At 42.7% G+C, this 288,358-nt stretch overlaps 3 protein-coding genes across 15 annotated transcripts; 2 read left to right on the top strand and 1 right to left on the bottom strand.

Moving 5' to 3' along the window:
- Positions 1 to 47,416: 47,416 nt before the first annotated feature.
- TOM1L1 (target of myb1 like 1 membrane trafficking protein) lies at positions 47,417 to 102,232 on the top strand. 2 transcript variants are annotated; one of them, XM_075561583.1, is made up of 16 exons: positions 47,417 to 47,555; positions 50,157 to 50,241; positions 52,560 to 52,638; positions 58,752 to 58,901; positions 59,498 to 59,620; positions 61,147 to 61,251; positions 63,724 to 63,840; positions 76,832 to 76,965; positions 84,749 to 84,809; positions 85,204 to 85,321; positions 86,660 to 86,756; positions 93,615 to 93,666; positions 96,167 to 96,272; positions 96,749 to 96,830; positions 100,783 to 100,847; positions 101,658 to 102,230. In XM_075561583.1, exons 1-15 carry the CDS (start codon positions 47,498 to 47,500, stop codon positions 100,844 to 100,846), a joined length of 1,431 nt encoding a protein of 476 aa, XP_075417698.1. In that variant the 5' UTR covers positions 47,417 to 47,497; the 3' UTR covers position 100,847; positions 101,658 to 102,230. The 2 variants fall into 2 exon arrangements, with proteins under 2 accessions (XP_075417698.1, XP_075417700.1); XM_075561585.1 differs by lacking the exon at positions 58,752 to 58,901 and having other exon boundaries at positions 101,658 to 102,232.
- A 26-nt stretch (positions 102,233 to 102,258) lies between these two features.
- Positions 102,259 to 107,400, bottom strand: COX11 (cytochrome c oxidase copper chaperone COX11). The gene is made up of 4 exons (XM_075561586.1): positions 107,003 to 107,400; positions 105,128 to 105,283; positions 103,613 to 103,738; positions 102,259 to 103,224 (listed from the first exon to the last, which is right to left on the bottom strand). Exons 1-4 carry the CDS (start codon positions 107,363 to 107,365, stop codon positions 103,042 to 103,044), a joined length of 828 nt encoding a protein of 275 aa, XP_075417701.1. The 5' UTR covers positions 107,366 to 107,400; the 3' UTR covers positions 102,259 to 103,041.
- A 48-nt stretch (positions 107,401 to 107,448) lies between these two features.
- On the top strand, positions 107,449 to 286,014 carry STXBP4 (syntaxin binding protein 4). Of its 12 annotated transcripts, XM_075561575.1 has the most exons (19): positions 107,449 to 107,532; positions 121,543 to 121,620; positions 122,091 to 122,211; positions 124,495 to 124,582; positions 126,853 to 126,985; positions 137,800 to 137,906; positions 138,099 to 138,315; positions 139,849 to 139,927; positions 148,690 to 148,784; positions 153,233 to 153,329; positions 156,199 to 156,290; positions 162,423 to 162,512; positions 165,886 to 165,951; positions 188,606 to 188,782; positions 193,725 to 193,841; positions 194,691 to 194,740; positions 197,014 to 197,147; positions 255,739 to 255,796; positions 283,876 to 286,014. In XM_075561575.1, exons 6-19 carry the CDS (start codon positions 137,851 to 137,853, stop codon positions 283,988 to 283,990), a joined length of 1,443 nt encoding a protein of 480 aa, XP_075417690.1. In that variant the 5' UTR covers positions 107,449 to 107,532; positions 121,543 to 121,620; positions 122,091 to 122,211; positions 124,495 to 124,582; positions 126,853 to 126,985; positions 137,800 to 137,850; the 3' UTR covers positions 283,991 to 286,014. The 12 variants fall into 12 exon arrangements, with proteins under 12 accessions (XP_075417690.1, XP_075417685.1, XP_075417687.1 ...); XM_075561570.1 differs by lacking the exon at positions 124,495 to 124,582; XM_075561572.1 differs by lacking the exon at positions 124,495 to 124,582 and having other exon boundaries at positions 121,543 to 121,662.
- The last annotated feature ends 2,344 nt before the right edge of the window (positions 286,015 to 288,358 follow it).

The raw sequence follows: 288,358 nt of genomic DNA, 5'->3' as shown, positions 1-288,358 counted from the left end.
AGAGGCCAGTTATCAGTTAACAAATAACTAAAAATCATATCAGTGGGTGCCCACCTTCCTGATACAATCACTGAAGACAAACGTGTGCATAAGTAAATATGGTGAAGAAAGCTAATGGTGCCCGGCTATCAAACGATATAGCATCTGGGGTCTTAAAGACTTGAAGATTAAAAAAAGTGGCCATCTAGCTCAGGAGCAACAAAGCCCACATGGAAGAAGCACACCAGCCTATGTGACCACCAGCTGTCGAAGGGATCAGGTATCAAGCATCAAAGAACAAAAAATCATATAATTGTAAATTGGGTGAGTGCAGAATGGAGACTCAAAGCCCAGCAGTAGGCAACTGTGGGAAGAAGATGAGCCAGTCGGGGTGCAGGGTAGGAACGATGAAACATATAACTTTCCTCTACTTCTTAAATGCTTCCTCTGCGCTCCCCCCCCCCCCCACTATCATGATCCCAATTCGACCTTACATATCTGGCTAGACCACAGGATGTACATTTGTACCGATAGCAACTGGAAACACAGGGAATCCAGGACAGATGAGTTCTTCAGGACCAGTGGTGAGAGTGGCGATGCCTGGAGGGTGGAGGGAATGTGGGGTAGAAAGGGGAAACTGACTACAAGAATCTATGTATAGCCTCCTTCCTGGGGGATGGACAGCAGAGAAGAGGGTGGGGGGAGACATCAGACAGTGTAACACATGACAAAATAATAATAACTTATGAACTATGAAGGGTTCATGAGGTAGGGGGGAGTGGGGAGGGAGGGGGAAATGAGAAGCTGATATTAAGGGATCAAGTAGAAGGCAAATGTTTTGAGAATGATGATGGCAACAAATGTACATATGTGCTTTACACAATGGATGGATGTATGCTAAGAATTGTACGATCCCCCAATAAAATGATTAAAAAAAGAAAATCCCAAATCTAATACCAAAAAAGAAATATACAATGAACTGGAAACAGTCACCAAAGACCTTTCCAAGTAAGAAGCCAGCAAGGTAATGGTCTCCTTCAAGGTACAAGCCAAGGTTAGGACCGCCATACTCTTCGTAAGAATTCAGGTTAATGGTCATGGTGTTATACATTCACCATGCTGGATCTGTAAACAAGGGTTTTACTTCCCACTTAATCCTGAGGACAACTATGCAAGGTAAAATTATCTCCACTCTATAGATGAAGTTGAGGCTCAGAGGGGTGAATTGACTTCACTGTGGTGACACAGCTGAAGGGGCAGAGTTGGTATGAGAATATATTAAATTCTCGATTTTTAACTTCTCTCCTTTCTATTATTAGTTATGTTCCTTATCATTCTGACACCAACTGCACATAGAACACTCCCTCCATGGTCAGTCCGCACAAGTGAAAGTCCTCCAGATTTCCTCCAGTCTGTCAAAGGCTTCAGGTGCCAGCCCCATGACACACTCACATCTGACCTGTTGCTCACTAATGTGAGGTTTCCCCATCACCCCTGTAGGATGCCAGCTAGAAGCACAGCGATCTCCAGGCTCCTCACTTCTGATCTGCTGGCTCTCATTACTCCCTTAGGTTCAATCATTCAATAGAAAGATTCTCCTTAATTGCTCTGCTTATGACTCTAGTTTTATGGCAGCAAAACAGATGCAAGTAAAGAGATGTATGGGCTAGGTCTGGGAGAGTACCCAACACAGAGCTTCCATGTCCCCAAAAGGGGCATGCTTCATCAACTTGGCAGTTCCTGGAGCTTCCATGTCCAAAGCCTCTACTGGAGGCCCCTCACGTAGTCATGATTCATTAAATTAGCCCACCGCTCTTGTGACCAGCCCCTATCATGAGACAGCCTTCCTGATGTAGGTCGGCTCCACCTCAATCATCTCTTAGCATGCCTCATAGGTGGTTTAGACTCACCAAAGACACTTCAATCACTAGGGAAATTGCAAAATGGGAAAGGTTTTTCATTCAGGAACAACAAAAAAGGAATATCCCAAAGTCTTTTGCTGTCATTTATGTAAGCCCACAGGTGGGATTTGAACTATTTGTGTGGTATCTAAACCTAAACACTTGCCTGGGAGGTCAGCGACAATGAAATGAAAGATTTGCCTTTGAGTCAAGAAAGCCAACGTGAAGAACAGAATATATTCTTATTCGGCCTTTTCTTTTCCATTTTCAGGGCAGTCAGTTCCCATGACTGTCAAGGCAGCTACTTCTTCGGAGTTATTTATGTTACCTAACCTTCATGCACATTTCCTGGCTTCCAGTATACGTTTCTGCGCCCCTTGCTTGGTTCAGCAGTGCTTCTAAGACCTTATAGGGCAGTGGTTCCCAACCTGTCAGTTGTGACCCCTTTGGGGGGGGAGGGTGTCGAATGACTCTTTCACAGGGGTCACTTGATTCATAACAGTAGCAAAATTATAGTTATTAAGGAGCACAAAAATAATTTTGTGGTTGGGGGTCACCACAACATGAGGGACTGTATGAAAGGGTCACAGCATTAGGAAGGTTGAGAACCACTGTTACAGGGTGTGTTCATTTCTACCCTGCAAGGTCTCCTGGTCTTGGTGTACTTGACAGTTGCTCTAAAAGAAACCCTGGTTGGTATCCAACAACTGTAGTTGGAAGTTTGAACATACAGAACAGCTTCCAATTTCAATCCCTTTCACTTATCACCTCGTTCTTCCATCATTCCCATGAGCGAGGTAGAGTTAAGACCCAAACAGGAAGCCATGAAGTCCTGAAATAGTCATAACAAGGCTAAGCAGATTCAAGTTCTAAGGAGGTGCTCTGATGGTGGGCTCAAAAATGGCTTATCTCCTTTTTCTTTGATTCCTAAAGAAGTCTCAATTCAATCTGGTCAAATACCCATACAGATTCTATCTGTCAAATGCATTAAAAAAAACACAACCTAGGGCCCTTTATAGATATTCAGACTTGTGTGCAAATTACACTGGTGGCCTCCAGCCCATGACCGGGAAAGCATTTTCTTTATGCCAGAAAGTACTGGCAACTCTTCTGTCTTCAATTCTGTTTGTGGGTTCAGCAGGTGCACAAAGACCTGTCCTCTTTTCAGGCCTCCTTTGCGTACCTCGCTCCTCCTATTTTCCTTCAGATTCCACAATTAACTCGGAAAGTGCTTAATTGACTCTCTCCTCTCAGCTTAGTTCTCTCTCCATTTTTCCGGAACTCTGGCAGCTCCATCGCATTTCTCCCCTTTAATGTTTAATGATGTGATGGCTATTACTGATCAGGACTAAATTTTACCCCAGGATGCCCAGGGCGTAAATGTTTTTATTAAGTGTTAAGGAAAGGAAAACCATTCTGAAAAACAGAAAGGATTCCTATGACTTCCCCCCAGAGACTCGCTGAGCAGAGCTGACTGGCAGTTACTATTTGATCAGCTCTAGCTAATCTATGTTGATGCCTCCCGCCAAGGCCTGCCATTTAAGTGTGATTTCTCATCTGCTAATACATAATGTATAGATCGGTGTATAGGCAAATCAATTATCCTGCTCTGAGGGAGCAAAACCAAACTAATGGAAGCATTAGCCTAGTCTTAGAGAAAACTGAAGAATTGAAAAGCCAGGGATGTGTGTGTGTCTGTGTACGTGCGCGCGCGCGTGCACGCACGTGTGCCAGGAAAGGAAGAATGTGTGTGACTGAAGTAAAAAAAAAAGTAAAGAGAGGTAGGAAAAGGCACGCAGGTAGTAAAGAGGTAAGAAGCAAGAATATACCACCTTGGGTCAAAATAATCTGGCAATTCTGTGTGGAGGACCTCTGACCATAAGAACCAGTGTTCGTGTAAAGCAACATTCCATCTGGGAATTTGGGCATTCCTGTGCTCAATTACCAGATACAGTAAGATACGTATTTAGCTCCCCTGAGCCAGACTAAGGATCCACATGAACTTAGACTGGGAAATTATGAGTAACAACAGCCTGTTCTCGGAAAGATTCTCTCTGCCATGCTTGGGTTCTTCTGTTCACAAGTAATGTGAAAATTGCTGGCTCAGACACAATGTCATAATATACATTGGGAGGAGCAGGCTAGAGGGTGTGAAATTAGAAATTGGTGGGGCACTTTCAACAGCTGACTAAAGGGTAAGTACTGCCTGTCCATGCAGCCATCTCTATTCAGAGATTGATTTTTTTAAACTTTAACATAGACTATGGCTTTTTGGTTATTTACATGTAATCATGGGGTGTGTTCTGATTCAGGAAATACTTGTACAGATTCCCTATGTCCGTTTATTGCATATGTTTTATTTTGGATACCTCTAAACATGCAGCAGAAGGAACTGCCATTTGCTTGTCAGTTTGTCCCACTGTGGTGACTTAGGTGCTACTGTCAGGCTTAGGAGCTGTGTTACCACTACTTTAAATACAAGCAGGATCACCCAAGGTAAACAGGCTTCATCGGAGTTTCCACACTAGAACAGATTATAAAGAGGAACAGTCTGCCCACTCCTGAAGGATTAGCCATTGTAAACCTTTGGATATCAGTAAAACGTTGCCAGGTAGGTGGCCAGCAAATGAGTCCCTTAAATTGGAAGCCTCTCAAATGATGACGGGAAAGAGCTGCCTGCTCATAAAATAGCCGACCACCTATATGGATGGAATAAAGCTTTTGGGACCTTCACATGTTGAAAGGTCAAGAAAAGCAAAGTCCTCACAACTAGACCAATAGACAACATTATGATCACCCAAAATAAGACCGAGGTTGTCAAGGATTTCATTTTGTTTGTATCTATAATGAATGCTCACAGATTAGCAGCCACTCAGACGACGATGCTACACAAGACCTCCGGAGCGGAGAACGAGAGAGAGGGGGTGTCACCCTGATGATGGTGAGAAGCAGCTGCAGAGGACCGGCAGCACAGAGGCAGCAGAGCCGGGACACTGACAGAGGCAAGTGATGGGCTTCCCAGGCTGAGTGCCTTCGGGCAGGAGGCTGCTGGCAGGGTGAGGTACCCCAGGTCCCTTATAGGTAAAGCTAAAGAGCTCAGACCAAAGGTCCAAGATCCAGAGAGGAGAGAGAGAGAGAGAGAGAGAGAGAGAGAGAGAGAGAGAGAGAGAGAGAGAGAGAGAGAGACTGCCTGCAGGCATAACTGAGAAGAGGCTATACTGATTGAAAAACTGTATCTTGCACCCGAATTGGAACCTAATACTTCCCTAATGAACCTAGTAATCATGGGGGTGGGTGTCAAAGTTTCCATGGAAAACCAGATGAGCAAATGAATGGATGAAAGGTACCATACCCAAATGTCTAGAGAATGTTACATGTCTATGGGTATGTAAAATTTAAATATTTAAAATTATACAATTGTCATACTTGTTTTCAATGATTGTGCTCTCCTTTGCGTGCTTGCTAGTAAGTCCTTCCCTCTCCGGATGCAGTGGGAACTGGATGAAGAGCTTCCTACGTGTGAGTGAACACCGAATATACAGGCAGCCACGGAGCGCATCCTTCACGGGCAGCCGCTATCTTTACAGCTGTCAGGAGACGCAGCCCTAGCACAACATTAAGATAATTCAAGCGGAGCAAACATCAACAGATTCAAGAGAGTCTGTGCTACTGATAGTGGAGCTCCAGACAGGTGTGGAAAATTCCAGATGGTTCGTAGGTTTAGAAAAAAAATTAAAATCAAACAGATTTACTCCAAACCAAATAGTGCCTTTCAATGGGAGCATGTAAAACTCCTATCTTAAATGTGTGTAGGACAGGGTATTGTAAAGATGCGACCAGACTCAGAAATGCATCCATGACTATTGCTAAAAACTGCCACATAGTGAATGGCCCGTGTGGTGCACTTGGTTGGCACTGTTCCAAACAGTCCAGAGCTGAGACCCTTCGTCACCATGTGGCAAATGAGTGTGCACAAGGTCCAGTAGCATTCCTAGGTGGCTTGGGCGGGATATCAGAGTAGGATTTGAGCCTGTCTGCCCGACTCCCAGACCCAGCTCTTGGTCTCCAAGAACCGCTGCCCTCTGATTCCAAGACAAATGCATAAGGAAAATAACACTTTGTCAGCCATGTAGACATCGCTGTAACGCCCTTGTCCGTGGGCCCTAAGCTGGGTGGTGAGAATATGAAAGTAAGTAACGCCTGGTACCTGTCCTCACGAATTTAATAATGTAGCTTCAGAAACGTACACATGCACACTTAGACCAGATGCAGAGACCCAAGGCCTGCAGGGGCCAGACAACACAGGAAGTGAGTGCATAGGAGAAGAAATCAAAATGAATATGTTGTTGTCGAAGAACAGTGGATACACTTGACTGGAATAATCAATAAACAGATTAAGTATGAAGGAAAACACAAAGCATTATGCCTAAGGAAGGAAGTTTCTCATTCTACTGCTTGTGCTTTAGAGCTATGCCTTATACTATTTAGAAATAGTTTATGAAATGTATTACTCCACATAAAAATGAGCTTTCAACTAAGATTTCTTTAAAAACTGAAGGAAAAAACAATCGGCATGCTAACGCAGTGATAATTACTGTAACTCTTGATAATTGCTCACCATTGTACTGAATTAAACCAGCAGTTAAGAAACGGGCACAGCTCATCGAAGCACCAACTCAGCCTGCGTGTCAGGGAGGAAGAAAGCTGTGATTTCCAACAGGTAATGGTGCTCCGCTGCTAACTGAAAAATCCGGGGACTTAAATCTGCCCATTTGCACTGAAAAAGGAGGCCTAGAGATCTGTTTCTACAAAGATGACAGAAAAACCCAAGCCAAAACTAAGCCCGTGGAGTCCAATTCGATTCCGTAATGCAAGGCTTACAGTACCATAAGTCAAAATGTCCTGAATGGGAACAGTGTTGTTTTGGGGATCATGGCAAAAACATGGGGAAAGAAAGTGTAGGAAGAAGACTGACTACCAAGGAGGTACAAAGGAGGCCTTGAGATTATGTTCATTATGATAGAAGTGATCCTCTGTTCAACAGTCATAGACATGAATCCATACATCTTAGTAGCACACCATGTATTTATCTATTCGCAGCAACTCAAGCAAATTCTTGAGTTAAACAGATGAAATTTACTGTATGTAAATTACACCTCAGTCTGACTTAATCTATATGTACATACATATAATACTGATTTACCTTTATTAAGGCTTATTAATAGAAAATAATTTCATACAATCTAGATTCTCAATAGAGTTGTCATATGTAAATAACAAACTGTAGTTTAATTCCACAGTAAACGCAAAGTTGTTCCCTACTGTGGTAGTTAGATGATTCTATGTCAACTAGACACTCTTGGCAAGGGGTGGAATCAAACCTGTCAATCAGGTCACAGCCAGATGGTGCTTCCGGTGGGTGTGGCCTTGGCATAAGCAAGACCTTGGAACCTCCTTCTGTCTCTCCCCTTCCATCCTCTCCGCCACTGAGAACTGCCACAGCCCTGCTGTGTTTCCACTGACCTTGAAGGATCCCCAGGACTCTTGCCCCCACCGGCCTGTGGTCTGCCTGCATTTTGCATCATTGCATGTGGCTGCGTGAGTCTGAAGAAGGACATGTGGACTTGAGTTGGACTGGGCTGAGAACTCTTTCTTACATGAATGTCTCTGGCTTTGTTTCTCTCATCAACCCAGCCTAACACACTCACACTTTCTAATTAGCATTTCTGTGATGTTTAAAATGTTCAACTATAAGCTACTAAACTTCAAATTTTTCCTCACCTATAAAACATAATCTACATTAAACTGGCGTAGGTTTTTCCACTACACACTCTGGAGTCAATCATTTCCAGCAAATCTTTTTATTATTATTTTTTTGTCAGCTTCAAAAAACCTATGCTACAGCTCTCTCCCAGGGACACAAAATACAGATATCTGAACAAGCAGACTTCACCGATGATACTTCTCTCTTCTCAGAATGAGCAAGATAAGGTAATTAGTTGGAACACCTTTTATATAATTCTAATTGTAAGGATTATTTCAACCTGCATGCATGCCATGATACCTCTGGCCTGAAGCACACTCTCTAATGAGCAGCACCGAAAGACAAGTCCCCTTTCCGGGGTGCACCCAGGGAAGAAGCGCTGTAAGTGCCCACCCAGGAAGGCTGACATCCCTGAGTGGATTCCAGCTTGCGGTGTGCAATCTGAGGCTCAGCAATTGCTTCTGAGAAAGAATATAACTTCACATTACTGTTTGAGCTTTCTGAAACAGGGTATGTGGCCCAGCACATGATAGATACACTTCTCTCTCAGTTTGTTTTCATCTCATTGTATGGAATATTTCCCACAGAGGACTCTCAGGGGGAAGGGATGCAGAAAACTGCTTCAGGCACTGGCAGAATGACCCAATCATTGAATATTTTTTTGCACAAAGCCCAGGGAGGGACTCCTATCCAGGGAAGAATTGCCGCTCCCCTCGAGAGCAGCTTCTGCTTAGTGTGTCACTGGGGTACCACATCCATACATCTTCGTAAAGCACCATGCACTAATCTATTAGCAGTAACTCAAGCAAATACTCCAGTGGCCAAGCCAGAGTGAGTATGTGGCAAAAACTAGCAAGATGGACGAGCGAAAAGAACTACAGAGAAACTTAGTGATGATGCTGTCCTCCAGGCCTGCCACGAATTCTGTTGTCAAAATTGAGAAGAATGCTTCTCTCGTTGAAAGAACTGCTGTTGAGGGAGTCCACTGGGTATGATGGGAATTGAAGAGCAGACAGCTACTCAAACAAACCAGTTTTGTACTGAGTTTGCTAGACCCCAGGGATGCAAACAAATCAGTAGGAACAGCAATTGCCCCTCTCCTGGAATGCCAGCAAGAGCAACAACAAAATTAGAAATAGAAATTAAAGCAAGAATGATTTGTAAAATCATTCGGCAAATCAAAGGTTGAGAGACATACCTGGTTGACCAGTTTCCCTGAGGTCAAAAGTCAAATATGTTTATAAGCAATGTGGTAAGGCCAAATGGAATGTAGGCAACGATGATATAGTAGTAGCAGCAATGCTGGATTCAGAATCAATAGACAATATTTGAATCTCCATTCTTCCGCTTGCTAGCTAAGTGACCGTGGACAAGTTACTGGACTTCTCTGGAATTCAGTGAGAGAAGGCATGTGATAGTGCCTGGCACCAACAGATATCAAGTAGTCGTTTGCTTGGTCTGTTCATATATTCTGGAGATACAAAGGTAATGCATGTCACTCGGTTTCACATGATACACATTTCTTCAACTTTCATCAATTGAGGATTCATCAACTGCGTCATCAATACCTTTCCTAAGCAAGCTTAGATCATATGTTTTAAATCATTTTATTGGAGGCTGTTATAACTCTTATCACAATCCTTTGTATGTCAAGCACATTTGTACATTTGTTGCCCTCATCATTCTCAAAACATTTGCTTTCTACTTAAACCTTTGGTATCAACTCTTCATTTTTCCCCTCCCTACCCACTCCCCCCTCCCTGATGAAGCCTTGATAATTTATAAATTATTATTGTCATATTTTACACTGTCCGATGTCTCCCTTCACTCACTTTCCTGATATCTGTCCCCCAGGGAGATTATATATAAACCTTATAATCAGTTCCCTCTTTCTACTCCACCTTCCCTCCACCCTCCGGTATCGCCACTTTCACCGCTGGTCCTGAAAGGATCATCTTCTCTGTGTTTCTAGTTCCTATCTGTACCAGTGTACATCCTCTGGTCTAGTCGGATTTGTAAGGTACAATTGGGATCATGATAGTGGGGGTGGGGGGAAGGGAGGAAGCTTTTAAGAACTAGAGGAAAATTGTATGTTTCATTGTTCATCATTGCTACACTGCACCCTGACTGGCTCATCGCCACCCTGCTACCCTTCTGTAATGGGATGCCCAGTTTCCTACAGATAAGACTTTGGGCCCCCAATCTGCACTCCCCCTCATTTACAATGATATGCTTTTTTTTTGTTCTTTGATGCCTGATACCTGATCCCTTCAACATCATGTGGTCACACAGGCTGGTGTGCTTCTTCCATGTGGGCTTTGTTGCTTCTGAGCTGGATTGCTGCTTGTTTACCTTCTAGCCTTTAAGACCCCAGATGCTATATCTTTGATAGCCAGGCACCATGAGATTTCTTTGCTACTTTTGTTTAAGCACACATTTGTCTTCAGCGATCGTGTCGCGAAGATGTACATCATGGAATGCCAATTTAATAGAACAAAGTGTTCTTGCATTAAGTAAGTGTTTGAGTGGAGGCCCAATGTCCATCTGCTACCTTAATACTAAACCTATAAATATATGCACACAGATCTATTTCACCATCATCATGTAGAAATATATTTACATATGTACATGCCTGTATTTAGACCTCTATGAATGCCCTTTGCCTCCTAGTTCTTTCCTCTATTTCCTTTTAATTTCTTCTTGCACCCCTATCATGCTCAGCCTTCATTTGGGTTTCGGTAATTTCTCTCAGTTACATTGCCCTTCATCAATCCCTACCAGGCCTCTCACACCCTCCTTGCCACTGATTTTGGATCACTTGTTGTTCCCATGTTAAATCATTCTTGTAGTTTACTTGCCTAAAGAATGAATACTTACCGCATGTATGCAGATAAACTACTTAGTGTGTACATGTCCTGTCTACTCAATTAGGATTATCAATTTATTGAGCCAGAAGCCATTTTAGAGAAGAACTAACCCAGACTCTTCATTTTACAGGTAGGAGTATCAACATCCAAGGAAGTCTGGTTGTATACCAATTAGCAGTAGAATCGCATTAGTTCCAAATTTCTTTTGATTCCCATAATCAACACAAATTATATAAAAGTAAACCCCAGAGAACAAAAGCCAGTTTGCTGTTACTGTGATCTATCCTTGAAACTCTGTACTCTGTGGTATTGGGAGCCTCCAATATATGTAAATTTTTATATTCACAAACACAAAAATTATGCTAAAAAACTGATTCGTTCTATAAATCGCGTTCTTTCTAAGTCAGGTTGATAATACCATTATGTTGCTGTGATTGGGGGCCAAGAAGTGAGTTCTGACTCCCTACACATGCAAGAGAAGGACACATTCCCTAGTTGGACACAACCCTCAAACCGTAATGTGTAAGGCCATTGTTCCAGCCACTATGTCAATGAATATCTTTGATACACTAATCTCCTTGAAACAATACTCTCCACTCATGGTGACCTCCTTGGACAGGGAAGTGAGTTTCTGAGACAGTAACTACTCTGTATGGGAATAGAAAGCTCTGCCTTCTCCTGGGGAGCGCCTGGTGGTTTCAATCTGCTGGCCTTGTGGTTAGCAACCCAACAAAGGAACCATGACGGCAGTAGGGCTCCTTGACACAATTAATCTCCTTTGTCCGTGTGTGCTGACCTTCTACTTCACCAAGCATAATGTCCTTTTCCAGGGACTTGTCTCTCCTGATAACTTGTCCAAAGTACTTGAGACGAAGTCTCACCATCCTTGCCTACAAGGAGCATTCTGACTATGTTTCAGAAAGATTTGTTTGTAATTCTGTAGTCCGTGCTACCAGCACCATAACTCAAAAGCACCAATTCTCCAGTTTTCCTTACTCGCTGTCCAACATTCACGTTTATGTAGATGAGGCAACTGAAACATGCCACGGCTTCATTCAGACATAGGTCTTCAAAATGACAGCCTTGTCTGTAACACTGAGCACCACATTTTCTTGACTGCTGCTTCCATGAGCATTATTGTGTATCCAAGCAAAATAAAATCCTTGACAACTTCAATTGTTTCTCCATTTACCGTGATGCTGTCTGTTGGTCTAGTGTACTTTACATTGAATTGAAATCCAAATTGAAACACACATTGCTTCAGCTTCATCCGCAAGCTAGGATCATAGCAATAGATATTGTTGTGCATTAGGAAACACTTCCATGTCTATTATCACTCTGTTTTGATCAGTTGAGAACTGCTACGCAGGAGTAAGACTAGGTGGCGCTATGCTCATTCAGCAGTGGATAAAATGGAGAGCCAAAGATGTAAAATAATGTTTCCAGTTACACACCACTGTTGATTGGGAAAGCTGGCCCTCTAACTTAGCCTTTCAGGCTTAGCACGCCAATATTCTCCCACTGCACTTGCTGAATTTATAGAGATGCTTTCAGTAAAATATTGAATTTCAGTATGGATTCAATTGTTTAGGATTGAGTGACTAAAATCCAATTCACAGGAGCTTTATTTAAAACACACACACACACAAAAATGAAGGAGTGGTGAGCAAGAGCTGTATCCCCAGCAGAACAGGAGCTGTTCTCTCCAAGTTTCCTTTGGAAATCACAAAGAACAATTCTGATACCAATCAGGGTAAAATTGTACTATACATTTCTTAGCATTTCTACCAATCATTGCAGCTAATGTCAATTAACAGAAACCTGGGGGAAAGGAAACTAGGTAGAAAAAAACTCAGTCACTGCCTAGTACTTAGGGGTTCAGATGACTAAGGAAAACTCTGGGTAAGTCTTCTGCACATGACCTCTGTAGAGTGTTGAAAAGCAAGGATGTTACTTTGAGGACTAAGGTGCACCTGATCCAAACCATGATATTTTTAATTGCCTCATATATATGTGAAAGCTGGACATACAAATCTGTCTTGAAAGAAGACAGATTTAGAGGCAAGGATGTTGAGAATTGGTCTTACTACTTTGGACATGTTACCAGGAAAGATCAGTCCCAACAAAAGGATACCCTCCTTAGTAGAGCATCAGCGGAAACGAGGAAGACCCTCTATAAGACGGATGGACGAGATGGCTGCTTATCTTCAAGCCTTTAAGACCCCAGTCACTATCTCTTTTGATAGCCGGGCACGATCAGCTTTCTTCACCACATTTACTTGTTCACCCACTTTGGCTTCAGCAGTTGTGTCGGGAGAGTGAGCATCATAGAGTGCCAATTTAATAAACGAAAGTATTCATGCATTGAAAAAAAAAAGACGGATGGACACAGTGGCTGCAACAATGGGCTCAAGCATAAGAACAATTGCTATACACATGGTCACTATGAGTCAGAACCAACTCAATGACCCCTAACAGCAGCAACAAGATGAAACAATACTTTCCCACCCGTAACCTCACCCAGAATGGAGAACTGCTTACTAAAGAGTGGGTGTGCATATGTATGCATGAAAAGAAGTATAATACAAACATTAACTCACTCCTTAATAAATCAGTATGAATAATTTGGTAAGTGAGAAACATTTAGCTTATATCTACTTGAGAATGGTAAACAAAAACATTAAGAAATAAGTTGAAGATGTAACATGTACAATGTGGAGAAGAGCCGCCAAAAAAAGATGAAAATAAAGTAATTACTAGAAAAATGCAGTTCCTAAACTTGCAATACAATGTTCTAATTATTGTTGCTGTTGTTGTTGTTGTTAGGGGTCATCGCGTAGGTGATGACCCACGGCGACCTTATGCACAACAGAATGAAACACTGCCCGGTTGTGAGCCATCCTCACAACTGCCTATGTTGGCGGCCAGTGTTACAGCCACAATGTCAGTCCATCTCCTTGAGGGTCTTCCTCATTTATGTTGCCCTCAACTTCCCCAAACAAGATGCCCTTCTCCAGGGATTGGTCTCTCCTGTCACCATGCCCGAAGTCTGTAAGACAAAGCCTTGCCACCCTTGCCTCGAAGGAGCACTCTATTCTGGCTGTACTTATTAACAGCCTGCAATACGCAGACGACATGACCTTGCTTACTGAAAGTGAGGAAGACTTGAAGCACTTCATGAGGAAGATCAAGGATTGCAGCCTTACTGAATTATTTTGTTTCTACTTTTAAAAGGACAATTCTTCTGCTACACTATCAAGCTTACATGGAGTCTCCTACCATCTGAGAACTTTTTTAAACCTCCAAAGGCAAGAAACATCGGTGCAGAAGAATAATGCATTAGACCCACTCAAACCCAAGGTTTTGCAAAGGAATACAGAATATATCAAAGAAGTGTCTCTTGGCCATTTCCTCTGTGGCGTAGTTTGTTTATTGTGCCAGCCTGGCCGAGAGAAACACATGTGGGATTAATTGAAGGGCGGAGAAAAAAATGGCTCGCAAGCCTCGCCTTTCTTATCTCTCGCTCTTTGATCATCAGACCAGTGTGCTTGTTCTGTGCCTCAAGCTACACTACCTGTGGGACACCTAACCTGTGAACTGTGTCACGGTACTTTGAAGTTCCTTCAAGACCTGCTTCACCATACAATTGTTATTTCCATCTCTTGAGCTGGGAATTGACTGTTGGTGACCTGGCTGACAGGTGGTGACCTGCCTTGCTGTTTTCTGCCTGTGCTGGGATAGCCTAAATCTCTCTTTACAGAGGACTACCTGGCAGCCCTACAGACTTGAAGGACTGCCAGTGTCTCACAACTGTCTCACGGGAGTGAGTTGCACTGAGCCATTTGTACTGTTTTATAATTTAACTATTCATTTCTTGTATTATATATCTATCTGTTTATAATTTAACTGTTCATTTCTTGTGTCATATATCTAACTATCTGTATAAATAAATATATATATATAATTATTAGCAATCTGGTTTTGTCTCTCTAGAGAACCTTGTCTAACACACTCTGCCACTGAAATCTGATTCACAACAGCTAACCAGCGGTTGAATTTGGACATGCTTATCATAGGCTTTGCTTTATTTGTATATCAAGTATTTTTAAGAGTCCTTCCTCCTTCTATATATATTTAGTAAGCTATGACTTTTTTCTTAAGTGCCATGCACTTTTCTCTGTTGTTAACTCCATAATGGTAAACAAGACAGGTAAGATCCCTGGTGTCGTGGAGATTGCTTAAAATGAACAAATACTGGAGAAAAATGTCAGATGGTGGTCAGCAGAATATTATAACAGATATGGTAAACAGAATGTTTGAGCAGGGTTATTAGGTGAAGGAGAAGAGGGCACGGGTGGCACAGTGACTTATGAGTTAAACTTCTATCTACAATGTCAACAGTTCAAATCCACCAGCTACCCTGTGGAAGAAAGATGAGGCTCTAATCTCAAAGGTTTATACTGTGGGAAACCCACTGGAGCAGTGGGTCCCTATGAGCTGGAAATGACTTGACAGGAAGAAAAATATTTGGAATACCTAATGGGCACCAATGTGCCAATTAAGCAACTAGATAGAAGAACCTAGGGTTCTGAAAATTAGTATACCTTTTTTTTTCCAGAAGCATCTGTATATAGATTGTATGCACACACATGAAATTGGAGAATACCTGAAAAAAAATCTTTAGCTGGAGAAGCAAAGAGGTCAGGACACAGCCTTGAAGCATCTATTCAGCAGAGAATATATTGAATATCCCCACTCAAGGGGAATGAAAAATAGAATTGCAAGTGAACAGATACATTGGCTGGTGGAAGATATGGAAAATATATGTATATTGATTCCTGGGGTGTTGAGAAGGGGAGGGAGAGGAAATAGGGGAACTGATATCAGAGAGTTCAAGAAGAAAGAAAGTGTTGTGAAACTGATGGTGGTAACAATAAAAATTATACTTGATCGAACTGAATTATGGATTGTTACAGTATCTGTAAGAGCTCCCAATAAAATGCTTAATAAAAATTAAAATTGTATCCAAAAAGAGGGAAAAAGGCAGTCCTCAGAATACGGGTAAAGTAAGAAACTAAATATGGTATCGTGGAATTAAGTGGGCAGAATGTTTCAGAATAGCTGGTTATTTTGAATGCATCCAACAGATTAATAAAATAGCAACAAAAGTGACCAAGGAATTGTCACACATTATGGGTGACCATTGTGAGAAAAGTCTCCATGCAGTGGTGGGAAAGACACCATTACAGGGGAACAACTGGGGTGTTGGAGTCAATAAGGAGGAGGAGACAGGGATCCAAGGTGAGTATGGGGGTTGGGGTGTCGGAGCAACAGCAAACTAGCCAAGAGGCAGAAATAAGGGGAAAGTGGCAGTGGGGCAGGAGGAAGGTAAAAGGAAACAGAGGAAGAACCAAGGAAGCAAAGCAATGTATAGAGGTATAAACATAGTGGTGTCCATATGTAAATACATTAATCCTCAAAAATAGAGGTACTGGCCCATGTGCATATATTTATACGGCAATACACTGAGGTAGGGGATGGACTTTGGGCCTCTGCTCATACCCTCCCTCAATACAAGAACACTTTGTTCTAACCAATCGACAGTCTGAGATGTTCAATCCCCCAACACAATTGCTGAAGACAAAACAGGTGCATAAGCAAATGTGAAGAGGGCGGATGGTGCATGGCTATTAAAAGATATAGCATCTGGGGTCTTAAAGGCTTGAAGTTACACAAGCCACCATTCAGCAATGAAGCAACAAGTCCATGTGGAAGAAGCACACCACCGGTGTGATCAAGAGGAGTCCTCGGGACCAGGTAATAGGTATCAGCAGGCACATAAACAAAAACATATTGTTGAGAACAATTGGGGCTGGAGTGGAGATTCAAAGCCCATCTGTAGAGAGTTGAACAATCTCCCCACAGAGGACCCACAGGGAGGGGATGAGTCACCAGGGTGCAGTAAAGCATCGATGAAACACTATATTCCTCTGGTTCCTTGACGCTTCCTCACCCCCCACTACCATGACCCCAGTCTGCTTCTCAGTTCAGACTAGACAGGAACATGTACACAAGTGTGGAAAGGGTTGGGAGCTCATGACACATAGAATCCAGGAGTGGGAATGGTGATGCTGAAAGGGTAGGGGGAAGAGAGGGAGAGGAAGGGAGAAAGGGGGAAATGATTGCAATGACTGACACATAACCATGCACCCCTCCTCTACAGGGGGAAGGACAATAGAAAACTTGGGGGAAGGGAGACAGCGGTTGGTGTGTGAGATGAATAAAGTAACAATGTACAATCTAACAAGGGGGTGGTTGTGAGGGTGGGGATGGGGGGTGGAGGGAGGAAAAAATGAGCTGGTACCGAGGGCTCAATAGAAAGTAAATATCTAGAAGAGAATGAGGGCAACATGTGTACAAACATTCCTGATTCAACTGATGTATGGATTGTGATAAGAGTTGTATGAGCCCCCGATAAAATAACTTTTTTAAGAAACCACTTAGAATGTGTAGAATAGAAAAGGAAGTAAGAAATAGAAACATAGAGAACTCTGTGTGTGACGGGGGTCAGAGAAAGAGGAAGAATTTGGAAAGCGATTTGGGTTAAAGCAAGCGTGCTCATTCCAGGTGCCTGTGTTAGAGACAGTGACTGCCTTGAGCTTCTGATGCTACTCAGAGAAGCAGGCGACACCCAAATGTAACCAGTTGTGATCAATGCATAGAAGAGAGTGGCATTTACTCACTACCTACAATGGATGCGGCCCGTGTTTACAAATAGAAACCAAAGTGGAAAAATGAATGCGCATTTAGGTAATTAAAAGTCCACAACACAGGTTCACATTATTTGGGGAGCAAAGCGAAGAGATTGAACTTTGTCTGAATGCTTGTGAAACTTCCAGAAAGACAGAGGGTCCGGAGTGTTTTCCTGAAAGATAAAGAACGAGCTTCTCAAAGAGGAACGAGCGCTGGTGGTGCGATGGTTGAGCGCATGGCCGCTAACCCAGGGAAGAACACAACCCACCAGCTGCCCCGTGGGAGAAAGATGTGACGACTGGCTTCCATAAAGAATTACAGCCCGGAGAACCCTCTCTGTGGTGGGGCAGAGGTGAGGGAGGGGAGACCTACTCTGTGCTTGGGTCCCTACTCGTCAGAATCTACTATTAATTTCGCTTTGTGTTTCAGGGGGGTGTATGTGTGTGTGTTAATTTTGGTGGTGGGTGGTGTGATTTGCTACAGACAAATTGAATGGTGCCAGGGAACCAGTAAACCAAACCAAACCCACTATCTATTATGAGTTAATTATGACTCACTGCAACCCTATCAGGGGTTCTGAGGCTGAGTCTTTCTGGGAGCTGTTGGTGGGTTTGAATGCCAACGCCGTAGTTAGAAGTCCAGCACTCACCCGGCAGCACTGCCAGGGCTGCCAGAAGCTGTAAAAGAAGGTGGAAACAGCTCCAATAGTATCCATAGAAAAACTACTACTATTACGTAGTATCTAAATACCCAGGGTTTGTGTTTCATTTTCTGTGTTCATGTAAAATATGCGAATGGTTGGATACCTACAGAGGAAAATGTAAAGGAAATATGGAAGGAACAGAAGTCCAAAAGGAAGAGGATATGGGTACCGCATATCGATTACCTGGCTTCTTAAAGAGGGCACAGGATGAGCAGAGTCCCTTAACAACAACCATTAATAACCTGACACGACAATCTTGGTAAAAATATTCTGCAATCCACCAGCTCAGGAAACCCTTCAGTAAAACCTTCCTTGGCCACCTTTCTTTGAATAAACAATTATTCCGTGAATGGTCCTCAGAGACAATCACGGTGTCTTCTAAGGATTTCTCTCAATGAGTTTATCTGCTCCTGCATAACTGGAGAATAGTGATTCTATTCATTGCATGGATATTAAATGAGCAACGACTAGTTGCAAGAATATTAACAGGAACTAAGAGTTTGCTCCTCTGAGTTATTTCAGAAATTATATAGAGGTGATTGTGTAGAGTGATTTCAAAGCTAGCCGGACGCTGCAATCCTGGCGAGCTTTTGGAAAATGCAATCCCTGGAGATGCTGGTTCTGCTGGTTTGTTGTCCCTGGGCATCTACAGTTTGCACAGCTCCCCAGGCAACTCTGGTGTACAGCCATTCGTGGAAAGCACACCTCTGAAATAGGCAGCTCTCTGCCTATTTTGATCATAACAGGGCTGAAAAATGAAGGAGCACTACTTGCATTATAAAAACAAGTGTTAAAGAGATAGACAAGAACTAGCAGGGCCAGTTGTGAGGGAAAAAACGTACGTCGTCCACATTGTATGACTCAAAGGTCTTTGCCAATCTATTGCAACTCCATTGTGTGGGAGATGCTATGCTCGCTTTGCAATAACAATGGATAAAACAAGCCTTCAAAATGATGTAAGAGATTCTCTACTAACAAGGATGCTGGTGGTTAAAGGGAAAGAAGCTATTTTATTTGAGAAAATGAAATGCTTGGTCTGCCCAGTGACAAAGCCCAAAAGGAAAGCCCACTGCCGTCAATTAGCCTCTGACTCATGGCGATCGACAGGACAAGCATGATTGTTTCTGAGGCTGCAAATCTCTATGGACGCAGAAAGGTCATCTCTTCCTCAGATGTCAAACTGCTGACCCGTTAGCAGCCCAGTGCTTAACCCACCAAGCCACCAGCTTGCCTGGCTCAAGCATAACCAGGCTTCATAACTATACCCCTTGGTTTCAGGGGGAAAAATCTCATTTTTCCAAAATGCTATGAAAAACAACGAATGTATTTATACCATTTAAAACAATATTTTGGATAACAAGTTTTCTTAGGACCGCAGCTAATGTTTAATAATAGCAGGTGGAACTGTATTCCCTGCCCATGAACAAGTGTCCGTGTAAAGATGCTAATTCATAAATGCATACTCTCCCTGGGGAACATTTAGAAAGTTTGGTAAGAATGAAAATGGAAAAAGTAAGGAGCATTAACCACAACACTTATTACTTATTTTTACCTTTACGGTAGCAAAGTAATTTCCCATTATCTTTGCTTATTCCACAGTCTTACTATTATGCTAAGACATTCTCTTCAATGCTCTAAATATCTTTCTCTATGCTTCTAACAGGATATTCTTGTTGACAAAAATCTTGCTAAAGAGGTAGTACTTGTATGGTATGATTTTCCTTCTAGAGATAAAGATTGGCTTCATCAGCCAGCTCAGGGCTCCTTACTTCCTTCGCCCCCATCCTCATTTTGCTCCTTCTAAGAATGAGTTATAGTCACGAGGAAGACGCTTCAGTCTTAAAGGGGCAGGAACACTGACCGGAAGACATACTTGACTCTTGAAAACCCAAAGACGAAACTCACTGCCATCGAGTGAATTCCAACCCATACTGATCCTATAGGTCAGGGTAGAACTGTCCCTGTGGGGTTCTGAGACTTATTCTTTGTGTCAGTCTGGGTACATTAGAGAAACAAATCCACAAAAATTCACGTATAAGAGAGAGTTTTATATAAAGGGTAAGTGCACATCAAGAAAACATCCCAGCCCAGTGCTGCCCAAGGCCACAAGTCCAATGCTAACCCATAGGTCCAACACCAATCCACAAAGTCCTCCTCCATCTCACAAAATACCCACTATGATGCCGACTGCAGGAGGAAAGCCGAATCAGTGACCGTGTAAGCATCTCAGCACTGGCAGGGGTCTCCACACAGCTTCTCCAGCACCCAGGGCTGCATCAGGGTAGGTCCATGCAGCTTCTCCTTGGGGATGTCTTGCAGGAGGTGAGCCTTGCCAGCTGAAGCAGGGAACTGACTAAGGCAGCTGCACCCTGGTCCGACCATCACAAAGCAAGAGAACCAAAAACTAGATAGGTGAGGCTCACTGAACCATTTATCCCTCTGCCCTTCAATTAACCCCACATGTGTTTATCGGCCAGTTAATTGGCACAAAAGACCTTGTTCTTTATGGGAGGACAAGGCCTCATCTTGCTCCCATGCAACTACTGGTGGTTTCAAACTGCTGGCCTTGCCCTTTGAATAACTACTCTACCACCAGAGATCTAGGCTTTGCTTTAGAGTGGTAGAAGGTTTTATTTTTTCCCTTTTTTCCCCTGCATCTACTACAACCCATCTAACCTCCCAATAACTTACCCTATCCCTAACCTCTCCGACTCCCCAACAGACACACATACTTCTTTCTCCTTCTCTCTCTTTTAGGATAGCATATTCCCCTTCATCCCCTAACACCTGTCTAGGGATAGAGGCTTTAAAACTTATTCCAGATGCCACCATATGAGCAATGGTTTTGCCCCTGCTACACATTTCCCTGAGGGTCAAGATACTTCCAAGGACTGCTTCTAAACGGAAAGACTGGGTCCCTCAGCTGACCAAGTTGGTCACTTTGTTGCCAATTTCCTCCAAGGCTGGGCCAGCACAATGCTGGCAGTGACATCTTTGCATTGGTACAAAAGGACTTCAGTTTAGCTCTCTACGTGGGGCTCATTCTCTCAATAGCAGATGAGGTTCCAAGATGGAAAACAAATTCAGAGAAAGGACTTGGCCATTTCTCCGGCTTTGATTTTAAACTCTATCCTAAAGCAAAAGGAAAACTCTACAGTTCACCTTACTCTCGATTTCCTACCAACGTTTGAGGACAACCCTGGCTAAAAATAGGTGCCTGCTTCCTCTTTTGCTTCCATTAAGTTTATATCATCCCAAAAGATTTTGCTCAATTCTTCCCAAGTGAATTGACCCAATAATAACCTCACCCCCTCTTCCTAATAGTAACTGATGTTCTTCCCCCAATAGAAGACAGGCATCCAAACAGGAGTTGTTGTTTTGTGTTCCATCTCCATTCCCTACCTTCTAAGAATGCCAATTCAGATAACTGAAAAAGACGCTGGCTTGTGTTTCTCACCCCCAAGCAGCAACATGTCTGTAAGTCAATTACTGAAGAATCTTCAGGACTTTCTAGCCAGCACCTGCCTATTAATGTGCTATGACCATCCTACAACATCTGTCAACTTTTCCCATGGATTAATAGTTCTATAATTAAAATCCAACAGAGAGCACAAAATTAATTAGGACAGGCAACAGCCCTGTGAGCAGCATGGCACACAGCTTTCTGCGTAGAAAAGACAAGCTTCGTGCTATAGCAGACCACTGGCCAGCTCTGCCTTCCCCCGCACCTGAAATGTTTGTTTTTTCTTACCTGTCACCTCACTACAAAAGTGCCCAATAAAGGTCCACAGCCCAGTGGGCATCAATGCATCACATTGACTGTCTGGCTTGTAACTTAAAACATCATCCTTAGGGTAATTTTTTTTTCTGCTTACAGAAAGATGAAAACCTAAAGGCCCAGGAGCATAATGGGAAATGTGTTAGGATTCTAACCTCAAAGTCATATTCAAACCCACAGGCAGCTCTGTGGGAGAAAGATACGGCTGTCTGCTCCTATAAAGGTGTACAGTCTTGGAAACCTGACACTGGCTCTCTATGAGATGGAATCAACCGGATGGCAGTCAGTTTTGTCTGGTTTTCTCTGCTAAGGTCCCACCAGGCAGATAAGCCTCAAGATCTAGACCTTCACCCAATCTCCACTTGCCCACTTTCTCTGACCAACAACCCAAACCCAGCTTCTCCACCCCAAAGCACTGGACTCTTTTTCTCTGCTGAGTTTGACAATTCACTAAAGCCCCTTACAGAACCCATGGACTATACTTTTGGTTGTATGATTTCCTAGGGTAAGAGGCCACAACTCAGCAATAAAAGGAAGGGGTACATGGACAAGATCCAAAAGGGCCCCCCAAACCAAGCACATCTCTGCCTTCACCAATGAGGACAGCTCTCAGAACAGAAAACTCCCCTCGCCCCTCTTTTCTAGGGTTTTTAATCAGTCAGTCCACGTGCTCATTAGTAGTTGCCAGGTGGACTCTTTGGTCATCCCAGTGCGCAGCAACTTCTCAGGTGGAGTCAATACCCATTAATGACTTAGGAAAATCCCCAAGGTCATGTTTCCAAAAGCCAAGGTCAAAGGCGAAATCAGAGAATCCATTGCACCAAAAGGGTCAAGCATCTTGTGCCCATACCGGGGTTTCCCTGACACCATGTCCATGCTCTGTGCACAGGGGGTTTCTTCAGTGTTCTGGAACCGGGCTCATGGACATTACAAGTGCAATGGGAAGAAATCCCACAGACCTGCTGCTTACTTAGAGGCCTTGGCTAGTAATCGACAAGCCATAGCACAGCATCTAATGCACGGCAAGTTTGCAAATGTGGGTATGTGTATTAGACTGATCCCTAAAGAAATGTTAAATAGTAGGGATGTCTATTTTCCTTTGCTCTCCAGAGCTAATCTATGATTTACAATTATTTAAGAGATCCATAGGTCTTCCTAGATCTATGAGAAAGACAGTGTCCAAAAGCATGGTGCCATATTTGGTGGGAATACCTTGTGTTGTCAATTGGCTAAATGATTTTTATTAAATAATCAGAACAAGTCATAGAAATAATATATTCTCAGCAAGGCTGTGAAAGGAGGTATATGAAAGAATTCTGGAATCCAACTCACACATATACACAGGCTTTTTCTCCTGAATAGCTATAAAATTGCACCTCCTTTCCCATACTGCAGAAGAAAAGGACAGGAATTTCTTCCAAAACGATATTTTAAGAATGGCAGCCAGAGAAGGGGATGATAAAACACTGTCAGAGATGACAAGGGCTCAATTAAGTCCCAGGGACTGTTAAGAGCTATGTGAAGGACTCGTCTCTGACCAGGGATAACTGGACATAAAAGTGTATTGATTAATCATGTAACCTTCCTTTAGACCTGTTTCCTGGCAGCCCCAAATTCTTCAATGCACTCGGGTGCAGAGAAACATGAAAAGGGTTTTCCCCGTGGTCCTCAATGAAGGCAACAACTGGAATCAAGTAGACTTGTCATGGAGTCATTTTCACCATGTGCAACCCTAATGTCTCACTGAGCAGCGCCAAGGGCCTGAAGGGGAGACAGCCTGGCTGGGGGCTCATCAAACGCCCTAGAGAAAATGTCTGTGCATTTTCAGAGGAAAAACCACTTAGGCCCATAAGATATACTCAATGACCAGACTGGGAGCATAAAATGAATTTTTAACAGAGAAAACTCTGTACAGGACCAATAGTTGGTAATTAATATTTTTATTGATACATAATTCACAGATGCTTGAGGTTTGATATATAACACTGGTTCTCACATTGCAAGCAATAAGAGCTGGGCTCTTTGGAGTTGTCAGAAATAGAGATTCACGGAGGTTCTTTCTCGCGAAGGGAATTAGCTGTGAGGCTACACAGGGAAACAAGAATATACAAATCCCACAAGAACACTGGGACAGCAGAGGCCAGAATGAAGTTTAATCAGTGTAGGATTTTTCAGCACACATGATTCCCAAGACATGCTGTGGTGTCAGGACTTCAGTTTAGGAGTTTGACGAACACCACCAATGTTAGTCCTCTAGGATTGTCTAATCAACCACCTCGCCTTCTCTGTGGACATCTGTTTCTCTATGTTTTGTTTACTGGCAGCTCCTGATCACTCTTGGCTCCTACTGTAGGTCATCCTACTGCAAAAAGTTCTAGCTTGCTTTGTATCTACCTATCCTGCTATTGATACTGATTGACACAAAACCCTCATACCTAGTTCATACTAAGTCTACTGATCCTCTTTAGATCACCTAATATTAGGCTAAACCAAAACTCATTGCCACCTAGTCTATGCTGGCTAATAGAGACCCACCTGTGAGTTTTCAAGACTGTAACTATTTATGGTAGTTGAAAACTAGTCTTTCTCTCAAACTGTCGACCATGTAGATCGCAGCCTAGTGCAAATCCACTACACCACCAGGGTTCCTACCCTAATATTGCAAGTAACCACTTCTAAGCCAATGAGCTAATATAGTAAAGTCAGATTATTTAGGAGTTGGCAAAGTATGACTTAATGGTCAAATCTAGTCTGCCATATGCTTTTTATAAAAAGTTTAATTAGAATTCAAACATGCTCATTGATTTTTTGTATTGCCTAGGCAGCGGTTCTCAACCTGTGGGTCGTGATCCCTTTGGGGGTCGAACAACCCTTTCACAGGGGTTGCCCAATTCATAAGCGTAGCAAAATTACAGTATGAAGTAGCAACAAAAATAATGTTATGGTTGGGGAGTCACCACAACATGAGGAACAATATGAAAGGGTCGCAGCATTAGGAAGGTTGAGAACCACTGTCCCTAGGGCTATTTCTGGAGCCCTGATAGCACGATGGCTACATGTGCAGATACTACATAGAAGGTCAGCAGTTCAAACACACCCCTTGCTCCAGAAGAGAAAGATGTGGCAGTCTGCTTCCATGAAAATGTATAACCTTGGAAACCCAACTCTGTTCAATCGGGTCACGATGAATCTGAATCAACTCAAAGGCAATAGATTTGTCTTGTTTGTTTTGTTTTTACTGCTTTCATACTTTAATGTCAAGCTGAGCTGAGTAGTTTCCCACAAAACCTAAAATATGTAATATTGGGTCCTATGCATTAAATGTCTGCCAGCCCCTTTCTCTGGATTGTGGCCAGAGTGAAAAGGAAGCGCCCGGAAAGAGGGGTGCTAAGGGGTTCTCCTGAGGGGGTGAGGGATAGAGCAGGCATTCCAAAGCTTGCGGCTTCAAGGAAGTGGGAGAGTTGATGGTTTCCACATAAGAAGCCCTAGTGGAGCTGTGGCCAAGCATTTGGCTGGGAATCAAAAGCTTAGTTCAAACCAACCAGAGATGGAAACGTGGGATGGAAACGTGGCAGCTTGTGTCTGTAAAGACTGACAGCCTTGGAAACCCTGCACGCAGTTCCGCCCTGTTCCATAGGGCTGCTTTGAGCAGGAGTCTACTCAACAGTGAGATGAGTGTGGGGTTGGGGTTGGTTCCCCATAAGCTGCATACATGGAATAAATGTTCATCTGTGAATAAACAATGCCATATATACTCGTGTATAAACCGAGTCTTTTCAGCACTCAGTTTTTGTGGTAAAATTAGGTGCCTCGGCTGATATTTAGGTCGGCTTATACTCGAGTATATATGGTGTGTGTGTGTACGAACTTAGGTATATAGATGACTTCATTGTGGATAAAAGTTATATAAGTCCCACAATTTCTCTGAATAACTGTTATGGTTTCCATGAATTGGAATGCATCTATAATCATATTTGGAGTCTCTAATAGAGAAATATGAAGCATAGACAATCTTAAGAAGCATCTTATGTAGTTCAAGAATGCAAATAATGCTCTTCGTTAGGATGTTTTTGTAAAGAATAAGGCAGCACATTTATTTTATAACTCGGGGCTAAAGCTAATATGAGCTACTATGATTTCTACCACTTCTATCTCCACTGTTTTGAAGTTGATCCTTTAATCAAAAGAAGCCAATGAATAAAAACTGTGTGATCAATCCCATGGGTTCAAGAAATTGATGAAAAGGAATTAATTCCATACTTATGCCAAGAAATTAGCTTTGTCCGGTGACTCAAGTTTGCCCTTACTTGATTGTGAGCATTTTGAGCAAAGGATTTGATCTTGTTCACCCATGACTAGTTCCTGACACCACAGCTGGCACTTAGAGAGCCCTCATTCTGTGTTTTTAGAATGATGGGGTGAATGCTGCCATAACAGCCCCATTAGCAAATGGTGTGGGCAAAATTGGACCTTCAGATGCTGAGAAATGAAACTGGACCCATACCATACATGGTACTACAAAAACAATAACATAAAACTTCAAGGTGATCAAAGACCTACCTAAATGTAAAACCTAGAAGTATAAACATCAACCATGAAAAACTAGGCACAAGACATAAAAAGAGAACCCAGACATTGGGGAAAGTGTTTGGGGTTTTGGGTTTTTTGTTTTTGTTTTTTTTTTTTGGCAATCACACATCAGACAAGGGACTAATACACAAAATACATAGAAAAATTCAACACCTGAACAGGAAAAAGACAAATAATCCAATTGAAAAATAGGCACGTGGGGCATTGATAGACAGTTCAGCCAATGAACATATGAAGAAATGGCCATGATCATTAGGCCTTCGGGATATGCAAATGAGACATCAGCTCACCTCAGCATTAATAACAATAATAAAAACAGAAGACAGGTGGTGGCCAGGGTAGACACTGGAACCCGCATACTCTGGGACTGGCAAATGGTGCAACTATTGTGGAAAATAGTCGGGCACTTCCTGAAAAAGCTGGAAATAGAGATTCGTATGACCCATCAATGCCTCTACTCGGGATAGATCCTAGAGAAGTAAGGTCCGTGTAACAAAGACATACACATGCTAATGTTCGATAATAATAGAAAAAATGAAGGAAACACCTAAATGTTCCATCAGTATCAAACTATGAAAAAAACACAATGAAATACCATACAATATTAACAATGAAGATAAATCTGTGAAACACCTCATAACATGGATAAATCAGAATGACAGAATGCTGAGGGAAATAAACCCATCACCAAAAGGAAAATGAAGCATGAGACACTATGGCAAAGAGTCAGCCAAAGGCTCACACTAAAAGACCGTTTCTGGGGTGTCTACTGGGGGTTCAAAGGGGAGGGAAGGTCAATTATTGGTGTAGGGCAGACACACGGTAACTTGGGGGAAGGCAATATGCAATGACAGGAAGGTCAGGAAAAACTGGTGGTGGCCACTGGGTGTGGGGAGGAGACTGGGGCACACACCCACACACACACACACACACACACACACTTGAGCATGAATGTTTGAGAGAGGATATTTGCATATGTTTACTTAAGTTTGCTACAAATATATGCGTGAACATGGTGAAACTTACAAGAGAGAAGGTCACGAAAATGTCTTAGACATAAGCACCCTGAAAGAATGTGTTGCTGGGCCCTGGGGGCTCAGGACTATGGTCTTGTGGGCGCCAAGGTCAACTGGCACAATAGCGTCCATAATGATTATGTTCTACACCTTATTTTGACTAGTAGCAAGTGGGGTTTCCAAAGCTCCTGAACAGTTAGTGTCTAAGGTACAACTGTTGGTCTCCCTGGGCAGTTGGGTGGGGTAGGGGCTTCAAAGAAGTGTGAGAAAAAACAAAGAGGCTTGGAAACCATTAGTCCAAAGACTAATGGCCCACAGGAACATCAGCCTCTGTGACTGAGAAAGTGGCATCAGGCCATCCATGTCTGAGCGTCTCCAGCCTCAGTAGGGAGGAGGAGACTCTTAACACCACACCAGACTAAACCAGTAGCCACAAGGTAGAGGTGGGACATGCCTCCACCTCCATCCTTTATTCTGATACCACTGTTCCTCCACCCTCTACTTCTCTGATGGTTTTGATAACCTGTCGCCCTGGCTACATAGAACTCACAAGTAATGCTCATGACTATGGGGGTTTATTAGAGAAGCTAATAGGTTACCATGCATCAGGCTCAAGAAAGGAAGATAGTCCTTTGTCCACAGCAATGTCTCCACTCAGTCAGTACTCAAGTCTCTCTGAGGTCATCAGTCTCTCACCCATGTGGTCCCTTGGCCTCTGATTTGATTTGCGTCACTTTACCTCAAGAGCTCAGTGTGGATCCTCTGCTCTGCGTAGCGGCCTCGGTGTGGCACGGCTTCTGGTGTCTCGGTTGCCTCTGCATTTTAGACAGGGATGTCACACAGACTCCACTCGTGGCTCTTTTTCCTTGATGATCATGGTATTTCCTGTTCCTGCTTCTGCGATGTCTCTTATACCCAGAAGAACAGCAAAACCAACCAACCTCTGAATTTGAGTCATCTCCATCTGTCTGTAAGCTCCCACTCAATGACTGGGTAGGCTTACAAAGCCTATGGAGATAAGAGCAATCCCAGGCAATTCCACTTCACCGTGAGGCCCTGAGATCAGAGGAACGAGAAGCTGCAAGGCCGCCATTGCCAGGTGCTGGTCCTGGACAGAGGGGAAGAAAAGTGCAGAACAAAACTCAGAATTCTATATATGAGGCCAGGCTTCCTGGTCAGCTAGAGACTACAGTCCTTAGCCATACTTCAGCTTCAGAAATGAATTCACCTCACCTCCCCCGCCCCCCGACTCAATGTTCAGCCAAATAATAGTGAGATCTATAAGGGGAATAATAATATGAGAATAATCATCTGAAATCAAAAGGGCATCATTTACCCAACAACAAAGTTCCGAAGGATTAGGAAAGGAAATGGGAAACACAGGAGAAACGGAGATGAGTGATATTTTTTTTGTTTACTGCATTTATTGCAATCAATGATGTGAAACAAAATGTACAAAAATTGCTAAATGGAAAACTGGTCTGCCCTGTAAACCTTCACTCAATTCACAATAAAAGTTTTTTTGTTTTTTTGTTTTTTTAAAAAAGGTCAGTTGGCAAAGCTGACATAGAAGGACGTTTAACTATAGGCACACTTGAGTAGCTGCCATCACCCCTGCCGAAATGGATGGAAAAGGCTCTCCCTATAAGAGTTGGAGGAAATGAGGCTGTATGATTCTGCCTCTTTCTCTGCTGGGCACTGCATCATTGGAGCTCAGGCCTACACAAACCCACCGGATGAGCCCCATACATGCCAGGACTGCAGTCCTCAACAGGCTCCAATACTCTATTTAAAGTTCATTGCTACCCTATGGTCTAAAGGTATTATGTGTATATGTGTATATATACATCTTTTTTCCTCATGTAGACTGAAGTGCAAATATCCATTGACTAGATAGTTTCTCTTACTAGCGTAAGCGTTCATATTGTGTTTCCACATTGTGCAATCCCATTGAATTTTATCATTTTGAAATGTTTTCATTTTGCTATCTGTCTATACCCAGAGGCATGTAAATTTCTCTAGCCATCTGGTTATGGCACCTTTCACCCATTCATTCACTCTTCTGGTTTCCCGTGGCGATATTCCTCCCCCACCCCCATGATTAGTAGGATTATTAAGGAAGTATCAGGTTATAACTCAGGCTCAGGACACAGTTTTTCAATCAGTACAGCCTCTTCTCAGCTACGCCTGCAGGCAGTTCTCTCTCAGGCACTTGGGTCCTTGGCCTAGACTCTGCCCTGCTCAGATGAGTGCTACAAAGCTCTTTTGTTCTGCCATTAAGTGACCTGGGGTACCTCACTCTGCCAGCAGCCTCCTACCTGAAGGCACTCAGCTCTATCTTCAGGAAGCCCATCACCTGCTCCCTATCTGTCTCCTGGCTCTGCTGCCTCCCTGCTGCCCTTACTTGGCAGCTTCTGCTCACCGCCTTCAGTTTTGCAAGCCTCTCTCTCTATTCTCTCTCTCCCTTCAGCCTCTCCTCTAGGATGTTCTCAGAGATGAGATCTCAACCCCATTGTGCTCTGATGTCTTTTAAACCTAGCAAAACCGAGCTATCTCTTCATGAGAATTTTCTACACCTTCTTTGCCTGGTCTCCCTCACACAAGAGTGCCACAAACCTTATTAGCATTGTGATCTGATTGGTGGGATATGGCACTTCATTTGCATAGTCTCACCCAGTTACTTGGAACTTACTAAGTTTATTTAGGACGGCTGTTCTGTGGGAGAAAGACGGAGCTTTCTAGCTCCATAAAGAGTTCCAGTCTCAAAAACCCACAGGAACAGTTCTACCGTGTGTTCAAAGTGTCCGTGAGTCAGGACTGACTCGATGGCAGTGAGTGAGATGGTGACTGTAAGTGATTTACTGTGCACCACACCACTGCCCCGGCTCTTCACATGTTTGAAGGCCTAACGTCTCCCTCTCATTTTACTAACCCCAATCAGTCATTAGCAATTAGTCCTGCACGGGACTAGTAGAAGGCGTTGCAATATGGCAGCGTGCGGAGCTGGAGACCCTCTAAGACTAGTAGTGGCAAGGGCCTGGAGGCTCAGCGCATCGACTCAACTTGGGAGAAACTCGCTCCCACGCAGCTGCACTTCTTGCGACAGGTGGGACTCGCCCAGGGGCAGAAGGCGCTGCTGCCACAGTGGTGGACCTGGTGCTTGCTATCTATGGTCACACCTTCTACTCGGTGTCCCAGGAGCATTTCCTGGATGAGCTAGAGGGCGAGGCCGAAGCTGCCTCTGATCCCGATGGGCACCATGCATCTCTAACCTGCTGGACCCCTTCACAAGATGAATGATGCTCCATGATCCCATAGAAAATTAACTGCTCATGGCTCTGCTGCCCTAGCTAATCTTACACCATGACTGAACCCCAGCAGCTGGAGATGTCTGCAAGTCACCATGGTAACCGGGACGTTGTCCACCTCATACTTACCATGTGCAGTAACCAGGCCCATCTTATAGTTTGTCTTGTTTGATGATTGTCTGACCTTGGTTTTTCCTAAGAGCTCTGACTGGTTTGCCCCTTCCACACCTCTGGGGTGGGACTGGGACTGGGATTGGGACTGGTATCCAGGTGGGAGGTAGCAACTCCTAGTCCTATTGGAGCCTGATGTGGGAACGATGTGGTCAAGTTGTTGCCAAAAAACAAACAAAAAAAACCCAAACCCAATTAGCCCTTCAATAGAAATTTTACTGTAAAAATACAAAGCTCTACCTCCTCTGGTCTCCCTGATCATCCACGCTAATTATTGATGATGGTCTACAGGTGGGCAGTGCAAAACCAGCCAGAGGGGCATGAAAATAAGGCCTGATAGTCTCCAGCCTTCAACCTCAAACCTTTCAAACTACGCACCAGTTGCATATTTCCAGGTGAGCACAAATGTAAGTATGTATTGGTCAACTCAGTTCAAGTACCAAACACCCAAACCCAAACCCACTAGTGCTGAGTGGATTTTAGCTCACAGCAAACCCTACAGGACAGGGTAGTTGCCCCACAGCGTTTCCACGGCTGTAAATCTTTAAAGAAGCAGACTGCCTTAGCGGTCTTTCACGGAACTGGTGGGTTCTAATTAATGGCCTTTCAGTTAGCAATATAATTCTTAACCAAACACCGTCTTTATTAAGTCAAACCCTCATGCATGACAACCTTTCCAAGCAGTCACTTCCAGGAGACCCCCTAACTGTGCTGCTAAATGAGGAATGTTAGGCTTCCCTGCCAGCGTGAGACTCCCAGGAAGGAAATCATTGAGAAGCATCGCCTTTAGCAGTAAAACACCCCAGAAAACCCAGCTGGTCTGAGTTCCTGAAGCCTGCCTCCCACCCGTGAATCATTCAGTCAGAAAGTGGCTGCCCTGCAAGGTTTGGGGGAGAATGTGATAAGTTAAACAAGACTGCCCTCTCATGGTTAAGAAAAGCTAACTTGTATTAAGTATAATGCCTGAAATTTCTTATTCAAGACATCTAGCAGATGCTACTGAAAATCTGAATAACACTTGTATCTTAACAAAACAAAACAAAAAACAAACAGGTAATTTAAAGTACACTACAGACATTCTAAGATATAAAGGAATCATAAGTAAAATTAGAAATGAAAAAAATGCATTCACAATTTAAAAACCTGCTCCAGGCTAAATTCTAATCATCACCACGAGTTCATTAGTGGTTCCAGAATGTAATGGTCTGGGAAACAATTCCTTCATATATTACATTCCTTTCATAACTTATTTCTTTCAGACTGGAATTTGTAGCTCTAGCAATAACAATGTCCCACTTACATCTTCACTCATTGAGCAAATATCTACAGGCCGCCAACTAGAGGATTTCGGTTTTCTGAGTCCTTCACATGTAAATGTGAGTATTTCTCAATGGGGTTATAACCTGTGGTGTGTTATGAACTCTGCCTGCCAGGTGGCGGTATTGATTCGGGTATAGGTGTCATTACTGAAGGAGCCCAGGTGGCAGCGTGGCTAAGTGTTTGGCTGCTAGCTGAGCAGGTGGCAGTTTGAACCTCAAAGCTGCTCCCAAGGAAAAAGATGAGGCAGCCGCTGCCACAGAGTGCTGTCTTGGAAGCCCTGATGGGCAGTTCTGCTCTGTCCTACAGGGTCTCTATGAGGATGGATGAACTCAATGGCAAGGGGGTTGTTGTTGTTGTTAGTGCCTGAGCATGTTTAGCTGCTAATGATACTGGGGGCATCATGGGGCAGTGGCAACCTTTAGCTGTTTCAGTTGACAGGCTATTTAAAGATCATTTGAGGGGAGAAATGGAGTCCCGTTTATTGTCTGCAAATCTGTCCTTGGCATCTTTTTGGTAAGATCAAGGAAGCAGCACTATCAGAAGTTGCAGAAGAGGTGTGAGCCGCTTGGATGAAAATATTGAGAGACAAGTGCTCTTAAACGCCACGATGCCAACGCTCTCGATGGCACAAAAGGCCATGTGGTGTGACAGAGCACATGGGAAGAAGTTACAGAACTGTCTTCCTTCATTTATTTTGCTTCCGTTTCCTTCCCATGTACACAGAGGAAAAGAATCTACGCGTCATTATCAGGGAGTTACTGAAATACATATAAATGTACGTAAAAACGCTGTGAGGATGGAAGCAGCCTGTCATAGTTGGCTCCCCTGGGAGGTGCAAACGTTTAAGGTGCTCACCTACTAACTTATGTGCTGGAACTTTCAATTCACCCATAGGTGCCTTGGAGGAAATACCAGGCCATTGGTTCTGGGAAAATTGTAAGTGGAGTGGGGGGGGAGGGATATAGGGCAGTGGGGTAGCAGGCTCAGAAAGCTGCCTTTGAAACGTCTTTGGGAGCTCCGCATCAACCCAGTGGAGTTCAATCCCAACTTCTTGGCGCCAAGGATCCCCAACTGGAGTGAGAGGCATTGCTGGCGGTGGCCCATACCTGGCATCTGGCCAAGGTCCCCAGAGGGCCGATGGAGGGACATGAGTGGGATGAAGATTTTCGGAGGAAGATGCACCACGTGCTGCTGGAGGTAGACATGGTAGAGGACCTTCCTGCAGTGCCCGGAGTCCAGAAGGCTCTTCCCCATCAGTCACGGAATCCCCAACAACCCCCTGAACAATGAGTCAACCAAGACTTAGGCCCCCACTCCACTCTGTGACCTTATAACTCTGTTCTTGTCCCTTGTGTGTTGGCTGCCGGTCTGTCCTGTGCATCCTTGTCCCTCCACCCTGTGACACACAGAGCACAAGATTGTCCTTGAGCTCGACAGCATATATAGTTTTCTCATTGAAGGTTCAAAACTAACATACACACTCTGGGGAGTCCAGTTCTTCTCTGACACATTTAGGGTTGCTATGAGTAGAAACTAACTCGACACCAACTGGGTTTTAAGTCCCAGTTGAATTGGGAGCATTTTACCATTCCGTGGTACCTGAAACGACAGTGCTTCCGACAACAGGAGGAAAAGCAGCGCACCTTGCGGCAGAAAGAGGTTTGCTTCAGTGAACTATGGATCACAGTAGGCAGCGTTGCAATCACCGGGCAACGCGATTGAACAAGACAGACTTCCTCTGCCTTTACAAGATAGCTGAGGGGAGACCACTGTAAATATGCAAACAGAGAAGTGAGGAACTTTCAAATCTTAATAAACACTGTGAAGACTGTAAGACCGAGAAATGGGATTACAGCACGGTGGGGTGGGAGCACAGGGAGGCTTTAGAGTGGTATGACCTTATCACAGGGTCGCCTGATTCATAACAGTAGCAAAATGACAGTGCTGAAGTAGCAACGAAAATAGTTTTATCGTTGGGGGGGGGAGGGTCACCACAACCTGAGGACCTGTATTAAAGGGTCGCGGCGTGAGGAAGGTTGAGAACCACTGCTTTAGAGCAATGCTGTAGGGAGAAGCAGGGAGCCACTAGATGTCCAAGCACATCACAAGAGGTAAAAAGACATTGTTCAAGAAGCAGGCAGAGGTCCACTAACTGTGTGGCATGAGGTTTTAAAAGGGATGTTTCAGACCACTTACGTAGTTGGAAGGATGAATGGAAGGTATGGATGTGGTGTTCCGGTGCCATGGTGGTTACACATTAGGCTGCTAATCTCAAGGTCCAAAGTTCAAAACCACCAGTTGCTCCAAGGGAGAAAGATGGAGCTTTCTACTCCAATAAAATGTTACCGTCTCAGAAACTGACGGGGCCATTCTACCCTCTTCTACAGGGTCGCTATGAGCAGGCTCGACTCAATGGCAGTGAGTTTGGTGTTAGCTTGATTAGAAGTCCTGGCGGTGCTGTTTGCGTAAGCACTGAGGAGCTAACTGCAAGGTTGGTGGTTACCACCTGTCACGCTGCGGGAGAAAGGTGAGGCTGCCTTCTCCTGTGAAAGATTTACAGCCCAGAAAACCCTAGAAAGCCTCCCTATAAGTCAACTTGGTGGCAGTGGGTTTGGCTTATTTGGTTGGCAAGATTGCTCACAGAGGCTTAAAGAAACAGCGATAGCTGCAGGACAATGGACCTTTCAGCAGGGAGTTGATTCCAATTTAAAGCAACTCTCTAGGGCAGAGTACAGCAGTCCAGTGTGGTTTTCAAGAATGCAAATTGTTTACAAAGGCAGATCGTCTCATCTGAGCCACTGGTGGGTTTGAATTCAGAGCTGTGGATAGAAACCAAGTGCTTAACCACTGCACCACCAGGATTCCTTTGCAGGACAACAGAGAGCCAAAAGAGGTCTTGTTGGCCAGGGACGGATATTGAAAGCGGCGCATCCATTACACAACACAATGTCAGTGTCTGATCAGAGTTGTCAAGGGCAGCACCAGGAGGATGCTGCTGAAACCTGGGCCAGGAGTCTTCTTTCTTTTAGGTTTGAGATGTTAACAATGACTGAAGTGCAGTGATTTGCCAAGCATTTGGCAATGTTACTTCATGTAGAGAATCGCTCTTTTGAAAAATGTGGAATTCGTTCCATAGTTATTGATAAGGAAAGGGGTGTACAGAAATCATGATTTGCCTAAGGACACCGTTTTTGAGTGGTAACACTGGAATTTTAACAAGTGGGCACACAAACTAAACATATGATTCCCTTCTTTCTAAGCTCTTGCACAATACAAACTTCATAGCAGACTCTCACTGGGCCTGCACATCCCCAACTCCAGCCCCAAATCCCAGGTCCTAATCTCTCAGTTTCTTCAGAGCCAAAAGACGAATCAATAAACCATACATTATTCATAATAAAACCAATTTTTAAAGTCACTTCCATTGAGTCAATGCTGACTCATTGCCACTCTGGAGGACAGAGGAGCCCCTGGGAGATTTCAACCCTGGAATCCTTTATGAGAGTAAAAAGCCCCATCTTTTTCCTGAGAAGTGGCTGGTAGTTTTAACCTTGCAGTTACCAGCCCAACATGTAACCACCAATACATTACCAGGGTTCCTCCTAATACACCAATATAAACGTGCCAAATGGCTGGTACAATGCTAGGAGGTGCTGATTTTTTTTAAAAAAAGAACTCACGCCATCAAATCCATTTCAGTGTATAGTGACCCTGTAGGACGAAGTAGAACTTGCCCTGCAGGCCTCTGAGGCTGTCTGTCTAGGAAGGCGCACACAGCCTTTTCCTTCTCTGGTGGGGTGATTGGTAGGTTCAAACTACTGGCCTCCGAGTCAGTAGCCCCAAATGTAACCAAATACACCACCAGGGCTCCTTGTAGGTGCTGATAGGGCCTTCTTTTCCCAAACAATATCTACATCTTTAAATAGTGGCTTTGCAGTGTTCTAAAATAGGGGAAATTACAGACGTCCTGGTAGGCTGGATGGAGAAAAGTATTATAAGAAATGAGCATTTATTGTGCTTTATTATATAATGATGAACATCATTCTAATTCTGTATATACCTAAAGAGTATCTCGTGGTTTTGCTAAACAACCCTATAAATTAGAATTTCTTTTTAAAACAACTTTGAGCGGGAATTTGAACGCAGCCAGTCTGACTTATAAACTTGAGCTAGACCCACCAAAGGAAGACACAGCAATCACAGTACAAACCCCAAAGGAACATGCACTGGTGAGATCCTAAAGGACAAAGAAAGTTGTTGGCTAAGGTTGTGAAAATATTGGTTTGGGTTGATTTACTTTCCAGACAAAACTTTAGTTTCCAACTTGACAAGAATCTCCCGAGTTGGCAAATTGACCCAACAAATGCCCCTTTGGGCTCAGCTCTCCATAGAACTTAATTGTAAGGAGGACAAGAGAAGCTAATGACAGCATTTCAGGGGTTTAAAGTTTAATGTTCAGGGAGGATCGATGCCCAAAATCAATCCACAAACTTCCATTTTGAGGGCTGGGCTCGATGCTGTAGGTGCTTCCAAAAGATGAGCCCGGCTACATACAGCCGGAGGTAGTCAGATCTGCGGTTGCCCGAATCCTGCAGCATTTAGGGTGGAGAAACGAGGCAGAGTGAGGAGCAGGAGGGTTGACCAGGAAGCACTGAGACTAGCAGGGGCTCTGGAAGGGTGATGTCAACAGCTTAGGGCAATTTAAATCTTAAACCTGCAGGCATGAGACCCCTAGGCTGATTTTAAGCTTCAAAGTCAGCAAACCCAAGACTTTTTTTCCCCTCACCATGTCATGCTAACTTCCATGTCCATACCTGTGTAAGACCCAGCCGTGGTGAGAGCATGACCAGGTATGTGACTGGACCTGGGAAACAGGACCAGACTCAGAACCGGTCCGTTCATAACATGGAGACACAGGCAGGGCAAACATTTCACATGTGTAAAAAGCTCACACACAGCTCATTCAGGGGCGACTTATTCAAGTCCCCACTACTGCATCAGGTACTCTCCTCTCCTTCCAAATACAGTTTGCTTTCTGCTTGCCATGCTGTGGTCCTGGAGTCAGTCCGTTGGTTTGAGCAACCTAAAGCCCCTGGACTCATCGGAGCGGGTGCCACACCAGGATCTTTGCCCTGGGAGCAGCGTGATGTCATAGAAAAAGGGTTACGTTTTGGTTTGAAAAACAAAAACAGACCAAACTCCCTGTCATTCAGTCAATTTCAAGTCCTAGTGACCCTAAAGGGCAGCGGTTCTGAGCCTGTGGGTCTCGACCCCTATGGGCGGTCCAACGACCCTTTCACAGTAGCCGCCTAAGATCACATTTCCGATTGTCTTAGGAACCCAGACACCGCTCCTCTACGTGTCTCCAGGCAGGTCAGCAAACATGCAGATAGGCCCACATATGGGGTCACCGCACAGGAGGAACTGTATTAAAGAGTAGCGGCATGAGGAAGGTTGAGAACCGCTGCTAGGGTACAGTCCTATAAGATAGAGCAGAGCCTCTAGGACAAAGAGAATTCCTTCTCCTTTGGGATTTGTACTGTAATTGCTGTGTCTTCCTTTGGCATTCTAGTTCAGGATTACAGATCAGACTGGCGGGATTCAAATTCCACCTCGAGTTTGTTTTTAAAAGTCCCTCACGTATAGGGTTGGTTAGAAAATCAATGAGATGCCCTACAACTATGTATAGACTTGAAAATGGAGCTCAGCGTATTGCCCCTGTGGGTTTCTTTGATGGTAGGTACCTTCCAGTTGGTTCTGCCTCATGGAGACCCTACAACAACACAACACAGCACAACACAGTCCCGCCGATGCCACCCTCACAGCTGTTCTCACGTTTAGGCCTATTCTCGCTGTCGTGTGTCAGCCCAGGCTGCATTCTTCTTTTTCACTGTCCCTCTACTTTACCAAGTGACATGCCCTTCTCTAGGGACTAGTCTCTTCTGATATGTCCAAAGTGTGTTAACATAAAGCCTCATCTTCTCCCAAAAAGCAGCTGAGAGTTTCAAACTGCTGACCTTGTGGTTAGCAGCCTATTCAAAACCCAGGGCTCAATCCCAAATTCCCTCCTGAGTCTAAATGACTTTGGACAAATCCATTAGTAAAATGGGCATAAAGATTCAAAGTTTATAAAGTTCTTATGAAGTTTATGGAAGATAACATATGGAAACACTTCGTACAGTGCCCTTCCCAGCAGGAAGTCAACAAGAGTCAAGTTCCATTGCTCAACCTACGGCAGGTCCTCTCTCATCCTGCGTCTGAGTTCAACCCAAAGCCAATAAAAACAGAACCAGAATCTTTCGGATGAAGAGATGTGGTCACTTTTTATGTTGAGAGAGCTTTCCAAGAGAGGTAGAGAGGGAAGGCTGAGCTTAAAAGTTATTTTTTTGGAATCAGGGGTTGAAACGATAGAGTGTATTAGAAAGCATCTGCAGAAATCAAGTCAACAAAACTGGTTTTCAAAAATAATAAGAGTTATTGTGCTCCGGAATAGTCCATTTTAAAGAGAAATGTACCTTTAGATGCAGGGGAGCTTGATTACACTCAAGAAAGCCGAACTCCAGTCTAATTTCCCCTGTCAACAGCAACAGTAAGGTTCATGACAGTTACGGGCTAGCCGACTGAGCTAGCAAAAGGAGAGAAAACACAGACAGGCAGAGCTGATGGAAAGGAATGAAAGCAAGATTATGTCAAAATTTACTTCGTGGAAAATTATGGTTTCACTAGCCAGTCATCTACAGATCTTTGAACATTGGAAAGCTCTTGCCACATTCCGAAAAACGAAAATCAGATGCCCTGCCATCGAGTCAACTCTGAGTCACAGTGAACCTAGTGGACAGAACAGAGTGGCCCCTTTAAGTTTCCAAGACTTTAAATCTTTATGGGAGCAGAAAACCTTATCTTTCTCCCACAGAGCAGCTGGCAAGTCCAAATGGCTGACCTTGTGGTTAGCAATCCACCGTGTAACCCAGCCTCCCCAGGCTCCTGGCCAATGCCCAGAGCAGTTCCGGTAAGTTAGAATCTCTGAAGGTGGGGCCCAGGCTCCGGCACTCAAAAGAAACCAGGAGATTCCAGTGCACCCAGGTTGAGGACAACTGCCTTAGTCAAAACAGGGAAAGTCAGGCAGGGTATTGAGGCGGACCAGGAAGGGGATGCATGTAAAGGTAAAACCAGGACATTCGATTTGGTTCATTCGGGCTCAAATGCCTGTTGCTAATTTGTATTTCCAACCCAATCACTTGAGGGTCTAGTTTAAACATAGATTCTAATTCCCACTGCCTTGGAGTAGAAATGCAAAATCTCCGTGGGAAGGCAAATGAGAATGAACCTATTCACGACCCTGTGATAAACCCAGTGAGTTCGAGGTTCCAACTAGTACAGGGAATTAAAGAGAGGTTTGGGAAGGAGAGAGCAGATCAAGATATTGGGGTCATTCATGCACTCGTTGGGTATCTCCGAAAGCCTGTTAAAGAAACTCTGGTGGCACAATGTGCCATCCCTTGCTGGCTAGCCAAAAAGCTCCGTGGTTTGATCCCACCAGCAACTCAGCCAGGGAAAAGATCTGGCAATGAGCACCCATTCAGATCGCAGCCTACGAGTCCCTGGGGGGGGCTGTTCCACTCTATCACAAAGGGCGGCCAGGTGTCAGACTCGAGTCACTGGCACATGCCAACCATACAACAGAACCTGTTACATGCCAGGAAAACAATGTCCATAAAAAGACCCCCATTCCGGGAAAGGCTCCTATCCACAGAATAGACTTATCTGCAGCCATGAAGTAAAAAGTGTTGTGCAGGCTCTCAGCATAGTAAAAGCAAAACCAAACTCACTGCTATTGAATTGATGCCAATTTATAGCAACCCATTAGGGCAGGATAGAACTGCCCCCTATGAATTCTCCAACACTGTAATTGTTTACCAAAGTAGAAAATCTTTCTCCAGTGGAGCTGCTGTGGTTTTGAACTACTGACTTTGCCCCAGGTGAAACCACTAGGTCCCCAGGGCAGCTCAGTTCTATTGGGAGTAGTCAGAAAGGCTCATCAAAATGTAAAAGCACTGTCTTAGGGAAACTGAGAAAGAAAAGGCAAATTGCAGACATGGGGGAGAGGAGGGGAGGGGAGGGTGTGTACTGTGGTATTACATAATCTGGTGTCAATTTCAGGATTAAGAGTGAAAGGGTGGAGTCTGTCAATCAGATCGCAGCCAATGAGGCCTCTGTGTGGGCATAGCTTTCTCCTGAGAATTCTGGGAAATGTGGCTTTTCCTCCTTGGAGGTGGGAGAGACTCTGCCTACTTCCTTAGAGACTCTTTACTGACAAGGCTCACTCCCTACAAGACAGCCCTGAGGATAAGCCACATGGACCTACTCTGGGAACTGGAAACACCACGCGAAGGCCCCTGCCAGGGCCGAGATGCGTACAACGCCTCTGGATCCAAAGAATTTTTACACACTGGCGTGATCGCCCTGCATTCAGCAGCATTGCATGTGTTTCATGAGTCTGCAGAGGACTTTATAGATTGGTATCGGACATATGGGCTAATATCAGATTTATGGGCTTGGATTTGACTGGGTTGGGATGCTTTCTTAATGTACAATTACCCTTTAAATAAAACTCTATCTTATATACATATGAGTTTCAATGGCTTTGTTTCTGTAGTCTTCCTGGACTAACACACTTACTTAGGATAAGAAGGGCAGATAAGAAATTGGAGCGAAATGAAGATCATGGAAAAGAATGAATCAGAGAAAAGGGAATGTAAGACACAGAAGAACCCAGAAGAGTTAGTACTAAGGGATGGTTAAGAGGAGAGGCATCGCTACCTACAAGGGAAAAAAAAAGCTCACTGTCATCAAGTCCATGAGAGAGGGTTTCAAAAAGGATGAGGCTGGGAAACGGCTGTTCTAATTGGTGATTACATCATGATGGAAATCATGTCTGTAAAGGGACCACCATGGAGCAAGAGGTGTGAAGTCACCTTACAGAAGGTGCATTGGCCTTTCTCCTATACTTTTAAGCTGAACCAACATCTGAGTTTATTGAATGGGGTTGACCAAACCAAGAAGGACTAACTAGGGGAAGACTGATGCTGCCTAAATCTAAGGAGGCATGATGTAATCTACTGTGGCCATTCGGAAAGGTTGGTAAGAGTTCTAAACCTAAGCCCAACGGGAGTTTCCTGGTCTATGACCATGCCCGGGGGACGTCATGCATCAGTTTGGGGGACATGGAAGTTCTGTGCTTTGACGCCTCTCAGATCTCACCCTATGTGTCTCTTTCATTTGTTTTTTGTTTGTTTAGTGTAATAAAGTTGTAGCAGTAAGTATGGTGCATTCTTCTTAGAATTCCAAATCATTCCAGCAAATTAGAGAACCCAAAAGAGCAGCAAAAAACGGTTGAGATGGTGTCTCCCTGTGGAGCAGTCTGAAAAAATGTGTTCATCTAACATGTATGCTTGGACCTTGCTCTGGGTGGCTGGGGCTGGGACTGTGCCATGTGACTGACTGGGAACAAGGATGGAGAAATGTATGGGCAGGCTCCATTTCCACGCTTGGGGAATTGGATGCATGCTCATTTTTACCACACAGTTAGCATTGGAAGACCCCAAACGAGATGGATTGACACAGTGTCTGCAACAATAGGCTCAAAGGACAATTGTGAGATGGCGAAGAACTGGACAGTGCCTCTTTCTACTGTACCCAGGGTCACTCTGAGTCCTAACTGATTGTACAGCATGTAACAAGCTGGCCGTGAAGGTAGGAGTTACCCACTGTTCCCCTTGCTTAGTGCAGGGACAGAGGATGTGTAGTGTTTGTGTCCAGACTCATTAGGAAGAAAGGAGAAAGAGAAGGTTAGAAAGGATCCTATGGAGGCGAGGGGAGACATGTCAATTCAAACAAGGAGACAGAAGCGTGGTATAATGAAATGTGTACTGGCTCCAGGGTTGAACTATTTGTATTCCTTTCTTAAGGAGATGGATCAAATTCCTGGTGGCACATAGTTAAGCTCTGGGCTGTTTGGCCATACTGTTTGACTCTTTGAACCCGTCCAGTGACACTGCCAGAGAAAGACTGACAAACTGCTTCCATCAAGATTATAGCCCAGAAAACCCTATAGGGCAGTAGCTCTGAGTCGCCAATCAATTTGACTGCAAGCAGCCACAAGGAGGTGGGTGATCCTGAGCCAGCCTTGAGCTCACCTTCTTTGGGTGTCATTTGTTCTATTAAAGAAGAACTATGGGATTTCTAAGGTCTCATCCAGCTCCGACCAGCTAAAAAAGTTTTCCGCAAGAGCAGTATCAACTAAGATGGAAATGCAACAGAGCTGCAGCAAATTTGATGCCCACTGTATCTTTTAGCTCCTGTCCCCTAGCATCCCACTGTCCTCAGAGTGAACTAGTTAAGGCGATCACTTACCATCAAAGGATTTCTCCACAAGAGGCGGCAGAGCACAGTGGTTGAAGGCCCAGGTTTGGGAGTCAGACAGGCCTTCACTGGCAATGTGACTTGTAGACATTACTTGTTTTCCTAATCTGTGTACAGAGTAATAATGGTCCTGACCTCACAGAGCTGCTGTGGGGGTTGAGTGAGAGATGGCATGCGGTGTGTTTGGAACACAGCTAGCATACAGTCTTGGCACCAAGTATTAGTATTCTTGAACATATACAGAAAGAAAAGTTGGACCTTGTCCTAATAAAGCAAATAATGGCCCATTTCTCTGTTCTTTGAGAGGGCTCCCTTCAAATAAAACAGGCATTTTCTTTAAAAGAATCTTTTTAAGTAAACAACACCATACTCATTGAGCAGATTCATCTCATGTCAATAATACGGGCATTAAAACCAGGTAGCCATGATTCACATATCTTTCTGGATATCATATGATATACTTTCAAAAATTAGGTTGTTAGCTACTTTCCAAGTTTGTGAAAACCAAGATAGACTCCAGTTCCTGTCACTTAATGTATTTTAATATTATTTTTACCCAACCTAGTGTCATGGTTTTCATATAATAAATATTTAGAAATCATTCTTGGAATTAACAATGTGGTGAGATTTTGCCCTTAAAATCCAAACGTTTTACCTTTTCTCCTTTGTGGTATGTTTGCCCTTTCCTTTGACCTTCCATTGACTGTGAATTCTATCCTGCTTCTGTTGTTGTTGTTCGATGCCCAGAGTGGGTTCCAACTCATAGCGACTCTGTGAGCAACAGAACAAAATGCCACCCGTTCCTGCACTGTGCTTACAGTTGCAATTGTCTTTGAGCGCATTGCTTCGGACTCTATGTTGATCCCTCTCATCAAGGGTCTTCCTGTTTTTCACAGCCCTTCCCCTTTTAGCAAGCACAATGCCCCTTTCCAGGAACTGTTCCCTTTTGATCTATGTCCAAAGAGCATGGCATTAAATCTCATCCCTCCTTCTAAGGAGCATTCCATTCTGGCTGAACTTCTTCCGAGACAGGCCTGTTTGTTCTATTGGCCTTCTGTGGGATCCAGCCCACATCCGGATGGGACCTAAGGCAGCTGACCTCAAACTATGGCCCGCGGGCCACACGCAGCCCGTCGGGTGTTTTTGCCCCATTTTTTTTACTTCAAAATAAGGTATGTGCAGTGTGCATAGGAATTTGTTCAGAGTTTTTTGGGTTTTTTTAAACTGTAGTCCAGCCCTCCAATGAGTCTGAGGGACAGTGAACTAGCTCCCTGTTTAAAAAGTTTGAGGATCCCTAGTCCTAAGGCATGGTTGTGTAATTGAAGGGAAGAAATTATGAGACAGACAAAAGGTCCTCACCTCCATGGTGTCAGGAACCAGGTTCAGGAGAGAAAGAGAGAATATGTATTCTCACATCAATTTATATAGTCTTGGTCATGCAAGCCCCCCTAATTACAGGTAACTGCATACATAACCAAGTGAGTGACCTAACACCAGTGTTGGGGGCAGGTAGAGGAGAGTGACTGTCCCTTGAGCAGGGAGAGCAATTACAACCTGTCTGCTCCTATAGATAAAGCTGTAGGCCAGAGAGCAATCAGCCATGTGCGAAAGTAACTGTAAGGTGGTACTATTATGTGAGGATATTGTGGGGATTAATCTTAGTTATGAGAATGTGATTGGGACTCATGTCTAACTCAAGTGTGAAGCTCTCCCTTTACCCAGAACCCTGGCCTCCCAGGCTTCTTAAATGGGAGAATGAAGAATTTGTCCGTATATACTCTCTTCCCGTTCCTGTTTCCCACACTAATCCATGTTGCATCCAATATTCTTTGCCAGCACCATAATTCCAATCCTGCTTCTGGATCCTATTAACCTTGAAGACTGAACTGACTTTCAGCCCCGGGGAAGGAGGAAAAATCACTGAGAATTTGGCAAGGCAGAAAAAGAGAAGGCAGCAGCAAGCAGGTAACATTCATGGCAGTGAGGAGAGATACAAAATTCCTGCCCTTGGATAGTCAAGCTAGAACACAGAGCGTATTTGTCAACCTCGGTCCTGCTGGGCAACCTCAGAAGGCGCTGAACACAATAGCAGAGGTAGGGCCTCCTCTTCTTAGGACTTCTATCCCATCCATGTAAGCAGACATAGGAACATAAAGCCAAAGAGATCTCCCACATGGAAGTAGCAGAGTTAATTAAAATCCATCCAGATGCTTGGCTCCTCCCTGGTTCCCATTCTCCCATAGAAGGCCACTGGGAAATCAACACTTGCCTTTGGTAAAATTGATTTTTTCTTTCAGGTTGCTTGTTGGAAGGTTCAGAAAAGGCAAAATGTCTTAATAGAGAAAATAACAGAGAAGAGAGATCAGGCTGGTGATGTCACAAAAGAGGTTTTCAGCAAGGTCAGTAAGAGGCACCAGCGATGACTAAGGAACTTGATAAACAGACCTCCTCAATGGCAACTGACCATGGATAAGCAGACTGGGACTACTGATCACAAGTAGGACTAATCCCATTACAGGAACACCATCACACTGGAAATGTTTCCTTCCAGATTCCAGAGTCCCAAGTATTGGATCGCGTGGTTTAAGAAAAATTATAACAAATCCATGAACACCAAAGTACAGCTGTATGCATATTCCACCTGAATTTAGAGACTGTCTCAATAATAAACTCGCCACATTGAACACCAGAAAAGACAAACTGTGGGAAGACATCAAGGGCATCCTACAAAGAAGTCCCAAGGTCCTTAACAAGGCAGGAAAGCAAAAAGTGATCATAATCTATGTCAGAAGGACTCTGAAATGTGCTGCTGAACACAGAGCAGCTGAAGTGAATGATAAAACACAAAGGCTAAACAGATTTCAAAAGTGGGCTAGACTATTACAATAAACTGTGAGCTAGAAAACCACAAGGGAAGAGCATGATGAATAATTTCTCAAGTTGAATGAGCTAAAATAAAAAGTCAAGTCTCATGTTGTTATAATGAAGGATTCAGTGGGCAAAACATTGAATGACAAGGTAACTATAAAAAGATATTTAAAAAAACAATACAATGAATACTGAGCCAGAGTACCAAATAGAATTAGTCTATGTTCAACACCCATTCCGCAGGTAGCACGTGATAAGAATGTAAGGTACTGAAGTTCAAGCTGCACTCACTGAAGGTATGAACAAAGCAAGGCTTCAGAAAACAACAGGGCGCCAGGTGAGATGCTTAATGAAGGGAGGCAACCCTGGAAGAGCTCACTGTGCCAAGAAATGAGGGAAAGATCGATGAAGCAGAACAGCCCTAGAGTCAAACCTATTCCCCTTGTTGAGCCAAAGAAAGCCCCTCTCCTCATAATTCACAACCGCGACCATCGAGTGGATTCTGATTTACAGGGACACTCAGATTGTAAGTCTTAAGGGAACAAACAGCCATAGCTGTCTCACAGAGCAGCTGGTGGGCTCAAACTGCCCACCTTGCTGGTAGCAGCCCAACACCTAACTCACAGTAGCACCGGGTCCTGATTAGGAAACTCCTAGGTGATGGTGTTAGAAATCAAGACTGCTTGACAGTTGCTTGTGGTCCCTGGAGCAAACAGGTGACAAAGGGTCCCAACACCTGGGAAGTGCCAGAGGACTACCAGCATCCTAAACTGGAGATGACTCCCATCCCCCCACCCCTGGTCTGTTCATCCACTTGAACCAGTGGTTCTCAATTTGGAGTTAAACAACCCTTTCACAGGGGTCGCCCGATTCCTAACAGTAGCAAAATGACAGTGATGAAGTAGCTACGAAAATAATGTTATGGTTGGGGAGGTCACCACAACATGAAGAACTGTGTGAAAGGGTCGCGGCATGAGGAAAGTTGAGAACCACTGAGTGAACTTGAAGTGGGGGGGCTCACCATGCATCTCTGAGGGTGCGGGGTACATATTTCATTTTTCCATTTATTAGGTGGTCACATAGTCCCTTGGTGGGTGCCATGCACTGGTCTAAGCAGTTTACATCCTCCCCATATTCTCACGGTAACCCCGAGTTTTGTGTAACTAACACCCTCCTGTGTGTCCTTCTGAACAAAGGGTAGCACAGGAGGCGCGGAGAGAAAACACCAGCAACCAGTAAGCTGGGGGATCACAGCCCCAGACGCTTATTCCGAGTCCTGGCTCCGGGTTCTCTGGCACCACCAGTGGGTCGAGAGCAGACACCTCATTGCTCCCAGGGCCAGCATGTGGGGCTGCTGCCTGGCCCCCCAAGGACCTGTCCCACCGGGCTTTGTCCCACCGAGGGCCCCTGTCCTCTGAGGCCCCTGTCCCCGGAGGGCCCCTGTCCCCCGAGGAGCCCTGTCCTACCAGGGCCCTGTCCCATCAAGAGCCCTGTCCCACCGAGGGCCCTTGTCCCACCGCGGGACCTTATCCCACCCAGGGCCCTTGTCCCTTGAGGGGCCCTGTCCCACCGGGCTTTGTCCCACTGAGGGTCCCTGTCCCCCAACTCTGTCCCACTGAGGGCCACTGTCCCCCCGATGACCCCAGTCCCACGGGGCCCTGTCCCACCGATGTCCCTTGTCCCACCGACATCCCTAGTCCGCTGAGGACCCCTGTCCTGCCGATGGCCCTGTCCCACCGACAGCTACTGTCTCCCGAGGGCCCTGTCCCACCGAGGGTCATTGTCCCACCGGGCCTTGTCCCACCAGGGGCCCGGGCCCCGCCCCTCCAGCCCAGGGGGCGCGCGGCAGGTGCGCGGCCGCCTCCCAGGCCCCTCCCCGCGTGCCCGCAGGCGCCGGTGTCCGCGCCCCGCCGCGGCCGGGCGTGTCGCACCGCCTGCGCCCGGCCCGGCCCGGGGGCGCTCGGGCGAAGAGGAGGAGCCGGGGACAGGGAGCGGGTGGAGTCGGGAGCGGGGAGCGGAGGAGGCGGATTTCCTGGGCCCGGCTCTCTGGGGCTACCATGTCGTTCGGGAAGACTCACCGGGATCCCTACGGGACCTCCGTGGGCCACCTGATCGGTAAGGAGGCGCGGACGGACACGCCCGCGCCGGCTCGGGAGCCCGGGGCTCACTTTCCCGGGTGACCCCGACCCCGCGGGAGGAGGACCGAGAGGGTCCGCGTTTGAGGGACTGTCCCCCCGCCCCTCCCCCACTCCAGCCACTCGCCGGGGCACCCGCCGCCGCCCCCCCTCCCGCGTCCTCCCAGGCACCGAGGTCTTCGCGATTCGTCCCCGAACCTGGCCCTCACCATGTGCCTCCGTGGGCTGCCTCCCTGCGAGGGAAACCGGACAGGTGACCCGCGGGGCTCGGCCGTGGCGTTGGGGCCTCTACCTGGCGAGACGTGAGCCTCCTCGGTCCCGGAGAGGTTATGGTGGAGTGCGCTCCTCGCGGGCCCAGGGTTGGGGTGCCTGGGTGACAGGAACGTGGAGGCTCTGGGTGGGGTTCGCGGATGGGACCTCTTGGTGAAAGCCAGGTCCAGCCAATCCCGGGACCTGGCGCCGAGCCCCTTTTGGCTGAGTTGCTCCTCGAGGCCACGCGCATAAAATCACAGGGGTCCGAGTGGAAGGAGTGCCGCGGAGGCGTCGGACGGGGGGAGGGGAGGGGAGTCACAGAATGGCTATGGGAGCCACTGGGGGCCACACCGCAAACACCTGCCTCGCTCATTTCTCCTGGGGCTGCCCGCTGCCGCACAGGTAGGAGGAAGCCGCAGCTGGTGCCTGTACCGCTCAGGGGCACCAGCTCGGTGCCCTGGCTTCGCCAGACTCCTTCCTGGGTGACTGGGTGTGGTGTGAGTACATACTGGTTGTCTGGGTGTCCTGCTAGGCATTGTGTTGAGAGTTGAGGGGTGTTGAAATCATGGGGCCTTAGTTAGTTGCAGTGGGGAAGCACAGATTGGAAGCTTGTGAGGCCTGCTCTCGGCATGTTAACCCGTTAACCTAACCGGAATCTTGGTTTCTAGGTTCAGAAACCAAGATTTTTGCCGAGGGCAGGAGTCGGGTTTGTTGCTGCTGCTGTTCTTTTCGAGGAGGAGACGTTTATGAACTGTTGAGGGTCCTACCTGTAATTGGGTATGAAGAAGAGCCCCGATGAGAAACAGACTCAGACTGCACCTTCGTGGGAAAAAGGAACATCAGCAGTCAAACTAGCAAACAAAATACCAGTTACATCCATGCGATTGCAACTCCTGTGTGCAGATCTGTGTTCCATGACTTTTCTTCCTGCTGAGCCTCCTGTGGCTCTGACCATGTAGGGAGCTGGTAAAGTCTCCATCCAGGTACTCCGGCTCCAGCAATACTGCTCATGAATTCTTTGACGTTTTACCATCTGTGTTGACACCCAGCTATGGGCCTGGACCTCCAATGGGCACTGCCGAGGCCAAGAAAAGATCAGGTCTCAAAGCCCAGGGCGCACGCACACGTGTCAGGAGGATGGATACAATCATCTCATTGTAACCCCCAACATAGACAGTAGCTTTGCAATACAAGGAAAATATAAAATGTGCCGAACTGAGGCAGGTATCAGCTCTGCCTTGGGTTTTGAAGAGTGAATAGGAGTTTGTTTTGGTTTTTTAGGAAGTTGAGAGGAACAACAAGGAATGAGAAGGGAACATCTGGCAGAAGGAACAACAGCTCGGGCCTGACAACTTGAAGTTGGGCAGCTCTGTCTACTCAAAGACAAATTCAGAAAGCTCTCTTCCTAGATAGGAAGTGGGTTAAAACTTTGGAGTTCTTCCAACCAGGCACTTAAGAATCTATCCCCCCCCCCTTCATTATCCTTTCTAATTATTTTCTTCCCTTCATCCATTCTCCCACCTAAGAATCTGGGTTTTCATGATGAAGGAGCTCACCTCTTTTGTAGGAAAGATGTTAAACTGGTCCTCAATGTGAGTTCTACTTCCCTTTCCAGAGAACATTTTATGTTCTTAAAGGCAATATCTAGGGAAAGATGGCTGATTGTTGAATGCTGAGGTTCTAGGTACTAGACAGCTTTGGTTAGTACACGTGGGGATAGTGACATTGTCTTACTGTACAAGACAGACTTTATAGCTAGTATTTCTCTCTCTTTTCTCACTTAGCTTCTCCCCTCCCATCTCTCTCCCAAATAAATGTTTTTTACTTAAAGCACTCAAGTTTGAATCCTCGTTCTACCTTTTGCAGGCTGAAAATGACACAACCTGGTGTGTGTCATTTACTTAACTTCCTTGAACTCCCTTGCCCCATTTCGAACAATGGGTTAAATGAGACTGTGCAAGATAAACTCCTTAGCACTGTGCAGTGTGCCTTATGGGTAGGTGTTCACTACGTTTCCTGAAAGAACTAGCAGGTGGAGAGTCAGCCAGCCGGGCCTGACCCTGCCGCCTTTGCTGGGCCCACACATTTTACTAATAGGTCACCCATTACTTTTACAAAAGCAGCACTCTGAACTTGAGTCCTGATTAATGTCTCCATTTCCTTGGAGTGGTTCAGAGGGAAAACTTACAAAACAGAGCGTCACGTTGCCCTCTCAGACTGCAAACTTGATGGCTCTTGCTAGCTTATCCCGTGCCGACGATCTCAGGAAGACCAAGCGTTGTTTTATCCTCTTGTAGCTCAGCCTCAACCAACAGCTTTCTCTTTGCAGAAAAAGCTACATTTGCTGGAGTGCAGACTGAAGACTGGGGCCGGTTCATGCACATCTGTGACGTCATTAACACCTCCCAAGATGGGTGAGTACAGTGTGGTGTTCCTGCTCTTGCCGCTGATAAGAATATAAAGTTACAGTGCATTCTTCGCTTGTGAACGCTTGGATTTTACTTTAACAGTTTTATTGGTTTATAATTCATATATTATACAATTTAATACTTCCAGCCATATTGAGAAGAGTTGTATAATCACTCTTGTTGAGCATTTTCCTCATCCCCAAGGGTAGTGTTGATTACTCAATAAGCAAGGTAAGCATGGGCTTACTTAGGCTTTCTTACTACTAAACTGTACCGAACAATTTCACACGGGCTCACTGCGTCAGAGATTCTGCTTCTAATAATGCCGGACATCGGTTTCGGAAAAAAGAAAAAAAAAAAGGTAAATGGTTTCCTCCTTGAGCAGTGGTTCTCAACCTGTGGGTCGCGACCCCTTTGAGAATCAAACGTCCCTTTTACGGGGGTCACTGATTCATAACAGTAGCAAAATTACAGTTAGGAAGTAGCAATGCAAGTAATATCATGGTTAGGGGGCCACCACCACACGAGGAACCGTGTGAAAGGGTTGCGGCCTGAGGAAGGTGGAGAACCGCTGCTCCAGAGGAATTCCCTTAGCTCTAATTGCAAGCGTTTTTGCTGATGTCACTGAAAAGTATTATCCAGAAATTGGTTGACTTCCTGAAGGTAGACTGTCCCTGCGAAATCGTCACAAACCAGCCTTGATGATGTAGAGTGGGTCAGACAATGGGCTGTTAACTGCCAGGGTCAGGAGTTTGAGACCCCCAGCCACTCCACTGGAGAAAGATGGCACTCTCTCCCCTTGCAAAGACTGACACTCTCACTAACCCCCCCACAGGAGTGGTTGTGCTCTGCCCTAAGAGTCACCACGAGTCAGAATGGACGCAAGAGCAGTGAGTTTTTGCCACAGGACATTTTTGTTTGTTCGTTTTCCTTCAGAATGCCAACTTCCTCATGTTCACACTGAAATGTTGTGCTACTTCTTAATTCGTTTGGAGAATTCAAATTAAGAGAAATATTTCTGAGAGCGGAAAATCAGTTTGAATTTACAGCCTGCATTACAGGCCGGTATAAGGGATACAGGAGCCCTGGTGGTACAGTTCTTAAGCGCTCAGTTGATAATCAGGACGTCAGAGTTTGGGTCCACAAGCTGATCCTTGGGAGAAAGAGGTGGCAGTCGGCTTCCATAAAGGCTGTAGCCTGAGGAACCTAAGTGGTCAGTTCTGTTCTGCCCTGCAGGGTCACTATGAGTCAGAATTGACTCGGCAGCTACGGCTTTTAGTATAAGTGATACAATACTGTCGTTCTGTTGGTAGTCATGTGACAGCTGTCAGACGTGTCTGGCTTACGTTGATGAAGAACATGCTGAGCCTAATTATTGATCAGCCATCAATGGAAAGTGCTCATGGTTGTTTCTTGTAAACATTCATGTCTTTCCAGTCAATGTGCTTACCGTTTTCCTTCTGTGAATCTTTTCATTGACGACACCAGTTTCTTCATTGATAATACAAACAGAAAGGGAGTCTCACAGAGGAAGTAAATTCAACCTTGTGATGAGAAAAATTTCTGGCTCTGTACCATGAAATTGTAGATTCAGAAGTTGACCCACAATTCCTCTTGTCTCGTTAACCTCTAGGACCCCTCATAGTATATTGGGTGACGAGTTGGACTGTGAAGTACAAGGTTCGTGGTTCCAACCGACTAGCCGCTCTGTAGGAGAGGATGAGGCTTTCTGGCCTGTGAAGATTTACACAAACTCTTTTGGTGTACCACACTTTCATTCAGAAAAATATTACTCAGCACTCCATGGCAATTAATGCTTTTGTACGATAGTTCATAACCCAACGTAAAGTGTAGGTATATACAGCATTGGAAACCCACGGGGGGGGGGGGGGAGTTCGACTCTGTCCTATTGAGTTGCTCTTCCAAGAAGTCAACTCAAAGGCAATGAGTTTGTTGGATATCCCCAACCTGAAAAGGCCAGGAAATATTAAGAGTATCAGTTAAAATGAGCAAGCCCCGTTGCTTTGGAAATTACATATCCTGTACACTGGTTCTGTGTACTGACAGAGGGATGTATAAGCTTGTCTCGTTGTGGTGCTTTCTGGGCTATTGTATTTTATGTAATTATTTGATTGTCACAATGACGTAGGTGGCATTGTTTGCCTATGTGCATCAGAAAACTTATACAAAAGAAGGTAAGTGGTCTCCCCAGGGTCACACAGCGCAACCTTGGTGAGCGCCTTCTACAGTGTGTGTTCTTTTTCAGATACTGCTTGTTTTAGCAAATACTGAAATGGGTGATTCTACTGTATTTATTGCTGTAGGCCAAAAGATGCAGTAAAAGCTTTGAAGAAAAGGATTTCCAAAAACTACAACCATAAAGAAATACAACTGACTTTGTCAGTAAGTACTTTAATATTATAATCAAAACTCGAGGTCGTCTACCAAGCTATGGTCTTATGTTTAAATAGGGGGGGGGATCGAAATATTCTGAGGGAATTAGTAGATTGAGAAAGAGACATAAACACTATGAGTTCCAACGGTTCATTTATTGAGCATTGCAGAACAGAGAGAGGTAATAATGAGAGACTGTAATTGCGTTTAATGTCTTAGGATTCTGGGAAATTGATTTTTTCCCCTGGTTAGGAACTGGGGACTGGTGGTTGAAAACGTGTATATGCTGAAGCAACCAAGAAGTTTGTGTGTGTTTGTTGAAGGCGGTAGGATGGAAGTCTTGAGAACTGCCTCCTCATCAGCATTGTTACCTTGTCTGAGGCCCTTTGTGCAGTCCTGAGCTGCTGCCAGCTCATTACGTTTCAGCCAAGTCCTGCTGCCCGGTATAATTTGAAGAACCCCTCTTTGCTGATTGAGGCAGTTTTCCTTTGTGCCATTTATTTTCTGATTTGGGTGGGCAAGTTTACCTGACAGGTTCCCATCCCCACTTCCCATCGGTGGCCAAGTGACCTCTCCACTCACTTTTTGGTGAGTTCCCCCTATTGCTTGGGTGTGTTTGAGAGCCCTGTCTCCAGACACCTGAGAGTGAGCGGCGCGGCTTTCTCATTTCTTCTGTATGGATATGTTTATCGCAGCCCAGCCCCAGGCCTGGCTTGGTTACTTCACTAATCAGCCAGCATCACACTGCTCTTGGGAGCTTTGGGAGTGTTTATCTAGAGAGAACTGTAGGACAGATGGGAGCCTGGCTCCCAGTTTCTAGTTTCATGTGAAACAACTCTATTGTAGCTTACTACAAGGGTGAGAGGAATTAACCGAACAATCTCACCGATGCTATTGCTGAAGTTGGGGTTTCAATAAAGAATTAGAGGTGTTTCCCTTCGTCGCCTTTTACTGGCCCCCTCCATGCCCCACACTCCTAAGAGCTACCTCAGAAAGATCGCAGAGTGAAAAACTAGGGAGGGAGAGCCAGGTGCTTCTGTGAAAATATTATCACAGTGATAGTAAACCTCTGACTGACACTTTCAAATTACTTACCCACTTGTTGAGGTGCTCAACAGCCCTGTGAAGTACTTGTGTTGTTAATGCCAATTCCGCAGAAGACGCTGAGACGAAGAAAGGGTTAAGTGATCTTTCAAGGTTAAATGACTATTAAATAGCATAACCAGAATTTGAAATAACATCATATTCTAAATTCCATACCTATTTCCCCATCCTATATTGTTTCTCAAATTGAATCATATCTGTCAGGAGAGACTACTGTGTTTCATTGGTCATGTTCATCTAATGTGTGTACAGCGTAGAGCCCAGGATATTCGTGTATCAGATGTTGGTGGACTCATTGACTGTGTGCTCCACCTTGCCTCTCCCACTCTCCAGACTCAAGGGCAAGGGCTAAAAAAGGTAGTATAGAAAACCACATCAGACCCAGGGCCATTGGGTCGATTCCTACTCAAAGCAATGCGAGGATCACACACAACTACCCCATAGGGTTTTCATGGCTGTTAATCTGTATGAAATCAGATTACCACATTTTTCTCCCTTGGTGCTGCTGTAGGTTTGAATCTCAGATTTTTGCGGGAAGCGATCATGCACATAACCATTGTGCCACCCAGGCTCCTGGGTACTATAGAAATAACCTGAAGATGTGCCCCCAAATACTGTAGATTTAAGCTATCTTAAGACAGCGGAAGGTTAGGAGACTTGAGTAAGGAGGGTAAGGGTGGAAAATGAATGCCTGCCACCTCTTACATTTCATCACGGAATATTATTTCATCTTCTCTCTTTATAATGAGTTTTTATTGTGCCCAACCTCCTTGATAGTTCCCTATCTCCATATCTTCCACTATTACAGTTCCTTTTTAATGAAGATAAACCAACACCCTTCCCTGAGAAAGTTGAGCTATCCAGGAATGTTATTCCTTCTTACCCTTGCTAACTCGCCCCCTCAGTGATTTAATCTAAACCTTGTCCCATAGCTGCCTGTTCTGCCTCAGACAACACTAAGATCTTTGCCTTGTGATTTCCACACCAGTACCACGAGAACAACTGAATCGAAACCTGTACCAAAATAAGGCTCACAGATTAGGGGGGAGGCCACCTCCTCCTTCGTGGACTCAGAATTCACACGAAGTGGGGAAAACACCCACTTCTTGGGCTTTCATTCAGCAGCCCCTGTCTTGATACCTTCAGGCAGATTAGCACCCGTCTCTCTACTTCTGACTACTCACCAGTGCGAGTCCTTGAGCCTCAGAACTGACGTCAGTAGTCATGTCAGCCAAACTTAATTATGTTGGAAATTAGTTGCAGAAGGGATTATCCACTGTCTGTCAAAGGCAATTTTAAGTTTGCCAACAAACTCTTTAAAACATAATCCTTATATCTGACATTTCCATGTTCTTTTTATGTGCTGCTGAGAGCGTCTCCAAATCAATTATAGATGTTCTCTGTGTTCGCTGTCAGTTTGGATTCTCTGTGGACTTCTTTGCCTTGATTAAGTCTTTGATGAGATTTGAAGATAGGAGATTTTCTATCATCCATTGGTAGAGCAGTTTTGTAGCCAATAGTTTTTTTGGTTGTTTTTTCTTTAAAGCTATTTTATTACCAGGCTCTGTAACTCTGAGCCAGAAACTAGCCTTTTCTTGAATGAGCCCATTGTGATGAATCTCAACAAGATACTACTATTATTGTCAAGTAAAAAGTGGTTGAACAGGTTCCTGGGAATTAATTAACTAATAGGCTTTTGTGAAGTACCCACTAGGGGAAGAGTTCCTGGGGCTTTAGAAGAAGTGTGAAATGTGATTATCCACCCAGAGCCTATTTGGGTGAGAGTGACAAAAATGGCCTCTGCCTAGAGGTGTCATGTGAAGTTGGCCATCCTTTGGTGTGGTCCCCATAATCAGGGTGTGATCCTCAGAGCTGATAGCCTAGGAAGCTGACTGTTGTCGCAGTAGGTGGGGTTTCAGCTTGGGAGACTGTCTTAGCCAATTCATGTTAGAAAGCACCCAGTAATAAGTTGGTATCTGCTGAAGTGACTTACTATGAGAAATAAAACTCTTCTTCCTCCAGCCTCTCTAAAAAGAGTACTCATAGTAACTAATGAGGGGATGTCCTCCCTCTCCTAATAGGAAATTCTCCAGGGAAGCATATGAACAAAGTAGTTACCTTTTAGAGAGCCCCAGTTATGGATCTGGCTCTTCCTAGAGATTATATTTCATTTCATCCTCACAAGAAACTTCTAGAACAGTGGTGCTCAACCTGTGGGTTGAGCCACCCTTCCACGGGGGTTACCCAATTTATAACCAGCAAAATTACAGTTATTAAGTAGCAACAAAAATACTGTTTTGGTTGGGTGGGGTCACCACACCATGAGGAACTGTGTTAAAGGGTGGCGGCATTAGGAAGGTTGAGACCACTGCTCTAGAGGAAGGTATTTTGCCCTTTTTGCAGACGATACCCATGCTTAGTAAGAATAAATTATTTGCCCAGTCAAGAGCCAAACACCCCAGGAAGCCTGGAGCCTCCCAGTGCAGGTTCTCAAAGACCCTTGTCTCCTAGGATCTCTAGTCAGTCTCAGATGACGGCTTCTCTTACCAGAGATAGGTTATATGAACACACTTACACCAAGACCCAATTTCAAAATGTGTAAAAGCGGCGCGTTTGATTTTTCCCATTTGGCACAAGAGATTTTACTACTTTATCTCTGGGCTGAAAGGGTAGCAAGAGATATTGGCGGCATACAAGAGGTGGTGATGTAGAAGTAATTACTCCTGACATACCCCATTCCAAAGGAATAACTGAAAGGGCAGGATTTCTCATCTCCGGATGTTAACCTTCTCAATATTTCTTGTTGGCTCTTTGATTTTTGTGTATGAGCCTCCTGGGAGGGTGACCCATTTTCATAACATCTTGGTGCTCCAAGCATAGAAATTGGTTAGCAAGAAATCCACCGCTCATCTGAGCATTAGGGGAAACGTGACTTGGAGGCTTAAGTCTGTCGGCTGAGACCTCACAACCAGCTGGGGGAAGTTTCTCTCTAAACGCTCAGTGAGCCAGACAGAGCCCATTCTCTTTTCAGCATTTCAACCAATTAAAAAGTCATCCTGATAATGTGCCAAGATAAAAGACGTTTGTAATGCAAACTTTCGACTCATCTTCTAACCAACTGGCATTAATCTGAGACATTGTAATATGTTGCAGGCTTTGTTTTCACTTTCCTTTGCTGGAAATGCTTTCTCCGTGGTGCCCCCTGCCCTGTTTGCTCAGCTTCTGTATTTTCCGCCCGCCTTCTTGGTCACCTTGCCCTTGAATATTGGGGTATGAAAGTACAGCTTGGTGTCGTGTCATCGGAGTGACAGAGCCCGGTGTAAAGTCGCTTTCCAGGACTGCCTTCTGCGGGCATGGTGGTCTGTGTGACCGTGCTGTGGTCCCCGTGGCCTCCCTAACACGGCTGGCAGCATGGAAGCTAGAACTTTACTTTTGTTTTTAAGTCACTTTGGTTCATGCCAGCACATCCCTTCTGAGCCAGACTCCTGTTTATGTTGCCTTGTTGAAAGCAGTTCCTTCAAGGTGAATAGCGACCCCACTGATCAGCAAGTCAAGCTGCGTTCTTCTCGGTCCGTTTTCTTGACTGTTTTGGAACTCTGCCCGCCTTTGACTTTATGCACATCATGTTCACGGCATTTCGTTCTTCAACTGCCATGAGCTTCGTTTACTGAGTTTGCCTCCAGCTTTTGTACAAGAGCGCTCCCAGCCTCCCGCCGTGCTCTCTCTCGTCTCAAGCAGCTTTGCTGACTCACCCCTGGTTCGTCCTACAATTTCCTGGCCTGCAGCCATGCACATACAGGCCTCTGCTAAACGTCTCTATGTGAATATCCCATATTCTTGTCAATTCAGGATCCTTGCATTTCAGTCCATCATTTTGAGCACTCATAAGCCATACCTCTCCGTCCACTGCCAACTCTCCATCAGACGCCATCGACTTCCTGCAGAATGAAAGGCACTTGTGTCTTGGTCTTGATCCTTGTTCAGCAAGTTGTTGAGGCTTCTCCCTTCATACGTCTGGCTTCCATTTCCTTGTATCCGCACACAGCCTTTTCTATGCCATGTGTGTCCTGGCGGGTCCCTACTAGATGTCTCCATGCCTCTGGGATAGTGTACCCTCCAGTTCCCTTTCTCCATTGCTACGTGGAAAATTGTCCGGAGTGTTACCTTTCACACGTTAATGTTTCTCTGAGACGCTTCTCACCTGTTAAGCTGGTGTTACAAGCGTGATGGCTACAAACTAATAAAAAAAAACTCTTCGTGGATCTGAGTGTTTTTGAGATGACATCCAAACTGCACAATACCATTCACCTTATACTTTCTGGATAAGACCCGTCACCCCAAGACTACTCTCCCTACCGTTCCAGTGACCCCAGTTTGCCTATACAAAGCACCTAAGGGACAGAATATCTGTTTTCTTCCTTACAAGTCATGCCCTTTGCCACTTTTGGATTTTTTTAAATATCATTTATAGTTCTACCGTCATCTTTATTTATTCCTCTTTCAAACCCCAGCTTTTGCTAAAATTCTTCTAAGACTTGTTGCACCTGCTTATAAAGTTCTGTACTTAGGGTTACTGTGTAAATTATTCATCTAAACCAGGACACTTTTGAGAGTGAAAGAAGGCCCCTCAATAAAAGCCAGGAAAAACAGACATAAATCATCAGGGCTTCCCTGGGAAACTCGGATGCACGTCCTCCTGTCTATAACCCATGTGTTTGGCTTGCACTTCTCATTTGGCACTTGGCATTCACTACCATTCACTACCAAGTGAATTCACTATTGCTCTTAATGCTCTTATGTGATTGTGTCCTGACTCTCTAAGAGGTCTATCCCCAAGCAATTACATTACGCTTTCCATTTCCAAACATCCCCAGAACCTAACACTTTGGCTTCTATTTAAATCGAAACTACATTATTTTTGTTAATTAGAATGCTGGTGAAAATCTTTATTTTGCATTGTATTGGGGAGCTGGGTTTTGCCAGAGAACTAGCATGTTTAATTTCTCTCTCTAATATAGCTCATTGACATGTGCATACAGAACTGTGGTCCAAGTTTCCAATCTCTGATCACAAAGAAGGAGTTCGTGAAAGATTGCCTAGTTAAGCTGCTGAATCCCAAATACAACTTGCCTTTAGACACTCAGAATAAAATCTTGAATTTCATTAAGGTAAGTCTGCCTTGGACCTCCTGGGATGGTAAACATCTAAGATTAAGGATGTCATTACATACTTCCTGATGAGTTCAGTGATTTTTTATGAGCTTTGCTTTGAGCCAGAAAGCATTCTTCATATTTTATTTTCTGCGTAATAACAGTTTATTGGCATTGGATAGTGACCCTTCTCACCTGAAGAATTTTGGAATCATATCTCTGCTTTTCTCTCAGTTTCTAGATTATCCATGACAGGTATAAAAGATGGTTGTGTGTGTGTTTATTTTGTAGCTATGGAAACTATATCCTGGAATAGTTACCTAACTAGTCCAAGATTACTTGGCACAAAAGCTTCTGGTGCTATTTTAGAATCTATTGACTGTGTTCAGTACCACAAATACCAATCAATGGCATCTGTCCTAGGATATCGTGAATACATTGATACATAGGATGCTGCTGATAAGAATATCTCAAGTTATTATTCTAGCCTTTGAAAATGTACCTTTTGTCTATGGCATTCAAAAGAACCTCCCGTTTTCCTGTCCCCTGTGAAGGATTGTATTTTGGTTTTTGCTGCTGTTCTTAATGCTGGAACTTTCTATTCTTGAATCCAGATTTGGTCCCAGGGCTTCCCGGGAGGTGTGGATGTAAGTGAAGTGAAGGAAGTGTATCTTGACCTGCTCAAGAGAGGCGTACAGTTTCCTCCTTCAGATGCAGAGGCGGAAACAAGACCAGAGGTAGGAGGCCTTTCCTTAACCTGCCTAAGTGTCTTATGCAAGGGGAAATGTAGCTCCATCTACCGTTAGCAAAAGAGGAAAATGATTAGAAAGGATATTCAGATAGCGCCTATAATAACTGTCCCACCAAAAAAGGCTGGTATTAGCTGGACTGTTGAAACAAAAGAGAATCCAGCATTGAAATGCCTTCAATGTTTCCATTTTCCTGTGACCGTCAACTTCATTCTTCTTTCCCATGACGAAGAGTAGAAAGAGCGTCCAGCTTGTCGTGTCATAGAGTTCCTTTCTCTTCACATCCCAAGTCTAAAATCCTTGGGGAAGAGCCACATTGAGTCCATTTATTTCAGTTTCCCATTTCTGAACAAATCGACTGAGATCTTATGAGAACATGGCAGCTCCCAAGGAAGTGGTTAGTAATATATAAAGAGAAGAGGGCAGCTGGCAAAAGGAAGGATTGAGACTGAACAGGCAAAAGAATAGTGTCGACCACGCAGACTAGTAAGAGTTACTTTTGTGCTTTTTGGTAATATCCACAGCCCCGGGAATGTTTGCCACAGGTTCACAGGTGTCCATTCTCAAGTTTACAAATTTTCAAAATTGAACTTTTAGTACATTGAGTAGTTGGTTATAACTCAGTTCTTATTTTTCTCCAATTTCCTTAATGTGTAGTAGCTCTTTCCTCCTGTAGTGTCCTGACTTGGTAAAATAAACCAGTCAGATGTCTACCAGAAGCCTCCTCTGTGAAAGCTATATTTTGAGCACTCTGGCCATGAACACCTGTCTCATCTTTGCCCGCACCTACCAGTGAACCTGCTCATTATATGCCTTGTCTTTTTCCTCCCAAGGTACTCTGTAGTACTAGCCTAGGATTTAGATATTCCAAGTGTGTGAGTTGGAGTATTCTCTGGGGGCTTGTTATAAATGTAGATATACTTCACTCTTAGACTACGCAAGATCTTCATTTAAGCAGGGTTTCCGGGTGATTTCTATGCAAATCATTATCAGGATGTACTGGCCTAGATCCCTGGGCTTTGGGCCATTTTATTTTTACTTTTATGATTTTATTCTGTTCCACTTTTGGGTGCGCGTGAGGCACTGGCTCAGGGAGGCGTTCATTGGCGGAGAAGAAGTGCTCTGCCAGCTGTAGCTTAAAAAGACGTTACGTGGATTGATTTAGCATTTGATTTTAACCATCCAGCGAGAGCAGGGATGATTTCACAGCATTGTGTATCCCGTAGAGTCCCACGGGAAAAGCCATTTTACCAAACATTCCATGAAATGGTAGTTCAGTTAAAAATCATGTCCGTGACCACCTGTTGCTCCGTATCTGTTCTGTTCTGAGAATTTCACGTGCTTTTAGCTCTCTTCTCGCAACGTTGGGCTGATTGTATACCAGAGGATTGACTCTGAGCTAACGCTCTCTAACCCAGGCTGTGGCTGAGGGCAGTGATTGAGTCAGCTGAGTGAAAACGGCATGGAGGGCCTGTCAAATCAGATAATATCATCTCCATATTTCTAATTAACAGACTGCTCCGATCTCATCGAATCCACCAACATCTGTTCCTACAGCACCGGCCCTTCCTTCTGCAGTCGTCCCCAAGAACTCGACCATTATGTTGGTCCCAGAACAGGTACTAATCGCAACAAGTTCTAAGACTATAGCTCATGTATTCTTCTTAGTGGTAGTACATTATTCTTCTCATTTTAGAAGGAGGAAGATGAGGCGTAGTGATGTTATGTGACTTAACCCTTTTCATTCCTAAAGAGATTTTGTCCTATAAATCGTCTGGTTCTCAAGCCGAAGCTGTGAACAGCTGCGTTCTGCTGCTTTCATGTCTTTGTGGAAGAGTGGGCAAGGACTGGGTCTTCTGTCAGCTTTCCCCTGCTCTTGCCAGGACTATCCATAGATACATGCGCTGTTTCAGAGAGCCGAGTAACTGGTCGTCTTATTACTCATGTTATTGTATAACTTATGGCTCTTTATCAAGGGTCTATATAAGCAATTGGAAACTATGTCACAAGTATTTCAAATGCCAGCAGGGTCACTCAAGGTGATAGGCTTTGGCAACAAAGAAGGAATAGGCTGTCTACTTCAGAGAAATCAGCTGCATGGTGAAGGCATTAGTGAAAACAAGGCTCCAGATTTGATGGAATACCGGTTGAAGTGTTTCAGCATGTTGATGAAACCCTGGGAACACTCACTCCTCTATGCCAGGATATTTGGAAACAGCCACCTAACCCACATCTGAAGATATCAATATCTGGACCCATTCCAAAGAAAGGGGACCCCACAGAAAGCAGGTATTACAGAACAATATCATTAATATCACATACAAGAAAAATTCTGCTGAAGATCATTCACCATTCATTACAGAAGTGCAATGACAAGGAGGTGGCAGAAATTGTAGCCAGATTCAGAAGAGCACCTCAAACGAGGGCTGTCATTGCTGATGTCAGATCAATCTTGGTTCATAGGAGGGGATATCAGAAAAATGTTTACTTGTGTTTTATTGATTATGCAAAGGCTCGGCTATTTGAGAACACTAAGAGGAATGGGAATTCAAGAACACTTCATTGCGCTTGACTGAAATGTGTACCTAGATCAAGAGGCAGTCTGTTCAGACAGAACAAGGGAACGTTGCATGGTTTAAAATCAGAAAAGCGTGTGTCTGGGTTGTATCCTTTATTTATTCAATCTGTATGCTGAGCAAATCATCAGAAAAGCTGGAATATATGAAGAAAAAGTCAACATCAGAATTGAAGGAAGGCTTGTGAACAATCTGATATATGCAGATGACACAACCTTGCTTGCTCTAAGTGAGAAGGGCTCGAAGCAGTAGCTGCTGATGATCAATGAGTGCAGCTTTCAGTTTGGATGACAACTCAACGTAAAGAAAACACAAATCCTCACAACTGAACCAGTAGATAACATGACAAATGGAGAAAAGATTGAAGTTGTCAGGAATTCATCTTGCTTGGATCACAATCATTGCTCATGGAAGCAGCAGTCAAAAGATCATAGGACACATTGCATTGGGTAAATCTGCTGCACAAGATCTCTTTAAAATGTGGAAGAACAAGGGTGTGTTATTTTGAGGACTAAGGTGCACCTGACCCAAACCACGGTATTTTCAGTCACCTCATGTGCACGTGAAAGTTGGACATTGAATAAGGAAGACCAGAGGAGAAGCAGTGCACTTGAATTGTGGTGCTGGGGAAGAAGATGGAAAGTACCATGGACCGCCAAGAGGAGAAATCGATCTGTCTTGGAAGAAGTACAGCCAGAGTGGTCCCTAGAGCCAAGGAGGTTGCACTTTTTCTCGGGTACTTTTGACATGTTTTTAGGAGAAATCAGTCCCTTGAAAGGGACATTGGTAAAGTAGAAGGGCAGCAAAAAAGAGGAAGACACTTGATGAGATGAATTGACACAGTGGCTTCAATATAACAACAATTCTGAGAGGATGGCACCGGTCCAGGAGGTGTTTTGTTTTACATAGAGTTCGCATGAACCTGACAGCACCTAACACTTACAGATAAGTAATGATTCTGAAGTTTATTTCTGCCCAGTTATAAGGAAACTATCTATAAAGACTTTATACTATTCTAGTTCTGAATTCCTCATAAGATTCCATGTAATTAATTCTTCTTAGAATTTAATCCAGGAAAAATCTGGTTAATTCTTTTTTTAATACCAAAAGAATTTTAAAAAGTCTTCAGCCTCCGGTGTTTGATAAGAAAATCCGGACTAGTGTTTGCTTCTGTTTTTAGAGACTCTCATCCTGCTGCCTTATCATTACCTCCTTCTCAACATCAGTTCTCATCTGACAATTTTTTTTTCCATTTTCCTAGCACATATTTCTTCCTATTTCCTTCCTTTGCAGCTTTCCTGGAGCATATTCTTGGGTTATTACAAAAATGGCAACTCCTCCTAGTAGAGGACGGGTTACATGTTTACAAAATAAGCATGTGAATGGGTCAAAATAGAACATAATAGATTTTGCTGATGCCCTTTCCCTCCCAGCAATTGCCCGGTAGGGGCAGGAAACAAGGTATTCGTTTCACGTGGCACGCTTCCTGACTTGCGCCTGTGTTGCTCCCTGCAGGTCGGAAAGCTACACAGTGAGTTGGACATGGTGAAGATGAACGTGAGCGTGATGTTCACCATCTTATTGGAGGTTGCGCCGGGGTCTGCCAGCCATGAAGACGTACAGCTTCTTCAGGTGTGGTATGGTGACGGGACAATTGAGTGGCTCTTGAAATGCTTTTCCCAACTCAGAGTCTTCGAGATGTGTGGCAGCTTGGCATTCTCTGGGCCAGCAAACCCTCTGAACTTGAATGATTGCTCAGCTCCACAGTTTTAAGGATGATCTGATAAGAAGTGCAATAATCACGTTGACACTGTCCTAGCTCTCTTAATGAACTTGCTACCGTGGTCATGCACACCCGCATAGTAGTCTTTCATTGTTTCATGAGGGTAAAACATCTTGCTACGTGGGTCCCAGATCATACATGTGCAGGTTACTCCAAATGAAATGCCCTTGAACATGTCTCCGGGCTCATTGGATGGCGGCAGATAAGGAGTTCTCTCAGTGAAACCCTCCTTGTAATCTCATTAGGGGACCTTAGTAAAGAGACTGGCAGACCAGCAGTTTGATGTGATAAGAGCTATGGAAATGAGGGGACTGTTTTAGTCTTTAGAAATTTAAGTCTGAAGTCGCAATAAAGTACTGTTTTGCAAATAATGCAGCAAACTGTTACAGATCCTCGCATATAAATTAATTCACGGGTGGAGTCAAGAAGGAAGTTGGGAAGGGGAAAAGATTTAGATGAAGCTGATACAAAGGCTTTGGGAACAAACAGACAGCGCCTGGGCCTACCTGAGCAAGAGAGGAATTTAGGAATGAAAATTAATCATGACTCAGCGTTCACAGGTAGTAATGTCTTTTAAAAGGAACCCTGGGGGCGCCATGGCTCAGGGGCTGCTGCTGATTGAAAGGGCCAGCTTCTAGTGCCCACCAGCTGCTCCCCGGCAGAAAGACGGGGCAGTCTGCTTCGGAAAAGACTGAAAAACAAACCAGCCTACTGCCCTCGTGTAGTGCCAATGCTGACTCTTCGTCTACGGGACAGAGGAGCACTGTTCTCCGGGGTTCCCAAGGCTGTGCCTCTTTATCTGGGCGGACGGCCTCCTCCTTTTCTAGTGGGCGGGGAGACAGATGCGCATTTCTTAGCAGCCCAAGTTGCAGCCCGCAGTCCTACCAGGGCTGCTTTGAGCCTTCTCTGTCCCACAGGGTCCCTGTGAATCACAATCAGCCTGGCTCCACAGCAATGAGTTGGTCTTTTTGAAAGTCTCACGTGAGCACTTTTGCAGATAGGAAATGTCTAGTACCTTGTGAGGTTAGTGGGAGCCCTGGTGGTGCAAAGCTGAGTTGTCTGGCTGCGAAGTAATCTGAACCTCTCCCCTCCTTTAGGCAAAAGGAGGCCGCTTGCTCCCCGAAAGCCGGCAGCCTTGGAAGCCCAAAGGGTAGCTGCCCTCTGAGCTATAGGGTCATTAACTGTCAGAATTGGTACAGTGAGTTTTGCGTGGATGTAAAGTTGGCAATTTTTTTTTTTAGCAAATCCTTTAAGTAAAAATTAAAAATCGACGTGAGGGAATATGTGGCAGGTGGCATTTTGCAGAAATGGCCCGGCTCTACTTCTAGCTCTTCCAGAGCTCCAGAAAGAAAGGATTCAGGATTCTTTTCCCAAGAAGCAAATAATCCTCCAGTTAAAATGTTCACTGACACGTTCCCTTTAAAACTGTGAATCCCGTTTTAGGTCTCAGTCCTCCTGGAATACACTGAAATGCCTTTTTTCCTCAGAATCCTTTGATGCAGATGTTTGGTTAAATTTTGTAAGGATAAGGCTAATTTGCTGCTCACTGTTTTCATGCCAGAGCTCCAGGCAGTGTGCTGCTTTGAATAGTAAAGAGACTCAGGTTATAAATCAACATTAGAATAATACTCATGGCCAGTTCTACTTCAGCGGGTTCTGGCATCAGCTCAACGTGTGTACAGAGCCTATTGAATGTGTAATTTATTTCCCCTTCTTTGCTTTTGTTATTATGCCATTGAAATCTGACATGGGGAACGCTATTCTTAATTTCTTTGGACGAATATTTGGATAGAAACTCTTTTTTTTTTCTCTCTCTCTCTTTTCTTCTAAATACCCTCCTGCAGCTGGTCTAAAACCTGTGGTCAAAACTCCTGGGAGAGAGGGAACAAGGGGCGAGTGAATCCAGCAAAAATTGATCCTGGAGAAATGTAACAATGCTTTAGTTTTCACTCTTTCAAAGGGTTTTGGCACACCTGTCTGGAATATTCAACTCCATGGAGTTACAACCTCAACTATTCACATCCCTGGAGTTGAAGCCTCAGGTGAAGCTGATTCTCAGCCTGGCTGCCCTTATGCTACTCTAGGACAGTGGTCTCAGCCTTCCTCATGCCGCGACTCTTTAATCTAGTTCCTCATGTTGTGGTCACTCCCCCAATCATCAAATTATTTTTGTTGCTACTTTATTACTGAAATTTTGATACTGTTATGAATCGGGTGATCCATGTGAAAGGGTTGTTTGACCCCTAAAGGGGTCTTGACCCACGGGTTGAGAACCCGCTGCTCTGGGGGTTCTGGGGGATTGCGGCACGCGCAATCCTGGGGCATCAGGAGGGGCAGGCATTTGGAAGCCAGTGCACAAGCTGATGTGGAGGAGGGTGCACCATACCTGAATTCAACTCTGTGGATTTTGTAAGACGAGTTTCACATTTGTTCCTACTACCAAATAACAATAATATGCTGATCTTGGTAAAATATTTCATTAGTCACCTTTTCCCTCAAATTCTACTGGGATGACAAAAGAAAAAAGCCATAAATGCTGAGCATTAAAGGAAGGCCTGGACAGACAGGCCATCAACAGATCAGAACAATGAGAATATTCAGTGCCTTATAATGCAGATGAGAGTAGACCTACTGGGAAACTCATAAAAGAGGGCAGTCCAAAGAGACATTCCTCAGGGAAAAAAACAAAACCCATAATGAGAACCTCAACATCAAAGTCAAATAAGACAGGCCTTGGGCAGTGTGATGGAGATTAAAATCGTGTTTCATCTCTCCCCTGCTGTCTGAGCTGCCAGCTAGAAGAGTGAGGGACTTCCAGGGTGAGGGTCAAGGCCAGAGAAACAGCCTGGCCTCCAAGTAAGAACAAGTGGTTGCCAAGAGAACTGCTGCCTCTGCAGCCAGAAGAAAACTGATCAGCACTTTCTGGGGCCCTTAGACTTTGACAGCTGGAGAACCTCGTCCATCTGTACAGACAATGCTGTCCTGAGGCCGGATGGCACTCAGTCTAGGAACTTGTCGTGTGAGAAAACCTGCTTTAAAGGAACCTACTGCTCTTACTCCGCATCCTCTACACACACATTCATGCAATAATGATCAGTGCCTATCAGCGGGCCTGGCATATTCAGATTGCCTGGGGAGCTCAAAACAACACCCACAGACATGAGGTGCTAGTCATACCCTAGAGGAAATAAAACTTTCTTTTAGTAGAACTTCAAGGAGCAGCATATTGTGCCAGTACCTCTCACTCCCAAGCCTAAGGTGCTTAGAATGTGCAGGCACAGAATTGAGGATGGCTGAGAGAGCCCTGGTCCCGTAGCATCTTATATGTTGGGCTGCTAATTGCCAGATCGGCAGTTTGAAACCCCCAGCCGCTCCACTGTCCACTCCTGTAAAGAGTGGGGTTGCTATGAACTGGACGGTAGTGCTTCTGTCCACTAGCTAAACCTGAGCTGCAAAAATAGCACTCAAGAAAGACATGAACTCAGGAAGTGGATAAGCTTCCTTCTAAGGAGACAAGGAAATGCATAATAGCAGGACTTAGAGGAAAACATTATGAAAATCTTTTCCTTAAATGGAAAAAATTAAAAAGATGGCTGGTCTGAAATAAAAGCAGAGTTCCTGGTTTTTAGACTGTCTCATATCCTTCATGCTTTCTTTTTTAGGCCTCTTTTGTCTTTCCATCTTACAGTTCACTCATTTCTTCAGACCCGCGGTTAAGTTGATTAAATCTCTCTTTTTCCATCTCTTCTGATATTTGCTCCATCATTATCTTAAATCTCGTTCACTGTTATTCATTTCCAGTAGTTCTATTTGATTCTTGTTCAACTCAGTTGTCATTTTCCTCAGTCTCTCACTTCTTATGCTGACCTCTGAGTCTGTATTGAACAGCCTTATTTTCTGGGTTCTCTGATAGGCACGTCATTACAGGTCATTGGAGGTCTGCCTCTAATACCTTTGGTTTCTGCTAGCGACTGCATGTAGCGCCCGGAGGAATTGTGGTCCTTCAAAAGTGTCCATGTCCTAACCCCCAAACCTGGGAGCACGTTACCTCCTGTGGTAGGAGGGGCTGGGTAGAGGTGATGAGGTGAGGATCTTGAGATGGGGAGAAAATACTGCATCTCCCAGGTGGACCCGGCATCATCCAAGAGTTCGAATGAGAGGGAGGCAGGGAGGTGAGAGTAAGCAGCAGGTAATGCTACGATGAGAGCAAGCTGCCTTACAGGGAAGGGGCTCCGGAGCCCAGGGATGCAGGCGGTTCCTGGAAACTTGAAAAGGCAGGGAAACAGGCTTACCCCTAAAGCCTCCAGCAGGAAGGCAGCCTCCCCGAGACCTTGGTTTTACATTCTTACCTTCACACCTGCAAGAGTGTATTTGTGCGTTCATGTTGCAGCAGCAGTGGGAAACGAATCCACAGTTTGCATTACAAAGCCAGCTATAGATATTTGTACTTGACGGGAAGTAGGGTGCTGCTATAACAAACATCTAAAACTGTGGACTTGACTTTGGGATTGAGAAGTGGACAGAGGATGGGGCAGTGTTGAGAAGCGTGATAGAAGAAGCCCAGATCGTCGTAGAAGGACTCCTGGTGACAATATGGAGTTAGAAGTACCCCTGGTCGGGGCTCTGAAAGATGTGAGGACACGGTAGAGAAGAGCTGTCACCTTAGAGAGTACTTGTCAAAAACAGATTGTTGGTAGAAATATAGACATTAAAGGTGCTGCTTCTGAGGGTCAGAAGTCAAACAGGTGGCATGCACAATGTGGGTAACCTGTGGGGCGTTTACCAAGGTGTTATTGATTTAGCAACAGGTGGTAGCGTCCAAGAAAGCCACAAGGCTCATTCACTACCAGGGCCTCATAACAACAGGCTAACATCCCTAAGATCAACAGACAAAAGGAGGAGATTCCCTCCCAGACACCCCGCCCCGTCCCTAGAATCCACAGGGAAGTCACGTGACAGAGAAAGAGCGGAGCCTTGGTTGGAGGAGTGGCGGGCATCAATAGCCAGACCTCGGTCTTCTCCACTCCTCCATGCCCGGCCAGCAAACACCAGAAGCCAGCTGCACCTGTCAGGTCCACGGGGCAGGACCGAGGAGGTGGGCAGTGGATTTGCAGTGTGAAAGGCAAGTGCTCCACATGTAAGTGTCGTGCTTTTCTTTGCTCAAGGTGAACATGAAAACCCATCCCCTCGGTGGAACCTCTCCCTGTTTCGCCTGTTTGTGCTTAACTTCTAACAGCTGTTCTGTTCATTCGGAACTGACTGTTTCCTTCCAGCTGAAAGTCAACATATTTACTCGGAATACATTATCTCTTCCTTCGGTCCGTGCTGAACAGTTAGATCCCGAAGCTCATTTTTGGTTAGATTCTTAGGCAGTGAGACTATGTTATATAGTCAGCACCTCTCCCCACTGCTGTGGAGCATGGACTTTGAACTCCATTCGGGGTGGAGGCACGATGTATGTTGTTTGTCATTGACGCACACAGGATTCTGAGGTGGCATCCAGTCTAATAAGGGCTGTCACAAGTCAGGGCGTCTCCTCCAGTCATGGGCATGAAAAGTCGCATCATTATGCATCCTGTATTTTTTTCTCGGCATTGTGTACTTAGCTTTGGAGTACCTTATTCAACAGTCTTACTTGGATTCTTTGACCATCCCTGAAACCTTCCACTTGAGTTTTTCATTCACATTTTGTGGTAGTTAGAGAATTTTATGTCAACTTGAAAATGTATCAAAGTGTAGGTGTGGAGTCCAACATGTCGGTCAGGTCACAGCCTGATTATGCCTCCTTGTGGATATGGCCTTCTTATAAGCTGGGAAACGAGACCACCCCCACCCCCTCTACTCATCCACCTTCCTGTCTGCTGGAACTCTGCCTGTCTCCATGGTGTCCCCATTGGCCCTGGGAGCTGCCAATGCTCTGTCAGGTTGCCGCTGACCTTAGATTCATAGGACTTTGCATCCACCAGCCTGTGATCGGCCAGTGCCCTGCTTCTCTCCTTACAGATGAAGCTATATCATCATGGAGAAGAAATAGAGCTACAATCTTATGCTCCATAGCTAGCATTCTAGCCATCCAGAAACATGTTTCTTATGTTGACTTATGACTGCAGATGACTAACCCACTGTCTGTAGCCCTTGAACTAGATTGGAAGCAACTTGAAGGCAGAAAACAAGTCCTATGCATTAAAATTGATCACATTTCAAACTGTTATACATTTAAGTAGTATGACGGGCTTTTAAAAGTTCATGGGGGGAAATCTGTTATTTCATTCTGTTTCTCCAGGAACGCTTTGTAGCCCCTCATAGATGCTCTGTGCACACTTTGTTTCCCATTTAATTGAATAGCTTGATGTTATTTGAAGACTTCCTGTTTGAGGATGAAAGAAGGCGTAGGAATAAGTTGAAGACAAAGCCACCAGAGAAATAAAGTGTGGACAATGTGAAGTTGAGAAAAAGAGTGATTTTACTAAATTAGTGATCTCCATAAGATCATGGCAGATGGAGGGAAGATCGAAGGTGTCAAGGATTTTGTCTTGCTTGGATCCACATTCAGTGGTCATGGAAGAAGCAGTCAACACATCAAAGGACATGTTGCATTAGTAAATCTGCTGCACAAAAAACCAAAACCAAACTCCCTGCTATCGAGTTGATGCTGATTCATAGCAACCCGTTAGGACAGGGTAGAATCGCCCCTGTGAGTTTCCAAGCCTGTAATTGTTAATGGGAATAGAAAGCTCCGTCTTTCTCCTTTGGGGCAGCTGGTGGTTTCGAACTACTGACCTTGTGGAGCATAGTCCAGCTTTGAACCATTATCCCAAAAGGGCTGTGTAAGCCCTCTCTACAGGGTTGAAAAGCAAGGGTGTTACTTTGAAGACTAAGATGCGCCTGACCCAAGCCATGGTGTTTTTAATCGCCTCCTATGCATGTGAAAGTTAGGCATTGAGTAAGGAAGACTGGTGTTGGTAACAAATATGGAAAGTACCAAAGACTGCCAAAGAACACAGATCTGTCTTAGAAGAAATGCAGCCAGCCTTGCTCCTTAGAGCCAACGATGGCAAGACAGAGTCCATCTCGCTCACTTTGACGCGTTCTCAGGAGACTCCAGTCCCTAGAGAAGTACATCCTGCGTGGTGAAGTGCAGGGGCAGCAAAGCCAGGACAGCCCTCGACGAGACCGAGTGACACAGTGGCTGCCGCAGTGGGCTCAGCACAAAAACTGCCGAGGACGCACAGGACCAGGCGGTATTTGGTTCTATTGCACTAGGGCCGCGAGGCGTCGGAACCAGTTCAAGTGCACCTACAACAACGGTGATCCTCGTGAGGCTTATGCTGACCATGTATTTGTCAGGCCGCTGAGGCTTGTTTAAGGAAAACCAGACTGTCTGGGCCAGTCAGGCTAGAATCGGTCCGTCTTAGGTACGTGATCAGCGGCAGGAGTTCTTTCATCGTCAGCATGTGGAGACCTTCTATGGGTGTCTCAGAGTCGGGTGGGGAGCAGTGGGAAACAGGAAATATGCTGAGGCCTGATAATATACGGGCATAGCCTGGTGGCCGGTATTATTCCCAGGGATGGCTTCAAGCAAACGATACTTCTGGTTTTACTTTGTCAGGGCAGATGTTCCGGTACCGGCCTTTCTTCTCTGGCTGCGTTGTCCTCTGAGGATAATAGTGGATGTGGAAAATGTTCCTCCATCTCCTTCCTTAACTCCTGGCTGCTCTGTGGAGAAGGCGGGGCCATCTGGATGTAGGGAGAAGCAACTCTTAATGAGCTCCCTTTTGTTTTGTGCGGCAGACCCCAGGATCCACGATGACATTCATGCTAGCTGAGAAACTTGCCTTTGCTTTGATGTGGTTGGTGTGCAGGGAGGCGGTTCCAGGGGCTCTCTGATGGGCTTATGCATCAGCAGCTGTTACTCATGTTTGGATTGCCCCTCGCCCCTCCCACCAGCTCCCCACCATCCATCAGCCCTGCAAGTGCCTGCTGTGGGGAACTTCTGTCTTCGATGCTTTTGTCTCCGGCGCTTGCTCTGTGCTGTTGCCAGGTGGCTCGGCTCTTCTCTGAGACTACATCAGTTGCAAAGATCAGAGTGGATGCTTTTTGAAGAGGTTTCTCCGCTTCCACTTCACAAACCTGCTGAGCGATGCCATGCACCTTTCATGTTTTCCATAACATCTGTCCCGTTAAAGGGCAGAGGGAGGGCCTTCCCATGACCAGGGGCTATTGAAGTTGGCTGCACATTCATTTTAAATTAATTTCTTCTCTTCTTTGTTGTCAGAGGCATCTAGCAGCCCCTGTGGTTCCTTGATCTTGACATTGCTCTGGCAAAGCTGTTGGTGAGCAACAAGGGGAACAATTTCTGCATCCTCACTACAGCCAAAGCCAAGGGAACATTAGAGGCCCCTCACCATGGGGCCGCTTCTGAAGGTCATTCTCAGGGGTTCCCTTTGTGCAAGAACAGGTCCCGAGCGACAGCGTGAGTGTTACAGGGTTGTGTTAGTTAAGCTGTTCCAGGAACCCCAACCCATTTGTGCATTCCCCCCGGCATGGCCAGCGCTGTGAGGTGTCAGCGTGACTGTCTTCTACTCTGATGGCAACCCTACAGGATAGCTACTCTTATTCTTGTTTGCTAGAAAGAAAAAACCAAAAATGGGGTAAAAGTAGGACACGAACTGGGGTCTGCTGCGTCTGAAGTGCGTTCCTTTTGCACCTTATTAGAAGTTGGCAGAATACCGCCCATGGGTGAAAGTGAGCCTGCCTCCTGGCTTTGTGAAAGTTTTATTTTTTTGGAACATGACTAACTCCATTTGTTTCGTTCGTTGTCTGAGGTGGCCCTCATAATGTAACTGCTGTCTTGCGTGGGGGCACCAGAAACGCTATGGCCTGCAAAGCTGGAAAGGTCTCGTGCCTGGACTGTTAAGAAAAGACGCGCCTTCCCCTTGCACTGTGCCGTACTCGGTCTTCGCCAGCTCAGCAGCACACAGCCTCTCCTGTCTGACTGTACCTGGCCAAGTATGACAGCCTAGCTCTTCTTCTGCCCGTCACACTATTATTCTATTGTGTCTCCTAAATATTTTTGTTCTGATTTTGTGGCAGCCGAGGCTTTTACCTCCGAGTCTAAATGCCACTTAGTAATTGTGTGATTTATTTATTTAGAGATTTTCCGTCAGGAGTCTGGAAATAAGATTGTTTGGGATTCTAAACGGTTTGCATGAAGCGTACATTTTTCAGCAGGTTTTTCTTCTTGAGGAAAAGAGTCAGCTAATATCCTAGTGAGAAGTTTGAGCAAGCTCTGCTGCTTTTGTTTTGAAAGGGTGGACTTCTTGGGGGGTTTGTGGCCTGATGTTGACTTCACATTACACACGTGGGCAAGTTCTAGCCCAGGTGGGACTGAAGAAGATTAATGTCAGTTTTATGCTTCTGAAGTGTATTGAGAGGTTGGCCTTGAAGAAACGAAGTTGTAAGGTATCACTTTTTAAACGTCAGTGTGTATAAGAAACACTGGTTATGTGTTAAAAATGTAGATTCTCAGGTCCACCTAGACAAGATAGGCTGGACAAATAATGAGAGAAGAAAACAACAGGACCAACGGTCCTGGAGGGACATGAGAGCGTGGGAGGTAGGGGAAGGGAGGAGGTGTCGCCCAACACAGGGACAAGGGAACAGCGAGTGGTCCAAAACCAGAGGAGGGAGGGGAGGGGAGGACTGGTAGGGAGTGACCAAGGGCAAGGTAACTGAGAGGAATTACTGAAACCAGAATGAAGGCTAAACATGGTAGTGGGATGGGAGGAAAGTGAAAGGAAATAGAGGAAAGGAGTAGGAGGCAAAGTGCATACAGAGAAGCCTAAATACAGACATGTGCATATGTAAATATATTTATGATTATGGGGGAAATAGACTTATGTGCATATATTTATAGGTTCAGTAGTAGGGTAGCAGATGGACATTGGGCCTCCTCATGCATAATCCCCCAATACAATAGCACCTTGCCCTGCTAAACAGTCATTGCAGGATACCCACCTTCCCGACATGATCACTGAAGACAGACGTGTGTGTAAGCAAACGTGGTGAAGAAAGCTGATGGTGCCCAGCTATCAAAAAGATATAGCGTCTGGGGTCTTAAAGGCTTGAAGGCAAATAAGCGGCCATCTAGCTCAGAAGCAACAAAGCCCACAGAGAAGAAGCACATGGCCTAAGCGAATACAAAGTATTGAATGGACCTTGTAGCAGACACCAAGGAACAAAAACAATCATTGTGTGATCACCTTCCTCACATAATTGCTGAAGACGAAAGTGTGCATAAGCAAGTGTGGTGAAGAAGGCTGATGGTGCCCGGCCACTGAGAGATACAGCGTCTGGGGACTTAAAAGCTTGAAAGCAAACAAGCGGTCATCTAGCCCAGAAGCAACCGAGCCCACACGGAAGCAGCACACCAACATAGGTGATCGTGAAGGGCTGAGGAGACCAGGTCTCCAACAACAAAGGTGGGGTGGTGGTGAGAATCACATCACCGTGAAAGAGGGGGAGTGCATGATGGGGACCCAATGCCCATCTGTAGACAGCTGGACACCCCTTCCAGAGGGGTGGTGTGGAGGAGATGGGCCACTCAGGGTTCAGTGTAGCAACAATGAAACTAAAAACCTTCCTCTAGTTCCTGAACGCTTCCTCCCCTCCCAATCATCATGACCCCAATGCTACCTTGCCTTGCGGACCTGGTTATACCAGAGGATATACAGCGGTACAGTGGGGATCTGGAGGCACAGGGAATCTAGGACAGACGAACCCCTCAACACCAGCGGTGGGAGTGGTGACACCAGGAGGGAAGGGGGTGTAGAAAGGGAGAACCGATCTCGGAGATCTATGTGTAACCTCCTCTCTGGGAGATGGGCAATGGGGAGGCGGGTGAGGGAAGACACCGGGGAGTGTAAGATAAGATATAACAATTATTTATAAACTATCAAGGGACCAGGGGTGGGATCGGGGAGGGAGGGGGACGGGGGGAAAAAAGGGAAACGGAGCTGATTCCTGGAACCCAAGTGGAAGGTGAATTATGAGAATGATGAGTGCAACGAATGTATAAGGGTGCTTTGCTCAATCGATGTATGTACAGATTGTGATAAGAGCCTTATGAGCCCCAATAAAAAGATTTTTAAAAAATGTAGATTCTCGGATTCCAGTCCCAGAGATCCTGAATCAGTACGTCTGGTGTAGTTGTTTCTGATGCTTATGAGAGAAAGCTAGTTTGGGGTACAGTCAGGGTTCAATGCATTGTTCTAGAATCTAGATAGTCCAAATCTGACTATCACCCATGACTATATATATAATCTTGGTTCAGTTTACCTTGAGCCAAAGTAATTTAATTTTAAAAAGAAGAACACAAACTTCCCTGCCACGGAGTCAGTTCTGACTCAATAGCAACAGTATAGAACCAAGTAGAACTGCTTCTGTGGATTTCCAATATTTAGGGGCTGAGAAAGCTCGGCTCCTCCCTCGGAGTGGCTCATGGTTTCGAACTGCTTCCTTGGAGGCTCACAGCCCAGTGCATAACCCAGTCTGCCATCAAGGCTCCTTAACTATAAATAGTAACTGTCAACTGGAACTATTGAAGTAAAAGAGTATATGAAATAAAACTATGTTTTTGTAAATGTATTTTAACTGCCTTTTACCCTACCACAAACCATGATCATGGCATTTTGTGTTTTATGCAGTGCGTTATCCTTACAGGGTTCTTCATTACACACATATAATTTGATTTGATGTGGCAAGAAGTAAACTTTTCATCCGTCAAATGAGGAAATAGTTTTAGCAAGGAAGTATTTTATTTCCTAACCTTGTACAAATAATAACACATTGATAGTTCCCATATGCCACTTCAGTTACCTTCCAGTTTACCGTATTGACCTTAAGACATCCATTTTAAATTTTGAGGAAAACCCTCATTTTGTGACTCGATCTGTCTATCATTTTCTAGCCTTCTGTTAGAAAAGATGAGACGTATCACGTGGAATGCAGGTACTTCACCCTGCAGTGGTGCAGCTGACAGGCTCACCCCAAGTTAGAGGAAGAAATCACAACCAGTGAGGAGACCAGCAAGAACACAGGCTTCCTTTGTGATTAGGATTGCCTGTTTAAAATCAAACGACAGAGGGAATGTGTGCCCATTACTTTGGAGTTTACACATTAGGTCACCAAATACAGGTGTTTTACAGTGAGTCTGGCTTCAAGGTAACCAGGAGACACGACTAGTGGCCACGAACAAGCAAACAGAACAGTGAGATTCCTGAAGTCTTAGGACAGTCTTGGTGGTTGTTATTGACTAGTGAGAAAGCAGGGCCTAGTGTTAATCACTGGCAATCCAGAAAATAAGGGAAGATTCTCAGCATTATCTGACCCTTCTAAGGGACATCTTAGAGCAATGTATAATAATTTCACAGAGACTGCATCAAGGCTAACTGTGTTTAGTCAGGGGATTGTTTTAACTACATTAAGTAGAAAATAATTTAGAGTCCTCACTGCCATCGAGTCAATGCTGACTCACAGCGACCCACTGTGGGCTTTTCTGACACTGTGACGGTTGACAGAGGTAGACACCCGAGTCTTCCTGCCGAGGAGCTGCTGGTGGTGTTAAAATGCCAACCATGTGGATCATAGCCCAGCGCAAAACCACCACACCACCAGGGTTCCCAAAGGAGGCGACAGTGGTCCCGAAGCAAATCCTCTGGTGGTCTCCTGTCGGTGCTTCAGTGGGGACGTTTGATTGGAGGCACGTGCAGATTGACATCATTTGTCTTTTGTAGAATTTTCATAGCATGAAAAAAGTAAACTCTCTCCTCTCTGTGGCAGGAACTTTATAAGACGTGCCGAGAGATGCAGGAGAGGATCATGGACCTACTGGCAGTAGTGGAGAACGAAGATGTAACTGTTGAGCTAATTAAAGTAAATGAGGATTTGAATAATGCCCTCCTTGGATATGAGAGGTGAGTCGATGGAGTGTTGTCTCCGACCTTCCTGCGATTCCAGTTTTACCACCAGCTCTTCGGCTTTCTCACTGGAGCAGCCACAAGCCGGCAGCGTTGGAAGGCCACCTTCTACTTGAGATAAAGGAGCACGGACCTGCCCTTCTGGGAAATTGCAGTGCGACTTGCAGCACTGGGAGCACCTGAGCAGGGCCTGGGGCATTCTGGGGAATCCCTGGGGGTTGTAAGCAGCGTTTACTAATCTGCGAGCAGGCCCCAGGATCTTACCTGCATGATCTGCACTGAGCACATAGGCTCTCAGATAGATGAATGTTGTAGACAAAACACTTTGGATTAATGTGGGGTTTGAGCTAGGGTTTTGAGATGAATTTTGAGCTAAGTTCACCTTGGGATGATAAGGGAAAATAGGGAGGGTATTTTATATGGAATAAATAGGCTAGACCAAAATAGAAAAGCCAGCGTTTGTAGAGGAATGTGTTTTTTTTCCATGTAGAAAACAGAAAATCATTATTTTTAAAGTATGCGATTGTTGTCATGGATCTGTCATTGTTGCTACATTTTCTATCATTGTAACTCACTGTGACAGATATCTCTGTACCCTGTGTTTGTGGGAAGCTTTTGTTCAGCTGCATATTGGCCCAGGTTTATTTCTTCCTTCTTGGCCATTTCAGTTGCAAGCTGCTGTCGAGTCATTTCTGAGTCCTGGCATGTCTGCAGAGAAGAACTACGCCACAGGGAGTTCAGGGTGCCAGGCCTGTCTTCTGCGTTTTCCCTGGGTGGCTTCAAACTACTCACCTTTGGGCTGGTGGTCCAGTGCTTACCCATTTGTGCTGCCTGGGGACTCAGTCTTTTGTAAAATGCTGTATGTCGACACCGCTCCAGGCAGGTCTTCTGGTCTCACTTTCCACCTCTGTTCCTAGAGCCACTTGTCACTAAAGTTCTGAAAGTCTGAAAGCCCCTAGCTTAAGCTGTGGCCCTTTATCTCTGTAGGAGAGTCTGGTATTTTTGAGGAGGGGTAATTTGCCCTCAGGTGCCTCTACACACCAGATGCTCATGGGAGTCCCTCCCAGTTCAAGTGTGGTCTCTGGAGACCTTGGGATGCTGCGGGGCTGACATTGGCCAGGAATGCTCACCTGTACACTGGCTATATTTCTAACCAGCTGATGGGAAATGAGACCAGCATGGCATATGGGGAAATGTAAAAGGCTTGAATTCAAATCGACTTGGTGGTCCTAGTCAAGTTGTTGATGATTTTTAAGACTCAGGGCTGTTTAAAAAAAGAAAATCTACTAAGTCCCAATAGGTTTTGTATTTAATAGGTTTGGACAACAGAATACTAACATATCCATACTCATTAAATAGTGGTCTCTTATCATCATTAAAATCCCAATGAGCTTCTAATATATTGAATAGATATTTTTTCAACTACTTATGAATAAACCAAGAGAATCTGTGATCTAAAACCAGTAACTGAAATGTTTCCTTTCTCCTATTTACTAGGGATACTCTGGCTGAAAAGTGACAGGGTCATTGATGAGCACTGGGTCCATGGATGACCTTTTAGCACTGACCAGTCTCATGGCCATTGCCCTTTATTATCTATCTTTGTAAGTAAGGGAAAATACCCCCCACTTTTGAAAATATAGTTTTATTGGCACACATTTCACACATGGTACAATTTAATCATTCAGGCATATTTAGATTTGTGTGATCACCGCACTCAATCTCAGGACATGTAACTCACCGATTCATTGTTGTTAGCTGTCTGTTTCTCCTATCTTCCTCCGCCATGCCCCTGTGGAGTTCCTGTCTTAAAGAGCTACCTATCCTGGACTACCTATATAGAAAACCAGACAAAATATAAACCAACAACAACCACTAGACTGTACATAAAAAGCCTCAAAGAGAAAGCAGAAAACACTAAAACCGAAACGACTTTAAAATGGGTCAGAAGGAAGATCAAATGCTATGACCTTTTCACCTAACCACATCTGCCATAACTGACTTCACAGTGCTCTCTGTCTGGTGGTAAGACTGTACACATCCGTGAACTACGGTCAGAGAGGATTCCCCAGAGGTTGAACTGATGTGGGGACCCTGCAAATGGATTTTGGGCTTCTGCTGTCATCCTTAGCCTTCTGCAAAACAGGTGTTCACAATTTAATCTCTGATAAAGGCTGGTGTACGTCTTCCATGTGGACTGAGTTGGCACCTCCCTTAGATGACTGCTTGTTTGAAGACCAGCTTTTAAGGCCTCAGATGCTATTTTTTTTTAATTTATAGCAGGGCATGTCTGGTCTCTTTACCACACCTGCCTATAGTACCCATATCTTCAGTGACCTCTTCATGAGAATCAGCATGAAACAGAGCCGTATCATAACTAATTTTCCTTACATTGGGGCTGGAATTAAGTGTGAGCCCCAAATCCAGACATACAGCTCTGGTTTCTATATGTCTCTGGTTCACCTTGAAGCTCATTACTATTTTATGTTGGAAAATATTATAAAGAATCCCCCTCACACATAAGGTAATTCTGTTGATAGTGTCATTGATTTAATATATATATAATATACACATGCACACACACATACATTTATCTATAAAATATAAATTTTTGTTTTTCAATGTAGTGCTGCCACCTGGTTTTCATTGTGGAGATTCTGTGGCAAATCATAGGGCCGCTGACTAGAGATTTCCTCCAAGGGGAAATATGTGTTTATTTCATCTGGCTGTCAGAAGATCCGGTTCCCTCTGAGGACAGCTTAGTGTGATTCCGTTTGGGGTCACGTGTGCCTGGGCCAAACAGACTGCAGAGCCCTGTGTGACAGAAAGTTATCCATGAGATGCAGCCAGAGATTCTTGCCACTAGAAGAGATAGGATCTGGTGTTGCAGTTTTCTTTCACTGCTGTAACAAATGACCACAAACTCTGTGGCTGAAATCCACAGAGATTTGTTCTCTGGTGGTCACAGGTCAGAATCCTGACATGGGACTCACTGGGCGAAGATCAAGTGTCGGCAGGCTTGCATTCATTTCCGGAGGCCGGAGGGGAGAATCTATACCCTTGTCTTTCTTAAGCCTCTAGAGCAGCGGTTCTCAACCTTCTGAATGCCATGACCCCGTAATAAGTTCCTCATATTGAGGGGACCCCCAACCATACAATTTTTTGTTGCTACTTCATAACAGCAATTTTGCTACTGTTAGGAATTGTAATGTAAATACCTGATATGCAGGATGTATTGTTTTCATGGTTACAAATTGAACATAATTCAAGCTTAGTGATTAATCACAAAAACAATATGTAATCATACATTGTGAAATACTTATTTCTAATGAGAAATCAATGAAATTTTGTCTTGAAGCACGATGTAGCATGGGTAACAAACTTCACGCCGGGTAGGCATGTCTGCATGTGGGTGGACCTCTCTGGAGATGGATAGAGGAGTGGTGTCTCGGCTCCTAAGACCATCGGAAATATGTGTTTTCCGATGATCTTAGGTGACCCCTATGAAAGAGTCATTCAACGCCCAAAGGGGTCACGACCCACAGGTTGAGAACCTCTGTTCTAGAGGCTTTTCTTAGTGGGCCCAGGGAATCCTCAGAGCTAGCACTATCTGGCTGAATCTTCACAATGTTTCACTCTTCCTTCCTCTTCCACAATTAAGACCCTTGGGATTATATTGTGTCTGTGCCATCCATGATCATTTTCCTACCGTAAGGTCAGCTGATAAGCAACTTTTTCATGTAACCCAGCACTTTCACTGGCTCCAGTGATTAGGATGCAAACATTTCCAAGGTGTCCTTATGTTGCTTATCAAGTCTGGCCTGTGGTGTCCAAAGAGTCAGTCACATTGTACCGTGTAAAATACATTCACGCTATCCCCATCTCCCCAAAGCCTTGACTCATTAGATCCATGAGATACTTGTGCAAATATGGAAATGTGGCCTGTGAAGACAAACGTGAACATCCTACCAATTGTACAATAAGTCGTTCAGGCCCAGTGTATAAGTGACCACCACGCATGAGAAGACATTGCGGTAAAATAGGAGGTGGATGCGGAGAGGGGCAAACCCGAGAAAAAAAATTGATAATAGTTTTATTGACATATCTTACACAATCCAATATATCCCTTCACAACATTTCTGTTGTTGGATCGCATTGAGTGGGGTTAGGCAGTCAACAATGCTTTCAGCTCCCTATTCTCCGACCCCCTTCCCATACCCTCAGGGGACCATTACCCCTGTTACTGTTTCTACAGAGCTATCTATCTTGACTTTCATGTACCGAATAATCCTCAATATACAAATGAACATATTTAAATTGTACATGTTTAATGAGGTAAAGCAAATATCAGTCTTAATAGTGAGGGAAGGGAATATTAAAAAACTAGTGGATAATTATGTGGTTTATCAGTGCCTCGGGCACGCTGGCTTTATTGTCCTTTCCATGTGGCCTGAGAGGGACTGTCCAATTACTGCAGGTGGCTTGGGGGTCTCTATTGTATCCATGCCCCTTCACATTGAGTTAGTTGTGTGTTTTGAACTTCTGATACCAATTACCGTCAACACCTCATGATCACACAGGCTGGTGTGCTTCTTCCATGTGGGTTTTGTTGCTTCCCTGCCTAGATGGCTGCTTGTTTTATTACATGCTTTTAAGACCCCAGACACTATATATTTTGATAGCCAGGCACCATCAGCTTTCTTCATCACATTAGCTTATGCACCCTTTTTTTGTCTTCAGTGATTGTGTCAGGAAGGTGAGTATCATACACTGCCAAATTATTAGAAAAAAATGTTCTTGTACTGAGGCAGGATTTACTTAGAAGCTCCAAGTCCATCTGCTTCATGTGTGTGTATATATATATATATATATATATATATATATATATATATATATGTATATATATATGTGTGTGTATATATTGTTCCTCTTACCCCACAGTTATGTTTCCCCATCATTCATATTTCAGTAATTCCTCTCAGATCCATTGTATGTTTCTACAAGACCACCAGCAGTGAATAAGAGTTCTTGGCTCTCCAGTCTCCCTCCAGCATTGATTGCTTTCTTTCTTTGAATTGGGCTGTCCTTGTGGGTATTAGGTGGTATCTCATAGTTGTTTTGATTAGCACTTCCTGGATGGGTAGTGATCAGGAATACTTTCTCCTGTGTTTCTTGGCCGTTCGAGTTTCCTCTGAATTTTCTGTTCAACTCTTTTGCCCACCACCTCAGTGGACTATTAGTTGGTTTCTTGTTAGCTTACAAGATTCTATAGATTTTAGTAATAAGTCCTTCTCTGTTATATTGTTACTATCTTTCCCAGTCTATGGGCTCTCTTATTACTCCCCTAGTGAAGTCCTTGTATGTACACAAGTGTTTTATCCTTACTAGGTCCCACATGTCTATTTCATCTTCCTCTGGGTGTGTATCCTTCTTTATTTCTGATAGTCCATGTAGTCTATGCTTCTTAGCTTTGTCCCAATTTTCTCATTAATGATCCTGATAGTTCGGGGTTTTACTGTTAGCTCCATGATCCACCTTGAATTTGTTCTTGCGCATGGAGTGAGGTAAGGGTCTTGTTTCATTCTTCTGCAGGCTACTACCCAGCTTTTCCAGCACCATTTGTTGAAAAGGGCATATGCTTCCTATTTGACATTTTTGGCCCTTGTCAAATAGAAGTTGTCTACATGCTACTGTTTTTATTTCCAGATTTCTGTCCTTATCCATTGGTCCAAATATCTGTCATTACACCAGTACCATACTGTGTGGAGAACTATGGCTGCCTAATAAGTGGTAAAGAAAGTAGTACAAGCCTGTTCCCTTTGTTCTTCTTGAGGAGTTCTTGGCCAATTCTGGGCTTCTCCCTTTCCATAAGAAGCTAGTAGTCAGTTTTTCCACTTCTTTAAAAAATGGTGCGGGAATTTGTGTCCAGATTGCATTTCTACAGTGCTTTAGGCAGGATTGTCATTTTTACCATTTTGAGTCTTCCGATCCATGAGCATGGGATATTCTTCCATTTGTGTAGGTCTTTTCTGGTTTCCCGTAATAATGTTCTGTAGTTTTTGTCATGCAGATGTTTGTGCTTTGGGTTAGGAATATCCCTAGATAATGTATGCACGGCTATTGTGACATGCACTGCCTCTTTGATCTCCCTTTCTGTAATCCCACCGGTGGTAGACAGCAACCCAATGGATTTCTGCTTGTTGATCTTCTAACCTGCCACCCTACCACAGTCCTCTATCTTTCCCAGCAGCTCTCTTGTGGATCCTTTGGGGCTCTCAGTATATCAAATTCTACTATCTGCAGATAGCAATAATTTCATTTCTTTTTGGCCCAGTTTTATACCTTTGATGTCCTTCTGTTGTCTTGTGTTATTGGCTAGGAGCTCCATGACAGTGTTGAATAGGAGTGGATACCAGGGGCATCCTTGTCAGGTCCTCTTTTTCGGTGGGAATGTTTTGTTTTTTCACCATTGATTGTGATGATGGCAGTTGGTTTTTCATATATAGCTTTCATTATATTGAGGTAATTTACTTCCAATCCTGTCTTCTTGATTGTCTTAATTAAGAATGGGTGTTGAATGTTACCAAATGCTTTTTTTTTTGTATCTGTTGATATTACTTGGTTCTTGTCCTTTATCTTGTTAGTGTGGTGGGTAATGATGGTTTTTCAGATGTTAAACCATCGCCAAATCCCTGGTATGAATCCCATTTGGTCATGATGAATTATTTTTTAATATGCTTTTGTATTCTATTGGTCAAGATTTTGTTGAGTATTTTTGCATCTATGTTCATTAGAGATATCGGTTTGTAGGTCAGAGAAAATTCTTAATCCCGTGTGTTCAGGTTCTAGGCTTATGCAATGTCATAAAAGTCATACTATGTTCCCAAAGGAACTCTCAGCTTGCAGGGAAAGCATTTTCACATCCACTCACATGTATTCTTTCACTGTGTGTGTGTGTACATGTGAATGCATGTAGCATGCTATCTACTCTCTACATGTATACTTATTTTCTTCCTGAGAATAATTCCAAGGGAAGTCATTCAAATGTTATTCCCTTTTAACAGATAAATAAACAAGTTCAGAAAGTCATATCTAGATTATAGAGCTATTAAAAATTAATATTGACATTGGAACCTTGAACTTCTACCTTTAACTTCATTATTCTTTTAAATCCATTCTACCTATTAACGTCCCCTCCATTATGAACAATGGGCAATGCAAAATTGTATGAAAATCATAAAAGGTCAATGTTCCAACTTAAAATACTTTAAATATACTTGCATGATTAGGGGATATTATTTATAATGGGAAAACTAGAACTATAAATATTTGAGAATTAAAAATGGTCCAATGTGGATATATTCATAAAGTAAATAATATGCAGCCATAAAAATTGTATTTCTAAACGGTTGTGTTCCCAGAAAAATTGCTCACAACATAATTGAGATAGCACATAGGACTGTATGGGATGTCATTTCCACTAAGTTTAAAAACAGACTCACAGGTAGAAATAAGGTTCAAAGGAAACCCATCCTAAATTAATGGGGACTATTTTGGGGTGATGCCGTTACTAGTTTTTAACAGTTTTCCATTTTGTCTAATGGGCATCATTGCCTCTATATCTGAAAAGCAAGTTATTAAAATATTTTACTGGAAATTGTGTGTGGGTGAGGCCGACGACCTCTGTTTCAGAATACTTGTGCATTAATAACCGTGTTAAATTCTGTAGTCTTTCCTTACCTATTTTCTCTCCAAATTTGCATTTGGATCATCCAAACAGATTCACTCGAAACCAGCAACGGATTGTGGAGCAAAATGAGAACCAGGAGGAAGCTGCCAATGTAAGTGAATAGAAATGTTGTAAAAGGAAAAAGTGCACATTTCACCAGTTGTACAAGAAAGAGCAGGGCTTATTCAGAGCATGTCTTCAGACAGAGGAGATGGGCACTAGCAGTTTGGAGTCGTTCTATTGGTGTGAAATATTTGCCTTAATAACTTGATCCTGCAGGTTATTAAGTGGTTTATAAGTGATTGTAAGATGATGTTCTAATTAAGCAGAAACTGGTGCAGGTGCTGAGATGTGATTAGTTAACAGTGCTCCAAACAGGGAGAGAATTCTCGCTCAAAATGAATCCAAACCAGAAAGTCATCCAGGTGGGAAGGGGAGGGAGGGTCCAAGATAAACTCCATGGCAGGCTTACTTTTCTAAATTGTGTTTTTGTTCCTTGTTTTCAGCCTGCCAGTGGACCTTCTGCCCCATCCTGTGATCTCCTGGACCTTACCCCCAGTCATCCAACTCCTGGGGCCCCTCTGGGAGAACTCAACACCATCAATGCTCAGCTTTCAGACTTAAGTAAATGAGCACCAGACCTTTTCAGACCAGCAGAAGAGCTTGATGTCAAACAATTCTCGTTGGTTTCATAATTAAATACCACCTGAGGAAGATTCAAATCAGTTGTAATGTCAGAGAGCTGTATCTGGAGAAGGAATTCCTTCCCAGCTGATGATTGGCTCGAACTCAATAGAGGAATGGGATGTGTCTGGGGGCGGAAGTCCTTGAAACTCATCCCCATTGGTGGAACATCTCACTTCACCTACTGCTTCGTTGAGGGGTTTGAACTTGGTGACCAGTGCTTAAGGCTACTCTGAACCCATACACTGTTACCTTTGGGTTTCTCTCTTCTCTCCATAGCATCAGATAAGGGATATATATATACACACACATTACACACACATACATACATACACACATATAATGAATAATTAAATCAGATAAGGAAGATATATGTGTATATCTATACATTATATATGTATATATCTTGAAGTCAGATGATGGAGATAGCCAAGGGTTGTCAGGTATTACATGGGTAGAGGAAAAACCAGGTTTTAGAATCAAAGACATTCAATTTGAAATCTCAACTCTCATTTATTAACCACCCATGTTTGAGACTTTCTTTTTTTTTTTTTTTTTATAAAATGGGAACAAGGTTTGCCTTTTAAAGTGCAATAAAGGTAAAGGAAATAATGTTTACAGATGATATTGTAGGCTTAGGATTACCTCTCTCTTTTTCATTCTATCATTATTCAAAAAAGTTTAGATAAATTGCAGAATAAGGATGATGAAAAGCGGTGGATTTCAGAAGTTTTGCCAACTGAAACCTGTGTTTTTCTTCAAAGATTTTTTTTCAGGGTCAAAATACTCAAATTTTTAAAATTATAACTATTTCTAAAATGTTAGCTGTTTGCTTTTATGGGTTAATGGGAATGTATGGAGAGTTTACTTAGGTTCTCAAGAATTTTCAGAGGAAGAAAATAATTCTTCCCTTTGAGATGACTCACTTAGACTTGTAGAAAGTTAACTCCAAAGAGAGGTCAGCATAGAGCTCTATGTTGGTCAGTACTTTTACATTTGTGCTCAACAGAGCAAAACAAAAGTTTCCTTCCATCTTGACTTGCTTCGGGTTTTGGGAAACTGCCCCTACCCCCAATAACCTCTTGTTTTGGCATGGTGTTTCTTTCCAACTGACACGAATGATGGGCTTTCATTTCTGAAGTAATTCTATGGTTTTATGGTTACAGAAAATTCTAAATTAATCTCTCTAATTTGGTTGCTTTACACTAGGGGAAATCCAGCAAGCAACCGACTGACAAACATTTTAATGTTGACCTACAAGTCCATTTTGTGTTCTAGGTTTTCGATCACCAAGTCCTGTTGTAACGAACAATGTGAACCCCAGTTGCCACCCACAGGTGGATCTGCTGGCCTCGGAAAACACAGAAACACCCCTGTAAGTACATCAGCTCCCTTGCAGAATTAATACCTTATCATTTGGATTGCTTATATTAAGAAAATACGGCACCATAGAAAAAGCACAGACTTAGAAACCAGACAGGCCTGACTTAAAATCTCACTGCTATTAAGCCGCAGGACTTTGGTTAGGATAACTTAACCACTGTGAACCTTCATTTTTTTTCTCCCAAGATTTTTCCTAACAAAGACTCAGTGAGAGACTGTACGTAACAATACACGCAGGATTTGGAGCCCACTATCACAGTCCCGAAAAGTGAAAGGAACAATTCCATGATCTTTTCATGCCATTTCCCACAAACCTTTTGAAGCCCCTCGCCCACAGTGACAGAGGAGAAGAAAGAGAAGTGAGGTTCAAGACTGGAACAGCAATGGCTGATCAGAGACAGATCCCTTACCACGTGCCAGGCACTTTGCTAAGCTCTTCCTGTTTATTTACGCTTCACAAAGTTACTGGTTCAATAATAATGTCCCATTGTATAGATGAGCAGCCTGGGATCTGGGAAGAGAGTAAAGCTTGCCCGAGTTAATGTAGCTGGTACACCGCAGGTTTGATGGACTGGCCGTATACCAAAGAAGCACAAGTGACCCACAAACATAGGCCGATATGGTTATACCCAATCTCACTTGTGGAGAAATATAAACCAAACTATACTAAGACATAATTTTCAAATATCTTGCTTTGGAAAACCATCTAAATATTTGATTATATATAATTTGTTGATTGTAGAAATAGAGGCGCTTTGACATAATTATGGAACTTGAGAAGAGGCAAGTGGCAATATCAGAATTATAGCTGCATTTACTTTTGAACCTACAATTCCAACTCTAGGAATTTATATTGCATTTCTGAAAAAGGAGACATTTATAAAATTACACATTACAAGCTTTTGTGCAGTAGCAAATAATTAGAAAAAGTTCAAACATCCGTTAGCTAGAGCCTAGTTAAACAAACATCGATTCAGTACATTAATCTACAGCTAGAATAAAAGAGCTAGGCTTTGTGTGTAAGGAGCAATTGCCAATGTTTTTGTTATTATGTGACACCCCTGGCCTGGATTCGATTCTGACTCAGGGACACAGTAAACCTGCCCCAGAAGTTTCCCAGGTTGTAAATCTTTAATAAAGCAAAATGCCTCATCTTTCTCCCTGGGAGCAGCTGGCGGGTTCAAACCGCCAACCTTTGAGTTAGCAGCCTAACACTTAATCCACTCAACCACCAGGACTCTTAAGATAACAAGGAAAAAGGGAAGATCCATATGTGTGTCAGGAAATGGTAACAAGTCAATAGCTGTCTCTTGAAGCACTAAATTGGGTCAGTACCTCAGGTTGGATGCCTCTCATCTAACTACGAGAGATGCAAGTATATGTTAAAATGCTGGGCCCAAGGCTGAAGGTCAGACATGCCTGCGCCCTTCAACCTCAATAATTCTGACACCAGCCTTCCCTCCCACAGCACTCTCTACCTCTCAGCTGGGTGCAGTAACTTACTGACATGACCACACAAGAACTCAAAGACCATATTCATTCGTTTCATTAGGAAAACTGACAGGGTACAGTTCAGAATCAGAAATGATCAAGACATACTTTGGCCAGGACATCCTTTCCCTAGTCACGCCTGCAGATAAGCCTCTCTCGGGTCTTCAGCCTCTCAGCCGTGCTGCTCCTTGACATGCGCAAACAATAAATACCGAAAGTACATGTCACAGGCTGACGTCCTCAGCTGTAGCTTCCCAATCACATAGCTGTAGGCACTTTGTTCCATGAGTGAGCTTCCAGCCCAAGAACACTCACCTCCACGTTCTGCACGTGCCAGAAAGCCGATTACTGTCTTCTCCTCTTGCTTTGGTTCTTCTGCTCCCCAGCCGCTCCTCCATGGGCGCAGCGGCCTCACGGAGCTAGGAAATTTAGCACACAGCTGCCAGAAAGTCCAGCCAGATTCAAAAGAGACAGGCAACAAAGCATATCATTACTGGCACCAGGGTGATCTTGGCTGACAGCAGAGAATACTACAGACATTTGTGTGTGATTTATTGATTATGCGAAACACTTGATCATGTGGATCAAAAGGAACTATGGATAAGACGCAGAACCTGTACATGGGCCAAGGTGCAGTCATTAGAACAGAACAAGGGAATGCTGGGTGGTTCTAAATTAGGAAAGGTATGTGTCGGGTTGAACCAGTGCATGTACTTATTCAACCTGTATGCTGAGCAAGTAATCCGGGAAGCTGCACTGTAAGAAGGGCAGCATCAAGTTTGGAAGAAGGCTTGCTAGCAACCTGTAATAGGCGGACGACACAATCTCTGCTCGCTGAAAGTGAGAAGACCTCGAAGCACTTGCTGATGAAGATCGAGGACTTAAGCTTCGGTGTGGATTACAACTCAATGTAAGAAAACTCAGACACTCACAACCAGAAGTTGTCAAGGATTCGATTTTCTTTGGATCCACAATTGATGCTCATGGAAGCATCAGTCAATAAGTCAAGCAACATATTGTATTGGCCAAATTTGCATAAGACCGCTAAAGTATAAACAGCAAAGATGTCACTCTGAGGCCCGAGGTGCTATGATCTAAGCATGGTCTTTTGCATGGCTTCATATCAGGAAGGCCACAGAAGAAGTGGTGCATTTGAGGCAGGGTTTTGGGGAAGAATACCTCTGGACTGCCAGGAGAAGGAAACACATCTGCCTTGAGAGAGCTACAGCCAGAATGCTCCTCAGAAGTGAGCCTGGCAAGACTTGTCCCGTACCTTGGAGACCAGTGTCTGATAAAGGACACAATGTTTGTTAAAGGCAGGGTCAGCAAAACAGAAGCAGATGCCCAGTGAGACAGATTGACAGAGTGGTTGCAACAATGTGCACACGCTGTGCAGATGGTGAAGGACGGACGGGCAGTGTTCGTAGGATTGCTAGGAGCTGGAACCAAAACGACTTAACAACAACATAGATTTGTTTAGTTTGAAGCTCTGGTAAGTGCACATGTATTTAAGAATGTTACATCTTGCCAAATTGATTCTCTTTTCATTATATGTATTGTCCTTTGCTTTGTCCTGGTGTCTACTTTAATATTAATGTTGTCACTCTTAACACTTTTGGATTAGTTTTGCGCAGCACACCTTTTCCATTTACTTTGAGCTTAACCATGTCAAAATACATGAAATATCTTATACATGGCCTAGATAGATCATGCTTTTATTCCTCACAACTCCTGCCTTTTGTGGTGTTTATTTAGACTATTTAGACATTTCCTGTAAGTATGGATATGTTTAGATTTGGTTACCATTGTATAATTTGCTTGTATTTGTTCGCACCACATTTTTGTTTGTGTCTGCATTTCTTCTTTCCTACCTTCTTTTGAATTTTTCAAATGTTTTTCGTATTCTACTTTATCTATTTTGACTGTCTTTGTTCAGTGGGCGTGTACAAGGGGCTTCAAAACTTTATGGAAAACGGAATAAAAGGAGAACAGTATTTTTCCATAAAATTTTAAAGGCCATATGTACATACATATATGTATATATGTTTATAGATACATTTATATGTACACGTATATGTTTCTATGTTATCTTGTAGTTTGTGTGTGTGTGTGTATAATTGCTCAGGGCATCATGATATACATACTTCAGTCTGCTTAGAACCAATACTTTACCAAATGTAGTGGCATGTAGACAGCTTTCCACCCACTATATTTTCCTTTCTCCTTGACACTAAACTTGCTTCATCTATTTTACTACGTACTTTGAAAAAGCCACACGTGTTAGAATTCTTGTTTTCAATCCTAAAAATATACTTTAAGGAACTCAAGAGGAGGGTAGTTTTCTTTAGCAATTCTTTTGTCTGTTGGCAAGAAGTCTCCGAGTTTTACTTGATCCGATAATGTCTTCATTTCACCTTCTCTCTTAAAGGATATTTCCACTGGATGTAGAATTCTGGGTGACAATTCTTCTCTGTCAGTAATTCACAAAAGTCGCTGCAGTCTCTTCTGACTGAAATGGTTTCTGAAATCCTCATTCATTTGAATTTTTGTTCTCATTTATGACACATAGTTTTCTTTGGCTACTTTTTCCAGATGATAGTTTACTGATTTAATTATTCAGTGATTGATTTCATGGTGATAGTTGTCCTCAGTCGATTGGGATCCATTCTTGTATTCCTTCTCCTTGTCCAGAGACCTCATGGCCTTTGTGCTTCATTCTAGAAAGGACGCCACCTGTTTCCACGCACCTGGGGGGGCGGGCAGACTGCTCATCCCTGCTTTCTGTAGAAGGGATGATGGTTTCCGATGACCTGAAGCTGTCCAGCTGTGCCCATCATTGTTGAGAGAGGAGGGAGAGAGCAGGAGGCCACAGGCAGTAGCAGGGCAGGCAAAACCCCACCATGGATTCAAGAGTTGTGATAACTGACAGTAAAACATCTGCTCTTTGGTTAACAAAGCGAAAAGGCGGCAAGCATTGCATGCATGAGAGATACACACTAGTATTCTCAAGCAGGACGGAAGAATGTCGGGAGTTATTCTCCCCCCATTGTCTTCGGCTACTTTGTAAGAATTCTTTTTTCTTCCTTATTTTTGAACAGTTCAATTATGATGTGTCTGCGTGTGAGGATTCTTTGGATTTTTCCTTTTGGAGTTTGCTGAGAATATCGGTTTTCTGTGGATGCTCAAAGTATCACAAATTGGATAGCTTAAAACATTCATTATCTAAGTTCTGAGGGCTAGAAGTCCACCAGTCAGCAGGGTCACTTCCTATTCTTGGCCTCTTGCAGATTCTGGTGACTGACAGCATCCCTTGGCTTGTGATCTCATCGCTCCACGTTCTCTGCCTTTGTCTTCACATTGCCTTTGCCTCTCTGTTTCTCAAATCTCCCTCTTTCTCTTAGAAGAATGCTTATCGATAGATTTAAGGTCCATCTGGACAATGCAGGATGATCTCATCTGAGGGTCTTTAATTACAACCGCAAAGATCCTTTTTCAAATTAAGGCAACATTGTCAGATTCCCAGAATTATGCTTTGCATATACCTATGGGGGGGGGGGGGAGCTATCAATAAACCTCTACCGGAGCTTCTTGAATCTTTGAATACATGTTTGTCACCAAACTTGTGATGTTTTCAGCTTCCATTTAAACCACATTTTCTCCTTCTGGGATCCTGATGGCACAAATTTTGGATAGACCTGCTGTCATTGCCTCATAAATTCCTAGGGTTCTGTTCATTTTGTATTTTCACTCTTATTTTATCATTTTGATTGATGACCTGTGTTCAAGTTCACTGATTTATTTCCAGTTATCTCAATTTTGCTCTGGAGCTGATCCTGTTTTTATCATTGTTATTTTTCCATCTGTTTTTTTGGTAAGACTGTTTTCCCTTCCACCTCCCCCAAGTTCAATTATAATAGCTTCCAAGGTCATTTGTATAATACTGTATTTTACATACATAACATGCACCTCTAAATTTTTTTTTACCAAGCACTCTTCCCCCTAGAGGTATTTCTGTAAACATAGTTTATTTTTTTAAAGCAATGTTTTAAACACGTGGCATTGTGGCACTTAGAATAGCGTTCACAGGAACGGATGGCGAGCCCACAGAAGGCCATCTGTTCCTTGTGTAGACATACAGTACCCAAAGTCTCTGGCAGGTAATTCTAACTCTTGTCTTCTTGGCATTAGTATGTATTGATTCTCAGTTCTCATGGAAATGGGAAGTTTCTGGGTATTTTAAGTATAGCTATGTATCACTTGGTGTCTGATAAAACAAACAAAAAAATAACCCACATACACACTGCCATGGAGTCGATGCTGCCTCAGTGACCCTCTATGGCAATGTAGAACTGCCCTTAGGAGTTTCCAAAGCTGTAACTGTTTACCAGAGTAGAAAGCCCCGGCTTTCTCCCTCGGAGTGGCTGGTTTCGAACTGCCAACCTTTTGGTTAGCAGCCCAATTTGTAACCCTTACACTGTGTTGGGCTGATTCAAAAGGTCAGCCGAGGCACTGGCGGCTCCTCGGGAGCACCACACGACATACAGGACCCTGAACTGCGGTGTCTATGATACTTTCTGTGAAATGGGGATTCTGGGACTTGGACTTTGTGTGAACACCAATTTAAAACCAGATGGGAGCTGGCTGCTGGTCCTCACTGCTGCTCCTGCTGGTAGAGGGGGAGGAATGGGTAGGTCCTAAGGCAGTGAGCCAGGTCCCGCCATCCTCACTTCTAAGAAACGTTCTGGCTGTCCTTCTTGGAAGACCTATTTGTTTGCTCTTCTGGCAGTGCATGGTACTCTCCGTATTCTCCGCCAGCACCTGGACTCGAGTGCACCGGTTCCTCCGAGTCTCCCTGATCCACTGCCCTGTTGCACGTGCATGAGTAAACTGGAAAGATTACGACTCGAGTCAGGGGCACCTTCGTCCTCCAAGTGACATCTTTGCCCTGCGCCTTCTATCCAGGCCTCAAAGTTCCATTCCGCTAAAGCGAAAGGGTGACGTGTGCTTTCACAGAACCTCTGACTCGTAACCAGAATACGCCATACGCCCTTCCTAATGCTTCTCTGCCCTGCCCTCCTCCGACAGGGAGTGGAGCGCTGCTACTCTGGTGGAAGAGACTAAGCGGTCTGATGTGTGCACTGCGCGTGTTCCGGGGGCGCAGAGCTAGCTCTGCCCAGGCTCAATACTGTGTGTGTCTGCTCGCTTTGGTGTGTGCGTATCCTACGTTGGTGGACATGGAACCAGGTGGCAATTATTGTGTATCACTTCTGTATTGTCTGAAGATGAAGAAAATCATCTTACTTTTTGCATTTGTGTTCTCACTGTAGGGTAACCATGCTGTGTTATCACACTATCCTAGGTTTCCCCAAAGGACCGGCCAAAACCTCGCTTCAGGTCATACATATGACAATGTAAGTAATGAAACCCTTCGTGGGCAATGCACCGTCAGCAGATGATCCTTGCCCCGCAAAAAGCAGGACTTGTAGTCGTTACGCCTCATGTTCTCCGCAGTGCCCCTTTTTCTTCCTTGATCCAGCCCTCTGGGTAGTCTTTGCCTGGGTCCCTTTTCCGTCCGAGTCTCACTTCAGTTTGGAAGGTGGTTAAAGGTCAAAATTCTGTTTTCCACTTCCCCCTGCCATCCTCTGACCGGTTTCAAAGAGGCTTTCATCCCTGCCACTTTACCAGCAGCCTTTTCAAGGCCACCAGTTCCATACTGCTGACTGCTACCGTTCTCCCAGTCTTTTCTACTACATATTTCAGTCACGTGTGACAAAACTAATCATTCCCCCTTTCAGAGACTACTCCCTTTTATTTCTCAACTCCCTCCATCTCGTCTTCAACTCCTCTGCTGGCCTGTCCTCTTCTACCGTCCTTCAGGTATTAGAGATGGAGAGTCCAGGGATCAGCTTCAACTCTGTCCTGTCTGCATTCATCCCTCAATAGTCTTTTGGTCTCATATCTTGAAAAACTTCACATTGACAGTTTTACAAGTTTGAGTGTCCAGCCCAAGCCCTTCCCCAAGATGGTGAATCCATATATTCTCATCCCACGTAGCATGCTCGCTTGCTTTCTTCAGTCCAACCTCCACCCTGCTCTTCCTGCAATGTTCTGCAGTAAGGGCACCGCAGGTGCTCAGGCCAGAAGCCTTGGGAAATGATGCCTGAACTTGGGCTTTCACCTTCAAATCCTGTACAGCCCCTCGCCACCTCCACATCAGATGGACCCTGCAGTGGCCTCCTAAGGGTCTTCCTGTTTCTGCCTTGCTTTTCCCTCTTCTCCAGATCCTCCCTCCCTCAGTCTGTCCTCACGACAGAAACCAGAAAACCTTAGAGAAGAATCAAGTCCGAACACTAGGTGCTCAAACCCACCAATGACTTCCCCCTTGTTTGCACTCAGTGAAAGTGTGACAGACTGATCTCCTCCCCCCTCCCTTTTCGTATTGGGCTTAAAGCACACTGGGTTCCCCTCTGTGGAAATATTTTAATTCTATATATAATAATAATAAATCTTATTCCACATGAAGGAAAACAGCTTCAGAACCTGGGGACTTGCCGTTCCTTCGAGTCATCAGAGCCTACTTTGCTCAGGTCTCCATTGGCGGGGCAGCCCCTGACAGCGAAACATCAGGCGTGCTTTCTGTCCTTGCTCCAAACCGCTCCACCGCTCGCAGCCCCTCTCCTCTGCACTGACAGACTAAACCGTAGAGTCATCCTGTGCCGCTTTCCATCCAACATCATCTTGTTCTTGACTGTCTGCTCCATGAGGGCAGGCATTGTGCCTTTTGACCCATGAGTCATGATCAGTACCTGGCATCTAGGGCACACCCATGACATGTGTGTGAAATTAGTGGGGGGAAGTGGGACAAGCAGGAGAGACTTCTGATTTAATCTATATATATATAGTTAAAGCAGTTTGATTGGCACTTCATCCACATACCATATAACTCAATAGTTCATCCATATTAAGCACAGTTGTACAATTTTTACCACAATCAGTTTTAGAACATTTTTTCTCATACTCATTGTTATTCATGTAATTTTGGCAAAACATTCTTCAATAACATCTACATGTGTAATCCAGGGCCACTAGTGACACTGTGTTGTACAGCCACTGTGGTACTCCTCTCTAAATTGTTCCACCGCCACTGGAATGAACTCAGTGCCCCCTAAGCAAAAACTCATCCTCCTTCACCCATGGGAACTATAGGTCAAGTTTGGTTTCTTTATTTTTTTAAAATCATTTTATTAGGGGCTCATACAACTCTTCGCAATCCGAACATACATCATGTGTTTAGCACATTCGTATGTATGTTGCCATCATCATTCTCAAAACACCTGCTTTCTACTTGAGCCCTTGGTAGCAGCTCATTTTCCCCTCCTTCCTTGCTCCCCCTGGTTTATTATTTTTTAAGTTTTCTTGATATTAATATTCACATATCATATACTTCCTACCTAATCCATGTCTAAAAAGAACTGTTGTGTATACATCATCACAATCAGCTCGAATGCTCTCCCCCCATCCACGAATCACTCCCCAGTTCTGCCCCCTTTAATTTACATCTCGTCTTACTCCAGCACATTGACCATGCGCTTCTCTGTAGTTTCACGATGTGGTTCTTGGTGCTGCCTCCGAGGCTGTGACATCTTGTATTGCCCCAAACAACCAAGACTCTGCTCTCCAGTCCTTTTTAAAAAGAAAATGTTTCCTTTTAAAATTGTACATTTCACAAGAAGAGCTCGGCTGTGATGGGAGTGGTAGTATTGCCTAGAAGCCCGACATACTTTCAAATTGCTGATCCGTGTCCAGTTGAGAGCACACGATTCTTGGAGCACTGCCACTTGGAAGTGTAGGAATGTAAATAATGAGCTTTCAGTGGAACGTTTGTTTGAGCACATGCCATATTTTCCTCAGCTTCCCGAAGATTCATACTCATTATTACTACAGCCGATCAGTCCACAGAGCAGCCCAGCAACATCATCAAACCCAAACCTGCCGCCCTTGCCCAGCAATCATCCAGGTACTGGAGCCTTTCTCCTTTGCATCACCTTAGGGAACTTGTGAGACTGTGTGCGTCAGCCAGACATTAATTGGTAATTAAACTAGGGTAGATGCCACCATGGCTGATACATCAAACACACTGCCATCGAGTCCATGTGGACTCACAGTGATCCTGTCGGGCAGTCGAACTGCTCCTGAGTTTCCCAGACGGTACCTGCTCATGAGTAGAAAGCCCTTTCTCCCGAGGAGCGGCTGGTGGCTTCGAACAGCTGACCACTATGAGCTGTAACCCTGTGCTACCGGGGCTCCATGACAGATACTGACAGGTTGTAAGTGTATATCATCTTTTGGAACATCTGTAAATTTGTGTAGCATATAGTTCTGTTTCTGGTGGGCAGTCTTTCTATCTGAAGAATTTAAATTAGAGAGACAATGGTGATTGTAAGCATCTCTTAGAAAAATAGTTCACTGTTCTTTTTTTTCAACCCTCTGCAGCAATGACAAAGAATGATCTTCAGCCACCCCATTACTATGAGGTCATGGAGTTTGATCCCTTAGCTCCTGCTGTCACTACTGAGTAAGTCATTGGCAAAACGAGGACTGTATTTGGGGATCTGAGCTCCCTGTGGTAGCAGAGCTTCAAGGCATTATTCGTTTAGCTTTATTTAGGTGTCACATAAATTGATGGCTGTATTAAAATGGTTAGAAGGCTTCACAGAGGCTGCTACTCTTTAATGGTCTTCTCGTTCTTGGTCTTGCGACTAAAAAATAATGTGCTGAGATTGCACATTAATAACTCACTAGAACCAGCATGGACACGGATAGATTCCTAACAGGTGTCTTGGGAAGAAGTTGGGCTCTCTCCAGATCACTATTTGCTGATTGGTGACATAAGTAAAACCAGAGCATTTCTGAGAACTTTTTAGTCTCTACCTATGTACATATCACAAACAAAATGTACCTAGTGTTGTTTAGTCTAAAAAAGTATCTTTTAACTTAATCTTTAACGTACCATTATTTTATTTCTCATTGGTCAAAAGCATAGTTATTTATGGAAAGGAGAGTGGTGGACTTAATAGAGATTGGATTTATTTTGATTGATTGGCATTTAATCCTAAAGCTCTAAAAATTATAAAAGATAAGTCTTTTAGAAATTATTGTACAAAACCTGGCCGCCAACAAGCTGTAGCTTGCCAGTGCTTTCTTTGATTGATGCAAACTATTGAAGTGCATTTTTGTAATTTAATTTCCAACCATACAAAAACTGGCATATTTTCAAAGAATCCTAATTTCTGAATTAATTTGGAAGCCCTGGCAGATCCAGGCCTGCATGTTTACTTGCTAACAACAGGCTGGAAGAGTGATAGCTTACCTGCTGGGACCATGCATTTCATGTGCCTGGCATGAGTTAAGTTTTGGGCCCTAGTTTAAATACTCAATTTCATAATGCATTTTGAATTAACTAATGAAAAGTCTTTCATTAAATGTTTTTTGATCTCAGGATTATGAAATTATCCTATATATATGATCAGAAATTATTGGTATTAAACTAGGTAAGCTCTCTGGAAATGGAACAGTTTCATTAGGTTCTGCTTCCTAACAGAGGATTTTTCTAAGTCATATTCCAGTTAATTAATTACTCTAAGTAGATATGGCTGTGCAACAGAGAAAGCATGGGAAAGAACAGGAAAGCTAAAGAGAAGTTTTAGAATTCTCTGCTATTGTTGGTTTATTTTTGGTTGACAGGGGAGGAGGATTATCAATTCCTTTAAACTATCTCATGAAATCCAGGAAACTTTTTGAAAGCACAGAATTCAGAGGTGGTCTGGGAATTTCATTTCCCAGGTTATTTTTGAACTTTGGGCCTCCACTTTGTTCTGTTAAATTGGCATTCCATGGTGCTCACCTTCCCAACATGATCACTAAAGACAAAGCAGGTGCATAAGCAAATGTGGTGAAGAAAGTGATGGTGCCCGGCTATCAAAATATAGCGGCTTGGATCTTAGAGACTTGAAGATAAACAAGCAGCCTAGGTGAGAAGCAACAAAGCCCACATGGAAGAAGCACACCAGCCTGCGTGATCACGAGGTGTTGATGGGATCAGTTATCAGGCATCAAAGAACAAAAAATCTTATTGTGAATGAGGGGCAGTGCCAAAGTGGAGACCCAAAACCCATCTGTAGGCAACTGGACATCCCTTTACAGAAGGGTCTCGTGGAGGAGAGGACCCAGTCAGGGTGCACTATAGCACCGATAAAACATACTACTTTCCTCTACTTCTTTAATACTTCCTTGCACCACTACCATGATCCCAAGTCTACCTTACATATCTGGCTAGACCAGAGCATGTACAGATAAGAGTTGGAAACACGGGGAATCCAGCAGATGATCCCTTCATGACCAGTGGTGAGAGTGGCAATACCAGGAGGGTGGGGGGGGTAGGGTAGAAAGGGGGAACCAATTATAAGATCTACATATAACCACAACCCCAAGGGACAGACAACAGAAAAGTAGGTGAAGGGAGATATCAGTGTAAGACATGACAAATAATAATAATTTATAAATTATCAAGGGTTTGTGAGGGGAAGATGGGGAGGGAGGGGAAAAATGAGGAGCTGATACCAAGGGTTCAAGTAGAAGTAAAATGTTTTGAGAATGCTGATGGCACCCAATGTACAAACGTGTGACACAATAGATGGATGGATTGTGATGAGCTATACGAGCCCCCAGTAAAATTATTTTTTTTAAAAAAACAATTCTCATTCTAGCAGGATAGAATATTTGGGGGTGATATAAATACATAAACACACATATAACATATACCATATATGTATAATTTAGCACAAGATAAGTAGGTAAGTATTGCTACAAAATAACCAAAACCTTTAATGAAACAAAAATATCAAACCGTGAAGCTATTGTTCCTCAGTATATCCTTCCATCTAAGTTTACACATTTGTAAAGGAGGTGTTTCCATCTCTCTAATTCTTCCCCAAAGAATTCACTCTTCGTTCACACCAAGTCAAACAGCAGCTTTGCCATCCCTCGAGGGGCTCAGATAGAATTCTTTTTCCAATGTTCACTGAGTGTGGGCAGTCTGATGGGCAAGGTCAGCAATCTAGGGAGGCTGACAGCAGAGATGGAGACTGCGATTGGGAAACCAGAGAGGGGTGTTGACAGTTCTGATGAGCATTACTGATAGGTCAACTGAAAACGATCAAATGAATAGACATGGAAGCCACTGGTGATTTTAGGAAAAGTCATTTGATAGATTGATAAGCCAACTCCCACTGTGTTAGATAATAGATGGAGTAGACCTATTATGCAAATAACTTACTGGAAGAATACACATGAAAGGATGTTGGAAGTGCCTGGCACCTAGAGAGATTGTGGTGTGGTGAAATAGATCATGGGATTAAGGACTGTTTTGAAAAACAAAGATGCAATAGCATCTCTGAATGCGGACGGGGAGGAACTAGTAGAGGCAGAAGGTGAAGGTTCAGGAAGGGGGACAATTGCGTGTATGAGAAGGTCCAGATGAAACAGATTTAGTGATAGAAGAAATTTCTCTAGCACATCATGACATGGAATTAAGAAGTGAGATGTGACAGAGCATATACTAATGAAGTTTGAAATAATTCTATGGAAAATGAGTGTAAATAAAGTTTTTTTAGAGAAACGTATTAGGATTGCAAGACCATCCTAGAAAACTTGGTGAAGTTAGTGAATTGACTCCATAGTGTTGATTTTTATATTTGAATGTCAGTTATGAGAATGTGTCTTTTTTTTTAAAACTAACAGATGTATGTAAAGATAGTAGGATGTCAGAAAAATTGCTGTATAGAACCTACAAATATGTAATAAGCAGAGGCTGTTCTGGAGACTGAGCTGTACTAACAGGTTAAATAAGCTGAAGCTTATTTTATTAAAAATATGTAATTTTAAAAACCAGGAATAGCTGAACAGTATTTTAGGGGTTATTTGCAGAAAAAAAACAAACTATGTGTATAAATTTGAGCTATATTTTCATTTAAATCACAAAAGTGAATTGGATACAAAATAAGAGATATAAAGGTATGTGAGAACTGCAACCCACCCAGTCAATTTGTTGCACTGTGGTGGCGGCTTGTGTGTTGCTGCAAGATTTCCTCTTACATACTTTGGACATTTTGTCAGGAGAGACCAGTAAGGAGGACATCAGGCTTGGAAAGTAGAGGGGCCAGTGACAGGGGAAAGACCGTGAACAAGATGGATCGACCCTGGGTGCACAATGGGCTCAAGAATAGGAACAATTGTGAAGACGGCTCAGCATCCGGGAGGTGCTGTTACACTGTGACTAGGACTGCTATGGGTCAGAACCTAACAGGAAATGCCACATTAGAATTTAAGGAGTCAGTAATCAATGTGGGCTGAAGTACTGAAAGCAGCAGCAGATTATTACCATGTCAACTGTTAAAAGCTAGAATATTTTTAAAGTGATCATTTATTATCAATGTACTAACCCTTTTCCACGGTTGCCGTTATTTCAGAGCCATTTATGAAGAAATTGATGTTCATCACAACAAACGAGATCCAAGGCATACTGACTGTTGAGGTAAAAACTTAATTTACATACCGTGCAACTTCAGTGCTATGGTCACTTTCTATAGGAAATTATTTACGTAAGGTTCATCTGAGAATCTGAGACTTTGATGATTAAATATCATTATAAAAACTCTTACTCAAATGGCAATGAATTATTCACTAATGATATACATCCTTTGTAGTCTTTTCAACTAGAAATGAGACATGGGAATCCTTAAGTTGGGATATAGAAATGTCTTTAAAGCTAGCAAAAAATAATTTATCGATAGAAATATAGTACTGAAATCATGCATTGGTCTTTAACGAGCAAGCAACACCTGTTAATTACTCCTTAGAATTTACTGTTACTCTCCAAGGTAAAAGTCTGGATTCTTTCCAATTTAACTGTCTAATGTTCAAGTTGCACTGATTATCTCATTTTAATACTATGAATGTCAGCCACCAGTGAGCTATTACCGTTTTTTGTTCTCTTACCTGCCTCTACCAGTGCAAGAATCCCCACTTCTCTGTGAGACTCTCAAGCCCTCCCTCTAGAGCAGTGGTTCTCAACCTTCCTAATGCCACGACCCTTTCACACAGTTCATGTTGTGGTGACCCTCCCAATCATGAAATGATTTTCGTTGCTACTTCATAACTATAATTTGCTACTGTTAATAATCGGGCGACCCCTATGAAAGGGTCGTTTGACCCCAAAGGGGTCACACCCACAGGTTGAGAACCGCTGCTCTGGAGAAAGGTGAGGGAAGGGGTTTATCAAGAAATAGGGAAAACCTAAGAAAAGGAGAGTGAATGATTGGCCATCTCCTTCTCTCTGTTCTAGGTGGAAATGGACCAGCTCACAAGCTGCATCAAAAGTGCCAACTCTCTAAACCCTAGACTGACCCTGCCCTACTCTGAATCCTGGAAGACGAGACCCACATCATAGCTGTGGAGGACGCTGAGACACTTCTCCTGCAGTCAAGACGTCTAATACAAGAGTAGAAATTGCAGGGCAACGTACATGATTCTGGAGAACTGCTCAAAATTTATCTCAAAAGAGCCTATTATTATATTCATTTACAACTGAAGCTGGAGAAAATGTTATTAAATTCAAGCATCTGGTTTAATTTCAGGGTCTTAGGTCCTTCCTACACTTAGAAATCTTACTTCTGAATAGATGTTAAGCATAAAATGTGAGAAAACTAAAGGTTATAGTCAGGAAGAATACAGAGTGCCTTCATTTAAAGTTGAATGTAAACGTCAATTTGCACTTTTTTATAATACTCTTGTTTAGAAATTTGAATTGCCTTTAAAAGTTATTCTTTATAATACTAAATATTCTTTTTCTCTTTTTTACTGTAATCTAACATTTCTATTTAGACTGGAAAACCTTTACAACAAATTGTGCATTAGTTTACGTAAATCAACAGTGACAAATAAAATACTATTAAAATAATTTAATGTGTCTTTAGAGTTTGTTTACAGGTAGACTTTTGATATCAGTATATGTATACAACCCCACACATATTTTAACATTGAGGGACTTATAACTATCACAGTTAATCATATATAGAGAGAGATTTCATGGTACAATTGCAACCTAATTATTTACATGGTACAATCAATATAAAGCAGTCCTAGATCTTAAAAGTAAAACAAATCAGAATTTGAAGAAAACATGCAATCTCTGAGCAAGTAACACACCTCTTTCATGTTAAGCTCTAAAAATAATGACTATTCACACTGAAGGCAAGTAACACCAGTGGTTTGAGAGATTTAATAATCAACCTGTTCAGTCTGGTGTACAGCCAAAAATAAACATCAAGTGTTCAAATGATACAAGTATGAAGGGCCAAAATTTGGACGCAATCTAATGAATTAAACTGTACCATTAAGTCCATGCATATATATATATATATATATATATATATATATATATATATATATTTGAAGCTAAACAGTCACTTACTACTATCAAACTCTTAAGAGTTTGGTGGCAGTCAGTCTTAAGTAGGCATTCTTTAAGTAGATTCCTTACGGTAAAAGCTAAACCTGTTTTCTCCATTTTAAGTGTGGTTAAGGTGCCGGGGCGTGGAAGGAAGCAAGCTGAACCATCACCAGTACACAATAATTAAATACAACATAGTAGAAATATTTCATCTCTGAGAAGTCAGATACATGATTTTTCAAAAATCACAAATGAGACGCAGATTTAGTTGCTGACTTCAATGATAGCCTGGAACTGGCAATTTATGCCCATCTTTAGCTTCAAAAAAAGTATAAGAAAGAGTGATGAGATCAACATTCACCATTCTTGGATCTTCAGCAAATTCAGGATCAATGTAGAAAAACACTGGCATGTCTACTTCCTCTTGTGGATTAAGCCTTTGTTCTTCAAAACAGAAGCACTGAAAGTTATGGAAAGATTGTTAATGACACAGACGATCACCGTAAGAGAAACTTTAAAGAGTGTTCATGTATCGGTTTTCATAAGCACACCTTTAAATAGAGCGGGATCTCTATTTAAACTAATGGCAACTTTCTATGTCACATGGTGTTTTGTTTTAGGGATTGAGAATCACCAAATGATTTTTTGGGTAATGTTAAAAGCAGATACCCATTTGGTTTGTTTTTAATCTGTTCATAGCTGGTGGAAACAACGGGGGAGGGGAAACTGCTTGATATTTAGAAAAAACATGTTCAGAAATACAACTATCTACTAAAACACTGTAGCAAATTGAGAACTAACCCATTTCATCCTTTAATGTATTCTATAAAGTTTGTGGTTAGGTATACCTGTATTTTATTGAAATACTGTCCAGCTTCAAATGGTACAACATTGTATGTAGAAATTCCGATGACTGGTTTGTCAGTAGGGTTCTTAGCTTTGTAAAATGCCAGTGCCGTCTCTCCTGGCACTACCTATTTTAAAGAAAATACATATTACCAATATTTTTTCCTATTCATCAGATGAAAATACCCAGTGTAAAAGTAATAAAGGGGCAGTAAAATAAATCCATGAGTATTACCTAAAAAACAGCTGTTTCAAATTTTATTTGCTTATCAGTGAAGAGCCAATGCTCTGTTATGCATTAGTTACAGATTATCCTCTTGCATATCTGCAGTCTTCAAAAACAATAATCTGAAAATTAAGTTATAGAAAATGTGTGCATGGACAATCCTAGCGTATCACAGCTCAACACCAAATTCTTGGTAACACACTTGACAATTGTATGATTAACTTATGAAAACAAAAACCCAACAGTTTAAGGGTAGCACCATTTCACTCAATTTAAAACCAGGGTAATCTTAATGTAACCAAAGAGCTTTAAAACCTTTGTTTGAAGAAAAAAATTTTTTTTTTAAATTCCCAAGCCTATCATTTATATCCAATCAGCCATTAACAAGCTGTGTACTAACTACCATGTAACCGGAACAAATATTCAAAGTAAGAACTTCTAGAATCCAAATGTTGAGAATCAGTCATGTTTACTTAATCAAGGAAAGTACTATGCGCTATTTTTACTTTTTGAATAGAATTTGAAATTCTTTCTAGTTAACCCTCAGTTAATGAAATCATTTCAGTAAAACCTTCCTTAGATTCAAGTTAGCCAAGATTATAGGTACAAAGTCTTACTTTATTATAACACGGCTAATAGGACATGGAGTCCTGGTGGCTTAGTGGTTACCCTGTGGGCTACTAAATTCAAGGTCAGCAGTTTGAAACTACCAGGCATTTCTGGAGAGAAATACAGGGCTTTCCACTGTCAAGAGTTAGTCTCAGAAACAGAGCAGCTCTCCCTCGTTCTAGGGGTAGCTATGAGGCGGCATCGACTCAACGGCGAAGGTCTTCAGTGCTTTTCCTTTTTTGGAGGGGCAAGTATACTTTCCACGTAAACCAATAAACTCCTTTTCATTGTAACCAACAGTCTTCGCTATTTTTCCTACATCATCTACCTCTGAAGACAAAAAAACCAGCTATGTGCAAGAGTAGCTGCAGCTACTTCTGAAATTAGTTACCAGGACTACTTCATGAATTCCTGGTATGAATCCTATAAAAACAAATGACATTTCCATCTTTCAGATTTCGTTTACTGTAATACCATACACCGTAAAAGTTGAAAGTATATCCTGCTATAGCAGACGTAGAACACCATCAAAACATCATCTGCAGGAATACAAACTCCAGTGATGAAATCTGTCTGCATGTTGAAGTGAACATGAGTGTGTTCTGCACTAGGAAACAGTTCAAAAGAGGAAAGGAAGTTTTACCCGGAAAAGAACCCTGTATTAACTGCCTTAGCCACTCACGTATATTTCCGTTTGCTGAGGTCTAAAGTTCCACTGGAGACTTGCATGCACATCCGCATTAAAGGTTACTTTAATAATGCGATCCTTAACAGGCACCATGTTTTCAATCTGGTCAGATCCATGGCCAGCTACTGCTGACCCTCCAAGTCCAGTAGTCTAGAAAAGATAGGCAAATAGCATGTGTTAGTCAATACCTCTAGGTGCTGAAGATGTACTGAATATTAAATTTCAAAACAACTTCAACTATGTAATTAACTTTAAAAATTCTGTTGTGTATACTATTACCAATTCTGGTGTTTGGATAATTAAACAAATATTACATTAGGAAAAAATGCCACATTTGAAGCTAGGGAGCAGACACTCAGCAAAAGAAGAAAAAAAATAGGCATTTGCTTATTTAATAAGTCAACTAAGCTTCCCTGTCATGCAACATAACAATATAGCAGCCGAGTTTTTCAGCACATTTTTAATGCAGTTTTTGTAGTAAAATTAGGTGCCCCCGCTGATATTCAGGTTGGTGTGTACTCAAGTATATACGGTAAATTACATTTATAACTCTTAACAATGTATTAGGGCAAATTTTTATAGACTAGAGTGGACTAGTCTACTTTTAAAAAGATGCTGTTTGAGTTATTTCTTTTCTAGAATTTTTGAGTCATTCAAATAAAAAAACACCTAAAACAGGAACATACTCGCAAAAATATTCATTAATGTCATCTCCCTGACAGTCTTGGACTATAGTTCTTTCCAATTTTTAAGGTCAATGCCTCAGAAACCTAATCCCCCTCCACACGCACACAATTTAAAGGCAGGCGAAAGCATGAAACAATCCAAGATCTAGTTTCGTCCTACCCCTCACTCCAAGAACTAATTTGAGCTATAGTGTTTCTTACCTATAAGACCACTGTACTGTCTACATAACTCATTCCGTATTCAGGTAAGTGCTGTGATTCCAGTAAGTCTTAAGTTCTTCCCCCTGATTCTTAACTCCTACTCCTGGACATTCTGATGCTAACAGCTAAGTCTCAAAACCTAATTTGTGACTCTGCATGGAAGCACAACTACCCAAGGTTTAAGCAACAACCAACACGGGCCAAATGGGGCTCACAGAATGGATGTGCTCATGTAGACATTTTAAAAAGACACATGTACGAGCAGGGAAGGTTAGGCAGGCTACTGGAGTTACCAGAGGGCAGACTTCAGACCTTCTAGGCGTGGCTATAGCTTAACAGACCCAACAGCACATTGCATTGGGCAAATTTGGTGCCAGAGGTCTTTTTAGTGTTCAAAGGCAAAGATGTCACTGTAAAGACTGTGGACCTCTGAACTCAAGCCATAGCCCTTTCAAGAGCCTCACTGTGCATGCGAAAGCCAGACAATGACTAAGGAAGATGGAAGAATTGATGCCTTTGAATTACACGGGTGCCAAAGCGTATTAATTATACAGTGCACTGGCTTGACCAAAAAGTCTGTAGTACACACACGTCATGGGGAGGGCAGGTCCCTGCAGAAAGCAAAGTGCTTGGTACGGTGCAGGGTCATCTCAAAGCGATGGCTGACTCGGCGGCTGCCGCCATGGGCTCAAACCGAAAGCTTGTGAGGCCGGCCGGGTCGGAACCAACCGACTCAAGGCACTCAGCAATGAGGGCGTTTTAAAATTTAGAACCGCGGTGGGTGTCACCCGACCGCGATCAGGCCTTGGGCCCGCTCTGAAGCAGCGCCAATGACTTCCTTGGAGGGCTCCTGAGCCCGTTGCCTCTCAGGTTAAATCCACGGCCGTGAACCTTGACGGATCGGCCCTTCCGGCCTGGACACCGCGGAGTGACCGCGGCCCAGGGCTCTGTCGCGCACCTGCGACCCTCCGCCGGCCCCTACCTGGCAATAGAGCCGATAAAGGGGCACCGCGGCGTAGGACGCCCCCAGCATGGCCACGGCGGCCGCGGTCACGTACGTGAGGACGGTCTTGTTGCGGCGCCGCCAGGCCTCCTCCTGCGCGCGCGTGAACGGGTTCGTGCTCTTCGGCCGCCGGGGCGGCTGCAAAAGCAGGCCCCGCGCCTGGCTCCGGAGCCCCCACGTCCCGAGCCGCCTCAGTCCCCCGTCAGGAGCTCGGGTGCCACTCCGCCACGGGCGGAGGAGGGGCTCCAGCCTCAGTCCAGCCGTGGTCAGCGACGCGGCGCGACCCCAGCGCCCGGCACACAGCTCCAAGCTCCTCCATGCCGTGAGCCAGAGCCCTCCCATAGCGTGCCGAAGCCCCGCCGGCCTCGCTGAGGGGAGGGGCCAAGTCTCGCGAGGCTGGCTCTTCTCGCGAGACTCGCACCGGCGCCGCCGCCGCAGCCTTCGCTACGGGGCGCCTCGGGCGGCGGCGCTGGAAGGCGGGCTACGGAGGCTCGGTTGCCAGACGGCGGGTAAGTTCGCGTTTTGCTTCTTGACCGTCCCTCCTCCTCTGCGTCCCGCCAGTTGCACGCAACGTACGCGGAGGGCCATGCTTTTCGCGCCTCCTCGCGCGGGCTCACCGTCCCAGGGCGGGTGCGCTGGGTCTTCGGGGACTCCGCTCGCCTTTGTCTCCACGGAGCGGTCCCCAGCGGCGGCTCTCGCGCGGCCCCTCGGGCTCGGCTTGTCCTGGGCGCCTGCCCGCGACCTCAGGGCGCGTGATTTGGGCTCAAGGGTCCGATCACCTCCCCCAGGAAGCCTTCCTGAGTGAGCCGCAGCCCGCCCTCCCAGCTCCCCGGGACGATCTGCTGCCCTTGTGCTGGTCGCTCAGTGAGCATCCCCGCTTCTGGAGCGGGGACGCGCCCTCGCGACCGGGGTGGAAGGGTTACTTGGGGTAGTGCAGCGAGTGAGAGGTTCATCTTGCGGAACAAAACGAAACCCTTGCGGGCTCGGACAGCTTTCTTCGCTGGCCCCAGCTGACAAGCCTGGACGTGAGGGGGACAGCGGCATAGCCCATTTCACTGTAGCAGCAGGCGTCTTTCTAGGAGCGATACCGTGGTGGCGAAGAGCGCAGCTTCTGGGGTTGGGCGCCTTTGGATCGTCCCAGCGTCCTCACTGCCGGTCCCGTAAGGTTAGACCCGGGGAGCCACACCGACCGCCTTGTTTGTAAAATGAGACTCAGTAATGGATGAGAATATGCATGCCCAGTGATTTTCCAGGACCTGAGGTAGGGATGGTGATCTCATTTTAGAGATCTGGACAGTAAGCCTGAAAAGCCAAGCAACTTTAAGACATTTCAATATTTTGTATTGCGCTCTCAGTGCAGGTCGGACGTCTTTCAGCACAGGTCCCGGCAGCCAAGCTGACTTTCATGCTGGACTGGTATGTGCATCAGGGGTTCCAGCCACAGAGGCAGTCAGGAAAGAATATCAAGTAGCATACATAAATAAGGGCATTTCAGACAAGGATCAGTGGAGTGAAGATAGTGGAATATGGCCACGTGATGGTGGGCGTTGAAGGGAGGGGTAACCAAGTCTTTTCCGAAGAAGGGACATTTGATCCTAGTCCTGAGTGGTAAGGTGCCGCCTTCGCAATTCCGGTGCACGCAAAGGCCCAGAGACTAGAAGAGCTCAATATAATTGAACAACAAAAAGGAGGCCAGTGTGTTCCTAGCTGAGTGGGGAGGGGAGTGGTGGGGAATGAGGAAAAAGCAGGTAGGCAGGGCAAACTAATGCAGCGCCTGTTAGGCCATGCCCAAGGTTTGGGTTTTATTCTATAAGTAATAGGAAGCTGTTGGGGTGCTTTAAGCTTGCAGGTGACATCATCTTTCAACTTCTTTTTTTTTAATATTGGTTACTTCATGAAAGTGGATTACAGAGCAAGAATGAAAGTGGAATGTGAATCAATTATGTTAGGGTTCTGGAGTGGGTTTAAATACCTTGGTTCTTTGCTTGGCTGGATGGAAGAATTCATACCGAAGCCTGTTTTGTAATTCAAGCAGGTTTTTATGAAAGTTTCAGGTTTTACAGTCTCAAAGGGGTTCACAAGTGGGCAAGAGCAACCTGGGGTGGTGAGTGGTTTGGAATCCCAGGGATGGAGTGGTTGAAGGGGCAAGAGAGCCAGAAGCCTGAGAGTGAGGGGACCAGAGCAGTGAGGGGGGGGGTGGGGAGCATGCCTGAGCATGCTTCCTGCCTTTATTCTAGCCCACCCCCTGGCTGGGGGAAGGCATGGCGTGGTTGAAGGTATTGGTTGACCCCATTGGCTGGGTTGAACCCACCTGGGTGATGTCCTGAGCTTATGCCTAGTTTGGACCACTCAGGTGTATCTCCCACCTGGCTAGGGGTCTTGAGTATGAGCACGCTCAATTTGGGGTCTTAATAGGCATCTAGTGATTGCCTGTTTTCTTCCCAACCTCCTCTATGGGGGGGTCTGTGAAGGCATGGGAAGGATAACCCCCTGTCCCTAAATCAGCTACTTAGCAAATACTCTAGTCCAAGTGAGGGATGGTGGTCACCTTGGTACAGTAATTGATTAACTTGTGCTCACTGGCCCAGAAACTTATTGAGCCAATAGACTCCAGGCCTCTTCCAATTCTCCTCTGGCACATTTGCCCTAAAAAATTCCAAAAATCTGTGCTGCTACAAACATATTTGTGTGGTGGAAAACCTTTGGCATCCTATGTACCCGGGTTCTTGTTCCAGATTGCCAGCTCCTTCAAATTAAAACCTCTCATCTTTTAATTTTCTTCCAGTGTAGACTCAAGCCCCATGTCAATGTCAATGCCACTGAAGCCCGTAGTATGCTCTTACTGCTCACTCTTTTCCCCATGTAACTTGATGTATGGCTGTATGAATGTTTCCGTGATAATGCTTTCTCTTGGTCTCTCCATTTCATTTTCCTCTTTTATAATTGCAAAATCCAACAAATCCATTCCAAATGCAATGATTTGACAATGATCAGGTCGTGTTTACAGTGTGGCTTCTTTATTGAAACAGCAGTTACGCATCATATTGGGCCTTAATATGAGCTGACAATATGTGCTTATGAAGGATTTTCAGATCACTGAATATTTTTGCTGATTCCTTTACATTGAGTGTACTCTATGGAATAAAAGAATATCCTATAATTTGGTCTCATAACATTTTTATTTTTGAAATCACAACATCCATAAAAGCTACAGAAATAGGACACTGATTTCCCACCTATCTTTTATGCAGATTTGTTAGTCTTTACCATTTCTGCGCTATTTAACTAAAATGGCACACCTTTAAATGGTTTATAATGTTCATCGTAAAATGATGTCTGCAAAGTGAACAAAGACATACATAAACCATAGATATGTAAGTAGATTTGGGGGTCGTACTTAATTCTAGCCCCATCTAAGAACAATTAGCTCTTATGACGTGGCTGTACTCAATATTCACCCTCATGAAGAATCACTGAAGAAATGGGTGCTATAGGAAAGTGGAAATAAACCAAACGGTGCCCACAGAAAGCACGGCATCTAGAGCAGTGGTTCTCAACCTTCCTAATGCCGCAACCCTTTAATACGGTTCCTCGTGTGGTGACCCCAATCATAACATTATTTTCGTTGCTACTTCACTGCCATTTTGCTACTGTTATGAATCAGGCGACCCACAGGTTAAGAACTGCTGATCTAGGGCCTTAAAGGTTTGTCTTCAAACAAGCAGCCATCTAAGTGAGGTGTCTGTCAACTAAGCCCACATGAAAAAGCACACTAGTATGCATGGTCCAAGGGTTGTAAATAATAAAAGTCAAATCTGAAGGAAGGAATGGTATCAGCTTAAACTCTGAACACCCACTCTGCAGAAGGCTGTGGATGGCCATGGAAGCCCCAAATCCATTTCATGTAAAACAGCTACTCTGTCAAAGGGCCTTCTAGGACACTTGGAAGACCCCTAACTCAAAGCAACCTCATTGCGGTTTGGCTCTCACGAGTTTTACTGCTTAAGAGTAGCCAAAAATGTGTTATTGATAAGTACATGGTGTACCTCTCATGTTGAACTAATTGGTAAATAAGCGTTTGGGGAGAGGTTCTTTCTGACTGTACATATTCTGTGCCTCTTCAACTTTTCTCCGGCCAGCTTCCAGTCCATTACTGATTCTCCTCTGAATGCGATCTTACGAAGAGGGATGGATGCCAAATGATTTTCCAATTTCCTCACACTCCTAGGCTTATAAATCGTTGTTCCGCTGTTAACATAGAGCCTCCCCTTTGAGAGGTGAAAAATGGAGGCGCAGACAGAGAAAGAATTTAGCCAAGAATGTGAAGTTGAGAAAGATTTTATTGAGGGAAAGAACTCTGGGGAGGAAAGGGAGGGCAGAGAAAGGGGGTCGCGCGGGTTCGGCGACCCAAGCAGTTAGGTCAAGGAAATCGTGCTCATCAGTGGGGCAGTGAGGTATTTGTAGGATTGGGGTCAGGGAAATATGCAAATGAGGTGAAGAGAGCTGCTGGTGCTTGTGCCAATAAGGAGAAGGGAGGCTTCCTGGTGCTGCAGCTGCAGAGTCTGAGTCTTTCACAGACCAGCTTCTCGGAATGCAGGGGGAAGAGGCACACAGTCCAGCTCTGGCTCTTGGGGGTGGGGGTGGGTGGGGATGGTGGATGGAAGGGGCTGCATGGTCCCGACCTGGCCCAAACACCTTTCTCCATAAACTAAGCCCAGCTCATGCCAGCTTTGGGCTTTTCTCCTAAAGGCAAAAGACAGTTTTCCAAGGTTTTTAAGGAATATGTTTCTTGTTCAGATCTGTGTTTGAGAAAGGTGACTAGTATCAACATTGAGGACAGACTAGAGCAGTGTTTCTCAACCTTCCTAATACGGACGGTTCCTCATGTTGTGGTGACCCCCAATCATAAAATTATTTTCATAGCTACTTCATAACTATAATTTTGCTACTGTTATGAATCAGGCCACCCCTGTGAAAGGGTCATTGGAATCCCAAAGGGATTGGAATCCCACAGGTTGAGAACCGCTGGGTGAGAAGGAGATGGGGGAGGTATTAGAGGCATAGGAATGAGTTAAGAAACTTGTAGGATTTCTGGTGAACCAGGAAAAAAAAACAAACACCGATAAGTCAATTCCAACTCAGTGATCCTATAGGCTAAAGCAGAACTCCTGAGACATTACAAGACTGTAATCTCTACAGAATCAGTTGGCCTCATCTTTCTTTGCAGAGAGGCTGGTGGGTTTGAACCACTGACTTTGAGGTTAGCAGTCCAATACTTAACCTACCAGAAACCAAACAACTCACTGCCATTACCATTAGCCAAATAACACATAGTGACTCTATGGAACAGAGTAGAACTGTCTCTCTGGGTTCCCACGACTTTAAATCTTTATGGGAGCAGATAGCCTCATCTTTCTCCAACACAGTGACTAGTGGGTGTGAACCACTGACCTTTCAGTTAGCAGTTCAGTGCACACCCTACAATGCCACCAAACCAACCAAAAACCAAGCTCAGTGTGGTCGAGTCTATTCCAACTCTTAGCAACTCTGTAGGATAGCGTAGAACTCTCCTTTTAAATCTCTACAAGAATAGCCTCAGCTCCCAGGGAGCAGCTGGCAAGTTGGAAATAGCTGGTAGGTCGGGACCGCTGACCTTGTGGCTAGCAGCCTTCAGAAGAGGTCCTGAATTCATGCAGTGGGAGTGGAGATGAAAGGTTAAAAGTCGACTCATTTTGGAGGAAGAATACATAGGATCTAATCCCGTGTATGTTTGTCCAACATATTTCCGCTGCTGAGTATCATGTACTAGTTTGCTTGTATTTTTCTGAGTGTGGCTGGTTATTCTGTAATGGGCACATAAGCATAATACCATGATGGTTAATCATGGAAAATTACAAATGTCATACAACTGTGACATTTAAGATTTGATCGCAGCCTACGGCTAAATCGATGAACCATTATAAAAGACTAACCAAAGAAAATAAACGGCCTTGTTTTCAGAGACTTTGGTCATATACCCTTTAATGGGTCGAAACACCTGCTGTCATTGTACATTGAATGCGTTCTGTCTTTTTTTGTGGTACCCAGTGAGCTGTGTGTTTTGTGACTGTTGGTTTTTCTTGATTGCATCCCACGATAGGATCTAGGAACAGAATTTAAATGAACTCTGGAAAACTCCTGTGACTTCCAGGCCTCTCTCCTGCCCGATTTTGCCCCGGGAAAGAGGATGGAAAGTATCAGAACATCTTTCAAGCAGTTTTCTGGCCTTTCCCAGAGTTGGGCAAATGCTATGTGTCCACTCCAAGATCAATGAGTAGCATTCTGGAACTGCTTAGGCTTTTGAAAGAAAAGAAAAAACCAAAACACCAGCCGAAGAAGTATTGCCTTTGGGCACAGAACAGAGAGTACAGTGGAATAATAAAATAACCCTTCAACTGAACTTTTGTCTCTTGGTTTCTGGAAACTTCCATGTTATTTTAAAAGGATCCTTTAAAGTCTAGCCCAGTGAGGGGAGTCATTCCCGATTTTGCCAGGGCTATGATACAGTCAGTCCTGTTTGTGGTTGGCTGCCTTCACCATAACAGCCTCATGCACAATGCGACCACACCTGGAAATTAACGTTTCGATGACAAATAAGTAGCCATCTTGATAAAAATATATCTGTGATAAAGTCTTGTCACCGGTTGCCAGTTTTCAAATTGAGAGCTCTTCCCCCACCCCCCTCTTTTGGTCTCTAAGTATAATTCTGAATATATAAGTCTGACTTATTTATAAGAAATATTTACATTCAATAGTAGCCACAGAAGTGAGTCAAATGGCAAGCATGTCTAACTTGTCAGATCCTGACGCCTGGCAGATTATTCCTGGAGAAGACAGCACCGTCCGATCTCCTCTTGAAAGGACTTCTTCCCCTTTAATTCCTCGCTAACGTCTGACTGTCAGCCATCTCTGTCCCCATTTGTGGGCCAGACTGATCTTATAGGTGCATTCAAAAGAGAAAATCCTTCCTTTAAAAAACAAAATTGAGAATGTTTCTCATTTAATTAGCCTAACACAGAATTCTTCATCTATAGAAATAAGAACTTTTAACGATATGAAAAAAGTGGGATGCAGAAGATTTCAAGTGACTGCTCACAATCAGGCAGTTCATGGTTAGCAGACATGGAACTCATGCAACATCTTGACCTCTAAGTCAGCTTAAGAATGCAAATGTCCGGTGGCAAGGACAAAGCCGTAGCTTTGTTTTTTAAAGCAGTCTTTAGAAGGTACGGCATTTCCACTACCTTATCTCTCAGAAGAAATTCAACATCAATAACTTTGTACTGTGAGTCTCTTTTATACCAGAAAAGCACATTTTATTTCTTTTTCTTGCCTGCCAATTTGCTTACAAAGAAGTAGTCATAAATTATATAAACTACATAGCAAGTGTTTTTGGTGATCACCAGAATAATATATGTTCTTTCACCCTGCAAAATTTACAAAGGAAAATGAAAGAGGATGGCACACGGCAAACTGGCGTTAAATCCTCTGTGAGCTTTGCTTTTCTTGCACTCCCTCTCTAACCATGTAAAGCTCTCACACTCACAGTGCAAGAAAGTGCACCGCACTAAGCTGGTGGCCCTGCAAGGACATCCAGGCGCTCTTGCAATGGCTTTTAGCAGAGCACCTTCCTTATGAGTTATTCGTTATGCATGCCCTTGTTTGCCATCATCTAGGGTGTGAGATTGCTATTGCGCCCACGGGCTTTTCATCACTGTTAGCGCATCCACCTGTTCTTTTTCCCACTAGGAATCTTGTCACGGTTGCAGTGGTTCTCAACCTTCCTCATGCCGCGACCCTTTCATACAGTACCTCGTGTTGTGGTGACGCCCCCAACCATAAAATTATTTTCATTGCTACTTCATAACTGTAGTTTTGCTAATGTTAGGAACCGGGCAACCTCTGTGAAAGGGTTGTTCTAGCCCCCAAAGGGGTCGCGGCCCACAGGTTGAGAACCGCCGTCAGAGCCATAACTAAAGCACCATGTAGTTCTTTGACCCACAGGAAATTAGCTGCCACACTTATCAAGCTCTCGTGAGTGAATTATCTTTGCAGTGGCAGCACAAGTTTTCGAGTTGATTTTTATAATAAGCAAGATGGATTCGTCTTTAAAGTGTTAAATAATATGCACTTTTAGATATAAACCAACATTGAATTGCAGAGTTTAACATAAATATAACAAATCATGCCTGTTTTCCCTCCAATTGGTTTATCGGTAGCATTGAAACTAAAGACATAATTGGTAGACTTGAAGAAGGGAAGGAGATTAATTTTTATAAAATAGAGCACACGATGCTTTCCAAAAGTAGATTTCATCAGATACAAAATGAGATACTTAGAAAGTCATTATGTTAATAAAAAGATAAAATAACTAGAAACTAAAAAAATGTGCAAGACCTATATAAGAACTTTAAAACATTATTGAAAGGCCAGAAATAATGAGAAGATTCACATATTGAAGAATGTAACCAGTGTCACTAAATAATTTGTATGGAAATCATTGATCGGGCACCTAAACTGCATAAGCAATCCCTGCAAGCACAATACTCCTGTGCTTTACTTAGGGCTAGATTCAAAAGTCAGCATCCGTACAAAAATGGAGGATGGCCACGTCAGCTCACCAATTGGAGAGCCGCATCATGACGTGACCACCAGACAACTGAAGACCACGGTTCCGTCCAGTTGACACACGTGTTAACCATTATAGCTTATTACAGCTTGCATCACCCTGGCATCACACTCGTTGCTGCCAGACACACAGGTGATGTGCAAGATAGCCCGAAAGTAGATAAGTACAGTGGTTGTAAATGCTGGAACTCAGATAACAAGATAGTTGTCAGGTGGGGCATAGAGTGAAATGTTATTTTAAAAGGCAACTATACCATTGTTCTCAAAAGAAGACTCAAACATACTGAAAGCCATGTTAGGTTCTTGAATAGGAAGCTTCAGCATTATGAAGCCAACCAAGACTTATTCAAGTTATTTGTAAATTTAACATGATTTCATAGCCAGCATTGTTTTGTTTTTAAACAAAATAAAGGGATTCTGAGACACATTTCTAAAAACCAACCCCAAAATATCCAGGGAAACTTTCCAAGGAGAGACAGAAAAACAATGATTTAAAAGGGCTTAGGGAGCAGAGTTTGACGTCACCAAGGGGAAGGAAAATCACCGTCAGCAGCATCAGCTGCCCAAAGCCAATTCCTATGAGACATGCTTCCACCCTTCCATCTCCCTCACCAATTCTAACTCCAGCCACCCATCCCACAGCATGCTCTGCTTCTCAGCCAGGCCCAGGACGTAATTGCAGCGACAGCCACACAGAACTCATGGGCCATGTTCACAGTTGTGGTGTTGACCATGGGAGTTCACAGGTTACCGTTTGCTAGACGTAAATTATATTCCATCACGGCAGTTTCATCAGGTTAATGTCATTTTTTGTCAAAATTATTTTTAATCTTTCTCCCTTTTACATTATTTTTGCTGTAGTGGGAAGAACTAGTTTCAGAAAGCATTGAATGCCATTGCTCTGAAAATACAGGTTATTCGCTCTGCCACTCAAACACCATCTGCATGATGGGCAGGTTTTTTATTTGATGGAATTTCTCATTAGACGGATGAAGACTGGTTTCATGAGAACATAAGAGATTAGTACATCAAATTCAAACCCTGCTTAAATAGATTCAACTCATAAAATAACATTCCCCCCAGTGTTCTACTTTGCTGGTCAGATGACCTATTTTTTTTTTCCCTTTTATGATTCACCAGACCGGAACCACAGTCTACTTTCCGTGAATGTGCCCAGGTGCAGTAAAAGAACAGAATGTGTTCCTTCTGTGTCACTCATAAGTCATGTGAAGTCGTGTGTGTGCGTGTAACTTTTATCAACGTCCAGCTGATGAAGGCCTTGCTAGCATCTAGTATAAAAAAGGCGGGAACAGGAAATAGGCAAGACTGGGGGACAGAAAAGACATCTTATCGTCTTTAATGAAGTGCCAGTGGGCACCCTTATTCATTGAAAAACAAAAACCCATAGTCAGATGGCTACGTTTAACCCATTTCCATTACTGGGGAGAGCTTAATCAATACTGTTACTTTTATGCAAATTTAAGAATGACATTGGCTCACTGTCACTCATCCTACTTGGAGAATGCCAATTTGCAGAACAAACTTTCTGTATAACCTAATTTCCCAGCATGCTGTAGTAGAAAAAGAGCACGAGTTGGGAGACAGGTGAAAAGCATTCAAATCGCCCCTCTCCACTGTTCAGTAGTGAGACTGCCATAGGCTCCAACTTAACAACCCTGTGAGGGTCGAGCAAGACAGGGAAGTGTTTCATTCTGTTGGACACTGGTTCACTGTGAGTTTGAACTGACTCCACAGCACCAACAAAAACAACTGTTTTGTTTTGTGGTTGCGGAGAAGTTACATAACTTCTCCATGACTGGGTATTGCTTCGTGTAACATTGAGCTAGTGACACTTGCCTTCCAGGGGACCTATAAGAGTAAAACCCACTGACATGGAGCTTTCCATATTAGTTTTTAATGATGACTTCTCCATTTAGATTAAAAAGTCTTTCTTGGGGCTCCCCTGGTACCCTGTGTGACCTTCTGCCTGAGCCTGGCACACCCTCCTGAGGTCCGTGCATTTAACTGTTTCTGGAGCTGGCTCTGGTTTTGATCACATCTCCAACAGTTAGGGTACTGCAAAGCATGTGCTTTTGTAACTTAAAATTATTAAATGCTTTAAAATAGATATATGTTTTTTAATGTCCTGTCTGTGATGCTTGGCATTCGATGGAACCTGTTATTGTCAAGATTTAATGTCGATGCATTCTTTTGACTGGGGTGTGTTCCGTTACACGAGTATGGCATTGCCTAGTTAAAACAAGTCACCACTAGATGGGGATATAACCTTGACCATACTGAAAAGAAAACCTTTCTATATTCTTCAGACCTCACTAATGATACTCACTGCAACCTTTTAAGCTAGGTATTGCTCTCCCTACCTTAGTATGAGGTGTTACCAAGGAGCTGTATAACTGTTGTAAGAGTAGATAGCCAGTATGAGCAGTATTGCCATTTGAACTCAGCTTGCGTTGCTCCTGTCCGATGTTTTTCCGCCAATACCAAATATGGACGTATTTAGCACAGTATGTGACACGTGGTGACAATAAATGATGCTTGCTATTATTATCATTATCAGTCCTCCTCTGAGGTTTGAGAGTCTCCTGCTACATGAATTGTGAAAGCATTCTATAATGAACATACTTTTATGGTCCCATCAGTCTTTGGACAACTGCCCTAAGGTTTAAGATTTTCAGCCCCTCCCGAAAGTTCCTTTGCTTTGCGCCAGGGAGTAAGTAATGGGTAAGGCTCTTGCTTCCTGGTCCTTGGACTAACTCTGTTTGCACTGCTTTTTTTGCTTGCTGGCTTTGTTTCTCTGGCTCCCATGGGTCTGCACACCTGCTGCTGCTGAAAGGTGAAGCAAGCATTTCCCCCAGACCAGGCTTCCCCTAAGGTAGTTTGCTCACTTCCCCAGTGTTCATTCAACCTCTGATTTCTTCTGATACAGCAGTTCGAAAGGAGATGAGAGCTTGAGTCAATGCCCAGGATTTAAGGTCCCAGAATTTGGGGTTTCTCGGTTGGAACCTTGCTGGGATTCCTCCTGCATCTCTAGCCACCATTTCCTAGAGGAGAACTTTGCTGCGAATCAGTGACTCACGTGCTAAGTTGTGTGTTCCTGCAGACTCTCAGAGATGCGGCATGGCACCTCTGTCACCAAACCTGTTTCTGTACATCACACCGCTCACACTTTCAAATGGCTCTGAAGCGTTCCCCTGCCTTTCAGCTTCTGCAGTCCTCTGACCCAGTGTCACCCCATCATGTCTAGTTGCTTTTCAGAAACACAACATGCAGGGAATTTTCAAATGCTGATGGTTCTTTTCCTGTTTACATGTTAACATTGTAGGTTTATACAGTGTGTAATGCTTTGCTCTCATATCAGTGGGCTCGTAGGGAGAAAGGAGATGAATTCCAAGGTCAAGTTGCAATATTAACCGGGCAATTAGACTTAAAACTGTCGAAGCTTTATTCATATATAATGTGCAACAAACAGTATATGTTTAACATGTATGATCGAGTAAGTTTCGATATGTCTATACCTGCTATGCCATCAGCACATTCAGAATAGTCTCCAAAATTTCCTTGCGGTCCTATGTGCTTGTCAGTCCCAAGGCAATCAGTGACCACTTGTCCGGACTCGTTCGGGGGTGATCAGGAGAGAACGAAGGCTTTGTGAGGGAGACTTGTGTGGTAAACTAGAGAAGAATAGAGCATCTGTTGACTGGCCATCCAGTGCAACCTTTCCATAGACATCTTGAGTAACAAGTCAGATTTAAACGTTGCAAGGACCTTGTTAAGTTGGTGATGTTACCCGGTTGGATCTATGAAGAAACCGAGGCCTGGAGAAGCCCAGAAGTTCGAAGTCACCCAGATCCAGCTGAGCCTCAGGCTGGTGATCTAGGCTCCCAGTATTGGACAGAGTAAAACAGCTACTGACTATTTGCCATTGAGGTGGGGAAGGCGCACGTCCTCGCTTCATTTCGTGAATAGGAAGTGGTCCCAGGATGCTGGTGGCTCAGTAGCTAAGTGCTTATTGCAAACTGGAAGGTCAGCAGATGGATCCCACCAGCCACTCTGGGAGGAAGACTTGGTAGCCGAATCACTAAGATCTCGCCCTATAAGAGCATTATATTCTGCCCCATGGCTAGCCATGCGTTGGAATCTGCTTGGCAGCAATGGGTTGGGTTTGATTTTTGGACTAAGTGATCTGAACGTCTTCTCCAGTTTAAGTTTCTGTGCTTCATGCATACTTTCTTTTCACTCGGGTTTCACAGGGTTTTTAATTTAATTTTTTAAATCATTTTATTGGGGTCTCATACAACTCTTATCACCATCTATCCATCCATCCATCCATAGTATCAAGAACATCAGCTCCCCTATCCTCCCTCCCTCATGAGCCCTTCATAATTTTATATATTTTTTCATGTCTGACACCTGTGGTTCTCAACCTTCCTAATGCCTTGACCCTTTAATACAGTTCCTCATTTTGTGGTGACCCCAACCATGAAATTCTTTTCATAGCTACTTCATCAGTGTCCTTTTGCTACTACTGTTACGAATCAGACAACCTCTGTGAACGGTTCGTTCGACCCCCAAAGGAGCCGCAACCACAGGTTGACAACCGCTGTCTTATACCAACTGCTTTCTCCCTTTACTCACTTTTCTGTTGTCCATCCCCTGGGAAGGGGTTATATGTAGGTCATTGTGATCAGTCCCCTCCTTTTCTCCCCAACCTTACCCTTCCCCTCCTGGTATCTCTATTCTCATTATTGGTCCTGAAGGGTTTATCTGTTCTGGATTCCCTGTGTTGATAGCTCTTAGCTGTACCAGTAAACATGCTCTGGTCTAGCTGGTAAGGTAGAATTGAGGTCATGATAGAATTAGGGCCATGATAGTGCGTGGACGGAAGCATTAAAGAACTAGAGGAAAGTTGTATGTTTCATTGGTTCTATAACTGCACTGTGACTGGCTCATCTCTTCCTTGTTGTGACCCTTCTGTAAGGGAATGTCTAGTTTTCTACAGATTGGCTTTGGCTCTCCACTCTGCACTCCCCTTCATTCACAATGATAGGATTTTTTTGTTCTGGGTCTTTAATGCCTGATACCTGATCCTATTGACACCTTATGATTACACAAGCTGGTGTGCTTCTTCCATGTGAACTTTGTTGCTTCTCAATTAGATGGCCGCTTGTTTATCTTCCAGCCTTTAAGACCCCGGATGGTATATCTTTTGAGAGCCGGTATTGGGGGCACACGGGAGAAGGGAAGGCGGAAGAAAGAAAGTGGTGTCAACAAACCCAAGGAACCATAGGTGATCTAAAATCAATGGCAAGGAGGGTTTAGGAGGCCTGGTGGGGCTTCATCACGGGCAATATAACTGAGAGGAATCACTGAAACCCAAGTAAAGGTTGAACATGATAGTGGGACAAGAGGAAAGTGAAAGGAAATAGAGGAAAGAGCTAGGAGGCAAAGGACATTTAGAGAGGTCTAAATACAGGCATGTACACATGTAAATATATTTATATATGACGATAGAGAAATAGCTCTATGTGCATATATTTATAGGTTTAATATTAAGGTAGCAGACGGATGGATATTGGGCCTCCACTCAAGTGTTCTAATCACCTGGCATTCTGTGATGCTCACCTTCCCAACATGATTGCTGAAGACAAAATGGGTGCATAAGCAAGTGTGGTGAAAAAAGCTCATTCATATTTTTCATACAGAGATAGTAAACCTCTGCTTAATATGATTTGTCTTAATTAAATGAAACTCCACTAGTTTCTGTAATTTTCAACAGGGAGAGTTTATGAAACATTAAAATCATCTAATTTTTGTCTTTCTTCTTTGCCCAGGCACACTCCATAGGAAGCTCATAGAGTGCGATGAGTCAGAGAAATAAAGACTCTGCAGGGGCTCCCTCAAGATCATTGGTGAGACAATAGAAGCATCCACTGTCTCCAACAGTATCTTCTGTAATTATCTTACAGACATTTTCACTTTACTTCCGAGCCTTGCACTCACAAGGGAAATTTCCCTCACTCCTGATTGTGCTTCTTAAGCTTACTACTTGTAGAAGCCATAATCGTTTCCTAAATAGTTCAATTTTGTTAGCAGATGCAGATCTTACATGTATAAATACACACATGCATGCATCTAAATACATTGTGTGTGTGTGTGTACGTGTAAAGAGAGAGCTGTGTTCACACTTCTCAGATGTTACCAGAAATGATGGAAGTGCCATAGCCCCAAATATGTAAAATTTATCTAACCTCGATACAGAGGCATGGATTATTTGTCTGCCAACTACATGGAGTAATGCTTTTATGCACACTTGGAATCCAATTTGATTATTCTAAGACCTAACTTTTTTTTTTTTTCTTAACTGCTTTGCCAATCTTAGAAAAAGATTTCTGGATTCTTCATCAAGATCGTCCTTTACCAGCTGTTACATCTCAGGCTGCTGTGGTGAAAAGCATGGATAAAAATACATCTGCCGGGACATCATCCAGGCTACTTGAAAAGTAATTTTGAAATTAAATTTCACTCTTTCGGTATTCATAGTTTAAAATTATAGAATACTGATCATTTCTTTTAAAGTTTTTTTATTTTTACAAGCCATATGTTTACTGTGGCTTAGGCTAGTAGTATTATGAAAATTGCTCAATACCCATCTTCAAATGCAAATCCGTGTATGAGATAGATTCTACATTCTCTTTTAGAACTGTATAGGGATGACTTTAAATGTTTATTAGAATTGGGGCATATACAGTGTTTTGATTTCTGTATAAAAGTCATTGGATTTTGCTGAACAACAAACCACCCTAAAGTGCCTTGCAACACACATATTTTTCTTATGGTTTTGTGGGTTAGCTAAGCAGTTCTTCTCCTTTACGCCAGCGATGCAGGATGGCCTCCTTTACATGTTCTGGGACCTCACCTGGGAAGGCTGATCTAGCTGAGATCTCCTTATAGATTGTCTCTCACTCTCCTGGAGCAAGCTCAGACTTTTTCACATGATCATGGTGCTATTCCCAGCAAAAGGACAACTGATTTTCAAAGGCCTGTTCCTCACACTTGCTGGAATCTTCGGGACAAAAGCAGTCCATGAAGCGGGGCCCAAATGAAAGGGGTGGAGGTACAGACTTCACTTTCCGATGGGCGGAGCAGGAAAGTCGTGTTCCAAAAGTCACATTGTTAATGCGAATGCGAAGAACTAGTGGCGGTTTTGCAAACATCTAACACAGAGCAAGGTATTTTCACAGAAACCTTGCTCTCATTTCTAGTCTTCACTCTGACCTATTTCTTCTGCAAATTACCACTTCTTTTTAAAAAAATACTGGTTTTATCAACACCTAATTCATATACTGTGCAATTCAACGCTTTGAATATATTAAAAAGAGTGGTACTGTCATCACCACAACCAATTTTGGAACTTTTTAAAAAAATTTTTGTACTTTGTTATTAATTTCTTGTTCCCTCCAACCTCCCCTCTTATAACCCTAAGAAATTATTATTCCAGTTATGTGTATAGATTTACCTCTCTGGGATTTGTTATAAAGAATATCATGCCGCCCCAAAACACACGCACCAAAAACCTCCAACAAAATGAAATACAGAAAAACCTCAACCAAAACTAAAGCAGAAAATAATAGACACTATCGCAAATTAAAGATCGGTCAAAAGGGAAAGCAGATACGATGCTAAAATGTAACCCGTGTACTACTTCACTTCATGATGCACTCTGTCAGCGCTCAGTCACTCACTTCCCTGATCGGTGGGCTGAAGAAAGTTAGCAGAAGCTTAATCCTGTGAAGACTCTGCAAGTGGATTTCGCACCAGTGCTCCCATCCACAGCCTTCTGCAATCTGCATGCAGAACTCAAACTTTAATACAACCCCTTTTGATCTTGGATTTTATATTTATAATACTTGGATCACATAGGCTGGTGTGCTGCTTCCACGTGAGCTTAGCTGACTCCTCACTTAGATGGCTCCAAATCATTTGATACAGATCTTTTTTCCTTTTCGTAGCTACATAGTATTCAATCTGTGCTGGTCAGGGTAGACCAGAGAAACAAATCCAGGGAGGCTTATATGTGTATAAGAATGAGCTCTATGTACAGGAACAATTGAATATTGGGAAAACATCCCAGCCCAGTCCAGATCAAGTCCATAAGTCCTCTTCAGACTCATGAAACATATGCAATGACACCAAATACAGGAAGATCACAGGCCAGTGGGTGGGAAGTCTTGTGGATCCAGTGGCATTATAAGCATCTCAGCACTGGCAGGGGTCTCCACATGGCTTCTCCAGCTCCCAGGGTTCTGGCTGCATCAGGGTAGCTTCTTGTGGCTTCTCATCAGAGAGTGAGCCGAAAGAGTGAGTGTCTCCTGCCTCCAAGGAGGAAATACCACTGTTCCCAAAATCCTCAGGAGAAGGCCATGCCCACACAGAGGCCTCATTGGCTGTATCCTGATTGACAGCTAGACTCCACCTCTATACTCTTAATCCTCAAATTGACACCAGATTAGGTGACTACCACACTATCCTGTAGGTGTGCCTTTCTCTTTCTCTCTCATTGCTATTGATGTGATTCTGATTCATAGCAACCTTGTAGGACTGAGCAGATAGAACTGCCCCATTGCAGTTTCCAAGGCTGTAGATCTTAAAAGAAGCAGACTTGCATCTTTCCCATGGAGTGGGTAGTCAGTTCAAACCAGCTGCTCAGTTAGCAGAGCAAACAATTAACCTACTGTAGTCTGTTTAATTAATGCCTTAACCGTGATTATTTCCATTGTTTCCAGTCTTTGGTGATTGCAAATTCTGCCACCATAAGTGAGTGAGTGATCTAGCATATAAGTCATTCCGAGATTAGACTTGCTGGATCAGAAGGTAAATTCTTATTTGACATTACCCAGTTTCTTCTTTAGAAATGATACTTAATGCATGTTCACTCTTCTCCCCCAGCTTTGCCATCAGATACTTTGATGAAATTTTAAGGTATTGTTGATCTGATAGGTCTTTCAACCTGTACTTATCTTAAAGTTGAGTCGCAGGATTATTATTAATAGCAAAAACTTGTTTAAAAGTACCGGATATACTCAAATATAAGCCGACCCGAGTACAAGCTGAGGTTCCTAATTATTACCTGGGAAACCAGAAAAACTGATTGACTCGAGTATAAGCCTAGGGTGGAAAATACAGAAGCTATTGGTGGGTTTCAATAATCGAAACAAATGAAAATAAAATTACTAAAAATTGAGACGTCAGTGGGGTAATATATTTAAATATTTATTTTAAATAAAAAACAAATAAAAGGACAACAAGTCATTTAACATTAGTAAACCAGCACAATAAGTGGAAAATAGGTTCAACAAAAACAATAAGGTATCAACAATGATACCTTAAGAGTACTATTCCCTGAGTTCAATCAGCAACCGAGCCAAAATGTAAAGAGTTAAAATCCTTCAACACTGGATTCCTCGTCATCATCCGTATCCCAATGCAGAGCTTCCGCTGGTGTGAGGTCATCATAGACGGTGTCCTTACTGAGATCGCCGTCATCACCATCACTGCTGTCATTTTCATACAAAGCGCAGTTTTCACTGCCATCCATAGCATTACTAATACCACATTTCTGGAAGGCACGTCGCACCTTATCTTCTGTAGTGTCTTCCCATTGCAGCTCGAACCCACTTTGCTATGAACTCTATGTCAGGCTTCATGACATTTCCTCCTTTTGTTAGTCGGGCTTGACCAGATGACATCCATTCATGCCACTGACCCGTGTTATCAGCCGAACCCCAGTTTTGAAAAACTTGGCTTATATACGAGTATATACGGTAAGTAACCTAATGTCTTACCAGCACCGCAAACCAAGCCCAGGGACACTGAGTAGTCAGCTCCCAGTCTTACATAAGGTTTCTGAGACCAAAACTCTTTACGAGAGCCGCCAGCCTCTTGTATTCTTACCAAGCGACTTGTAGTAAAAACTTGCTGCCATTGAGTCAACTCTGACTCATAGCAACTCTGCATGGCTGACTCCAACTGCTTTTTAGGGTCTGCGAGGCCGAGTCTCATGTTATCAAGACATGCTTTCCGGAGAGGCCAGTCCCCTGGAAAAGGAACATCGTACTTGGTAAACTGGAAGGGCATTGAAGACGAGGAAGACCCTCAGTGAGGTGGACTGACTCTGTGGCTGCAACAGTAGATGCAAACTTGACAACAGTTGTGACGGTGCGGCCCCAGGCAGTGTTTCATTCTCTTGAACCATGTCTGAGTAAGACCCGCTTGAGGGCACCCGGCCACGTTGCTTACCCAGAACACGGAACGTAGTGAGTGAGTTGCAGAATCCGTTTGACCTGTAAAACTCCATCTTCCGACCCAGGCGTCTAGACAGGCAACTGGGCAATCTCCCTTTTGGAGAATTCTTTTGAAAGTGACCTCATTTCGACTGGCTTTGTTTACTTTTTGTTTGTGTTTTTGTTTTCCTGGCAGAAATTACAAGTACAGAAAATAAAAATAAACAAAAGCAAAGCCATTGAGTCACCGTCAGCTCATGGTGGCCCGTTTGTGTAAGAACAGAGCTTTGCTCTGTGGGGTTTCCAATGGCCAACTTGGATCACCTGGTAGTTCTTTCAAGGAGCCTCTGGGTGAACTCAATTCTTTCACCTTTCACTGATGTGTTAGCTAATGTGTTCCACCAGGCACCCATTCTAAACAAAAAGAATAATGTTCTTTCTCTCCTTTTTTTGGAGATTCAGATGGAAGTCATATTTATTTTGCAATAAATGCTTACAAGTATGTCTTTTGACATTAAAATACTTAAATTTGGAGTCATTCGATGTTATCTAAAAATCGGCTAAAAGCAAACCTCTTGTCATCTTTAAACTTATTTTTATATATTAAAACCTTTGTCCTACTGCAAAGAAATGTATTCTATTACTGATATTTCTTTTGAGTTATGCAAAGAAAATTTAAAATGCAGGTGAGAAAAATCATTGTTGCTTTTAAATCATTGTACAATTAAAAATCAAGTTGCTAAGAGTACTGGATATTTTGAGATAGTCTGTATCTAAAACTCTTATTTTAAAAGTAGCATAAAGGAAGACTGGTTCGGATCTCTAGGCTGACCCGTGAGTGCTAATTTACTTTGTCTGTAGGGATCAGGCCTTTCAGCTGATTACAATTGTGAAGGGAGACGACCTTGGGCTGAGGATCGTGGGAGGAATTAACCGGAATGAAGGTCCCCTGGTCTATGTTCAAGAAATCGTTCCCGGAGGGGGCTGCTTCAAGGTAAAGTGAGAACTGAAACAGCAAATGAAAGAAAGAGGGAAAACACCCACCCACCCCCAGATTTGTTTCCCTGCTTATCTATAAATGAGTCAACTGAACTAAATCTCTTCTATGACCACGGCTTTTAGAAAGATACAAAAGAGACCATTAACCTCAAGCACTTTTAACCTAACAAACCAATGGGCTCCTCGCAGATACCAAGGGTATATATTATTGGATTATATGCTATTCAAATCTTGTCCTGAATCTGGTTGAGAGACGGTATATATGGAGACATAGTATCTATCTACTACCATTGGTCTGGGTTAAGTTTTAGTTCTTGGACTGTGTTCATTTAGCTTTTTCTTATTATAAAAACAAAATGATGCAAGCAATCACTCATTTAAAAAAACACCCCCAACCTCAACCCTGAAATAAAATACATTCATTTCTGAATTGGCGGTGAAATTGTTACTGAGGAGTTCGCTAAGCACATCATTCATTAATGTCTATAAATGTTAAAATAATGTAATACATATATCTTTGTTACTTAGGAAACTCAGACCTAAATTTGAAGCGCAGCCCTGTCATCTTAGTTAAAATATTGGTTACTGCGTTTTGCGTTTGTACAATTGCTCTTGGCTCTCTTTGCCATTTTGAAAACTGACTCAAGATGCTTTGGGAAGCTATAAAATATACTCCTAAAAGCACGGACCACTGGTGTCAAGTCTATTCCAACTTAGAGCCGTCCTCCTGGACGGCGTGGAGCTGCCCCAGGAGGCTAAGAGGCTATAAACCTTTCACAGGCCCATTTCTCCATTGCAGAGGCTGCTGCAGTCAAGTCGCTGGCCTTCTGATTAGCAGCCGAGCGATTCGCCGCTGCACCTCCAGGACTCCTTATGATACAGAGTTTAAGTCAATAAATCATCCTAGTCACACCAGGCAAATGATCAGGGGACCTTCAAAATTTCATTCTCTTTCCTTCCATTTTTCCTTGAACTCTGTAAAAGTTCAAACTGCCACCCTGGCTGTTAGCAGCCAGATGTGTTGCCCACAGCCCCGCCAGGGCGCCTTCCATCGCAGGAGAAAGACGCTTCTTACTGTTACATTTATTGTTGTCGTCATTATTGTTTGGGTAAATGAAGGGCATATTATTAACTTTGAGCTGATTCTATTATATCATAACAAGTCCCACCTATATACTTTCCCATCAAACTTTTGTTTTTAACAGGCAGTTTAAAAAAATGTCCCCTTGTTAGGGCAGCCAATTATTTCACTAATCACTTCCATAATAGTCACGATTTCAGTCGTTTACAGTCTTGTACAAAGAGACTTTTCAAGTTGCCAGTACTATGTACAGAAAACAGTTCTCTAGTGAGTTTAGGATGTTGTCCTGATACAGCTTGTTCCTGTTGAGTTTAAATGATCGGCCGCATGAGAGCAGGTCTCAGTGCTGCAGCTACTGTGTGAGCACAAGGCAGGCGCACTGGAAACAACTGCTTAGGCCTAACAGAGTTCAAATAAAAACGGAAGTTTTTCTTCTAAAACTTGAGAAGTTTAATTCTATTTTGCTCTTAAAGCTGAGATTGGTGTGTATGCGTTTGTGCACACGCGTGTCTGTGTGTGTGTTCACTGGTTCTAAGAAGTAGCAAAGGTGTTTCCTATAGTACACATGATATAATATAGTAGCTTATTCTACCAATGTACTTAACAAGTGATCAGACTTTACTTTTAAGGCAAGCATCAGCTTGTACTTTATTGATTACAAGAAAAATGTAATAAATTGATAGCAGGTGCTGAGTGCGTGACTCTGTGTTGTTAACATTGTCAAATTGTACGGGCAATAGATGCCTTCACTGATTGCTTTTCTTCTAATGTCACCGTGTACAAAAGCTAATTTAAAAAAATTGACCTTGGAAGGGACAGTATTGCATGCCTGCCACCAGAGGGCAGCACACAGCTACGAATGCTCTTTGCCTCCACCTGGTCAAACCCAGTGGAAGAAATGGCTGAAAAGTGTTAGAAAGGTGTTAAGTATGTAACTATCCAGTATTTATATTTTATATTTTACATTTCCATGGGATGGCCATTTTATGAGATGTATAACATTTTCTCTGCAAGTACAAAATTAAATGCAGTTTAAAAAAAATAACGTTTGCTTAATCAAAGTTAACAGCATCTACTGTATGTGCTCTAGATAATGTTACACAGTTCTTAAATTTCTAATGAGCACAAAATGTGTGTGTGTGAGGTGTGTTCATAGAGTAGGACACGGGCACTCCTAAGGTCATCCTTATTAAACTGCTTTATTCATATGTGTTCATGTGCATGAGGTTAGGCGCTGGGCTGCTCATGGCACAAGGTCAGTGGTTCAGACTAACGAACCACACGGCTCGTGGGAGAAAGATGAAGTGGTCTGTCCCTTAAGATTTCCAGTCTTGGAAATCCTGTGACGTTCCTCTATCCCATCCTATACAGTTGTGATGAATTGGAACCCACTGGATGTTCAAAGAGTTTGGTTTGGATTTGTGGATCTGAATTGCTGTATTTTTTAAACATCATGTGGTTTCAGAATTAACAGTGCAAGCAATCTCAGGTTATAGCTGAATTATCTTCCCCAACAGCATATGCATGGAGCTTATTAAAACTCAGAAGGAGCTTCCTTCAATTAATCATGGTTAGTTTTCCTCCCTTCTCCCCACTCCCCCACACACATGTTTAACACCTGGCAAATATGAAATACAGTATTTGTTTCAGGATAACCAAAGTATCATATATCTTTGAAAAAATGTATTCAGAGTTCAACCTTGGGACATGAACACATTTTTCAAGTTCAAGTAGAGAAGAAGATTCTCCCAGCTCTAAAAGCTGGGGCTGTGCTGTCATGTCAGTTGTCATGTCAGTTCCAACTCGTGGTGACCCCGTATGTGCAGAGGTAGATTGCTCCGTAGGTTTTCAACGTGGGGGACCGTTCAGAAGATCGCCAGCTGTGTCTTTCAAGGTGCTTCTGAATAGGTTAAAATTGCCAACCTTTCAGCTAACAGCCTAGCAGCTAGCCATCTGCACCACCCAGAGACTCTTACAAGTTGCAAACCAATGTTCTAGGTACATTGAAACAGAAGCTCCCTTCCAGCCCACCAGCTAGTCCTGCATGAGTCCCCACAGTTCAGTCGTTGACTCTTTCTTAGCCACTTCCCACACACACATCCCATTGCCAGGTCAATATTTCTATTTGGCTGTCTGAAAAGTATCTCCAACAGGCTGTGGATAGAACTCATGACAGTCACACTACACCTCTTCTGCCCGTCTTTTCCTAAACAGAGCCTCCTCCAGATTTCCACATCTTGATGAGTATCACTTCCCAGCTGCACAAGTTCAAAGACCTAGGAATATTCTTACGTAGTGCCCGTGTCCAGTACCAGTGTGTAACTGGTACATACTGTCGGCGCTTGTCGTCTCTAACGATCTCTAGAATCCCTCAGTCTTCTTGAGTTTTACTGACATTACCGTAGCTTAAACTACCGTCAGTTTTTATTAGCACTCACAGTACCTTTGCTCGTATACACCACACCCATTTTCTTACCCCAATTTTTTTCATGTTTTCCCCCAAAACCATTTTATTGGGGGTTAGTACAGATATCACATCTTTCCATTGTCAGTCACATTAAGAATGTTGTCCAGTTGCTGCCACAACCCGTTTCAAAACATTATTTTCCTTCCTGAGCGCCTCGACATCAGCTCCCTTTGACTCCCCTCCCCACCAGGGTACCCCTCCCCCAGACCCAACCCCTATTCTACTTGCCATCCCCAAAGGGTCATCAATCCTGGCTTTCATATAGTGGAAAACAGATGGCAAAAATTCAAGAGGGTGACCCCAATGACATAACACCTCTGAGATAAACCCCAATATGAGCAACATAAAAAATACACAGAAAATGTCGAAAACTGGATCGAGCCTTTCTTGCCAACAGTCTTTGTGAGCAGTGCTTCTGAAAGCCCGGCTTCTCTCCTCTGCTTCCTGATTCTCCTTTCAGCCCCTGGAAGAGGCCACGTCCTTTCTTTCTCTCCTCATCGTTCCCTCCAACGAGCAGCAGGTCGACCTCCAGCGCCCGCATCTTGCGGGGGCGTGCACATGTGTGCCCTGCCACCCGTGCTGCTCCTAGAGATCAGCCGCAGGACTTCCAGAAGTCAAGGCAAAGGTTGCTCCCTGCTGGTGTCTTTTTTATGTGCTCTTCCTGCCCATAAAATCAGTTTGTCATTCCTCTTCCATGTCTGGTGGTTTTCTTACCTCTGCGTGGACAGTCAGACCGTATGCTTCCTAAACGAAAGGATTCTATCTGAGTGTATTATTTCGGCCCCCGTGGTGTGGTGCCTGGCACATCATAAGACTTCTTAGAAGGACTGAAGAAAGGAGGGACCCCTCGTCCTTTTCTCAACTTCTCTGAAAATGAACTAATGCCTAGGCGCCCTGTGTATTCCGACAGTGCCGCCATCGGGGCCTCATCCCTAGCTGCCGCTCCTTCTTGGTCCGTTGTTTTAAGCCATTCTGCACACTTGTAGGACTTCATTGCTTGTGCTTGTGGATTTGTTTTACTGTTCGTGACACAGGGAAAGTAGGCAAGAATCAACGTTTCCCCTTCAAATCTGGCCGTGCATTTAATTTAGTTGATTCCAAAATATACTTTTAAAAACAGGTGAGAGGACTTCAAAAAGTCTGTGGAATAAATGGAATTAAAGACAGTAGATTTTTTCCATGAACTTTTCGAAGCCCCCTCATATAATCCTTTTGTTACCTGTGGTGCGTGTTAAGTGCCACTTCGTTCTCTGCCTCGGGCTCTTGTCCCGCATCGACTATGTTTGGGGACTTAGGTAACTGCAGAACACAGTTGAAAACTCATCAGAGTTATCATTGATGTCTTGAAACGTTATTGTATGAGGCTGTGCATCTTGGAAGAGCAATTGTGTAAACTGTTTGCCCTTTTTGTCACTTTGTAACTGCGCATCGGCTACGTAAATCTTGCAAGACATTTAGGTTCCTGTGTACTTCTGGGGAAAGCATAGTGTTTGGGATTCAGAAGTTTTCCAGTACCTGGTTACTTCCAGCAGCAATACAGTGTGGGCACACATCCTGAACTAGATGCCCTGTTACTTCATACCCACAGGTATGCTGCCTCCTCAGTAATCCCCAACCAAGACCAGTTGCGAAATACAATGCCATTGTAGGGAGGGCACGCTGGGCCAACCAGAGGCGCCAACCGTATGCCAGGGAGAAAGTGCTCTGCCAAATGGTGGCATTGAACCCTTGTTGACCTTGGCATCGCTAAGTTTTACAACCCAAGCCCAAGCCACAGGGACAGGTGTGATCAACATTCCTTCCAGATTGCTCTCTTGCAGCTTACTGTGGCCGGGAAGTCAAAAGAAGAGTAAGACACCCCCCCCCCTTCTTGCCAAGATCAGGCCAGGAGTCAGCCGGATGCCCAATGCCATCTGGCTCTGACAGGTGGGAAGATTTACCTGTCAAAAGAACCAAAAAGTGGTGCAGAAAATGCAGCACTAAGAAGAAACGGGCTCCAAATACCATTAGGTGCAGCCAGTGCAGGGTGCCTTAAGTTTCACTCAATAAAACAAAAATGCTTCGTTTCAACAGATTTTTCCATGCCTCCGCCTGCATGTCCTGCCACCAGGATCCATTAGAACATGCGTATCCCACATGATCTTTCAAAGGCCTTCATGTTGTTGTTCTTAGGTACCATCAAGTCAGTTCTAACCCGCAAGGGCCCTGTGCACAACAGGTGAGACACTGCCCGGTCCTGCTGCATTCTCACAAGCCTTCCTGAACCTGAGCCCGTGGGTGCAGCCACGGTGTCAGTCCCCCTCCTCGAGGGCCTTCCTCTTTGTCACCGCCTTCCCCTCTACCAAGCACGATGTCCTTCTCCAGGGACGGGCTCTCCTGACAACATGTCCACAGTCTGTCAGACAAAAGTCGTGCCATCCTTGCCTCTAAAGAGCATTCTGGCTGCACTTCTCCCAAGACTGCTCCCTTTAGAGCTAACTAACGATTTTAACACTCGAGGACTTCATATAGAACACAAAAACATTCAAGGGCTTAGCCTGCATTATATAAGGGAAAAAATTATCCACAAAATAATAAAGACAGAAAAGCCAAGGAAACATTTCTGTTTACAATGTACCTGATAGATGGTAACGGGTTAGCCACTGTTCACCAAAGTTTGAGGGGGACCTCTGTAACTTTCAGAGGAAATCTATTTTCAGCCTGTGCTAAGTGCATCCCGGGGACTTGGAACAAGGCCGTGGGATGAACAGCAGGGTGGGGCTCTGGACACCCGGAGCTGCAGATGGGACAACCTAGTGGCACCACTTAGCAACTTCACCCTCTCTTCTTTGCCATTTCTGTCCAGCCGCCTTGGTCTCTAGGGCCGGGTTTCTGTACCTCTTTCGTTTAGTGTCCCTCTGGCACTGTGCTGTGGGAAACGGGCATGAAGGAGTACCTTCCGGCGCTTTCCCAGCCTTCCCTGTATCCACATCTTCATGAACGTCAGTCAGTGCAGGAATGCAGACACAGAGCAGGGAGTGAAAGTGCTTGGACAGCTGCCTGTCCTGCCGAGCCTTGCTCACTAATCGCCAAATGGGAATCCAGATTGTTGGGAGAGGCCCTGCCTGCCCCTGACATTGGCATCTTCACCCGACATTGGCCCAGCTGGGGCAGAATTCATTGGTTTAGGAAGCCAGACTTTTGCAGAAATAGCTTAGTTTTCATTTGAGGGTCTAACGTTTAAACAGGTTCAGAAATTCAAATGCTCGCCTTTTAGAAGGCAAAGGGAAGAAGAAGGAAAACCAAATACTTCTCAGAAAGAAAAAAAAATTATAAATACCAGAAGCCACTCAGAATTCATTATTCTCTCTCTTTTCGGATTCTTTTATTTTTTTCTTTCCTGATTCTTTTCCTGGTGGAAAATATTCCTTCAAAGCAGCAGTGTACTTTCAAAGTCACAGAGGCCCTGCGGGACAGAGTAGAAGTGTCGCTTCGGGTTTCCGAGGCTGCCCGTCTTTAGGGCAGCCAACGGCCTTCTCTTTCTCTGTGGAGCAGCTGGCCGGTGGGTTTAGACCACCCGTCTGTGTTGAGGAGCCCCATCGCTGATAGGTTACAGTGGCTGTACTAGATCAGCAGTGGATAATCCACCAAAGCTAGCCTGAGAAAAACGAACCAGCAAACCCCACAGCCATCAAGTTGGACTCATAAAGACCTTATAGGATAGAGTGTTCCATTGTGCCTGTAAGGCCATAAATCTGTCCAGGAGCCAACTGCACAATGGCTTCAAGCCACCGACCTTTCAGGGAACAGCCCGATGGGTAACTAGGGAGTCATTTGTTGGCTTCTAGCAGCCCTACAAGGTCGAGTAGAACTGCCCCTGTGAGTCTTAAACAGGAGTAGAAAGCCTCATCTTTCCCCTATGGAGCAGCTTGTGGTTCCTAACAGCTGACCTTGAGGTTAGCAACTCAACGTATAGCATACCACTCCACCGGAGCTCCTTCTGGAGAAGCAGAAGGTCGGCCTAAATCATAATGACATTTCTGTAGCCTTTCCCATTTCCTATAGCTTTTCTCTCCTGATGACCAACTGTGATTTCCTTGTGATGCGTGCATGTAGGCACTGCTGCCCCAACAATTTCCCATGGGATTAACTCAATTCCAAGTCGCTTATGAACAAGAGCCTATGAGTCCCCCAACTTGCTCCTCTAGCTTTCTCTCGTTTCATTGTTCATGAAGATCTAGCTAGTGCACTGTACAGTTAAAATTCAAATTCAGGTCCAGCTGGCTGCCAAGCCACACTCTGCACTTCTGTTCGCACCCTCTGAGAGCATAAGCTGTTTGCTAGGAAGTGATTCCTGCCCAAATGAAGCTGTTCGCTTGCCATCTGACTAGCACGCATCCTTCTAGAAGTTTCTCTTTGCTGAGAGGCCTTCAGTCAAAGAAAAGAACTGTTAACCGAGAACGTTCAAATTAAAGCAAAATAACCTGATGTTTGTTGCTTTGTCGATTCCAAAAGGAACATTCCTTCTTCATCAACGCCCTTCAGATGGTTTTGCTCACCTGGAGCATCTCTGGCTTCAGTTCTTCCTTTTATCCTCCTAAATTTTTTCCAGGCTTTAGATCCAAGTCAGTTTTAATGTAGCCATTAGATTTCAGTTAAACTTTACTTTGTAGACTCAGTCTTAATAAGGAGTTATTTTAAATATTGAAAGTGGCAGAGGGCTGGGTTTAACGATGATAGAAATTCATCTATTCTAAGAAGTTACATTAAAAATGTGTCTGTTTGTCCTGTCCTTCCATTCCAGGAATAGAACCAGAATATGGACACAGTGCTGGGACAAACTACACAAGCTTCTTTTTTACTGGGGGAGAAGGATGTTTTTTTTAATAAGAATGTTTGGCACAGAGCAAAATAATATTTGGCTATGTATATAGTCTTATGACAAAATAATAAAATCGACAACCTGGGAATTCACGTAGATCTGATTACTTGATGTAAGAAATAGAAATGGCAAGCATTTTTATGGCTCCTGTGTGTGCTTTCCTCTGATCAAGATCCCCAGCCCCTCTCCCAGAAATAACCTCTTTGTGAAGTGGGTTTGTCCCCCCGCTGGTTGGTTGCTTATTAGCCTCATCTTATGTTATTACTCTTGGTGTTTGCTCACACATCACCTTTACCTTCCATTTGAGAAGCTTCAAACCAAAATGCAGCCTGTTATTTCGCAAGCTACTGTGCATAAATGAGAGCGCGCAGTTGCTTTAGGTGCTTATGTAACTAAATGCGGTGATAAAATCTGGACCCTGGCAACGCGGGTCTGTTTACAAAGTCTTGGGAAAATCAGCCCTTACATTTTACTGAATGAAAGAAAATACTTGTACGTAATATTTTCAGGTTCTGTATCATATAACAAGTACTTTCTCCACATTGCTTACTCTTCTAGCATTACTACTGTGCCTCCCCCATACATTGGTCAATTAGGAAACAAAAACACCTGCGAATGTTCCTGTCTGACCTCGCTAGTTATAGTTAATCATTTATATTTACATAAAATTTACATTTATTTAAATGTATCGAATATACTTAAACATAATAAAAATATATTAAAATCAAATTGTTTTTGAGGGGTTAATCTTTTTATGAAGTTAAAATTTCAGCAGATCGTAAAGTCATTATTCTACATATCTTGTACAAAGTTTTTTTTACATAGCATTAAAGAACATGAATCTACGCCTCTATGATGAATGTTTTACATGTGTATAAATTATTTAAATATATTTTAAAAATAAAATGACATGTTGTTATTTACTACTATAACAATCCAAAATTACCATTGTTGCATATAATGCAGTTTGGATCAAAGACCAATTATCCAAGGAGTGTGCTTTAATGGAAAAGACTTTAAAGGAAGATATTTCTTGAATTTGAAGGTTATTTAAATACCACCAGGGTGAAAATCTACTTTTTTATCCATTAAAATGTCTTCTAGTTATAGAAATAATGCTTTCTACTGTTGCATTCATCATACGTACGTGGAGAAGTTCCATTGGAGCTGAAAACGAAGAACTTTCGCTCCTCTTTCCCAAGTTTGGATTAAGAAAGCAGCCTCATGAACACTGAGAAACTTACTGTCTCAGTTATATAGCGCTGCTACCATCTCAGCCCCCAGTGGATGGCCGGGCAGACACACACTGATTCTCTCAGGGGAAGGCTTTCTCTGCCAGCTCTGGGTGAAGGTTCTCCTGATCCATCTTCTCATGGATCTGGAAGTTTCTCAGCAGAGACCCCAGGTCCTAAGGATGTGTCATCTCCTGGCTCTTCTTTCTTGGCAGGAGGAGGTCCCCTTTCTATCTGCTCACTTCTCCTTTCATCACAGGATGAACGTGATGATGCAGGTCACACCTCAGGGAAACTCCTTGCATTGATCAAATCAAGACTGTGGCTTGAGTAAGGCTGTGGCGTCCCACCCTAATTCCCTCACACTGATTAGCTGATCACCTCAGATTACATCATGGGCATAGTTACACCATTGCAGAACTACTAAACCACTGAGACTCATGGACCAGCCTAGGTGATAATTGAGTATAATTAAATCTATCACAGTTGTCTGACAAATGTATTAAATCTTGTTACTAATACGCTCTGTTATTCCATAAATCTTGGTGTAGTGGGAGCCAGAGCCAGGGCATAGCAAAGTCATTGCCAGACAACTAGTTAGACGTGAGCATTATTAGCAGGAATTGCCTAACGCTGTGTGCACAGCCAACTAGGCTTCAGTGCAGGGTGGGAACTAGATCAAGTAAAGACGTTTGATTATGTGCTGAAATATGGGTAAGATCAGCATAATTAAGATCCTTGAGTGAATGTTTTTATTATGTTTGTAAGTTTTAACAGCTGGGCAACATAAGCGATGCAGGAATGTTCAGAAACCACAGCTGTCCCAGGATCATGTCGTGCACTTTATCAGAGTCAGAACTGTATTGGTCTCATAGCCTTTGAGATGTATCTCTCTTTCCTGATGTCCCAGGCCATGGCCTTGTGCTTTCAGCCTTCCTTATTGTGCAAGTTCATTCAGAGCATCCGTGAACTGCTCAATTTCACTCGCATGTAGTACCAGACCAGGCTTTGACCAACCAAAACTATTTGCTGCTGAGGTAATTTGTCTAACATTCTTATTTTTAAAATCTTGACTAAATAATGTCTTTGCTTTTGATTGTATTTAATCATCACAATAATACCTGGAGAAAAAATTGAGTACTTTTAAAACTTTTACTGCTTTTGGTAGGATGGACGTTTGAAACCAGGCGATCAGCTTATCTCAATAAACAAGGAATCCATGATTGGTGTGTCCCTTGAAGAAGCAAAAAGCATAATTTCCAGAGCCGAGTTGAGGTAACTGTCTTCTCCGTAAGGTATAATGAGTCACTTGGCATGTCTCCCTAAAAGCAGGGATTTTAAATGTCTAAAGTACTTTAGACTCTAAAGGAAATATTTTTTTCCTGATAGTACTGGAAGCACTGTTCTGAAATTCATTTGTACTATATCAATACCTTACCTATAAAAGTGATTCCTTTTTAATGACAGATCAGAATCTGCTTGGGAGATAGCATTCATAAGACAGAAATCTGATGTCAGCCATCCAGAAAATCCATCACGTGTGTCCACTTTACAAGCTTCAGGAGAAGGCGAAGCTCAGACCTCAACTTTCTGTCTTCTTTCTTCTCCCTCTGAAGCCCTGACTCCAAAGGCTTCATCTATACCCACAACTAAAGAGGCCATTTTACCTTTGAAGACAACTCAGGTAAGCTTAAATGTGGCGTTCATTTAGGCAGTTCATAAATACTCTGCATGGTTTCGAAATATAGATAGAATTATAATTTCCCTAATACGATTTGCTGATAAATCAGTATTTTTTGGTCAAAATATTATAGATAACTTTTTATGCTGAGATGTCAATAACCACAGTTTTTCAAAGTCAAAACATCTTGTCTACAAAATTCATCATCAGCTGGAAAATATCCACTTGGTACCATGGTGCGTTAGACAGGGTTCTCTAGGGAGACAAAACCAGACTGCTAATAACTTTATATATATATGTATATATATATAACATATATATATACACAGATAGATATATAACACAAGAAATGAACAGTTAAATTATAAAGCAGTACAAAAGGCTCAGTGCAACTCACTCCCGTGAGACAGTTGTGAGACACTGGCAGTTCTTCAAATCTGAGGGCCGGCAGGTAGTCCTCTGTAGAGAAATTCAGGTTATCGGGGCACAGGCAGCAAACAGCAAGGCAGGTTACCAACAGTCAGCCAGGCCGCCAACAGTCAATCCCTAACTCAAGAGATGTAAATTCCAATGATGTGGTGAAGCAGGTCTTGAAGGAACCTCAAATTACAGTGACACAGTCCACAGGTTAGGTGTCCCACAGGGAGTGTAGCTTGTAAATGGAGGCACAGAACAAACAAGGCAGCCACACACTGGTCCGATGATCAAAGAGCGAGAGACAAGAAAGGCGAGGCTTGCTGAGCCATTTATCTCTCCGCCCTTCAATTAATCCCACATGTGTTTATCAGCCAGGCTGGCACAATAAACTAACGACCTCACATGGGTAGACCTGGATCTCACTCAGACTGTGTCAAGAATGTCCTAGTCCCTAACCCAGCTCCATGTATTACCATTTCTGTTTCGACAACCTTCCTTTGTGTCACCAGAGCCCTTACCACAACATGAGGCTGTCCCGCTCCCCCAGCCTTGGTTGCTATGGTTTCTTCACCTGTGTACACTGAAATATAGTGTACCCTGTTAGAACTGTACAAAGGGGGAATTTTTAAAATAAAAATTTATAGAATTAATTGCTAACTGCTTCTATGCCTAACAAAATAAGAATTACAAAATAGGCATACATGTATTAAATCTGTTATTCGTTAATTTTTTTAAAAAAGTAAATAAACAAAAAACTCAGGTAGACTTTTCATTGTGGTCAGAGAGAGAATATAAGATTTTCTATCAAGTCCTGATACTTTGTCATCCACAGGTATATGTTTTGTGGCCTTTTAATTTATTTTTAATTTTTTATTTGTTTATGGTCTAATATCGAGTTGTCTTTGGAGCAGGTAGAGCCCACAGCAGTTTTTGCCTTTAATTCACAATTGGTTTGGTTGAAAGTGACTATACCAAAATTTTAGCAGTTCCATTTTCTTTTATTTTTTGGAATATGGCTTTAATCTTTTAAACCAGCTTTTTATGTTAACATGACCTGCCAGTCAGGTCTTTGACCTACTTTTGAGGATGACATATTGTGTTCCTCATTTTCTTTCATAGATAAAAACTGGATACAAGAAAACAGAACAGATTCCAATTACTTCACCAGACAACAGCTCGACAAATCTGTCTAATACAGGTAAATGTGCATTTAATTCCTTTTTCTTTCTTTTTTTTTTTTCAATTACTCTCACAATGAGAAGTACATAATGCAACTTAATAGACTTTAAATAAGGGTGCATTTTCTTTCTTTGCCTTCAGTGAATAAAAGAACAAAATGCATGTATTATCCAGTGGTCCCTGGTTAGATTATGACTTTTATTGCAAATTTCCCTGAACAAAGAATTGAAATTTTAAAGATGCATTACCATAGCAGTGTATATCAGGCTGTAATAATTCCCTGAACTGTTGAAACCAAATAATGAAAACTCTTCTGGAAGATAAGAGTAAGGTACTGTCCTTTCACAGTGAAGTATTGATGAAGCTTATTAAATACATCTTTTAAATAACATAGTATAGAGAGGCACATAGTTTAAGAAAGAAATATATATGTGTAGGTATAAATTAGAAGTGTGCATTGTGAATTCAGTATGACCGATCTTAATGATCACAAAAATGGTTTACTGATATTTTATAACTATAAAAGAATAATTTACTAAATTACTCATAAAAAGAGGATGTTTATCAAGCTTTAAAATGTTCATTGGCCCAAATATCAAGGGAACAAAAACCCTAAAAATTATTTCCAAAGCTACATATTTTAACAAAAGTCACTGTAGTTATGTAAGGGAAAAGCTAATTACATGTGTTCAGATTATAATGCAAATTGTTACCATGTATTTTTTCATTTTCAGAAGTACTAGCTAAATCAAAATTGCAAAGTAAAAGAGAGCATGATTGTTTATGTTTCCCCCAAACGTAACAGAAATTCATAGTGGACTCTACAGTATTTTCTTCTGATTGGGGCAGTATTTACCAGTAGCTTAGTAAATTATATGTCATTTTAATTTAGTGGGATGTCTTGACTTCAGAACTTTACTAGCATAATTCTCCTTGCATAATTAATCACCTACCTCTTTACGTAGTGCTTGTTAGCTTACTATGGCAACTGAGAAGACAAGCTCTATTAACAAATGGTGATGCGGAGTTGGAGCTGCACTGATCTCAGTGACCGGTGCCATAAACAAAGGACCTTTGTCTCCTGATGATCCTGTGACATATTAATGTGTTTTTAATTTAATTAAAGAGTAATTTAATTTTTCCGTACCTCTTTTAGTCTGTTCGGTGTTCTGATGGTGCTGTTGATTAAGCCGTGAACCGCTAACCACCAGATTGTCAGTTCTAGTTAAGACTATCTGTTCCCATAAATATTTACAGCTTTGGAAACTCCAAAGAGGGTCAGAATTGACCCCATGGCAGTGGGCTTATTATGGTTTTAGCCACTTATTCAATAAACAGGGATTGACATGTGAAAGAGGGGCCAGTCCCTGGAAAAGACATCATGATTGGTCAAGTAAAGGGTTATAAAAAAAGAGAAATGCCCTTGACCAGGATTGGCACAGTGGCGGCCAACAATGGTCTCAAACATAGCAGTGGTGAAGAGGGGCAGGGCTAGGCACCTTTCAGAAACTAACTTGATGGGATCGAATCAACAACAATAACACAGTAGACATTATGAAGGAATTAGAGGTCTTGTAAGATACTTGGACACAATATGATGCAAGACAAGTTTGGGTTAAAAAAAGTCTTTAGTTTTCATATTAGAAAATAATTTTTTAATGTTTATTGTTTGATCTCTTTTTTATCATTTTATTGGGACTCATACAACTCTTATCGCAGTCCATACATACATATACATTCATTGCCCTCATCATTCTCAAATCACGCACTTTCTACTTGGCTTCTGAAATCAGCTCCTCGGTTTTCTTTTTTTTCCCCCTCCCTCCCTGCTCCCCATGTGTGTGTATAGATGAGGGGGGTTCCAAAAACATCTCAGGAAAAATAAATCCCATTATCTCTTGAATCTCTTTCCATGAACTTTTTGAAGCCCCTTTCGTATATAGTTAGTTGTTTATTTTTAAAAGTGCATGTTTACTTCATCAAGTAAGTACTGTTTGCAGTACTGTATGCAAACAGGATCAGGGTGTGGATGGTTTTAGATCTCTAAGGAACATAATGTTTTAGGGGAATAACACATTGATACAAATAAGGGAAAGGCATACATGGTCGGCTAAGTAAAGAACTAGTAAGTGGTCTGAGCGGTACAGAGAAGGTACCGTAACTAACCACCAGCCTCTGAATGCAAACTTTGGAGGCCCATATCAATGCTCCCTGTTTGTTAGCTCTGTAACCTTGAGGTGGTTGCCTCAGATGGTTGTTGTATTAAACAAGTTCATGCATGTCTGGCTCTTAGCATTGTAACTGGTACTTAGTCTATGCTGAGTAAATCTTGCTGCAAATATTATTCGTATTACAAAAGCCACAGAATAGATTACAGCTCTCACAGTCCTCCAAGGTATGTGTTTAGAGCAGAAAAGAAAACTCCCAAGCCTGACTCATTTCTCTGCCCCCCTTGGCACCATGAAGCAAATACAGCTAGGCATTGCTTAACACGCAGGCTGTGGCCTGTGAAAGAGGCTATTCCCAATGCCACCACTGCTGCTACTGGCTAGAACTGCTGGCCGAGGCTAGAGCAGCGGGGGAGCCACAAGGGAGAGACTGGGAATGGAACAAGAGGAAACCAGTTGGGAAGGAGTGCAGTGCACCCAGCCTATCCCCCTAATAGCACCCAGCAGCCCCATCCTCCACTACCACCATGACTGCCTGCCCACCAGACCAAAAGCCCCACGGCTTATCCCCAGAACCATGCCCTCTGCCTTGCCTGAGTACATCTCACCCACAGTCCAGTGCTGTAAGAGTCTGAGCTTGGGGCCTTGAAAACCCCAAGAGAGAGAGTAAGTAACGCTGCCACCTGTCTGTCCCTGTGTCACACTGTGGTGGCCTGCGTGTTGCTGTAATGCTGGAAAGTATTTCAAATCCCAGCCGGGTCACCCAGAGTGACCAGTGTTCAGCAGGGATCCCACAGTAGAACAGACGACGAAGAAGGGCTTGGCTGCCCACTTTGGGGGACGTACCCACTGAGAACATCTTTGTTTTTGTGGTGGGATCGGTCTTAGTTTGCTAGGGCTGTTATAACAAAAGAGTGTGCTTAAAGAGAGGATGTCTTTGTCCACAGTCCTGGCAAATGATCCGCCGTCTTAACTCAAGCCCCTCTAGCTGCAAGGTCTTTGACTGTACAGGCTTATTTGTGTAGCCCTGCTGTATGTGACTCTGTTTCCATGGCTCTCCTTCACTCTTCTAAAACGCCTCGTAGCAATCCTGCATCAGAAGCGATTGGAATTAGAATCCATTCTCCTTTGGCAGGATGACTTCCCTGCTTTAACTGATAAGACCTGCAAAAAAAAGCTCTATTTTAGGCTAGCAAGATCGCATTCACCTGTGCAGGAAGTAGGACTTCACCGTACATTTGGTGGATGGGGTGGGGATACAATTCAATCCATAATCAAATGAAAACACCCACATCGTTGTGCTGTACTCTGTATTACCATCAAATGGGCAAAGACCTGGACTTAGAAAGTCAAAAGGGAAGAACACACTCAACATATCTCAAGCTGAAAGAATTGAATAGTTCAAGCCTCAAGAGGCAAGATTGAAGGATTCCCTCAGGGAACGTACTGAAGGATACAGAAAACAAAACTCCAAACTCACTGCCACCCAGTTGATTCCAACTCATAATGACCCTACGGGACAGAGTAGAACTGCCCTCGTGGGTTTCCAAGAATGGAACTGTTTAAGGGAACAGAAAGTCTCGTCTTTCTCCCATTGAGTGACTTGTGGATTCAAATTATTGACCTTGTGGTTAGGAGCCCTACTTGAGCAACCAGGGCTCCTGGAAACAATATAGGAAGCACCGAAAAAAACTATGGAGATAGACTGAATTTGTCGGCATCAACCATTTCAAGAGGTGCCATATGGTCAAGAATCATTGGTATTGTAGGAAGACGTCTGAGCTGCACAGGATTTGACAGAAATACCAATTGAAATATTTCAACAAATGGAGGCACTAGAAGTGCCCACTTACCTATGTAGGAAGTTCGGAAGACTGGCCCACCCACTGGAAGAGAGCCGCATCTGCCCATGACTCAACAGAATGTGGAAATTATTGAACGATATCATTAATAACATGCAAATAAGATATTGCTGGAAATTAATGCAAAACAGTGACAATAGTACAACAAAAGTGGTCTGGCAGAAATTCCAGCTGGATTCAGAAGAGGATGTGGAATGAAGGAAATCGTTGCCAACATCAGGCAGATCTTGCCTGAAAGCAGAAAATATACAAAAGATGTTTGTTTATGTTTTATTCTCTGCAGTCATTTGGCTCTGTGTGTCCTAACAAACTATGGATAACCTTGAGAGTAATGGAAATTTCAGAACACTGCATTGTGCTAAAATGGAACCTGTACATGGATTAAGAGGCAGTCATTTAAAAAGAACAAGGAATATTGCGTAGTTTAAAATTAGGAAAAGTGTGTGTTGGGGGTATAGCCTTTCACCATATTTATTTAATCTGTATTCTGAGCAAATAATCCAGAAGATGGGTTACACGAAGAAGAATTCGTCATCAAGATTGGAGGAAAGTTTATTAACCTGAGGTATGCTGAAATCGAAGAGAACTTAAAGCACTTGCTGATGAAGACTAAGTAATGCAGCTCTCAGGATTGCGCTCACTGTACAGAAAACAAAATCCTCACAACTGGACCAGTGGACAACATCATGATAAACAGACAGAAGATGGAAATTGCCATTGATTTCATTTTCCTTGAACCACAATCAATGTTCATGCAAGTAGCCATCAGGAATTCAAAGGAAATGATGTTAAAAAGCACAGGAAAGAAACGATGTCTGGAGACTGATTATAGAATAAATTGTACAATTATGTTTGACATGATTGAACTATGAAATAATATGACATAATGTATCCATTTCCAAGTTACAGCAAATTAAAAAAAAAAGCCCAGGAATAAGTTCTGGGCTCACACTAAATCCTAACTTCAACCTAAGAACATTTAGTTCTTACATCATGACCCTGCTCGATACTCAACTTCGTGAAACGATCACTGAAGATAAGAGTGCTACAGAAAAGTGTGGTGAAGAAAGCAGATGGTGCCCGGCTATCAATCAGAATAGTGTCTGGGTCTTAGAGGCTTGTATTCAAACAAGCAGCCACCCAAGCAAGGAGCCAAATAAGTCCACACAGAAGAAGCATACCAGCTTGTGTGATTCAAAGATGACAAGTACAAAATTTGAATACAGTGAAAAGTATCGGAGCTAAAATTGTGAGCACCCGATTTGGAAAAGGCTGAGAACAGTGGGAGCCCCAAACCCATCTGCAGAGTATCTAGTCAGATTAAGCCACTAACAGATCTGTTCTAGGGAAAGGCAAGAGTCCCACCGAACAGTCTTATCATCAGGCAGAGATCATTGTCTTATTGATTATGCTGGATCATGATCGGTACCAGGCCAGTTGTCCACCCTATAGACCCGACCTGAGTTTGTACTGGGTACAAGTATATCTTAGCTGTCCCGTGACAGAAATTTCTTCCCTGGATTTTTGAACATTGATGGGGGTGGGGGAAGGTGTCTTCTCCCTCTTTCGCATCATTTGTATTTTTGCCTGTATACTAATATCATTTCATCCTTACCAACTTAGTGCGATTTATCTTTCATAGTTTTCTGCTTTGTTTCCCAGTGGTGACGCACAGGAGGAATGAATGTGTAATGATAATAACTGATACCAGGTGTTATGGGGAATGCAAGAGTGGAGGGGAGGTGAGAGGCAGGGAAAGGGGATTTAGGGAGGAAACAATGAAGGCAGGAGTGGGGAATGAGCACTAGATTGATGGTGATTGGAAAACTCAGTTTAAAGGTGATACAACCATGCGGGGTGTGTGTGTATAGACTCTAAGATAGATGTGGTGGTGATTGTACTACTCCCCTTGATGTGCCTGAACGATTGAACTGGTCAATTGTATGATATGTGAATTATATGCCAATAAAAGGGTTGGGGAGAAAAAGGAACTCAAAGACTATATTGCCCTGGGCAAATCTGCCACACAAGCCCTCTTTAAAGTGTTAAAGAACAAGGATGTCACTTTGAGAAGGAACATGTGCCTGAGCCAAGTCATTTATTTAAACTCAGCTCGGAGCCATGTGAAAGTTGGACAATTAATAAGGAAGACTACAGCAGACTTTATGCACAGATATCGCGTACATTTGTGCAAAGGTATTAACAAAGAATATTGAAAGTACCCTGGATTACCAGCAGAAGAAATGCGTTGGTCTTGGAAGAAGTTCATCTGGAATGGTTCCCGGAGGTAAGGATGGCAAGATGTCATCACACCTACTTTGGACTTTTGATCAGGAGACACCAAGCCAAAGCTCACAAGCCCACGGCCACCGAGTCCAGGCTGACTCACAGCAACCGTGTAGGACAGGGTGGAACTGCCCCTCGGGGTTGCCAAGACTGGAACCGTTCATGGCAGTAGAAAGCCTTGTCTTTCTCTCTTGGAGTGGCTGGCGGTTTCAAACTTAAGGCCTTGCAGATAGAAGGCCATTGTGTACCCACTAAGCCAGCAGGGCTCCATCGGGAGAGCTCCATCCCTGGAAAAGGATATCATGCTTGGAAAAGTCAGTGAGAGTCCACGGGATGGGTTCGTACTGTGGCCGCCACATACCAATTGTGAAAGTAGTGCCAAACCGGACAGTGTCGTTCTGGTGTACGTAGGCTCCCGGCGATTCAGAGCCACCTCAAGACCACCAAACACAACAGTGTCCTCGTAATTATGATGACGAGTACGACACTAATGTATGTAACATCCTTAGTTTGCTTACTGCCATCCAGTCAGTGCCGACTCACAGTCACCACTGTGGGTCTCCGAGACTGACCTAGTCCTTCTCCCTCCGAGCAGCTGGAGGATTTGAACTAACGACCATGCAGATTGCCTCCCAACACCAGAAGTAAGAATAAGTAAAAGCGAACTTTCCGTGCTAACACGTAACATCGTTTTTGTGTTGAGATGTAGAAAAGCATACATGAGAACATGCTTCAGAGCGTGTGTGTGTGTTTGTGTGCCCTCCCGCCAGTTCGCCTCTCTCCCCTTTGCCCTCCTCTTCCCCCCCATCCACACTCAAGGAATTCCTGCCCAGGGAAAGCCCTGGTCTCACATCAGAACTAGGTCAGGTCCGATCCATCTGCGGTTGTCAGGTTTGTTGTGTGGGTTCCGACACACAGGACACCGTGAAGAACAGGAAGGAACGCTGCCGGCTCCTCTGCCCTCCTCCTCCTCCTCCTCGTTTGTGCCCCAGCTGTTAGTACCTGCGCATTATAGACTGGCACCAAGCTCCCGGCCTCACACCCACGACCATCTCTTCAACACGAAAAAGTCTGACTTACCTGCGCTTCGAATTTCCATTCCACATACTCCATGCTGATCTCTTATGCAGCACGTATGGTGTGGCAGAGATTTCCTTTTTTTTTAAGAGAGAAAAAAACAACACCCATAGTATTTTTTATCCATTGCCAACAATTATGAGGGATCTTCAAAAAATTCATAGGAAAAAAAGAAAACATAAGGGAACATTGTCCACAAATTTCTGAGGCCCCCTCATAGGGTTCATAGTAACAAAGGCGGTTTTGCTGTTTTTATTAAGAATCATGCAAATTCTATTATAATTAAAGTCATTCCTTCTCATATCAACTCAAGCTTTGATTCTAATTGAAACTGAAAGACAGAACCCACTCTTTTAGGATCTTGACACCTATAAGCTATATTCAAGATCTTACTTAGGATGTTAAAGATGTGTTAAAGGTTCAGAGGGAACTTTCTTTGCATATGCGTATCTTGTGTTCTTAAGAAAGAGAATGCAAATCATTTTGTACTTGGAGACAGATGCTCTGAGAAATTTTTAAAAATTAAAGCACTGCATAAAGATGTGACATTTTGAATTTTTTTTCGCTTCCTCTTGTTTCTATGTAGAACTAGTAAAATTATATTTTTAAACTTATTTAAAATAATGACAGTTTAGATAGTAAGGATTGATGTGAATCATAGAGATTTGATATATATTTTTTGATATATTTTTAAAATAGGTTTCCCCCGCCCCCCACAGTTCCAGCCCTTGTGGGTACTTGATTTCTAACTTTTTCAATAACTACAAAAACTAAGCTAAATAATTGGGGTATATTGAGAAGGTTTTGGAGAATGAGTGAGAAGTGTGTGAACCCCAACTCTGAAGAGTCCATTTATAATATTGGAAATCTAACTTTGGTGGACAATATAAAGGAATTCTAGCTCATTAAAGTCTGAATCTATGTCATAGTTTATGTACAAACTTGAACTGATTTGTATTTTTCCATAGTACTTCCATTATTTGTATGAAACTGCTTTTTCCATTTAAAAGAAATATTAGGATCTTAACTTTTTTTTTTATCAGCTTTTACTTTATTTGGAAGGAGACTTTATCTTACAATTATCCAGGCATTAAGATGATAGTAGTAATGGTGGGATGTACATTTGTCTTTCCAGTTAATATTTCTGTGGGAGTTAGCCGTGCATAATTAGCCATTCTTTTTATGTTATATTTTTAGGGCTCAAGTGAAGCTGGCTTATATGATACGTTTTGGATTTAAAGAAAAATAATAGTGAAAACAAACGTGAAAACTGCCATCTAATTCGCGAGGATTATTTTTGAACAGCAGGGACCCAGAACACATCCTGTCAAATGAAAAGTTCTGTTCCAATTAAATCTCCAATTAATGAGCACCCTGTTGTCTCTTAGATATAGCCCCTGCCTGGGCGGATAATTATGGACCACAAGAAAAGACAATCTACCTAAATCCCTCTGTTCGCCTTCAGGCAGAGAAACTGGAAATGGTAAACACTTTAAGTCTCTACTTTTTTCTCATCAAACTGCAGCAAGAAAATATTTTCAGTTGTTGAAAGGATAAAGTTGTGGAGCCATTCATTGTTTAATGAGTTATTTATAATGAAATAAGTGGCGGTTTGGGTTTGGATGATCCCAGGCATATCCCTGAGGTTACAGTCCAGGCCGGTCCAGCAGTACCAAATAGGGTTCAACCTGTTGTAGCTCAGTTGACATTCAGTTTAATGACTTTCTTCCTCTAGAAAGGAGGACAAATAGGATGTTCTACAATCTACAGTCATGGAAACGTGCTATAAATGATAACCAAGTGTGTTAGGCTTCCCAAATTATAGCAGTGACTGCAAGGAAGTAATAGTTCATTATATAAAAACATTTTTAGGAGAAACTAAATTTTAATGAACAAAATGCTCTCTCACTACCAAGACAAAGTCTTTGTGGGAGCGGACAGCTGCATCTTTTCGCTCTATAAGCAGTTGGTAGATTCGAACCGCCGACCTTTCGGTCAGCAGCCCCACATTTTACTCACTTTATTCCCTGGGCTCCTTAAACGACTATCAGATGATTTAAAAAGTGAGGCTTAGAAAGAGAAAGTTGTCTCTGAACTGTTGCTACCAGACTGCCAGGGAGCCGACCGGAGAAGGGCTACATCCTGCTTTCGTGCTAACAGGATTTGGTGCCAGAGGTTCCCAGCCGCACGTTCCTGTCACTTCTGGCTAATAGCAAGTTCGCAGCCAATTGATAGGAGCATGTTCAAGAATGTAGTCATTGAGGTGATTTGGAAACATGCCTATTACATATCTAAAAACGAACGTTATTCTTTAATCATTACTGGTTTAGCACCCATCTCTGAATGTCCGAGATGTGGTAACGGACAATTCCTCTGGATAAACAAAACAGTATCCAGCTGAAGATGGGACCTGGCTGACCTTGCTCGTTTGCTCCGCTTAACGGTTTCTAGGACATAATATTTCAATCTTACTCATTTGCTTCAAGATAGGAGAGCTATCTAAGTTTTCAGTATAAGAAATATGAGTTGCTTGATAATAAACCGGAATCAGAATCATTGGTCCTCCTTTTAGCCTAAGCAAACGGATTATTTGTAGAAAAATAGGATGGCAGGTTCAAAGCAAGGGCATCCACATTTGTGTCAGTGCAGTTCCTCTGCGCTTCCTCAAGGTGCCATGAGTTTTTAGGAGAATTTTCTTTGTTTTCAGAGCATGAAACTATATAATTTACTCAAGTAAGTGTTTTGGATTTTTTTAATTAGTTTCTAGCCTCTGTTTTTGAAGTTGCTCGTCCTTTTGGCACAGTGGTATATTCACATGGTAACATCAGCATCCTATCATTTTAAAATGGTTTCTTCTTTTTCAGTTGTTATTTTGTACACAGATTCAGTTTCATTATCTACTGCAGTTCCAATGTCTACTCTCTGGTGTGGTCAAGTGTTTAAAAAGACATAAGAGTATATCTTTCATCTGTATTATATACATTTAGAAAATTGGTCTTACAATCAGTTTTCACAAGAAAAAGGTGCTGACTAATTATGTGGTTATTTTTAATTAGCCTACTCAAAAAAAATAAGTTAGAATTTTGTAAAGGAAATTACTTATCAAGAGAATCAATCTCTCTCTCACACACGCACACACAGTGACATTGTCTTTGTGTAATCCTATATATTTTTCTGGCCAAAGTAAAGAATTTCATACTCAGATACACTAGAAGGTAATTTCTTTTTTCATTTAAATAGTTTAATTGGGATACAACCCAAATATCACACAACTCAATAGTTCAGTCATGTCAAGAATTGTAAAATCAGTGCCACAACCAATTTTGGAACATTTTTCTATTTTCTTGTACTCCTTATTATTAGCACCCCATTCCCCCCTAATTCTCCTGCTGTACCCCCAAAGAACCATTAATCCAGTTACTGTCCCTATAGATTCACCCATCCTAAATTTCACATACCCAAAACCCCCAAAATACAAAATATAAGAATCTAAAAAAGCTAAAAACAATAACAAAATAAAATAGAGGAAAACCCCAGTTGGAAAGAAAATAGGATTAGGAAACTTCTAACACTGAAATGGCACTATCTTAATTTCTTGTCTGAACAATGAACTTGCTAGTGCCTTTTCCAATGTACTCCCTGAGAATGACTATATATACACATGTTTAAAAATAACTTCACTGTAGTTATTTGGATTCACCTATGGTTTTCCAGAGTAGTTTCGCAAGTACTTGTGCTTCATTTGATCTGAACAGTAAACTTTTAAGCAAGCGTGGCAAATATAGCAGAAAGGACTATCACGTATTGTTTGGCCCAAAGAAGGGGAATGGCTGCACCTGCGCACTGTCTGTGCACTCGTACCAGAGGAAGCTGCTCTGGGATACAGTGCCATTTAGCTGATATTTACTTTACCTCTGCCATTTCTGTAACATTTGGAGAAACTACAGTGAGCGGTGGTGTATTCAGTGCCTGACTGTAGTTAATGAAATGTTCATTATATTCTGTTGGGAAGCCCATCGCGAATACTGTAAAGAAGTGACTTTTAAATTCATCATTCAGCTATCCAGAGACATAAGTGACACTTACTTGTCCAATTAGCATTTTTAAAAAGCTTTTTCTATGACCTTAGTCATTCAAGCAATAATTGGAGTCTTCTTTTAAAATAAAAGAATAAGTTACTTAAAATTAAAATTTCTGAGCTTACTTGACTAATGAGATATGCCATATTCATCAGAGTAAATTTTACCCCCAATAGTATTTTCACCTATAGTTACGTTTGGCTCTGTTGAATATAAACTATAGTTAATTGTATTATAGAATTCATGATTACTAAGAGCCACTATCTATAGAGTGCCTACTGTGATGAACACTTTATTTGCATTATTATAAAATTACTTACATTTATTAAAATGAAAGCTATCCCTCATACAAAAGAATATCAAGTAGGGGCTTCAAAAACGTAAGGGGAAAGGCCCCCTGATATAGTCTCTATCTGTACAGTGAAGACAAAGATAAAACAAACACACATGAACTCCCCATGAGGATCAGAAGCTTTTACAGTCCCTGCGTTTCTTAATGTTATAGACCATTCCCTCTTCACAAAAAGTACTTTAATTGTTGCCAAACTGTATCTGTGTAGACATGTCTATATGTGTGTGTAAATATTATATACAACAGGATTTTAAAACCTTGTGAACAGATTTGGTTATCACTTAATTCAATTTTCCATGACCTTTTTGAAATGCTCTTATGCATGCATGCAGATATCCTCCTTTTAGAAAAATATGGAAAATTGTCTCTTACACTGAAAATACTGTTTACTTGGTTCTCAAGGTGGGAGGGGGAGCTCTCTACTGGCAGCTTGTACATAGATGCCAAAGATCTCGCCAAACGTTGCCCTCCACAATGTACAGGACAGCTCTGCACAATAGGATTCCCTTGCTATTTTATTTTTTGCCAATTTCTATATTGTCATATGCCCTGGTCTGAAATCTTGTAAAGCTTATTATATTAAGAATTCAAGGTACATGCAATGTTTCTTAATAACAAATGGGTACTACTTTGTAACCTGCCGCAAAACACTGTTAAAGTGTTAACTATGGGAAAGATGTTTTACAACCTGTGTCCCGAACAAATTACCACGGGTCCAGCAGGCGCAATTGTACAGCGATGATAAGTTAATATTATAGTAAAGTCATAGAGAATAAAAGAGATAGAAGAGAAAGTCAAATAAAGGAGTCAGACACATTTCATGGTAGCATGCTCACCTCAGCTCCTCTTCGTGGTACACGTGGAGATGGGACGTGGGAGGGCCAGGGAGCGAGCAGGAGAGAGCAGTTTATGACTAAGCAAGGCTTACCTAGCTTTCGAGGATGTGCAAGTCCCCTAATTACAGGTAAATACTTACATCACAGGAAATACAGGTATAACAGCAATGGGAGGGGGACAATCTAGAGGTCTATGTGCAATAGAAAAGCGAGGGATTGGGGGCACACATGTGACAAGATGGGTGGATTCTAGATTCAGGATGGCAGCCTAACTCTGGATGTCATTGAGCAGGTTTGACCTGCTGTCTGGCTCTCCATGGAAACAATTATCAGTAGGGTGTGAACCCCACCTACAGTAGGCCAGACAGCAGTCTGATGGCTGAATGTCTTCAAGGAAAATATCTCTAAGCATGTGACCTCCCACTTTGGCATTAACCAATGTGCTGGCCTTGGGGTAGAAAAAGCTGGGGTAATTGTGGAACCAAAAATTAATACTTTACTGGCAATTCATTTAGAAATAGCTAACCGACTTACTTGGGCATCTAGTAGTTTATCCTGATCACCATTCCTGCTATTGACTCCTTTCATTGAGCTGTGAAATAAAGTTAAAATAAAAAGTTTTGTTCTTTGTGGAGATCTGAAAACTTGCTCCTTTCCCTGCTAGGCCCTGCGTTACCTTGGCCTTGAGCCCACGGAGGAGCAGCAGCAAGCACTGCGACAGCAGGTGCAAGCAGACTCAAGGGGAACAGTGTCTTTTGGAGGTAACATTGGCTTCACTGCAATGAATCATCTCTGAAACTTGGTCAGAGTTATTGTGACACCTTTGCATAAAGATTGCCTGTTATCTGAGCATGTTAGGAGGAAAATAAGGCCGCCTCTGAAAACCCAGAATTATTGGCCTGGCTGAATCAACAGAAAGGACTCTTAGAATATTTTCCTCTAAAATATAGTTCTATCAAAGTCATTTACATGTGTATACATATATTAAACATTGCTTTAGTATTACATTGCATTTATTATTAACAAAAGAAACAGAACAAAAGATGTTGTTGGTGGTGTTAGTTCCAACTCATAGCAGCCTTATCTAGAATGGACCAACATCTTCCATGGTTCTGCCCATAGCTGCAGCCACTACGTCATTCTCACCACGGTAAGACTGATTCTAGTTCTTTATGCAGGTAATAGGATAGAACATCAGATATTTATGATACTATTCATACTATAGGTAGTGCAGTGTACTACTGAGTTGACTCACTATAGCATTAACCTATAGTCCACTGTTGATAATTTTGATGGTTTCTTAATTGATGTGATAAATAATTCTATATTTTATGTCATTGTGAACATAGCTTTCTTGTTTTCATAGGATAAATTCCCACAAGTGGTTTGGGCTTTAGATATATAGTGATATGTCATTTTACCCATGTATTTTTTCTGCCACTAGTAATATTTGAGTATGATCACTTCATTGTATCCTTGACAAGATTAAATATTAATTATTTTCTTATTTAGTAGATGCAATTAGAATCTTTAAAGCATCTGGATTTCTAGCAAAAAGGAAATTGATCTTTGGTTTTGAAATGATGAAGAAAAGATATTATTACTCCCATAAGCTATTAAAGATCACCCCAAGATTATATAAATAAGAAACAGAAATACATGTATCATCAAAGCCACATTACATGAGGATAGGAAATGCATGAGAAAAGTAAATGAACAGACAGGTACAGCTCGGCTATCTGAAAAGACAGGAGGACTACAGTGGGAAGACCGAGACAGTTTCAAAATTAAAAGCATCCAATATGTTAGATGGCTGGGTTTAAGCAAGGCATTTACAGCAGTGGGATCGTTCGGTATATCTATAAAAAGCAATTTTATAGGCCTCTCCCTGCCCCCTCAAAATCAATCCAGCAGCTACCACTCCCTGGCACCTCCTGGGGAAAAAAGTGTATTATCTTGAGAAATTAAGCTTGAGAGGTTCTAGACCCATGGTTGCCAACAACCAGGTAATTTGGAGGAATGTATCATTAGTCACTACTCACAACACATACCCAGATTGCTCACTGAAATTTTCAGCCATGTGTAACCTGGATGCATGAGAGTAGGATTTTCTCTGAAGGAACCACACAGAAATGTCCACTGGCCACTGATTGTTCTCTAGTGCCGGTGCCAGTTGAAAGGCCAGTTATGGTCAGAAAACTTCCAACCAACTTCTCCAGTGCCTGACTCTTCAATAGGACCTGATAGGCAAGGGTCACCAGGCTGTCGAGTCGGTTCTGTCAGGTCCAACTCCAACATAAACTGTGGCCTACAAAGCTATTGGGAAAACAGAATGAAAAAAGAATGAGAGAGTGAAGAAGCAAGCATGTACTTCAAATTAGCTATAACTTTAGAAGATAAAGAAAAGCTAATGCCTCTAAGAGGAATAAGATGCTGCAAACATACAAGGGGACTTCAAAAAGTGTGGAAAGATGGAACGAGAAGATAATGGCGTTTTTCTATGACCTTTTTAAGCCTTTCCCCAGAAGCAATCAGACAACTAAAAATGGATCCCAGGGGTTTAAAAGTAAAAAATACTGGACAGTGTTCACACTGTACTCCAGAGCTGACCGTTTCCTCGTCCTGCAGCAGGCAGTGCTACATCAAGGTTAAGGGCATGCAATTGTGCAATTGGATCCCTGCTCTGCTTGCTTGTGGAGTCACCCTGGGCAGCTCTAACCAAACACACGGAGCTTCCCGTCCAGCCAGCGGTGGCTAAGAAGAAAGGCCAGCAGTCTCCTTCCACAGGAGCACAGCATTGAAAACGCTCTGGCTCCCCTGGGTTGGGATAGACTCAACAATAGGGTTGGGTTGGTTTACTTGGTATTTTTATTTTAACAAGCCCAGCCCACTGCCTTCAAGTCATTGTGGACTCTCCGCAACCCTATCAGACAGAGCAGACCTGCCCCATCGCTTTCCAAGGCTTTCTAACTGCAGAAGTAGGCTGCCCCATCTTACTCCCACAGAACAGCTGTGTGGATTTGAACCACCAGCCTCCAGTTTGCTCCCGAGCACTTTCACCACTGCACCAAGATTTTAAATAGGCGTTCACCACCATGAGTTGCTGTCACACCAGTATTGCCGCATAGCCATCTCATGTGTCTGAAGCAGAGCTGTGCTCCATCCGGTTTTCAAAGGCCGACTTTTTAAAGTAGATGACCAGGCTTTCTTCAGCAGCTCCTGGGGTATTCTTGGGTTAGCAGTCAAGTATGTTAACCTTTTGAAAATGCATGAATATCAGCCACTGTTATTTTTGCTTCTAAGCTTCAGATACTTCAAGCCATAGTTTTCTAAGTCATACTTATAAGACCCTCATATACTTCAGAAGAAAAGTTACATTAAATAAAAGTTAGAGAGTTAGTATGTCTATGACATGTTTGCTCGACTATTATCTCAACAAATCCTTGAATTTTAGTAAAGTTAACCGAATTAAGTTAAAATGAGTTTATCTCTTTTTATTTGAATTGGAAATCCCATTTAGAGATAATTTATGTAAGTTAAATTTGACTTTTGTTTGACTTAGTATTAGTTTTAACATAGTTTCAACTGCGGTTAAGTGCACTTCTCTTATTGGAGTATTTTCCACCGTAGATTTTGTCCAGGTGGCCAGAAATTTGTTTCACTTGCAGTTGGAGGATGTCAATATTGATGCACATGAAATTTCCAGCGTACTAGGGTCACAGGTAAGAGCAGGCCCTGAGGATCCCTTTGCTTGCCCTTCAATCAGTCTCAAACCTTGGGTGCTATTTATGCAGGCTTCTCTGCAGTACTTAGTTTGGTCGTAAAAATTGACTGATGCTTTTGCTTGTTGACAAGCAGGAGACAACAGAGCAAGTGCTGACAATCCGTGTAATGGCTTTTTTTATATGCACTGCTCACAAGTCCCCTTCCTGGCTAGGCAGACGGCTCACTGAAAGCACCCACAGACCTGGCTGTTTGCTACCTCTCAGTGCAGAGTACCCACTTTCCTCAAATGCGAGCATCTGCCGGGTTAGAGCTAATCCGGTAGCATTTACAGAATGGCAGGCGCCCGTTTTCCTCTGCTTCGCAGCTTGTATGCCAATCGGTCTCGCGTGTCTGCCTGCCCGATGTGGACAACCCTGGCAGTGCTTTCTCCCAGCACACGGCTTTCAAAGCTGCCGCACTTGTTTTTTATGAGGTGGCTCGGGGGGCTGGGTGACTTACAACATGCCCAAGAACTGGGGGATTCAGAGCCCTTGGTCTGAGCATGCACAGTTCCACTAGCAGCTGCAGAGAGATCGTCGTGCTGAGTAATTTACTTCCTTCTTACCAAATGACTGTAGGGCAGATAAGAATGTGCCCACGTTGTGATGCTTTGATAGCAGAAGCAAAATGCTGATGGCACTTTCGCAATATGTTCTACACACCAGTAATTTCCTGTTTGTGGCTTTCGATCAAAATAGTCATCACTTTTAATGTATAAGATTGTCTTTGCTGTATTCTGCTTTGTGAACACACGGATGTCCTCAGCAAGTACCGGATTCTTTTTGATTGTTTGTTTTGGTAAACTAAACTTCACAATAAGAAAATACCTTACCTTACTGTAGTCACTGAAGAACTCAAGCATCTCTCAGAGCGTTTTTATTCCACAAGCCATGCATTCGTGTTTCTCAAAACTCACCGTCATGGAATCAGTGCTGACTCATGGAGGCCCTTGTGGGTTTCCTACACTGTGGCTCTTTATGGGAGTAGAAATCCCAGGGGTTTTCCTTCAGAGCTGCTGGTGGTTTTGAACTGCCAACCGTGTGGATTGCAACGTAAAGCTTAATCAATACACCACCAGGGCTGCATGCATTCATATGTAGGATTCCATTTTAGGTATGAATGCAGAGTTTAATTTTTTTAAAAGTGTTTCACATACAACTTGAAAAACATCATACCGAATGTATATAGAATTATTTTAGGGAAGACTGGGGGACCAGTGCCCCCCCCCCAGAAATGGATGAAAAATGTCTTAATATTTTATAGTATGCCCACTGACCTCAAGTTGCTTCTGACTCATGATGACTCCTAGAGGGTTTACAAGGCTATAAATCTGTCGGGGAACAGAATGCATCCTTTCTCCCTCAAAGCGGCGGGCAGATTTGAACTGCTGACATGGTGGTAAATGCACACTTACCTGACGGCGCCACCAGGGTTCCTTTTGTAATAGAATGCCCCCCCCCCCAGTTCATTTAGTTGAAAACTCAGTAGTATGCCATCTAAAGCCCTATCATTTGATCTGTAATTGACGATGCTGATCGTCTGCATGGGGAAATTCCACTGTGGCTCCCCCGCAGCCATCTCGGCGCCATCAGCCACAAGTCTGGTCTTATCATCATTTTGTTCGTGCTGCTTGTCCCTCCATTCGTGTGTCCCCTTTTTGGCGGCTTAAGGTGGCTGTGTTAGGCAGGGTTCTCTAGAGAAGCAAAACCGTGACACTTAATGATTATTTATATATGTGTGTGTGTGTGTGTGTGTGTATAGATATCTATATATCCCCGAGGGAGTATCCCCCAAAACCAGATTTTTTTCCCCCAAAGCTACGTATGTATATATTTTTACAAAACAACCTTATCACCTTCAAAGTGTTCTCCATTACACTTAATCTCCATTAATACAGAATTGTCAAATCTGCAATTCCATTCTGGGAGAGAGTTTTCAAACTCATCTGTTTGGATGGCTGAAAGCCCCTCCCTCATTGTTTTCTTCACATCTTCCCTGTCAAAGCGCTGCCCTTTCATGTCCCTCTGCATTCCCAGAAACAAAAAGAAGTCACACAGAGGGAGGTCAGGTGAGTAAGGGGTGTGGGGCAAGAGAGACATGCTGTTTTTTGCCAAAAACTGGTGCACTGAGATGGCTTTGTAAGCAGGTGCATTGTTGTGGTGGCAAAACCAGTCCCCTATCTACCGCACATCAAGCGTTTGTTTTTTTCTCATACTGTTGCATAATCTTTTCAAAACCTCTAAATAGAAAGTTTGAATAACAGTCTGAGTTGATGGAACAAACTCCAAACAAGTCAACATTTTTGTCTGTTTGGGAAGTTGATGGACGTCCAGAACAAAGTTTGTCATCAATCGACATTTCACTTTTTTTGAAAAGAGGAAAACACTCACACACTTGAGCTGTTCCCACAGCGCTGTCCTTATAAGCTGTGTCAGCAGCACAGCGGTTTTTGCAGCATCTTTCCCGAACAGAAAACAAAATGTCACAGCCACATGCTGTTTTCTTAAATCGGCCATCACAAAACTGGTTTCACACACACAAAATTCAATGTGACCAGAGAGAACCTTCCCAGGCAACAGCCACTGGATGCACGAACTCAGAGCGAGTTGCTCCCGTTGCTTTTCCTAATGGGAAAAATGCCCAGCCGAGCTATCTATCTATCTATCTATCTATCTATCTATCTATCTATCTATCTATCTATCTATCTATCATTTTCGGGTTTTTCTGGGTGTCCCCTCATAGAAAAGGACAGGTTTTTACAATGAGAAGGAATATAATGACCAGTTAGTCCACACAGCAGTACAGATGGCTCATTTGAACTCACTTTCATGGAACAATTTACATACTGAAGGTTCTCCAACTCTGCTGCCAGTCCACGGTCAAGGAAACAGACAGTGGCATCTGCCCACAGACAAGACAGGGAGAGTTGGCCTGCAGACAGCAGACAGCAAGGTGGGGCAGCCACAGTCTGTAGAGAAGCAGGCCCCGAGGGGTCTTGAGCTCGAGCAATGTACATACCTCGACAAGACCCGCCAGCAATAACATGATCTACCAGCAGCATGGTGAAGCAGGTCTTGAAGGAGCTACAGGATCCACGGGTTGGCTCAGCCCATAGGTAATGCAGCACACAGTGGAGGCAAAGAAGTAGCTCAAGCAGCAGCAAGCTGATCTGATCACCAGGGAGAAAGAGAAAGGGGGGCGGCCTTGGAAAGCCATTTATCTCAGCCTCCTTCAGTCAAGCTTCAGCCTGATTAAACTCTGCCCACATGTTCCTATAGAAGCCTAGTTGGCACAATAAACCGATCAGTGGTTACAGTGTTTACAGTGGTTAAGTTGCCTATAAGTGATTCTGTATGAGGGGATGTCAAAAAGTTTGTGGAAAAAAAATCCCATTTTCTTTTAGTTCCGCTTTGGCAGACTTTTTGAAGCCTCCTGGTAGTTGTACCTAAGTGTAATGTGCACTTAGGACTAGTCTTGTGTGTGCAACTGGTACCTTTCCATCATGTCCCACAGGTAACCACCCCTCAGAATTTCCCCTCATGCACACTTCCACCTCTACCGTGGAACTGCCATCCTAACTTGTGGAAATGGATACATTTCCGGAAGGGCCTGTTATTGACCTTCATAATCAATGGAATTGTCCAGGCTGTGTTCTTTGGTGTCTAGACTCTTTCGTTCATCATGTTGTGTGCTTCTAAAGATTTCTGGAGATGCTTTCTTTTAAGAAGGGTGCATTGTCAAGGTGGTGTAAGTCTGTCTTACTTTTGTGCACTTGACAGGAACTCTAAGGTTTGAAATAATACCACATTTAGTACCAACAAGATAGTAATCATACCATGATTTAAAAATTACCATTGCCAGCTTGCCCACAGAAATGCCAGCCTGGAGCCCACAGTGAGTAGGTCTCTAAGCCTAGCAACAGATGATGTCATCATCATACCATGCTTACCCTGGCAGACCAAATCTCATCCGTGGATTGTGCTAAAGGCATAATCAGAGAGAGATGACAAGTTCCATAAATCCAAGTTTTCACACTTTGAGCTGCTGTTAAATCAATTGAATAGATTGCAACCACCCTTTTAAAACCTAACATGGAGTAGAATAAAAAATACTAAAGTGATTTATCATCCCAAGCTTTCACATTCACATTCTGTTTCTCCCCATGTGGATCAGGAAAGAAGAACAAAAACCTCCTTAGCCACTTCCCTGAAGACTCATCCATACAAAAATCAACTCCAGCTTGCATGACCTTGACTTCGATGTTATGACACGTGTGGATGTGTATATATATATATATATATATACATATATATATATGACTCAGCTGTGCATAAAGGAACTGGAAAATGGGAAGAAAATGATCATTGTAAAAAAGGAATACTTCCTATCAGAAGGGTCAAAATAATGACATTAAAAGAAGAGTCATAATTGAATTGGCATTTGAGCAAACTTTACAGAATAAGTAGAATGTTATCTGCCCAAGAGGTGGACAAGGAGTGGTATGAGTGTTGACAAGCCTATTCCTCACTTATTACTATAAATCATTTTCTATACTTCAGCTCTGTTTTATCTTCCCCATAGGAAGATGGCTGTCATTAGACTCGGATTTCTATTCTTAATTAGACTGTACCTTAGATTAGATTTTACTGGGTAACTGGCTATCAAAGAGATCATGCTGAAAGTAAGAGAAATTGCCATCTCAACTGTTTTTGTTGTTATTGTTCACTTACTTGTACATGAAGTATTAATATTATCGTTTATCCACAGTTTCCTTGCAGAAATCTTTTAAAGCCATGTGACTATTCATTGCATTTTGTGATGTGAAAGCATTAGGTTCTGGTATGCTTGACCTCGGTTCTTGCATCTCATGCTGAAAGAATTCACGAAGCAGAGGCACTTTTTAAAATGCAAGTAACTTTCATGAGGGAAAGGGAAGTTTCAGGTCTCAGTCTCAGAAAGCACCGCTATTTCTGGAGCGCGCACAAGGCCACACGGGGACCACGCAAGAGTTCACGACTGCAGATGTGCACTTCAGGAAAGTGCAGAATCCACGTGGGAAAATGCCTTTCATGAGGAGTCCAGAGCCCAGAGAGTGCACAAATGGAAAAAGAAAGGAAAGTTGAGGATAGAGAGCGTGCGGGCCCTGAGAGGGCCCTTGCATGCTCAGTGTGCACACAAGAGAGATCCTGAGCTCCAGCCTGCAAGAGAGCACCGAGAGAGGAGTGGCCTGCCCTCTGACTGCTGTTTATCCCTGCTCACCCCACTGGCGCGCGTATGTGTGTGTGTGTGTGTGTGTGTGTGTGTGTGTGTGTGTGTGTGTTTGAGGATATTGGCTGATCTTAGTGGCTGAGTTCAGGTGCATGTATGTTGTAATGTCACTGATACTTAGCGTGAGTGGGCCCAGGCGGAACTCTACCTGGGTCTAGGTGACCTGGGTCTGAGCATGCTCAGCTTTGGATTGTCCCCACAGGGATCTAATGTGTGGCTGACTTCATTGCAGCTCCTTTCTTGTGGCATGGCCTGATAATTTTTGTTTAACATAGGTTTGGTGGAGACCACCACCTTTATCTCTAATCTTCCTACTGCCAAATATAAGATATGTAATAAACCTTAACTGGATACATATGAACTATTTTGGCTGACAGGTCCCAGAGCCATAGGTACCATAGAGGTGGATGATTTAGGGAATGGCTCATCGACATACATGACGATTGCCCAACGTCTTTCTAATGTTATGAACCGTCCTGGCATTTGGTTTAAGGAAAATTATTTTGTTGAATTGTAAAACAGCAAAATTTTATTGTTAAAAGAATCATAAAGGTGGCTTATGTACACCTCATAAGCATCTACATTTTGTTAGTAAGAGCAATGCAAAGGTAAGCTTAAAGGAAGAAGGATACCAACATGACTTAAATAATATCTTTTATCTAATAAAATGGCTCCAAAGTAAGAAACTATGCTCTAAAAAACAAATGCTTAAAACTTGGCTAAAAAACAAAAGTCTAAGACTAATCTGAAAGGATTTTTATGTTAGTTCTCATCATTAGTTTCCAATATGTAACTTTTCTCTTATATTTTAATATTGACAGCTTCTCCCCTGTGATTCTTTAGAAGCAGATGACATGGAAAGACTTCAGTGTGAAAGAAATACTGCCATGGAAGAAGTGGATAGACTTAAGGTAAGGTAATCTTCAAGTTAGTGTCTTCATATTTATTTGAGGGGGAAAAAAGAAAATTATCTTATATTGAATTCTGAAGGATAAGTAGAATTATCCGAGAAGAATTGTGTCTGAGATTTATTTTTAATTAAAGAGTACTAAGATAATATAGCTAAAATATAATTATCTTTTCAATTGGTCTTTAGAGAATTGTTTTTTCCTTCTCAGCATTCATGTAGGATTTAGTAGGAACAATGAGTTTTGCTCATTTCTTCTCATCTGGACACTTTTCACACCCTTTGTTTCTACACGTTGATGGGGAGAGTAGATTTAGATGAGCCTACAACACAGAGAGCTGGCGGTTGGTGATGTACAGGGTTAAACATTGAGCTGCTAAACACTAGGTAACTGGTTCAACCCCACCAGCCTCTCCATTGACAAAATATGAGCGTGTCTGGTTCTATAAAGATTTAAAGTCTCTGAACCGCAAAGGGACAGTGCTAGTCCGTCCTTTGAGGGCTCTGTGAGTCCGCATCCCTCAAAGGCAGTAGGTGTGAGTCTGATAGCTTGTTGCTCGTTGGGAAGATACTTCTCCCCATGACCAGAGGCACACTGGGGGGCACCGCGCTGTGCAAACGTAAGTGTGCTTAAGGCAAACCAAAAACCAAACCTGCTGCCATAGCGTCAATGCGGGCTTATAGACACACACACACACACACACACACACACACACAATCTCTCCCTCTCTCTCTGTGAGTTTTTCCGAGACGGTAACTATCTACCAGAGTAGAAAGCCCAGTCTTTCTCCCACGGAGCTGCTGGGAGTTTCAAACCGCCAGCTACATGGATTGCAGCCCAATGAGTAGCCACTATCCCACCAGGCCTCTTACCAAACTGCAAACCAGACTCACTGCCAATGAGTCAAATTCAACTCGCAGTCACTCTGTAAGCAGAATGTAACTGTTTCTGAGGCTGTAAATCCGTACTGCAGGAGAAAACCTCATCTAGCTCCTGCAGACAGGCTGGGGGATTCGAACTGCTGACCTGTGGTTAGTAGCCCAATGCATAACCCACTATCCCACCCGGGCTCCGGAGGGAGGAAAAAGTACACATCCACTTATCCCAAATATGGTGCAAAAAATTGATCATCTTTATATATTTTTGTTCTGCCCTTAGGGGAATGCTATATTTGAGTAATAGTCCAATCTTTTATAAAACCCACGTACTGTTTTATAAATCATCACAAAGAAGCAATATGACCATAGAACCATACACTCCATAGAAATACACATTTTTTTAAAATATCCTAGCTACAGACTAAATAAAAAAGCTCCATTGTTAAACTATTTAATTTTTGTTAAAATAAAATTTGTACACTCCCCCAAAATGACCTTGCTATCTTAGTTTTATACAGGAAAATTATTTAAAATTTCTCAGTTCTCCTTTTAGAACATCCCTCTGCATTATTTTTATATATATATATATATATATATATATATATTAACCTTCACATAACATAAGTTGAACACTTTTATACAACTTTTTTCTTTCTCCTTTTGTTACTATTAAATCTTTGGTCACATCACAGTTTATAGATATGAATGTATATGGATCTGCACTTTCTCTTTTAACCAAATTTCCTTTTAGAAGGATTTATCAATTCACATTCCTTCTAAATGTAGATGCAGATAAGCATTCTATGACTATAGACCTATTTTAGAAACTTTTTATAGCTTTAAGAACCACTATGTGTGACATTTTTTAGATGTAATAACAGTTAAAGAGTTGAGATGGGAAATATAAATTTAGTGTAAATAATAAATTGACAATAGTTTATCCATACTTCCTTTTAAAAATGTATCCTACTCTGGTTACCTAGGTAAGATATCATTTTTATGTAATTTATTCTTGCATCAATCATTAAGGTTTGTGGTTGTTCAGGATTTTCAAGGGCTGTCAGCTCTTTCTTACATTCTGAAAGATTGTGATTGGCGAGGGGAACGATGCATACTAGTTGTAGTACTGGCGTATCAGTATTACTAGAGCTATCATTTAAAGCTGTGCGCGTCACATGCGCACGACATTTCCACAAGGTTCCCTGAGGGCTCCTTCACGACGTCAGGATCGACGTTTAAAGTTCAGGACGTCCAGCTGAACTCATTCTAACGTGACAGACCTGAAATCCTGGTGCAAACAGACTTTGCATCTTATACTTGTCTTTACCCAGAGCTTAGCAATTGGCTAAAAAACATGTACGAAAGCTCTGTAGTCTACAAAGCCACTGCTGTTTTCTTCAGAGTCGTGTTTTATTTTTACCACTTACTTGCTGTCTACACACAGGAAACATTAGCGATTGTTCGATGGAGTTCGTAGCATCTGTAAATGCTTTCTTATACCTCTCATCGTCCTTGATAGCTCTGTCTTCGCGTGTGATTTGAAGTGCGTATAAAAATGAAACCAAGATAATTTGGCACCCGTGGCTAATTTTTATTCTGGAAATTTTTTTGAAAAGTGCCTGAGCTTTATTTAAGTCAGTGCCTTTCTGCGGAGTTCGCTCTGCTGCCGTTTTGCAAAGGCAAATGAACACAGTGATTTTTATTTTGTTATCATCATGTACACAATAAAAACCTGGGCACCAACAGTGAAGGTGGCTGCCAGGGCATCAAAGCAGGGAAGCCGGCCGTGGCATGGTCCTGAGGTCTCTCTATTACATTCATCTGCATGCGCCCTCATTTCACCTCCTCTAAAAGAGCAAGCTGCCATATACCAGAAAACAGACTGCGTCTTAGAAACACTGCATAGCTGACGTCAATCTTTACCACTAAGCCTAAGATCCAAGCTGTTTCTCAGCTCAAATTTGCAGGAAAGGGTACTCTTAAATTCCTCTTTATAGTTGTCATTTGTCCAGTGAAAACTTAATTTATTATATGTTTCACAAAGTTGGACATTTCAGAGTAAAGACATGACTGTTTTAACTGCAAAGGTGACAGTATTTCATTTGCCATACATAAATAAGACTTCTCTATTTCAATGACTACCATTTTTGTATTCTAGTTATGCCAGTTATATTTTCTTTATGATTTATAATCTCCAAGAATATGCTAATATTAAGTGAGGAAATGAATAGTCCCAGTAGTCTCTTAAGAACCTCCAACTTGGGCATTTTGAGAAATAGCCAGTTAAAGTAACAGAAAATACACCAAGATCCCAGAAAACCAGTTATTTTGAAATAGTATGTCTAAAGCCAGAAACGTTACTGGGAGAAAAGAAAACACACATGTTCAGATTCTAGTACTTGGATGACTTGGGGTCCATCTGATTTTCAATGAAGGACTGAAAGCAACGCCCCTTTTACCTTCACGACAAGTTTTTAATCCGTGATTTTCCAATGTAGGAACAACTGTTCCAATCAGAGCGGCAAAGGAAACAATTGGCAGAAGAACTTCAGAGTGTGAAGCAAGTAAGTGCGTGTGTTATTTATAACAGTAAGTGCGTGTGTTTTTTATAACATGGGCTCTTTTGGATGCGTGGATAAGCATGTGCTTTATGTGTATGTGCAACAATGCCTTATACGATCCCAGAACGTAGACCTGTAATAAGTCACGCGGAGCCCTGAGAAGCGGACACTTTGGGAGCAGTACTTGTGCTAAAGCTCTGCTGCTATTGCTCAAAGAAATGGTAAACTCTCTTTTGGAAACTGATCTCCAAATCAGATGTCCACGGACCAAAAATGATCCGTCTTCTTACTTTAGTACGTTTTTTCTTTTCCATTTTCCCTTTTCTTTTAGGCTTTTATTAATGCCCCATTCCAAGCCAGTCAGGGTGCAGTACAGCACCGATGAAACATACAACTTTCCTCTGGTTCTTTAATGCTTCCTCCGCCGCACCACCCCCCACTGTCATGACCCCAATTCTACATTACAAATCTGGCTAGACCAGAGCATGTACAGGGGTTCAGATAAGAGCTGGAAACACAGGGAATCCAGGACAGATAAACCCCTCAGGACCAATATTGAAAGTAGCCATACCAGGAGGGGAAGGGGAAGGTGGTGGGGGGGAAGGGGGACTAATCACAATGATCTACTTATAACCCCCTTCCGGGGAGTTGGACAACAGAACAGTGGGTGAAGGGAGACATTAGTCAGTGTAAGACATGAAAAAATAGTAACTTAAAAATTATCAAGGGCTCATGAAGGAGGGAGGGTGGGAGAGGGAAGTGTAAAAATGAGGAGCTGAGACTGAGGGCTCAATAGAAAAAAACGTTTTGAAAATGATGATGGCAACATGTGTGCTTAGCAAAATGGATGGATTGTGGTAAGGGTTGTAGGAGCCCCAATAAAAACAAAAACACTAGGAAAAATAAAAGCTTCCAATGCCATCAGATTTTAAATTTATAGAGCAGTGTTAGAGATCAAGGGTGTCCACCTGATTTCAAATGTCTCCCATTATTATACCCGCCAAACACAAACCTGGCTAGAAGAGCCAGTAAAACCATGCATGACCCACGACCATGTGACAGAGGACAACAGGGCCATGGAATCCATGTGAGAGAAGACAGAAGGGCAAAGTTCCTGCAGCTCACATGTCCTAGCAAACCTGGGGAGCAGGGAAGATGTAGAAGACTATATGAAAGCACAGAAAGAAAGGGAGGGATTAAATGATAACGAAAATCACCTCTAAGGAGAGAAAGTGTGCAGACTACTGTGTACAGGTCAGGGGTCAGGGGTCCCCTGCACTGACTTTACTTGAACCGAAGTGACGAGCCAAAGTGACAGTCTTGAGAAACTCGGCTTCTGGGGAAGAATCAGCTGTTGATCTAGGTGGGGGGGGGGGGTATCCCTGGCAGGCTGGGCAGTGAAGGACATGTAGGATCCTACAGAAATGAAAGAGGAACAAGACCCACTGATCGTCTCTGCCAGCACCACCCTCTTTAACATCTCCCCAGCACCACTGTCATCAGGGAAGTGCACAGAACAGGGTGCTCTCAACTCAGCTCCTTCTGTGAAGTCACAAGAATAGAAAAAACAGCCCACTCTTACGAAACCACTGTAAAAACCAGACAGTGTCAGCGCTTCCCTCCTTGTGAGCACTCTCCCAAGCGACTCAGCCACGAAGCTGAAGAAAGCTCTACCCAGCGTTCCAGCCTCAGTTAAACATCTTCAAACAAGCTGTGAAAAAGCCTAGGTCAGAGGGGAAAAACTAACACTAGAAGCGACAAAAACAAGGAGGAACTGGAATGAGAGCTGATGTCATTTAGGAAAGAAAGAAGGATAAGACAAATCAAACCAGAAACGCAAGCCACCGCACAAGATGCTCAAAGAAAAACACAAGTATGCAAATGAGAGGCATTGCCGCAAACCAGGAAAATGGACTAAAGACATGAAAGGGGTTCCTAAGTAAATAAAACAACTGAGCAAAACTAATACTTAGGCCTGTAATCCAAGAAAACTTCCCAAGAATAAACTATCAGAATTGGCCATAAGTTACTGGGAAATTTGGTCTGCTAAGATCAACTCCAGGATGTAGCTTAGTGAAACGATCATACTTTTAAAATAAAGAAAAAATGTCCAGTGCCCGTGGTTAAAAAGAGGAAAAGCTTACAAAGGCAGTAGAAAGAGATTGACATCACCCTTCCCCAAAACCACATACGGCTCGAGGCAATCCTAAAACGGCATTTTAAAGGCACGAACAGAAGGAAACTGAGCCAAGAATACTGTGTACAGCCAAACTCATGTTCACAGCCCAAGGCCACAGCATACACATGTGGTCTGTGCCAGGGCCCAAGGATTAGTGTGCACCTGTGTTTCCCCGAGGAACCTGGGAGAGGGTGAGCCTCATCCAACTAAAAAAGTACTAGGATACTGTTGGCAAAGTTTCCAAATAACACATCGTATATTTCATTGTAGAGCCGAGATTAAAATGAGAGTGAATTCATGTAAAAGCATAATGTGCAATCATTGTATTTTGGGGGGAAAAAAATCAAAGAGATGCAATTATTTGTTTTTAAAAAGGGAAAAATAGAATATGATCATACTATTGAATAAGTAAAGGTCAGAATTCAAGGAATATTGTCTAAGTAAGAACACTAAGGTAACTTAAAGAATTAAAATTGAAAAACCTGATTCTCAAGGAGAATAGTAGTTTTGATTTCTTTTTCCGGCAATACCTCCTTTTTCCACATGAGGCCCTCCTGTCTTTATCTCTCTGAAATGATGACTTTCCGGTACTAAGGATGGCCAGCCCTGCGTGGAGAAGTCACCTAAGACTCGGACAGGGATATCAGAATTTAGTAGTTAGTCGGGGCTGAGATGAGGGGAGTGGGGAAGCACAGTGAATTGATGAAAGGATGAGGTGTAGTTGATGGTGGACTTAGGAGTCGAGTCATCTAGGTTTATACCTTATTCCTTCTGCTGGTTAGTTTTTTACCTCCGGCAAATTACTGTACCTTTCGCAGCCCGTTTCCGCATCCAGAAAATGGGTTTGATTGGATCCTTCCTATTCTGAATATATTGGAAGTATTAAATAATGCATATACTACGTAGCAAGCCCTCCACAAACAATAATAACTCTTAGTTATTTTTATAAACAACTGTAATGCAGAATAAAAAGTAATACATGCTCCAAAAGTGTTAGGAATGATTTATTGTAACCTTTGGCATGGAGGTGGAAAAACCATTGTGCCTAGGGACATCAGGGGACTTTTTAATAGGTAAGCTGGCTTATGAGCTTGGAAGAACATTTCAGGCTGTGTCAACAGCATGAAACTCATGGAATGAAAGGAAAACCGTTGTCTCTAGAGCAAAAAATAGGCCTTTCTTTGGAGTATTATCTTAACTATTATTAATATATTTTATCTTCATCTCAAAAATTAGTGTTCTATCAGTATGACCAGCACCCATTGCGATGATTCAAAGGCCTAGGGCAGCATGGAGTGCAGACTAGGAAGGTAGACAGATGAAGGTGACGGGAAAGGACATTTGGGTAAATGTGTTGGGTTCGAAGACTGGCATTTAAATGGCAATGAAAGTCTTAGAAAAAAATTAATGAAGTTTTAGACACTGGGCTGTGATTGAAGGTATTTGATGACAATAAAATGTACTTGCCCCTCCTTGCTGTCTGCCCTCTTCCTTCTTACACTCCTCATCCGAATTGTCGACCGTACTTTTAAAAAATAATCGATTTTACCGCTTCCTGCCACCGCCAACAATGGCCTTAGCCACCGTCATCTCCTGCCTGTTTGTGACCTAGCCCCCTGCGGCATCGCTCATTTTCACCTCTGCTTCCCCTCCCGTCCAATCTAAACACCGTCGCCGGAAAGAACCTTGCAACATCAAATCAGAAATCTCTGTAACATTGCACCTCACTCAAAACCAAAAATCATCCAGGTAGAAGCCTACAAATAAATGCAGAGCCTGTGCAGTCTGCATGCCACCTTCACCTCCCACACATACCTGTGATTCAGGGACCTCAGCCCCTGCTACTCTCCCCAGCTTCTACTGCTTGCTCCAGCCCCTTGGAATCCTGTGCAGCGTTCCCTGATCCCTCAGCCTATGAAATATATGTAATGCACATGTTATGTTTTTACCCATTACCTGTCTTCCACAACAAGAAGGAAAGCTTCAGGAAGACTCAGTATCATAGTCGATTCGGATTCACAGGAGCGTGTGGAGCAGAGTAGAACCACATCCCTGGGTTTCCAAAACTGGAAATCTGCCCAGGAATAGAAAGCCGCCTGTGTCTCCCCAGGAGCATGTGATGGTTTCCAGCTGCTGACCTTGACAGCAGCCCAGCTCCTTGTGCTCTGTTGTAGCGCAAGCAGCTGGAAGAGCAGCCGGCACAGAGTGCGGACTCAGCACGCGTTCAGTGCACGACTGAAGGGTATCTGTGCTTCAGGATTCATCTGACAGCACCTGAGAACGAGCAAAGCAGATAAAAGACGTGGGCGAGTCTAGAACTCGTGGATAAAAGCAAATTGAAAGCCAGGTGGCTTGTTACACCTTGAGTAGCCATTCTTTTAGTGGTAATGTTAAGGTGAGTTTATTTCAAATTTCAGTTGTTCTTGGCTAGTACATGGGAAAGCAATTTACTTTTGTAGATTAACCTTACCATAACCATTTCTTAGTTCCCAGGAATTTTGACGATTCTTCGAAATGTTTTACGAAGACAACATATCGTCTACAAAGGAAGATATGTGTTCTTCCTTCCCGACCTGTATACCCTTGAGTTCCTTTCTTGCCCTATGGTGTTGCTGGGATTCCTGGTCCTGTGTTGCACAGGAGTAATGAAAGTGGGCTTCGTTGTCTTTTGTCCAAACTTAGAAGGGAAGCTTTTTCTTTCTTACTATTAAATATGATAGTCTCTGTAGGATTTTTATACATTTTCTTTGTCAAGTTGAAGAAATTCATTGCTATTCTCCCCCATTGTTTTAAACATTAAAAAAATTGGTCAATTCAAATTTATTTTATTAGCATATCTAGAACTTTTTAAAACGCAATGTTAAAATTTATTAATTTTAATTTATTACATTTTTCACAACACATATTTGATATCCAGAGTTATATTCACAGCACATGTCAATGTGGACATTAAATTTCCATTAAAAATTATCAATCAGTATTTAGATTGCATAAAATTTACCATTGGAAAAAGTAGATTTACTTACTAAATTATTCCAAACATACGTACACATCTTGAATTAATTGAGTGTCAAAATAATTTTACTTTTTATATTTATATCAACATTGATAAAAATTATTTCATCTTTTCTTAGAAGATCCTATCTGCCATGGAAACAAAATCAAAATCCAAATAGCATGTGTCAACTCAGCATTATTAGCTTCAGGTTTAAAGAAGTATTGCATAAATTGAAAGCAATTTTAAATTTATCAGGATTAACAAAATTTAAACAGCAAACAGTAATGTAAAACACACAGCCTGGTGGTGTAATGTTTACCAGCTTGAACAGTTTAACAGTTTGAACCCAATAGCCCTTCTGCAAGAGAAAAGACATGACAATGGGTCGAGGGGCCCTGGTCAAGTAATGGTTAAGTTGGGCTGCTAACCACAAAGTCAGCAGTTCAAATCCACCCGCTGCACTGCAGGAGAAAAACGAGGCTTTCTACGCTCCAAAATCCAGTGGGGCAATTCTGCCCTGCCTTATATGTTCATTGGTTCTCTCTGAGTTGGAACAGACTAGATGGCACTCAGTGGTGAGTGAGTGAGAGAGAGAGAGAAAGATTGCCCCCTTGGAAACACTGCAGGGTAGTTCTACTCTGTCACTGTGGTTACTGAATTAGAATTGACTCCACAGTACACAACGACCTTAACATGATTTCATTTTCCTTAAGTAGTTTAAGCCAGTTTACAGAATACTGCCCATATATTACTGACAGATTATTTTAAAAATTACTTTCAGTATAAATGCTCATAATTCACAAATGTTTCCTTTCCTTGGAGCTTCAGATTTAACTTGTTCATACACAGCGTGTTATCAATGAAAAAAATCTGAATATTAAGTATTAGGCAAGTGTTATTTTTGTTTTGAGAAAATCTTGAACTTGACTTTAAAATGTACAATAAGTCTTGTTAAAATTCATTCACAGCTCTACCAAGCAGCCTTGGCAAAGAAGATAAGATCATTAAATTCATTGTCTTCTATTTATTTTAGTAATTCAAAAACTGACAATGAATCATAGGATTTGCATGTATATACTGGATGAAACAGCTTGTATCCCTGACTGGTTCTATATTCTCTGCCCCAGGAAACGTAGCACAAATACTTTCATTCTGTATCATACAATAGGATGAAGCAACAAGGAAAACACCATCTCTGGTTTTAAGTTTTTAATAAATCTGGGTTTTTGACCCAACCTAGCTAAAGTATCATTCATCATGATAAAAAATTATTTTTTGCCCTCTTTTTCATATCTAACTGAAACTCCGAAATATCTACTCCATCCAGTTGAAATTCTGGACTACAAGTTGAAAGTACTTAGTTGTAAATTTAGGACATTTTTGCTCGTAAGCATGTTCAAGTTCCTGATCGCATGTTTCTTATATTACCTGGCTCACCAAAAGCTAAATAACAATGCTTAGAAGCTTTCGAATTGACCATTGAAGTTGTGGTAAATTCTTGCATGGTTTATGCTTATTTGTTTTGCGGCTTAGTTGAAGGACTTTTAATTTTAGAAAGTGTCGATCCCTTATAATTTTCTAACAAGATCACCACCTTAACCAACTACACTTGAAAAATACGATTTCCCTCTATGCACAAAAATTCAAGCTATTTTATAGCTGACCAAACTTTAACCTGTTGGACATTAAATTCTGATTTCAGGTGACGAATTGATTTTGATCTTACTGTGAAGTTCATCGTGCTCACCTTGCATTTACAACAATGTCTCAGTATTGATTACTTTTTGTATGATTAAAAGACTTTTTGTTTTTAACATAAAAAAGAACTTTTTGGTTTTAAATTGCCTTGCAATTCATGGTGAAAAATTGTAGCCCGCTCTCTTTCTCTCTCTCTCTCTCCTTTTCTTTATGAATCTGGTCATTTTGCTTACAACTTCACTTAACAAGTTAAGAAGTGCTTGTCCAGAAAATAGTTAGTGGCAGATTTGACTGGGCAGTAGGAATGGGTAGACCCCAAAGGGAGCCTTGCGAAGGATACACTGGAGATAAAGGTCAGGCAGAATTAACAGTGTTAGAATAAATGGTAATAAGCAGAGAGAAAGCTCTGTAATTTGTTTATGGATAGGATTATAGTTATTCAATGTAGCAAAACACAAGAGATGAGCTTTAGAGTAAGCATATTTTAATCCATGGTATTGTTTGATGTTTACTTTCCAGGATGAAGACAAAAATATCTATCTTTATATGTCTGTGTACATACAAACCCTCCAAAAACCAAACTCACTGCCACAGAGTCAGCGTCAGTTCAGTGACCTTGTAGGACAGGGTGGCACTGCCCCTGTGAGTGTCTGAGGCCGTTGCTTTTCTAAGAGTAGAAAGACATGGCTTTCGGTTGGTGATTGGTGACTTCGACCTCCTGACCTTTCAGTTAGCAGCCCAACAAGTAGGCACTGCTCCACCGGGGCTCCTTTCCAAGGGCACCGTGTGATTTCATTTGTTCACGACCTGTTACACTGGTAGAGGGAATTACTGTGAAACTGTGGCCTGAGCCTAATCAGAGAAGAGTTTCCTCTTTTGAAGGTGTAACGCCAGTTGGCACTGAGTCATTTCTGATTCAGGGTGGCCCCCGGCTGTCAGAGTAGGACGTGCTTCCTAGGCTTCTCCGGGGGCGTGTTGTTAATAGATCACCGGACTCCTGGGTGGACTCAAACCCCAAACCTTTCTGTTAGCAGCCAGCCCATTCACTATTGGTGAAAGGTACGTTTGCTATTTTAAATTTGAGAAAATCATTTAACTTCGTTTTGTGTAGTGGCTTGGAAAGAAAGCACAGGAAACTAAGAGGGAGCCAGATAAAAGAGAAAGAAGAGCGGAGTGAAAAAGGAAAGAAGAAGCGATAGAAGATCCTTTCACAACAGAAAGCCACAGGTTTGCTTCCAGCCAGAACCCGCTACTGGAGCACGCACTCACCACTTCACTGTTCTGTGAAGAATTGGCCACACTATTTCCCAAAGTCTAAGTCTTGGTGGGTTTCTGTGACTTCGAGAATAACTCCACCTTACTGTTTAAATTCACGAGCATGACTTCCGTGACAGTACGCTTGTTGTGATTTTTCCCTTCAAGTCAAAACAGCATTTAACAAGCACGGGCCGCCCTTCTCACGCCTACCTTTGATCAGCTGTCTAAATCCTACTCTCACACTTCAGCGTTGTTTTTTAAGTTCCTTTCAGCATCGTGTTATGACCTAAGGCAGCTATGAATTAGTGAACAGCTCAAAACCCGCATATTTAGCCTGTCTGAACCGGTCTTTGCCCCAAAGAATCATGGGATATTGTTCATTTGGCAACTTCTCTGGGCGCAGATAAGCCAACTTGTGGTTGGCCTCACCTGTGCGAAGGTTGGGCTGCATGCTTGAGGAGGACAACGTCCTGGAGCGGGAACGTGCGGGTAGATCAGTGCGGGGACGACGCGGAGCCCAGCATGGGCTTACTCACAGCCACTGCAGCTAGCACGTGAGCAGTCTTAGTTTATGACTGAAGCAACAGCGAGGTTTAAGACCGCATTGAGTAAATAGCTCTCTACTTGGAACAATAAAGTGTCCTTCAGCCAAGCACTGAAGAGATGTTCCTCTCTTCAGTTCTCAGGTGGCAGGATGGTTGAGTCCTGCCTGCTCACCAGTGGTCCGGGCTCACCCTCCAGGGGAAAGACGTGGCCGTCTGCTGATGTAAGGGTCACAGGCTTGAAACCCCTGTGGGACAATGTTCCTTTCTCCACTGGTGTGTAAGAGCATCTCTGTGATTAAGCAGTTTTTCAGATCATATGGTTTTTTGGGGTTTTGTTGTATTTTTGGGTTTTTTCTTTTCAGATTGTTGCTATTGTGGACTATGCTACTATGAGAATATTTTACATATCTCTGATTAAACATGAAAATTATTGCAGATGTTCTTGGTTATTTACCTGAGGCATAGAATTCCTGGGCCATGGAGTTTGCAAATATTTCACTTTAGTAATGCCAAATCATTTTCTAACTGGCACCCATGTGCAGTCCCTACCACCTTTCCGACACACCATATTGTCAGACTTTACCATTTTTTTGCCAATTGAATGGGTATAAAATTGGACACCCCTATATTTTTGCTTATGAACAATCTGCAGTATACAGATGACACAGCCCTGCTTGCTGAAAGTGAGGAGGACTTGAAGCACTTGAAGCACTTGCTGAGGAAGATGAAGGCGTGCAGTCCTCAGTCGGGATCACGATAAGCAGAGAAAAGATGGAATTCGTTGAGGATTTCATTTTGCACGGACCCACAGCAGTGTGGTTGGAAGCAGCAGTCAGGAGATCAAAGGACAAATAGCATTGGGTAGATCTGCTGCACAAGACCCCTGTAAAGTGTTGAAAAGCAAGGACGTAACTTTGAGGACTGAGGTGTGCCTCACCCAAGCCATGGTTCAGTTGCTCATAGGCCTGTGAAATAGGACGTTGACTAAGAAAGACGAAGAAGAATGGACAAGTTTGAATTGCGGTGTTGATGGAGAGTATTGAAAGGACCGTGGACTGCCCAAAGAACCAACACATCTGTCTTGGTAGAAGTACTGGCCACACGCTCCCTAGAAGCAAGGATAGTGAGAGAGACTTCATCTCATGTACTTGGGACATGTTATCAGGAGACTCCAGTCCCTGGAGAAGGACATCATGTTGGGCAAAGTAGAGGGGCAACAAAAAGAGGAAGGTGCTTGACAAGGTGAATTGACACAGTAGTTGCAGCAATGGGCTCAAGCATCACACCTGTGTTTGGCAGGGTTCTCTAGAGAAACAAAACCAGGACACTTATGATTTTATATATAAGGAATATACAGCTAATTAGTCCCCACAGAAGTACAGAGGGCTCAGTTCAACTCTTGTAGAACAGTTATTATACCGAAAGTCCTTCAACTCACAAGGACTTTGGTCCAAGGTGAAGGAAGCAGACAGCAGTGTCTTCTCTTAGACAAGACGGGCAGAGTCTGCCCACAGGCAGCAGAGAACAGGGTGGGTCAGCAACAGCCAGTAGCATGGCAGCTTAGCCAACCAGGCCCCGATGGGATCTCGAACTCAAGAGATGCCCAGCGACAGGATCCACCAGCCTCAAGCTCAAGCGACGTACGCACCAGCATGGAGAAGCAGGTCTTGAAGGAGCCTCAAGCTAAGAGACACGATCCACGGATTGGCTTAGCCCACAGCTTGTGCAGAAAACAGGTGAGGCAGAGAACTAGCCAAAGCTGCCGAATGCTAGTCGGATCACCTGAGAGTAAGAGAGAGAGGGCAGGGCTTTACAGAGCCATTTATCTTGTTGCCTTCCAATCAAGCTGCCACCAGAGTAGATTCCACCCACATACTCCTATTGGCCTCATTGGCTTGATAAACCTAACTACCACACCACCAATTGGAAGGATGGCGCCAGACTGGGTGGCGTTTCATTCTATTCTATTAGAGAGAGATCGGGTCACTAAGTGTCAGAACCAAATTGACAGCACCTAGCAACAACAGCAACATATTCTCGCTTTGCATTACCCTGATGAGATCAACCGTGATGCATTTGCTATCGGGCTTCCAGTGCATACACGTGCGAGTTTATTTCAAACAGAACACGTTTCGGCATGTCCCTGTACGCAGTCCGCGTGTGGGCAAGTTCTCTCAGTAATGCACTTGTCTTAGTCTCTTTAGGACGCTTGAAAAGATAAAAGGTCCAATCAGAGCTGTGGCTTCCAAGGGGATCTGCCGGGCCAGTTATATTGAAGACAGAAAAGACATCTGAAGAAACAGTTACGGCGCCTGTTTTGGGGAACCCAAAGGAGGTAGTCTATATAGATATTAAAGCACAGGAAGTCATGGGGACTTAATATGATGAAATTTTAAGAAAATTTAAATTGCACGGGTGAGGAAAAAGTCCAAGAAATTTGTGCTGATGAATTTTTGGTTTTTTCCCAATCAGGCCATACACTTGCTTATTCTTTGGGGGTAGCTAAAGCTATCCCATGAGAACTTTGCTAGGAAACTTTACCAATCCACCCTGAACCACTGATCTTGCCCTTTCAAACCCTCTTTTTGTTCTCAACTTCAACACGTGAAAGAAAGGAAGATGATTTGAGTCCCACAAGGATGTCAAAGTTGCCTTTTTGATATGGTGTAGCTCCACGTCATACACACGCTTCAGGAAAAGGCTAGCGAGAGGAAACACCGCCTGCAGACTCATACAGACATAGATGGAGGACATGCCCAGAAACCTAGCTTCACACTGTTGTATTTTTGCTTCATTAAGGCTTCTATGATTGTACAGCAATACCTTTGACCTGCCTTCATATTTCCTCTTTGATGAAACATCTCCTACTCTTGTTTTATTGGATTGTTTGTATGTATCCTTAATCACCTAACAAGAGATCTCCATGCTTCCGTTGCGAACTCCCTGGCAGATGTGTGCAGTGTGCGTACATTCTGTGTTAGCCGCTCACACAGAGAAGGGCAGGGGGGTACGTGATAGCTAGAGATCTGCCTGCCTTTTCCACTTACAGATTTTGTAGTCCTTCTGCATGCAGTAAGGAAACCATAAAACCTCTCATCTTGAGAACTTATGTAACATCCCATTCTCTTTTTATTCTTCAGCTTTCTGAATTTTTAAATCTTCTTTGAGCTGACCACTGGAGGGAATTTTAAGATGCCATTTCACCACTGGAGAAAAACGACCAGGGAAAATGCATATCCATATACTTTGTCAGGGTCGTCTGTCCGCATAGGGTGTTCTAATAAAATGTCTATGCTTTTCTCTCAGATGGTCACATGTGACCTCAGGACATTAACTTCCATTTTCCCTTTAAAGCTCCTCACAGCGATCCTTCATGCTACTCCGTCTCAGCCTCCTCCTGCTTGTCCCCCTTTCGCTAACGCCTGGCAGCCGCTCATCTGCTCTTCCCCTCGATAATCTTTTTCACTTAAAGGACGTTGATGTGAACGGAGTCATACGCAGTGTCACTTTGAGGGCTGGCGTTTTTCACCTGGCAAAATTCCCTTGAGATGCAGCCAAGGGGCCGTGAACACCAGCAGTTCGGTTCTTTCATTGCTGAGATGCACGCTCACTTGGCGGTTCCTGAAGGAGGATGGTGGGTCGGAACGACTGTCGAATTCCTGGTGGTGATATTATACAATAGTAATGCAAGGTTTCCCCATCAGGGGAGTCCGGGTGAAGGGTACACAGGACCTCTCTGGAGTCTACATGACAACTATCCATGAATCGACAATTATCTCAAACGGAAAGGCTAATGAATAGCAGGAAGACCAAAAAAATCCTCCTTGAGAAGAGATTATAAAACCTATATGATGACAGAACTTTTACAGGAAACTGACTGGAGAAGCTTATTAAACAAAGTTAATTGGATTTGTTTTTCAACAATAATCCCATTTTTGTGATTCAGAAAATGACTCGTGTTCACTACCGTCAGTCTTCGCGCAAGACGCTGCCTCAGGTGGACAGCCCTCTTTGGAAGAAGAGTGTGAGAATGCCGCTCTGTGAGAGCCCAGCTGGCTTTCCTGTCTGGACAAAACCAGCCCAATCTAGTGGTTCCCTCCCACTCTCGGGCGGAGCGGTGCAGTTCTCCGGGTCGCACACAGTGTGGTCTGGGACTGGCGGGCCACTTGCTCTGGCGACTGAGGGACACTTGCTTGTCAATTGTTGCCCACATGTATGTTGTTACTCATAAGAGAATGTAAGAAACATGTATTAAATACTCATTTTGTATGAAAGCATTGTGTGAATGCTAGGCCTATGCCTTCAAAAAACTGTCAGCCTAGTTCAAGAAAAAAAAGGGGAAATGGAGCAAAAGCCGTCATTTCCTAGAAAGCATTTCAGAACTGTGCCCTGCCGCTGGAGAGCAGTGAGATACAGGTTTGTATTCCAAGATTACCATTATTCCTTATTATTTTCTTTATTAAAAAACATGGAAATTTCTAAAATCTCAGAGAGCGCTTTAAACCAGGTGTCGGTGTCACACGCGCTATGTTCCTGAATGGTAGAGCAATACAGTCCTGAAGCCAACCCCACTGCAAGGGCGTTGGTTCAAAGAGGCTTAAAACAGAGGGAAAATTCATGATCTCTGAACTCACATTTTTCCAGGATCCTTTTAAAGCGCCCTCATATAGATTAATTTGACTGACAAACTAGATTTTACCCAGGAGGAAGTGGTGAGAAGGCAGTTGATACTGTGAAACCCTTATCTCGGCAGTTCGATGTGTGAGAAACGCTTGGAGCACTTCTACTTCAGCGGAGGACTCATGGCATTGTGTTAAATGATTTATTCACCGACTCCTTCGGAGCGAGCAACAAGACTTCTCCCACCATACCATTCCACAAGCAGATAAATCACTCTCTGTGAAAACACTACACTTTGACTCACGGCCTAAGATGACTGTGGGTTTTGCATTAAGCTGTGACCCCTGTCACTGGCCTTCCGTATTCAGGCAGCTGAGTTCCTAGTGTGACTGCTAGTGGCAGTCTGCACGTCTGCACCATCTGTCCCTTATCTTGCCAGGCTTATACTTTTGTCTTCACATGGTGTGGGCTCCACCACGTAATATTTGGTAGCGTCATCAGTATCAGAGATTGCATTCTTACAGGATGTAGGATCTCTTGGGGACTATCTAGTCTGCCTCACTGCTTTGTCAAGGAATATTTCCTGGGTGAATTAAAAATGCCTGCTCAGACTCTTATTTGGCCAGTGCCAACTGTGGTTGCTTTACGTACGTCTTAAATCCTTGGGCAACACCCACATTGTTTGTTCCTTTCTTTCCCAGATCTCACTGTGTCATTCTCCCAAATCAATGTACGAATGTCATTCGTTGTGATGGATAGTATTTACGTTCAGATGTAGAACTCTGTCAAAAACATTTTTTAAAATTTTTTCGGATTGAATTAAAATCCTGAAAACTAATTTTGAAGAAGTGCATTTCTATTCTGCAGTCGCATTGCCACTGGAGTAAAAAAATTCAGTCTACCGCCATCCCGCCCTGCACGGGCCAATCTTGTCCGGAGTGAAAAATTCAGAATCGTTTTGAAAGTTCGCTGTCTGGAAAAGCAACCTTGGAGCTGCCATTTTTCACCGAAGAGGATTTCCACACCAGTGAGGAAATGAGTCTCTGGAACTGTAAATGTTCTCTTTGGATACACTTGGGACGAGAATTGAAGAAGTTAGAAAATGTTTTCGATGTTTTGTTTTGTTTCTGGTCTAAATGTCAACTGTTCCTAAACCCAAACATGCAAGGTCAGGGATACAAAGTTCGTCCAAATGAGAGAATTAACAATTGATATTTATATTAAACACCTACAACCTTCGCACAGTAAAACATGTCAGATCGATATGCTTGTGCGCCTCTCCTTGATTAGGAACTCCTGTTTTCAAAGGAGATGGAGCTTGTGTCTGTGACTCTCTTTGATGCTCAGAGGCAGAAATCAATTGTGCACCTTTTGGAGAGCCAGGCAGCTACAGGTAAAGAAGTTGACAGCTCTTGGGAGGGTTAATTAGAGCTAATTATAATTTGATCGACCTGCTTTGCCTATAAAAAGCTTAACCAACGCTTCCTTTGCAAGGTTAAGATTTTGCTTTTTCACATTAACTGGAGAAAAATCTTTGTCGCTTTGATTCAGAGCTACCAATCGTTGTTACATACTTTACCAAAAAAAAAAAAATTGGGAATTAAGAACGACCTTCAGAATCACAAGGTATTTGTGATGGAAACTGGTCACTTTTGAAGAAATATAAAGGAGTACGCTTAATTTTAAAATCTTGTTTAAAAGAAGACCTAAAAATAAAACTGCCCATCACAATAAAGCCCTTTACCAACCTTGGTTGTTTTAATTCACTTAATTTTGACAGACTCTCATTTGCTCTGGTAAGCACCATAAAGTGGTTGTTAAAAATACTTACATATAAGGAGAGGATAATTCAATGATCTGGTTTTCATTCCCTGATATTTTTTCCAAAGTATGGCTTATCCTTTTTATGGTTGTTGCTATAATTATTCAAATGAAATCGAATTCTACTAATCTCATAAAAGTGAAACATTTTTTGAAGATCTTTCCTATGGAAGCTTCTGACTAATCAGCTCTCTAATTCAGCAATTATTACATATGAAAAAACTAATCATCTTCACTTTTTGTCAAGTCAGTTATCCACTCCTTTTTTATGTTAAATAGAACATCTGTTGATGTTAGAAAAGGCTTTTATTCTCAGACAGCTTGGGTTCTAACTGGGCGGTCAGAACCCTCTGGCTTTAGAAAGTTAAGTTAAAAAATAATAATAAAAGCTGGCAGTTCAAGATCGCAGTAGGAGATACCCAGCGATATGTAATTAATTACATCCAGCAGCTATTATGGACGACAAAAGGGAGGGCAAGACCATCTACAGACGGACAGATCAGAAACATCAGAGGAGGTGAAGCAGGTCTGTTTGGGGAAGGGGTGAAAGTGGGTGCAGGAAAAAGTAAAGTCTGCACAATGGGAAGAGGGTGCGGGCAAAAGCATGGTGGGGGTGGGCGCGTGCAGACTGGAAAACCAGTAATGTAACACCCTTGCACTTGCTCATGTGAGAGAGTGGCGTGCACTAGGCCTGGGAAGAGTGGGTTGGAAGAGCTGTAAAGGGTGGAGATAGAAGGCATGTGTCCACCATGTTGTAATGGTTTGTTACCTACGGTGGATCGTGAACACTATTTGAGGAAAATAAATCCATCAGAAGTTTGCAAGTTACATGGGAGGGCCCAGTAAGCAGGAAATCACTGGAGGTTTTTATAGTAACCAAACACGAGGTGATCAAGACATGCACCAGACATGTGGTGAGAATGGGATTAAGGAATTCCATCATCCCGGAAGACTCCACAGTGCTGAACCGGTTCCGTAAGGTAGTGTAGTGGAGAACTGGAGCTACGTGTACAGCAGGAGTTGGAAAGCTAAGGAAATGGGTTTATCAAAGGTACATATAATGTTCTGTGAATTAACCCCCCCCGAATGCATTAATATTTACAGTGAACTACATAGTCATTCAGAAATTGCTACTTTGGTAGATCTTTGAGATCACCCACTGAGAGATCTATTAATACATGTTTTCAGAAATAAAATACAGTAAAACCTGGGAAAGATGGAGCAGCCAGTGTAAGGCAGAAACCTCACAGAGATGAAAAATGGAAGTATTTTTCCACTAACCAGAGAGCGATCAAAAAATGGTGACCACACTGGTCCAAAGCGGAAAGCAGCAAGACCCAGAAAAACCAGGCAGCCTACCAGAATCCAGCTCTCACAGGGTTCACTGTGTACATTTCAGAAAATTAGATTTAGCTCCTTTTAAAAAAACACATTTCCTCAAACAGCCCTTCCCCAGCCCCATCGCAGTCACCCTTTATCTTTTTCACAAGCTCAAGGGGACCCAAGACCAGGAGGGATTTTCCAGCGCGTGGATGTAGGAAGCTGATAAGAGAAGCATTCTTTAGGGCTTGGTAGCATAAGTCACATTCCACTGGAACATATATCTCCTGGCAACCTCCTTTTTCTCCTGTCAGCAATTGACATTTTGAAAGATTTACCGATCCGGGGAGAATTACAGAACTTCTAAGGTGAACAGGGTGGATGTGCGAGCCGTATTAGAAACGTGCAAGTGCACGTGATCCTTCTTCCGCCTACTGTAGGGAGCCGTTAGGACTCCCAACGAAAGAGGAAAGTGTTTTTCATAATGGTTGCTAACATTTTAAAAAGATGTGTGCACATGTTTCCAAACAACATCTGTAAAGTTCACAAACCACTATTATTTATTGAGTGCCACACACAAGCCCTTAAGAAATTACCTATTTTAGCTCTCTGATCAAGAAGGTGCTTTGTTTTTTTTCTCCCAAAAGTGGTGAAGAGGAAATGGGGGAAAACTATACCAGGAACCGTAACGGTTCCTTTAACTCTTTTGGGAGATGAGGTGCTTCGCATTTATGAAGCAGGTGGCGGTGTTCTATAATGTACGATGGACAGAGTTTAGAGACAGAAGGACAAAGGCAGAAAACAATGAAAAAATACATATATTGCAGAGCTAAGATTCCCGCCGACGTTGGCTGATCTCATCTGGAGCCTATGTTTTGAGCCCTGGTGGTGTAGTGGTTAAACTTTGGGCCGCACCCCTTCGTGGTGGGCAGTTCAAAACCACCAGCAGCTCCACAGGAGACAGCCTGGGCTTTCTACTCGAGGAAAGTCGCTCTTGGAAACCCGCAGGGTGTCGCTACGAGTCAGCATTGACTTGATGGCAGTGAGAGGGTTTTTGTTTGTTGTCTTATGTTGCCTTGTGTAGAAAAATAACTTAGAATATTGTCCAAACACAGCCAGATTCAAACCATTTGTAAGCCCCCAGCACAGAGCTTTCTCATTTGAATTACATTAGTAAAGAAGACTCTGGTTTGCTCTTCCCTTAGGATTCAGTGTGAAACCGTGAGGTGGGAAATTCCTCTTTTGACAAAGGGGCCATGTAAAGGCATTTCACGTGACACGAACGGACACATGCACACCCATGTTCACTGCAGCACTGCTCCCTAGCACGAAGAGGACGAAATGAACGCCCACCAGCAGAAGGCTCCTGAGCACATAGATACAGTGAAACCGTGTGCCTCAGTCCAAAACAGGGACAAAAACTCATGACCTAGGGAACGTTATGCTGAGAGAAATTAGCCCATCACAAAAGGACAAATATTATATGAGACCACCGTTATAAAGGGGAAAGAAAGAAACTAAGATAAAGACTTTCATCCCCAAAGGAGCAGACTGTGGAGTTTATCCAGGGAGGAAGGACAAAGCAACGGATTAGACCAAGGTCGGCACACCGGGAGCCATGTGCTGCTCTTTCCTATATGCATGTGGCTCTGAAGTAAAATTGAAACTTGTAAAAGGATATTATTCAGATAACGGCGATTTCATTTGTTCGTGAAATATATTTATGGCTCTCAAAGAATTGTTAAGTTCTGAGGGACCGGATTGGCTCTTCCGTCTCAGGTTTGCCCAGCCCTGGGTTAGGTGGACTTGGATGAGGTGGGAGGTGGTGCTCACTGCACGGGCAGGAAAAGGGGAACCAGGGAGCAGGGGAGGGAGGGGTAAACGGATTGGGGGCTAGATTAGGAGTTTAGCCTGTGGAACACACAGTCAACAATCCAAGATGCAAATCTCCACCTAAGTTATAATTAAAAAATTAAAATATTGTATCAGTATCACCAAAAAGTTTTTTACTTCATAATTCAGGTGTATTTATAATTCAGGATTCCCTTTGCTCCTATTGAAAAGCAGAATGCTTATGCAATTTTTTCCCCTGATTTTTCTAGTGCATCTTAGTTTGGGGTTTTTGGGGTTGTTTTTTCCTTTTATGACCTCACTTTCTAAATGGAATTCAACTTTTCCCGATAGCAAGTAAAGCAGTGGATCAACTGGAGCATTTGCCCCGGTGGGAGGGACTGGAACAATTCTGCTTCCATTGTCACCGGCCCGGGAGGCTTTGCAGTTATTTATTAGAAGCCAGCCCGAGCGGAAAGGGGGGAAATGGATTTATGTGATCCCGTCTTGCTAACTACGCGTACCACTGCTCTCCTTCCTTTACTGCTGCCCCGAAGAGCCAACGTTTCAACGCACTCCTCCTTCCGACAGCCGTCAGTGGGAACAGGGCTAGAACCTCGCTACGGGGTCTCATTCACCAGCCTGACAGTTACACGTTTACAAAAGAAATAGCACGAAGTTAGCATCAAAGCCGGCTGCATGTCACACGGTAGTACCATCCGTGCACTCTGATGGCTATATAAATTCCATCCAGATTCTTCATTTAATTAACTGGCATTCTTTGAGCAAAAATAAAAGTGCTGGTTTTATGGGGGAATAAGAGCTGCATGAAGTGAGTGTGAAGGAGACAAATCATCGAATTAGTAATTCTCCATGGCCGCCATGGAGAATGCCCAGCCGGCCCTCCTCCTCGTCGTCAGAGGCTATGTATTTTTGTCTAGCTTGATTGAACGGAAATGGGGGATGGCTGAGCAGCCGGGAATGTGTCAGAGAGCATTGTAATTGTCACATCTTCAGCTCCTGCAGGGCTGGTCACAAATGATACTGTGATCTGCAGGTGAGTTGGGTTTGGGACTTTTCTATTTTGGCCTTGCACCAGCCCTATGACATAGTAACCAAGAGCATGCCTTTTGGGAACTAGAATGTCAGGGTTCAAATCCTCATGTAGCCACATGCTGGGGTGACGATCTTGAGCAGAATCTTTTCCTCCTGTGCGCCAGTTTCCTGCCTTTTAGAAGTAGACAGTGAGAGGGCATGCCTTGCACGGCAGTCTGCAGATTGGCTGAGTTGATGCACGTGAACCTCAGAGCATGCCAGCACATAGCCATTGTCTCCCGCAAGGAAGCTAATCATCTGATGCTCCGTGGTTGATCCCGCTGTGGCTCTGGTGACTCAGCTGATTGGCAGGTGAACTCCCTGCTGGGTCTGATGGGCTAAGTAGCTGTCTTTTGCTTTATTCAAATAACTCTCTCTAAAAGTGCCATTCAGGTACAGTGAAACGAGTCTTTGGTTCAAGGGTACTGTTGGCAGTCGGTTGGCCATATCTATCTGTGGTGCCCCCACTGCCAGAGTTCACGTTCTAAAGCACTGCGTTTACGCATCAGTTTTGCTCAAAAGTCTGCATAATACAAACTCTTCTGTCTGTCCTGTCATATCCTTTCTAGCAGAGCCTGACCCCTCTGGCTCTCTTTTTGTCTGGCATTTCTTTCTCTCCTCCACTCACCGAAGTAGTAACTGGCTGTCTAAGCTGAGTCAGAAGAGGGGAAGATAGTTTATAGCCCCTCTGTATTTTTATCACATGCCATGGTTGTCTGCTAAGAGGTTAATGTTATTGATGATCAATTATGCCGATAACTCTACTTTCTCACTCTCTTGAGAATCCAGCCACTGTCCACCTCCTCCCCCACTGTCCACACTGCAGTGGCCTTACCCCTTCTCTCTTCCTCCTCTCTCTGCTTGCACCCGGCACACTGCTTTAGCCTCCTGTCAGCACAGCAACCAAAACAATCCTCTTAAAATGTAAGCCAGATCTTATCACTCTTCTGCTAAAAGCCTCCAATAACCTCCCATGCCATCCTTTATAAAAGCCAAACGAGCCTTAGAGTGACCTAGAAAGCCCCTTAGGATCAGTCCCCTCATCTTCTCATTACCACTCAGATCCCAAGTCCTACTCCTCCCCTTTCCCTGCCTCCTGCTCCTTTCTCCACCTGCCCAAATAGAGCCTTCTTGCTGTCCTTTAAAACTGGAAGGCACGGGGAACGGGGTAGGGAGGAAGAGGAGCTGATTCCAAGGGTTCAATAGAAAGTAAAAGTCTAGAAAAGAATGATGGCAATATATGTACGAATATGTCTGACACGATTGGTGTATGGATTGTAACAAGATTTGTAAGAGCCCCCAATAAAATGATCTTAAAAAAAAGATGGAAGGCACAATCCTACTGCAAACCCCATTCCCAGAAAGCACCTCCTAATGAAGTCTTCATACCTCTATCTCCCCTCTAGACTTCTGATCAAATGTCACTTCAGTAGGCTCTACCCTGACACCTCCTCCCTAACTTACTGTCTATTCCCCCCAACTAAGATGTAAGTTCTGATGGTGGAGAGAGACATTATGTCTATTTGGTTCAGTTATGTTTCTCCAGTACCTGGAGCAGAACCTCACACATAAGCACGAATAAATATTAATTTAATAAACCCAGAAAAAAAGGCCACAGCCATCAATTCGATTCTGCAGTGCTATGTAGGTTTCCAAGGCTGTAGATCTCGATGGGAGCACACGGCTGCATCTTGTGGGTACCAGTCCAACGCTTACCCCACGGCACCACCAATTCTCCTCTATTATTGAAGATATTTAATATGCGTGTAAGGTGGTTGGGCTCGGACAAGAGAAGAGTGTCCTATGGTGACTCCACGTAAATGAAAATACCCATAGTTGCATATTAGCCATGGCAATTGGAGCAGAAAGTTGCATTCCAAAATGAGAGAGATGCCCACACCAAGTAAATAAGGAACACGGAAATGGTTTACCGTAGAATGCCTGCCATGTTAAACGCTGCTATCAGTGCCTTGGGGGGGCTTTCCCTGACCCGGGACCAAGTGCACTGAAGAGGGTAAGTGGTGTGAGCTACCTGTGCTCCTCCTCCTCCAGGAGCTCGGGTGGTGGAGTGGTGATGCAGTACACTGCTCAGTGGAAGTTCAGCAGTTCTAAACCACCAGCTGCTCCAAGGGAGAAAAATGGAGCTTTCTTCTCCCACGAAGAGTTCCATTCTTAGAAACCCACAGGTGCAAAGGGCAGTTTTACTCTGTTCCGTAGGGTCACGGGGAAGTTGAAATCGGCTCGATGCAGAGCTCGTGTTTTGGTGTGGTCTTCCTGAGGAGGACTGGTGGTATAATGGCTAAAGCACTTGGCTGCTAACCGAGAGGTTGCCGATTCAAACCCACCAGCCAATCTGCAGGAGAAAAGAACTGGTGCAGCCTATCTTGGAAAAGATGCTCGCCCTTGGCAACCCTGTGGGGAAATTCTACTCTGTCCTGTGGGCGTGGCAATGAGCATCCGCTTCCTGAAATGAAAGGTGTAGATAGTGTAGGGTGCTTTGTATTTTGTTGGTCTGTTTACTGATTACTGAAAACAGAGTCCCGTGGTGGAAGAAAAGCACTCATGTTGGACTCAAGCAGACTTGAGTTCAAATGGTCATAACTCCATGTCTTTGGACAGGTTCTATGACTCCTGAGTCTGTTTGCTCCTGTGCAAAGTGGTTTTTTAAAAATAACGTCATTTCCTCAATCTCATTCTAAAGATTAAATCAGAAAAGCCACATGGCGCATCTGAGATGCAACTTGTCTAATAAATATCTTGTGGGCACTGCCTCCGACTGCAATAACTATCCACATAAATGTGAGTTATATTTTGCTGTATGCTTTGTTGGAGTCTATGGCTTGATTTAAGAAGGGCGTGGTCACTCTTAGACTCATGTTCAAGAGGAAAAGTTTTGACCTTTCGCATGGCTTGGTCCACAGACAAGCCCACAACACCTTGTGGCTCCGTCAGCAGCGCCCAGCGGAGCTGCTGGGATTTTTCTAGAACGTACACTCTTCTTGCACCCACTTGAGTTTTTTACAGGCGCCTTGCACTTCGTATCCTTTGAGTCCGTTTCCAACCTTCTGTCTCGCGCGCTTTGCTACTTCCGTAATGCTCACAGTGTTGTCCGAGGGGCACAAGTTGAAGGTTCCACACTAAGACTTACTCAGAAATCGACCCAGGGAAAGTTGAGAGGGCAGCGACTTCAGGTAGTAAGATAACACGAGCGCTGGTTATGAAATGCAGAGCACGTGTAGACTAATCAAGATGCTTTTTGATTCTGTTTTATAAAAACGACACTGTACTCTGTAGGAAGCCAAAGCTGTGGTTGAAGAAACGAGAGCCCTACGCAGTCGGGTCCACCTCGCTGAAGCTGCACAGAGGCAGGCGCGCGGCATGGAAATAGACTACGAAGAAGTAATCCGTCTGCTAGAGGCGGAGATCGCAGAGCTCAAGGCCCAGCTTGCTGATTATTCTGACCACAATAAAGTAAGCAAAGCAGCCCTCGCTCCTAGTTACCATGGTTTCCCTGCCGTTGTCATGTGTCCTGTCTTCACTCTCTTTTCATCTGCGCTCCTAAACTAGGTCAGTGTTTGTCCTCCATTATTCAGTGAGGGGAAGGTGTGCCTGGAGGGAGGCGGCAGGAAGGTGGTTAGCCTCTCTTCACCCAGATCGCTGGGGGATGGAAAAGCTTGGGTCTCGAGTTTATGGGGGTCCTTGGTCAACGGTCCACAGCTTGGACACGAGCTCGTGGAGATAGCTTGCATTTAATTGATTACATTGCTTTTCTTTCTGGTGTTTGAATGTGTTCCTTTGTCTTGTGGGATGGTGGGATGCACGTGTGGGTTTTGCTCACTGATTGAAATGCTAAAGCAAGTGTGGAAATGAAATATTTCTTGCCCCGTGCCCAAGATAATTAATGGGGAGAAACGACGTTGTAACTTAAGGTTTGTTGGGTTTGGTTTTTGGCTTTTTCCAATTTGAACAGCAGAGCCCATAAGGGTTTTCAAAAAGTAACGTGAACCCACATTTTTCATATATAATCGACTATACTCATAGAGAATCCTTCAAAAACTATCATATACATGTACATTTCACTGCACTGAAGTGAACTGTTGGATCAATTGAATTGGGTATTTTATGACTTCAGAATTGTGTACCTCTAAACCTGGTAAGGATGTTTGCCTCACGATGCCCTCTTTCAGAAGAACATGAAAAGAATTATAACAGTGTATTGATAATTTGATTTAAACAAAACAGTTAAGTACTTTAAATTCACTATGTTGCTGTCCACTAAACATTAAACTGCTAACTGCAAGGCTGGCAGTTCAAACCCACCAACTGCTGTTCCCATAAGGATTTCCAAAGCCTCAGAAAACCTACACACGGTTGCTATGAGTCAGAATCAATTCTATGAGTAGGTTTTCTGGGTTTTTTGAATGCTTTGGTTGAGTTTTGGTGTTAGTGAAAATGAAATATATTTGAGAAAAACAAAATATAGGAGAAATTTTGAAATGATCTTTGAATAACTCTCAAGAGCCACTAAGGTCTTTTTGCTTAAATAAATTTAAATCTGCCCATTTAAACCACTTCCAAAAGAAGGCTGGTATTTCTCTCATTCTTTAATAATGCTACTAGGCCAAGGAAAAAACATTACTAACAAAGCAACTTGTATTGTTCTTGTCCAAGTATTGATAGTCTGAGAACAATTGTACTAGGTGATTATTGCCATATGAATAATTCTAGCCTGATTCTGAAAATCATTTAGAAATATTAAAAGTATTTTTTAATAATCAAGTTACTTTTGAGGAAAAATAAGTGTTTTCTTTTTTACTCAGTTTTTTAAAAATCATTTTATTGGGGGCTCTTACAGCTCTTATAACATTCCATACATCCATTGTTTTGTTTCACTTTTTAATCATTTTATTAGGGGCCCACACAAACCCTATCCCAAATCCACACATACATCAATTGTGTAAAGCGCATTTGTACGTTCATTGCCCCCATCATTCCCAAAACATCTGCTCTCCACTTAAGCCCCTAGCATCAGCTCTTCATTTCCCCCTCCCTCCCCACTCCCCCCTCCCTCATGGACCCTTGATAATTTAGAAATCATTATTTTGTCATATCTTACACTCTCCAACTAATCCCTTCACCCACAAAAAATAAGTGTTTTAAAGAATACTTTCTTTTTAAATAGTGTAACTTTCAAGACAGTCTTGTGATTTTATTTTAAACTTGAAATATTTGCAATTCCCTCTTTCAACTTCTAGCAGAGACATATTTTTACCCGACGTTGTCTGGTAACATAATTAATTCTGTTCTTCTCTGTAGCATGATGGAGTTTTCATGTCATTCTTCCCTTTTACATCCTAAGCTAAACCATTGACTTGTCTCCCACCCCCCTCAAAGTGAGATATGTCAGATGTGGGTCTCAGCAGTACATGAGAAAAGACCCACAAATAAACCAGCTTAACGATACCAAGTCTAATAGATACCCGTGGGCATTTCATCTTCAGAAACAGTTCTATCTCTGCTCATTGTCATCTCAACACTCTCTAAATCTAATACCAGAGAGAGGGAAAACTCTGCTTTCTCATTATTCAAGGTTCCTTAAGGGAAATTTTGACCATGATGGGAGAGAATGCAGACTCGCATTTTTATTTTTAACATGCAATCCTTTTTCTGACAATGTTGTATTTTTAGATTAGACTTTTCCCTTATACTTTCTATTTTTAACAGAATTGCCTTTTATTTAACCCATTTTCATCTTATAAAACAATAGCAATGTCTTTGTAAAACCACAATGTCCATTCCCAATTGTACCCCTCTCCTTTGCTCACAAGGAGCCATGGTGGGCAGTGATGAAAGTGTTCAGCAGCAATTCAACCAATCAGCTGCAGGGGGTGGGGCGGGAAAACATGGCGCCCTGTGAGGTCCTTCCCCTTTGCCCCATGAGGTCTCCATGAGCTGAACTCGCCGACAACGACAGGGTTTCACTACTCTCGAAGATGACCACTTTCCTAGATTTAATATTAATAATTTTCTCGATAATCTTACTACCTACATATGTATATTCTAGAGGGCTTCAAAAAGTTTGTTGGGAAAATGGACTTAAAAGATAATGGAAAATGATGATGGCAACATATACAAGTGTGCTTGATACAACTGAGGTTTGGATTGTTACAAGAGCTATAAGAGCCCCCAATAAAGCTATATATATATATATATATACACACGCACACACACATATATGTATATATAAAGCTAATGGCATTTTTACATCAAAACACTTGAATCTCCATCAGATGCCCTAACAGTATGTTGTTTGATTTTGCTTATTTGCTAACTAGTTTCCTATTTTTGAAAATTGTCTGAGAAATTTTAATATTCTAACTTAAATTATAAAAATGATCAGTAGCTCTCCCTTCTTCCAAACATTATATATCCAAACAATAACTGCAACTGTCTCCTCCTCACCTAATTTCTATTTCCGTGAGTACTTCACTTCTTGATTTTAACTTTATTCATTACATATTCTGACTATTCTGCCCACTCACTGTTTGCCCACATAGGCCCTATGCTCACTATTTTCTAGGGCCAATGTTCTTTTTTTGTATCCTAGAGCTTTTATTAGGATTATTCCCTCTTTTCCTCTAACATATATCTTTTAGAAATTAATTTAGTAAGGGTCAGTTGGTAATAATCTGTCTTCCATTTTGGTTGGGAAAATATCTTTCTAGAGCCCTTGTTCTTATAGTAGGTTTTTGCTAGATCTAGAATATCAGGTTGGAGAATTTCATTTCTTTCAGTGTTTTTATTCAAAGATTGTGATGTCAGCCAGCTATCTGTCTGCCATTTGTTTGCTCATATCTTGTTTTTTTTCTAAATGGCTTTAAGAGCTCTTTGTCTTTGATGTTCAGCATTTTGACTGTCATGAGTCATGTGTGGATTGATTTTTATTTATATTGTTTGGGATTTGTTGAGCTTCCTAAATCTGAGCAAGAGTGTCTTTTGCCATTTCTGAAAAAACCCTGACCTTTTACCTTGAGCTCTTTTATTCTTTTTAGTCTCCTTTTATAATTCAGATTAGATATATGCTAGACTTTCCTCTTGCTCTTTCTTCCTTCCTTTTTAATCTTCCTTTTTATGTTTTCAATTTTTCCTCTTTATTTTCCATTATTAGGGGTTTCTTTACCTGTGCCTTTCATTTTACCTGTGCTCTTTCAACTGTATCGAATAGGATGTTAAACCCATAAATTGAGTTGCTAATTTAAGTTTGAGTATACTTTTATTTTTGAGAAGTTGACATTTTATACAATCTGGTTCTATTTTAATAGTTCCCAGATTGTTTGTATCCGTTTATTATACTTTAAATTCTCTAATTTCTAAATATATTAAACATAATTGCTTGAAAAGTTCTATCTGATCCAGTCAATATGCACTGTCTTTATAGGTATGATGTATAATTTACTTCCTTAAGTCGACCTTCATTCACGATTACTTATTTCCTCATATGTTTCGCGGGTTTGTTTTTATTGTGAGGTCATATTCTTTGATATTATTTATGTGGAGACTCTTTGAGATCTGAGTTTAAGGTGTTATTCTCCAGAGAAGTTTTGTGCTGGACTTTCAATTTGTGGATTTTCTGGGGATGTAAATTCTGTCTCCAGACATGCATGAGTGAGGGTCTTTGCTTTAGAATTATTCAGGGAAAACTTTTTGTACCCACTCTCTCAGAGCTGGAATCAGATCACTGCTCTTACCTCTGTTAGGGTTATTCCTTCCTAGTTTCCCACTCACCGTTGCCCAAGTGTGGTTGGGGCCCTGATGGCGCAGTGGTTACATTCCTCAGGACAAAGACGGGCTTTCTGCTCCCATAGAGTTACACTCTCAGAAACCCTCAAGGGCAGTTCCACCCTGTCCCCACAGGGTTGCAATGAGTCGGCAGTGAGCTGGGTGTTTGAACTGTGATTTGTGCCAGGTGCAGCCCAAAGCTGTAGGGCACCAGGGGTCAACTTATACACTTGGAGCCCATGAGGCCATATTGCTCTCTTACCTCAGTGGGCGCAGCATGCGCTGATACCGCTCGTCTCTGTGGAACTGCTACTGCTCTACAAACTGAGCTCTACACTGGATGAGGGTGGACCTCAGACACGCATGTGCGACCCCACCATCTACCGGGGTGCTATAGTGGCAGGAGTTCCTGACAGTATCTGGTATGCCGTGTTGCAAAATAATAATAGTAATAATAACAACAACAAAAAATATAAAAACCCATCAGTGTGCCTTCTCACCCACCCCCAGAATCAGAAGATATTTAAAGTAAGGACAATAAATGATATGGGTAATATTGAATGTTAGTTCATGGACACAGGAAATGAGCCCCTGCAGGAAGGTGTACAACATCTCGTGTGCTCTCTGTGTCCAGGAAACTGTTCAAGATTTGAGAAAAAGAATCACGGTGCTTGACTGCCAGTTGCGGAAATCAGAAATGGCTTGTAAAACTTTCGAGGCATCCACTGAAAAGCTTCTTCATTTTGTAGAGGTAAAAATTTCTGTTCCCATTACGCTGTTTGTTTGTATGTTTGCTTTTAAGAAACACAGAGGCCTCGACCTTGTACATATATTCCACACTCGTTGGTGACTAACAAAATGTTCTCTGTCTTGAAACAGCAATGGTGACCAACTCTGAGAATTAAAATTAGAGAATAAAATTAAAATTAGAGAATTAAAATGAGTAAATGAGGTAACTTTAAATAGAGTACTAAAAGAAATCAGTTAGACCAGGTAACATCATCTTACATATTCAGTTTTTGTTTTTAACAATAAATTTTTTTATTTTTATTGTTGGGAATATTCACAGCAGAGCATAAATGAATTCAACAGTCTCTCCACATACAATTCAGTGACAGTCACCTTTTTGGAGTTGTTTAGCCACTCTCTGCCCCTTTGCCCAGTCGTTCCTCCCCATCAACCCCACTCAACTCACTGCCCCTCAGCTCCCCACCTGGTCTTCTGAGTCACTGCTGGTAGCTTGATCCCGGGTAGAGAGGGCTTAAAAGAGCGTACTGCTCAAGGCAGTGGTTTTTGGGGTTTTTTTTTTACAACTTAAGCTAAACTGTCCTTTAGTTTTAATGAATATTTTCCTAAGACTCTTGATACTATGTGAATATTATCTGATAAATATTCAACCCTTTAAAGAAGTGTTTCTAGATGTATTAAGTTCCTGAGTAGAATTCCATGTTAGGATAATGGGTTTGTTTTCACCCTTCTGTATCAGACACCATTGTTTAACCAAAGGGGACAGGGGGTTATGCATATTAATTAAACAGGAAAAGGTAGTTTTAAAACCATCAGACTTACATATCTTCTTCACAATCTTGTTTGTCATTAGGCTGTTCAAGAAGTGTTTTCTGATAATCCTGCTTGTTTGCCCAACTTAAGGTAAGAATATTCAAGAGCTTTCTATATTGTATGGCCAATGATTAAAATTTTCATCTGATTCTTGTTATTAAAATATTAAAACATCTGTAAAAGTCTTAAGAGCTACATGTCCTATTAGATGCAATGGTTGGACGTTACCGAAATAGGAACAAGGATACATTTGTGTTCTAAGGGATTAAAAAATGTCCCCAAATTCAAATATTTTTTATAGAGACCCCAGTAGTAAGTTTCCCTCTTAGGATTTGTCTTTGTCCTATTTAAGGCTTAGGGCAATGGTTCACAACCTGTGGGTCGTGACCCCTGTGGGAGTCAAATGACCCTTTCACAGGGATCACCTGATTCATAACAGTAGCAAAATTACAGAGATAAAGTAGTGACAAAAATAATTTGATGGTTTTGGGGGGGGGGGTCACCACAACATGAGGAACTGTATGAAAGGGTCATGGCTTTAGGGAGGGTGAGAAACACTGACTTAGGGGTCTTGTAAAATGCATTTGAATATGTGGCCTCCACCCCTCCCCACCAAAGCATTTATTTTTGGATTCCTTTCTGCCAAAACAGTTTGGGGACATTTAGCCATTTATTATGGAGTCGCTGGGTGATGCAAACCTTTAATCTGCTCAGATGGTAACAGAAAGGTTGGATTTTTGAGCCCACCCAAAGGCAACTTGGAAGAAAGGGGTGGTGATTTAATCTCCCACACTCAGCCTTTGAAAACCGCAGGAGCTGCATCCCCCTGTGCGCCACCCGGGCATGGTCTCTGAGGGAAATAGCGCCTGCAGCAGGCAACACACTCTTCTCTGTGGAGCGCCTGCTGGGAGTGCCCCGCAGAGCCATGCCAGGATCCCACATTGTCACATAAAAAATTTTTAAAAATAAATTTAAAAATGAAAGAAAGAAAACCTCTGCAGCTTACTTGGATTGATGCCCTGGAATCGGCATTTTTATTATGCCTTACACTGTCCAACATCTCCTTTCTTCACCTACTTTTCTGTTGTCTGTCCCCCAGGGAGGAAGTTATATGTAGATCCTTATAATTGGTTCCAGTACTTTATTTCTTATAGTTAAGACATCTGAAACTTTGTATCATTCTCCATTCTGTTTATGAAATCATTATGTGCAGTCCATGATGGTTTTTTTAATAAAGATGTTAAGATATGCAGCAGTCACATATGGATGGACTACATTACACGTCTCCTCCCTCCTGTAATCTCCTTGTGACCTTAACTCATCATTCCAAAGCTTTGTTGTTAAAAGTGAAAATGTAAAATGACTGATTAAAAGCCAGAACCTGTTCTTGCCTTAACCTGCTTCATGGGAAAGATGGGCTTTGTCCTGGATCTTTCTGCACAGAACAAAACTAGGTGTTTCCATTTGAGAACTGATGCATTAGTTTCTCTGTATGAATTCATAATACCACTGCTAAGATGATGAATTTTAAGTCATCGTGGTTTTAATTAAAATTGTTTCTTTCCAAGAAACAGCTTTCGGGCAGGGTTTTTTGCAGTAAGGCCTTGCAGTCTTAATTGTGTTAGATTACATTCATTTCAGGTGGTATCTGCATCTAAATGAAGTGAAATGCTGTTTTATCTTCTGGAGCAACAAATGGAAGTACATTAGTGATCATTTTGGAATTAAATATATATGATCAAATTTATATTCAATATTATTAGAAGTCATGGTAAATGTTCAATAACTGTACATTTAAGTAGTTCATTAAGATCTTTATAAAAGCAAAATGAAAGGCAATGCCACGTTCACTTAATATAAGCACCAACAAAGTAAGCCCATTGATTTATGTAGGAGGTACGCCAGCCTTCTGTTACTTGCTTCACATCTATGAAATTAGCTTAATTCCGAAAAAAATATTTCTGTTGACTGCATAATATAGAATTGAAGACATATTTTTGTGGCTTACTTTTTTGTGTGCCTATAAGAAGTGCCCTGGCAGTGTAATGATTAAACACTGGGCTGCTAAACGAAAGTTCTGATGTTTCGAACCCACCAGCAGCTCTCCGGGAAGAAAGAGGCTGGCCGTGTGCTGCAGTCGGACGGCCACCTCACAGGCCCTCTGGGGAGTTGGAACTGGTCCCTCGGGGTTGCTAGGAGCTGGAACCAACCTGACAGCTCATGACAAGAACAACCTGCTGTAGGAGCACAGTGGTCTCAGAAAGAGATATGCTTGTATACACATTGCTAATTTGTAGGAATTCATATTTATCAAAAATATATACAACCTATTGATCCCATGTTCAATGTTGTTTCCCTCTCAGCGAAAGAAGAGCAATGTTAGCATCTCAGACTTCTCTAACACATCTGGGAAGGAGTAGGCGTAATATCCCTGCAGCCCTGGTGCTTGAATCCAAGGAACTGGTCAGATCTGTTCGTGCCATACTTGACATGGATTGTAAGTTTGGGGCATTTTTTTGCCTTCTTTTTTTTTTTTAAAGAAAACAATTTAGTTAAGAAAAGAAAAATAAGAGCATTTCGAGTCTGACCATTCAAATTTCTTGTGTATATTTGTTACCTAAAATTGATGGCTAGCCGATGGAAATGTGAGTGTACCTATTGTATAGGGGATGATGTGCTGTCTGTAAGCCGCTCATCATGACATCGGACTAAAGATAGCCAACTGAGAACACATCTTCACCTCCCCTTCTGTGGGACCCAAGACAGTCCTTTGTTACACAGGACTGTTTCAGGCACCCTGTAAAGATAGGATGCTTAACACCTCTGACACCCTTGCACCCTGTGTGGAAAAGAACCACGCGTCACTGTGCCCACCGCTGGTGCCTCCCAACTGTCCACACATCCACCCTGGAAGTGAGCCACACTTAGGAAACAACCACAAATCACCAAATGTGTGATCGAGGTGGAACTGTATAATCGACCCCAGAGAAAGAGAAAAACAATCATGTTTAATTAAATTAAGGTAACTCAATATTTAGACGGTAGCTGTAGTGCCCTTTTTAAATAATTAAAATTTATTATCCTTAGACAGTCATTAAGACATGGAATTCTTAATACAAAAAGTAGCTGCCATCTTTCACGAAAATAATGTTTCAAGAAAATTATTGCAAATTTCTTTTTCTATTAAGTGAAGATGATACCGACTCAATAAGTTTGTTGTGAAGGTTAAATAACATAATTTACATAACACTCCCACCCCTGCCACATTTCCTAGCTCAAAGCAAAGCCTCGGAAATATGATTTGAGTTGTTGGAACTTTTTAATTAGCGGCTCCATTTACCAATGCTGCATAACAAATCATCCAGAAACGTAGTGGATGAATACAGAAATGTATTAGTGTGTCTCATCGCCCGATTGGCTGACTGTTCTTAGGTGAGCAGTTCTTGCTAGCGGTCTCTCACGCAGTTGCCATCAAATGTCTGCGAGGGCTGCAATAACATGACACCCCTTCTGCGTTGGCCACCCAAGAAAGGTTTCAGTTGATTTAACTGGAAGCTGATCTGGGTCGGCCAACTTGCAATCCCCACCTCTCGTGGCCTCTCCGTCCCATTGGAGAGAAGAGGAAGGAAGGAGGAAGGGGGGCTCCACCTGGGGGTGAAGCAGAGGCAAGAAGATCACACTAGAGAAGAGCATGCGAGCGAGGAGTTATATAGTGGCTACTTTTGTAGAATATCATATGCCACGTTATTACATTGAAATATAAATTAATTTACTAGGACGGCTCAATCTCCTCCTTACACGTAGCCATGAAGATGTGGCACGTTACTAGAGGGCTGCCCCATATTTCATTTGTTTAATTTCTGTCCCTTTCCCTGCATGCCTATCCGTTGGCTGCTTGTGTTTATGCTGGCCTATGGGGCGTTCCACATAAGCCCTGGTGGCGTAGTGGGCTCTCTGTTGTGCTGTTAAGGTGCAAGGTCAGCAGTTCAAGATCACCAGCCACTCATCAGGAGAAAGATGAAGCTTTTTACTCACATAAAAATGTACAGTCTTGGAAACGCACAAGGACAATTCTACCCTGTCCTGCATGGTCACTGTGAGCTGGAATCAACTCAATGACAGTGAGTTTTGTTGAGTACCGTTCCATTATCCCTGCAGTTTTCAACTCTTAGTCTTCCCCATGCTGAATGCCAGGTTTTACACATATATATATATATATATATATATATATATATATATATATGTATTTCTATGTTCATTCATACTCAACTAATAAGCTTTTGTGTAATCCTTGATAGGAAATGGCTGAATTTAATGTAGATTATTATTCCAGGACTTTTTAGGCTAACCTTTGACTTCAACACTAACTTACAGAAGCTACACCTCTAACAGTAATCTCTGCTCAATGAATATAGTGAGTGTGCTTTTATAATTTGGTATCATATATTTTAACAATCAAATTGTATCTCAAACACCCTGCAAGAACTGTGCGTGAAGGAAGTTTTGGGCTCTCGGGAGAACGGAAGGACCACTCTTCAGTGGGGTGTGCGCGCAGAATGCGAGCTCTCGGGCATCGGTTGGGGCGGGAATATTAGAGGGAAGCACCTGCAGGCATCGCCCCGTGGGCCTTGCCATCGTCAGCGTTAACTACTTTGCTAACATTAGCCTTTCTAGTTGTCTAATGCGATTATTCAAAGAAAATATTTGAAATTCAGCAGAACTTCTTGGGAAGAAATGTGAAAAATTCCATCTGCACTTTTTGTCTATTGCAAGAGTTTTGTTTTGGGGTTGGTTTTTTTTGTGATACAACCTTTACAGCTTAAAACGAGCAAACCTTTGCTATGTTGTTCTTTATTTAGAAAAATAATTGCTAATGGTGGTATATTTCCTCAAGTCACTCTTATAACTTGATATATCTCTTTAAGTTTGACAACTCAGATAAATTCAGCTCATGTTTCCTTCTCTTTAAGCAGTGCTCAGTAGCTTTTCCTACGTATAGAATGGAAACAGAGCGTGACCACCCCGAGGCCGATAGTGCAGCTACAGTACCTTCCTCATTTTCTTTATTTTGAGTTCAATTCTGAAATGCTCACGTAGGGAGATACCACAACTAGGTTCTCCATATAAGCGCACACAAGGATGTCATAGTCTGAAATTTCTTCAGAAATGATGACGTTCTGAGTCTTAAAAGCCAAAAAACAGATTCTAAGAAATACCTAGAGCACAATTCTCAGTCTTCTTTGGATCATGATCTCCTTTGAAATCGGATGCCAGCCATGTGCAGCTTCATGCCTTTTGAAGTGATTGTCAGAGTGCTTATTGAGCCCAACCCGAGAACATCCTCCATGTAGAATCACAGGGAGCCGGTGGGCTTTCGGCAGCGTGGCGGACACGGCCAGCCAGCCAGCATCAGAACAGGGGCTAGCATGAGACTTAGACGCCGCCTACGTAGAGCAGTGGTTGTGAAGCCATGTAAACAAGGCTCCGCAGACACTGATTTTCCCTACAGAGGCCCAGAGAGCACCCCAGTTGCTGATAGCCACTTCGGTCGACCTCCTCAGTCTTCATCTGTGGGCTGTTTTCCTCAGATAGAAAATGGGGACCGTGATGCCTAAACAGCTGAATCGGAAGATTAAATGAGATCCACGTCAGGTACCTAGCACCTGATGTTATAAGAACCTGGCTTATAAAATGCCCCTGCTGCTAGTGCTGGTAGCATATGCTTATTTTAAATAGCCATTCAGTTGAATTTACTTTGTCTAAAGCATCATTCAAGTTTAATACATTTGGAAACATGGTAGATAGGAGTTCTTTCCTTTATTTTCAGTTTTCTTGGGACATAATCTAGCTATCATACAATGCAATAGTTCAATCATATCAAGAAGTGTTGTACAATCATTACCACAATCAACTTTAGAACATTTTATTTTTTCCTGTACTTCCTGTTACTGGCTCCCCATTTCCCCACATCTTCCCCCGCTGTAACCCCAGAAACCACCCATCCAGGGACCATCTCTAGAGATTCACCCGTCCTGGATTTTACATTGCAAAAAACATGCAAAACAAAGAGTCAAAATGCTAACAACAATAACAAAATAATACCAAAGAAATGAAATATTGAAAATTTGAACAACCAGTGAATAAGGGGGGCAGTGTGGAGTGGAGACCCAAAGCCCATTTGTAGGCCACTGGACACCCCCTTACAGAAGGGTCTCAGGGAGATGAGCCAGTCAGGGTGCGATGTAGCAATGATGCACAATACAACTTTCCTCTACTTCCTAAATGCTTCCTCCCCTCCCACTATCATGATCCGAATTCTACCTTGCAAGTCTGGATAAACCAGAGAATGTACACTGGTGCAGATAGGAGCTGGATCCAGGGCAGATGATCCCCTCAGGACCAGTGTGTGTGAGTGGCTATACTGGGAGGGCTGAGGGAGGGTGGGTTGGAAAGTGGGAACCGATTACAAGGATGTACTTGTGATCTCCTCCCTGGGGGACGGACAACAGAAAAGGGGGTGAAAGGAGATGTCAGACAGGGCAAGATATGACAAAATAATAATTTATAAATTATCAAGGGCTCATGAGGGAGGGGGCAGCGGGGAGGGAAGGTAAAATGAAGAGCTGATGCCAGGGTCTTAAGTGGAGAGCAAATGTTTTGAGAATGATGAGGGCAATGAATGTACAGATGTGCTTGACACAATGGATTTATGTATGAATTGTGATAAGAGTTGTATGAGCCCCTAATAAAACGATTTTTTAGGGGGCCCCGGGGGTGGGCGGAGCGGGGTATAAAAAAAAACCGATTTTTAAAAAAACTTGAACAACCTTAAAATGGATCAAAAGGGACATCAAAGGACAACGTTTTAGATTTTAACCTAGCTATCTCCAGGTAAGTGCTTCCGTACTATGTGACATGTAATTATTGCCTTAGCCTTAGAGTGTAATCACCACAGGAAACTTTGGCTAACTGTCTTGCTCAGCATCTCATCTTTCGGTGTTGACTGCCACTCTTAGGAAGCTTTGGCCTCTGCTCTTACACCGTGTCCAGTGCGGGAGCATGAAAACAGTCACTGCGGGAACCTTTGGGGGCGCTTCAGCAATGCTGACATGGTCGAGATCCTATGATGTCTCAGTTGAATCTTTATTTGAAATAGCTACTTATTTTGAATTGTAATCTTTGATCGACGTCTACATGACAATTCTGTAACAAAAGCAGAGAGAGGCAAGCTTCCCCCCCCCCCCCTTTTCCATTAGATAAACTGTATGGCATCGAAGCGTCACAGACAAGTGAGGAATCCTCTGAGCCGTAGCTGGTCACCTCTTACATATCGTTCATCAGCCTAAGGAGCTGTTCCTGGTTCAGAAACATAATTGCCGTCCAATGTTTTTTTCTTTTTAACCACGGTGGTTTGCTGAATTAAAGCAGCTGAATTTCACACAAGTTCCATGTCGTTTCCTTCAAGAATGAACTCATCTTCCTGGGCTTAAGAAAGCAGAAGCAATGCCTGTCCTCATCCGAACCCTCTGGATGGATTTTCCACCCAGGCAGTTACAGATTTCAATTCTGAACAACCACGTGGATGGGGAAGTGGGCGTGCACCGAGCTCATCTTGTTTCAGAACCCCGAGTCACCCCTTGATCATGTTCTGTACCTGACTACACGCAGCGCAGACTGGAGCCACTTCCTTTCCCTGCCCCGACTATTTGTCCATGTGACGCCTCTTATTTTTCTTTCCAAGGAGACTGTGTACTATATCGAAGTGCTTGAAGTCCCTCCACCAGGTTCCTGTGTAACCCCTCCCAATAACTGGGAGCCCCTTTAGGGAAATGTCTACATTCTCTGGAATGTAGATGGTCTGCTTGCTGAATATTATCTTCATCCTCACAGTAGATGGGACAAAAAAAGGAAAACTTTAAGGCATATGTCGGGCTAGATAGCCCACAGGAAGCCTTTAATAAAAATGGAACTTACTGACTTCCTGGCAAGTTGGCACCATTAGCATAGGCATCTAACTGTCTTTCTTCAAGAGCCCCATGAAAATTATAAGTGAAATATAAAAATCTTCAAACACAGTAGGAATGACAGATAAACCCTAAAAAAAAATTCTAGATATATGAGGGAGCTTCCAAAAATTCTTCAGAAAAAAAGGACTAGAAAGATAATGGAATTTTCCCATGAACTCTTTGAAGGTCCCTCTTAGTGCAAGTAGGGCCAATTCACTACTCTCTGCTGAGTGGTGTCAGCAGTGATGGAAATAACTGGAAAGAAAGCTAACAGGAGGGGACGTCTAATGGGCAATCAATTTGAAAGGGTAATAAATAAAGCCAAAGTCTGACTAGGGGGTAGATGGACTCTTTCTACTCTTTTATCTGTATTACTGGGTCAGTGGTATTAGTCTAAGGCCTGACATTCTATGTCAAGCCGAGAGACAAGTGGGTTTGGGATCATTAAGTCACACAGACCCACTTTGTATCGAACATGCACCGGGTCGTTAAGAAATTATAAATGCACAGGGCACCTAGTACAGCAGCTGGTGCACCAAATGGCACGTTCCTGGCACCACCACCAGTGGTCCTCTGCCTTGTTACCCCCTTCGTCCTACCACCTCCCCCTTGTACTCACAACTCTGGCACACACTGACCACCACCTTGAGGTTTGAAAGGGTCACTTCAACAAAACCCGATTGACTGTCAGTATGACCCAGGAGTCCACACCGCCTGTGAAAGCTCAAAACCTAAGTCCAACAAGAGAGTGCTCTACACTTGTTTTCATAACTAGAAATATACAATACACATAACACATGCACACACACATTGTAGTCAAACCCTTAAACACAGAGGCACAAATATGGCTTTCAAGCAACCGACTGTATTACAGAATGGGCCTTGGGGTCAAGGTGGCAGCACAGGTGAGCACATCTGAACCCTCAGTCTGCTCTCATTCTAGAATTGACCTTGGAAATGGTGTGTGTGGGTGTTTCACAAAGCTACAAAGCAAGGCATGAATGGCTTCCTGAGCCCGAAGCAGAGGGCATAACTATCAGTGAGGTTCTTAATCCTAGAGATTCATAAATTAATATACGCAGTTGGAGCAAATATTTCTTATACCCACAAAGACCGCAGAGCATCTTCCTCTGGAAAATGTACTTTTAAAATTAAATCAATCATAGATTAGGCATAAAAAAAATCTCTCCAGTTGAGCCATCTGGGCTTGTCACTAATTAAAGATGAAAGTAAATATTCTCATTCACTACAGGTGGGAATATAACTTGGCACAGCATTTTTTGGAATCAATTTTGCAGTATGTATCAAAAGATTTTTTAATTTCCATTTGAGAGAGAGCTCCACACAGAATAGAGAGCTCCACACAGAATGGGAGAAGCTAGAGGAGCAGAACTTTTATTAAAACAAACACACACACTGGAGCCATGCTGAAGAGAGAGAGGACTCCCTGAGGCCCTGGCTGGCCCTGTGATACAATTTGACCTAGGACGGAGCCTCTCCCCCGAGATCACCTGTTTAGTGAATTAGTAGAAAATCGGCACATGAAATTAAGAATGTTTCTTGAAAGATCAGCATTCTTCTTAAAAAACATCAGTATGACACCAACGAGTCCACAGTAATCTAAAGCAACGATGAGAAGACCAGGGCCATGGAAACTAGAGCATGGGCAATGAAATCATCAGAATCCACAGAGAATGCCGATCCTTTATGATAAATATGACTGATGTCACTAGACGATTTAGGCAGAAATCAGCAAACAAGTGCGTGACTTGATGTCAATGATCACCAAAAAAACTCAATGAAAAAACTTAAACGTCCGTTTGAAAAGTTTGTTGTTTTCCCCTCTGAAAGTTAAAGGGGAGCGGGAAAGTTCTTAATGGTCATACATTTTGACATGGCAATTCCACATAGTAGGATTTTTGCAAATAAAGTGTCTATGTGTGTATATGTGAATAAAACTTTTGCAATGTAGCAATCTTCTAATAGCAAAACTGGACATTCAGATGCCACAAAATGGTTGAATAATGGTGTCTTTTTCACCTCCCCAATTGAAAATAAAAATGGCCGTTTCTCCTATCAAGCAGTGGCCATCTGATTGCATATGCTTATCCAGGCATCCATCCAATTCAGGCGTTTCTCTCTGAAATTAGCAGGATTTTAACTTTTGAAATTAGAGTGTCAGTAATAGCTGCATTGTGTCCCATTCTGAAGCTGCTTAGAAGCGATGGAGGCGGGTGGGAACGTCTTTTCTGAGAAAGAGGGAAAGTGCGGTAAGTCAATAGAAGGCCTTCGGGATTTTTCTTAGGTCTTTGACTGCTTTTAGTCCAACCCTCAGACTTCACAGAACATCTCATTCTGCCTCTTGAGAGACCCAAACTCTCAGAGTTGTTTTCCTCATCTCCTCCAGAGCATATGTTAAAGAATTTCTTAGAGGAAAAAGCCAGATTTTTTTTTCCATAAAAATCAGTTGTATGCCATTTGGAATGGGCCTTATGGAATTTCCTTTTCCACAAAGTATTGATGTCACATATGTGTACCTGCTCCTGGAACTTAGGAAATAGCTTATCATATGACACTGGTGACATTTTCGGGACGATTTCACGCGTTTCGGTAAGGCAGGTCTGTTCTCTGGTGGCTTGATTATTCAAAGCCAGGCGTCTTACTCTTCAAGGAAAATGGTGTTGTGGATGCTGCCGAGTCCCTTCTATCTCTTAGCAAACCTCAGCACGAGGGAACGGAACATTGACTGACCCCACCTTGTCCTCCTGATGGTCCCCATGGCTGCGCCCATTGCTGCAGCCACAGGGTCAGCCATTAAGCGTCTTCCTCTCTTTTCCTGACCCCAGGCTTTACCAAGCACGACGTCCTTTCCCACCAACTGGTCCCTCCAGGTACCACTTCCAAAGAACATGCCATAGTTTTGCCATTCTCGCGCCTGAAGAGCATTCTGGCTCTGTTTCTTAGACCAATTTGCTTGTTCTTCTGGCATCCCATGGTTTATTCAGTACTGGTTGCCAACATCACAATTCAAAGACATCCGTGTTGTGTTTCCTTATGTATTGCCCGGCTTTTGCCTGCACATGAGGTAGTGGAAATGCACTGGGATGGGTCAGGGCATCTTCTTCCTCCAGGTGACATCTTCTTCACACTGTCAAGACATTTATTGCTGCAGAATTGTGCAATGCAGTATATCTTTTGATTTCTTGACTACTGCTTCCAAAAGGGACACTGGTTGTGGAACCAAATAAAGTGAAACCCATGACAACTTCAGTCCTGTCTCCATTTAATGTGATCTATTATCTCTTGGCTCAGTTGTGAGGATTTGGGGTTTCGTGTTGAGCTGTGAGCCATACTGAAGGCCGTAGTGCTTCAAGTCTTCAATTTCAGCAAGCAAGGCCATGTCGTGTATATCACAGCTTGTTAACGAGTCCTCTAATCCTGGTGCCATGGAAAAAAAATAATGCAGACGTACACGGTCTCTCTTAGTGTTGCAAACTGAAAGTAGGTCACTGCCGTACTGCCCCATTAGGAAAACATAGCAAATTGAATCTTGGGTGATTTCTGGAAAATAAATTATGCTTGCATTACTTAATCTAATTTTAAATGAGTAAATTATCGTTAGCTTCAAGGGAAATAAGTAATTTCTTTCCTAGTGCAACATTATTTCCACGAGAGAGAAAAAGTAAACAGAGAAATATATCACTGAAGAAAAAGTAGTTATTGAGATTCATGACTTTATTCATGAGATATTTATTGAATATCTACAGTGGGGAAGACCTTGATCAGGGAACTAAGGAAACAGCATAAACAAGATCCTTGCCATCTGGCAGCTTAGATCATTCATTGCGGTGGCAGGCTTGGGTTAGCCTACAAGCAATTTTCATGACTCCAGAGAGTGACAAGTGTTACACGTGTATTTAAAATAGTCAGTGTGCCATGAGTAAGAGGGGATGCTGCTTCAGACTGGGTGGTCTAAGGTGTTCTCTTTGAAGCAGTGACATATGAGCCAATGGTCATATATGTATGTCTTCTGGAAGAATTTTCAAGACAAATACAAAAGCCCTGAAATAGGGACAAACATGACATCATTGAAGATAGCTAGAAGCCGGCTATGGAGAACTGGTGAGCCAGCAGGAGTGTAGCATGAGGTAGGAGCGGCATACAGAAAGGAGGCAGGTCACCGAGGGCTTTGAACATGTGAGAAGGTGTTTGGATGATATTTTGTGTCAAATGAAGCCATTCATGATTTAGAGCAGGAGGCACAAGGTGACCTGATAAAGTCTTTTTTCTTCTTCTTTTAATAAATTGTTTTATTGGGGGCTTTTATGCCTCTTATAACAATCCATACACCAATTGAATCAAGCACATTTGTACATATGTTGCCATCATCATTTCCAAAAAAATTTCTTTCTACTTGAGCCCTTGGGATCAGTTCCTCATTTTCCCCACCCTCCCCCACCCTTCCACGCTTGATCACTTATAAATTATTTTTATTTTCATATTTTACACCATCCACTGTCTCCCTTAATCCTCGTTTCTGTTGTTCATGGTGGGGGTGGGGGTGGGGTGGTTGTAGGTCGATCATTGAGATGATTCCCCTTTTCTCCCCTCCTCCCCCCACCTTCCCCCTACCCTCATGGTATGGCTCCTCTCAATGTTGGTCCTGAGGGGGTTATCTGCCCTGGATTCTGTGTGTCAGGAGCTCTTTTCTGTGCCAATGTACATCCTCTGGTCTAGCCAGATTAGTAAGGAGAACTAGAGGCATGATAGTGGAGTGGGCGTGGCGAGGGGAGGAAGCATTAAAGAACTAGAGGAAGGTTGGATGTTTCATTGGCGCTATACTGCACCCTGGCTGACTTGTGACCCTTCTGTGAGAGGATGCCCATTTGTTTACAGATGGGCTTTGGGTCTCCATTTTGAGCCCCCTCATTCACATCAAAATGGTTGTTTTGGGTCTTCCAATGCCTGATACTTGATCCCATCAATACCTGGTGACTACACGGGTTGGTGTGGTGTGCTTCTTCCGCGTGGGCTTTGTTGCTTCCCTGCTAGACGGCAGCTGTGATCAACGGTCTTAAAGATCATTCGTGTGACCTCTTCCCTGGGAGATGGACAGCAGAGAAGGGGGGGAAGGGAGACTCCAGATAGGGCAAGATATGACAAAATAACGATGTATAAATTACCAAGGGCACATGAGGGAGGGGGGAGAGGGAAGGAGGGGGGGAAAAAAGAGGACCTGATGCAAAGGGCTTAAGTGGAGAGCAAATGCTTTGAGAATGATTGGGCAGGGAATGTATGGATGTGCTTTTTACAATTGATGTATGTATATGTATGGATTGTGATAAGAGTTGTATGAGTCCCTAATAAAATGTAAAAAAAGAAAAAAAAGAGATGTAAGAGCCTCCATTAAAAGTATTTAATTTTTAAAAAAAAGATCATTCAGACGGTTTGAAACTGTATTTTAAGGGTCGCAAAATGAAAAAAGCAAGAAGACTAGTTGTTTATTACAGTGGTTGAACTTGGTGATGGTGGTAACTTGGGGGAGGCTTGGACTAGCAAGGAAGAAATGCTCCTTTTTGAAAAAGAGGCAAACAATTTGTCAGTGTGTATAACACTTAAAGTTTCAATATTAATCTTTAAACTTAATATTCATGTACACGGTGGGCCAATGAATAGCCCAAAATCTAGTCGCATAGAGCTTACTGTGTTGTCCTTTTGTATCATAGACTCTCTTCTACCCCTGTTGTTGCTTCTGTACACAAGCCAGTCGCTGGGTATATGCTGTTTTGTTGTTAAATAAAGAAATTACTGGGAAGTAAAAGTACTGTCCCTTCCCTTGAAATATGTGTGACAGAGAAGAACACTAAACCTACAGGTTGGGGAGAGGGGCCAGCATGCCACGCCACACAGAAGCAGACCAGGATGAAAGACGAGAACAGGACAGCTGGTCTGGGCCCCAGGCTGGCACACCCGGCCTGAAGGACGACCTCCCTGTGGGGAGCTCCTGGGACACAGAGGGGACTGTGGGGCTGACAGTAGCTCGTGTCATGGAATCCAGACAGATGACCCCTTCAGGACCAGTGATGAGAGTGGGGATGCCTCGAGGGTGGAGGGAATGTGGGGTAGAAAGGGGAACTTATTACAAGAATCTAGGTATAGCCTCCTCCCTGGGGGAGGGACAGCAGAGAAGAGACTGAGGACAGTGTAATATATGACAAAATAATAATAATTTATGAATGATGAAGGGTTCATTAGTTGGGAGAGTGGAGAGGGAGGGGGAAATGAGCAGCAGATATTAAGGGCTCAAGTAGAAGGCAAATGAGAATGATGATGATGACAACAAATGAACATGTGTTCTTGACACAATGGACGGATGGATGGATTGTGATAAGAATTCTACGAGCCCCCAATAAAATGATTTTTAAAAAAGAGAGATGAGAGCTCACGACACAGAATCCAGCAACAGGGGGGCGGGGGAGTGGTGGCTAGCGATACCAGAAGGGTAGGGGGAAGGAGGTAGGGAGAAATGGAGAACCAATCGCAATTATTGACACCTAACCATACACCCCTCTCCAGAGGGAAAAATAACAGAAAACATGGGGGAAGGGAGACAGCGGTCAGAGTGAGATAGGAAAATAATAATTTACAATCTGTTAAGGGGCCATGGGGGAGGCAGATAAAAAAGGAGCTTATACCAAGGGCTCAAGAGAAAGTAAATGTCTAGAAAAGATGGAAGGCATCATATGTACAAACAAGCCTGATGCACTAGATGTATGGATTATAACAAGAGCTGTAAGAGCCCCCAATAAAATGATATTTTAATAAAATAAATAAAAGTACTGAAATTATTGAACATTGCCAAATCTTTAGCCGCAATCTACTATTCTCGATTGGTGTGAAAGCAAACAATATAGTTTTTCAGTTGTAACGTTAGGAAGCCACTGTGGTTTCAGTATTTCATAGACACAAGCAAATATCTAGTTTGAATCAATTCCCAAGCTACCACATATCATGGATTTTCATAGATGATCATTACCAAAAAGCATTTCAGACATATACTTTAATCATATCCACTACCAGCAACCAAAAGATATGAAGGCATGGTTAGCCAGACAAAACTTAATTTCTCCCACAAGACAGGAACACAGTTGTCAAGGGGTTTATAGAATGCACCATATCCAGGATCGTAATCAAGTAAAACCTTCTATGCCTTAGTACTAACATAATGAGCACACTATACGATAAATAAGATGTTCTCAAACACAAGACAAACAATTCAAGTACTGCTTCAAAGATTACAGAGGGTGTTGATGGCAGTGAGTGCTCTTCCGGAGGATTTTACACTCCAATTTCGTTTACAATGAGAATCGGTACTAATCAATACCTATAGCTCATGTTTCAGTCTTACAACTGGGCAAGTGAGATTTAAATGGTGCCAGAGAAAAGTCTTTTCCCTCAAAACCTGAATATGATCTTTACCAAACTGCAGGTATTCTTTTGGGTTAATGGAATAAGTGCTTTCCAGCCAGCGGTCACATGAGGACAGCGCACTGACTACTCATCCAGAAAAGACAAGAGCGTTGAAATTGGTGCAGTCATGGCTTTCAGCATTACTTGATATGGGAAGTTGCTCAATTTAGACCCAGAGGTTCCTGACTTCTACAACAGAATATTCATATTACTGTTACAGATAAAATCTTTTAAAATACTAACATTGTAGATACAGGGTTTTTCATTTCTGTGAGTTTTACGATTTGAAAGTGGTAAGACTACATCAATATGTCCTCACAGCAATAAGCAAGATCACAGAGAGGAAGAAAGCCAAGGCAGAGAACTTAAAACGAGAAACTGGAGTCATGAGTTTGTAAAGCACAGCACCGCATCTCTAACGTGGGTCCTCTGGTTGTTAATCGATGGTTCCCAGGAGTCTCCCAGGCATATCGTTAAGACATTAAGTCTCAACTGAATTGACAGTGTATGCATTTCTTTCTCTTTCGATGTGCGTGAAATAGTGGGGTGACTTATCCTCAGTGGCCACTTAGGTTGGATCCAATGTGGTGGCCTCTGCACCCTCACTTCCTGCCCCTTCAGTGCGATACAGGCTTCACAGATCCTTCAAGGATCAGGGGGACCAGCATGAAAGCGCTTTGGAAAAGGTAAAGCATTGTGTTAGTATACGATTTTCACTTCTTTCTTAGAAGCCATTTTTTATTTTAATTAGAACTGCAGATCAAAATGCACCTGATCATAAGTCACACCCATGCCATGCATGCATTCAGAAGGAAGCAGCAGATTGCATTGGTTGGGGAGCTGTCACAGGATTCAAGCAAGTCTAGAAGGATATTTAACTCATTGATAGCAATGGCTTTCTTAGTGGGTAGGAATAGAAAGAATGCTATGTGGTTTTGTTTTTATTAGAACTTGTTTGTTTTATTTTTTAAATGGGGTTCCTTTGAAATTTAAAGCATCTTTTTAAAGTAAGGTTTTTTTCTAAATCATTTTATTGGGGGATCTTACAGCTCTTACCACAATCCATGTGTCAAGCACTAGTACATATGTTGCCATCATCCTTTTCAAAACATTTTCTTTCTATTTGAACCCTTGGTATCAACTCCTTTTTTTTTTGTCCCTCCCTCCCATAATCCCTCCCTCGTGAATCCTTGATAATTTATAAATGATTGGGGTTTTTTATGTTGTTTTATTTTGTTTTTTATATCTTACACCGACCACTGTAGCCCTTCACCCACTTTTCTGTTGTCCATCCCCCTGGGAGGGGGTTATATGTCAATCATTGTGATCGGTCCCCCTTACTCTGCCCCCCCCTTCCCTTATTATTGCTACTCTCCCAGTATTGCTACTCTCATTATTGGTCCTTAGGGGTTTATCTATCCAAGATTCCATGTGTGTTGCGAGCTCTTATCTGTACCAGTGTACATGTTCTGGTCTAGCCAGATTTGTAAGGTAAAATTAGGGTCATGATAGTGGAGGGAGGAAGCATTAAAGAACTAGAGGAAAGTTGTATGTTTCATCGGTGCTGTGCTGCACCCTGACTGGGTCGTCTCTTCCTCGTGACCCTTCTCAAAGGGGATGTCCAATTGACTGCAGATAGGCTTTGGGTCTCCACTCTGCCCTCCCCCTCATTCAAGTAGGAGAGTTTTTGAAGCTTCAGAGAAATCTCTTAACAAGGAATGAAAGTTCTTTTGGGGGCTGTTCACAAAAGAACACAGGAAGAGAGCCCTGGTGGTGGAGTGGTGAGGAGCTCACCCACTAAGTGGAAGGTCCACTGATGGAGCCCACGGCCACTCCATAGGAGGAAAGTCCTGGCAATCTTGGGAACCCTTTAGGGTCGTTCTACTCTGCCAGGTAGAGTCAAGTGTGAATTAGAATGTATTCCCAGCACACAATAATGGTAAGTGTACCCAGCCAAAGATCTTAAAAGTAAGATTACAAAACGAATCCCTAAAGCGTTTTACAAATATATGTAACATAATGACCTTTTCCAATCAACTTTTTTCATTAGGTTAAATGTGATTACTTTGCTTATATAATGCTTTTGTTTCTAATTGTGTTTTTAATAACCCCCAAATGCTAATAGTAATCAAAGTTAGCATAGAAGAGGAATCAAGTGTGAGAAATCCTGGTTCTTGGACAAGATCTTTTATAGCCTTAGGTAAATTGTTTAATCTCACTTAATCCATAATGGGAGATGAAGGAAGCTTTCTACTTCTGTAAAGATTCACAGCCTAGGAAACCTACAGGGGCGTCCTAATCTGCCCTGGAGGGTCACTAGGAGTCTTGAATCCACTGGACAACAATGAGTTTCGTTTGGGCTCCATTTGTAAAATGGGAAGAATGAGGTATTCGTCCCTAAACACTTAGTGATAAAGTGAAGTAATACATTATTATTTGGTGTCCTTAAGTCTCTTTCCACGGAGCTGACACCAAGGGCTCATGTAGAAAGCAGATGTTTTGAGAAGGATGATGGCAACAAATGTGCAAATGAGCTTGACACACTGGATGGATGGATGGATGATGATGAGTTGTATGAGCACTCAATAAAATTATTTTTTAAATTATCTTTCCTTCTCCTTTTGTGGAAGAGTCGAGCTGCCCCATAGGAATTTCTAGGCTTTAATCTTAACAACCTGTGATATACAGATGGTATATAACCTTGCTTAGTGAAAGCAGAGAGGATGTAAATACTAATGAAATCAAAGACTACAGCAGTGGATCTCAACCTGTGGGTTGTGACCCCTTTGGGGGTCAAACGGCCCTTTCACAGGAGTTGGCCGATTCATAACAGTAGCAAAATGACAGTTATGAAGTAGCAACGAAAATAATTTTGTGGTTGGGGGGTCACCACAACATGAGGAACTGTGTTAAAGGGTCGTACCATGAGGAAGGTTGAGAACCACTGGACTACAGCCTTCAGTGTGAATTACACTTCACCATAAAGAATACAAATGTGCTCACAACTGTACCCAAAGCAACCTGACGAATGGAGAACATATTGAAGCTGCCAAGGATTTTATTTTACTTGGGTCCACAGTTAACACGCAAGGAAATACCAGTCAGGAAATCAACGGGCATATCACACTGAGTAAATCTACGGCAAACCCCTCTTTAAAAAGTTTAAGGGTGAAAATGCCACCCTGGGGAGTCGAGTTGGTGTGACTCGGGCCATGGTGCATTTGTGCACCCCACATGCATGTGGATGCCAGGCCAGGACAAAGGAAAGCCAGAGAAGAGTCGGTGCACGTGACTCTGGTCGTGGCGCAGTGTTGAGCATGCCACGGACTGCCAGAAAGACAAACAAGTCCATCTCGGAAGAAGGAGAGCCAGAATGGTCCTTAAAAGCGAGACGGGCACACTTTCTCTCATGTCCTTTGGACACGTTATCAGGAGGGACGAGTCCTGCAGGAAAAAATCATCACCGAAAAAGTACAAAGTTAGCAAAAAAGAAAGACCCTCCACATGATGGATGGACAGTGTCGGCAGCGGGGGGCTCCGATAGCAATGGCTGTGAGGATGGTGTTTCGTCCTGTTGTCTCGCGTTTCCCAGCTGAACGTGCACAGGGTCTCTGTGCGTTAGAACCAGCTCCCTGGACGCAACAACGACGAACTTTAGAAGAGCAGACATGGGGTCTTTTCTCCCACGATTATTCAGACTGATTGGGTTCAAACAGACAACCTTTTAATAAGCAACCAGCACTGAACTGCTGTGCGGCCAGGACTCCCAGAATGCCACAGGAGATACTTGCTCGTAGAATCCTGTCAGTTCTCTGAGCTTCATTTTCTGCATTTTGGAAGATGGGGGTATCGCCAACCTATAGGACTATTGGGAGGGTTAAGGAGGCGCTACAAAATAGCATTGTGTAGGTATTCAACTTAGAGAATCTTTGTCGTCATCATAATTTTTATCATTCATTGTCATTGTGTAAAACAATTATTTTTCCCTTGCTTGTCTGATATGATAAACTACCCTTGTCCCTCTTTTATGGAGAGCCAGATTCCTGGGAAGACAGTGAAAGATTCCTACTGAGGTCGTTTTTAATGGTCTACTCTTATTATTAAATCACTCCTCTGAGAATGTTTGAGAGATCATATGATTAAGGCCGTCAAAGTAATTGTAAAGTCACATTTCACTCTTCCAAGTAACAGCAAAATTCAGGTAGGAAACTTAGCTTCTACTCAAATCTATTTCATGGATAGAAATTTTAAAGGTTGAAATAATAAATTTAACTGGGCAGCCTCACTGCTAAAACCTCTTAATAGTTCACAATCGGTTACTGTGGGGTGGATTTCAGCCCACAGCAACTCCATCCAGGGCTCCCATTGCTGTCAGTCTTTACAGAGCTGCGGGCCATTAGTAGTGCGATGCCACCAGGAGTCCTTGAACATTTCACACCGTCTGGTGCATGAAGAAGGCCTTGCTGAACTTGTATAGAAACACCCCAGGCATTGTTTCTGGGGAGCTGTTAGTCCTCTGCCAACCCAGAAGCTAGACCTTGGTAGCCATTCACCCTCGGGAAGCGCGTGGGAGCCATATAAACACCGAAGGGCTGAGTGTTCCAGGCAGAGGAAGCAGCAAGTACAAAGGCCCTAAGCCAGTAGTGTGCCACGTGCATTTGAAAATAATGGAGACTTTACAGAATGGATCACTGTGCCTTCACTTTTTGAAGAGACCAAAAACCTACACAATGTGGTAGGCAGAGGCTTGTTAGGTTTCTCCAGTGCAAATACCTGGGTCTTTGGCTTCGCATGAGAAAGAATTCATTCAAAGCCTACTTTGTGATCCAAGTGAGTTTTTATAAAGGACACAAGTTTCAGGTTTGACAAAGGCGCCCCCGGGGCACTTCACCCAAGCATGTGGATCCCTGAGGCCAGGGAAGACTCCCTGTTGGGAGGCGTGGTTGACCCCATTGGCTGAATTAAGCTCACCTGGCCCAGATTGGGGCCCACCTAGGTGTACCACCCCTTCCTGACTCGGAGCCTGAATTTGGAGCTTGCCTAGTAGACAACCTGGTCCCTATTCTGGCTCTCTAACAGTTTGAGTGGCCCCCATGAACGCTGCCTTCTTGGGAGGTGCCTGTCCCTTGAGTCGTGGGCAGGGTGAGTGATCTGCTTCTCAGTAATGGAATGCAGCAATGCTGGTGGGATGTTCGTAATGACATTCCACAGGATGATCGCTCCCCTTTAACTGGAGTCTGTGGGGAGCTGCCAGTGTTAAGAGGCCCGTGTAACAAAGTGCTAGGGGCAACCTGTAGCTGGCAGCCAGAGACACTGAGGTCTTCCATTCTTACCCAACAGGAAGTGAATTCTGTTAACTAAAGATCCTTCCCCTGCCAAGGCGCAAATCAGACCAAGCCATGGTTAACACGTTGTTTGCAGCCGCATGATAATCCAAGCAGAGACTCAACTCAGCTGTGCCTAGAGTCCTGACCCACAGAAACGATTCAACAGTAAATCTGTGTTGTTTTAAGCTGCTTAGTGTGCAATGGTTCGTTGGAGAGCAAGAGAAAGGTAATAGCATAAACTGCTTCCATTGGCTTTTTAGCTTCCCCATTAGAAAAATAACCTTTCAGGTGGCGAGAATATAACTTTCCCTAGAATAAAAATGATATATCCTTTTAATTAGAGTAAGAGATACCAATTACATTCATAGAAGTGTGATTCAATCTTCAGCCTCCACCTCCTTGACCTCTTCTATCCAATCAAAGTAAACTTGGGGGGCTGTGGGGGGCTCCTTAACAAACTTTCTAATAGGTGCCGCGTATCGTGAATGGACAACTTTTATTTTGCTTTCCTTACTCCTCTTGCCATTGCTTAATATTCACACATTACCCCCTTTGACACACTTAAAAATTCAGTTTAAAAAAAGCGGAGGGGAAATACACGTGGCTTAAGCCTCCAGTGAATCCCCCGAACGTAGATCAGGGATGAACAGCCGTGCCGCGAAAGGAGAGCATGGGAACGTGGATGCTGGCGGATATAGTTAGGTTAACACCTTCCTCTTTTGACTTATGTTTAAAGTCTGACCCATTTTCAAATTTTTTATATTTTCTGTTCTTCTTTCTACTGGGCTTTTTCTCTATTTCGCTTTGATACAGCTGTTAGCTTTTTTGGTGCTTTGTGTCTTGTTTCTGCATGTTTTTTAGTAATATGAAATCCAGAATAGGTGAAGCTATAGAAACAATAGTAAGATTAATGGTTGCAGGGGAGGCTGGGGGAAAATAGGGAGCTAATAACAAGGAAGGGGAAAATATTCTAAAACTGATTGTGGTAATGATTACACAACACTTCTTGATATGATTGAACTATTGAATTTATATGATATTTGAATGTCCCGATAAAACTGCTTATTAAAAGAAAATTATTTACACATTAGAGGATGTGTAATTAAGACCTCAGTCTCCAGAAGCAGATAGCTCTATTACAGAGGGAATGCTATGATGAATCTTCCTTAGAAAAACAACTCTTTCTCTTTACCATGTGCATGTCTCATTCAGCTACAGAGTCCCAGTACCTAAGACAGTCCTGGACCTATCGATCATTGACGAATGAATGCTTGTTCATTTACTTCACCCATAAATTCCAGGGAAAGAAAGAAAGCTACTCTTCCCTACTCTGGATCATTTTCTTCTTAGTCTTTTGGAAATGAAAAGGCAAGCATGATAGGTATTTGAATGCAGGAAAGCAAATGAATGAATTCTGATTATACAGACATTAGTGATTTGTTTTTTGTAAATATAAATTCTGATCATTTCATAATTCTCTATTATTCCTCTTAGCATAGTTGTATTTGGTTTTATACAGTCACATTCAGAGTTAGTAAATACCAAAGATTAATTGGCTGATTGATTCCACATGATACTGACATAATGGAATCATCTGTTATGTCTTCATTTTCTATCTTCACATCACAAAAGAGTACAGGCCTTTTATTACTTGACAATAATTGAATTGCTTTTATCTTTTATTCATTTTATTTTTGGCTTCCTTCTTTATAGATCACGAGTGAAAACATAATTTCAGCATTATTCATTCCTTTTTGGTCCATTGAATGCCTAGTACCTCATTATAAGCAATTTGTGAGGTCTTTAGAAATAGTTTCTTCAGTTTATCTCTAATGGCCTTGTTGGACGTTGCTGATGACAGAGTGCCCAGATGATTTGGCTTCGTTTACATAACATACAACTAGAAAATTAGCTACACTATGTGCTGGGTTATTTTTACTATTTCAGGAATGTGGTACTATTTTCATCTGAACTAATGAAAAAGGAATATTTCAACTCACTTATTAAGAAATTACATACCCATTCATTTTAAATATTCGTTTTTTAAAAACTTAGCTGACAAATTCTCAATGACTTTGCATATTGCCTATAAGATGTTAATTAAAAATATTTTATAAGTACTTTCAATCCTAAAAATTTGCTTTAAAAATAAATGCTAACTGAAAGATTGAGGAAGAGTATACTCAGGTTACTTGAGTATTCAATGATTGGCCATATATGCCATATATAACTTAAATTTTTTTAAGTATCAAGCATTCAATATATTAATTTCTTACAGTACAGCGCACTGTGATTGGCATTGTAGTAGCAATAACAATGAATTAGAAGGAATGATTTGGGAACTCCTGCTCTCAAGGAACTATTTACAAAAGAATTAAAACACGAGTGTACGTGTGTTATAAGCCACATTTACAACTTGGTAAGGATAAGGTGCTGTAGAGCTTAGAAGAGAGAAAATAGTGCTAGTTTCCTGCTGCTGCTAAAATAAACTGCCGGAAACTGAGTAGCTGAAAGCAACACAAAAGGTATTATGCTTTAGACTTGGAAGTTCGATTTCTGAAATAGTTTCAATAGGGCTAAAATCAGTGTATCAGTAAGGGTATGTTCCCTCTTTTCCCAGATTCTGAGAGTCTTGGGATGGGGTGCACCATGAAGAATTGCCTCTCAGAAACTCTTAAATTCTTCAGGGTCACTCTGACTTGCAATGGAGTTGATGGCCTTGGGTGGGGTGGGGTTTTCTGGATTGTAGAGGCTGCCCACATGCCGTGGCTCACAGCTGCTTCTGTCTTCGAAGCCAGCAACAGTCAGTCTCGTCTTTCTGATGTTACATCACCCTGAAAATGATTGTGTTCAGTCTCCAACTTTCAGTTTGGCTATTTCAGGCACACCGAGATAATCTACATATTTTAAGTCAACTAATAAAGAATACTTAATTGAAGATAATTCACAAATGGTTGCAGCCCTACATTAACAGTGCATTTCCAGAAATTCATGCGGGATTCAGAAGACATGAGATAAAGGACGCCATTCCTGACATCAGTGGATCTTGGCTGTAGACAGAATACCAGAAAGATGTTTACTTGTGTCTTATTGAGTATGCACACTGACCCCTATTAACCATCAAGTAATGCTTCTTCCAGTGTGAAAATTTTTCATGACTCTACAATAATGGTCTCGTACAATATTTTCTCTTTTGTGATTGACTTAGTTCACTCAGTATCATTTCCTCGGGGTTCATGTTTTGCAGACTCCTCCTTCTTCAATAATATGTAATAATCTATTGTGTATATGTTTCTGTTGGCGGTTCTGAATGGTGCTACAGTGAACACAAGTGTGCACATAACCGTTGGTGTTGTGGCTCTGTTTCTCTAGACCTGTCTTACCTGAAGAGGGCAATACCAACCCCAGGGAAGTCGAAGTCACTGGAATGATCCCGTGGGGGTGGGGGGTGGGGTGCTGCAAAAGTGGGCACCTATACTTTCTCTTGGGTTATGGGCGCTGTAGTACACAAGTTTTTAATTGCCAGGGCGTGCTGAGTAATTGATTTTTCTGAAAAGAGGGTGGTAGGCTGATAAGCGTGGGAATCTATGCTCTAGGATATATGCCACCCAGAGGAATTACTGGATCTTAAGGTATTTCTAGTGCCAACTTTTGGATCCTGTTCTGGACCACTTTTCACAGTAGTTGCACGGCTTCGCCATTTCACCAGCAGTGTGTGACGGCCTCAGCCTCTGCACAGTCTTGCCAGCCTTTGTGGTTACCTGCATTTTTGAAATTGGCTATCACTGCTGGGGTGAGCTGTGCCTTATTTTGACTCACATCTCTCAAATGCCTAATGATCATGAGCATGTCTTTACATTGGCTGGTCACCTCAAGGTCCTATTTGGTTTTCAGTGTCTTATTTGCCTATGTTTTCTGCCCATTTTTTAGTTGTATGATTTGTCTTTTCCTTGATGAGGTGCTGAAGTTTTCTATATCTGTTAGAGAATAGTCCTTTGTATGATATATCAATGGTAATTTTTTAACCGTTTGCGAGTTCTCTTTGTACTTGGAAGGTGAAATATTTTGCTGCACAGAGGTGTCTGACTTGTAGGCGAGCCCAGGCATCTGGTCTGTCTTCCACTATTTGCATGTTTTCAGTTACGTTTGATAGTGTGATTATGCCATATATTAGGCCCCTTCAGTTTGTCCCTACTTTTTCAGATAGTGAGCTTTATAGTTCTAGGTTGTATATTTAGGTCTTTGATCCTTCTTGAGCTTTCAGGTGTGTTTACATGGAGGTTTTTGCCAGCAGTGTTTGTTAAAGAGATTCTCTCTTCCCCCCTTGACGAGTTTCAGCCCTTTATTAAAACCATTGATACCTGGATGGGTTTACCTCTGGGTTCTCGGTTCTGCCCCCTTGGTCTCTGCCTGTCTTCGCGCCAGTGCCACGCTGTTCAGACCCGTATGGCTGTGCAGTAGATTTGCGATGGGCAAGTGTGAGGCCTCTCCTTGGACTTTCTTCTTCTCAGCGCTTCGCTTATTGGGGTGTCTTATTGGAGAGGGACGGACACAGTGGCTACATCAGTGGGCTCAGGCACAGGAACGACTGTGAGGAGGGCGCAGGTCTGTGAGGGGTTTCGTTCCGTGCGCATCCGGTCGCTATGGCTTGAGGCAGACTCACTGGCACCTCACAACAGCAAGCAACAATATGAGAGAGATATTAGGAAACAAAATAACCCCAGATTGTCAGAGGGTGGTCGAACCATTAAAAAATCACAAGGAGCGCAGAAGAGAAGATAAATTTGGTTAAGAAGGAAGATGGGTTCCTTATTAGACATACTGACATGCTGATAAGCCACATTGAGATTGGGAGAGAGATCAGAATTAGAGATATTTGGGATTAGTAAGCTTGAAACCCTAATATTGCCGAGTAGGAGAATGAGAAGTCGTTTCAGGATGGCTCAGAAGAGGAAGGGGACTGGTGGGAACAGTTCAGATAGTATGAGTCAAAATCAAGAGCAGTGGCAGGACTGGAGGAGACAAGAAAATGTCAAGGAGGGCATGGTCAACAGTGTTGAATATCGATAACAAGAGGTTAGCATGTCAGAATGACTGCATCTTACTGGAAGCATTGGTGATCTTTATGAGAGAAATTCTAGTAGATTAATAAGGTCAGAAACGCACATCAATAGTCTTGAATGTCTGTTGCTCTTTGATACATAAGGCATTTCAGTCATTCTTAGAACTTTGTGGAGATTTTATAAAAATGAGTCATGTAACTCTAGTTCATAAAGAGCCTCCTACACCACCAGGACACTTTAAAATATATACAACAAAGAGTGAGGGAGAAAGAGTGTAGATCATTTAACTGTATCTACACTGATCTCATGGCACATTTTAGAAATGACTTAATTTGACAAATTCCTGCCAATGTCCCGGTTTTGTGACTTCCTCATGAGATCTATATGAGCTCTAGTCGGTGGCAAGCAGCACCCTCACTACCCGTTTCTGTCAAGTCAGTTCCGACTCGTGGTCATTTCATGTGGGCCAACAAAGTGCTATTTAATTATATTATTTTTGGGGGGGAATTGGAAAATGGTAAGGAAAAAATGTTGGTCTGTCAACAGTTTAATTTTGTTTTCTGGTGACATAAGAAGGCACAAAACCTCCCTTTTTTGTTGTTACTTTGAAAGCAATCTGCAAGGACTGAATAGGCAGGAAAATTTGCTCATAATCTACCAAGAGACGATCATCATTTACATTTTGGTGTAATTTCTTTCCGACTCTTTTCTCTGCTTTAAAGAAAATGTGCTAACATTCTCAGGTTTCCTTTTCATGTAATGGGAGAAGCACAGTGACCAACAGGTTGGACGTTAGAAACCTAGGTTCAAACTGAGCTCTGCTTCCTATGAGCAACATGATCCTGGTGAGTTTCTCCACCCCTGTGAAGTTAGTTTTACCTGCCTCTATTTCCTTGTCTATAATATGGAGAAATGACTATTTTATAAACTTGTTTATTCTGCTACCTGATATGCAAGACAAAATTGGTCTCTTCCTCTTTCCTGCCATCTCTAATCTTACCCAGTGAGCCCACTGCCATTGGTTCCATTCAGGCTTGTTTGTCGTATGCCTCCCTCCCCTGGCACTCATTTAGCCGAATCCTTATCCTTTTGTCATTTTATCTGTCATTCTCCTGATGTTCTGTGGATTGTGTTGCTTGATGTGCACATATTGTTTACAAATACAGCCCAAGTTAGAAGCCTCTCCACCTCCTGGAAACTGAGCTCACAAGAGGAACTGATGGGCAGAGTTTTCAGGTTTTGAAGGTTTTTGTCTGTAATGTCATGTCCTTTGGGTTGTATTGCCCTGCACCTATATATTGTAGTCAAATATGGCCAGGACCTGTTATGAATTTTTTAAGAAGAAGAAGAAAGAATAAACTAATTAAAGCATTTGATTGTCTGTATCAGAGTTATTATCCTAAAAGCCATTAACCATACAGCGATAATCAGATGACTGGATGGGCCGTTAACATTAATATGCCCCGTAGGGTACCACATTACCACCGAGCCTTCTTTGTGTAGACTTGTGCACAAATTGTTTCTAAGACTAGGCTAAATGCAAATTATTTAGGTAGTACAGAATCCAAGGGAAAATGGTTGTTTCTTTGGGTTGCTTCAAGGGTTAGCATTTATTTTAAGAATCTTTAAAGAATAAAGGAGATGAAGAAAGACCAGTCTAGTCTCTTAGTTAAATTTCTTAGTCTAACATGCTCCTCAAAATAGGGAATCCTAAATTTTGGAGTATAATAAAATTTTGTGCTGGCTGAATGAAGCCTTGGGGTGAATGACTGTGTCCCTGGACAAAGTTTCAGTATGACTTATTTTTTAAGCATCATGTAGCATAACAGCAGAGCATGACCATAAAAGATTCTCTCTCAGCTTCATGATTGAGAACAGAGCTATGGCCTGCGTTCTCTCCATGGATATAACAATTATAGCTCTCATAACTTCCAGACCCAACCTTGATTTTGAGTGTTTTTCACCCTCTTTACTACTTTTCTGATTCCGGAAAGGAAAAAACAGTTGCAGTAGCTACAGTACAATGCTAATCTCAATCTTCTTTGAAAACATCTCGTTCTGCTTTCGCACTATAATGCAGGTTGTTGTTTGAAGGTGGTCCTGTCTTTAATTGCGAAGTACTGACAAAGTTCTGTGAAGTCCATTGATAGGGATCGGGTCGGAGAGTTTTTGTAGAGTAAAATATGTTTGTTTTATTGCTTGGCTAGGTAGTGAATTGACATTAACTTAAGGAAACAGACTGCTACAGGTTTTTCTAAGTATCTTGCCATAAATCAACCTCCAAAGACTTCCTTAGGAAACACATGGACTCTTTCAAAACATATATATGCAATGCATCGAACGTGGTTCTTAAATCATCTAGCTTTCCTTTCATAGTAAAAAAAGATTCTTTTTAATACATCAATATGGAATCTGGCTTCTGAGAGATTTTGGGCAGGGGAAGGTGTAGACTTCCAATCGAGCTGTCAATTCAGAGATCCTTTGCATGTTTCATTTGTTAGAAGCTGACTGCAGGCAGAAGGCATTGCATAGCTTCTTGGCTTAGCTCCTCATCTGGAACTCATCTTTTAAAGACTGAAAATTATATTCCTCTCCCAAACAGAAGTGCACATTTTGTTACTGTAGAAGGCTGCTTTAAAAAGTTCATGGAGTACAGGGCGATTTCCACCAACTTTTTGAAGCCCCTTCATATTTTCTGTAAGTGCTTTCTGAACCACACGCTTTTCTTTTTTAGTATTTGAATAAAATACGATTGTTCAGTTAATGTACTGTAATGACAAGTGTATTGCAAGATTGATTGTATAACAGCATAACTGAGTCTTTTTTCCGATCCCAGTTTAACATAATAAACCATTTTCAGCTGAGTCCTACCAGTGGCTATTCTGAAGATCAGTGCACTGAGCCAATCTTGAAGGAAAGCAGACTTACGTAAGTAAGAGGACCATTTAAGCTTGGATAGAAAGACGTTTTTATCCTCTAACCCCTTGGGTTAGTCTTTAAACGTATAATTCAGCAGTCAAAAATCCAAACTAAAGTTGACTAATCAGAATTGATTAAAGTTCTAAGTTGAATTATGCTGGGAAGTAACAATTAATTCTTCTCAACTATGGATGGAGATTTTAATTTTCATTTGGTCTCCTACCGTATTCTTGGTAGGCCAATACAAGAATAAAGACAAATTCTAGGGAATACATCGTTGTTTGCTTTTTTATATATGGGTAAGTCAGGAAATATTGCTCTATATCTTATTCTGGATTCTCATGAGAAATAAAACCAGTGAAGCGTACATATGTATATATAGAGAAGTTTATATATATATTTTAAAATGGTTTCTACTGTTATCACAAAACAAAACAAACTCAATGCTTCTGGATCAATTCTGACTCATATATACTCATAAACTCTTTCCTTTAGAGGACAGGGTAGAACTGCCCCTGTGGGTTTTCAGGCTGTAAATCTTTTCAGGAGTAGAGATTCTCCAAGTGGCTGGTGGGTTTGAACTGATGACCTTTCAATTAGCAGCCCCGAGTGTCATTCCCTATGCTGCCACCAGGGCTCCATGGATCAGATATCACACTAGAGGTTTCTCCTACCTCATAGCTGTAGAGATGATGAACCCAAGATTGGCAGATCAGATGGCAGAGAAGCAAAGGAACCCAAGGTTGCCAAGTAAGGTGACAGTTTGCTGATGACTACCAGAAACAGCAGACAGTGTGGCAGAACACTGGCTCAGGTCCAAAGAATTTTAGGTCAGATGATAAGCCAGGTATAGGATCCAGACACAATAAAAATCAAGCAAGCTTTTCCACAAGGTTCATATACATTGGAAGCGGATCATACCCCTAAGGAAACTTCCTTTTAATTGGTAGCTGCTCATACCAGGACCTGGTCAAATTGATTCAAACCTAAACTATGAAATACCAAATCATAAAACCTTTTATTAAGTAAGAATATCAAAATGTGAAGCTTCTGTTTCTTGACACATGTGCCATCTGGTCTATACATTTCTGAAGGTGATATTTCCAGCTCTCTAACCCATCCTTCAAAGAATTCTTCATTCTTTAATGTATACCATATCAAAGCAGCAGTTTGGGCATCCTTAAGTGTAAGGGATTCAGATTGCGTCCCTTTTCAGTGTTCTTTGAGTTGGGGAACAAAGAGCATGGAAGGTCGGGGTCAGGAGTGGAGGATACGTGGAGATGGTTTCCCAATAACGCCCTAGTGGGTCAGCATCTGCACTCTCTTAAGATGATGCCAATGTGTTGTCATGACAGGAAAAAATTCCGCAGCACAACTTTCCTGGCCTTTTTCTCACCAGTACAGTTTCACTTTTTAAAGAACACTTCCTAATGAGTCCCATGTTCACTCTGTGTCTGAGAAAATCTCTCAAGATGGTCCCCCACCAAAAATAAATACATAAATAGTGGCCATAATCTCCTGATCTGACTTCTCTGCCTTGAATTCACTGGCCACTCGCCTTAGAAGCCAGCCTTTTGAGTAGACCGCTTGACTCATCTCTGGTTCGGATTCGTTCTATCCAATAATCTTCATTACCCTCAGTCTATCTTAAAAGACTGATGGCAAGACCACTTTTGCAACAAGCTGATCTTTTTGCAACACTTTTGCCATTCATTGAACTGAAAGCTTAATAAGACAAACGTGTTTCTTAAAATTGTAAATTCCAAACAATGTCACACCCATCTTTCGTAGCTAACATATCAATGGTGATTCTCTTAAGTCTCCTAACAGCTTCTGGGTTCCAGACACTCTTTCTTCACCTATCAGGGTTAATGTCTTCCCTCCCTTGGTTCGTCTTTGGGGTCTACCCTGCAATGAAACACTTGATCCCTTTAATAACTTGTGTTTTATGTGGACCAATGTTCCCCTAAGCTTGTTGCAAAGCTTCATTGGTTTGGAAAAATGTCCACTTGAGTTTTGTTTAAAAATTGATAATAGCTTTGACCTTTCATTTTTTTCCATAGCACAAAAGGGTTTTGTTTTGTTTTTAAAGACACCCTAATCAGACTTAAACAAGTGCATTGCTGGGAGAAGGTGTCCGCTGACCATTGAGACATGCTTAAACACATTTTGTTTGCAATAAAGTCGTGCATGTAGATACTGTCATCCCCCCGCCCCAAACCTGATAGCGTCATAAAATATATTGCTATGGAATTATTTTTTTATTCAGGAATATATTTTCTCTGCTTCGCTGTTAGAGTATGGGTTTACCATACTCCACATTTAGAAAACTGTGAAGGCAGCAAATGCGTTTCAACATGCAGAGCCAAGAGTACCATTTCATTTTCATTTAGCCACTCACTTGTCGAGTGGCATTCCACTGTCCCATCTGAAGCCTACTGCTTAGTGATGCTACTGAACCTTAATTGGTATTTAAAATTGTTTTGAGGTTTCCAGATTTCATGGAAACACAAATTCAGTTACCTGGCTTTCTGTCTCATGGCTACCTCCTGAATTCACACTAAAGGTAAATTTCCTTTTCATGGAGGGTGAAGGGGTCAAAAAAGGATAATTATGGTTATAATTCATTTTGTGAGTAAATTAGATCTAATTACAAAAATGCTAATTATTAGCTTTTGTCTAAGCATTATTTTCTTATTTGAATGGAAGAGAAATACAGTGGGCCTTAGTGATCCTGTATTACAAGAGCTCTCTGTTATGTGACCTAGATTTCAAATCTCGGTAGTATTTCCTGTAGCATACCAATATTCTCTCTCTGCACACCCACCACTAATGTCAAAATATGAGTCAGCTACAGAGTTACACTCTCTGCAGTTTTTTAGCAAATATTTTTTATTCATGAAAAATAAGTTCATAGTGCTGTGTTATGATGCAGATAAGCTAATAAATTATGTATAATTAAGAATCTTGCTAAAAGAAAATTTCTCAAGAGGTAAATATAAGAATATAAGATTCACTTGCAAGCTGCTTTATTTGTAAATAACTTTTGTAAATACTTTTATTTGTTCATAAAGAAATTTCTGCTATCTCTGTCTGATATAATCTTAGACGTCTCAGTAGGCAGAAATGAATTCTTGAATGTGATATTGTACTAACCGTTTTTTAATCCTCTATCTCATCAAAGACTTTCCTGCTGTTACAATCTACTATTATAAACTAACTTTAAACAATATCTTAAAGGGACATTCACTCTCTGGAAATCAGCAACTACTCAAGTCTGTCATGTGTTAAATAATTCAGCAGATTTCACTCATACCATTGACTTTATTCCTGGCTCAGCTTGTAGTGTAGGCCACTGGACAATATTTCTTCACCAACATCATAATTAAAATACACCAGGTCTTCTTTGGTTTTCCATGTTCCTTGTTCACTTCCAACTTTCTCCTGCCTAGGAGGCAATTAAAAAGGCCAAAGCTTAGTGCTGAGAGTGATATCTTTGTTTTTTTTTTTTTTAAATACAAAACACATTTTGAAGACATCTTGTGCCACAGATCTTCCCAATGCAGTATGACACATAATTTTTTCATATGCCTGTGTACAACCAAATGAAGAACTACCCCGTCCTGCTTCATCCTAACAATTGGTGCTATGTTTGGGCTCATTGTGTGAGCCAGTGTGTCAGTCCCTCTTATTGAGGGCCTTCCTCATTGTCGCTGGCCGGCTACTTTACAAAGCATTGATGTCTTTCTCCAGGGACCGGTCTCTCCTGACACCATGTCCAAAGTCTGTAAGACAAAGCCTTGCCACCCTTGTCTTTAAAGAAAATTCTGACTGTACTTCTTCCAAGACAGATTTGTTTGTTCTTTTAGCAGTCCATCAATTCAAGTACATCAATTCTTCTGCCTTTCTTTATTCAGTGTCCAACTTTCACATTCATATGAGGCTATTGAAAATACCATGCCTTGGGTCAGGCACACCAGAGACCTCAAAGTGACAGCCTTGCTTTTCAACATAAAGAGATCTTGTGCTGCACATTTACCCAATGTGAAGTGCTGCTTCTTTGAGCATTGGTTGTGGATACAAGCAAGATGAAATCCTTGATAACTTCCATCTTTTCTCCATTGGTCGTGACGTTACCTATTGGTCCAGTAGTGAGAATTTTGGTGTTCTTCACATTGAGTTGTCATCCATACTGAAGGCTGTCATCCTTGATCTTCATCAGCAAGTGCTTCAAGTTCTCCTCACTTTTAGCAAGCAAGGTGATGTCATCTGTGTGTCACAGGTGCTTAAGCCACCTAACAACATCAGCAGTCTTGGGTGTAGAGTATCTGGGCCTTAGGTTGAAAACCTAAGCCACCAACTGGAACTTTTCCAGTCAAAAAATTTGCATTCGAAAAGATATGCAGACCTACCTAGATCTGCTGAAAGAGCAGGAAATTAGCATTTGAAAGAAAGATCTGCAGGGGGGAAATGGCTGTTCCATTTTGTGTGTGCAGGCTTGCGTGCGTGCGTGCGTGCGTGCGTGCGTGCGTGCCTGCATGTGTGTGTGTGTGTGTGTGTGTGTGCGCATGTGTGTAAATTGACCAAGTGGTTTGCTCTTGGGAGCACCTGGGGAAGGAAATTCAGTACCCCTGAGAAGAACCCCTTCTAGGATGGGAGTTACATAGAGCCAGTGAGCAGGCAGCTACTGAGGAGGAAAGTGAAGGAGTTCCAGCAATTGAAGAAAGGGGCTGAGTTTGTATATGCCCTTTGGCACCTACTGACCAAGCGCATGAAAGGTATGGATGAGAGGAGAAAGCTACCTGGTCTGGAGTGCAGGGAATTTTTTTTTATTTCTGAGCCTAAAGCAGGAAATTGTGTGGATTTATTTTGCGTAATTGTGTGGAACTCATTGGCCTGGTCCAGAGGAGCTAGGAATGAGCTGACAGAACAAAGAGAAAGAAGTCTGGCATCATGAACTGATGTAGATTGCTACAATTTGATGATTGAGTCTGGGCTGGACTGAGACATCCCCACTGAATAATGTCCTCTTTTCCTGATGGGTCTGAGGAGGAGTAGTGGATGGGAAAGGACACTGGTAGAAGTTTATGAGTCAGGTGTTGCTTGTTGCTTGCTAGCAGCTGTGATCCGAAACTGCAATTATGGACAGTGTGTGCAAAGAGTGGACTGAGGGGAGGCTCTACTGTATTGACGTGCAAAGGTCCCAAATCTCTTAAAGGTTTTACTATGCTTGATACCTCATGAGACTCAGAATGAGGGAGTAATCTACTCTCAATTAAATTTGATCAGACACAAGAAAAGGTGAAGCTGAGCTGACCTTTGAGCAGATCAGATCTAAGTCAGACCTGCAGCAGATCTAAATGGCTGTTGTTTTGGTAAGTTCACCCTGAGGACTGTTTGTTCTACAGAAGAACTCATTGTCATGACCATTGTAGACTAGTAAAGGGACTGGGAGAGGGAAGTTATCCTCCAGGGGTGAAATAATGGAACCGTGTATTGCTTTTATACGGCCTTTCTCATCGTGCTCTTGTACTGTCAACCAAACAACCAGGTGAAGCTACGCAAACAGGGTGCTGATGGTCCACCAAGAGGATTAGACATTTGCTAAAATACCAAATGAGGTGTTTGGCATGCTTGTGAGATTGGATCAAGTAAATACCATATATGAAACCTTCCCAGGAAGATTGATCTTTTTTGCCATCCTTCTATGTTTAAAATGAGCCATCTCCAAAGTGGAAAGCAGGGAACACCACCACGAAGAAAAATAAATGGGAGCAAAATGCTTCCATTGAACCCAGGGTCCCTGGACTGAGAATCACCTAGGCCCAGGAGACAGAGAGAATTAATGGCGGGAGACCGGTAGCGGATAATACAGTGAGCTCCTGTGCCCAAGGAATGAGAGAGCCCAATATTCTTGCTGGTGAAGTGGAGTACCTTCAGGTAGGGAGCTAGGCTCTCTAACCCAAGAACCAGGAAACAAGGGAGCTGAGCATCTTCAGACCAAAGCTTACTGGTGGATTAGGGATGCCTTTGGTCACTCATTGATGGAGCTAAAGAGCATTGTAACACTTGCCCCCAGAGGCCAGAGAGAGGCCTGCCCAGGGGCACACCTGAGAAGTGGCTGTCGTCCCAAGACCTGTGTCCTGAGTTGTTTCTGATCCTGACTTATAACCTTCTTCCCTCCAACAAATCCCATAATCATGCGTACTGTCTGTGAATTCATGGCAACAATTACCAAACCTGGGTAATTCAGCCTCTCCCAAGTCTCTAGTTTGGGGCACCTACTAATCTGGTTTCTTTCACTATGGTTTTGCCTTTGGTAGAATTTCAGATAAGTTAGACCATAAGTCATTAACTCCTTCCATAATGCTTTTGAGATTCACTCATTGTTGTCTATGTCAATTCTGTCAGTACTTTTGAGTGGTATTCCATTGTGTTGATGGACCACGTTTTGTTTACCCAGTTACTACTTAGTTGGCGGATGCTTGGGTTGTTTTCAACATAAGGTTATTCTGAATAAAACTATTGTAAAATTCAAGCATATGTATTTTTGGATGGCATACTGTAGAGTTTTTATGTAAGAGATGATAAACTGTAGTGTCAGCCTCATGTTCTTCAACAAGGATAGAAAGCAAATTGAAAATCACTTTTAATTGAATATTAACTATTTGGTATAGTCTGGTTATATGAATGGTATTATTTGGGAAAAAAACGACCTCCTTTATTGGGGATTTTTATTGCTTTAATAACATCTTTCTAAAAATACATTCAATAATAATTTATGCAAATCTCAGAAGCGAATGTCTGAGGAAGCTTTGTTCTTAGGACTTTTTAAAATTCTATCTGAAAGTGTTGCAAGATCCTTAACAAAGTTCTGTATAGGCACACTGGTTTTCATTTCAACGGCAACGGGGTTAATAGCAAACTACTAAGTGGTTGAGGACTAGTGATACTTAGAACTTAATTCTTTCTCCTCAGGTGGCATCAACATCATTGACTCAGTCTCATCTGGTCTCGGGCAGCATGTCTCAAAGTGCACGTCTTTTGGTCTTCGACTACCCTGTTGTCAAAATCCACAAATCACAGTTGTGCAAATATTTGTGAGAAAGTTCCCTGGTGTGTACAAAAACCTTAGAGCAACAATACAATTATATAAATATTAAAAATAATGAAACATCACTCTCCGTGGGAGGCAAGTTTCTGCAGTCAGTCAGCAGATAGGAATTGATTGCCCACTTTGCACCACGTGGAATCTGGGTGCCGCCATTTTCTCAGGCACTGGATGGTAAGCGCACAACAGCTGTGAGTGAAAAAGTGTTGAAGGAAGTTTCTGGCAGATCCCGGGTGGGTAAGGAGCTAGGGTCACTGCTGAGTGTGTTAGAGACGTCACCATGCTAGACAGCAGGAGAGACATCTTGAGGAGCTGGACAAGTTAGCTGAAATTCCAGCAGCGGTTGGGAGAAGGGATCTGGAGCTCTTAGGCCTCCGCTCTCAAGCTAACTTTTTCATGCCCAATACCAGCAAGAGCATCACCATGTGATTCTTTCCGGCATTCCCCCTCTCTCTTCCCTTTCTCTCTGAGGTCTATGAACAACGCTGATCCACTCCAAGCGTTCAGAGCCAATTTAGTTAAAAGCAATAAGCATTTCTTTTAAATCTCCTTGTTATTTCTTTCTACATCATTCCGTAGTTTAGTGACACCAAGCAGACTTGTACATTTGCTACCGCAATCAGTAAAACATCACTGAAAACTTCTCTTTATTTGTATGTGACCTTTATGTATTTTTCTCAGTGGCATTTCCCTTTGTAGGAGTGAAAAAAAACACTTCACTTCTAATTTAGACCTATGAATAAAGAAAAAATACAATAAATTAACCTTACGGTAGGCAGAACGCTAGGATGGCAGTAAGCATTCACCATTCCTGCTTATGAAAATGGTGTGCGGGTAGCGCCTCACCTTCTCTGACTTCACAAAGGGCAAAGAAGAATCAAGCTCATCCGCCCAAAGTAGATTCCTGTGAGGCTGAGATCAGGTATGCCTTCACCCTCCAACCTTCTTTATCAATTTTGATACTAACCATCCCTCCCATGGCACACTATACTTCTCTCTGGAGTTGATAATTCATTACAGTGGCCACACAGAACCCAGACAATACTCACAATTAAAAAGTTTATTAAGAAAGGTAACAGGTTATAATTCAGGATAAAAAATTCTCAGGATATAGTTCATCCAATCAAAAGGGTTGCTGCTCAGCAGTACCTGCAGATATGCCTCTCTCTAATACTTGTTTGTTTTCGGCCACATGGCTCCTTGACCTCAGCCCTGCTTGAAAATGTTACAGAGCTTTTCCAGTATTTCCAATAAATGCCCCCAAAGGTATGCCACTCTGCCATAAACCTAATAATGAGCTGGCAAGTTACCTGAAATTCCAACAGAGGTTGGGAGATTGGATCTGGAGATCTTAGACCACCGCACTCAAACTCACTTTCCTTGCCCAACTATGGCTATATGATTCTTTCAAGGATTCCCCCTCTCTCCTCCCTTTAACCCTTTAGTCTGTAAACAATATTACATGGCTCTAAAATTTCAGAGCCAACTTACTTAAAAACAATAAGCATTTCTTTTTTGAAAAAAAATTTCTTTTCAATCTCCTAGACGATCTAAGTGGTTACCAAACCTAGCTCCGCAATTAAGTGCCATAACCACGTAGGCTAGGAAGCCCACCAGTCTGACTCTTGTCTCTGCTGCCTCCATGGCTCGGCTGCTTGTGTCACAGTTCTCCTTCTCTGGATTGAGACGGTCCAAAGTGCAGGGATCTCCAGCGCCAAAAGACTCACTCTGCTGCTGGTGCTTCTTTCGTGATGGTCCTGAGATCCCCCTCTTTCTTCTGAGATGGCTCGTTTTCTATCCAACGTGATGGCAAAACTGGCCAATTCCCATGTGATTTTTACAATCACAACCCTGTCCACAGTCACTCACAACTGAATCCCATCAATGTCTTCCCTGACCTTCTCTTACCCAGACCTGTCAGGAAAAATACACCCAATCTGCATGGTTCCACCCAGGCTTGATATTATGATTAGAAGAGCTGTATAAATAATTCAGTGTACCTTATTGGTGTATATATATATCTTCCTGTTGTCCAGCCAAACACTAATTCAAGTGTTGCTGTGAATTAATGGACCTGTTTTGGGTTGGGATGAAAGGTACCTTTTCTTCTCTGCTCCAAACTGATTCAACATCTAGTAGTTGGAGGTGGTAAAATTGCTGTCTTGTAAACGTACTTTCCACTGATTATGAGTAACAATAGGATGCACTTACAGGCAATCAGTTGACCCTCAAACAGGAAAATTATCTGGATACACCTGACCTAATTACATAAGCCCTGAAAATCCGAATCTAGAAATCCGACACAGAGAAGCCAGAGATTGGAAGCATGGCATCTATGTCCCACTGGTGACTTGAAGGTGGAGAAGCCTCTATAAGGTGAAAGTGACTCCAACAGACAGCTAGCAAGAAATTGGGGACCTGAGCCTGATAGCTGCAGTTTGACTAACAAGAAAGATGAGCTTGTGAACTAAGGGGTTAAAAACTTGGCCTGATGGACAATGTATGATACGTGCCGCTTTGTGACACGCTACATAACAAGCTGTACAGCGTCCGATTTCTGGACTGTTGAACTGTGAGCTAACGACTGAGGGTTGTTTTAAGCTGCCAAGTGTGTGGGGATGTGTTACATAGCAGGAGAAAAAATGAATTCAAACAAACAGTATTTTGTGAAAAGCTTACACTGCAAAAAGCATATATTTTAAAATTCTTGTAGGACAGCATGGGATTCGTTGGGTCGGACAATTGGCATTCCATAGAGATACTGATGAGAATCCCTAAAGAGATGCGGTCTTAGTGCCTTGCTGCTGCTACAACTGAAGTACCCCAAGTTGGGTGGCTTTAGCAGAAATTCGTTTTCTCACAATTTAGGAGGTGAGAAGTCTGCATCCATGGCCCTGGGACATTGCTCCGTGCCCTCTCTCAGGGAAATTCCCGTCTCACTTTCTCTAGCCTTCTGCTTACCCTTCCTTGGAGAGCTCCATGGGGTGTCTATCTTTCCTCCAGCCCAGCTGACTTCAGTACCAATGCTGCTTCCTTTAAATCTCACACCCTCCATGAATGGATTCATTAAATAACAAAGAAAACCTGATTTCCAGATGGAATGATATCCACATGGATGGGGGGGAGGGAACTCACTGCTTTCAAGTCAATGCTGACTTACAGTGACACCCTCCACCCCAGCCCGGCTGTGGGTTTCTGAGAGTGTAACTGTTTAAGGGATTTCTAGAAAGCCCTTTCTTTCTCCCATGGAGTTGCTGGTGGTTTTGAACTGTCAACCGTACGTATTGCAGCCCAATGCATAACACTGCCTGGGCTCCTTCCACGTGGATAGGGGTTAGGATTTATAATACACATTTTCGTACGAGTCTCTATGTGTTACTCACAGGCCTTTGCCAGCAGCTTGCTTTTACTTCTAACCAGTAGCAATCAAGCTTACCTGACAACACTGTACCCCCCTCCAGTCACCGAATGGCGACCAGTTAGTTTTGCCTGATGGGAGCAGAAAAGACACCCTTTTCTGTTCTTTTTTCAAGTCCCTTCTGACTAGTCTATTCATGCATGTCCAGCAGCCTCTTACCCTGAATAACTCTCTTATTTTGATAATAGTAAATCCTTGAAGAAAATTCTGTTTAACTTCGTACATGAAATACTAAACAGAATTAGAACTCTTCCTTCATCTCTGATTCATTAAAAAGAAGAATATCAACTCTTAGGGGAAAAAAATCCAAATATTTAAGTGTATGCTTTTGGAGCTCCACTTTCAACACTTTTAACAACTTTTTATCCCCTTATTCTAAAGAACTCTCTCTCTCTTTTTTTAGAATGCCAATTTATTAAGAACTCTCTTATTGAATCGTGGTTGCATTTCCATGAATATTTGATCTAAGAAGTTTTTATTCCTTGATTCAGCAAATACCAATAAAGAGCCTACTTTGTGTCACAGTGGTGCGGGAAATAGAGCAGTGAACAGAAAATCTAAGTGTGGTGATGGAAGAGACAGAAATAAAAAGCAATTTAAAGGGGCTAATGAGTGCCAGAGGTTGGACAGGCATCCTCTTGTACATGCCGCATTGCCAGTGTACCGATTCTGACTTGTGGAGCCCTGTAGGACAGAGTACGGCTGCTGACTAGGAGCTGGAGGGCTGTTACTGCTAAGGAAGCCCACTGTTACATCAGTCTCCCACCGAGTGACCAGTGGGTTCAAACTGCTGATCTCTCAGCAGCTGAACGCTCAGCCACAGCACAAGGGCTGCTTGATAATATATGTTTATTTTTTAAATACATAGATTTTTTTTTAATTTTCTGGGATAAACTGAGGGAGAAGAGATTTGTGGCAGCGCACTCAGAGGTCAGTAATGAGCACATCGTTAGGTCTAAATAAGACAGTGTAAGCAAAGAGAACATGCCGTTGGATTTACCAGCTTGGAATTCAGGAGGGAGGTCCACTCTGAGGAGTTAGAGCTTGGAGTCATTGGAATATTTTTCTAAAAATCAATGCCATTGAGTCGATTTCCGAGGCTGTAAATCTGTATCAGAGCTGATAGCCTCATCTTTCTCCAATGGGGCCGCTGGTGGATTTGAACCACTAATCATGTGGTTAACAATCCAAATCCAACAAGCACATGACAGTGCCCTCGGGGCTTCCTTTGGAGTATAGATGGCATTTAAAGCCAACAGACTGGGGAACCTAATAAGAAACAGAGGAGCAAAAATAATAAGGACAGGAAATGGTTGAAATACTGAACCTTGAAACACTCCAACTTTTAAAAACAGGCAGATACGAAGGAGCTAGCAAGTGAGTCCAACAGAAGGAGCCCCAAGAGAAAATATCAAAATATTTTGCTTGGGAAAAATGCCACAAAAACTGTTGTGATGCCGCATACAGCTCGCAAGGACAGCGCTGTGGGGGAAGCTCAAACCTCATTCCAGACATCCCTCAACTTCCCAAATGGATGAAAATGTCAACTCGTGCATTTGGAGTTCATTCCACCAGGTCAGACTGTTCATCAACCTTTCTAATTAGAGATTCTAAAAAGATTGCATGACAGTGCATGACAAAAAAGGCCTGATTTGTGGCAGATGGAGGACTGGTTTTGTCACCACGACAGTGCACCTGCTCATGTAGCCATCTAAGTTTGCCAGTTTTTGGCAAAAAAACAGTATGTCTCTCCTGCCCCACATACCTTACTCATCTGACCTCGCTCTGAGCAACTTCTTTTTGTTTCCGTGAATGGAGCGGGGCATGAAAGGATAGCAATTTGAAGACACAGAAGAGGTGACGAACAAAACAAGGGAGGTGCTGTCAGCCATCCAAACAGATGAGTTTGAAAACTGTTTCTAAGAATGGAATCGTGGATTTGACAAATGTATAAAGTATAATGAGAGTACTTTGAAGATGATAAGGTTGTTTAGTATAAAAATTCTAAATACATAGCTTTGAAAAAAATCCAGTTTGGGAGGGGCGCTACCCCCTCATATGTGTATGTGTGTATAGATGTAACTATATAAAGATCAGTATCCTAGGTGTTGTGTTAGTGAACTGGAATAGACTGCTACTGGCCATTTGAATAAAGAAATCATATGGTTTATAGTGCCAGAAAAGACACAATCAGGTGGAATGGTTTCCTCTTCATTATCAAAAAGGACATTTCATGATCAATTTTGAACTACAATGCTGCTCAGGATAGGGTTTTATCTATCTGCATTCAAGGAAATCCAATCAATACAAGTATTCAGATTTATGTATCAACCACCAATGCTAGTGATGAAGAAATTGAAGAATTCCACCAACATCTTCAGACTGTAACTGATCAAACATGCAATGAAGATGCATTGATAATCATTGACAGTTGGAATGCAAATGCTGTAAACAAAGAGGAGAAGTAGTTGGAAAACATGGTCTTGGTAAAAGAGATGAAGCCACGGGTCACGAGACGTGTTCATAGAGAATACCTTTTTCAACAACACAAAAGGGAACTAACCACATGGATTTCTCCAGATGCAGTAGACAGAAATCAAATTGACTGCATCTGCAGGAAAAGACCATGAATAATCTCAATATCATCACCGAAAGCCAGATCAGGGGCTGACTGCGGAACAACCACCAAGAGTTGAGGCTGAAACTAAAGAAAATGGCCAAAAAAATGTATTTTTAAAGAAAGAAAATGACAACAAGTCTATGAGCATCAAAATGTGACCCTACATCTATCCCACTTGAATGTAGAGACCGCTCAAGCACAGATTCGCTGCATTGAACACCGAACATGAAGGCTTGATGTGCTGTGGGTGGACATCCGGAATGGCTTCCGTGAAGAAAGTTCAAGTTCAAGGAAACGATCAGAGTGGGTGTCAGAAGGAAGCGGAAAGGTGCCCTTGATTGGAGAGTAGCTAAGGCACATGGGAGAAATGAATAAGTAAAAGAGCTGAACAAAGTTTCAAAGGACAGTTCAAGAAGACAAAGTAAAATATTACAATGAACTGTGCAAAGACCGACAGAACATCAAAAGGAAGATCACGCTCAACGTATCTTAGACTGAAAGAAATCTAGAAAGAACCCAAGCTTTGATAGGCAATATTGAAAGATTCTATGGACAAAATATTGAGTGATGCAGGAAGCATCAAAAGAAGGTGGAAAGAGTACATAGAGTCGCTGTGCCAAGAAGAATTACACTATTTCAGGAGGTATCCTATGAACGAGAGCCAATGGTACTGACGGAAAAACTTCAAGTTACACTGAAAATGTTAGTCAAAAGCAAGGTTCCAGGAATTGGTCAAATGCCGACAGAAATGTTTTCATAATTGGATGAAGCATTTATTCACCTATGCCAGGAAATTTAGATGACCGGTACTTAGCAAAAAAACTGGAAGAGATCAATATGTATATCCATTCCAAAGAAAAGTGACCCAACAGAATGCTCAAATTATAGAACAATATCACTGATTTCACATGAGAGTAAAATTTTGCCTAAGTTCATCCAACAGCTGCAGCAGTTTATTGACAGGGAGCAGCCAGATATTCAGACAAGATTCAGAAGAGGATGTGGAACAAAGGATATCATGGCTGATGTCATTTCTTGACTGGAAGCAGAGAATACCAGACAGATGCATACCTGTGTTTTAAGGATTAGGCCCAGGCATTGAACTGTGTGGATAACAAACTATGGATAATTTGAGAAAAGTGATCATTCTAGAACACTTCATTGTGCTCACGCAGCTTGTACATAAAGAGGCACTGTGTGAGCAGAACAAGGGAATGTTGCATGGTTTAAAATCAGGAAAGGTGTGCATCAGACTTGTATTCTTTCACCATACTGATTCTATCTGTGGCTGAGCAAACATCAGAGAGACCGGATTATATGAAGAATATTGTATCAGGATTGGAGGAAGGCTTAACAACTCGTGATATGCAAATGACACAACCTTGCTTGCTAAAAGACAAAGATTGTAAGATCAGAATAAAATATCAAACATTCACTTAATCTCGTTACTCCGTTCCTTCTGCTTCTGAAGTGAGAAACCTCTTTCTTTAGTGAGAAATGCTTTCGTACGCTTATGCTAAATTATAACAGTGCAGGGAATCACATCTATTGTATGTTACTGATTTTATGCAAAACCAACCAGAATGCGTTAGCCCAGATCATTCTCCTGCCAGCATTGCAGAGAGACCTGCATCACACGCTCCTCTTCAGTCTGTGCCAGGAGCTGAGTCTGCTACGTAAGAAAGAACAGATAAGGTAGCTTCTTAGCTATTTGGACATCAATGGTTCAAGGAAATGACTCAGCATCTTACTGGGAGTGAAAGGACTCCCACTCTCCCCTGACTTGTATATGTGAGCAAGAGAAACACAGAAAATGAACGTTGGCTTCGCTCTCCTCTTGGAAGGAGTGCTTTCCCGACATGCCGGCAACAAGATAAAGAGTGCCAGGCATCACAAAATAACCTCCAGGAATATGTTGGCTGTTAGTCCTCGAATATATTGCACCTTGTTTGATGAATGACTTCCAGTCATAAATAACTCATGTTAACTTTTTGAATCGAGGCACAAAAGATATATAAAAGCTTTGCACATTATGTGTGCCGCTGGCGTTTGTTTGTTTAAACAATGTAACCCCAAAAAGAGATCCATTAGCCCATTCTGACTCATAGCAACCAGATCGGACAGAGTAGTTCCCTAAGGTTCCAGTATCAGAGGAGAACACCTCCTCTGTCTCCCACAGTCGCTGGTGGATTTGAATTGCTGATCTTGGGGCTTAACGCTAAAGACTTAAAGCACTGTACCACAAAGGATCCTTGTATGTATATAACCACGTGAGAAGAAATTCGAATTTCAAATCCAGAGTAATGCTATTAACATGGTGTTTATGCGAGTCTAATTCTGAGGAGTGCGTAAGTCACAATTCAAAAACAATCTATATACTTTTATAAATGATTTCCTTAGAAATTATATTTATATTTAAAATACCGCATTAGTTGGTTATTTATAGTTCCCAGGCATCAGCCAGTATAATAAATTCTTTTTCCATGGAAAATTAGCTAGAAGTTCTTTTAAAATTGGCACTGCAGTTCAGACCTACAAATTAACTTGTACAATCATAAATCTAACATAAAATTTCTAAATTTCTAAAATAGACTTCTTTGTGTTTTAAGTCTAAAGCCTATTTTAGTTTCTTTTAGAAAAGCATTACTCCTTATAATAATATGGGACTTGAGATGTTGGGAATTTTTTGTTCTTCTTTTGTCCTTTAAAAAGTTAAGCCAAAAAAATAAAAAATATATATATATATTGATTTGGCGCCTTTCAAACAGGAGTTAAGGGGAAGGACACAGGTGAGAAAAAGCATAGGTTCTGGCTTCACATTGCTTGTGTTGAGCGTGTGTTGTTCCATTTATTATCAAAGCAACCTTGAGCAAGTTATTTTACCTCTTCACCCCTCAGTTTTCTTTCTGTGATACGTTAATAATAATATTTCTCTTTTATGGTTGTTATAAGAACACAATGAGTTAATAAGACACCTAGAATCTCAGACACACAGAAAGGGCTGTGCAAACATTTGAGAAATACACAGGTTATTATCAGAGCAAGGATTTTCTGCATCTTTAGAAGGTGCTATCAATTTTGTATAATTGCCTATTAGACAGAACCATGCTTCTGTTCTCTATTGTGTGGAGCTTCCCAGTATTAGGACCAGGAACGTAAAAGAACAAAGCATGAACACTGACTTCTACAGATTTGAAAGAATTTTGTGAGCCAGTAGTTAAAACACAGTCATTATTAAAAGTAATGTTTAAACATATAATCAAATTATATTAAAAGTAAAAGCAATAAATATTCACAATTCACCAGTTGCTAATTCTTGTCCTATATTTATCTTTCTCTTGAGATGATTTGCCTCTATATAGTGACAATACTATTCTAGTATAATGCTATATACTACTCATGAAATATTAATGTAGTATCCGCACTGGAGGAAGGTTTATTAACACCTGCAAAATGCAGATGTCACACTCTTGCTTGCTGAAAGTGCAGAGGATTTGAAGCACCAGCTGATGAAGATCATGGATTGCAACCTTCAGTATGGACGACAACTCACATCAAGAAAATGAAAGTCCTCCCAACTGGACTAATAGGTAAGATCCTGATAAGGAGAGGAAAAAAAACCAAAACTGAAATTGCCAAGGATTTCATCTTGCTTCGATTCATTGCTGCTGGGAGTAGCAATCAAGCTAGCAAAGGCCACATTGCATCGATTGCATCGGGTAAGTCTGCTGCACAAGGGCCTCTTAAAAGTCCCGAGAAGGAAGGATCTTACTTTGAGGCCTCAGGTGCATCTGACCTACATCATGGTGTTCAGTCTCTTCATATGCATGTGAAAGTTGGCCAGTGAATAAGGGAGACTGAAGAAGAATCAATGCATATGAATTATGGTGCTGGCGAAGAATAGTGAGAGTATCATGACTGCCAAAAGGACAAACAAATCTGTCTTGGGAGAAGTACTGCCAAAATGTTCCTTAGAAGCAAGGCTGGTGAGACTTTGTCTCATACTTTGGACGTGTCATCAGGAGAGCTCCGTGCCTGGAAAAGGAACTCATGCTTGGTAAAGGAGAGGGACAGCGTAAAAAGAGGAAGGCCCTCAACCAGCTCGATTGACCCGGTGGCTGCAACAGTGGCATAAGAGCATAAGAGCAATTATGGGGATAGCACGGGACCGGGCAGTGTTTTGTTCATCGGGTCGGTATCAGTCAAAATCGACTCGACAGTACCTAACAACAAGTACAATTGCGCATCCTTCCAATTCCACATTGAGGGATGCCTTGTAATTGGACTCGGTTAGAGTAGGAATATTTTCACTAGGAAAATTTAAAAGGAGAGTATTTTGTTTTTCTTGTTGTTTTTCAAATTTCTGAAAGCCAGTTGCAGAACATCTATCTTCCCAGATCACCAGTGGATGAGGTCAGAGTGCTAGTTTCTGTTATTTTTTGGCCGAAAGTTGTCAAGGGTGAAGCAAAGACTATATAATTTCTTGAACTAGGGAGAGAATTGAAGAAAAATATGCTGCCACGTAATAGAAATTTTCCCCTGTATGTAATTTAAATCATTCTCTATATTAAACATCCAAATTACTTATATCTCTAGAGCCACACGTGATGAGAGAGGAACTAATATTTTCATTAGTATTAATAATAATGGTCTCCATTTGTATATCATTGTGCAGTTATATGTTAATAAGAGTCTCATGATAACCATATGAGCTGGACAGGATAGATATTTGTATTATCATCATTACTGTATAGATGAAAAAGTTGAGAATATTGCTTTCCTGTGATTATTCAACCTGTAATTGAGGAACTTTACTTATGAATTCTAATTTTCTACCTGAAAATCAAATGGAATTCCCACTATGTGATGGAAAGCAAATCTCTTAGTAAGCCTTATTTATTCTTAATTAGATGTCTATTTAGATCTCTATAGTGGTGCAGTGGTTAGTCGCTCAGCTAAAGGACACATCTGCAGTTGAGTCCACAAGAAAGATGTGGCAGCCTGTGCCCATGCAGGTGATAACTTGGGAGCCCTGTACTCTCTTCTGCCGTAGAGCGCTGCTGTGAGTTGGAACTAATTTGATGGCGTGGGGCTTGGTTTTAGCTTTAGAACTCTATTGTATATCTCCCCTGTCTCTGTCTCTATTTCTCTCTCTGTCACACACACACACAGGCACACAAACACACACATACATTCTCTCTCTCTCTCTCTCTCTCTCTCTCTCTCTCTCTCTCTCTCTCTCTCTCTCTCTCTCTCTCTCTCTCTCCCTGCCTCCCTCCTCCCTTCCTCTCTCTCTTTCTGCCTCTCAAGATATTAGATTCCACAAAGTCAATTCTAGCTGGGTTTCTAAAAATTAAATGTATCTGGATTTTTATAACACTTAAATTGGCCTGCTTGTTTATTGTGTCGTTACCACTGCTCAGTTGTGTTGGTTTGAGCTCTGAGGCAAACAGTGTCCTCTCGTGATTTTTCCCTCAGCATTCTCCTTCTCCAGGTATCCCCCCACCCTCCTTTTGTTATCTTCGTGTGAATCCACCGCCTTCACCTTGCAGTTCTTTCTTGCAGGTGCCCTTTCGTTCTACTTCACTGGGATGCTCTATGCCCATCCAGAACTTCAGCATCAGCAGAAATGGGTACAAGCACCTCAACTCTCCCACCCAGTTCTCTGCTGTTCTAGTTCCTTTTTGCGATTGTTTGAGATGAACTTGTTTGTCAATAAAGACTCCAAGTCCATTTCAATCTTACTTCTCCTCCCCCTTTTGTTTTCTCCCTAAAGCCACTAAGAGCGCTGTTGAGATCTGAGGGATATGGACTCTGGAAGGGTTTGTTCGTTTTTGTTGGTACAGAAACATACTGTATGTATTTACACAGCTCATCTCAAGAACTGAAATCAACAACAATACTCTGTTCACCCCTCCACACATGCGGTTCTTTTTCTCCCCATTTCTCCTCCCTTCCTCTTCAATAACCTAGTCCTCCCCTCTCCCTGTTCCTCCCCTGTACCTGGCCTCCTGCTAGTCATCCCAGTCTTGTCTATTGGTGTGTAAACCATGTTTGTTAAAGAATTTCTTTTTTAAAGTGTATTGTCCTGTTACCACTTACCGTCCGCATTAAGATCTCCTATAGGTATACATCCGTATTCTCTTTCAGCCTCCACTGTTGCTTTTCTCCGTCCTCACTCAGCTTCGTCTGTGGCCCAGTATTCCACTTGTACAACTCATTGTCCTACTTCTCTTCCACCTCACCATTTAACAAACTCCAATACCCACCGTCTGTATAACGTACAAGAGCAGCTGAGCATTGCGTGGTGCTTTCCCACCACAATTCCCTCGATTCCACCACACTGATTAGTGAATTCATCTTAGTTATTTGAACGTCCAACGTCTCTGAATCTGGTTCTGTTGGCTGAGTTTGCATTTGTCAGTTCTATAGTTACCCACAACTAACCCAAAGACTTCTAATTTCTCCAGTGGTGGCTCGGCGCAGTCTTGTACAGGGTCTGGAGTCCTGGAGAATTTCTCCTCGTATTTCTGCTCTATCTTCGTCTGTCAGCAAGCTCTGCACACGTGCGTCACAGTGAATGTTTAGTATCTTACTATCTGTGCTCTTGATCAGCCCCAGAAGTAGACCACTGCTGCTTGTTACTCAGGGCAGGGTGTGGGACTCGGTGTTCCTGTTCTAGAAGTAGACTAGCAGACTGTGGCGGCTTGTTAGCCTGGTGTGTGCAGGGTATGGGACTCGGTGTTCTTAGTCTGGTCTCTGTTTGAACACATCCTGGGTTGCCGTAAGTCAGAATTGACTCAACAGCAGTGGGTACTACATTTCAGAGAGGAGACTTCCTCCTCCGTCAGTGGCAAATAACGTCCACTTGTGCTTATTGCAACTAGAGCTGGCGTGGATTTCCTGCCCATTTCCCTGTGGAAGCCAAATTTGGCTTTGGATTAGAACAAGGACTTCAATTTGAACTGATTTCCCATTACTAGTATCTCGTGTCACTAAACAAAATGCTAAACATATAGTAAATGTGCAAGAAATGTTTAAGGAATGAATTCATAGATGAAATAGGACTAAGATAATCTTGGTATATGAATAGGGAACTGGGGAGAAATTATTTCATATGGAAATGGAATAATTTTGCTTTTAGAAGCATTTAACTTTAGTTGACATCCAGTGCTCTCAGATGAATATGTACGAGACTCTTATTTTGGCAAGATGCCTGTTACTCTGGGTTGACTAGAGAAAGAAGTTCATAGGCACTCATATGTGTGTAAGAGTGAACTTTATCTCAAAGGGCAATTAAGAAAACATCCCAGCCCAGTCCAGGTCAAGTCCTTAAGTCCAATATAAATTATTCTTCAGACTCATGCAGCACAAAAAATGGTGCCGAATGCAGGAAGAAAGATCAGAGGCCAGCGGGTGGAAAGTCTTATGGATCCAGTGATGGTGGAAGCATCTCAGCACTGATGTAGTCTCCACATGGCTCCTCCAGCCCCAGGCCTCTGGCTGCAACAGCGGAGCACATCTGGTTTGTCAGCAGGAAGACAAAGCAAAGAGACTATCTGCCTCCAGCTAGCTATTATCTCCTTTGCACCTCCAAATGAGGTTATCAAGCTGTGACCCGATTGACAGGCTAGACCCCACCCTTCGCAAGTTGACAGGAGATTATGTAACCGCCACAATGCCCATGCACATTGTAGACTCATCACCCTGAATTTGTTGCTTGGAAACATAGGATTTCTGAGGAGGAGGGAAATAGATAGATAGATAGATAGATAGATAGATAGATAGATAGATAGATAGATAGATAGATAGATAGAGAGATAGAGAGATAGATAGAGAGATAAAAGCTTTATGTGAGAGTTCATAGGCAAGCACTTCCGATCACAAACAAGTTCGAGTGGTTTGAATTGCCATGCGGGCACTTTGGTGGTGCAGCAGCAGGTGAGTGCTTAGCTGCTAACTGGGATGTCCGCAGTTCAACCCACCAGCCACTCAAAAGAAGTCCAGTGTGGCCGTCAGCTTTCCGGAGATCAGAGCCTTGGAAACCCACTGGCTGCTCTGCTCTGTCCCACAGGTTCCCTGTGAGTCCATGTGAATGGGGTTTGCGTTTTAGTCGCCACAGAATGTTTAGACAGACAGGAAAATAAATAGAAGCATTATATATTTGCAAATATAGAGCTGTGGGACATGTGGCTTCATTTCTGATTCCTCGGAACAATGATGATTACTCAAAAGTATTTAGATAATGAATGACTCTATAATGATACCCACATTACTTATTGTGAAGAAATTAAGATCTTTCCTAATGGAAAATGGAATGCATCCTAATCATAGAAGTCTGTGAAAATCAAAGGGAGCTAAGTGCTTCTTTCATATAAAAGTAGGCTATTTGCTTTATTAATATGTTGTGTCTTTTGTCTATAATTGGAGAGTGATTGGGTTTCTCTATTACTGAACTATCACTGTGAGATGAATTACTAACAGTTTCATCTCTAAGTCTATTTCCTCGCCGATTATATTAACTGCTGAAAAATAAGACACCATTACCTTCTTAGAAAGAAATGCTTATCACTTCAAAGCAGAGAATTTATCCTAAAGTAGGCGATATACATTATTTAATATGGAAAGATATTTTATAGCTATAGTAATTGAATAACCGCGGTGAATTAAATACATACTAATCAAAACCTTTAATAAGTCTGCCGTGAAGTTGTGGTCCTTGTTTAATAACTGTAAAAAACAAACAGAGCAGGAAGTCTATTTTGATGCCCCAGAGGATGTGGTCTCCCAGATTTGATCTTTACTTCCAGGCAATCTTATGGATTAACAGCTACCACCCTTCAACTGGGCTCTCTTCTTTCTCCTCTGCATTAAAAATAAAAAACCTGTGGCATATGAGTGTGTCGATATAGAGATAATAGATCAGACAACAAGCCATTCACCGCACAGACTCCAACTGAAATTTTAGAAGTTAGAAATCTCTGTATTTCTGAGCATTTCTGTCAAGAAAGCAAGCTTGGTATGTGCAGTCCTCAGATTCTTCCCTGAAGGTGAGGGGCTTGCTGGTGATGAATGCGGTGGTCTGTAGCAAAGACACAAAGTGTGAAGAAGGAAAATAAATCTGCTGGAACCCGCCATAGCAGCAGTAATCACACACACACACACCCCACCCCCACACCCCACCACCCCCTAGGTGTCTACACAGTGTGCTTTCAGGGACTTTTCAAGACCATCATTTGCTTATGGCAACTTCACGGAAGTGTTTGTGTTCTACTCTGAGTAGGAATGTTTATTCATTCTGAAAGGAAAGAAACTCTTAGGCAGCCAGTGTTAATAAAGGAAGGAAAGAGTGAAGGCATTATTGCCCTTGGTCTTGCTTTATGCAGCTTGTGTTAAAGGACTGGAAATGAACATAAAATCAAGCTTAGCCTACCCTACCCTTAGTTGAGAAAATAACATCTTTAGAGCTGCTACTGGAAGAATATTCTCTAGGAAGGGAATGGATCAGAAAAGTAAGATTTAAAAATATGTATTTTATTGGGGGCTCATACAACTCTTATCACAATCCATACATACATCCATGTGTCACGCACATTTGTGCCTTCATTACCATCATCATTCTCAAAACATTTGCTTTGTACCTGAGCCCTTGGTATCAGCTCCTCATATCCCCCCCCATGAACCCTTGATAATTTATAAATTATTATTATTTTGTCATGTCTTACACTGTCCATGATGTCTCCCTTCACCCACTATTCTGTTGTTTGTCCCCCACGCCAGGGATTATATGTCGATCCTTGAAATTAGTTCCCCCTTTTTACCTCATCTTCCTTCCCTCTACCACTGGTCCTGAAGGGATCATCTGTCCTGGATTCCCTGTGTTTCCAGTTCCTATCTGTACCAGTGTACGTGTCTGGTCTAGCCGGATTTGTAAGGTAGAATTGGGATCATGATAGTGGGAGGGGAAGAAAGCATTAAAGAACTACAGAAAAATTGTGTGTTTCCTCATTGCTACACTGCACCCTGATTGCCTCATCTCCTCCCGGCGACCCTTCTGTAAGGGGATGTCCAGTTGCCTACAGATGGGCTTTGGGTCCCCACTCCACACACCACCTCATTCACAATAATATGCTTTTTTTGTTCCTTGATGCCTGATACCTAATCCCATCAACACCTCATGATCACACAGGCTGGAGTGCTTCTTCCATGTGGGCTTTGTTGGTTCTCAGCTAGATGGCCACTTGTTTATCTTCAAGCCTTTAAGATCCCAGATACTATATCTTTTGATAGCCTGGCACCATCAGGTTTCTTCAGTGGTGCTTATGCACCCGCTTTGTCTTCCATGATCGTGTCAGGAAGGCGAGCATCATGGAATGCCAGTTTAATAATTCTTGCATTGAGGGAGTACTTGAGTGGAGGCCAAATGTCTATCTGCTATCTTAATATTAAACCTATAAAAATATATGCACACAGATCTATTTCCCCATCATCATATACAAATATATATATATATATATATATATATCACATGCCTTTATTTAGCCCTCTATAAATGCCCTTTGCCTCCTAGTTCTTTTCTCTTTTTCCTTTTAATGTCCTCTTGTCCCGCTCTCATGCTCAGCCTTCATTTGGGTTCACTAATTTCTCTTGGTTACATTGCCCCGATCAAGCCCTACAAATCGTCATACACTCTCCTCGCCACTGATTTTGGATCACTTGTTTCCTTGTCCCTGGGTTTCCTTTCCCCCACCTCCCCCTCTCCCATTGCTCCTCCGGAACTGAGGGTCCCATTGTTTTCTCATCCAGATTGTTTATCCAACCTATCTTATCTAGATAGACCTGTGGAGATAATAATATGCACAAAACAAGAGAGCGAAACAAAGGAACAAAAGAAAACAAAACTGCAACAACAAAAAAAGAAAAGCCTATAAATAGTTCATGGTCTGTTTGTTTACCTTTGTAAATAGTTCACGGTCGGTTTGTTTACCTTTAGGAGTGTTGTCCGGTGGAGTCTCATGGGGTGCCAAGCCCTGGCCCCAAAGTCTATTTTTGGTATTCCTTCTGACTTCCTTGCTCTGCTACTTTTGCTGTTCTGCTGCACACGCTCAGTGTTTTGCCTCAGTGTGGTGGAGTCAGATCAGGCACAATTCCCACACTGTGTCTCCAGTGTTGTCCCACGTAGGGCTATGGGTCAGTGAGGGATGTCGTGTCTTATAGTGGGGCCAGCCATATGATCTTCTCTGTCCATTGGCTGCTCTGAGCAGCGATATTGTCCTTAAGACTTGGTATGCCAGGATGTGCTCCACTGTCTCTTTCTCTCCCTTCATCCACTCCCATGTGCTCTGATCAGACATACCCACCTCCCTGGGCTGCAGCCTCAGTGTTGTCCTCTGAAATGAATTCTCCTGGTGGGAGTGACAGCTGTCCACGTAGTTAAGATTGGGACTGGCCCCTCAGACCTGTCTGCTGGTTCCCTGCTTCATGCCGGCATGTTGCATTCACATCTTGGAGCACCGGGTTGAAGTTTGGTCCCTCTTTCCCTGTGGAGATATAAACAGTACCCTCCCCTTCGGTGGGTTAGTGCCCTGTGCCCCTGCTACACATTTCTTTGTTCCCCTCCTTTTTAGGTGGCTACTATATGTATCCCTGGCTTTGGTCTGGCCCCTGACATACTACCTGGACCTCACCCCAGGAATGTTTGTATACAGTAGCATTTTCCCTATGCCCCTTTTGCATTTTTTATTTTAGGCTTACCACAGCAGACTCATGTTGTACTTGTCCTTTTGTGCTTGGCTTACTTCGCTTAGCATAATTTCCTCCAGTTCTTCACATGTGGCGATGTGCTTCATACGTTCATCACTGCCTTTTAGTTATGCATAGTACTCCATTGTATGTATGTACCACAGTTTTTTAATCCATTCATCTGTTGATGGATATTTGGGTTGTTTCCAACTCCTTGCGATTGTGAACTGTGCTGCAATGGACATTGGAACACAGATGCCTGGTCATGGTTTGTTTCTTGCTTCTTCTAGTTATATGCCCAGTCATACCTGGGTCATATATGGTATCTCAATCTCCATCTGTTGTAGATATCGCCAGATCGATTTCCATAGTGGCTGTACATACCTCAGATCCACCAGCAGTGGATGAGAGTTCTTATCTCACCATAACTTGTTGCTTTCTGATTTTTTGCATTGGGCTATCTTTGAGGGTGTTAGGTGGTATCTCATTGTTGTTTTAATTTGCATTTCTCTTATGACTAATTATCGGGAACATTTTCTCATATGTTTATTGGCCATTCGGATTTCTGCCCTTGTGAAACTTCTGTTCAAGTCCTTTGCCCACCTCCACAGTGGGCAATTAGTGTTTTTCTTTTTGGAAGCTAGCCGAGTATTGTAGATTTTAGTAATGAGGCCTTTGTCTGGTGTGTCATTGGTAAAGATGTTTTCCCAGTCCTTGGGATTTCTTATTACTCTCTTGGTGAATTTTTTGGATGTACACAGGTGTTTTATCTTCAGTATATACCATTTGTCAATTTGTGACTCAACTGTATTTGTGTCCTTCACTATTTCTGACAGCCTATGTATTCCCTGCACCAAAATTCTCAGATTGGTCCCAAGTCCTCATTGATAGCCATAATAGTTTGGGGTTTTACCTCGAGGTCTGTGATCCACCTTGAGTTTATCCTTGTGCATGGAGTGAGATAAGGGTCTTGCTGCATTTTTCTGCACGTAGATATCCATTTTTTTCCCCTGCACCATTTCTTGAAAAGGGCATCTGCTTCCTCTTGGATATTTTTTGGGCCCTTGTCAAAAATTACTTGTCTGTATACTAATGATGTTATTTCTAGGTTTTCGGTTCTTTTCCATTGGTCTGAGTATCTGTCATTATACCATTACGATGCGGTTTTGACCACTGTTGCTGTATAATAGGTGCTAAAGTCAGGTAAAGTAAGCCCTCCTGCAGTGTCCTTCTTCTTGAGGAGTTCTCTGCTAATTCTGGGCTTCTTCCCTCTCCATATGAAGTTGGTGATCAGTTTTTCCATTTCTTTTAAGGAAGATGGGGGTAATTGTATCAGGATTACATTAAATTTATATAGTACCTTGGGCATAACTGACATCTTTACTTTATTGAGTCTTCTAATCCGCGAGCATGGGATATTATTCGATATACTCTGAGGTCACTCTTGGTTTCTTGTAATAGTATTTTGTAGTTTTCCTCATATAAATCTTTTGTTCTTTTAGTCAGGTTTATCCGAAGATATTTCAATTTGTGCTTGGCTATTGTGAAGGGTACCGCCTTTTTGATCTCCTCTTCTGTGGTCTTATCTGATGTGTATAGCAATCTGATAGACTTCTGTTTGTTGTTCTTGTATCCTGCCACTCTGCCAAACTCCTCTTGTGGAACTTTTGGGATTTTCCATATATAAAATCATATCATCTACAAATAACGAATAACGATAGTTTCACCTCTTCCTTCCCCAGAAAAATACCTCTGATGTCTTTTCTTTGCCTTGTGCTGTTAGTTAAAACCTCCAGTACAATATTAAATAAGAGTGGGGATAAGAGGCATCCTTGTCTGGTCCCCTTTTTCAGTGGGATTGTGTTTGTCTTTTCTCCATTGACTACCACATTGGCTGTTGGTTTTTCATATATAGCTTGTATTCTCTTGAGGAATTGTTCCTATCTTCTTGAGTGTCTTAAACAGGAATTGGTGTTGGATGTTGTTGAGTACTTTTTCTGCATCTATTGATATTATCGTGTGGTTCTTATAGTTTTTTCAGGTCAATCTGGTGAATTATACTAATGGTCTTTTGTATGTTGAACCATCTCTACATCCCTGGTATGAATCCCACTTGGTCATTGTGAGTTGTTTGTTTTATATACTTTTGTATTCTATTGGCCAATATTTTGTTAAGGATTTTTGCATCAATGTTCATTAGGGATATTGGTCTGTAGTTCTCAATTCTTGTGGGATCCGTGCCCATTTGGGTATCAGAGTTATACTAGCTTCATAGAAGGAGTTCGGGGTTTTGCCATCTTTTTCTATGTTCTGGAAGAGTTTGTGTAGGATTGGTGTTAGTTCTTCCCTAAATGCTTGGTAGAATTCTCCTTTGAAGCCATCTGATCCAGGGGATTTTTTTGTTGGTAATCCCTTGATAATCTTGTCTATTTCTTCTATCGATATGGGTCTGTTGAGATTCTTGACATCCTTTGGGGATAGTCTAGGGAGGAATTGTTTTTCCAAGAATTTGCCCATGTCTTTCAACTTGTTGAATTCATTGGAGTACAGTCCTTCGTAGTACTGTGTAATTATCCTTTTGATTTCATTAGGATCTGTTGTAATGTCCCCTCTTCCATCCCTCATCCTTGCTATTGAAATCTGTTCCCGCCTTTCTTTGGTTAGGTTTGCCAGCGGTCTGCCGATTCTGTTTATCCTTTCAAAGAACCAACTTTTAGCAGCATTAATTTTTTCCATAGTTTTCTTATTTTCCCTCTCCTGAATCTCAGCCCTGATGTTTATTATTTCTGTTCTTTTGCCATTAGTAGGGTTGTCCTGCTGACTCTGCTCTAGTTTTTGGAAACTTTGTGCCAGCATGTCCATCATGAGTCTCTCTTCCTTTCTCAGGTGTGCATGTATTGCTATGAAACGTCCTCTGATGACTGCCATTGCTGTGTTCCATAAGTTTTGGTATGTCACGTTCTCATTCTTGTTGGTTTCTCGAAATTTCCTAATTTCATTTCTGATCTGGGCCACTGCATACTACTTTTGCAATAGAGAATTATTCATCCTCCAATTGTTTGCTGTTGTTTTCTTCATCTTCCTTTTGTTGTCTTCCAGCCTATGGCACAGTGGTCAGAGAGAGAGGTCTGTATGACATCAATGTGCTTAAATTTATGTAGATTTGCCTTATGCCCCAGCAAGTGGTCTATGAATATGTGCCATGTAGGCTTGAAAAGAATATGAATATATTTTTAATTTGGATGAAAATCTCTGTAAATTTCAGGTCAAATTATCTAATTGTAGTGTTAAGATCTCTAGCCTCCTTGTTGAGTTTCTTTCCCTGTGATTTATCTTTCTCAGAGAGCTGTACATTGAAATCACCTACAATAATTGTTGAGACTGTGATTTCTTTTTTCATCTTTTGGAGGTTTGGTTGATGAATTCAGCGGGTCTCTCGTTCAGGAAATATACGTTTAAAATGCTTAGTGGTACTTTGTCTACCATTTCCTTGAGCATTATATAGTTTCCCTCAGTATCTCTTTTTATGGTTTGTACTTTGAGGTCAATTTTATTCAAGATTAGGATTACAACCCCTGGTTTTTTGAATTGCTTTTTCTTGGTATGTTTTACTCCAGTCTTTGATTCTCAGACTATTTTTTGTCTGTAGTCTTGAGGTGTGTCTCCAGTAGGCAGCATATTGATGGGTTGTGTTGTCTAAGCCAGTCTGCTAACCTCAGTGTTTTGATTCCTGAGTTCAGTCCATTGGCATTCAGGGTTATTATCTCCATCTGAGGACTCTGTAATGTTATCTTATACCTTTGAGTTGGGTGTTTTCCCACTTCCCTTTCTTATCAGTGTGTTGTGCATACGTGTGTGTATGTGTATGTTTCATTATTGACTTCTTTCCATCCTTAAGCCAATGCTATCTTGGGTGCTGTTTTTGTTGTCCTCTGGGTAGGATTGTTCTATGTGGCAGTCTCTTATTTATGTGTGGTGAGTGCTGTTCTTCTGCCTATAATGGATCAGCAAGGATATTTTGTAGGGTTAAGTTACTTCTAACATATTCTTTGAGTTTTTCCTTGTCTGGGAAGACTCTTAATTCTACATCTATCTTGATAGGTAATTTGGCTGGGTAAAGTATTCTTGAGTTTGCGTTGTTCTCCTTCAATTTTTGGAATATGTTACTCCACTCTCTCCTCTTCTTTGTAGTTTCTGCTGATAGATCTGAGCATATTCTTATTTTGGAGCCTTAAATGTGATTGTTTGTTTCTCCCTAGCTGCTCTCATGATTTTCTCCTTTTCCTCAAAGTTGGATATTTTAACTATTATGCGCCTAGGTGACTTTTTGGGATTCAGTCTAGCTGGTGTTCTTTCAACTTCCCGAATGGTTGCCTGGTTTTCATTCATTAAGCTGGGGTATTTTCCTCCAAGAATTCTCTCATTATTGTTGTTGATGATTTCTTTGTTGTATCTTCCTCCGGTAAGCTAATTATTCTGATGTTGTCCCTATTCAAAGCACCAGATATAGCTCTTAAGTTTCTTCAGCTTCTCTGATGATATTATTTGATTTTTTGTTCATGTTTGTTATAGTCTGCTTGACTGTCCTCTAGGTCACTGATGCAGTTCTCTGCCTCTTCCAGTCGATTTGTGAAGTTCATGAGTCTGCACTGGTTTTTGTTATCTTGTCCCTATGCTCTTGTATTTCCCTTTGGTGTGTGGACTTTATCTCCTCTATCATTTCATCATTTTTCTGTATTGTTTCCCTTGACTACAAGCAGCGTTGTGAAGATGTCTTTCTGTGGCAGATCAATGTCTGCTTCTTCTATGCACGTTGTTAGGTTCAGGATATCTTCTGCCATTGCCTTTTATTTCTCCTGTTTTTTCGTTGAGGTCGTTGGTACTGATTGCTGTTGCATTACATTGTTTTAAAGGAGCCAGATGCCATTTTCCAGAGAGTCAAAGCACACTGGCTCTCCCTGGGGGACTCGTAGGAATTCTTTGAACTGCCTGCAGCTAATTTTGCTATGGGATTGGCCTACCACTTTACCCTCATGTCACTTCACTCTTTCCCTTGTCAGTCAGTATTCTGTTATTTGGAACGCAAGTTGGATGGTCCTCTCAGGGATACTGGTTGGGTTGTTGTGGACCCACGAGGATGGTGCTATCCTGGGTGATCTCACAAGAAGCCTCACGTGAAGTGTGGCCCACAGCAGTTTGGTGCACTGCAGAGTGTGTGTATGTGTGCCCACTGCAACGGGAATGTAACAGAAGGCTGGAGGATTTCCTGCTCTGGTGTAGAGCACCATGAATGGTGGGCAGAATTTCCCTGGTGAGGTAGATCATTGCAGAGGTTGGGCAGAGGTTCCCGCAGCAGCGTGGAATGTTGCCGAGTATTTGCCGAGCTGTCTTAGGCAGTGTGTGGCACTACAGCAGGTGGGAGGAAATTCATCATTTGTGTGGGAACACAGAGGACAGATAGGAGCAACACAGCCATGCAGGCAGGATCTCCCCCGAAAAGTTGAGTGGGATTTCCCCAGCCAAGTGTTAAGCACTGCAGGGGGGTCGGGGGGCAGGTGGAATTTCCCTGGGAAGAAGTTGGGCAGGATATCCCCTGGTGGAGGGTGGGTGGGCTTTCCCCAGGGTGGGTGGGCTTTCCCCAGCTTCGGGTTATGCTGCAGAGGGTGGAGTTCCCTCAGCTGGGTGGAGGGCAGACATAACTGCCCTAGTCTAAGGGGAGTGGTCTGGAGGTTGACGTGAGAGAAAAGGTAAGGGGAAAAAAAGCAAGCCCACTGAGACTATGAGGGGATAGAGAGGAGAGAGGGAAACCAAACTAACAATATAGCGAGCCCCGATCCCTGACCATGGTGCTAGAGGGGTTTAATCCTGCCTCAAGGTGACTGTAAGCTGTGGTGGTGTTGAGATAAAGCCCCTGCGCCATCTCCAAATGACCTTGGCTCTGGCTGAGATGGTTGTGGGACTAAGGTTAAACTCTAGCCAGCCTCCACTGTGTAAGCCAAAATCCCCCAGCTCCTCAAAACCTAGTGGATTTGTGCCTACTTATCTTTATGTTGCGCCTTCTCCAGTAGTGTGGAATTTGCCTCTTACCAACTCTCCTGTGCTGCTTTCTGCAGAGTCCCTGTTGTATGTGTTACTTACTCACCATCCCCCGGCTCCCCCAAAAAGTAAGATTTTATTCATTTGGAAAAACTCCTTTGTTTTTTCTATGCCTCTTGATGAGATGTAGGGGAAGGAAAGTCAATGCTTTGTCTTTATAGTTCAGTTACCTTCTAGAGACCCAGGCTACCTGCTTTCCAGAGACGTTTTCTCTTATGTGTTAATGTATTTGCCACGCATCAAAGAAGCTATGATACGACAGGAACAATTAAAATCTTTAGTAGCAATCTTTTATCTGCCAACCTTGATCTTGTTGTCCGACTTGTGACCCATTCTGACTCAGAAATTTTAACTCTATGACGCAGATTACAACCACCTGGTAGGGTTGACAAGGCTGTATATCTTTAATGGACGCAAACTGCCACATCCTTCTTCCTGGATTGGCTGGTGTGTTCAACCACTGACCTTTCAGATAGCCACTGTGCCGCCATGGCTCCTAGAAACAGAGGTGAGGGGTAAGCTTTGGTATCCCAGAGGGCTACCACCCATAATAGAAAGACAACTGAATGTGGCTCCCTCCACATGAGTGCTAGCCTCTTAGTATGATGAGAACAAAAATGTACTCATTTACAGAAATATGGCCTATTAAGTGCTTGGTTACCTCATTCTGCATCTCTATAGATAGAGGCAACTAACTATACTCAATCCTATTATAGAAATGGAATCTAAGTTTAGCCCATTGTTTGGCTATTTGTGTTTAGTGCACCAAATTCCTAATTAACCCAGGAAAATACCACAATCCATTGTAAATCACTTTGCTAGACTTTCAAACTCTTAAGGCATTTTGTGTCGTCCAAAAGTTACTTTTAAACCCTGCTGATCTGGCACTCGTGCATCAATTCCCTGCAGAACTGAGTGAAATAATGTAAAGGGAGCCAATTAAAGAAACGTTAAACCAGAATAGAAAAGCAGGGGCCATCTTGTCCATCCTTCTGCCTCCAGGCAAAAACCAGCCGCTCTTCCCAGAATCCTTGCTTAAATCCTGCTGACAAAAATGCTCACCCCATGTAAATGTCAAGTCATAATCCTGTTATTGCAACTAAAGCAGATTGGTAACTGTGTAAGACTTATTTGTTATGTTCCAAAGATGCTGAGTGGGAAAGCTTGCCCTGAATTGTCTTGATTCCCCTTTCTAGAAAATCGTTCCATACAAGAAGCGCACTAAAATAATTATGACGCTATAGAAGGTTTGTGTCCAGGAAATAAAGTTATCTTCGCCATCTTATTAAGTGTATTTTTGGTTTCCTTTCACTTAGGTCTACCTTACGGGTGGGAGGAAGCTTACACAGCAGATGGAATCAAGTACTTCATCAAGTAAGTACAAGCATCCCAACCAAGTAAGCAGTTTTCTTCACATCTGGAGAGAACCTGGAAATTGCAGAATAATCAGCAAATCCAAGAAACCCTGTTAGAGGTTACAGAAGCACTGAAAAGAAATTAGTAACAACAAGAAAAAAACCTCTCACCATTTTCATTTCATGGGATTTAAATGCTAGCACCACTTGTGAAGGAAATCTAGTCCTAATTTTTTAAGAGGAACCCTTAAAAAAAGGAGGGGGCCCGGACAGGATTATGACTGGAGCATAAGTATTGACTTTTCTGACACTAGCAAAGCGAAATCCACAAAGTCATTTCTGATATGATGAAATTTAGATAATAAAGAGAAAGGGTAGGCAGTAAACATCTAAGGAGATAAATGGGACAATATACGAACAAACGTGCAATCAGTGGAGTACCAGAACAACCTCTTAAGCTATCTGTACCACATCATCTCCCCATTTTGAAAATGAAAAGATTGAATACTTGCCAAAAAACAACCATCATGAAATCAACAACCATTAAATGGCCACATTAGAGCTAGCCTGCAACTCCAAGATCTTATCTTCTGTACTAGACTGTTAGTAATGGATGCCTTTCTTTGAAAGCCGGAGAGAAGAATCAGGGTTCTAGCTGCTGGACTGGTTAGATTTACTCCAGAGAAAGCAGTCTGAGATTGCTCCCCAAGGTTCTGGGCACTTTCTGTCGGAGAGCACAAAGAGAAATCTCAACAGACCCCTCGGAACCTGGAGACTCGCTTAGAGACTTTGTAGCATCTTTTACTTGGTCTACGGCTTAAGAGGAAAAGGAAACATGCTTGTTCTCTCAAATATGCAAATCATTTCCAAAGCAATCTCCAGATTTTGGTTTCACCAGCTCTGTGCCTTTACCAAACGTTTCCATTTCCCGTCACCTCCGTGTTCTCAGCCTAAACTACGGAGCATGTGAACTACCGTAGTAAGAGTCATTCAGTGCTACGCACCGAGTAGGCACAGACCTTTGAATTCGGCACAAGCCCAGTAAATAGTCATCATTCACTTGCCCTGTGAAGAAACCATCATAGTGAAAAAACTATGCTTAAAAAACGAATACGGCTGTTTAAAGAACTGTTAACTTGCAAACGTCACATTCGAAAAGATTTAAGGGAACATTGGTCAAAGTATATTCATGCTGTAGTTTTTCTTTGTAATTTCTGCCAAAAAGTGATCGGTCAAGCAGAGATGTCGTTTGTTAAGATGTGTAGTGGGTAGGACCTAGTGTGCCCTGCACAAATCAGTTGAGCGCTGTGCCGCTCTTCCCCGTCATCCCTCCTCGGGAAGGACGTGTCACTCTAATCTGCTTTGTTAGCTGCCTGTAGTCCCCGAAAGAGTTAAATTCCTGTCACGTAGGGATGGCTGGAATTTTTTTTAATGTTCAAATTTGTATTGGATTTCTTCCTGTCTCCTTTTCGTATTAGCTATGCAATTGGTCAGGGGAAAGGAGTGAGAGAAGGGAAATGCACGGATTCGGCACTAGCTCTACCCGCTAGCTGCATTTTCCAATGCTCCATATCGTTCAATTCCCCCCAACAGTGTGCAAAGTAGGCATTTCTAGTCATCTGTACTAGGCTCTTATTAGGATGGTGTCATGATCATGGCAAGTCTTACACTTGGCGATGCCTGGCTTCTGAAAGATCTGCACAAGACATGTCTGACCAAAGGAAAGCAAACTAGCATTTATTATTAACATGGCTCTATGTTCAAAGGTCTTTGGAAAATGTCAGTAAATGAGTGAGGGCCCTGGGGGATGCCTTTGCCTCTGTCAGTGTTTTCCAACTCAAAGCTCAATGTCAGAGGCGACTACAGTTTAGGTAAAATGTGCCTAAGGGCCTTCTCCCTTGTAGCAATGGAAGAGGAAGAAGCAAGAGAAGTGCCCCAGAGGAAGTCCCACTGCCGATTGCCAGCAGCCAGCTGCCTCGAGCCACCGTCCCAGGCAGACTGGGACAAGAGCATCAGGCTCTTCCTACAAGGGGGAAGGGGCACCCCAGGAGAAGAAGGGGAAAGCAAGGCAGCTCCGGGGCTGCCCTGGAATCTAGCTCACAATCCCTGTGGGAGGAATACAAAGTGCTCATACACTCCGCTTCTCTCCTAGAAAACACACGCCAGTGTGTTGTAGAAACCTATCGGTTCTCTTCCTTGACTGTGCTCTCAGCTCATCTTTCATAAGGAAAACAGAAAGGAGATCGGTGAATCTGCTATCCCCAAAGGCCCTGGAGGTGTCAGTGAGAAGCAGTAAAACCGAGGAGTCAGGGGCTGTACTCAGAGTTGTCTGACTCCAGAGCCCCACACGCCCCATCCACGGAGCAGCAGCTCCGTGCCCTCATTGTAAGGAGGCACGTCCAGAATGGCGCTGTAAACAGGTTGATTTAGGCCGCGTTCTATACTTTATAGGCATTCTAGAGGCACAAAAGTTCAGGGCTGCTAAATGAAATGTCAACAGTTCTAACCCACCAGCTGCTCCGTGCGAACTGTGGCCGTCTGCTGCCGTAAAGATTTAACACAAAACAAAACATTGCCATCAAGGCCATTCCAAATCAGTGGTGGGTCTGACTGTCAGTAAGTCAATTCTGACTCACGGTGACCCTCCAGGTCAGAGTCGAACTGTTCCCTACTGTCTCCAAGCTGTTAAATCTTTTCAGAAACAGACTGCCTCCGCTTTCTCCTGCAGAGTCTCTGGCGGGTGTGAACTGATAGCTGCCAAACACTTAACCCACGGTGCCACTAGGGTTCCTTTGAAAGGTGATAGACCTGACCCCTCTGAGGGCATTCCCTCTGTGCTCTGGGGTCACTATGAGTCACACTTGACTTTGGACAGCCGAGGGTTTGTTTTGTGCACTGTACATTATCCATTTTTAAATAGCCGTACCGAAACTTGGCTCTAAGAACACGTGCATATTTCCTGAAGATGAGAAAGACCAAAGAATGACAGTAAGAAACTCTAACCCAGCATCACGGAGGAATGGGATGCAGAACACCAGTAAACTGTTTTCTCAGCACTTAACCCCAGTCAGTACTCAGGCTTATTTGGAGCTAATTATTCTTGATGGAAGTAATACCACATAAGTGTTGCATTTATCCCTGCCTTCTTATATCGAGCTAGTAAACAGAATCATTATGAGACGTGTTCTGTCTAGATATACAGCGCAGTGGGTTCTGCAACGGGAGATACAGGTGAGATGTAGCTGCCTAGGTGAGAGGAGAGGCACAGTTGTTGTTTCTCACTGCCCCGACCACGCCTGTCCATCCCCTCATCCCTGCTCTCTCTTCCCTACTCTTTCCCCCTCAAGCTTTTTACTTGAAAAGGCCACGGTACCGGGTTCTTTGACTAATCTGAATTGCATGTAACTAGTTTCTGAGTGTGGGCCTGTCAGAGTCAAATACATCATTATGGCACTGGGGGGGGGGGGGGGTTGTTTGGGAAGATGAACCTGCTGTGGGCAAAGGAGGGGCATGTGCTCGGACTCACAGAAACGTAGCTCTCCGTGCTGGAGCTCGCATAGAATAATAGAGGAGCCTTGGGCACGCTTGCTTAACGTCTCTGAGCTTTGATTTCCTCAATTATATACTAAATAGAAAGAATACAAACACAGGGTTCCTGTCTCGAATGAACGAGCTTATGTACACGAGAGTAGATAAAAAAAGCATAGGAATAATTTCATAATAGCCTTTACTGTAAAATATATCAACATGGGAAGCCAGGAATGCATTTGAGTTCTGGCAAGGGGTACTGACAGTGCCGTGGACTGCCAGAAAGGCAAACAACTCTGGCGCGGAAGAAGCACAGTTAGAATGCTCCTTGGAAGCAAGAATGGTGGGACTTGATCTTAGGTACTTTGGACATATCCTCGGCAGAGACCAGTGACTGCCCTGGAAAGGACGTCATCCTTGATAAACCAGAGGGTAGTGAAAAAGAGCACGCCCCTCAAGGAGCTGGATCTAACCACCGACAACACTGCCCCTCCACATGTCCGCTCTTTGGGACTATACACTTGCGAAGGCGGTGTCTCCCCCTCTCGAACCCTCCCCCCACGCCTTCTGCGCTCTTCATTCACATGTCAAAATGGCAGTCGGGGCTTCTCAAAGGAACTCAAACAACTTTCCTTTAAATGTTCCTTGAGGTTGGGAAGCAAAAGAGGTCTGAAGAGGCAAGAAAAGGACTACAGGATGGATGAGGTGAACTTCCCAATGAACCTGCTGTAAGAGAGCCTTCGTGACCCTCAAAGAATAAGCAGGTGCTTTGTCGTGATGAAAATAATAATCCGCACTGAAACTTGCCTGGTCTCTTTCTCACCGAGGAAGATTACAGGTTTCTTAAAACTTCATCATCAGCCCCCACACTGTCTATGTACTTTGAAAAAAATTCATCCAGATTGCCATGTTAGAATGCTAGAAAACATGAGACCAGAATCTTGTGAGCTGACTCTGTGTCTTGAATTTCACTGACCCACAGCTGCCCTTGGAAACCACTCTTTGAGTTAGGCTTTTTCTTTTTTGAAGGCACCCTGACAAGACTAAGACGAATATAGGACTGAAAGAATTTGTCTGCAGCCATCCTCTGATGGCCAGTGCGTGTTTTGACATGTGTCGTTTAGAATAAGTCTGTGCATCGAATGAGCTGGAGCCCTGGAAGGGAAGCCTTTTGATTGGCCCTGGTAGGAACAACCCAGCACAGTCTTTAGCTCCATGTAGACACTCGCCTCACGCCCTCGCTGGTGTTGAGACAGAGGTTCTGTGGTCACTATGACTCAGAGCCCACTTGACGGCAAGGAGGGTTTGGTTTTACTTTATGGAGCTTCACTGTGCTCAGATAGGTGCTGTTCCCTGATACGTGACGCCTGAGTAAAGCCAGCTTCTTGGAACTGTTCAGTTGTTTTGTTTTCCATCTTCATCCTCCCTCTGCCCCCACCAAAATGTTGAGCCTGGATAGCCACACCATTCAATTTGGGCGTGGGAGTGATTCATTGATCAGATCGGAGATGCTTTTGGAGGCAAAAGAATAGCAAGTAATGAGCTCAGCCCATGGCCTCGCTGACCTCTAATTAAAAGAAGCAGTGACTCAAATCACCTCCCAGAACCCTGGAAAAGATAACTGGTCTGGGTATACATCATCTCTTCCCTGAAGTTGACATCCGTCATGGTCTTCCCAGAAAATGAATTGTTTTATCAGACAGCAGCCAAGCCTCAGGCAAGGGAATAAGGCTGATTGTTTGTGGCATCCCAAGAAGGCCGAGAGACAAATATAGTGTGTCTTGAATATTCCTCTCCAGCCACATGCTTAGGGTGCATAGATTAATACTTGGAGTAGTCTGCTTACTTTAATTTCTGGCTCAAAAAAAAAGAGAGACTATTTGACCTGGTGCCAACGTTTAATCGAGGTGTTGGCATTTTACACCAGAATTTCAGAGCACTAGCAGAGGTGCGCGTGTGTGTACACCAGTGTATGTCTGCATAGCTGCAGGGAAGCAGAGCTTGGTCACTAACTAGATCTATATCTTTCTCTCTGTTCAAGTGTGCAGGGGGGCTTCAAAAAGTGGGTGGAAAACATCCATGATTTTTTCCGTCCATTTTTCCACCAACTTCTTGCAGCACCAGGGAGGTGATTCCGACACAGTGTGTCCACGACTGTCAGTTTTTATGAGAACCAATGGCCTCCCCTTTCTCCCACAGAGCGGCTGGTGGCTTGGAACTGCTAAGCGGCTGCTGAGCAAGCAGCTCATTGCTTACCCCACCAGGCCGCCAGGCTCCTTGTGTCTGTACTACTGCAGATTACAGTAATTCTAAAATGAATCTTTGTTAACATTTCATATGCTTTATTCTGAGAAATATTATGAAAGGTGTATTTGTCAGTAAGGAGTGAGTTTAAGTATTAAAAATTAAGCACAGCTGCGACATTGTTCTCATTGTATTGCTTTATCTTTCAATTGAAAGACTGATTCATGACTTATCAAGACTGATGCCCAATTATCATGCTTGTAATAGTGACCTTGTTCTGTGTAATAATATTTCTCAACTTAAAACGACAGACATTTATTATCATACCCAGTTTCGAAGGGTCAAGAATCCAAGAGTGCCTTACTCGGATTATGATTCTGGCTCAGGGTCTCTTATAAAGAGGAGTGGTGACAGGTCGGGCAAAGGGAGATGAACAATAACAGCACTGTCCTCTGCAGCTTACCCTTCTCTGTGCACCAGCCTCCTACCTGGCCACAGAGTCCGACCCTGATGCTCTGCGCGACTAGACTGCGCCACAATGTGAATACCAAGTGACAGGGCTCTTCGGGGCCAAGGAAGCCTACCATCGTGCTGTTGGATGTTACTCACTCATAAATATAAACAGGATGAGATTTTTAATATCCAACCCTTGCTTTGAGCATTACATTATAATGTTGGTGAATTTTCAAAATCACAATCATTGGTTTTTAAAAGCGACTTCAGCTTGGCTTATACTACTTCCTCTATTCCTCTGCAGTGAGGTGAATTGATCACATCTTAACATCTCTAGGTGTTGCTCCTCGCGTTGTAAAACCTGTTCTCCATTTCTTAGAAAGTACTCCACTTCGAACATTGCAAATACTTCCATATCAGGGAAATCTAGAGAGTCTGTGCTGATTCTCGAAAGAAAAAAAGTTTCTTTCTAGAGTAAGAAATAAAAATCGTTTCAATGCATACCAACTGTGTCTGTTGATAGTGACACCGTTTTGTTGCTTTGAGAAGCATTCCAAAGCTATGCTTGACCTCGCTGGTGAGCGCCTTGATCAATTAGAGATGACTGGTCTGGGTGCAACAGTGGGAAGAGGGTCAGTAGGACCCTTACCACATTTTTTTTGGTTAAAAAAATATTCCATTTATTCATCTTTTTCATGAGTAGGTGGTTAGTACATTTGAATGATAGTCATATTACTTAGTCTTCTTTGTAGCTGTCTGAGTATTGGCAATATTAAGATCTTCAGCATAGATTTTTTTTTGAATTTTTACTACAACATATCATTAGGTCTGATACTAAGTGTATTACTCATGGTATAAATCTATAGGGAATGCCTTCCATAGAAAAGTTTACAGTTAAGTGCTGTTTTCCACTCAGATACAAGACCATGAAACTAGAAATTACTAGGTATAATGGGCTCTTCTTAATTCTGACTTTTGTGAAAATAGAATAAGTGAAATTTAATAAGAAATAGAAAGTCTGTATGATACCGTTTTTGTGTGTGTCCATATATTGCCTTCATTCATTTCAAGACATTTATTTCTATTGAGCCCTTGGTATCAGCTCCTCATTTTCCCCCCTTCCCCACCCCACCATCAGACCCCCTTGGTAGATTATAAATTATTATTATCATATCTTACACCAACCCTTCCCCCTATCTCCCTTCCCCCATGTTTTCTGTTGTTCTCTCCCGCTGGAGAGGGGTGTGTGGTTTATGTGCCGATCGTTGTGATCAATTCCCCCTTTCTCCCTCCCTCTCCCCACCTTTCTCCCTCCCTTATCTTACCACATCTTCTTAAACTTTGGAAACAGCACTGTCATTCAGGTGGGCTCGTCTAGAAGCATGTCACTAGCACAGGAGCTCTGCCAAGGTGCCAGTCCTTGGGCGAACATGAGGTCGCTGGGGTTGGTAGGTGCTGTCCACTCATAGTGACACTTTGTGCAACAGAACGAATCCCCACCCAGGCCTAGCCGTTCTCACGATTGTTCTTACATTTGAGCCCAGTGTTGAGCCCCTAAGCTAATCCATCTCGTCACGGCACTTCCTCTCCTCCCTGATTCTCCGCTTTACCACGCAGGAGCTCCTTCTCTGGGGACCGGTCTCTCCTGATAACTTGTCCAAAGCACTCGAGACAGCGTCTCGCCATCCTTGCCTCTCAGAAGCATGCTGGCTGTACTTCTTCCAAGACAGGTGTGTCTGTTCTTTCGGCAGCCTATGGCCAGCACCATGGCTCAAATGCAATGCTTCTTTTCAGCCTTCCTATTCAATATCCATCTTTCACATGTATATGAGGAGATTGAAAATATTATGATGGGTCAGAAATGCCTTAGTCCTCAAAGTAATATCCTTACCTTGCAACACTACATAGAGGGGTGCAGCAGAGTTACCCAAATACAATCCATCATTTGATCTCTTGATTCTGCCTTCATGAGTATTGATTGTGGATCAAAGCAAGATGAAATCTTGACAACTTCCATCTTTTCCCCATTTATCACGATGTTTCTTATTGGTCCACTTGTGAGGATGTGGGTTTTCTTGACATTGAGTTGTCATCCACACTGAAGGCTGCAGTCCTTGACCTTCGTCAGCAACTGATTCAAGTCCTCCTTACTTTCAGCTACAGATCGAAAGTTGTTAATAAGCCTTTGTCCAATCCCGATCCTGCCTTTTTCTTAGCACTATCCACCTTCTCTCATTAGGTGCTCAGTGGAAAGATTCCGTGTGTGAGCAGATACAACCCAGACACACACGTTGCCTGATTTGAAACCAGCCCGTATCCCTTTGTTCTGTCTGCACAGCTGTGCCTGGATCCATGTCCAGATTCTTCATGAGCACAGTGACGTGCTCTAGAATTCCCGTTCTTCTGAGAGCTTTCCATAGTTTGTTACGGTACACACCATCAAATGCACACTCAATGAAACACAAAGAAACATCTTTCTGGTATTTTCTACTTTCAGCCAAGATCAGCAATGATATCCCTTGTTCCACATCCTCTTCTGAATCCGGCCTGCACCTTGGGCCGCTCCCTGTCAATGTACTGACTTTCATTGTGCAAGTAAAGCCTTTTAAGGTAGCTTATTACACAGAATCTATAAATGAGAGAGATCAGAAAGTGAAAAGAAGGGACAGGCTCTGGGTTTGGATATAAAAACCTATTACATGAGCTCTTCCTAAAACCTTGGCAGATTATTTTATTTATTTAATTTAACAATATGTATTGTGTAAATGTATAAATACTCTTGTGAATTGAGTAAAAGCTTACAGAGCAAATTAGTTTTCCATTCAACAATTCATAATGCATCGTTTCTGTCACTTTTTGCAATCCCTAGCTTGTAATATCGCTTAGCCCATTCCCCATTTCCCATCTGCCTCCTCATTCTTTCTTACCCCTTTCCACCTTCTTGACATTTCCCTTAGGCAAACATGGCCCTTTAGAGCTCAAATGGTTGGTTATTCTAAGAAGTACATACCTCCCCAGTACGATTGTTCCCCTGATAGGCCTCTCTATGACATGACTGAAAACTGAGACGTGGAGGTGAGTTCAGTTCCAGGCCTGGGCAGGTGACCAAGAAAAATCTCATGGGTGCCAGCAGTCTCGAGCTGACCAGATAGCCTGCTGTTTTTCATGAGCTGGGATTTGTTCTACATGTTTCTCCCACTCTGTCCAGGACTGTGTTGGTCCAGGTTGACTCAAGACACAAATTCATAGACACTCATATGTATATAAGAAAGAGCTTTATATAAATGAGCAATTGTATATTGAGAAAACATCCCAGTCCAGTCCTGATCAAGTCTATAATTCCGATAATAGTCCATAAATTCCTCTTTAGACTTATGCTGCACATGCAATGATGCCAAATGCAGGAAGATCACAGGCCAGTGGATAGAAGGTCTGGTGGCAGTGGAGGCATTTCTCCACATGTCTCCTCAAGCTCTCTGCATGTCTTAACAGCAGGAAAGGGAAGGCAGAACGAGTGAGTCTAGCCTCCAGTGAGCTATTCATCTCTGTCACGGCTCCAAATGTGGTCATCAAGCTGTGAATTGATTGACAGACTAGACTCCACCCCTTCGCTCAAGTTGACAGGAGATTATGTAACTGCCACAAGGACCTTCTAATGTGATCCTTTCAGAATGGTCAGTCGTGATACCTGGGCACAAATTCTTCTGCTCTCAGGGTATTCCACTAGCCCATTGGACTAATTGTTTTCATAAGTCTCCGATTTTGTTCACTCTTTTTTGATGTGGACAGGACGAGACCAGTAGCTGCACCGTAGAGGGCTTCTCAGAGCTTTGATGACCCCAACGACTGCTTACCAAACCAACACCAAAACACCCTCACGGCCGTCAAGTCAATGCCGCCTCATAGCGACCCGATAGGCCAGAGCAGAGCTGCCTCTGTACGTTTCCAAGACTGTAACTCTTTATGGAATGGAAAGCCTTTCCTTTGTCCCATGGCGCCACTGGCAGTTTCAGGCTACTTAGCCCGAGGTTCGCAGCCCAGCACACAACCAGTGAGCCAACCGGGGAATTGGCACTGTGGACCATGTTGGGTCAGTTGACCTTGGTACACCCCAAAAGTGTATGTTCATTGCTAAGAAGCTTTTATAACTTTGCCCCATATGCTCTACTGCATTCATGCATATATTCTCAACCTAGATAAGTATATATGTAAAATAGCCTCTGTCAAAATTAAGTATGTTCTCCTTCCCACCCCTCTTCAGGATCGTGTACATAACAGCTTTCACCTCTGTGACCTGTAACTCTTGTACTCCTCGCAGAATCTTACTTTGCTTTCCTAATATTTTTTCTGATTCCCTCTCATTGCATATTGAATATCCTCTCACCCATTAGTGTCTGCCTTCTAGTTAGTCACTTACACTCCTTCCTCTCCCACTCCGGGCAACCATCAGAGGGTGTTCTTTATGTGTGAAACATTCTCTTGCCTTTTTTATGATAGTAGCTGTCATTTTGTGATTGGCTTATTTCACTCAGCCTAGTGTCCTCCAGCTTTATCCATGTTCGCAGGTGTTTTGACGGCTCATCTTTATTCTTGAATGTTTCGTAGCACGCCATTGCATGTGTGCACTACTCGTTTATCCATTCTTCCTTTGAGGGGCATTTACTTAGGTTGCTCCCATCTTTTTGCTACTGTGACTAACGCTGCGATGAGCATGGATGCCTGTGTCTTATCTGTGTCATGGCTCTTATTTCCCCGGGTTATGTAGTTAATAGTGCGATTGCTGGACCCTATGGTCCATAAGTTAAGCAATGTCCACTGACTGGCCAGTAAGACCTAAAGCTCTCCTCATGAGATGTCAGAGCAATTTCTGTGCAACCTAGATGAAAACAACGTGCAGTCGCCTTGCTATCTTTTGCATGTAGGAGAATTGTGAGCGCTGCTTTCTTGACGAGACTTCATGAAGAAGCCAACTGAGCTCTTAAGGAAGAGCCAGGAACCTTTTGAATATGTTCCCCCAAAGTCTTAGCTATGAATAAGTTATAAGATATTATAACCACTAATTGGGATTTCAAAGCTGCAGCCATTCATTTGGTGCGGTGCCTGGTTAACAGGCCAGAATGAATCTATCAAATGAATGAACGCTGCCTTTGGCAGTTTAAGCAATTGGTGAGGAGGAAGGAGGGCGTTCAGACTTGAATGACACCAACCAGAATTGGGTTCTAAGGCTTACACCATGACTTCGGATACTTTTGAGTATGACTTTGGTAAGTTATTTTCTGTGCCTTGTATTCCCCTTTCTCGTCTCATAAACAAAGACAATGATCGATCACTCTAGAACTGTTTGAGGATCGAATGAGGTCAGAGGTTAAAGCTCCGGACAGAAATACCTGATGTGTGATGAGTACTTAACGGAGGTTAGTGCCCCCTCCCTCGCCTTATTCTAAATGGATGCCAGTGCAGGGGGGGTTCAAAGGCAACTTTGCGCCATTGGAAAGAGGAATCAGGGGCCAGAACTTACATGACACTTCGACCGCTCTCCCGCCAGTCCAGAGAAAGCCCTGAGATGGTGTAAAGAGGTTGCAGTGCTCGTGAGCCTGAGAAAATGCAGCTTTCTCTGGGTTTTCTATAAATACCGCTCACAGGGTATAGGAATGTGAAGCACCAGATGAGAATCTGTCAGTCAGGAGAAAGGCTAGCCAAATGGCTCGGGTTATTTAGAATTCGCGAAAATGAATAAAACATCCAGGGCTAGACATCCAGCCTCAAGCTCTTTATTCCCTGTATTTCACCTGTGACAGGGATAGCTCACAAAATGAAGCCTGTCTTCCAGTTTTCCCAGGTTTTCTCTAGGATGCTATGAGTCAGTCTTCCGGTGTTCTGCTCGGTGGAAACTCAGCACCATTCAGGTTATGCACTGAAACCTATATTACCAGAGGTTGATGGCACTGCCCGGTTCCCTGGTCTGGCAACACTTCCGCCTTTGACAGGGTGCAGTCTTACCACTTTTGTACGCCTCTCTATTAGTGGAAATACATGGGTTTTCTTTCTCTCACACAGAGTCCACCTTTTGCTGTCTCTCCTGTTCTCTAGTCAGTTGTGGAGTTATTTCTGCTGCTAAACAGTATATTTTAAATTTTTAACAAATACTAACTCTTCCAAATTAGCTTGCTGCTTTCATGCATTACTTTCCAGAAAACCTCCAGCACCTGCTTTGTCTTCATTCAGTAGGCAGTCCTCATTCTATGGTAGTATACTGTCTTTCTTCCTATGCAGTTACCAGGTTTAGAAAAATTTTCAAGGTTCTAAGCCAATTGCTCCTTCTTTTCAGCCCTAGTCTTTTGTGTAGGAAGCAACAGGGTGAATGTGATTGACAATAATTTCTCCCCCAAAGATGCCCATATCTAAATGTTTGAAACTTTGAAAATGTTAGATGACCTGGGAAATGGGAATTAAGATTGCAGATGGAATTAAGATCACTAATCATCTACCTTTAGGGAGATAGTTTTTTATTATTTGCGTTGACTCGATTTAATTACTCAAGTCCTTGCAAGTGGGAAGTCCTTAAACAAGGAAGGCAGACAGACAGCGTCAGAGAAAGACATACAGTAACAAAAGCAGGGTCAGAGAGATGCTCCATTGCTCACACTGAAGACAGGGCTATCACAGTGTATAGCACTGTGACCTTGATCTGCATCCACGTCTTGCCTCTGCTATTGTTTGATCTTTCATGAGGGTACTTAAGCCCTCTGAGCTTAGTTTCTTCAACTGAGACAAGAGGAAAGCAAAATAAGGTCGGTATGAAAAGCAAAATGGAAAATGGGTATAAAAGAAACTTAAGAACTCTGACTTGCCCGTGTAAAACTGTGGTAAGCTGCCACATACCCAAACACCCATGCAAATGAATTGTCCTAGAAAATGAGGGCGCTGGAGGTCTTCCTAGAATCGAGGAAGCCAGAAAGTTCTTTAGAAGGTGAGGATAATGAGACTTGGTAAATCAGCCGGTCAGACCTAGATCCTAACTGCACTTTATGAAGTAGATTCACCAATAACCCGGTTGGTGTTGGTTGCTGTTGAATTGGCTCCAATTCACAGAACAAAACACTGTATACAACATCCGGTGCACAACAGGGCAAAACCCTGCCTGGTCCTGCACCGTCCTCATGATCGTTACGCTGAGCCCATCATTGCAGCCACTGTGCCAACGAACCCCATGGAAGGGCTTCCTCCTTTCGCTGACTGGCTGATTTGCCAAGCCTGATGTCCTTCTGGGACTGGTCTCTCCTGAGAACTTGTCCAAAATAGAGGAGATGAAGCTCATGGTCCTGAATTCTAAAGAACGTTCTGGCTGTACAGGTGTTTCTTCTTGTGGTAGTCCATGACTTTTTGATACTGTTCGCCAACACTATAGCTCAAATGCACCCATTCCTCTCCGTCTTCCTTGCGCATGTCCAGCTTTCACATGCAAATGAGCTCTTTAAAAACACCGTGACTTGGGTCCAGCACACCTTACTTCTCAAAGTCACGTCTTGGGACCTTCACACCTTAAATAGGTCTGAAAGTGGTTTGCCTAGTGCCGGGCATCACTTGATTTCCCGACTGCTGAAATATGCCAAACCTCCACCTTTTGTCCACTTCTCCGCACGTTGTCTGTTGGTCCAGTTGTGTGCATTTTGCTTTTTTGTACATTCAGTTGTAATCCATATGGAAGGCTGTCAGCTTGGATCTTCATTAGCAAGTGCTTCAAGCCCTCCAGGACTTCGACAAGCAAGGCTGTGCCATCTGCATATTGTTAACAAGCCTTCCTCTAACCTTGATGCCTCGGTCTCTTCATGTAGCCCAGCTTCTTCGGTTAGCTTCTCAACATACAGAGGGACTAAGTGTGGTGAAAGGCAAAGACCTCATAGAGACCTTCCTCGTTTTAAACCAGGCAGCATTCATTCCCATGTTGTGTTGGGGCCGCTGCCGCTGGGCCCACAGCAGTGCAATAGAGTGCTCTGCAAAGCTCATTCTCCTCAAGCCATCCACACAGTTGAAGGCCTTTGCATTGCCAGGAAACCACACGTAGGCCTGTTCCGGGCATTTTCTGCTTTCAGCCAAGGTCCCTCCATCTCCATCGACGATATCCCTCCTTCCACAGCCTCGTGTGAGTCCACTTAAGCTTCGGGTGTCCTTCAATGTAATGCTGCGTCCATTGTGAACGGTCTTAAGCGTACTACTCGTGCAGGTGATATTAATGATATTGTTGGGTAATTCTGCGTTCTGTTGCTTCGTCTTTCTTTGGAATGGCACAAATATAGAACTCTTCCATTCAGTTACCCAGGTGGCTATCTTCCAAGTTTCTTAGCATAGACTATGAGTGCTTCTAACACGGCATTGGTTTGTTGAAGCATTTCAGCTAGTAATCTGTCAGTGCCTGGAAATGGTTTATCAATGATGCCTTTAGTACAGCTTGGATGCCTTCCTTCCGTGCCATCAGTCTTGAAGCACCACCTACTCCTAGGAAAATCTCCATCCGTCTCTTGGGTGTTGGATGCCTAGAAACCTAATTCCAATAGTCGATTAACTCAGAAAAGTTAAGGAATGAGGAGTGCAGTAAACATTTATTTGTTTGTGGTGGCACTTATACTAGCAGGTAAAATAAGATTTTTCACAGCTAACAATAGTATTTCTTTGATGTACTAGATATGACTTTTCGTCTAGGACTTGAGTAAGCTTGTCTATTACTCCAGCTATTTAGATAATAAACTAATGAAAACTGTTTGAATTATCAGTGATTCACTTATTACAAAACACCAATCTATAAATTTGTCATTATTAAATATTTTCAAGAGACTCAAACCTGGAAGGGGCCATAGTGCCATTATTTGGTATATTTTAGGTGACTTAAGTATGAGGGTTCCTGTTTATGTACACAGGTTTGTGCCCAAAAGGATGTGTTTAAACAAGTCTTTGTGATTAGTGGACAGGTGCAGATAAATTCTTCCAGTAATACATTTATCTTAGTCTTATTAGGATACTTTTGATGCCATGGGGAAAATAACCAACGGTTTTAAGATTGGGGCTAATATCAACTTTCTAACAGAGCTAAAATAGACATCTTCCCAAATCCTTCAAGTTTTTCAATAAGCGTTTGGGTCTGTCATGCTACACAAAACAATAGTTTGTAGATGGATCAAGTGTTTTTCAGAAAGGTCGGGAAGGCCTCAATGATGAACCAAGAGTGGGAAGACTATCAATCTCAACAAATGAAGACACCGTGGCTGATGTCCAGAAAGCTTGGAAGCAGACGGAATTGCCATTTCTGTGATAGCTACGGAAGTGACAACGGCTGACCTTGGGGTCGCATATGGTTTGGCGTGTTCAAGTTTAAGTGAACATCTGGCATCAGAAACGTTTCAGCTCAACGAAGGCCCTAACTCTTGCATGAAGAGCTGATCTTTCCGTCAGCCTTTTCAGCAAATTAAAGCCAGTGAAGGCAATTTATGGAATGACTTGTATCTGCTGGTGAGTCTTGGATTTACCAGTCCATTCCAGAGAGCAAAGTCCAATCAAAACAGTGACTTCCGAAGGGATCTGCTGAGCCAACGAAATTTGGTGCCGTGAGGTCAGCTCCCACGGTCATCCCCACTGTTTCAGAGCTTTCCAATGGGAGAATCTCGATATGTTTTCCCCCAAAGAACATAGGACCACCACAGGGGCTTAGTATGGAAACGATTTTCAGGAAATTGAAAACTATATTGATAAGAAAAAAGTCCAGGAAAGTTGTACTGAGGAATTGTTCCTATCATAATGCACCTGCTCCTTTTTCAAGGCCTTTATTTACATCAGAATTTCATGAGGAATCCTTACCCCATCCCACTTGCCACCTGTTTTTGCCCCTTTTGTTATCATAACTCATAGAACATTTAAAAGGAATCGGATTTGAATCCCTCGACAAAGCCCAAGCTGTCATGTTGATGTGGTGTCAATTGAAGGACACAAAAATATGTGGGGAGAGGACTAGAGAGATGGAAGCACTCCTTTCAGAAGCATCTAAACCTAGATGAAAAATATGCCAAGCAATAGTAACTTTATATTTTTGCATCATAAAAGTATCTGACTTTGTAGCAATACTTCTCACTCTCCTACATCTAATTTTTTTCCTCTTAAAGTTGAATATCTAAATACATATTTCTGAATTATTTAGAGCAAGTTTGCTACATTATTCACATTTAAAGCTTGTTTTATCTGATCCTCAATTATAAATAGTCTACCACTTTTGAGCATTTTTTACTTAGTGGTATAATAGTAATATATCAGTCGAATGTATAATGTATTATACATCAAACACTGATTGAGTTCCGTTTTCCGTGAGTAGATCACTAACCACCTACTGTGCAAAGGTAGACATAGTAAGACCTCTTTGCCACACAGTGTTGAAAGTGGGCGGCTCCTGGGGAAGCATGAAGAAGTTACCTTCACACAAGCACATTTTATTTCTAGTCACTCAGGTAACAATTCGTGAATGAGAATGGCAGTTACTTTTTAGAAAATAAGTTCGCTTGAGATGCATATCATCTGTAATCATTGAATTAATCAACTATTATATCATTTAAAGCTGAGAAACCCCTTTCGTATGTTCACCTAATTGTTCCTACGACCTCCATGCATATTATCATTTCATCCAACCTAGATAGCATGGCAACGATTGTGAGGCTGGCGCAGGACCGGAGCGTGTTCCGTTCTGTTATTCAGATATGGGTCAGAACCACTCGACATCGCCTAACAACAGCAGGTACCATCGCCTCAGAGAGGAGTTCAAATTAGGGCCTACCACTTAAAAGTTAGATCTGAGTCTGAAATTGACGGCTCTAACAATTATTAGTTTTTGTTTAACTCAATTATCTTAAGTATCAGCATCCTCCTACGTAAAATGAAGATTAATTATAGATCCTGATAAACCTTAAAACATAACTCAGAATCTAAAACCCAATTAAGTCCATTTATTTACCAATCTAACATGGCATCATTGGAAGCCATTAGTATGGAGTGTTCATGAGAGAACATGAGACTTGGCTGATGGGGTTCCTAACCCCTGGATTCAACCTTTCTGGGCATGCTAATGTTTTTGCTGAGATGGCACTTTTACTGTCCAGCTGCCCTAGCACGCTCACAGAGTGGGCACTTCGTGCCTGATACGGTCCATGAGACAGATCAAAAACACGTCAAGATGTTAGCGAGGGTTTGTCCTACGGGACCTCTCAAAATCCCTTCTAGTTCTGTGATTTCAGGATGTTTCTTTCTCCTCTAATAAATCAGAATTCATTGTTATACGTTCATCCACTCTAGTGGAGCCAGCTTGACTTTGGTTAAAAGTAATAGTCATAATGTAGACTCAACTTCAAATTTGGTAGTTGAGAGAAATATGTTTAATTACTTAATAAGATATTTACTAAACCTCTTTTATTAGATAGAGGAAGTATTAAATACCTACTATTTTAATAAGAACATTAAAAAGTAGCATCTATATTTCATCACTTCGACTAAGTGGGAATTTAATTTGGAAACTATGGAAATGGTTTTGTGAAACTATCTCTAATTAAATTTAGTTTCCATTATTCTATGCTCTGTAGAAGTTTATTATTATTATTGTGGCATCTTTGTGCAGTATATTCTCCTGTTTCTGTTCCGTTAGAAAGATCAACTTTTGAGTTTGTGAAAGTTAGACATATAGTAACTGGGAAAATACTAGCCATTCTTTTACCCCCAAACATTTACTATTACTTGGCACTGATTTAAGAGCAACACTAGCTGCCGTCAACAGTTGCCTGGCATGAACTTAGTGCTTACCTACCAGTCAGTATGGGCATTCCTGGTTGATGGATGGCTAATGCTGAAACCTAAGCTCGTGGCCCTGATATACTTTAGGACTAGAGACCTCGGGATTCAGTGCGTGGATGGGGAAATCAGAGTTACTCACTTCCATCAAGTCGATTGTGACTTATAGCAACGCTGTAGGACAGGGTAGAACCACGCCCTTTGGGGTCCCACGTTTGCAAGCTTTTATAAGTGCATGCTCAGAGTGGCTTGGGGATCCGAACTGCTGGCCTTGTGGCTAGCAATCCAGCAAGTAACCCATTAGCCTTGAGTGCACCTTGGGAGTAAGAGTTTTTAAAGAAATTTCTTTCATCAAGATGTTAAAAAAATTCTGTCACTTTCCATTGGCCCAAACCAGTCACCTGGCTGCATACGGCTGCGGGGGGAGCTGGGCAGTATTCTCTCCAGATAGGCAGCTGCGTCCTGGTAACAGCGTGGCAGTATGGAATGTTAAACCCGCGAATGTACAAATATTCTGCTATAAAATTCTACATATTGGTTTGTTAGTATCTAAGGAGAATACATCGTTCTTGTCCCAGGTTTACGTCCCAGTGTCCGTAGACCATCTTTTTGAGTTCTGCTTGTCTTGTGGCATAAGACTGGACAGTGTTCCATTCAGTTACACAGGGCCACCCTGTCCAGAGCCCACTTGATGGTAACTAATAACGTCATAACTCAAAAAATGAACTTAAGAGTTAATCAGGGCTGATCATATTTAGTTATAAAACAGTTTCTTTCTTTGGAAAAGTTAATTGCACAAGTTACAGGATCTAGGATGTTTCCACTTTATATAATTACCGACAGAACAATAGAGCCCTACGTATATTACTTGAACAATTTAACTTGCATCTTCCGAATTTTTCTCAGGAATTTTCTTGTAAGCATTCTTATTTTAGCTGCCTAGAAACAAAGAATTTTTTTCTCTAAGACTAGGCAGAAGAAACATATTGGTGTAGCTTGAGATTCTTATAATAATTTTATATAACTTTTTAAAATGCATCGGATTTTTTAAATCTCAAAAGATATGTGATGTATATTTTCCTAGACAACGCTTTAACTATATAATAAAAATAACATTTGTTCTTAAGACTATCCAATTTAGATGAGATCTTTGTAATACATGATCAGGCCTCTCTGGATTTTCAAATACCAACTTACAAAATACTCAAAGTGTTCTGTGATATTTTCAGAGTTTATGAATGAGAAATGTTCATTTTGATTTGGGAGTTTATTTCTAAAATTATATAAACTATATTGATGGGAACAAAATGCCTGTAATTTTCTCTCAATTATATTTCATATTAATTATATTTAATATTATTATGCTGTCGTCCTTTTCGATCCAAGTGTCTGTGGCAGGATTACTTGCAGCCTACATCATGATTTGATGGCTTTTTTTTATTGTGGTGTGAGTGGAAATGTACAGAGCGAATTAGTTTTCCATTCAGCAATTTACACACACTTGGTTATGCAAGGTCAGAAACAATTCCCTCAGTATCACTGCACTCTTCCTGCTTCATCCTCCGGTTCCCCATTTCATTCATCTTTCTAACCTGATGGATTACAAAATCTTAGTTACTACGCATCACGGTTTGATTCAATTACTGTCTTTGTAAACTATGTTATGCTAGGTGATCCAGGTATCCCCTGAAATTTTGGTCCTAAGCCCTGGTTACTTAACCCCATCAAGGTATTGGGTTATGGCTAAGAAGTCTTCTCAGCTTTGCCCCTGTATACTGTATAACACAAGAGGGCTTCAAAAAATTTGTGGTAGATGGAGTTGAAAGATGATGGAATTTTTCCATGAACTTTTTGCAGCCCGCTCACATACCTGGGTATATTGGCAGCACATGCAAATTCATACATAGAATTAACCCCTGCCAAATATAGGTATCGCCCTGGTCTCCCTCCTTTCCCTGTTCTGCCTGTGTGTTTGCCTGTATATATGCTCATAGATTACCGTTTGCTATGTAATGGTATTCACCTTTGTTATCTGCGACTCTTGTCACCTTTCAGTGTCTTCTTGGGGCCGGTCATACTGTCTGACCTTCCTCTCCCTTGCTGTGTATGCCTTTCCTTTCAACCAAGTGACTAGATCTTTACTCTAGTTACTGACTCTCCCTCCCTCCCTTCCATCCCCAGTAACTGTCAAAGAACGTTTTCTTCCAGTGTATAAACCTTTTCTTAACTTTTTATACGAATGATCTCACCCAATATTTGCCCTTTTGTGAATGACTCATTTTACTCGGCATAATGCCCGTGTATATTATGGGGTGTTTCACGGATTTGGCATCTCTGTTTAACATTTCATAGTATCCCATCGTGTGTCTGTACCGTAACCTGTTGATCCATTTATTTATTGATAGGCACATATATTGTTTCTATCTTCTGGCAACGGACATAACAGTGCACATATCTATTTGTGTCATAGCTCTTATTTCTTGGACTATATGGTATTTCTATCTTTGGCTTTTTAAGGAAGCAACATACCAATTTTAAGTAAGTACCATTCAAGCACAACATTGGTTGTACCATTTTGCGACCCAGTTTGGTGACATTTTTTATAAATAATTTTATTCACATGGTCCATGTTTTGTTCTTTTTGTTTTTTCCAATTTGGAATTTTATTTTAAAGTAAAAGCCCTTCATAGTCATTATTACTTGCTGCTTTCGACTGGTTGTAAAATTTCTCGGTGATTTAAATTTCTGGTACCTGAAGCAGATTGAATGTACATTTAATTGTTTGTGTTTGTTTTCTGGTTCATATGAATAATGCAGTATACATAGGATTATCACTAGGAATTCACATTAGGGTTAATACTTTTGGTGATTATTCTGCAAGTTTCTTTTAAACAAGATAAAATAATACATGCAAGTCTTGGTAAATTCACAATGGATAAACACAGCACCACCTGCAATGGAAGATTAACCAGAGAGCCTCTGTCACCATCACAGACGGTTTTAATCATGAATTTCTACACAGCTGGTGCACTTTGTGTCTCTAAACTACTTTTCTTTTAAGACAATGTCCTAATTTTTTTATTTTTTTAAAAGCGCGTTTTGCCTGCTGAGAGGTAGAAGCTATAAAGAGAGTAATTATAATGGGATTTAATTAGTTCACTTACGTTTGTTTGCCAATGAAGTAAAGCACGTTGCCTCGGTGGTTGTCTTTGTTTGTGTGTGCACATAAACTCTGAAATATGTCAATGTTACGAAAGAAAAGAAACCACAACACTTCCCAGATAAAATTTTACTGGTTTCCAGCAACAGATGTAGCGATCATTCAGTGGGAAGTCACTTAACACTTTTTAGATTTTTGCATCTCTCTGAACTGCTGTTGATCGCTCCCCAAATCAGGTCAGCTGCACTCTCTCTGCAGGAACATTTGCCAGAGGTACTGTGTGTTCCAATGGGAGCGCTTCCTGTTTCACAGTCGGCCTCATTCATGTTCCAGACTTCTAAATATTTCATACTGAGGAGCATCCACTCACTCATCCACTCATGAGGTCGTTATTAATTAAATAGAGTCAACGAGGCTGATTTGTTCCCTCTCTTCTCAGCTCAACTGCCAAACATACAAATCAGAGAGGAAATATTTCTAATACTAGAATGTTCTCCAAGCCAGTAAATCTGGGATTATCTCATCATACCGATTATGTCAGAGCTCTTTAGCTGCAGTGCTCTGTAGGACATAAAATGCGGTGGTGTACACACAAATCCCCACATTCTAGCAGCATAAGGAATGGTTCCAAGGTTTTCTTGCAATAATAAGAAGCCCTAATTCTTAAGACAATTAGACTGGGTCCCTGATTGAATATCTCCTCTTGACCAGGCACTTGACAGTCATTCCCTGAGTTTCAGAAGCAGTGCCCATGGGCCCGGGGTTTTTGCAGAAGACCAAGTGTGAAATGTGAAAAGTCCAAAAGAATAGTCATAGTCTCTCCGTTGCTTGAGGTTTGTTTTGTTTTCCTACTGATAAGGTTTTGTGTTTGATGGTTAGCTATGCGATTTTTTATGCATGTACAGAAAAGTACACTGTCACCTTCAGAGTCATCAATTAATTATGTTATAGTGTTTCCTTTCTATTTGAGAGTAATTAAGGAGTGGATTTTTAAAGTACTTAATAAAGGTTACTGATGAGGATAACTTTCTGGTAGAACTTTTTAATATTTATTGTTCATAGTCTGTGACTGCATATTTTTAGACAATTTGCTTTTTGATTATTTTAAATAATCAGTTTAACAGACTATCCATAGACGGAAAGCGATAATATTTTAATTACGAGAATTTTGTAAGTCACATAGGTAAACACACTGTGCCCACACTTACCCCTTGAGTATTGTTCCTGTGTTCTTCGTTCCACTTTCCCAAGGAGGGAATGTTATTGGGGAGGGAAGAGTTAAAGTCACTCAGGTTAGAATCTCTTCTTTGGAATAAAATATTGTAAATATTCTGATAAAAAGAAAACGTTTAGACCTAGAATTTTAAATAAGCAAAACCGTCTCATCAACCTTTTCCCTTTTAGCTGTAGTCTTAAACATTTAATTTTCCCCGGAAAAACGTGTCCTCGTTTCACCTGGCAGTGCATTCCAGCCCTCTTATGTTGCACTCATTAGGATTTCTTTAAAACCACTTTCAACTTAGGCAAATTTCCAGTTTTATAAAAGCCTGGAAGTGAAGTTCACCTGTGCAGAATCAGATGCTTTAGTAAGTTTAGCCTCTATAAGAAGAAATTCCATTAAACCATTTCGAAGAGCTAATAGTAATAGGGATTACTGTCAAGAGAATGAAGGTTCTTTGTACCACAGAAACACCCTCTGAAGTTTTGAACTCTGAAGATGTCTGGTCCTGGCTACCTCCGCTTTCATTTTTTCACGTGTTGAGCTGTTTGATCTCGTCATGAAACCATCAGTAATGTTCTTTCACAGAAAGAAGCGTTTTTAATATTTAAACAGAGGAGTTGAACTTCATTGAATATAAAGCAGATTTAGAATGTAGGCTTGAAAGCAAGCCACATCTAGTAACGACAGATAATAGAACTAACTGGCCATTTGTACTAAGTTCAACATTTCCGATTATTGTCATCAATAGCCAAGAGAGGGGATGTATTTTATTGATATTCTCCAAATCGTGTTCTCTGCAACACTGGCCTCTTGACGTGTCTGGAAGGCGAGCACATGGACAGTGTCTGTCCCGAACTCTTGGAGAGTCAGGACACGGAAGTATGGTGAGGTTGGGAGACCTGCTGCTCTCATGAAACCAACTGAAGTGTGCTTAACCCGGCGCACCTCCAACTTCTTTGACCCCAGACTCTTAGTCTCCGTGCAACGTTTGTTAATATTCGTCGTAACATGCTTTGGAAAATGCTCTTCTCTAAAGTAGGAAATACTTTCAGATCCAAATCTTACATGATCCTTGTTTGTAAACTCCTTTGATCTGTTTATATGATGCGACTTCTGAGGACAGGAGCTGCGGAGACTGCGCGAGCACAGATGAAAGTGGGGGGGGGGTGTGAGAACTAGAACATCCGAGGAGCAGAGACAAATCTTCCTAATTCCAAAAGCGGCTTGTCTGTCATTCAGATGCTTTCCACCTGGTGATGGTTTCAGGAAACTTACCCAGGTGAAAGTTGACATGAGCCCCCAGATAACTGGGCTGGAGCAAGCTCTGGGGAAGCAGGATCAACTAGAATTGAGACTAGGCAAAGCCAACCATCAGAATCAGGGGAAGGAGCAGAGATGCAGAAGGCCATTCCTACATAGTGGCCTGACAAGGGGACTTGAAGCACAGCCCACTGCCCTTCCCGACGTAGGGCTGATTGTCAGGAGGAGGACCCTGTGCTTGGAGCATGAGGTCGCTTGAAAATCCAGCAATGTGCATTCATTCTGCCTGTGTGATTGGCTAAGGACTGCTCTTCAGGTGAATGTTATCAAGGATTCAACTAAATTAAATTAGAGACGACTACACAGGCAAGGCAAGGCAGGGCAGGGCAAGGCAGGGCAAGGCAGAGACCCGACAGAAGCGCTGTGTAGGTATTGTTGCTCTCCTGTTTGATAGAAGTGAAGCTACAGCTCAGAGGGGTTTATCGATATCTCCTTTCATCCATCCTTCCATCCATTTGTTCATTTGAACCTGCAAAAATCATATTCTGCGTCAGTCCACTATCATGAATGGCTGACTTCTCGTGCTCACACAGGCAGTGTGGGACAGAGAATCACACTCCTGCTGTTTCACTCCGGCTGCTTTCTGTCCTTCCACGAGTAACCGACGTTTAATGACAAGCACCATTGGTATGTTTTAGAACCTCTCTCTCTCACTTTCTCTCTCATCATCTCTGTTCAGTCTTCCCTTTGCTTGCAACAGAGCTCAGTTGAAAAAGCACTGAGAACACGCTTTCAAAAAAAATCATTTATTGGGGGCTCTTTCAGCTCTTATAACAATCCATACATCAATTGTATCAAGCACGTTTGTACATATGTTGCCATCATCATTCCCCCAACATTTTCTTTCTACTTGAGCCTTTGGTCTCCTCGTTTTGCCCCTCCCTCCCCTAACCTTTCACCCTTGTGAACCCTTGATAATTTATAAACAATTTTTATTTTCATATTTTACATCGTTCACTGTCTCCCTTCACCCATGTTTCTGATGTTCATTCCCCCGGGGGTTGGGGAGAGGTTGTACGTGGATCACGGCAATCAGTTCCCCCTTTCTCCCCCTTTTTCCCACGTCCTCCCCCTGGCCTAACCCCATGCTATCGCTACTCTCAATCTTGGACCTGAGAGCTTTGTGCTGGATTCTGTGTGTCTCATCTGTAGCAGTGGACATGCTCTCGTCTAGTCGGATTTGTAAGATAGAACTGGGGCCACGGTAGTGGAAGGAAGCATTAAAGAACTAGAGGAAGTGTTTTTGTCCGTGCTATACTGCACCCTGGCTGCCTCATCCCTTCTTTGTGACCCTTCTGTGAGGGGATGTACAATTGGCTACAAATGGGCTTTGAGTCTCTGCCCCAACCCCCCTCATTCGCATTGAAATGGTTGTGTGTTTTGGGTCTTCTGACGCCTGATACCTAATCCCATTGGCACTATGGTCACATGGGTTGGTGTGCATCTTCCATGTAGGCTTTGTTGCTTCCCTGCTAGATGGCTGTTGCTTAACTTCCAACCTTTAAGACCCCAGATGCTCTATCTTGTAGTATCGAGGCACCATCAGCTTTCTTCACCACATTTGCTTACGCACCCATTTTGTCTTCAGCGATCATGTCGGGAAGGTGAGCATCACAGAATGCCAGGTTATTAAAACAAAGTGTTCTTGCATTGAGGGAGGATGTAGGTAGAGGCCCAATGTCCACCTGCTACCTTAAAACTTAACCTATAAATATATGTACATAGACCTATGTCCCTATCATTATATATTAATATATTTACACCTCTACATGCCTATGTTTATACCTCCATAAATGTCTTTTGCCTCCTAGTTCTTTCCTTTATTTACTTTTACTTTCCTCCTGTCCCACTATCAGGTTTGACCTTCATTCAGCTCTGTACTTCCTCTTGGCTACATTGCACTTGATGGAACCCCACCAGGCACTCTACAAATATAAGCAAAATATTCACTCAGAAATTTGGGCAAACTGTTAAAGGTTTGCATCAAGCCTCCTATACTCCCCCCAATCCTTATACGAAGGTCCCAATGTTCTTATAAATATACATACTTTCCTCCAACGTCTGCCCTTGGCCTTCTCTACAGCTTTTCTTCTCTTTTCTTCACCTGCAACCTGCACTTCAGTCATATGAACGTAGACGCCACTCTGTAAACGTGCTCAATGTCACTGGAACGTCCTTTCTTACCTCTGCCGAGATCTTCCCTGAAATGCCCTTTTCTTCTCTAGCATCCTGCAAGGCATTGGTGCAGTTTCCCACCCCTGTTTTTCTTACTCCGAGTTAGACTCCCAAGCACAGTTTCGAGCAGGCTCATCCTGCTACAGAAAATTGGCATTTCTGCTCCAATTCAGTATACCATGGGTGTCAACTGCTAAATTCCAGTAGGGGATGAGCCCATTCAGCATCCTGCTCGCGGCTTTCGCAGCGCCACAAGGGCTAGTACACTTTCAGCATGCACAAGATGGTATTTTAGTGTGCATGCATGGACTTCTTTCCTCGAGGAAAAGAGATTACACCTTACTTATTTTAATTTCTGCAGCAACACACATCATAGGTGGTCAAAAAATTTTATGCTAATACTGTTGATTGGCCAACCAGAAAGCTAGTTATTTATTCTGAGAACACGGTAGGCAAGTAAAGTGGGAAATCAGCCTAGCTGCTGCCCTCACAGAGCTCCCTCGTATAGTAAGAACATGTATTATAATGTAGCATAAGAGGAGCTAAGACTGTGAGCTCAGGATGGAAGCGTTTGGGGGGAGATTTGGTTCTTTAGAAGAATCAGTATGAATTGCCTAGATAAATGAGATGGGAGAGACGATTGTAGCACAGGAGAAAGTATCGGTTTGGCAGGTAACAAACCAAGGTATTTTCCGTGATAAAGTATATATTTCATCCAGGAACGCATTGGATGGTGCTGAAGTTTTTGACAATATATGAGATGTGATTTAGAACTATCTCTTGACTGGAGTGGAGAATGAATTAGAAAGAGCTAGAGCAGAGGCAGAAAGAAGCTAGTTCAGTAATCCAGGTCCTAGCAATAGAAAAGGAGACGAAACAGATTCCAGAGATGATACCACAAGACTGTCACAAGACTTGTTGATTGACCGCATGTCAGGTAAAGAAAAGTGAGGGGTGAAAGATAAAACATTCTTCCTTTTTACCAGAGGGTGGGAAGAATGGTCTTCATTGATGATGTTTAAAGACTTTTAAAAATCATTTTATTGGGGTTCATACAATTCTTATCACAATCCATACATACACCCATTGTGTCAAGCACATTTGTTTATTTGTTGGCATCATCATTCTCAAAACATCTGCCTTCTACTTCAGCCCTTAATATCTGCTGCTCATTTTCCCCCTCCCTCCCCACTCCCCCCTACCTCATGAACCCTTCATCATTCATAAATGATTATTATTTTTCATATATTACACTGTCTGATGTCTCCCCCCTCCCCCACCTTCTTCTCTGCTGTCCCTCCCCCAGGGAGGAGGCTATACGTAGATTCTTGTAATCAGTTCCCCCTTTCTACCCTAAATTATCTCCATCCTCTAGGCATCGCCACTCTCACCACTGGTCCTGGAGGAGTCTTCTGTCCTGGATTTCCTGTGTTTCCAGTTGCTATCTGTGCCTATGTACATCCTCTGGTCTAGCCAGATTTGTAAGGTCGAATTGGGATCATGATAGTGGGGGAAGGAAGTATTTAAGAACTAGAGGAAAGTTATATGTTTCATCGTTGCTTCCCTGCACCCTGCCTGGTTCACCACCTCCCCACAACCCTTCAGTAAGGGGTGTCCGGTTGGCTACCATTGGGCTTTGAGGCTCTACTCTGCACTCACCCACATTTTCAATGATATGATTTTTTTGTTCCTTGATGCTTGATACCTGATCCCTTTGGCAGCTCTTGGTCACACAGGCTGGTGTGTTTCTTCCATGTGGGCTTTGTTGCTTCTGAGCTAGATGGCCGCTTGTTTATCTTCGAGCCTTTAAGACCCCAGATGCTATATCTTTTGATAGCCGTGCACCGTCAGCTTTCTTCCCCACATTTGCTTATGCACACGTTTGTCTTCATTGATCGTATCAGGGAGGTGGGCACCCACTGATATGGTTTTTAGCTCTTTGATGTCTGATAACTGGTCCCTTCTGCACCTTGTGGTCAGACAGGCTGGTTTGCTTTTTCCATGTGGGCTCTGATGCGTTTAAAGACTTTAAAACTCTATTGGATCCAGTCTTGTTACACTGTTGTCCCATGACAATGAGCTGTCGTAGTATGAGAGCAATGTCACCAGGATGGCACCTACATGGATGGGGAAATGGACAATCTTGTGGATTCTAATTCTATTCCTTGTCTTTCCCAAGTCATGTGACCCAGACCACATCCTGGATCCATCCTGTGACAAGTGCCCTGAACCTGTCATGCTCCGAGGAGAATGAAGAAGATTGTTCCAGAGAACTTCCCAGCCAGAAGAGCTGATGGATTCCTCTAAGAAACTTGGTCTTCTGGAATCCCCATTTCCATGGATGACACATGGCACTCCACTCAGAGATGCCACCTATAGAAGTTACGAAATGGGGACTCTGGATTTAGGCTATTTAAAAAATGTATTTTATATAACTATATGCATTTATAAGACCAATTACTACTAGAGTAGTTCTCTTAAGAATAATATAGTCATCCTTTTTTTTGGGAAACCATATAAAATTAGATTTTATAATATGTGAAATTTCATCATATGTAACTAGATCTTTGTCGTTTTGTATGTAGTTTCTTTCTATGACTGTCAGATATGAAGGTTTGTATAATTATCAGATTGAAAAGTTATGTGAAGATATTTCATTCTATTTGATACATCACCAGCCTTTTAAATTAGGGAGGTGGTCTTAGCAAACTTGGGGAATTTTTTTAAAGGATCATATCTGGACAGCTGTCTCACAAACTACTAAACACTATATGCATCATTACGGGTTTTCTGATTTACCAAATGCTTTTTGAACCCCATTTTATTTCAACGATATGACATTCCTGTGAGAGAAGTCCAGTGGGCACTGTTTTTCTTATTTTTCAATTAGGGAAATAGAAATTCAGAGAGATGGAGCATCCTGGCTGATCTGGGCCTCACACCTAAGTCTTCTGATTCCAAGTGCAGTCCTCTTTCCACCGCCCCCTGCTGTCTCTGCAGAGGGAGCTCCAGCCTAGCTTGCAGGGCACTGTGGGTCTGTTGATGCAGCTGGCTTCACAGCTGTGCACCCCAGTGACCACAGAGACTCCAAAGGCACCTCTTCTATCAAGCTTGTCCCCCTCATGACCCTACTAGTCCTCTCCTATAAATCCTTACCCCTTATTTGTTCCATCCTCTCCACCCCAACCCACACAGTCACCAGGTAGGGATATGGCTTTGAGGTGTGATTCCATCAGGTTTCTTTCAGAAACTAGCCTTTTTCTAAAGTAAAGACTGGCTCCCCACTGGGACTTGCCCTGCTTAGGTTGCTGCTGCCAGAGGGAGTCTTTGAGGGGAGCTGCCGAGAAGAGGGGCATTGGGTACTATTCCGCTATCAATAGGAATATCCCTGAACTCCAAAGCTGTGTTCAAGAATGCTTTTGTTCATGCTGGTATTCGTGTTTTAGACTTTCTGGAAGAGGCGATCCACTGACTTGGAACTCTATTGATATTCTCTTAAAGACCTAAGCATGAGGATGGAAAACAAGGTATGGGGTGGAGAGGAGGTAATTTTAAATGTCCTGAGCACTGAGTACCAATTGAATAATAACAGACTTCTTTTAAATGTTATCATTATAATGTTATGTAACATACTGATGGGAAATATGAGTAAACATAATTAATCGGAATACCCTATGCCCTAATTATGTCTAGTAACACAGTGGAGGTAATGTTTGTCACCATGGCCCTTTTCCCCTTCCCCTTCCCCTTCCTCACCTCCCATTTCTTTTGCTCCTTCCTTCGTTTTGAAGGACAGAGGTTTTGCTGAGCCACCGTGACCCTGAGACCACAGGATTTAGATGGTGCCCTGCCAGCACTACCAACCACTCTGAAAGGGACCACAGTTAAAGGTCTTAGATAGGAAGGGAGAAAAAATGTGTAACAAAACTCCAAATGATAAAGAACAGTCAAAACCTAGGCTTTCTGCTTAGACAGAGGTTGGTGGAGCCCTTGCGACTTTCTCTTTCTTACCCTTCCTACCCAGAACAACACTCACCCCAGACAACACAGAGCACTCTTCTGTGAACAATGCGCTAGGACGTTGTACACTCTGCGATCCACAGGCAGCATCTGCCCAAGAAGAAAGCTCAGAGGTAGGGAAGGTGAGGAGAGAAGGTGAACTGGATAGAGATGGGGACCCACGGTAGACGTGGGATGATAGATGTTGCACTGATTGTAATCAATGACATGAAACAAAATGTGTAGAAATTGTTGAAGGTAAAACTGATTTGCTCTGTAAATTTTCACCCAATTCACAATAAAAATGTTAAAAACAAAACATGTTCTAGTGGGAACCTTGAGCTTCACCTAATTTGGTGATTTTCAATTTTTTTTTAGAAAAAATTGAAATGAATTACATGGAAACTATGCATATATATATGGATGTATATACATATATATAACAGACTTTTAAAAATAGTGTTGCTCCTTGAAACTAGATGGAATCCTGGAGCCCAAGCAAAGCATTTCCAGCTGTGTTGTATAGTCTAGAGCAGCAGTTCTCAACCTGTGGGTAGCACCCCTTTGGGGGTCCAACGGCTCTTTCATAGGGGTTGTCTGATTCATAACAGCAGTAAAAGTACAGTGATGAAGTAGCAACGAAGATAACTTTGTGGTTGGGGTCACCACACATGAGGAACTGTATGAAAGGGTCGCGGCGTTAGGGAGGTTGAGAACCACTGGTCTAGAGCTCCTTCGAACATAATGGAAGAACCATCATTTAGAAGCATTGTGTGGATGAGAACATCAAGATCTTAACCTCAGAGGAAATGACTGCAAGGTCACAGCTAGTCAGTGACCGGCTCGAGATTAGACCTCATCCTAACGCTCCAAGTCTACTGAGCTTCCTAAGATGCAGTGTAGATGTGGCTGGTGAATGTGTGCATGTGGAATACTCACCCATACATATTTCTCTACCCAAAGAATTAGATGGTGCCCAGCTAGCGCTACCGAGCACTCTAAAAGGGATCTCAATGAAAGATCATGGATAGAATGCGGGAGAAAATGTGGAACAAAACTTAAAAATCATGAAAGCAAAACAAAAGCTGGGCTTTCTGGTCAGATAGAGACTGGTGGAACCCTTGAGAGACTGTCACCTTTCGGGTCTGAAACTCGCCCCACGTAGCTCCATCACGTTATACACCACATATCATTCCTGGATATGTGTAGGACTTACATTTTCTCTCTTGAGTGGTAATTCAAAATCAACTCTAGACCAATAGGTAGTCAATAGCCCTGAGAAAAGTTTCAGGCTGGCTAGAAAAAGCATCGGTGTTTCCTGATGGTGATGTGAATATTAGGAGGCTTCAAAGAGACAAGTTTTGAGATGCCCTGAGGGGGCTGGTTCCTTGTGTTCCACCAGAGGTGATTGGGATTCTCAAACACCTGAAGTTGACTTCTGAGTCCATATCTTGAATTGTGAAAATACCACCTTTTTACTGCCGTATGATTAGTGGTGGGAGATTTCCCTCCCCACACCTTACCGTGTTCTTCTCCTTTGCTTCCAGTGAAGAAAACACAGAGGAGACACTAGTATCAGTTGATACCAAGGTCCCGAGGCACGTTTCACTGCCAGACACCTCGTCATGTAACGTGGCTCTGGAGCAACTTTTCTGACAGCTCCTATCATATCGCTAATGGGAAGTGACTGGAAACGTGGCATGGCATCATTCTGCGCCATACCTTCTGATGGGCAGTTTGAGATTTCAAAGAGGTGGTCAGCTGTCTAAAGGTCACACAGAACGCAAGGTTAAAACATGGGGTTTTATACTTAGGCAGGCTTCTATGATTCCAGAACCCAAGCTCCCAGCCACTGTGCAGTGCTGCTTAGGTTGGTTTTGCGTGGTCCTAGGGCAGAACTGGTACCTAGGGGACAGTTGATAGGGAAGCAGGTCCTAGCGCGGTGCAATAAGGAACTTTCTGGTAGCGAGAGCTCATCAGTAAAGAATGCCCCAAGAGAAAGCAGAAGCATTGCCTCAGGGTGTGCTCAGTCCGTGCACGCCTCACTACGGGTATGTTGCTGACGACGGTGAAGATCAGAGTTGACTGGACCATGTGCGCACTCGCAGATTCTCTCCTCTTCATGGGTCTGTGACTTCCAAACCCACAGATCAATACTGTAAGAGATGCTCAATTATACACACACACACACACTAGACTCATCAAGAAATGTTAAGAAATGCTGTGTCACACACACACACACACACACACGACTCATCAAGAAATATTTTCCATTGCCAAGTTATTCTTGGGTGAGTTGACTTCAAATAGCCAGTCTCTTGAGCATAAGTTAAGCCTGTCAACATGGCCGTGTTAAAATCGCCCATTTGCCTACTAACTCAATATTCGGATTAGAAAATTAGAATTTTTTAATGTACCTCCCTTTGCTAAATTGAAAGCGAGGCTGCCAGTCCTTACTCAATCGTTCCATAAGGAAGTACTTAGCACCTACAGTGTGCCAAGCACTGAGCCAACAGTAGTTGGCCAAAGAAGGGAATCAAGCTAAAAAAGAATCAAGCTCTGCCGTCAAGCCAACACCAACTCATAGCAACCGTGTCGTGCAGGGTAGAACTGTCACAGTGGGTTTCCAAGACTGTAGTTCTTTCCGGGAGAAGAAATGCCCA

Source organism: Tenrec ecaudatus, chromosome 10 (assembly GCF_050624435.1).
Source record: "Tenrec ecaudatus isolate mTenEca1 chromosome 10, mTenEca1.hap1, whole genome shotgun sequence".
NCBI lineage: Eukaryota > Metazoa > Chordata > Mammalia > Afrosoricida > Tenrecidae > Tenrec > Tenrec ecaudatus.
The sequence above is the reverse complement of the archived record's forward strand: the minus strand, read 5'-3'. Positions and strand labels throughout refer to the sequence as shown.

Bases quoted from the DNA above. Each gene is read 5' to 3' on its own strand.
- COX11 (XM_075561586.1), bottom strand. From the start codon at position 107,365: ATGGGAGGGCTCTGGCTCACGGCATGGAGGAGCTTGGAGCTGTGTGCC. The intron at 105,284-107,002 runs GTAGGGGCCGGC...TATCTTTTCTAG, and splicing joins TTTATCGGCTCTATTGCCAG to ACTACTGGACTTGGAGGGTC. The intron at 103,225-103,612 runs GTATACCTAACC...CATAACTTTCAG, and splicing joins AGTATTTCAATAAAATACAG to TGCTTCTGTTTTGAAGAACA.
- STXBP4 (XM_075561570.1), top strand. From the start codon at position 122,165: ATGGATAAAAATACATCTGCCGGGACATCATCCAGGCTACTTGAAAA. The intron at 148,785-153,232 runs GTAAACACTTTA...TTTCCCTGCTAG, and splicing joins AGGCAGAGAAACTGGAAATG to GCCCTGCGTTACCTTGGCCT. The intron at 193,842-194,690 runs GTAAAAATTTCT...GTTTGTCATTAG, and splicing joins AGCTTCTTCATTTTGTAGAG to GCTGTTCAAGAAGTGTTTTC.
- TOM1L1 (XM_075561583.1), top strand. From the start codon at position 47,498: ATGTCGTTCGGGAAGACTCACCGGGATCCCTACGGGACCTCCGTGGGC. The intron at 47,556-50,156 runs GTAAGGAGGCGC...TTCTCTTTGCAG, and splicing joins CTCCGTGGGCCACCTGATCG to AAAAAGCTACATTTGCTGGA. The intron at 96,831-100,782 runs GTAAGTCATTGG...CCGTTATTTCAG, and splicing joins GCTCCTGCTGTCACTACTGA to AGCCATTTATGAAGAAATTG.